A 288,358-nucleotide genomic window follows, 5' to 3' on the forward strand; every position below is an offset into this window, starting at 1 on the left:
CATTGCCGGAAAATGTGGTAAAGGCAGTTAGCTTAGCGGAGTTTTAAAAAGGTTGAGAACCAGTATAAAATGTTTTGTACATTTTTGGGATCTTGCCGGGTATTTGTGACCTGGATTGGCCACTGTTGGAAACAGGATGCTGGGCTCGATGGACCTTTGGTCTGTCCCAGTGTGCCAATACAAGTCAATCGAGCGGCAGGGCTGTGACCATGGATTTATTGTGGAAATGCCTATGGAACAGGCATTGATTATTAAAACTGATTGAGTTTTAGAAGGTTCTTTTACATAACAGTCCCAAGATAACACTCAGGGGACATCACTGAAGATTCATGCTGAGAGACTGGGGGACAGATGGAGCACCAGACCAGACAACAGATAGGCTGGCTTGTAATACTGCTCTAATTAAAGATAGAGTTGGTACATCATTAAATGGAGATTTTAAAAGAATCAAAGTCCGCGTCTCAACTGATGTCTCATAAACTTTCCCATATCTCTTCTAGTCTCTTCAGTGCACATAGTGAAGGTATTGAAGTTCCCTCTGCCACTTATGGCCTGGACATTTTATGTTGCACTTAATTGGAAATCATCTGATGGTAGAACTAGAGATGTCTCCATTGAAAGCCTCGATTTGTCCAGCTGTCTGTAAAGCTTGTAAGTGGCTAAAATGTCTAAAGATACACTTTTGCTCTCCTTTGCCTTGAGTCAAATTGCAATTACCTTTTGAATCTGCACTTCATGTTTGAAATTTTCTGTTTTGAGATCATAAATTTCCATGCTTCCTAATTTCTTTAATTTTTCCTCCCACATGCAGAGAAGCTCGATATTTCACCGAGTGAAGCTCTAACAACTGAGGTGTCTTAGGAGTTAAATTAAGAAAAGAACCAGTGCAGTGGAGCGGCTGAGGGATTTTTCATAGTCTCTTGAAAGTGTAGGACTCTGATCTATGGCGCATCCCAAGAGCTACCTGTTAAGTGCATGGTGTTAATGCAATCATCAGTTTTCTAAAATTCATTTTAATAGAATGAAGTGCACTATTTGGTCCAGATAAAGCTAGGCAGAATAAATTACCCATAGCATCTCTGAAACTGAAACATTAAGAAGCAATTGGTGACTAAAAAAAAAAAAGATCCTCGTTTTTAAATCTTCATACTACTACTTATCCTAGACATACACAGCGCTGTACACTTGAACATGAAGAGACAGTCCCTGCTCGACAGAGCTTACAATCTAATTAGGACAGACAAACAGGACAAATAAGGGATAAGGACAAGAGTAGCAAGATTCCAGAATCCCAAAGCGTAGCAAGATTCCGGAATCCCAAAGAGTAGCAAGATTCCGGAATCTCAAAGAGTAACAAGATTCCATGCAGAATCTCAAAGAATAGCAAGATTCCAGAATCCCAAAGAGTAACAAGATTCCGGAATCCCAAAGGCTACTACTACTTATCATTTCTATAGCACTACTAGACGTACACAGCGCTGTACACTTGAACATGAAGAGACAGTCCCTTCTCGACAGAGCTTACAATCTAATTAGGACAAACAAGAGATAAGGGAATATTAAGTGAGGATGATAAAATAAGGGTTCTGAACAAGTGAATAGCAAACAGTGCCTGTTTTTTTGAGCTTTGATCATTACATAGCTGAGTTAAGAGGGTACCACCCAAAGAAGCTAAACTGAAGCCCCAGAGTCCGCGACTCACAGCAGGTCTGCAAGTCTTTGCCCAGTGTGACTGGGCAGATCTATCAGGCAACTGTTTACTAGCTCCGGTAGATGGCGCTCTAAAACTGGCTTTTAAAACGTCACCGGGCTTCAAGCCGGACCCTATTTAAAAGTTTAGCATCTGGATTTTCCATAGTTAGTCTTACTTACGAGACGCAGAGCAAAAGAAATAATAACAAAAGGAACAAGCAAAACATTTAGCCAGGCAACAGTGCAAAGTAGACGTGCACGTAAAAAATGAACGTATACGCGCAGGTGAATATTTAAAGCACCAAAAATGTTTCTTTGTTCATTATAAAACTGTTTAATTTTGGAAAATGGGCAAGTGTAACCTAAGGTGTTACTGTGAATAGAGTGAATTGTAAACAATAGTTTACATAAATTCGACTCTGATATATTTCAAATATAATGTTTAAGAATTTTCTAGTCGTTTTCTCCCGTTCTGTTCCTACTTCTCTTGTTTTTGGAGTTGGAAAGACAGACAGACAGACGGATAATCAGCAGAACGCAGCAATAAAATGGGAAGTAAATCTATGACCCCTAGAGATCACCTGCCCCGTAGGTCCGATGCGATCTCCCCCACTGCAGATCTCAGGTGCTGAAAGCCTGCACTTGCTTCTAAAGTAGGTGAAAGAGGAAGGACCCAGATGTGTGTCATGAGTTTTGTGGTTCTCTGGAAAAAGAAAATCTCTTCTTTCCGATGAAAGGCGAGTCACCGCCTGGGAACGTATGGAATGAGGCAGGAACAGCTTTCCAACGTGATGAAAAAAAAAATTCAACCGTGGGAAATGGAATGGATGGGGGGGGGGGGGGGGGGGACGGCAGATTATGACAAATTACCGCTTCATTTACTTTATATACATCCGCAGCCCCTTTTGCTGACCATTATATGACTTAATGCACTTTCCCTATGGTTTATTTTTCTTGAATATTTTTGCCAAGCCTCGTTGCCTAAAACTAATGTGACATAAAACAGCACGTTAGGTCACTAAAATAATTAAGACACCATTCATTCATGATAAAAGCACCTTCTCCAGTCCTTCTTCATAAGTGCGAAAATATTTAAAAGTTGTTGGACAGAAAACTGTGTTATTATTGTTGTTCCTGCAGTGGTCAAAACTCTCTACTGGCCTGTTAAATTGTACAGAAAATCACCTTCTCATCGCAGTGAACTGGTAGGTTTTAAAGCCCAGGGACCACCTGCCACCACTGCTCCCAGTTTAGCAGAGAGAAATGTCAGGCAGAAGGCTGATGGCACCCGGGGGGATTTTTTATTTTTTTTTTTTAATGCTCGGAGCATCTTTGGATGGGCAACTGAGGGAAAAGCCATAATTTGATGCAGTAATTATCAAGGGGATTTCATTTCCTTTTGGTAACTTAGGTACACTGAGGCTATGGCAGGGTAAAAAAAAAAAAAAAGACCCCTCACATACGTTTTATGCCTGACACTGGGTATTTCAGTGACATTCCAGCTTTTGGTTTCCTTTTTGCAGCCAAACTGACTTTCCTTTTCGTTAGATGGAGTCAGCCACAGCAGCAAAAGTCCCGATATCCTGTCAGGACATACATCACCCTATTTATTCCACCCCAGAACTGCGAATAGACTTCTAAAAAAAAGTCCTGCAAACAGGTTGAGTGGGGGGGAAGGATGATGATCAAATAAATATACTGCAAACCATAAAGTCTGTTCTCTCTATAAAAAAAAAAAAAAAAGCAAGCCATGCACCAGGGAACTGGATCGCAGCCCCTCTGTCTTTCCTCTTGGTCAGTGACATACTTCCAGCTCGTATGACTAAATCAACTTTAATTGGCTTTTAGAAAAAAATTTTGCAACCGCTGTAAAGGTCAATGAAAGGAGTTGGCTGGCAAAAAAAAAAAAAAAAGCTCAAAGCAGGCGGCGCATGCGCAGCGCGAGGATGCCATATTGGAAGGCGTCCGTACTAGTAGGCGAGAGACTGGTCGCCTTTCTGAACTGAGCGAGAGGTTTGCACGTTTTGACACTACTGTGGGGGGAAAAAAAAACTTCACCAAGGTAAGACTCCGAGCCCCGGAGCATTTCTTTGGGTGACTCAAAGCCGCGTTGTGAGCCCTGTCGTCCTTTTCTCCTTGATTTTTTTTTTTTGCCAACCTATGAGTTTTTTTTTCTCTTGCTTACACTGTGCACTAGATCGTGAGCTGGGTTTTTTTTTTCTCTCTCTCTCTCTCTCTCCTGTAAAAGCAGCAACGCGAGCTCAAGTTGAACAAAGTGGTTGGGTGTTTTTCATTTGCTGTTCACATTTCCAGATCCTCTACCTTTTACTTGGATGGTTGTGCGCGCTGTTGGAAGGAAGCAGTCTTATGCCCCCCCCCCCCCCTTCCCCTAAACAACCGAGACGTTGTCAGGTTTGGTTGGTGCGATCGTCGCTTCTATTCGGATAAATTCGAACGCACTTTCAAATGTGTCAGAGAAAAGAGGTTTTCTTTTTTTTTTTTTCTTCTAAGTAACATCCTGCCATTCCTGGTTTGATAACATTTGCTCATGTGACCTCGTTTCGAATTTACTAGGCTCAGCTGGCTCAGAAGTGAGTTATTTATCAGGGTTACCCCGAAGCCGAAAGTGTAAAACAGCTGACAGGAAAGGTGTGGATGGGATATAGTTGAAGATCGATTGAGACGTATTTTGCCAGCCAGCGCCAGAACCTGCGGTAAATGAATATTTTATCAGCCGTGTCAGTTTCAACATGGCGGGTTTGAGGTGGCTTTAAAACTGAAAAGAAACATTTTGCGGTGGGAAAAACTACGTTCGGAGAAGCTACGGAGTCGGTTCAAGTCTCTTTTGTTGCTGGTGGAGGAGCTTTAGCGAATTAAATGCGAAACGAAAGAGGTGGGACCTTACCCCGATTTTTTCCACTCTAAGATTGCTCGGTGTGTAAAAGTACTTTGGCAAAACCCCAATGAACGTTTATTTTTTTGTTTTCGCTCTGGGGAAAATGGCATGAAAAATCAACGGGGCTGGAATTGGGAACGAAAGGATTTCGTTAAATGTCAGATTGCGGACGTAGTAGGAAAAATAGACGGCAGTAGACATAACAACAACTTTTTTTTACATAAACAATAGACAACAGGCTGCGGTGATCGGCTGGAGCTTATGATTTTCTGCCGTTCAGCCAGTTATTGTGGTTAGTAGAGTGAACTGGGGATGTTCGGGGTGGCAAAGTCTGTAATCTGTGGATAGAATTTTGGATGGGGCTGCTTGTGTTTTCCAGGTTTGGAGCTGAGCAAGGCAGCTCACGACCTTAATCCGATCGAGCGCATTGTGTAACCTAACAAAATGCAAAGTGAAGAAAAAGGACGTGTTGCATCTGAGTTTTGACACTTGGAAACAGGAATGTAAATGAAACAGGCTGGGAGGAGGGATGCTGGGCGTGTGTTGTGTAAATATATGCGTATGCGAGACAGTACGTCTTTCTATATGCGTTTTTAAGGTTTCGGGTCTGGATATGTGCTTTTGCAGCAGATGGGACAAAGTTTGCATGTTAATCGTTGGGAGTGTGGACGATTGACATAAGTGAGCGGTGCAGGAGGCAGGCTCTGTTTGCAAACACATCGGCAACTTCCTTGTTCCGTTGGAGGAGAAATGGTTTGATTGTTTTACACGCAGGAGAGAACTTAATAGAAGCACTGAGAGGCCTCTTCACAAATCTGAGGGGTGGAACCTGTCACTTCTGGGCGTACAGAGCTGACCCGCCTCTAGTATAAAGTCTGGGACACTTGTGTTTCTCGGGTGATATGGAGTTTTGGGATTTTCGCTGCTTCCCCTCCCCCGTCAAATAGACTTTGGCAGGCACTTTGAGGAGGTGCACTTTACTGATAATAGACAAGTGTCTGCTGGGGAATGGCATTTCTAGTGCAGCACCGACAGAGGTCGCTACTTATAATACAGTTATTCAAAATGTTATGATCTAAATTAAAAAAATGATAAAGACACACTTGAAAGAAGATAAAGGTAGGATAAGTTTATCTGCCCCATGTCATTCACGTGCTATGGTTATTTACGGCCCCCCAGGTTCCCCATATTATTACCCAGGGCTCCGGTTACTAAGGGATTTGTATCCTAGGTATGGAATAACCTGGACAAGTATGGAGCAGCAAATATCGCGAGAAAGACGCGCACTATTATAGTGATACATTCACATGGGAGGAGTACTTGATTGACGGTTCACGTAGGTAAACTTTAAATCGCACTTTCCGTAAAGTGTGAATCTATATCTAATGGTTTTTTTATGTATCTATTTTACATAATGGCTGCCAAGATTGAGTTGTTGATTAATTTGGAGGGAAAAAAAAAAAAGAAGTCCGAAAGTTAATTTCCCATAGTTTGAAAAAAAGGGCTAGAGGTAAAAGCTTGAATCAAGGTGTTCTACTAGTACTTAGCATTTCTGTAGCGCTACAGGACATAAAGAGACAGTCCCTGCTCGACAGAGTTTACAATCTACTTAGGTCAGACAAACAGGACGAATAAGAGATAAGGAAATTACTAAGGTGGGAATGGTAAAACACGGGTACTGAACAAATGAGTAAGGGTTAGGAGTTGAAAGCAGCATCAAAAAAAGTGGACTTTTAACCTAGATTTAAAGAAAAGTGCGCCCTTTTCTTAAAAAAAAAAAAAAAACAATTGGGCGCTATACCGAGGAAAGCGATCAAACCCCAGACTCTCTCGGATTAATACAGTAATGTCAGTTATAGATCGCTTCCTTTTTAAAAGGATCATGCTCCCAAAGAGCAGAACTGGGCTGTAAAGGGTAAATGGAACGTAGAGGCGGGGAAACCCCCTCCCTCTTCTCCCGCGATGACGTCACGCGTGACAGGTCTCCAATTAACTCTAAGCCCTGGAGACTGCTTTTTATTTGGTTGTGGAGGTAAGAGAGTGCGCTTCAGGCAGCACCGGGGGAGCCTGCCATCGGCTCTGATTTTACAGACCTCATAGGAAAGGGTTCATTTATTATTATTATAGCCCTCTGGGGAAAATAGTTTTTTGTGGTCCTTAATTGTCGATGCTGGCCTCTGTGAGATTTTTATACACGCACTGCGCGCTGTAGTGTTGCACTGGAATTCCATTGCCCTCCCCGCCCTCATTTAAAGGTGTAGCAGTTTTGCTGCAGAATGAGGGGGTTTCCTGTTTGGAGTCGGACCTGGTTCAGAGGGTTCTCCCAACCGAAGCAGGGTAAATCCAGAGCGTAGAAGTATTAGGACGGGCGAAAACGTGCCTGACAGCTGTCACTTAAGACGGATTTCTGGAAACCTGCTCCGCCTGTGCCTTGGGTCCGCTGAATGCGCATGGATTGTACTTTGTGACAGTTTAGATTAAAAACACGTTTTTAAGATTCAGGATCATTTGAGTGGGAATAATTGAGAAACTTGTTCTGACATAAACTGAACGGGATCGGCATTTCATTCATGTAGGTTGAAGGCGTGTCCAGCTTACTGAATCGCGATGGGGCGGAAGAAAACAATATCTGGGTCTGTAATGGAAAAATAATATTACTTAAAAAAAAAAAAGCCACAGTGAGTGCTGTCGTTTTGAACTGGAAGGATGTAGACAAGGAGGTTGCACCAGTAAAGGAAGATCTTGAAATAAGTATCCCAATGGTGGGAAAGATCTGACCAACAGTGAACTGTGTGGTTTCACTTTTCGAGCCCCTCTTCCACTGATTTCCAGCTGATGGGGCTCAGGAAGATGGACATGGAGTGGCTGGTTTGAGCTTTCTCTATATACCTTGGGAAAATCCACTGCTTATTTTTGGGAAAAGCATCATAAAATGTATTGCGCTTTTCTGGTATCTTGCCAGGTATTTGTGACCTGGATTGGTCAGTGTTGGAAACAGGATGCTGGGCTTGATGGACCTTCGGTCTGTCCCAGTATGGCATTACTTTTGTACTTGGGATTCTAAATGGAATGTTGCTACTCTTTGGGGTTCTACATGGAATCTTGTTACTCTTTAGGATTCCGGAATCTTGCTATTCTTTGCAGTTCTACATGGAATGTTGCTACTCTTTGGGGTTCTGCCAGGTACTTGTAACTTGGATTGGCCACTGTTGGAAACAGGATACTGGACCTTTTGTCTGTCCCAGTGTGGCAATACGTATGCACCTAATATATTCCAAAGCAGCAACAGCAAGAAAAATGCTTAAAGATGTATCGTCTTCATCTGCTAAAAGTCAACGGGTATCTCTGATCTGCTTGGTGGCACCCTGCACTTGGCCAGTGCAGTCAGGCAGTGTCACTGTCTACCTGTGTTATCTTCACCTGTCTGGATTGGCAATAGCAGGTTACCAACTCTGTTCACCCAGGTCATAACTGTACTGTAGAGACTAGAAACAAAGGGGGTGGGGGATGGCTTGTGTTTCCAGTGAGGCAGTTCATGCTTTTGTGAACTTGAAAGAGCCCGACTGGTTTGTTTTGTCCTAAAAGATGCCTGTAAAATTTGCCCTGTAGTAAATACGTTACCTGTTTGTCCTTAGAGGCTTAGGGGGGTCCTTTGATTAAGCGGTGGCAAAAAGTGCTCTGAGCATGCCCTTACCCAGGTCTTTCCCACATGCTAAGGCCACTCTTTCCGCAGTCAGAAAATGGCCGATTTTCCTAATTAACGGCCATGCATGCGCTACGGTTACTTGGCATTTTTAGAATGATTGCATTTATAAGTGTGAAAAACTAAAAAATTAAAAATGTAAAAAAATTTGAAAAAATGCTAAATTAATGGGAGGTTTTTCTGAACTCGTGAAGAAGTGTGGCAGGTCGTTGGTCCAAGCTTGACTCCAGACGTGACCTTAGCCGCTGAAGTCCTTTTCCTCCTTATATATTTTTATATTTTCCAGCAACTTTATTGTTACATGCTATCTATATATAGTGATATTGTTGGAACAGCAAGTAAATCCAGTAAGGAGAGTCATGCACTACTGTTGCCATTAATACGCAGCCATTAACAGAAATTAGTACGTGTCCACTTACTATCACCTGTGTTGTAGGCGCTAATCCTGCGCTAATCAGTTAGCATGGGGTAATATTTAACCATCTCTCTGACCTCATGTGCAACTTTCTTTAAATCAATCACCTTACTTTCTAACTCTTCCTACTTTCTTACCTATCTATATGTTCCATCTTTGCTTTACCCTTCACTATCAATTAAAATGTTCTATTATGTATTGTGTTGACGTTGTAAGTAGTCTACTTTGCCATACTTTGTATTGTTACTTGAATATTTTTACTGCTCTAATTGCCTATTGCTCACGTTTGATCTATTCTTAATGTACACCACCTTGAGTGAAATTCCTTCAAAAAGGCGGTAAATAAATCCTAATAATAAAATAAATAGTAATGTAGATGTACTGATTAAAACATCTACGTTGCCTCTCAGACACACCCTTTCAGCCAAAAATTAAAAATATATATATATTTTGTCGTGCATGAGTAGCACACACATTCGAAACTTACCGTGGGACACCTGAGCGGGCCATGAGGTTAGCACACGCTATCGCTTAACACAGCTTAGTAAGAGAACAGATCCTAGGGGCTTTTTAAAATGAATGCTGACTTGTACCTGAGGCAGCAAAAATGTTAGAGTTTTTTGCATTAGTTTTGCCAATTGCGCATTCTAATTGCGCATTAATGAATGTTTTATATTCACTTTGTGGGGATGTGTCAGGGGAGGAGAATGGGTTTAGATATGCTAATGAGGTAGCGTGTTCACATTACGGCCGTGCTAGCTGGTTGGTGAAGTCCCTAACTTGGGAACCCTTAATGCCGTTTAATAGGAGCTGGTAAGCACGGCTTTTACTAAGCGGTGGTAAGCCCAGCGCGGGCTTACCGCTCGCTACACAGGAAGTACCGCTGGGCTACCGCAGTAGCCCAGCGGTATTTCCCACCCCCAGCGCGCCGTCATTTCTGGTGTACCTGGTGGTTACTGCCAGGTTAACGCGGGAGCTCTTACCGCCACCTCAATGGGTGGCAGTAAGGGCTCCACCCCCCCCCCCCCAAAATGGCTGCGCGGCAAGTGCTTTACTCGCCACAGTGCTGTTTCCTGCAGGAAAGAGAGACTTCCCTTTTACCAGCTGCGGTAAAAGGGGGCCTCGGCGCATGTGTAAAACACGTGCAGCCCCCTTTTGCCACAGCTTGTTAAAAGGGGCCCCTCAAATAATAAAAAAATGCCCTTTTTGCCTAACCCCGTTTAAAAAAAAAATTTCTTAGTGCAACAATTAATAAAAGCACCCTTTAGAATTTGATTCAAGATAGAGGTCCTGTAGAATAGAATTATCGGGTTAATGTATTGTAAGTAAATTAAGACTTCAGCCCAGGAAATATTTGCGACAAAAGACAAAGAGAAGCTGCATCCAATGATTGCAGACTCTTTTACAGAAAAGAAACATTACCTCATTGGCCATGAAATAGCCATACAGAGGCAAACTGATTGGCGGACCGAGCTCAGTATCCTGCTTCCAAGAGTGGCCAATCCAGGCCATCAGTACCTGACAGAACCCCAAATAGTAACAACATCCCATGCTTCCAATCCCGGGGATAAGCAGTGGTTTCCCCCACGTCTGTCTTAATAGCAGACTACGGACTTTTTTTTTCCCCTCCAGGAACTTGTCCAAACCTTTTTGAAACCCAGATGCGCTAACCGTTGTTACCACATCCTCTGGTAATGAGTTCCAGAGCGCAAACTATTTGTGGAGTGAAAAAAATATTTCCTTCTATTCGTGTTAAAAGTATTTTAATCAGCAGGTCTTCCCATAATTAAAAAAATATGTTTCATAAAAATGCACAAAGACAGCACGTGCTTCTAATTCACACACACACACACACACACACGGAGACCCATGTGCTGGTCACTTGTAAAAGAAACTCTGATGAACATACTTTTCTTTGCACACACAACTTTAGGGGTGATTTATAGACGCCCCTGGTTGCCTGATGTCAGCTCTCGCACCCTGCGTATATACTTTATGCGTGAATCGCTTCTGTGTTTATAAAGTTCAGTGCCAGGATTTACACTCGGATATATACATTTCTGAAAATGATGTGAGATATGTAGGGAGTCGCAGAAAAACGCTGTAATTCACTTGCAGTTCTGTGAGCTATTTATGTGATATTTGTTTTTCCTTACTGTTTAAAGTCATTTGTTTGGCTACACTGCATCTTTGTGGTACGAAATGAAAGATGTGTTTAAAGACATTTTAATGAGCGCTTAAGTATCGCTGTGGTGGCTGTCTGTGCTTATTAACTAATCAGGAATATGGGAGTCACATTGCAGTTTGCAGTACAGGAGAGAAATTTGGTCATGTGCAGTAAAAGCACAATGAGAATCTCTTTATCGCCAGGGTCCTGTTTTCTGGCCATTTCTCCGTTGCCCCACTGTCTTATGTAATATTTATTCTCCTTGTCATCAAATGGGGCACTCTGTTTTACATGTGCTAGTTGAGGGGTCCTTTTACTAAGGTGCGCTGAAAAACGGCGTACAGTAGTGTAAGCGCAGGTTTTGGGCGTGCGCCAATCCATTTTTCAGCGCGCCTGTTAAAAAAAATAGGTCTTTTTAAAAAAAACTTTTGACGAAAATGGATGTGCGGCAAAAATCAAAATTGCTCCGCGTCCATTTTGGGTCTGAGACCTTACTGTCAGCCATTGAGCTAGTGGTAAAGTCTACCGGGCGGCAATGACCTATGCGCGCCAAATGCCACTTGGCGTGCGTAGCTGACGTTTGGCAGAAAAGAAAAATATTTTTGGGGTACGCGTAGCGGACGCGTGCCAAAAATGAAATTACTGCAAAGGCTACGTGGTAGCCGTGTGATAACTCCATTTTGGCGCACGTTAGGCGTGCGTAGACGCTTACGCAGCTTAGTAAAAGGGCCCCTAAGTATGTTACACCTGTTTTCTGATCAGGACTACTTTTTTTAAAAATCTATTCTGTATGCTGCAGTTCTTATGTGTCGACTTAATTATAATCGTATATATATTTAGCAAAGGAATTGATCCAAAATGTGATAGTACTTCTGCTGACTAGATGGAAATTAGGAACAACATCTCACCAGTTCTAGTGATGGTGTTAGCCTTCAAAAGTACGCATAATCTAAGCCAGGGGTTCTCAACCCAGTCCTTGGGACACAGCTTACCTAGTGTGAGGTGGTGGGAAGTGGTCCGCCCCAGGTGCCAGCAGCAAGGGGGCACACGGAGCAGGCGCATGGCTGTCGGCTCTGCCCGTCCCCTGTCTCAGAACAGGAAGTTGTCGTCGGAGGGGGCAGGGGATGGGTAGAGCTGACAGCTGCGCACCTGTTCCTCGCATCCCCTTATTTGGGGGAGGGGGTGTGCATGCTGCCCTGAGGTGTGCATTCTCTGCCGGGATGGGGGGAGGGGGGCCTGTGGCTCCACCCTGGGTCCCATTATGCATGAGATAAATTTCTGTGCACTACTTCCACTGTATGAAATCCACAATGAATATGCATGAAGTAGGTTATCTTGAAAATCTGGCTGGCTGGGTGTATCCGGAGGAATGAGTTATTAGAGCAGTGTTTCCCAAGTTGGTCCTGGCTACCCTGTTTGACAGTCAAGTTTTCAGGATATCCACAATGAATATGCGTGAGAAAGAACCCCTGGCTTAGACTATGCATACTTTTGAAGGCTAACACCATCACTAGAATTGGTGAGATGCAGGCAGTATTTTGTAACTCATGCGTGTAACTGCCAGACACGCCCCTGACCTACCCATGTCCTTCCTAGATCCACGCCCCCTTGCAGATGTGCACTCTGACTTTTGCATGCCCAATTTATAGAACACTGACTAATTAATGCCAATTAGCAGCACTTAAGACCGATTGAAGGGCTTAGTTCCAAACCCCGCTAAATCCATATTAGTTGCATTGGAATTATAGCGTTTTGGAACTAAGCCCTTCAATTACAGCCAATAATTGATCGTTAATCAATTAGCAGCTAGTTAATCTATTAAGTTGCATGCACAAGCGCCCTTAATCTATAACTTGCCCATAGAATTAGGGTGTGTGTACATTTATGTCATTATTCTAATTTTTTATGTGGACATAAATCCAGTCATTTTCGGTTTATTAAAAAGCCTTGTGTGCTCTGTAGTCTCAATGCCTTTATAGTATGAAGGAAGAGCTGACCTGGGTGTACGTAGGACCCATACATCTCAAATTATTAGAAGCCTTTGTACTTTTCTTATCAGAAACGTGGTAAGATAAAAGTTGAGTCACTCTATTAAGGATCTCTATGGAGATAGATTAATGAGCACTGTACAGCCATTGTCTAAATTATATTACATTGATATCCACGGTATACCACACTGGGTAATTTGATGCAGATTCATTAACAGAACAACCCTTACTATAATGCCAAGCACTCACTATTATCTTTATTAATAAAAAATCAGACCTGTTGACATACTTGCCCACAGCAACAAGAGTATGACTTAGGAGTCCTTAGCTCTCGCTTGTTACATGACCCTCTTTGTGTCTTTCTCTGTGGCGCTGTTAAGTCACGGAACGTCCTGGTCAAATCTCCTGTTACACAGGAATAAGAGAAGATGATCAGAAGAAAGTGTACCCATGACCAAAACAGCAAAACATACTGCTTGTAGAAATGGATTTATACTGGTGATTTGTGTCAAGTTAAAATGTAGATATTTAATTTCTGGGGGGGGGGGGGGGTCATACTGACATTAGAAGAAGGTTTTGCATCTTTTACAGTTGGAAGTTCTTCTGTTTGTATGGGTTCACTGTTTTTTTGTGTATGTTTCTGTTCAAAATGAATAAACATATTTTATAAATAAATAAAGTTGAGCTCTACATAAATTAAATGTGGAGGCGATAGATCTGTAACCGCTTTCTACGTGGAAATCTAACTTAGGTTCTACGTATAGAAAAAGCATCTTATATACAACAGTGTATGCAGCGAATGTTCCTAGCCATACTGTTATATGCATTTAAAGTAAGCGTTCCCAGGGACAGAACTTTGGTTTTACATGCAAACTTTAAAACATACACATCTATATTTACATTTGCTCTGGGAAGGCTCAGATATATGTATTATGCATGTGTAAGCACTGGTTTTAGATTTTCAATCCTTATCTCACGGCACACCTATATAGCATTAAGAGGTCCTTTTACAAAGGTGCGCTGAAAAATGGCTCGTGGTATTGTTGGCGTGGGTTTTGGGCGTGCGCCGATCCATTTTTTAGCGCGCCTGTAGAAAAGGCCTCTTTTTTTTTTTTTTTGCCAATAATGGACGTGCGACAAAATCAAAATTGCCAGGCGTCTATTTTGGGTCTAAGACCTTACCGCTAGCCATAGACCTAGCGATAAAGAATCTGGGTAGTAATGACCTACGCGCATCAGATGCCTCTTGGCACTCGTCCGTTATGTGCGCTAGAAAATTAAAAAAATATTTTTCAGACGTGCGTAGTGGATGCGCGCCAAAATTGAAATTGCCCCAAGGGTCACGCGGTAACCGGAAGGTAACTCCAATTTGGCGCACATTTGGCCCTAAAATTGTCAAGGCACACCCCCTCACAAAGAGTCCAGGATTTTACCTTCCCCCACCTCCACAAAAATAGTACTGCATTTACTGTGTGTTCCCCCCACTCCCACCAAAATTCTATTACTACTATAAATCATTTTTATAGCGCTACCAGTCGTACGCAGCGCTTCACAACTGAAGAGCATTGTCCAGCATCTCTCCCTCCTATCCCCTTCTCCAGCCAGCAACCAGGCATCTCCCCTTATCCCTCTTCACCCCCCCCCCCCCCATATATACCTTTTAAAAGTTTTCTTCTCTAGCGGTCTGTGGCAGGGAGCAGCGATTCATACAGCCTGCTCGCACCAGTGCCAGAGCCTTCTCTCTGATGTAACTTCCTGCTTCCATGTGCGTAGTGGATGCGCGCCAAAATTGAAATTACCCCAAGGGTTACGCGGTAACCGGAAGGTAACTCCAATTTGGCGCGCATAGGTGCCTACACGGCTTAGTAAAAGGGGCCCTAAAATTGTCAAGGCACACCCCCTCATAAAGAGTCCAGGATTTTACCTTCCCCCGCCTCCACAAAAATAGTACAGCATTTAGTGTCTCTTCCCCCCACTCCCACCAAAATTGTCCAGCATATCTCCCTCCTTTCTCCTTCTCCAGCCAGCAACCAGGCATCTCCCCTTATCCCTCTTCACCCCCCCCCCCCCCCCCCATATATACCTTTTAAAAGTTTTCTTCTCTAGCGGTCTGTGGCAGGGAGCAGCGATTCATACAGCCTGCTCGCACCAGTGCCAGAGCCTTTTCTCTGATGTAACTTCCTGCTTCCCCATGGGTGTGAAGCGTCAGAGAGAAGGCTCCAGGGTTGGTGCCAGCAAGGCTGTATGAATCATTGCTCCCTGCCAACGACTGCTAGAGACAACAAAACGTAGTCCATTCTGGCACAAATTAAGCCGGCCCAACTCCTGTGGCACACCTGGTGATCAGCTGTGGCACACCGGTTGAAAAACGCTGAGTACATACAGTATCTCCCAAATTCTGTAGCATGCATGCCCAACTTTACACTTGTGGGGGAATTCTATATATGGGGGGGCCTAACATTAGACGCTACTTCTATACCAGGTTTTTGGCGCGGAAACGCATTCTAATGGATGCAGGGTGCCGAAATGGGGCAGAGCAGGCAGATCTGTTTTAATTTCTTTATTTATAAGTTTTTTGTTTACATCCAATAACATAAACATGAAATATCAGTAATCAACAAATTAAGGCAATTCAATATACTTATAACCAAATCGGTTTAAAGTATAAAATAAAAGATTTACATTTGTCCCCAATAAGTACATCAAGATACTAGGAAATATTAAAGCTATGTAATAGAGCAAAACTTATTTACAACGGCAGGGGCTATCTAGATGCCTACAGCCGACGTTACAGCACTGTAATTAGGGAGGCAAAACAGTGGGTGACTTAACATTTTCTTTGGATGAGATGAATTCAAACAATTTCAAAGGGAAAAAAATATATAGTTATTCATTTCAAAAGTTACAAAACATTTACAGGGAAACTTTAGCAAGAAAGTAGCGCCCAATTTAACCACTCTAGATGTATAAGAGAAATTCTTTCCTTCTTTTCTGCGTACTTTTTTGTTGTTGTTACATTTGTACCCCGCGCTTTCCCACTCATGGCAGGCTCAATGCGGCTTACATGGGGCAAAGGAGGGTTAAGTGACTTGCCCAGAGTCACAAGGAGCTGCCTGTGCCTGAAGTGGGAATTGAACTCAGTTCCCCAGGACCAAAGTCCACCACCCTAACCACTAGGCCACTCCTCCACTGTTGCTACTATTTGAGATTCTACATGGAATGTTGCTATTCCACTAGCAACATTCCATGTAGAAGTTGGCCCTTGCAGATCACCAATGTGGCCGCGCAGGCTTCTACATGGAATGTTGCTAGTGGAATAGCAACATTCCATGTAGAATCTCCAATAGTAGCAACATTCCATGTAGAATCTCCAATAGTATCTATTTTCTTTTTGTTACATTTGTACCCTGCGCTTTCCCACTCATGGCAGGCTCAATGCGGCTTACATGGGGAAAAGGAGGGTTAAGTGACTTGCCCAGAGTCACAAGGAGCTGCCTGTGCCTGAAGTGGGAATCGAACTCAGTTCCTCGACCAAAGTCCACCACCCTAACCACTAGGCCACTCCTCCACTCCACTTCTTGCCATATCTGGAAAAATTTGAATTTTTTGCCCCCAAAACATTTCATTTAAATGACTATCAATAGAAATCAAACAAAATAAAACATGGAAGAGAAAATAAGATGATACTTTTTTTATTGGACATAACTTAATACATTTCTTGATTAGCTTTCGAAGGTTGCCCTTCTTCCTCAGATCGGAAATCTGGGGCAACCTTCGAAAGGTAATCAAGAAATGTATTAAGTTATGTCCAATAAAAAAGGTATCATCTTATTTTCTTTTCCATGTTTTATTTTGTTTGATTTCTATTGATAACCTTTAAGAGTGGACTAACACGGCTACCACACCTCTCCATTTAAATGGCGAAAGTACAGTCTTTAAATGTTATTTCTATCAAGTTCAAGAGCAAAAGAAACAATCATTGTAGTCCTCTCCGTTATAAGCTCCAGAGAGTTTTCAAGGAACTCAGTCAAATTTAAATTTGGAGTTGCCTGTGGTTGTTCGTTAGATTGTTTCACTATCCCTGAAATATATTGGGTCCTCGTTATAGGGGGATATCCCTCCATTGGAATCCCCAATATTTCACTAAAGTACTTTTTAAGCATATCCGTAGCTGAAATCAGAGGTGACTTGGGAAAATCAAGAACCGTAGGTTATTTCTTCTCCCATTATTCTCCAAATACTCTATTTTTCTCTCTTGAGTTTTTGTCTTTAATCAAGTTTATCGTTAAATTCTTTAATTGTTTGACTTCGTTCTCAACCACCTCTATTTTCCCCTTATGTTCTTGAACATCTGTAGTCAAGGTTTGACAAGTCTGTTTTACGTCCTTAATTTCGCCAGTAATAGAGACATTCATCTGCAGTAAAGTCTTGTTCACCCCCTGGATTGCTTCCCACAATGTCTCCATTGTCACCCTCGTTGGTCTTTCCATACCTCCAATTTCCCCAGAAGGTAGATCCTGGATTCTAGGGGCAGCGACCAGCGTCTGTCCCTGACTCGCTGTTTCCCTCGTCAGGATCTGTGCGCTGATAGATCCTCCTTCCATAAGCAGCAAGGCTGCATTCTCCAGCTGCTGCGGTCCTACCAGCGTCGACACACTTCCGGGTTGTGGAGGGCGGGGGGGGGGGGGGGGGGGGGGTGAAATCGGGAGGACTCAACGTCACTCCCTCAGCACTGCGCTCAGCTCCCGAAGGGGTCGAGCTCGTCGAGGTAGGCATCTTTTCGCCCGGGGTCCTGACTCCGTAGCTCTCCAGCGTCATCTGCCGCGAGATTGGAGTCGACGTCGGCACCATGGAGGTAGGGGCCAGCGTTTTCCCCTTTCTCTTTCCCCATCTTTAAAATTGGAAAGAGAACTTCTGTTGGCCCTACGGTCGTTGGAACTGCGGAACTCAGGACTCACACAGCCGTTAGCGCCGCCATCTTGATCCGATCATCGTTTTTGTATGACAGCAGGCAGATCTGCACAAAAATACATGCACTCGTTTATAGAATAGCACCTAATCCTTTAATCCTAGATACAGGACCAGATTCTATATATGGCGCCTAAAAAAAAAAATCAGTGCAGAAAACATTTCTCCTTCAGCGTATTCTATAAGCGATGCCTAGATTTAGGTGCGGTATAAAGAATACGCTTAGTCCTAGCACCTAAAACTACATGCATCCATATACAACAACGAAAATGTGGCGTAAATCTCGGCATATAGATTTAGGCGCAGAGGGCCGTATATCTATCACAATGCGCGTAAATTTAGGAATGCCCACAAAACACCCATTTCCCCGCCTGTAACCACGCCCCTTTTTTGCCTGCACAGGTTAGAGACGAGCGCAGGCAGTGGCTGCTGCCGCTCGCGAACATGGTGAGTACACCGGGTCACAGGTGGGGGCAAATCTACTACTTATCATTTCTAAAGTGCTAGTAGACGTACGCAGCGCAGTACACTTGAACATGAAGAGACAGTCCCTGCTCGACAGAGCTTACAATCTAATTAGGACAGACAAACAGGACAAACAAGAGATAAGGGAATATTAAAGTGAGGATGATAAATACCGAATCCGGTGGAGGAGAGGGAGAGAGATGCAGGATGAAGAAGGGGGGTGGTGGTTTGCAAGGCCCAACCAAAATAACTGTGGGTCCACCCAGGGGTGTGCTGGTAAATTGTTAACAGGGGGCTCTCTCTCGCCAGCAAAGTAAAAGAGAATTCAGGAGGGGCCCAAGCCCACATTTTGGGATCCGTTTGTTAAAGTAGCCATGGAGAACCGGCTCCCAAAATTCTTAAAAACTTAACAAACGGCTCTCGAGAGCCTGTGAGAGCCTGCTCCAGCACACCACTGGGTCCACCCAAAATAACCAGTCTGGCTATGTCATTGCCCTGCAGCAGGGCTCTAAGTCACTCTGCCATTTGTACTGCTAGCCGGGGAAGACATATTCTGCTTCTTACTCAATGCATGAGCAACATATTCTGCTTTGAGTCCAAATTTAAATATAGTAACTAAATGGGCAAATTGAAGTACTGATCATCGAGAACATGGAAAGTGAAGGCTCTCTAAATGATGTGACCCGATTATTAAAAACGGAAATTAGAAACAGAGCATATGACAGCAGATGAGAGCCGTAAGGCCAGCTTTCTCCAGTTTGCTTCTGTTGTAATACCACAGAGTCTCCTTGACCTCCAGCGTTACTGTCGCTGCTCCGCAGTCATCTGTATATAATGTACTTACTCTTTTACTGTTCTTTTGTCTCTGTCTCCTCACTGAGAGGCTGCTTCAAGTGTCCACCACCTTTACTGTGAACAAATATATCCTTATGTTACTGAGGCACGTGAAACGAAATTCAGGCCAGTTCTTTTTTTCTGGCAGGAAGCAATAACGTTAACAATGAAGAATGAATATCCGTTTCCTCTTTATTTCTGCTTATTGCATGGAATTTTCCCTGGTGTCACTGATATTTCCCACAGATTGCCAAACCTGAAGGCAGGCATACAACATTTCTTTCATATCGTATCTCCTATTGCTTGATTTAGATCACACTCTCGTCATTATTATGCTCATAATTGGGGCAGTACTCATGTCTACATGGTAAACTTTGGGAGGTGGGGGGGGGGGGGTTGAGAGAGATGCAGGGGCCATGGACAGAGACTCATTACGAGGACTTATTTGCATCAGTAGGGGCTGAAAAGCAGAGCCATGTGTGCAAAACAGTTGCTCAATTTCTAGGGCATGTCTTACATAAGAACATTGAGTCGGGAAGTATTTTTTCACGGAGAGAGTGGTGGATGCTTGGAATGCCCTCTCGCGGGAGGTGGTGGAGATGAAAACGGTAACGGAATTAAAAAATGCGTGGGATAAACATAAAGGAATCCTGTTCAGAAGGAATGGATCCTCAGATGCTTAGCGGAGATTGGGTGGCAGAGCCGATGGTGGGGGGGGGGGGGGGCTAGTGCTGGGCAGACTTCTACGGTCTGTGCCGTGAAAATGGCAGATACTAATCAAGGTCAGGTATACACAAAAAGTAGCACATATGAGTTATCTTGTTGGGCAGACTGGATGGGACCTTGCAGGTTTTTCTCTGCCATCATCTACTATGTTACTATGTTGCACCTAAATCTCCACTACCCAAGCTGCAAAGGACTCAAATACAAATCAACTTATGTATCCAGCTTTTCCTACTTAAGCACACAACTATGGAACGCATTACCAACAGCCGTAAAAACAACGTATGACCACCTAAACTTCCGGAAATCACTAAAAACTAACCTGTTCAAAAAGGCATACCCTACCGACCCAACTTAAATGCCTGTACCCTACAACACAACGAAACCAGTGCTCGTAATCATGTTGATCCTGTTGTGTTTCTGGTTGGTAGGTTTATGAGGTCTGTCGTGTATCCCGGAGTTTCACCGTAGATAATTTTAAGAGTTAGGGTGCAGATTTTGAAAGCAATATGTTCTTTGATTGGGAGCCAGTGTAGTTTTTCTCGGAGGGGTTTGGTGCTGTCAAATCGCGGTTTTCCAAATATAAGTCTGGCTGCCGTGTTTTGGGCGGCCTGAAGTTTCTTTATGATTTGTTGTTTGCATCCCGCATAAATTCCGTTGCAGTAATCTACGTGGCTTAGTACCATTGATTGTATCAGGTTGCGGAATATTTCCCTTGGGAAGAATGGTTTCAGGCATTTGAGTTTCCACATTGAGTGGAACATTTTCTTTGTTGTAGATTTCGCTTGGTTCTCCAGTGAGAGGCTACGGTTGATTGTAACGCCGAGAATGTTCAGGCTGTCTGAGATTGAGAGGGTGCAACCTGGGGTGTTTATGTTTGTGGGTTTCTATGTATTGTATTGGGATGAGATGATGAGACAGTGTTTTTTCTGTGTTGAGTTTTAGTTGGAATGCATTTGCCCATGAGTTGGATTTCGTTGGTGATTTCTGCCAGATCATGTTTGTAAGGGATGTATATTGTGACTTCGTCTGCATAGATGAAAGGGTTAAGGCCTTGGCTAGTGGGGTCATCATTAGGTTGAAAAGGGTCGGTGATAGTGGTGGTCCTTGAGGTACTCCGCAGTCTGCTTTCCACGGTGATGATATAGTTGAACTTGATTTCACTTGATATGTTCTCGTGGTTAGGAAGCCCTTGATCCATTTAAGTATGTTTCCGCCAATCCTGAAGTAATCTAGGAGTCTTAGAGGCATATTTTCAAAGCACTTTGGGAGGCTAAGTTCCATAGGTTTCTATGGAACTTTGGGAGGCTAAGTGCTTTGAAAATATGCCTCTTAGTAGTATTTTATGGTTTACCATGTCAAACGCACTAGACATATCGAATTGAAGAAGTATGCTTTTGCCTATTGCTATTTCCTGCTTGAATTTGGCTAGGAGGGTAATTTAGTACTGTTTTAGTGCTATGTAGGGGGCGAAATCCTGATTGTGATTCATGTAGTATTATGAATTTGTTTAAGTAATCATTAAGTTGTTTGGTTACTATGCTTTCCATCAATTTGACTACCAGTGGGATAGATGCTACTGGGTGGTAATTAGTGATTTTGTTTGTTTTTTTTCTTGGTGTCTTTTGGTATTGGGGTGAGTAGGATGTTGCCATTTTCCTTGGGGAAGAGACCTTGTTGAAGCAGGTAGTTTAAGTGGGATGTGAGGTCTGCTATGAAGCGGTGGGGGGCGGATTTTATTAGGTAGCTGGGGCAGATGTCCAATTGACAATGAGTGTTTGAAAACCTATTAATCACCTGGGTTACTGTTTCGGTGGTGAGGAGAGCGAAATTTGACCAGGTTCGGTCCGTAGGATATTCGCCAGGGGTTGGGTCCAGACTGTTGATGAAGTTTTCGATATCGGTGTTATCCTGAGTTAGAGTTTTACACAGGTTAGCAATTTTTTCGTTGAAGTATTTAGCAAGATTGTCTGCAGATGGGATGTCTGTATTGGTTGTGGTGACCGAGGTGATGTCTAGTAGTTTGTTTACGAGTTGGTATAATTTCTTTGTGTCTTTGTTTTCCGGCCCTATTTTAGTTTTATAGTATGATCTTTTAGTCTGTCTTATTGCGTATTTGTATTTTCTTTGTTTGTTTCCATGCGTTGAGTGTGTGTTCATCTTTTATTTTTTTCCTGGATTGTGTTTTTATTTTTTTCAGTTCTTCGTTGAACCATGGCGAGTTGTGTCTGCGTGAGGTTCTTGTTCGTACTGGCCAAGAATATCTGGGAGTCTCTTTTGATAATTCACTTACTTTTTGGCCCTCACATATACAGCAATGCTTCCGTGATCTTAAAAGATCTAGATCTTTGAAAACATATTTGGATAAATGAGTGTTGAACACACTACTTCATCCATTCATATTAAATCATTGAGACTACTGTAATTGTCTTCTCGGTTATTGGCAATATTCTATCCATCGGCTACAGCTGTTAAATTGATCTATGGGGCAAGATGATTCAGTCACATTATACACCTTCTTTCTATGCAGCATTCAATATAAAATTCTATTATTGGGTGTTTTTTTAAAAATATTTGCTGTATTTCACAATTAAATACATAAAAAACAGTGGCAGGCACTGCCTACGTGTGGTGCTGGTTCTCCGCGAAGCACAAAGAACTTTGATTTCTTCACAGCTCTGGAGTGCTGGCTTGGTCCAGCTGGCAGAGGCTGCTCCACAAAATATTTGTTCAATTATAGCAACATGGGAGCCAACTTTTCAACAGGATTGGGGGTGCTAAACTCAATACAATTTGCCCCTTATTGGACACAGTGAAGGAATTTGCAGAGCTGTACCAAATACGAATAATAAAAAATGTTCAGCTGAATATAAATCACTATTCAGTCGATTACGAATAACGTGTTTGGGGCACTAGTCAGAGCCGAACTGAATATGCATGTTCGGTACAGCCCTACTAGAAAGATTTTAAGAGTTGTATTGTTTGCAAAATAATAAGAGAAAAAAAGAAAGTAATGTAACATTTTATTAGGAATGGGCATTTAGTGCACTAGTGAGAGTGTAACAGCCTTCACATGAGTGTGACACTCCTAATGAATGAGAAGGGGCTCAAAGAAAGTGAGAGAGCATTCAAAGGACTGAGGTGGAGAGGACATATGCAGGTCTTCATGGTAGCATTTAAGCGTCTTTTTGGTACTGGAACATTTAATTGAAGAACTCCAGCACGCTTCATCATGTAACCTCCTACCCTGTTTCCCCGAAAATAAGACATCCCCTGAAAATAAGACCTAGTAGAGGTTTTGCTGAATTGCTAAATATAAGGCCTCCCCCGAAAGTAAGACCTAGCAAAGTTTTTGTTTGGCCCCGATGGGTGCCCACTGTCTCCCCCCAGAAGCTCACTATTTGGCAACTAGCCACCCAGCCCAGTTCCCATTAATGTGGAGGTAGTGATGGCGATATGGTACTGTGTTGTGGTTTATTAGGGGAGGTTGTTTTTTTGTGTCCTTGTGAGAGCTGGACATCTATAACACAAAGCAACACATTCTTTTCCTCGTTCTTCCTCTATCAGGGGCCATCGTTGGGATTTTTTTTTTGTATGTGTAATCGTTTGGTTCTCTAGTGTGGTGCATTTGGGTATGGCTTGTACCGTGTTTCGCCGAAAATAAGACATCCCCTGAAAATAAGACCTAGTGCATCTTTGGGAGCAAAAATTAATATAAGACACTGTCTTATTTTCGGGGAAACACGGTATGTAAAGGTTTGTTTACTTGTATATACCACTTGACAAATTATCCAGATGTTTTAAAATACAAATGAATCACAGCAGAAGCTTGTCCTGTTTGTGTGCTATCTTCTGCTAGTGGAGCACGGTTATCTAGAACAAAAGAATCCCTGAAATGCAGGTGAAAGATAAATGGGTTCGTAATTTGCGTTTCAGGGCCTAGTGGCGTAGCTACGTGGGACCACAGGGGCCTGGGCCCGCACAAATTTGCTCTGGGCCCCTGGGTTGGCTGGTGGGGGTTCCCAACCCCCCGCCAGCAGAAGCCTTCATCCAGCACCGGTCTCTGGTGCCACCGTACTGCCCGGCTGCCTTGATTTCTTCCCCTCACAGCCGGGCGCACTCTTTTTAGTGAAACTGAGCATTTGCGCATGCTCAATTTTATTAAAACCAGAACTGGACGAAGGCTTCAGCTAGTGGGGGTTGGGGACCCCCTCGGCCTGCCAACTCTGTGGGTGCTGGAGCACCCCCAACATTGAGAAACGTCCTTGTACGTGTCCAGGGAGGAGTTATTTCCACTGGGCTTAGCACCCCCAATAATTTTGAAAAGTTGGCGCATATGAGTGGCGGCAGTTGGTGGGGAGCGTAAGGGTGTTTGTGTGTGTGCGTGTGTGGGGTGGTGGGTGCAGCGGTGGACCAAAATGTGCTCCCCCACTGGGCTCTGGCCCCCTCCCACCAGAGGTCTGGCCACGCCCCTTATGAACCCCTGTCTTTTATTGTCAATCATTTTTACTTTAAAGATGGTACAGCGAGGCCAGACCGGGAAGTGGCTCATTTTGGAGTATTGGAAAGACCAAGGTCAAGGGGAAATTCTGCCACTCGTGTTAATATCGCTTTCTAGACATTTGGTGAAATTAGACTAAAGAACGACATTGCTGAATAAGTTTGGAACCCCGAAATTCGTTTTGCGTTTCTTCAATCCTTGCAGCGCCCGCCCCCCTCCCCCCCTGCACCTGGCCCGCCAGCCTAGCGCGTGAGCGATGCGTTGCAATGCCCAGGCGGCGCCGCAATATGTGATTGGTTTGAAGCCAGCCCACCTTATCACCTTCTGGGCCAATCAGCGAGCGCCGGGTACTGGGGGCGCTCGCGCCATTCTTTTCATCCAATCGGCGTCGAGCTTTCTCTGAGCACCGCCTCCGAGGCAGAGCGCGCCACGGAGATAGGCCGGGAGGAGGCCGGGCGGTAAATAACCGGTAACCGTTGAGTCCGTGGGGGAAGGGCCGGGCCGCGGGCGTTGTGGACTGGACTGGAGAGAACAGAGCAGGGGAGGGAGACGCGGTGATAGTGACGCTGGTTATCACTGGGGGTTCTCGAGGTTTCCCGTTTCTGAACGTTCCTAATGAATATGTGTGGGAGCGATTGGCCTACTACTACTTTGATCCTTTCTAGAGCGCTACTAGTCATACGCAGCGCTGTACACACTGAACCGACACAGTCCCTGCTCTGCAGAGCTTACTTACAATCTAATTAGGACAGATAAACATGCATTATTAGGGGCATCCTGACCACCAGCACTCACTGGGACCAATGGGTCTGCGCAACTCCGTTAAAATAGTATTGTAAAAAATTTATGCGATTATTTTTAAAATGTATTCATTTGTGCTAGATCTGCGTTGTGTATTTTTAACCGTTAAAAAAATATATATATATCCTATATTGCCACAGTCTGGTTAACAGTAGAAGGTGGAATATCCATTTCCCAAATAAATGCAGGGAAATGGCGGTTAGCTTAGCGGAGTTTAAAAAAAGTTTGGACGGCTTCCTAAAGGAAAAGTCCATAGACCGTTATTAAATGGACTTGGGGAAAATCCACTATTTCTGGGATAAGCAGTATAAAATGGTTTGTACTTTTTTGGGATCTTGCCAGGTATTTGTGACCTGGATTGGCCACTGTTGGAAACAGGATGCTGGGCTCGATGGACCTTTGGTCTTTCCCAGTAGGGCAATACTTACTACTACTACTACTACTACTTAGCATTTCTATAGCGCTGCCAGGGTTACGCAGCGCTGTACAAGTTTAACATGGGGAAGGACAGTCCCTGCTCAAGAGAGCTTACAATCTAAAGGTTACAAACTATGTAGTCAGTGTAGGTAGCATGAATGGGAAGGTGGTTAGGCGCCAAAAGCAAGGGAGAAGAGATGGGCCTTAAGTAAGGAATTGAAGATGGGCAGGGAGGGCGCTTGGCGTATGGGCTCGGGAAGTCTGTTCCAGGCATAAGGTGATGCGAGGCAGAAGGAGCGGAGTCTGGAGTTAGCGGTGTTGGAGAAGGGTACAGATAGGAGTGATTTGTCCTGACAGCGGAGGTTACAGGCGGGAACATACTGGGAGAGGAGGGTAGAGAGGTAATGGGGGGCTGCAGATTGAGTGCATTTGAAGGTCAATAGGAGAAGCTTGAACTGAATACGGTAGCGGATAGGGAGCCAGTGAAGTGACTTGAGGAGAGGTGATATGAGAGTATCGGTTCACGCGGTAGATAAGACGTGCGGCGGAATTTTGGACAGCTTGAAGGGGGGATAGATGGCTAAGCGGGAGGCCAGCGAGAAGAAGGTTGCAATAGTCAAGACGAGAGGTAACGAGCGAGTGGACGAGGGTTCGGGTAGTCTGTTCAGAGAGGAATGGGCGAATTTTGCTAATATTATAGAGGAAGAAGCGACAGGTCTTAGCAGTCTGCTGGATATGGGCAGAGAAGGAGAGGGGGGAGTCGAAGATGACTCCGAGATTGCGGGCTGAAGAGACGGGGAGGATGAGGGCGTTGTCAACAGAGACGGCAAGTAGGGGAAGAGGAGAAGAGGGTTTGGGTGGAAAGACAAGGAGCTCAGTCTTTGCCATGTTCAGTTTCAGATGCCGGTTGGACATCCAGGCAGCGATGTCTGAGAGGCAGGCCGAAACTCTGGCCTGGGTTTCGACAGTGATGTCGGGAGTGGAGAGATAAAGCTGGGTGTCATCAGCATAGAGATGGTACTGGAAACCATGTGATGAGATCAGCGAGCCCAGGGAAGAGGTGTAGATCGAGAAAAGAAGCGGTCCAAGGACAGATCCTTGGGGAACCCCAACAGAGAGCGGAATGGGGGTGGAAGAAGAGCCATTAGAAAATACTCGGAAGGTGCGTTGGGAAAGATAAAAAGAGAACCAGGAGAGGACGGAGCCCTGGAACCCGAATGAGGACAGTGTGTCAAGAAGTAAATTATGTATTACTTATGTAGGTGCCCAGGGGGTGGCAAGGGAGAGGGCACCAAAAGCCCATCTGTAGGCTGATGAAAGCTCCTTTTGAGCCAATTGAGTCCTGTCATCTGAAGTATTTGACCTGTAAAGTTGTGTTTTTGGTGGTGATCACTTTAGCTCACAGTCAGTGAGATTCAGGCCCTAGTAGCTGATCCACCTTATAATAGGTTTAATCACAACAGAGTAGTTCTCTACATACATCCTAAGTTTGTTCCTAAGGTAGTGTCAGAGTTCCATCTTAATCAGCCATTCGTCCTATCAACATTTTTTCCAAAATTGCATGCCCATCTTGGCAAGAGTGTACTGCATACCTTAGATTGCAAGTGAGCCGTAGCCTTCTATCTGGAGTGGACTAAAGCCCATAGAAAGTCTACCCAGCTTTTGGGGTTTTTTTTCACCCAAACTGGATGGGGGTGGCTGTTGCCAAACGCACAATTTTTCAATTGACTAGCAGAGCGTATCTTCTTTATTTATGCACAGGCTGGGCTGACTCTAGACTGTCATGTCAAGGCTCATAATGCCAGAGCCATAGCTATGTCGGTAGCCCACTTGAGATCAGCCTCCATAGAAGAGATTTGCAAAGTGACCCACACATTCACATCTCATTCCATATCATCAAGCTGATCAATCCATAGACTGGTGGGTTGTGTCCATCTACCAGCAGGTGGAGATAGAGAGCAAACTTTTGCCTCCCTATATGTGGTCATGTGCTGCCGGAAACTCCTCAGTATGTTCTCTATCTCAGCAGGTGGTGGTCACACACAGCAGCAGCTCTGGCTAGGCCTCCAAGCCTAATCCTTAGGTTTTGTTGAGGCCTGGGGTTGAGGGCTCTTTTGAGCAAGTGCAAACCTGGTGGTGCCAGGTCCCTCCTTTTCTCCCCCCTCCCGCTGGCTCCGTTTAAAAAAAAAAAAAAAAAAAAAAAAAAAATGTTTAAACGTCTTTAAAGGCGTTTAATTCGACGTTTCTTTAAACGTTCATTGCAGCTACTCACTGGGACACCAGTTCGTTACAGCTCGGAGCGGCAAGCAGGTAATTTTACCTTTTTATAGCGGGCAGGGGGTTCCCCGATTCTTCTCCTCGTGGCAATGGCGTCGGAGGGCGAGGGCGCAAAGGGTCGCTCCCCGGATCGCTGGAGCGCTTCTAGAGGGGATGCGGGGGTTTTACAACCTGATTCGCCCTTGATGGGTGATAGTTTAGTGACCGATGAATGTCCCGGTCGTTCCTCCGGCGTGGCGGTTTTTTCCCGCCATAAACGCCCATCCCCCGCTCCTCGCCTCCGCCATCTTGGCCGGCCACGCGGCTCGGACGGCTTCTTCGGGGCCGCCCTTGAGGTTGGAGACATTAATGCCATGAACGCCCTTAATTTGGGCGACGGCACAAAGCGGCTAAAGTTAAGCGCCGTTCTTCCCGCGCGGCTCCTTCACGGAGTTTCGCGCCGGACGCCATTTTGGATGCGCAGCATGTCTCTCCCCCGCTATTGCGAGCGCCGGTTGAGAGTGCGTCTAGGGCTGTTGCCCAGGCTGCGGAAGTGCACAGTCTGGGGGGTTTCTCCCCCGAGTTTGTTTTGCTGCTGCATCGGGCCTTCCTCATGCAAAACGCTGCCCCTGCTCCCTCTTCGGATAAAGAGGTTGAGGTTCCCAGAGGTAAACGCCCTCGGGTTGATTTCCAGGCCTTGGAGGACTTTTGTCTCCTCCGATGTAGATGAGGGCAGCGTGTCTGAGGTCTCCCAACGATCCTTTGCGGATTCCTTGGAGGAGATAGATCCCCGCTCGGATGGAGCGGATGACCCCTCTGCAGCGCGGCTTTTTAGCCCAGAGGATTTGCCCAACCTGTTGTTACAGGCCATGGACACTTTGAAGATTTCCTCTCCGGAGGACGTCTCTCCCTCAGCCCCTGTTGGCTCTGCCATTATGCTGGGGACGAAGCGCCCGCCTAGAACCTTCCACGTGCATGATGCCATGCACACCTTAATTGCGGCTCAATGGGTTGTCCCGGAAACGAGCCTTTAAGTGGCTAGGGCTATGTCCCGCCTCTATCCTTTGGCTGTGAGTGAACGTGAGGCCTATCTGTGGCCTACCGTGGATTCTTTAATCACTGCGGTGACTAAGAAAACGGCGTTGCCGGTGGAAGGTGGCACGGCCCTAAAGGACGCCCAAGACAGAAGATTGGAGGCGGCCTTAAGGTCGTCCTTTGAGGCAGCTGCTTTAAGTTTGCAGGCCTCAGTTTGCGGCTCCTATGTGGCCAGGGCGTGCCGGACTATGGTGCAGCGGGCTTCCCCCTCGGATCATTCCTTGAGGGCTGATTGGCCGGCCCTGGAATCGGGCTTAGCCTATTTGGCAGACTTGCTGTATGATGTCTGGAGAGCCTCAGCTAAAGGCATGGCTCAGACAGTCTCTGCGCGGCGGTGGCTTTGGCTGAAACATTGGTCTGCTGACCACGCCTCTAAATCCCGCCTGGCTAGATTGCCTTTTAAAGGCAAGCTGCTCTTTGGGGTCGAGCTGGACAAAATCGTGACCGATCTCGGCACGTCTAAGGGCAAGAAATTACCAGAGGTCAGGGCTCGGGTTAGTACTCGTCCCGATACCTCCAGAGGACGGTTGCAGGAAGCCCATCGGTACCGCCCGGGCAAGTCTGGTTCCTCTGCCCCCTCTTCCTTCAAGAGGAATTTCTCCCCCAAGCAGCATTCCTTTCGCAGAGACCGCCGTCCCGGAGGTGCTCCCTCCGGTCCTCCCCCAGGGTCTCGTACCCAATGACGGGGCCTTGGTCCACGCCCCAGTGCAGATTGGAGGACGGCTGTCCTCGTTTCTGGGCGAGTGGACCACTATAACTTCAGACGCGTGGGTGCTGGAAGTCATCAGAGACGGCTACAAGCTAGAGTTCTGCCAACCCTTAAGAGACGGGTTTGTACTCTCTCCCTGCAAGTCTCCGGTCAAGCTGTGGTAGTGCAGCAGACCTTGGACAACCTGATCCGCCTGGGTGCGGTCGTTCCGGTGCCAAAAAATCAGATTGGCAAGGGACGTTACTCCATTTACTTGGTGGTTCCAAAGAAAGGAGGTTCTGTCCGGCCTATCCTCGACCTCAAAGGGGTCAATCGGGCCTGGAAAGTGAGGCACTTTCGCATGGAGACTCTCCGCTCTCTTATAGCGGCAGTGAAGGCAGGAGAGGTCTTGGCTTCCTTGGACATCAAGGAAGCGTACCTGCATATTCCCATCTGGCCTCCTCTCCAACGCTTTCTGCGTTTTACAGTCCTGAGACGACACTTCCAGTTCAGAGCCCTCCCTTTCGGGTTGGCTACTGCTCCGCGGACCTTTTCCAAAGTAATGGGGGTCATAGCGGCCTTCCTGCTAAAGGAAGGAGTACAAGTCCATCCTTATCTGGACGACTGTTTGATCCGAGCCCCCTCTTATGCAGAGTGCGGCAAAGCTATGGACCGGGTAGTTGCTCTTTTGAACTCCCTGGGATGGATCATCAACTGGAAGAAGAGCCAGCTGCGCCCGACTCAGTCCCTGGTGTATCTGGGAGTTCGATTCGACACCCAAGTGGGCAGAGTGTTCCTGCCAGACAATCGGATTGTCAAGCTTCAGGCTCAGGTGGACTAGTTCCTAGTAGCCTCTCCTATTCGGGCTTGGGACTACGGGCAGCTGTTGGGCTCTATGACGGCCACGATGGAAGTAGTGCCCTGGGCCAGGGCTCATATGAGACCACTACAGCTATCTCTGCTGCTGTGCTGGACTCCGATGTCGGAGGATTATGCTGTGCGCCTTCCCGTGGACCCAGCAGTGCGCAAGGCGCTGAGCTGGTGGACGCAGACAGACCAGTTGTCTGCAGGATTGCCTCTGGTGACCCCGGAGTGGATTGTCGTCACGACAGACGCCTCTTTGATGGGCTGGGGAGCCCACTGCTTGGGAAGGACAGCGCAGGGGCTCTAGTCTCCTGCAGAGGCAAGTGGTCTATCAACCTCCTGGAACTCAGAGCCATTCGGTTGGTGTTATTGGAGTTCATCCCGGTACTGGTGTTGAAGCCTGTACGGGTCCTGTCGGACAATGCCACGGCTGTGGCCTATATCAACCGCCAGGGAGGTACCAAGAGCGCCCCTCTAGCCAGGAGGCTATGAGTCTTTGCCAGTGGGCGGAAGCGAACCTGGAGCAGCTTTCAGCGGCCCACATTGCCGGAGTCATGAATGTCAAGGCGGACTTTCTCAGTCGCCATACCTTGGAGCCCGGAGAGTGGCAACTATCTGCTCAGGCGTTCTTGGACATCACGAAGCGCTGGGGCCAGCCGAGCCTAGATCTGATGGCGTCATCGGCCAATTGCCAAGTGCCGCGCTTTTTCAGCAGAGGACGGGACCCTCGATCCCTGGGAGTAGATGCTCTTCTCCAACAGTGGCCGACACAAGAGCTCCTCTATGTGTTCCCGCCCTGGCCCATGTTGGGCAGGGTGCTAGACCGGGTGGCAAAGCATCCCGGCAGGGTAATCCTGGTGGGTCCGGATTGGCCCAGACGTCCCTGGTATGCGGACTTGATCAGGCTCTCAGTCGACGATCCTCTGCGGCTGTCAGTGGAGCAGGGCCTGTTACATCAGGGTCCCGTGGGGATGGAGGATCCCTCTCCCTTTGGTCTTACGGCCTGGCTATTGAGCGGCAGCGTCTGAGGAAGAAGGGCTTCTCAGACAAGGTCATCGCCACTATGCTGAGAGCGAGGAAGCGCTCTACTTCTACTGCTTACGCCAGGGTTTGGCGTATCTTTGCAGCATGGTGTGAAGCAGGCTCACTTTCTCCCTTCACTGCTCCAATTTCTTCAGTGTTGGCGTTCCTGCAAGAAGGTCTGGAGAAAGGCCTGTCGCTCAGTTCCCTTAAAGTCCAGGTAGCGGCTCTGGCTTGCTTCAGGGGCCGCCTGAAGGGTGCTTCCCTGGCTTCGCAGCCAGATGTGGTGCGCTTTCTCAAGGGAGTTAATCACCTGCGCCCTCCTCTGCACTCAGTGGTGCCTGCGTGGAATCTCAACCTGGTGCTAAGAGCATTGCAGAAGCCGCCTTTTGAACCCTTGTCGAGGGCATCTCTGAAAGACCTGACGTTGAAAGCAGTCTTTTTGGTGGCTATCACTTCAGCCAGAAGAGTTTCCGAGCTCCAGGCGCTCTCATGTCGAGAGCCTTTTCTGCAGTTCACTGAGGCAGGAGTGACTATTCGCACAGTGCCTTCCTTCCTGCCCAAGATTGTTTCTCGCTTCCATGTGAATCAGCAGCTCTGTCTCCCTTCCTTTCGTAGGGAGGACTACCCAGAGTAGTACTCTGCTCTTAAATATCTGGATATGAGACGAGTCATCTTCAGATACTTGGAAGTGACCAATGATTTCCGGAAATCGGATCATCTGTTTGTCCTGTTTGCAGGTCCTCGTAAGGGTCTGCAGGCTGCTAAGCCTACAGTGGCAAGATGGGTCAAGGAAGCCATTGCAGCGGCTTATGTGGCCGCGGGGAAGGTGCCGCCTATCCAGCTGAAGGCTCACTCCACGAGAGCTCAGGCGGCCTCGATGGCAGAGGCCGGATCCGTCTCCTTGGAAGAGATATGCAAGGCGGCAACTTGGGCTTCGGCTCATACATTCTCCAGGCATTACCGTTTGACTGTGGCTGCACGGGCGGAGGCCCGGTTTGGAGCTTCAGTGTTGAGGTCAGGGATTTCAATGTCCCGCCCTGGGTGAGTACTGCTTCGGTACATCCCACCAGTCTATGGATTGATCAGCTTGATGATATGGAAGGTAAAATTATGTATAATCATACCTGATAATTTTCTTTCCATTAATCATAGCTGATCAATCCATAGCCCCTCCCAGATATCTGTTCTGTTTTTATTCTGGTTGCATTTCAGGTTCAAGTTTAGTCTTCAGTTATTTCAGAAAGACTTCGTGTTCAAGTTCTTTCACTTGGATTCTTCAAGAGTTGAGACGAGTTTGTGTTACAGTGAGCTGCTGCATTCCTCTCCCCTCCGTTTACGGGGCTGGATTGAGACATAAATTCTGCCGGCACTCCCTCCCGCTTCGTGCGGCTGTAGGGCAGCTTTGTACCCCTCCCGCTTCGGCGGTGTTAGGGTCAGTCAGCTCCTCCCGCGGTTGCGGTTGCAGGATAAGCCAGATCCCCCCGCATCGGCGGGTGTGGTGTCCCTCCCCCGCTCCGCGGGGATGAGCTGGACGGATTCCCCTCCCCCACTTGTGTGGGGATGAGCTGGGTTAATTCCCCTCCCCCGTTTCGGCGGTGGTGAGCTGGGCAGAGTGTCCCTTCGTGGGTGTAATTCTCTAAGTGCTGAGTCCTGCGGATGGAGCTTTGATATCGACATACTGAGGAGTTTCCGGCAGCACATGACCACATATAGGGAGGCAAAAGTTTGCTCTCTATCTCCACCTGCTGGTAGATGGACACAACCCACCAGTCTATGGATTGATCAGCTATGATTAATGGAAAGAAAATTATCAGGTATGATTATACATAATTTTACCTTACTGCCTCAGGAGCAGGATGCCCAGCATGACAGCCGGTTCAGGCAAGCAGTCCTGCAGAATTTGCTCTTGTGTCTAGAATTCAACTCTATCCCTCTAGGCCCAGGTTTGCTCTGTTCCAGGCTGCACCACCTCACCTAGTATGTTTATGGTTTCAGGTTGATTGAATTAGAGGCCTCAATGTTTTGAGTCCCTATTGTCCTAGCATTGTTTTTGGTGAGCCTGGTAGCTAGGGATTCCCATCTATGAGACTACAATGTCCTGCTTGTCCTCAGAGAAAGCATAGTTACTTACATGTTGCAGCAGACAAAGTATTCTCACATTCCCTCCCACCTCCTTTTGGAGTTGTATTCTTTAGCTTTATCAAATGACTGAGGGACCCACACTCATGGGTCTGGCAGGAAGGTGCCAGTGCATGCGCACTGGGATGCTGCTAGAACGTTCTAAGTATTATTGCTAGTTAGCGTCTGCACCGAGCTCCATTGGATGATATCACCCATCTGTGAGAATACTTGGCCTGCTGTTCTCGGAGAACACCTGCTACAGGTGAGTAACTTTGCTTTTCTGTCTCTGGCGAAAGTGTTACGATGGAGAAGTGGAGAAGAGAACCAACTGAAAGTAACAGGATAGATCATAAGGAATGCCAAGCCAAATGCAAAGCGGAGATAAGGAGGGCAAAAAAGGACTTTGAGAAGAAATTAGCGTTGGAAGCAAAAATACATAGTAAAAACTTTTTTAGATACATTAAAAGCAGGAAACCGGCCAAAGAGTCGGTTGGGCCGCTGGACGAAAATGGTGTTAAAGGGGCGATCAAGGAGGACAAAGCCGTAGCGGAGAAATTAAATGAATTCTTTGCTTCGGTCTTCACCGAGGAGGATTTGGGGGGGACACCGGTGCCGGAAAGAATATTTGAAGCGGGGGAGTCGGAGAAACTAAACAAATTCTCTGTAACCTTGGAGGATGTAATGGGTCAGTTCAGCAAGCTGAAGAGTAGTAAATCACCGGGACCTGATGGTATTCATCCCAGAGTATTAATAGAACTAAAAAATGAACTTGCGGAGCTACTGTTAGAAATATGCAATCTGTCCCTAAAATCGAGTGTAATACCGGAAGACTGGAGGGTAGCCAATGTTACTCCGATTTTTAAGAAAGGTTCCAGAGGAGATCCGGGAAATTATAGACCGGTGAGTCTGACGTCGGTGCCGGGCAAGATGGTGGAGGCTATTATTAAGAATAAAATTGCAGAGCATATACAAAAACATGGACTGATGAGACAAAGTCAGCACGGATTTAGTGAAGGGAAGTCTTGCCTCACCAATCTAATGCATTTTTTTGAGGGGGTAAGCAAACATGTGGACAATGGGGAGCCGGTTGATATTGTATATCTGGATTTTCAGAAGGCGTTTGACAAAGTGCCGCACGAAAGACTCCTGAAGAAATTGCAGAGTCATGGAATCGGAGGTAGGGTATTATTATGGATTAAAAACTGGTTGAAAGATAGGAAGCAGAGAGTAGGATTGCGTGGCCAGTATTCTCAGTGGAGGAGGGTAGTTAGTGGGGTCCCGCAGGGGTCTGTGCTGGGTCCGTTGCTTTTTAATGTATTTATAAATGACCTAGAGATGGGAATAACTAGTGAGGTAATTAAATTCGCCGATGACACAAAATTATTCAGGGTCGTCAAGTCGCAGGAGGAATGTGAACGATTACAGGAGGACCTTGCGAGACTGGGAGAATGGGCGTGCAAGTGGCAGATGAAGTTCAATGTTGACAAGTGCAAAGTGATGCATGTGGGTAAGAGGAACCCGAATTATAGCTACGTCTTGAAAGGTTCCGCGTTAGGAGTTACGGATCAAGAAAGGGATCTGGGTGTCGTCGTCGATGATACGCTGAAACCTTCTGCTCAGTGTGCTGCTGCGGCTAGGAAAGCGAATAGAATGTTGGGTGTTATTAAGAAGGGTATGGAGTCCAGGTGTGCGGATGTTATAATGCCGTTGTATCGCTCCATGGTGCGACCGCACCTGGAGTATTGTGTTCAGTACTGGTCTCCGTATCTCAAAAAAGATATAGTAGAATTGGAAAAGGTACAGCGAAGGGCGACGAAAATGATAGTGGGGATGGGACGACTTTCCTATGAAGAGAGGCTGAGAAGGCTAGGGCTTTTCAGCTTGGAGAAGAGACGGCTGAGGGGAGATATGATAGAAGTGTATAAAATAATGAGTGGAATGGATCGGGTGGATGTGAAGCGACTGTTCACGCTATCCAAAAATACTAGGACTAGAGGGCATGAGTTGAAGCTACAGTGTGGTAAATTTAAAACGAATCGGAGAAAATTTTTCTTCACCCAACGTGTAATTAGACTCTGGAATTCATTGCCGGAGAACGTGGTACGGGCGGTTAGCTTGACGGAGTTTAAAAAGGGGTTAGATAGATTCCTAAAGGACAAGTCCATAGACCGCTATTAAATGGACTGGAAAAATTCCTCATTTTTAGGTATAACTTGTCTGGAATGTTTTTACGTTTGGGGAGCGTGCCAGGTGCCCTTGACCTGGATTGGCCACTGTCGGTGACAGGATGCTGGGCTAGATGGACCTTTGGTCTTTCCCAGTATGGCACTACTTATGTACTTATGTACTTATGTACTAATTTTTCAGCCATTTATGATCATGTGAAGACATACAAGATTGTTATTGACGTCAGGAAAGGAATTTATTCTTTCTAGACATTGACAGAATAACTGGTTAACATTAAGCATTTCAACAGTTGAATATCTTAAAGCCCTGTAATTGACATAGCTCACAACTATACTGTAATATCATTTACCATAATTACTACACATAACGGCATTAATTTATCCTTAATGATCTTTGAAGCATTTTGTTGAAAAATGCAACACAACATTGGGGATTTGTTTTTGCTCATCAGACCTTTGTTGAACTCTTCTAGCCCTGTGGTTTTTTTTTTTTTTTTTTTTTAAATAAAGCCGGGGTTAGTGTATTTATTAAATCAAACAAATATTTTCTAGTGTACATTAAGCTCAAATTACTGATAATAACTTTATTTTTCTTGGAATGAGACTACAATGCAATATTATAAAATGGATTGGCCTTTCCTGGATATAAATTACTTTGGATTGATCTTTGCATATTTTTCTCCTAGGGTCTGTTCAAGAGTGTAACTCGGAGGTCATCAAACCTGAAATGCTAGGTCATAAAAAAATTATGTGGTTAAAATATGGGCATTTTGCCCAAAGTGTTATACTGTATTTGAAATTCAGGCGAAGGTTCAGAGTGCTTTGAACACAAAATTCATTCTGCAGGAAATTCAATGCTTGTACAAAAATAATAAAAACTCTCTGCTTCTAACCTTTTAAAGTAACTGACGCAGATGTTTTGTCCCTGTTTTTGGCGAAAATTTAAATCTGGCCCCATTAAGTCGTCGTTTTTAGAGTGTTAAAGTTTCAACAGCCAAACATATGTCTTAGAAGTGGTGAATGATTATATTTATCAGGTGAACGCACCAAACTTACAAACCTGTTTCCACTGCCTGAACAAATGACTTTAAATATTTTCTTGTAGTTTGATTTTATAAAGCTGTTTGAAGGTTTGACAAATCTCTTCTTGTTTGATTTATTAAAGAGAAATCCATTCTCTGCTATTTACAGTTTGCCCATATGGAAACTATTTTCAACAGGCATGTAATATATGTGTGCTATAATTTTGCTTCATTGTAATACGCTGTTCACAATTTAATTATGCTGTTTAACAACTTGATTTCATTGATGTTTATATTGTTACCCTTGAGTTCAATTTAAAATGACTGATATGATAAGTTTAAATTGATACAGTATCTTGTTTTCTAATCCCTAACTTCGTTTTCATGCTTACTGATGGGGAAAACTGAATCTATAAATGTTAGAACCTGTCAAGAAACAGTAAATGCTTCAGCAAAAATTTGTAACAAGCATTCTGGAAACCCTTGACAATTATCCAGTGCATTATTAATTATAAATATAGCAACATGCTAATTGACGGCAGATAAAGATTGAAGTGGCCCATCTAGTCTGCCCAGTTGGGTGATTAAGGTTGTAACTGCTCCTTCATGCAGGTTACCCCCATTGCCTTCATTTAGGGTTGTAATTGCTCTCTGCAGGTTACCTCCCTTCTGTGATTTTGTTATGGGTTCTAACACTTCATGCAGATTTCCCCCATTTTTTTTTTAAGAAACGCTTAAAAGTAAATTCATTGCTGTTTTGATCCAATGTGCTGCTCCATGCTTGGTTTGTCCTCTTGACCTTAAGGGATCTTTTGTATTTATTTGTGCCTTTTTTTAATTCCAGCACTGTTTTGTCTCCACTGTCTTTACTTGGAGGACATTTCAGGCACCCACCAGCCTTTCTGTGAAAAATATTTCCTGATGTTGCTCCTAAACAATAGAGGGTCTAAAAGCCCCAACCAGCTTTGCAAACAAAGCTTGGGACAGGATTTTGACTTTCTAAACTGAGTTTTTATGCCTAAAGGAGTAGTAACCTGCTAGTAGGAGGGAGGTTCAGCTTTTTTGCAAATTACTAACCCCTCATAATCTTCAATTGGTGGGTTCTAAAGATTATCTGACTCGGATGCCTTCTCATCTATTGAGGGCATCATAGTCATACTCTTAGCATCAGGACATACTTACAAAGGAATTCTCTCCCCTCTTAGAAGCCAATGCAGCAGAACCCATTCTACCAAGGGAAAGAAGGCAAAGATTGTATTCCAAATATTTCCTAATCACAAACAAGATAAGAGTATTCTGTCCCATCCTAGATCTAATGCTTAGTCGGAGAGAAGTTTAGGATGTTTTCTCTAGGGATCCCACTATGTTCTTTGGACTTAAGTGGTGCTTACATTCACATAGAAATATATCCTAGCCACAGGAAGGATCTCAGATTTGTCAAAGGAAAATAGTAATTCTTTCATTCATTTATTATACTTTCTATACCACCTTTGCTCACTTTCAGACCAAGGCGGTGCACAATCTAAAAACAATTTACAGAGGTTCAAGAGTAATGAAAAGAACTACAGTGGTTGAAAGGAAAGAAATGTTCAAGCACACAAAAAATATTTTTACAAGGGAGGGAGAAAATAAAGGGGGAAGGACTTAAGCAAGGAGAAGATGGTCAGAGGGTGTGGGAAAGGGTACAAAAAGGTCAGTCTAGCAGCCCTAACATACTTCAGTTTTCATTGAAAAACCTGAGTGAAAAGCCATGACTTTAGAGACATCTTAAATTGGTACAAGGATTGTTTGGCAGAAAGTGGCAGAGACATCGAGTTCCATAGGGAAGGTGCAGCAAAAAAGAATGCTTGGTGTCTAGTGAGTTCTAGACTGGCCTACAACAACCAAAAGGTGATCATTAAGGAACCGAAATGCGCAAGATGGCAAATAAGGAATGGTGAATGAAGATAGGTAGTCAGGAAGGCCTAACCGGACGGCCTTGAAAGCAACTAACAATGAGGCACATTTTCAAAGCACTTTGGGAGGCTAAGTTCCATAGGTTTCTATGGAACTTTGGGAGGCTAAGTGCTTTGAAAATGAGCCCGAATGTCTTATAAATGAGTCGTTGCTCAACTGGAAGCATACTGCCTTTTGGCGTTGTGTCATCTCCTCCTGTATTCACAAAATGCTTTGCAGTCATAGCAATGTATCAATGCAGATTGGGAGTGCATGTGTTTTCCTATTTGAACAATTGGCTGTTCAAGAATTCATCTCTGGAAGGGCAGAAGGATCAGTACACACAATCAACCATTGAGGTGCTGGAGTTAGTAGTGTTCATCGTAAATTACCCCAAATCTCACCTAAGCTCATCATAGCATTTGGAATTCATAGGAGCTTTGCTAGGTGTGACTTGGGCAACAATCTTTTTTTTCCAAGCAGAGGGTCACCAATTTAGTGTTATAGTGGAAGAAATGCAAACAAGTCAACATGGCAGATATTGAGGATAGTAGGCTACATGGCGTCAACAGTATATGTAACACCTCTGGAACATCTCAATTTGAGACAGACTTAGTGTACCTTGAGCACTCAGTTGACACAGGCCACCAGAAAGCTTCGGGATGTAATTTCTGTAGCCAGTCTTGGAACGCACTGTTCTGGTAGACAAATCAATTTTGCAAAGAAAAAGGTATGGCAGTATCACATTAGTGAGATAATGTAGAAAAAAAAACTGAATTAAAATGGATAAAATCAGTGGCGAAGAAATACAGAAAACCTCTATAGAAAGGAGGGACATTTTGAAAGCATTGTTGGTTTTATCTGTTCAGCTGCTGTTGCTTTATTAGTACCTGTGGCCATTTTTTCTGACTTTTATCAGACTACATGTTTTTTTAAAGATTGAAACACTAGACAACAGAGAAGATTAATGGTTATCTGCCTCGGGGCCCTGTGCCGATCACGCATGTTAATAACAACACTCTTTCACATATCTGTGTGGAGAGACCAGCGAGAGGTACTAGCCTAAAACAGAAAGGATACATAAAAATGGATGAGTAGATAAACCATTAAATAAATTATAATAAATACCAGTCGAAAAGGGACAACAAATACCAGTTGATTTGATATAAATAATAAAAGCCTGCATTAATAATTCCTTAAGCAATGTCTGTAAGTGCTGGTTTTGTTTTAAAAAGAGAAGCAAGTTGGAATGGGGCAAGCTCTTATGAGAAGACATATCAGAAGAGACTTGAGGACCCAAATATGCTTATCTTAGAGGAGAGAAGGGATGTGGGAAATGATGCAGACGTTTAAATCATGAAAGGTATTAATGAACGAAGAAAGCTTTTCTAAAGGAGGGAAAGCTAAGGGACAAAAATGAGGATGTTATAATGCCTTTGTATTGGTCCATGGTACGACCGCACCTCGAATATTGTGTTCAATTCTGGTCGCCGCATCTAAAAAAATATATAGTGGAATTAGAAAAAGTGCAGAGAAGGGTGACTAAAATGATAAAGGGGATGGGACGACTTCCCTATGAGGAAAGGCTGAACCGTCTAGGGCTCTTCAGCTTGGAGAAAAAGACGGCTGAGGGGGAGATATGATAGAGGTCTATAAAATAATGAGTGGAGTGAAACGGGTAGACGTGAATTGTTTGTTTACTCTTTCCAAAAATACTAGGACTAGGAGGCATGCGATGAAGCTACAAAGTAGCAAATTTAACACGAATTGGAGAAAAGTTTTCTTCACTCAATGTGTAATTAAACTCTGGAATTTGTTGCCACAGAATGTGATAAAGGCGGTTAGCTTAGCAGAGTTTTAAAAAGGTTTGGACGGCTTCCTAAAGGAAAGGTCCATAGACCATTATTAAATGGACTTGGGGAAAATCCACTATTTCTGGGATAAGCAGAATAAAATGTTGTGTACTTTTTTGGGATCTTGCCAGGTATTTGTGACCTGGATTGGCCACTGTTGGAAACAGGATGCTGGGCTTGATGGACCTTTGGTCTGTCCTAGTGTGGCAATACTTACGTACTTATGATATGAAGCTGCAAGGAGGTAGACTTACGAGCAGTGTCAAATGTTTTTTTCATGGAAGGAAATCAAGCATTGAGTGCTTCAATTCAAAACAAGTGAAATTACTTTTTGATTTTCTAAGATTCAAGGCAGGACTATGCAGCTATTGAAAATCACAGCTTTCATGCTCTTCCACTTGAGTTTTAGATAAAAATTCTTTAGCATTTTGAACTGCAGGTGATGGTCTATATGTATTTAGTGCTCTGTTTTTCAAAATTGCTCAAGCAATTGACTGAGCTACACACTTATCTTAGCCAATTTTTGCTAAGTAAGCATTTTTTTTAAGTCTAGGTACTTTAACAAAGAAATAAGTGTGTGGATTCGGAGTTTAATTTGTCACAAGATTATGATTTGGACAAAAATATCTCAAATATCCTCAGATAAATGCACATCTGGATCACTTGCTGATTTCAGAAAACAGGACCTGTGGAAAACATTTTAGAAAGGACAGTCAAATCAGAATTGAGACACCAGGCTGGGACCTCTCATGTTCTGCTGGTATTTTAGAAGAGGATCTGCTGAAGTAGAGCCTGTTCTAAAACCTTTGGAGAAATGGATGTCTACACGCTGGTTATATGTGACAGGAGAATCCATTTTAGACTAAAAGTCTAAAATATCACATGGGTTAAAATGGGCAGATAAATGTTCATATTATGGAATAAAAGTGCCTTTTCCACGCGCTAAGGCCATTTTACTGCTGAGGTCAATTTGCTATTTTTTGTATTAATTGCCTTGTGCTAATTTTGCCATTAGTGCGTGGCTATTAAAACTGATTAGCACGTGAGCTCTTACCACCCTCTATTATATAGGTGGTAAGGATTTACGCGCTAAGCATTCACTAATCGGTTAGCGTGCAGCAATATAGCCATACTAACTGATTAGCACAGAGCACATTACTACTACTACTACTACTTACTACTAATCATTTCTAAAGTGCTACTAGACGTACGCAGCGCTGTACACCTAAACATGAAGAGACAGTCCCTGCTCGACAGAGCTTACAATCTAATTAGGAGAGACAAACAGGACAAACAAGAGATAAGGGAATATTAAGGTAAGGGTTAGGAGTTAAAAGCAGCATCAAAAAGGTGGGCTTTTAGCTTAGATTTGAAGACGGCCAGAGATGGAGCTTGACGTACTGGCTCAGGAAGTCTATTCCATGTATTTTTTGGCACATCCTCTGAGCCAAAAAATACATAGTGCACACACATCCCAAAATTACCACATGATGCCCACATTGATGTAAGGACATAGACATTTCTCTTCTGAAATGGCAAATAAATGTTCAATTTTAGGTCTGCCATAGCACAATACCCTTGTCATTTACAAATTCTTTTGTTGTAGACGTGCATATTTTGAATTACATAAGAACATAGGAATAGCCATATTGGGTCAGACCAATGGTCCATCTAGCCCAGTATCCTGCTTCCAGCAGTGGCCAATTCATGTCACAATTACTTGACAAAATCCCAAATAGTAGTAACATCCCATGCTACCAATCTCAGGGCAAGGAGTGGCTTCCCTATGTCTATCTCAATTTCAGATTATGGACTTTTCCTCCAAGAACTTGTCCAAGCATTTTTTAAACCCAGATACGCTAACCACTGTTACCACATCCTGCGGCAATGAGTTCCAGAGCTTAACTATTCTTTGAGTGAAAAAATATTTCCTTCTATTTGTTTTAAAGGTAGTTCCATGTAATTTCATTGGTAAAATCAGGTCTCGGACGTTATGCAATATGAATAGAGCATCTAAACTAAGATTACCGAGCATTTGACATTTTCTCACCTGCTGTAGTGCAGCAGAATGAAATTTGACCTTACTTGAACATTTTCTAAAAATAAACCTGGGTTAATAGAAAGCAACAATTAAAAAAAAAAAAAAACGCCGTTTAACATTTGGGCAGTAGGCTTAATTGACTCAGAATGAATGTATCTTGTTTTCTCTCTGTCTAGGAACTTCTTTGCGCACGATGAATTAATAGAAAGAAAAAGGCCACATTTGCGGAGCTAAGAACACGATGTCCTTGATTTCCAACATGCAGGATACAGCTCATTTATCACTGGAGAAATCGCAAAGCCCAGCAAATGGGAATGGGGAGCCATTTGATTCAGGTGAATGTTTTTGTTATATAAGTAAATGCATATTTTTTTTATATTTTATTTTTTTCTTCTTTTGCCGTTTCCTCAAGTGGTATACTTAGATAATTCTGGAAGCCCTGGCTGAGGGTTTGGGCACATTCTCAGTGCTGCTTGTTGGCCAGAAAAGGCTATCCCACTCTAAGCAGCATCTCTCTGCTCTCCCTCTGTGGGTCTTGGGGCTAGCACAACATAATAAGCCTAGTAAGCACCAGAGGCATAGCCAGACCCCAGTTTGGGAGTGGGCATGAGCCTGGGGTGGGGCACATTTTACCCCGCCTCTCCGCCGCTCTCGACCCCTGTCTTAATCCCACATACCTGGGCTGGCGGGGGTCCCCAAGCCCTGCCAGCAGAAGCTTTCCTGCGGGGATATTCGCCGCCACTGGACTGCCTGTCCTGCTTTGGCGCACATGCTTGTTTTTAATGAAATTGAGCATGTGCAAAGCTTGCGCATAGTCAGTTTTCACTTAAAACGAGCATAACATAGTAACATACTAGATGACGGCAGAAAAAGACCTGCACGGTCCATCCAGTCTGCCCAACAAGATAAACTCATATGTGCTACTTTTTGTGTATACCTTACCTTGATTTTGTACCTGTCCTTTTCAGGGCACAGACCGTATAAGTCTGCCCAGCACTAGCCCCACCTCCCAACCACCAGTCCCGCCTCCCACCACCGGCTCTGGCACAGACCGTATAAGTTTGCCCAGCACCATCCCCGCCTCCCGCCACCGGCTAAGCTCCTTAGGATCCATTCCTTCTGAACAGGATTCCTTAATGTTTATCCCAGGCATTTTTGAATTCCGTTACCGTTTTCATTTCCACCACTTCCCGCGGGAGGGCATTCCAAGCATCCACTACTCTCTCTGTGAAAAAATGCTTCCTGACATTTTTCCTGAGTCTGCCCCCCTTCAATCTCATTTCATGTCCTCTTGTTCTACCGCATATGCATGTGCATGGAGGAGGGGGAAAGCAGGGCAGGCAGTATGACGGCAAATATCGCCGCAGGAAAGGTTCTGCTGGTGGGGCTCGGGGACCCCTGCCAGCTAAACCAGAAGACCTTGGGGACCCCAAACCCAAATTGGGGGGCCCAGGCCCCTAAGGCCCCCCATGGCTATGCCACTGGTAAGTACAGCTGTAGGGTACCAAAACCTTTCATGACCAGCGCTTGCACTGGTCCTGTTTGCATGCATAGTTTTGGCTCTTTAGCATTAAGCTGTGCTGTGCAGGAAGAAACTCCAGTGCAAGTCTCTTGAGACTTGTACCAGAGTTCTTCCTGTACTACATTGTAGTGGAGGTAGGATGGAGGAGGAGTTATGGTAGGGGCAGCTCTGGGGAGGGGTGGGGCAATGACAGCTGTGGCAACTCCAGGGGATAGGGGGGTTGCCATAAATCCTGGTTCCGCCCCTGCTTACTGCTTTGCAGAAATTTTTATTTTTAAATGATTTTTTTTGCCATCTAGGTGTATTTTATTGGATCCAAGCTATACTGAGGTTATTACCTTAATCTAGCTCTCTCTGTCAGTAACCAAATTAGTTTAAAAAATGCAGCTTAATCTCTGAAGCAAGAAAGAAACTTAACAGTGACAATATGAGATGCAGAAATTTTATCACAGTTTTGGAATAGAAGAAATACATTTTGTGCTGGTGCTGACATCAGGCTCACTGGCCTATAGGTTACCAGAGCCATCTTTAGAAACTGGCCCTCCAATTCTATGGAATCATGACTTTTTTGAATGGAAAATTTCAGATTACTAGTAGTTTGTTTCATGTTGGAGTACTTTCAAGACTGTGGAGTGAATTCCATCTGGTCCCAGTGATTTGTTTCTCTTGAATCTGTTACCTCCTTTAGACTTAGTGTTGTCATCACCATCAAAGAAGGTTTCTGGTGTAGGTATGACCCCAATATCCTCATCAATAAAGGTCTTATGTTGAAGAACACTGGCTTTGGAGGTAAGTCTTTTTTAGTTGAAAGGAAGCTTTGAATGAGGGGGCATAGGATTGAAGGTGAAAGGGGATAAACTCAGGAGTAGTCTAAGGAAATACTTCATTATGGAAACGGTGGTGGATGCATGGAACAGCCTCCTAGTGGAGGTGGAGGAGAAGAGGATGCATCTGAATTCAAGAAAACTTGGGGCAAGTACAGAGGGTCTCTAAGGAAAAGGAAGGGTTAGTAGATTTTAGTAGTTGATATGGATGGACAAGCTAATTGGCCATATGGCCTTTATCTGCCTTAATTGAATTCTCTAGGTGTAATTTTTTTTTCTATTTTCTCTGCATTTAATTTTCCCTCGGAAAAAGCATGTGTAGTTTTGTTTTGTACAACAGTATGCATATGGTTCACCGGCCCATTCTTTCCTAGTCCCAGGTTAAAAGTATGTGCAGGTGCCCTAGGCATTTCCCTGTTTGGAGGCAATGGAGTGTTTTTTGCTTGCCCAAGATCACAAGGAGCAACAGTGGGATTTGAATTGGGCTTCTCTGGTGCTGTAACCAGTAGAGTGCTCTTCCACTGCTCCAGAGCAGGTGTCTAGAGATCCAAATTAGGAAGTTTAGAACATCACTTTCAAAGAAACATTTTCTCCCATATTGTAATCCATCAAAGTAAGTTTTGAAATGTTTTTGGAGAAATAACTGTAGTTTTGATAAAAATGACCTCGGGGGTTATTTTAGTGCTTCACCAGATCACAGAATGGTTTTAAATTCCAATGAGTCCCTTTTAGGGTAGCAGTGCATCAAAATGTTTTTCTTATTCCCAGAAAGAATAATATATTTTGAGTTTGTGATCTCTTTTGTGCCAGGAAAAATATTTTGTACAAAGATGTTTATTCACTGTTTTGGGCCTTAGAACTTTCTTCTTCTGATGTTTCAAATGGAAGCAATGATGGGATGCTGCAGAACATTGTAAGCTATAAAATCTAAATTACAGAATCATAATTTAGCTTGAAGGGTCAGTATTGTAAAAATTATGGAACACTTTAACATTTATTGCTTTTTAAAGGGCACTTTTGTTTCCTAGGAATTTCTATTTCTGGCTCTTTCTTTCAGTCTGTCACTGGATATCTGCCTCAGTGATCTTTACGCTTGCCGAAGTGCAATGACATTTTGTGTAAATAAGTAGCAGTACGAAATGAAACTAGTTAAGGCAATACTTTTTATTTTAGTTTTATTTATTATGACATTTCTACACCGCATTTTCCCAAGAAAGCTGTGGCTTGCATAACAAATTAAAAGGAAGCATTACAAGACAATACAAGAATCCAACTATTTAAAAAGAATTCTTTTCATATTAGCTGAACACAGATCTAACTAAGTGGGCTTTGAGTAAACTTCTAAATGACATATAATCAACTGATTGTTTGATATACTTGGGTAATGAGTTCTACAGTTTGGTAAGAAAAATTAGCATTATGGATAGTTTTGTAGGTTAAGTTTTTACAACTTAATGTAATATGAGACATTCTCTAGATGAAGAGGTGGCACTCCGTGGTGATAACTTAATGAGATCTATCATATGATAAGGTACCATAAAGAATCTGATGAACACAGAGCTTAAATGAAATTCTTTCATTGATAGGTAACCAATGTAGATCCTTAAGAAGAGAAGATGCTTTAACGGAACACGGCGATCTATATATAAGGCGGGCAGCCGTGTTTTGTAGTTTTCTTAGGAGACTCCGCTTAATACCTGCATAAATTGAATTGCAAAAGTCAAATTTAGTTAACACTAAATGATTGAACTAAAGTGCAAAAGACTGATGTTGAAAAGAATGGTCTTAATCTTTTTAAGTTTCCACAATGAATTAAAGACATTCGAGACTACTTTGGAAATTTGGCAATCAAAAGAAAGAAACTGATCAATTAAGATCCCCAATATTTTCATTGTTGAATCCAATGAATAAGTAACATTATCAATCTTAAAATTTGAGATGCATATTGGGTGATAAGGGTTAGTTACTTTCTCTTATATACTCATTCTTCCTGTTTTCTGCTCTGAGATCTCAGCTGACATTACTATTTATGTGGAGTTTGCTCTAAATATTGCTTTGTCTTTAACAGATGAAGGATCAGGTATTGAAGACACCGACTTCAACTGGGAGGAATACTTAGAGGAGACTGGTGCAAGCGCTGCTCCACACACCTCATTTAAACATGTAGGTGTTTATGTTGGACTTGCTTCTCATTTTCAGTGTGTTATCGTTAAGAAGAGCTTGAGCCAGTGTTCAAATCATATGCATGTTGTTTTTGGTTATATAGAGCAGTACTGGGGATGGGCCTAATGAACTTTGGTGACTGACGACAAAAAAAATAACAAATTAGCATAAAACCAGACTGATCCGATCTGCTACACAGTGAAGACAAAATATTACTATTGTCTGTCTCTGTTATATCGGCAGAATTAGATCCCTTTTTAACTCCTGGTGAGATTCATTTCAGTATTTATATACCGCTGAGACCTGATCAGTTTACAGTTTCATTTTACAGGTACTGGATCTGTTCCTCGTGGGCTCACAATCTAAGTAGTACATTGTACTACTGTTGTACCTTAAGCACCATCCCCTGGATTCTATATAGCACGACTGAAATTGCACGCACAAATCTGGTCGTATTCTGGATTTGTGCACGCAGTTTAATTATTAAACAAGCCAATTGATGCCGATAATTGCCACTTAACAAGCAATTAACACTAATTGGCATTAATTAGAATTTATGCGCACAACTTGCTAGGCGTATTCTTAAAGCGGTGCGCATAAATTCTAATGCACATCGCCGAAAAGGGGGTTTGGCCATGGGCGTGGAATGGGCAGTCTGTGGGCGTTCCGAAAAACTAATCGCAAGGTTATAGAATACACCTGCTCTGCATCTAACTTAGGCCCTGGTATTCACACCAAGTTTTATCGCACCTAGAGTTCGGTGCAGGCATGGCCGCTAGGTGTATTCTATATTCTCCGAGGACAAGCAGGCTGCTTGTTCTCACGACTGGGTTGACGTCCGCGGCAGCCCCCACCAACCGGAAAAAGCTTCGCGGGACGGTCGGCACGCAGGGCACGCCCACCGCGCATGCGCGGCCGTCTTCCCGCCCGTGCGCGACCGCTCCCGCCAGTTACTTTTTTTTCCGCGACTGAGAGAGTCGTGTTTTTGCAACTCTCTCGTTTCAGCCGCCGGAATTTTCGACCGCGTTTACGCGGGTCGTCGCTCTTGGCCTTTTCGGCCTCTTCTTCTTTCGTTTCGTTTTGTTATCCAAAAAAAAAAAAAAAAAAAAAAAAAGAATTTTGCGCGTGTGGAGCACGCGCTCCTCCCTTTTCCCTCGCTTTCTAGCGGGGACGCCTCGTTGCGGCCTAGTGGCCGCTCGGTCGGTTTCAATTTTCGTGGTGTGATTTTAGCCACCATTGCCGACTTTGACTTCGCCGACGCGATTTTTCCGTCGATGTCCTCGAAGGTCCCGAGTGGATTTAAAAAGTGTGGTCGCTGCGGCCGGCCGATCTCGCAGACCGACACCCACGCTTGGTGCCTCCAGTGCCTCGGGCCGGAGCACAATCTCAAGTCGTGTGCTTTGTGTCTCGGTCTCCGGAAACGGACTCAGGTTGCGAGGCAAGTTCTGCGGGACCGTCTTTTTGGAACTTGCGCCGGCCCCTCGACGTCGACCTCGACGGCATCGGTATCGAAGGCCGGTTCTTCGGTACCGGTATCGATGCCCGAGACATCGGCACCGATGGCAGCGACCCCAGGAGAACAGGTCCCGTCGGCCCGCCGGTCCGCCGGCGAGAGTGGGGTAGAGAGACCGCGTGGGCAGTCGGCCCCGGCCACTCCCTCAACTCGTGAGCCACGGGACCCGAACCCTGTCGGACCCGGTACCTCGAGACCGAGGGGGATCGACCTCCTCCTCCTCCATGCCCTCCGGCACCGGTGACGTGCACCGGAAGAAGGACAAGAAGCGCCGTCACCGGGAGCCCTCGGTGCCTGAAGAGGAGTCGACGCCGAAGCGTCATCACAGAGAGGAGAGATCTCCGTCGGTGGTGGAGGTACCGACGCGTCGGGGTTCCGGCACCTCGGTGCCGTCTCCTGGCCCCCAGCAGCTTCTGGCACCGACACCCTTACCGGCCCCACCGCCTTTCTCGGCAGCGGGCCTGGACGAGTGCCTCAGAGCCATCCTTCCGGGGCTCCTGGAAGGGCTGATGCGCCAGGCTGTGCCGGCGCCGGGGGTGCTTGCGCCCTCGGCGCCGATGACTGTGGCGCCGGCGAGCTCTAGCCCGGCGCCGGGGCAGTCGACACCGCCGCCGCTTGCGGTGCCGGTCTCGACAGCCACGCAGGTGGAGTCCCCGTCGACGTCGATGGAGGGAGCTCCGTCCCCGCCGGCGCGGGAGTCCACCGCTCGACGACACCGAGGCCTCGGTGCCTCGACGTCGAGCCGGGCCCGGTACCGGACTCAGCTACATGAGCTAATGTCCGATACCGAGGATGAGGACTCGTGGGGGGAAGAGGAGGACCCGAGATATTTCTCCTCAGAGGAGTCTACGGGCCTTCCCTCGGACCCCACGCCGTCACCGGAGAGGAAGCTCTCACCTCCTGAGAGTCTCTCCTTTGCCTCCTTTGTGCGGGATATGTCTATAAGCATTCCCTTTCCCGTGGTCTCTGTGGAAGAGCCGAGGGCCGAGATGCTCGAGGTCCTCGACTATCCATCACCACCTAGAGAGTCCTCCACGGTACCGCTGCACAATGTCCTGAAGGAGACGCTGCTCCGGAACTGGGTGCGACCATTAACTAATCCCACCATTCCCAAGAAAGCAGAGTCCCAGTACAGGATCCACTCTGACCCAGAGCTCATGCGGCCCCAGTTGCCCCATGACTCAGCGGTCGTGGATTCTGCTCTCAAGAGGGCACGGAGTCCGAGGGATACCGCCTCGGCGCCCCCGGGGCGGGAGTCTCGCACTCTGGACTCATTTGGGAGGAAGGCCTACCAGTCCTCCATGCTCGTGACCCGCATCCAATCTTACCTGCTCTATATGAGCATCCACATGCGGACCAATGTGCAACAGCTGGCGGACCTGGTCGATAAGCTCCCGCCGGAGCAGTCCAGGCCTTATCAGGAGGTGGTCAGGCAGCTGAAGGCGTGCAGAAAGTTCCTGTCCAGGGGGATTTTTGACACCTGTGACGTGGCATCTCGTGCTGCGGCCCAAGGTATAGTGATGCGCAGGCTCTCATGGCTGCGTGCCTCTGACCTGGACAACCGCACCCAGCAGAGACTGGCTGACGTCCCTTGCCGGGGGGATAACATTTTCGGTGAGAAGGTCGAGCAGATGGTGGACCAACTGCATCAGCGGGAAACCGCTCTCGACAAGCTCTCCCACCGGGCGCCTTCAGCACCCGCCCCCACGGGTGGGCGTTTTTCCCGGGCACGGCAGGCTGCACCCTATTCTTTTGCAAAGCGTAGGTACAACCAGCCGGCCCGAAGGCCTCGTCAGGCACAGGGACAGCCCCAGCGCGCTCGTTCTCGTCAACAGCGTGCGCCTAAGCAGCCCCCTGCGCCTCCACAGCAAAAGCCGGGGACGGGCTTTTGACTGGATCCACGGGAACATAGCCGCCCTACAAGTGTCCGTACCGGACGATCTGCCGGTCGGAGGGAGGTTAAAATTTTTTCACCAAAGGTGGCCTCTCATAACCTCCGACCAGTGGGTTCTCCAAATAGTGCGGTGCGGATACGCCCTGAATTTGGCCTCCCTGCCTCCAAATTGTCCTCCAGGAGCTCAGTCTTTCAGCTCCCATCACAAGCAGGTACTTGCAGAGGAACTCTCCGCCCTTCTCAGCGCCAATGCGGTCGAGCCCGTACCACCCGGGCAGGAAGGGCAGGGATTCTATTCCAGGTACTTCCTTGTGGAAAAGAAAACAGGGGGGATGCGTCCCATCCTAGACCTGAGAGGCCTGAACAAATTCCTGGTCAAAGAAAAGTTCAGGATGCTTTCCTTGGGCACCCTTCTGCCAATGATTCAGAAAAACGATTGGCTATGTTCCCTGGATTTAAAGGACGCATACACTCACATCCCGATACTGCCAGCTCACAGACAGTATCTCAGATTCCGCCTGGGCGCACGGCACTTTCAGTATTGTGTGCTGCCCTTTGGGCTCGCCTCTGCCCCACGAGTGTTTACAAAGTGCCTCGTGGTGGTAGCGGCCTACCTACGCAAGCTGGGAGTGCACGTGTTCCCATATCTCGACGATTGGCTGGTCAAGAACACCTCGGAGGCAGGAGCCCTCCGGTCCATGCAGTGCACTATTCAACTTCTGGAGCTGCTGGGGTTTGTGATAAATTACCCAAAGTCCCATCTCCAGCCAACTCAATCTCTGGAATTCATAGGAGCGCTGCTGAATTCCCAGACAGCTCAGGCCTACCTTCCCGAAGCGAGGGCCACCAATCTCTTGGCCCTGGCTTCGCAGACCAGAGCGTCTCAGCAGATCACAGCTCGGCAGATGTTGAGACTTCTGGGTCATATGGCCTCCACAGTTCATGTGACTCCCATGGCTCGTCTTCACATGAGATCTGCTCAATGGACCCTAGCTTCCCAGTGGTTCCAAGCCACCGGGAATCTAGAAGATGTCATCCGCCTCTCCACCAGTTGTCGCACTTCACTGCTCTGGTGGACCATCCGGACCAATTTGACCCTGGGACGTCCATTCCAAATTCCGCAGCCCACGAAAGTGCTGACGACGGATGCATCTCGCCTGGGGTGGGGAGCCCATGTCGATGGGCTCCACACTCAGGGTCTGTGGTCCCTCCAGGAAAAGGATCTGCAGATCAACCTCCTGGAGCTCCGAGCGATCTGGAACGCACTGAAGGCTTTCAGAGATCGGCTGTCCTGTCAAATTATCCAAATTCGGACAGACAATCAGGTTGCAATGTATTACGTCAACAAGCAGGGGGGCACCGGATCTCGCCCCCTGTGCCAGGAGGCCGTCGGGATGTGGCGTTGGGCGTGTCGGTTCGGCATGCTCCTCCAAGCCACATACCTGGCAGGCGTAAACAACAGTCTGGCCGACAGACTGAGCAGAGTCATGCAACCGCACGAGTGGTCGCTCCATGCCAGAGTGGTACGCAAGATCTTCCGAGCGTGGGGCACCCCCTCGGTGGACCTTTTCGCCTCTCAGACCAACCACAAGCTGCCTCTGTTCTGTTCCAGACTTCAGGCACACGGCAGGCTAGCGTCGGATGCCTTTCTCCTCCATTGGGGGACCGGCCTCCTGTATGCTTATCCTCCCATACCTTTGGTGGGGAAGACCTTACTGAAGCTCAAGCAAGACCGCGGCACCATGATTCTGATAGCGCCCTTTTGGCCCCGTCAGATCTGGTTCCCTCTTCTTCTGGAGTTGTCCTCCGAAGAACCGTGGAGATTGGAGTGTTTTCCGACTCTCATTTCGCAGAACGACGGAGCGTTGCTGCACCCCAACCTTCAGTCTCTGGCTCTCACGGCCTGGATGTTGAGGGCGTAGACTTCACTGCGTTGGGTCTGTCTGAGGGTGTCTCCCGGGTCTTGCTTGCCTCTAGGAAGGATTCCACTAAAAAGAGTTACTTTTTCAAGTGGAGGAGGTTTGTCGTGTGGTGTGAGAGCATGGCCCTAGAACCTCGTTCTTGCCCTGCACAGAACCTGCTTGAATACCTTCTGCACTTATCAGAGTCTGGCCTCAAGACCAACTCAGTAAGGAATCACCTTAGTGCGATTAGTGCTTACCATTATCGTGTGGAAGGTAAAGCCATCTCTGGAGAGCCTTTAGTCGTTCGATTCATGAGAGGCTTGCTTTTGTCAAAGCCCCCTATCAAGCCTCCTACTGTGTCATGGGATCTCAACGTCGTCCTCACCCAGCTGATGAAACCTCCTTTTGAGCCACTGAATACCTGCCATCTGAAGTACTTGACCTGGAAGGTCATTTTCTTGGTGGCAGTTACTTCAGCTCGTAGGGTCAGTGAGCTTCAAGCCCTAGTAGCTCATGCTCCATATACTAAATTTCATCACAACAGAGTAGTGCTCCGCACTCACCCAAAGTTCCTGCCGAAGGTGGTGTCGGAGTTCCATCTTAACCAGTCAATTGTCTTGCCAACATTCTTCCCCAGGCCGCATACCCGCCCTGCTGAACGTCAGTTGCACACATTGGACTGCAAGAGAGCATTGGCCTTCTACTTGGAGCGGACACAGCCCAACAGACAGTCCGCCCAATTGTTTATTTCTTTCGACCCTAACAGGCTAGGGGTCGCTGTCGGGAAACGCACCATCTCTAATTGGCTAGCAGATTGCATTTCCTTCACTTACGCCCAGGCTGGGCTGACTCTTGAGGGTCATGTCACGGCTCATAGTGTCAGAGCCATGGCAGCGTCGGTGGCCCACTTGAAGTCAGCCACTATTGAAGAGATCTGCAAGGCTGCGACGTGGTCATCTGTCCACACATTCACATCTCATTACTGCCTCCAGCAGGATACCCGACGCGATAGTCGGTTCGGGCAGTCGGTGCTGCAGAATCTGTTTGGGGTGTAATCCAACTCCACCCTCCAGGACCCGAATTTATTCTGGTCAGGCTGCACTCTCAGTTAGTTGTTCTTCGTAGGTCAATTTCTGTTGTTTCCTCGCCGTTGCGAGGTTCCATTGACCTGGGTTCTTGTTTTGAGTGAGCCTGAGAGCTAGGGATACCCCAGTCGTGAGAACAAGCAGCCTGCTTGTCCTCGGAGAAAGGGTATGATACATACCTGTAGCAGTTGTTCTCCGAGGACAGCAGGCTGATTGTTCTCACCTACCCTCCCTCCTCCCCTTTGGAGTTGTGTTTTATACTTTATTGCTTGTCATTCAACTGGCGGGAGCGGTCGCGCACGGGCGGGAAGACGGCCGCGCATGCGCGGTGGGCGTGCCCTGCGTGCCGACCGTCCCGCGAAGCTTTTTCCGGTTGGTGGGGGCTGCCGCGGACGTCAACCCAGTCGTGAGAACAATCAGCCTGCTGTCCTCGGAGAACAACTGCTACAGGTATGTATCATACCCTAACTCTCTAGACATATTCTATATACCGCACTTAAATCTAGGCGTGGTTTACAGAATACGCCTAGGTGGATATATTTTTGGCACCGATTTTTCAGGTGCCATATATAGAATCTAATCCCATTTGTCTCTTCCCACATTAGCTGTTATTGAGGCAGTTAAAGCATGCTAACAGTTAACATAACACCTTAACAGTTAACATGTGGTTATTTTCTGCATTCACAGAATGGGGTGGAGAACGGGTGGGGTCTAAAACTTGCAATTAACATGCAACAAGTTACGGCATGATTACTGTTAATATGGGGCCCAATGTTCAGCAGTTTTTAAGCTGTTGATAACCGTGGACTGAATTGAATGCCGGGCCATGTTCAGACTCCAGCATTGAACATCTGGTTACATACAGTCACCCGAAGTTAACCAGGGATCGGCTGGTATTCAGACAGGTGCCTGGTTAGCTTGGCGGATAAAGTTAGGACAGCCTTGAATATGACCACTATCTGGTTAAGTGCTGGCTTCTCTCTCAGACTGACCCGGCACTAACCAGACAGTGCCGCGGTGGTCAGGCAATATTCAGTTTAAGTGGCGGATGGCCACCTGAATAGGTATAGCTAACTGCATTGTGTTGTCTTGCATTCAGTTCATGCACAGTAAATAACTCTAATAGCAAGGTGTTGGAAATACTCAACGGTTAATGTAAAGGCTTTGCTGGCTGTTGTGCCATGGTAACTGCAAATCCTTACTGCAGTTTAACAAACAAGGTCTAATGTCTTTTCATTATGAATTAAGGAGCAACTCAATCCTACAGGTGTACATACAGATTGAAATGTTCTTCATTTAGTGTTTTTCCATAATCTGACTTGCAGCTTGTTTTAATTTTTCCTAATTCTAATTAATCACTATCAGCATATCTACTCACAGTTTCAGACTTTCAGTTGTAGGTGGGGTTTCAAGACCGCTTACTAATTTCGTAGCCGCCCTCTGGACCGACTCCATCCTGTTTATATCTCTCCGTAGGTGCGGTCTCCAGAACTACACGCAGTACTCCAAATGAGGCCTCACCAGAGACTTATACAACGGCACTATCACCTCCTTTTTCCTGCTGGTCATGCCTCTCTTTCTGCACCCAAGCATCCTTCTGACTTTGACCGTCGCTTTTTCTATCTGTTTGGAAGCTTTAATGTCATCAGACACAATCACCCCCCACTCTTCCTTCGTATACTGAAGCACTTCACCCCCTATACTGTACCGTTCCCTCGGATTCTTGCGACCCAAGTGCATGACCCTGCATTTTTGGGGATTAAACCTTAGTTGCCAAATATCGGTCCATTCCTCCAGCTTCACTAGGTCCTTCCTCATGTCATTCACACCCTCCAGGGTGTCCACCCTGTTGCAGAGTTTAGTATCATCCGCAAAGAGACAACCCTTACCAGACAGCCCTTCTGCAATATTGCTCACAAAGACGTTAAAAAGAGCCATTATAGAATAGGGATCCGCTACACAACATTGGGTTGCCTAAAAGGAACACCCAATTGTAGAATTGCCCTATAGTGTCTGCTTCCATTGGTTGGTTGTTTATTTGGATTTACTTCCCACCCTTTTCCATAGTAGCTCAACGTGAGTTACATTCAGGTACAACAGGTATTGTTTGAAGGGTAGTGAGTTTTATTGTTTGAGACCTTGAGTCTGTCTTTACGGATTTGTTCTTGTATCTTAAAGTCTGTCATCAAATCATTATCATGATGCAGTTCATCAATTGCCTTGTTTCTCTTTCTGGCATTGTACAATTACATTCTGGCATACCTGCGGAGCCATTTTTCCAATCGTCCAGTAGCATATATTACTAAATTTAAGGTTGGCAGAATCCTATTGACTAAACCAATGCCAAAAAAGATCTGTTTTTATATGATTTCCCAGTAAGAACCTCCAGTCCGTGCAAGCTATGGCTTAATGTAATTCTGTGGAATCTTTTGATTTGCTACAGAATTGTAGGGGTCCTTTTACTAAAGGACATTAAGAGGGGCATTTTCGAAAGAAACGTCCAAGTTGCGATTTGGACGTCTTTGCAAAATGTACAAATCCAGGGGTTGGGATAATCCGTCTTTTTGAAAAAAGATGGACATCCATCTTTCGTTTCGAAAATACCGTCAGAGATGTCCAAATCCTAAAATTTGGACGTCCCTAGACATGGACGCTTCTAACTTTTGGGCGATTTTCGAAACCAAAGATGTCCATGTCAAAAACGTCCTAATGCAAGCCATGTGGATGTGGGAGGAGCCAGCATTTGCAGTGCACTGGTCCCCCTGACATACCAGGACACCAAGCGGGCACCCTAGGGGGCACTGCAGTGGACTTCATAAAATGCTCTCAAGAACATAGTTCCCTTACGTTGTGTGCTGAGCCCCCCAAAACCCACTACCCACAACTGTAGACCACTACCATAGCCCTTATGGGTGAAGGGGGGCACCTATATATGGGTACAGTGGGTTTGTGGTGGGTTTTGGAGAGCTTACTGATTCCTTTATGTAACAGATAGGGGGGGGGGGGGTTGGGCCTAGATCCGCCTGTCTGAAATACACTGTAGTACCCAGTAAAACTGCTCTTGGGACCTTCATGCGCTGTCATGGACCTGATTACGACATCTGAGGCTGGTACGACATGTTTTTAAAGATGTTTTTTGAGGGTGGGAGGGGGTTAGCGACCACTGGGGGAGTAACAGGAGGTCATCCCCGATTCTCTCCAGTGGTCATCTGGTCATTTTGGGCAACTTTTTGTGCCTTATTCGTTAAAAAAAAAAAAAAAAACACATCTGGGTGAAAACGTCCAAGTGTTCGTCAGGGACGTCCTTGCTTTTTTCGATTATGGATCAAAGACGTCCAAGTGTTAGGCATGCCCATGTCCCGCCTTCGCTACGCCTCTGACACGCCACCTTGAAATTTGGACGTCCTTGCGACGGACTGCAGTTGGAGACGTCCAAAATCGGGTTTCGATTGTACCGATTTGGATGTCTATGGGAGAAGGACGTCCATCTTCCGATTTGTGTCGAAAGATGGACGTCCTTCTCGTTCGAAAATGAGCCCATAAGTCTTCAATTCAGTGTTAGCACGGAAATAGAGGCTTCCGCAAAATGCATTAAGGCATTTAGCAGTATTTTGCCTCTTTTCACGCAGTAAGGGCCTCTTTTACTAAACTGCGCTAGCTATTCCCAGTGCAGCAAATGCACCGCAGCCCAGGCTGGCATACATTTACCGCACGGGAATCGCTAGTTTGGTTTGGTAAAAGAGGCCCGAAGTGCACTTTTAATTATTTTCTTTTAATATTTTTTTTAGTGGGGGTGTTGTGGGCATTCCTGCACTATCCATCTAACATGTTATTTATTTATTTATGACATTGATATTCCTCATTATCCCAAATAGGATTCAAGTTCAGTGTGTCTCACAATATAACAAAGGTAGAACTGACGAGGCTTTCTAATTACATAGAACAAAGTAGATAACGTCTTAATCTTTTTAGTTTCCATAATGATATGAATACATTAGACACTGATTTGGATACTTGGGGTTCAAATGAGAGATGTTGATCAATTATTATTCCCATACACTATATGGATTATGCAGAGTTAATCGGGAGCACTGAATGCCTCCTAAATAAGAGGTGGTAAGTCCTCCTACATTAACTTTTTTTTTTTTTTTTTTATCATTTATAATTTTTATTAGTTTTATAAACTTAATACAGACATAAACTGTTCAAGTGAAATACAGCCAGGCAATAAAGTTATTACAGAAGAATTATCTTTTCATAACGAAATTTAAACATTGGCTTCATTAGACCTCAATTATTAAGAAGAACAAAGGGGGGCAGGAATTAAGTGAAGATTTTTTAATGCAAACAATAATAAAGAAACTATGGCGTCGTTTTCTCATATTTTGTCTCTAATGTTGTCTAGCTTCTAGGAAGGTCTTAAGCTGATCCGGTGTATAGTAAACATATTTTATCTGATTTAACCTTATGACACATTTACACGGATATGCAAGGAGAAAAGAGCCTCCTAAATCCAAAATTTTAGACCTCATAGAAAGAAACTTTTTCCTCTTTTCTTGGGTAGTCTTAGTCACATCAGGGTATAGCCAAATTTTTTGGCCCCCAAACATATGGTTAGCTGATTTAAAATAAAGTCTCATTATTGAATTCAAGTCTTGTTGGAAAACAAAAGAAACTATCAGCGTCCCCCTTTCTGATCCATCTTCAAGTGATTGTTCCAATATGGCTGTAACATTTTGCAAGTCAATGGATTTTTCTCCCTCTGATTTTTTCATAGTAGTCGGAACATAATAAATTTTGTTCAATGGGGGAATAACTTCTTGAGGAAAATTAAGATTTTCTTTCAAAAATCTGGTAAACATGTCCTGTGGAGAAACTCCTAATAGTCTGGGAAAATTAAGCACCCGAAGGTTCAATCTCCTATTAAAATTTTCCTACATTTTCCTACATTCTCCTACATTAACTTTTTGTAGCTGTGTGCTAATGACAATATTAGCACATAATCAACAAAAAAAAAAGCTAAAAAGCCCTAAAACACAGGAAATTCCCACATTAGAAGGTGTTAAGTCCAGAATTCAGTGCACTTTAGTAAAAGAACCTCATAGTTTCATGTATAGAATGGTTTTCCCAAACTGAAAGCCACTTTTAGCATAATTTGTGCCAGTCGCAAGTTGTTTTCTATAATGATAAATCAAGATAAACTTAAGTGTCAGCTTGTCTGATCAACCGAATTTACATATAAGATGGCTTTGAGAACCTTTCTAGGATCCTTCTTATAAAATTAGCCCCACACGTCACCAGTCATTAGAGGGTTCAGTGCTGTGTACATTGAGTAGCGCTACAGAAGTGATAAGTGTAAAGGTTTCTGCATGTGTGTACCTAGAGCACTCAACCATTATGTGGTCTGAATGTGGGCTGATCCAGAAAAGTGGAGTTCCATGTGGCCATTCCCTGTAACATAGACTTGGTTCACAATCCATCACTGGGTTTTATCAAACCAGAAAAACCCAGTTGTCCATCCCTAGAAAACACCTGGATAATACTGTGTATTTGGATCACATTTGAAAAACTTGGCCTAACCCTGGAAGAGTAACCTAATGCAGCTCCTTGTGACTCTGGGCAAGTCACTTAACCCTCCGTTGCCCTAGGTACAAAACTTAGATTGTGAGCCCACTGGGAACAGAGAAAGTACCTGCATATGATGTATACAGTGCTGTATATGCCTAGTAGCACTGTAGAAATAATTAGTAGTAGTAATCCAGAGACATCAATAACTTTTTTTTTTGTTTGTTTTGCTTTTGCAAGGTGGAAATCAGTCTTCAAAGCAGTTTCCAACCGGGAATGAAGCTGGAGGTTGCTAACAAAAGCAACCCGGACACCTATTGGGTGGCTACTATCATTACAACCTGTGGGCAGCTTTTACTCTTGCGCTATTGTGGCTATGGTGAGGATCGCAGGGCAGATTTCTGGTGTGATGTTATGACAGCAGACCTTCATCCTGTAGGATGGTGCACACAAAATAACAAAGTGCTGACGCCACCAGATGGTAAGTACCATATGTGAAAATCTCTTGTTCGTTCTATTTATCTATCTTTCAGGTTTCAGTTTTTTTGTATCTTTCTAATTCTGATGGTTTAGAGGATGGGAGCTGAGCTTAGAGCAAGAGTGCCAGTTAATTCATTTTTAAAGAGGTTTGAGTCAATAGAAAAATAAAGAAACATGACGGCAGGTAAGGGCCAAATGATCCACCCAGTCTGCTCATCCTCAATATCCACTATCTCCTCTTTTCCCTCTGGGATCCCATGTGCCTGTCCCATGCTTTCTTAAATTCAGACACAGTATTTGACTCCACCACTTCCACCGGGAGGTTATTCCATGCGTCCATCACCCTTTCTGTGAAAAAGTATTTCATTCTATTACGTAGCTTCCCACTGTTCCAGAGCCTGTGGGATACTTGTGTCCATCAACTAGCAGGTGGAGATAGATATGTCTCAGCTCAGTTTTCATCTCTCTTTCTTGGCATCCAGTCCAGCTTCTCAGTATTTTCTATCTCCAGCAGTTGGATGGACACACTTTTCAGCCTGGCAGAAACCCAATTAGTATCAACTTTCCATGTTACCAATCTCAGGGCAAGCAGTGGCTTCCCCATGTCCATCTGATTAACAGACTATGAACCTTTCCTCTAGGAACTCGTCCAAACTTTTCTTAAACCTAGATACGTTGACCACTGTTACCACATCTTCCGGTAGCGAGTTTCAGAGCTTCTGTTCTTTGAGTGAAAAAATATTTCCTCCTATTTGTTTTAAAAGTATTTCCATTTTTATCATGATCACTGCCTGGGTACTCGTTCTTGTCTGACTATCCGCTTGTGCTGTAAATGAAATCTAACTACAAATTGTAATGAGTTTAATTGAAATAGTCACCCTCTGGTCATAAAAAACACTTCAAGAAATTGCTAATTTCCAGGTTGAGCATCTGTTCCTGGGTGCTGCTGACTACCTTTGGGAAAATATGACTAAAGTCACCAAAAACAAAAAAGAGAATTCTATTAGAGCAAACAAATCATAATACAACCGTCCAAACCCCATTCTTTTGTGTGAAAAAATAAAAAGGTTACAGAAGTTCAAGCATATAACTTTCTCAGACTGCTTATGGACCTGTGACATGAAAATCGCCCATTGTCAACATTTTGGATCTGAATCTTTAGTCATTTCCCCCCAGAGATGGTCATATATCACCACCCCCTCTTTATTTCTTTGTTGCTCTATACTTACGTTTCTTTCAAGTTGATTACTATATTGTGTATTTGTATTTTATTGAACCGGAGCCTGCCTGTCCGGTATTGTGTAAGCCACATTGAGCCTGCATCTAAGTGGGAAAATGTGGAATATAAATGTGTTAAATAAATACATATATTGAAATGTTATGATCTATGTTCCTGGTTGCTTATCATTCTACTTTTGCTAAGACTAACTGTAAGGTTTGATCTGCAAACACTGGAAATAGTCCTTTTGTGGCTCTTTGGCTGAGAGGGCTGAGAATCTGTACAGTATAGATTGTTCACACACACATTAGGAACACAAATTCATTTGGATCTTATACCAACCTGGATTTAAAATAAAATTACACCTATTCTCATGAGGTCATGTAAAATTTCCTGTGATTTTGTGAGTGAATGGTGTCTGAAGTGCTGGCAATTGTCATATTAGATGACAAACCTTAATTACGAAAGACAGTTTATTATGTATTTAGAATTTTTATATTCCACATGATCTATCTCTCTGGACGGTGTGCAAAAATCAGCATCCATAATATAAAATATATACAGTTGTCAGGTTGTGCATGTATTTGGCACAAGCCTTAGGCAGGGATAGACGCAAGAGGAGTGTGAAAGGTGCATCGCGGGCCATTCGCCTACACAATGTATTCAATCAGAACCACATAAGATCCCAGTAACCTAGGTAAGGATTATTTATATTCTTTTTTTTTTTTTTTACCATTTACATGCTTGCCAAAGAGCACCTTGCAACAAATAAAATTCGGTACAATGGATCCCTGCCCCAAAGGTCTTAGTTTTAAATGAGTTGCTCTTTTAGGCTGTCAATGGATATGGTTTTCAGGAAAACCAAAATGTACAGCAGAGTGGGCAACTTGTGGCCCATCATTGAATTTTATATGGCCCACGATACCACGGGCAGTATACACAAAGAATGTCATAAATGAGAGTGTTGGCAATTTTAAATACTCCGTTTCACAAATATTTTCAGAATAGTTAAACTTTTATTTATCACAGAAGGTCTATGGAGCTCTGTGTGTTTCTGGTTCCAATATTATATAATGTCGTGGCCTGCCAGGAATAGTACTGACATTTATTCGGCTCTCTATGTATAAACTTTGCCCACCCTTTATACACAGAGATTAACTTGGTCTGTAGCCCACATACTGAAAACATGTCTCCGTAATTACTCATTATGCTTCCTGAAAACTGTACGTGGGTGAGTGGAATAGGGATCTGAATGTGTTTGAAACATAGCAAATAAGGAGATGTATTATAGGTAGTGGTGGAGTCGCCTAATGGTTAGTGAGGTGGCTTAAGAACCAAGGGATTCTGAGCAAGTCATTTAAATCTCCATTGCCCCAGGTTTCAAAATAAGTACTTCCATATAATATGTAAATTGCTTTGATTGTAGCCACAGAAAGGTGGTATATAAAATCCTGTCCCCTTTCCCTTTCCCTAATGTTGTTCTAGTAATGGCAAATTTTATCGCACATTAACAATGAAACATTAGTGCTAGATTTTATGAAACATTGTAGAGACTGCATATTAATGGCCTACAGTTAATGAAGAAATCAGCTCATTTATATCAACCTGGAGTATTAAAAAATAATACATTAATTGTTGTATATCTTTAATGCATGTTGAAATAACGTGTTCCACAGCCACTCCACATATGCTTCTGCCCACTTTCCCCTGGATTCAGTATAGCGCGCCTAGAGATCCGCGCCGAAATCCAAGCGTATTCTATAACACGCATAACTAAATTGGCTTAACAAGCTAATCAGCATTGGTAACAGCTCTTAACAAGCAGTAATGAGCACTAATTGGCAATAATTAAAATTTACATGTAGAACTTGCAAAGCTCATTCTGTAATGCAATGCGCCTAAATTCTAACGTACACAGGCAAAAATTAAGTGTGGATATGGGCAGAGAAATGGGCATTTTGTGGGCATTCCAAAATGTATGCATGTAGTTATAGAATATGGCCCATTGCGCCTAAATCTATGTGCCGAGATTTATGCCATGTTTTCGAGGAGGTGCAAAGTTTTAGGCACTCAAATATCAACTGTGTTTTCTATATACTGCACCTAGGTGCTTACAGAATACGCTTAGTGGGCACTGATTTCAGCACCAATTTTTTTTTTTTTTTTTTTTTTAGGTGCCATTTATAGAATCTCCCCCTTTAAGCATTATCATAAAAACCCATATTAAGGGTTTAGGGTGGTTTTTAATGTGCATTAAAGTATCTACTTGTGCATTAATAAAAACTTAACACGTGTAATCCTGGTGTCACTAAAGCCCATAAAATTCCTCATGCTGGGTCTTTCAGGGATCGAATTGCCCTGGAAGCAACGTAGGGACAATAACCTTAAGAATTGTTCTAACTGGGTTTCCAACTGGGATATGCTCGGGGGAGGAGCTATCGAGATTCCCTGTGCTATGTAAGGTCCAGGGTTTAGAGGGAAAGGGTCTTTTTCTGCCTCTTGTCAACAAGAGCAGACCAGCAGCCCAAGGCCCAGAAGAACCACCCAGATCTCAGGGCAGAGTTAAAGCAGAGCCCTCACTGAAAAGGAATAAACAGGATTACACTGAGCAGTTGCAAGGGCAGAGGAGGCTGTCCCAGTAGAGGGGAGTCTATGGGTCCAGCCTGAACCAAATAATCTAGGGTAGTCAAGAGAGAATGGAGATTTTTACCCAGGAACTAATCCTGCTGCCTGATGTCCAGTGAGGAGCCCAGTGGAGTAGGACTGGGGCCAAGCTGATAGGTGGGACCTCGGTGGAGATGATACAGGTGAGGCCTGGGAAAAGAAGTGTCCTCTAGTGTTGAAGAAAGAGATGAGTGCTTATTACAGACCCGCCTGGCATCTTTAGCTTCTGAACTGCTGCAGTCGTAATGACATATTGAACTCTATTACTCTTTCTCCTTTTCCTCTCCTTTGCTGTTACTTGCTAATCTCTTTACTTCAATGACTTTGATTGTTTGCTGAGTTAATGTATGTTTTGCAGACTGATGTAAGCCACATTGAGCCTGCCCATGGGTGGGAAAATGTGGGATATAGATGCTATAAATAAATAAATTATAAGAAAGAGTGCAAGTGTGCTGGGACGGAAAATACTGTTGGAATTTCTTCTGAGTAGGTCTCTACACTGATTTAAGCTTGCCGGTAAAGCTGAATCAGTTATACATAGGTAAATTCAAGGGGGGGGGGGGAGTGGAGGAGTAGCCCAGTGCCTAGTGCAGCGGACCTTGATCCTGGGGAACTGGGCTCGATTCCCACTGTAGCGCCTTGTGACTGTGGGCAAGTCACCTAACCCTCCATTGCCCCAGGTACATAATAAGTACCTAAATATGTGTAAACCGCTTTGAATGTAGTTGCAAAAACCTCAGAAAGGCGGTATGTCAAGTCCCAGTTCCCTTTCCCTATTTGAGATTCTACATGGAATGTTGAATGTTGAAACTATTTGTAGATTCTACATGGAATATTGCAACTATTTGAGATTCTGTTGCTACTATTTGAGATTCTACATGGAATGTTGCTATTCCATTAGCCCAAACAAAAAAAACAGCACCACGGGCCTTTAAAAATGGAACACAGTTCTTTAATGAATGAGCCTTGACAAAAAGACCCGACACGGGCCGTGTTTCGGTGACTAGCACCTGCGTCAGGGGTCACAGTGATGACGTGGAAAACTTGGGGAATAACTCGAATATATTCCTCTACAATATATTATTCCTTACCCCACGTCTCATGTAGTAAAAGCTACAAAGCACCAAGGCACTTTCTCTTTCTGTATCAAAATGGAAAGTGAAAGTGCCTTGGTGCTTTGTAGCTTTTACTACATGAGATGTGGGGTAAGGATATATTGTAGAGGAATATATTCGAGTTATTCCCCAAGTTTTCCACGTCATCACTGTGACCCCTGACGCAGGTGCTAGTCACCGAAACACGGCCCGTGTCGGGTCTTTTTGTCAAGGCTCATTCATTAAAGAACTGTGTTCCATTTTTAAAGGCCCGTGGTGCTGTTTTTTTTGTTTGGACTTTAGTTTGTACTTTGTTCCCTCTCTTTTGTTATATCCAAGCTATTCCATTAGCAACATTCCATGTAGAAGCCTGCCCTTGCAGATCAGCAACATGGCCGCGTAGGCTTCTGTTTCTATGAGTCTGACGACCTGCACGTATGTGCAGGACGTCAGACTCATAGAAACAGAAGCCTGCACGGCCGCATTGCTGATCTGCAAGGGCAGGCTTCTACATGGAATGTTGCTAGTGGAGGAGTAGCCTAGTGCAGCGGACCTTGATCCTGGGGAGCTGGGCTCGATTCCCACTGCAGCTCCTTGTGACTGTGGGCAAGTCACCTAACCCTCCATTGCCCCGGGTACATAATAAGTACCTGAATATATGTAAACCATTTTGAATGTAGTTGCAAAAACCTCAGAAAGGCAGTATATCAAGTCCCATTTCCCTTTCCCTTCCCTTTAAAGGCCTTTTTAGTATAGAATACTAGTATAGCAGGGCAAATATGTGCATATAGAGCTGTTGTAAATACTTGTGCCTGTATTGCTAAAAAAAATGCATGTTAATTATAGTATTTTATAATTTACATGTGCAACTGTGCACTCCACCCACATTCTGCCCAGACTCCATTCATATGAGCAAGTAGACCAGGTTGACGGACTTTCAGTGCTGAGATTATAGCTCCTAGATACTTCAAGTTGCTGTACTGCTGATACTGCAGCCAGAATTGGTAGCGCTCAAGTGCTTTCACCAGTCTGAAATGGTGCCTGTGGAAGAAGCACAGTGTTACACTGAAGACCAAAATGAGTGCTTTTAATGTTGCAGTCATGCCAGCCCTTCTATATGCAGGGCCGCTGGGGAGGGGGGGCAGCATAATTCTCCGGGACCAGCGCTGGCAAGCTTCTTCCTGCCTGCCTGCTTCCGGTCTGTCCTCTCCTGCTCCTGCGTGCGGCCCAGGACCCGAGTGATTGCATTAGCACGATATCGCGTTAATGCAGTCATCTGGGTCCTGGCATGGACAGGAGCAGGAGAGGACAGACCGTGGGAGCAGGCAAGCAGGAAGAGACTTGCCGGGCCCGCTCCCTTTGGAGGCAGAGACAGAAAAGTAAGGGGGCGGGAGGGAATGGCAGCATGAGTGTGGGGAGGAGGCGGCGGCACACAGAGATCCAGTTCTTCCCCGGGCCTGCCCGTGTCTTTCGGCAGCCCTGTCTGTACGCCAAAGAAACATAGACACTGCTAGCTGAGGACTTGTGCAAGCTGGAATTGTTCCAGGTGAAATGCTTGCACACGATTCTCAGCATCTCGCTGCTCAACCACAGGTAGAATTAAAACCATCTGAGAAACTTGCAACAAACAATTTACAGTGGAAGAAAAGATAAGACAATCACACTGTCACTGGCTTGGCCGTATCTACAGAATAGAGGCATTGCAACTTCCAAGTTCAACTCCAATAACATTGATCACCTGGCGGAATGTTGTGAAAAAGTGCTCCAAGAAAGACCTGGCAAAGGCAGCTCAAGGCTGAAACAAAACAGCTCCACCTTTGCCTGGATGATTTTACTGCAGCTGCTCAGGACCAGCTACACTGGAAGAGGCTCACTATGGATGTCCTTGCTATGACCACCACAGATCAGTGAAATGCATGTTTAGTGAGCGTGCGTTTTATTTCTAAGTCCCCATTTTTACTTGGATTCTGTGGATTTTTATTTTTCAGTTAATAAAACACTTCTACAATAGAGGCTTTTTGACAATCAGTTTTTATGCAAATCGGTCAACGGGATGCTGAAAGAATTTCAAACTGAGTTGTACAACACATATAATTAATGCATTTAATAAGAATGTTGTCTCTATAGTGGTCTAGGTATTCCTAATTATAATTAGACTCCCTGGGGGCCCTTTATTAAAGTGTGGTAATGTTTTGCACTTTTTCCTTTTAATGCACAGTATCGAACGTGCAAAGCTTGTGCCACCTCACAAGCAGTGTTATTCTTATGGCTCAGAAGCAAAACAGCGACCTGATTCTCCCAGGCTACTAGATCAGGGTCCCTCCAGACTTCAGGGCCTCCCCCTCCTCCACTTGAAAGGGTGGGGGTCCTCCGGGTGTCTTCCGGGTTCCTCCCAGGGAGTCTTCTGGAGTCCGGAGGGCTCTTCAGGCAGGAACGATGCCCAGTCACTTCTGCCTTGTCCTGCGCAGCCTTCAAAATGGCTTCTCTAGCAGTATTCTCGCACCGCTACCGCTAGGGGTCATGTTCCATGTAAGGAAATTATTTTGCATCTCATTACTAACTAACTCACGGTGACTTAAATATCACCATGTTATTTAAAGTCAAGCAGCATTTTAGCCAAATAACATGCACTACAGGTCAAATAAAGGTTGTTAATAGCCCTAATGCGGCTTGATGAATCCCCCCTCCACCCACCCACCCAAGTGTGTCCATGCTAATTGTGAGTAGTCTTAACGCCTCCTCTTAGGGGGCAGAGATTGCACCTGGACAAACTGCACAAGTGACAGCACACAGTAAGTACAGTGTGCTGTCTGCACCTATAACACACCCTGTTCCCACCCTCTAACACAACATGAAGTTAATGCGTAAGTTAGCATGAGCTTGTCACACCAGCGTAGTAACAATTGCTATGTGTTAATTCGCACTGTTAGAAAACCAGAGTGAAAGAGAGAGAAATAAGATCCAGATTGCAGGTAACTTGATGTTCTGAGGAATGTTAACACTGCTGCTTGCCTAATGATAACAAATGAGGCTCATTTTGTGAATGTTTATTTTCCTGCAACTCTTTATAGCTTTCTTATTTCCCAGTTGATAAGCAGCGTTGCCTGGAGTACACAGTGTAGTTAGATCAAGCAAGAAATGAGAGGGTCAGAGAACAAAATGATTGCATTGATTACTTTAGCAGTACATGATGGTTATTGCATTTATAGCTGGAGGCAGCCGTAGTTCATAAAAATATTGGAAATGTTTTGTGCTATGTTTCTTCAATAGTGCTTTTATGTACAACATATTTAATTTTAGAGGTAAGGGTGGGGACTCAACTATTGTGAATATAGACTGGCTGAAGATAGGAAACAAACTAGTGTGTAGTTTTGAACCTGCTTGCGACATTGCATTGGAATGCTGTTGTGTAGCGAAGGGTGCTGCAGTTCATTTCATGATGTCAATCATATGCTGAAATTTACCTGAGCAGGTTATTATAGTCGGAGCGTCTCCGATGACATTGAAAAGTGTAGGTGGTTTTATATTTAAATCATTTTTGTCGAAAAGAAGCAAAGCATGTCACAAAAGCGGAGTGGAGGGGTAGCCTAGTGGTTAGTGCAGCGGACTCTGATTCTGGGGAACTGAGTTCGATTCCCACTGCAGCTCCTTGTGACTCTGGGCAAGTCACTTAACCCTCCATTGCCCCTGGTACAAAAAAAGTACCTGAATATATGTAAACCGCTTTGAATGTAGTTGCAAAAACCTCAGAAAGGCAGTATATCAAGTCCCATTTCCCTTTCTCTTATGACATCACAATATCTGAGCCAAGTATCGGGCAATCAAGCCATTGTGACATCACTGATGAGGTTGGCTCTTATTGGTGGAATGAGTGGAGGAGTAGCCTAGTGGTTAGTGCAGTGGACTTTGATCCTGGGGAACTGGGTTCAATTCCCACTGCAGCTCCTTTTGACTCTGGGCAAGTCACTTAACCCTCCATTGCCCCTGGTACAAAAAAAGTACCGGAATATACGTAAACTGCTTTGAATGTAGTTGCAAAACCCTCAGAAAGGCATCTCTCAGCTGCTGAAAGATGCGACCAGATTTACCCTGTGTATTGAGCTGATGTCCTCACCTTGATTGAGGAAAGCACCCTGCTGGTTTATTTACGTTTCAATCTCATGTCCTGCTTGGACTGTTAGCCCCTGATGCAGCCCTTATGGACGAAACACAGTCTGTGTCAGGCGAATCTCTGAAAATAAAGTTTTGAACCATATCACTGATTGATCTGCTTTGTTTGTCTCCACGTTGGATTTTGCGGATCGCTTGCCATCTTGTTTCTTAGGACCTGGCTTGTGCAGTATACAGATGTACACAGAGGAAGTATAATAAGGGAATAACTTTTCATAGGTAGAGTAGTAATTTGTTAGAAAGTGTAATCAGTGTATCATTTGGTGGGACTGGTTATAGGGACACCCTAGAACTGTTACGTTTGTGCAGAGATTTTTTTTTTCCTCAAGGTAAACGGTCTCTAAAACAGACATCATGCTATGAGAATCAGGTGTTCAACATTCAGAGTTTCTTTTTATTTATTTACATATTTATATAATTTATATCCCATGTTAAACATGAATTGGGTTGAAACCTGGGAGCATTTAAAATCGTTTTTTTGTTTCCTATGTCTACATCAAAAGAAATTCAAGATGACATAAGCCAGAGTGGGCGGAGCCAAGCCAGAATGGGTGGAGCCAAGGCAGAATGGGCATGGTTAAGGGCATGTACTAAAATCTCCCTCTCAAAAATCGGGACCCCTTGGCACCTCTTCAATAGGCACTGGACTGCCAACACACATTCTTGAACTTGAGATTTAGTTACAGGCACCATAAGCTCCAGTGGCCACGGAGAAGCCAATTTAATGAAGTCTAAATCCTCAGTGGTGTCCCTCAAATATCTATGGTGATAAGTCAGTTACCTTGTTATGCGAGCCCAGTGTGAGTGCTGTGTTAAGAGTATTCTCCAAGGACAAGCAGGCTGCTTGTTCTCACATGTCCCCATCGGCCCAGGAAACGGCAAATTTTTCACCAGCAAAATAAAAAGTTTTGCCAGAGCCTACTGGCGCGCACACTGCGCATGTGCGAACAACTTCCCACCCGTCTCGTGAGCGTGCCTCCTCAGTTTTTTCTTGTCTGCGAACAAGGTGACAGGTTTTTTCCTGTGCTCCTTGTAAGGCCCAGGAAAAGAGTCTGACGACTTGTATCTATCATTCTTTATCTTTCGTCATTTAAAAAAACAAACAAACTTTGCGTAGCTAAATTCTTAGTTTAGCCCCCCTTTTAAAGTTTCCTTTGTTTTTTGACGCAGCTGGCTTTAGACCATGTGGTCGGGTTCTCCCTTCCTTTTTTGTACCCTTTCGTCTTTTAATAGGCACAATCGCGTCTTTTGATTTCGCCGAAGCCGTTTTTCCTTCCATTTCATCGAAGACTCCCAGCGGCTTCAAACATTGTACTCGGTGCAACCGGACCATCTCAGGTACCGATACCATGCCTGGTGTATCCAGTGCCTTGGGCCCAACCATAGCCCAGCCGCTTGTAGTGTGTGTCTTTGTATGAAGAAACGGACCCAAGCGTCTCGAGAAGCCCAACGAGAAAAGCTTTTTGGGATTCGGTCTGGCCCTTCGACGTCGTCATCGACAGGAGCATCGATGTTGGGAGCAGAGAGACCAACTCGCGCTGGGAGCAGTGAGGCGTTGAGTGGGTCTCCACCTGCCTGGAGGCCTCCTGTTATGCAGGGCCCCCGGGACCGACCGTCGGCCCCTGCCCCGAGGAGACGTGAGGATTCCACGTCCTCCTCATCGGTACCGAGGAGTCTCAATGACAGGCGTCGAGCGAAGGTGAAGAAGCACCATCATCATTCTTCTTCGACGCACGGTACCAGGAGCTCCGGGGCGTCGAGAGAGTTGGCACCTGAGAAGCATCGGCGCCGAGAGGATCGCTCCCCCTCGATACAGGAGGTGCCAATGTGTCTGTCTCCTAGCAGCCCGATGCCTGCTCCCAAGCCTCCACAGATTCTGACACCGCCTGTTCCACCGACCCCACAGCCTTCTCCGATGGCAGCTCTCGATGAGCGCATCCAGGCCTTGTTTCCAGAACTTCTGGAGGAATTGCTACGTCAGTCAGCTTCTGTGTCGGGGTTGCTTGCGCCTTCTGTACCATCTGCTGCAGCGGTGTCTGGCCCTTCTCCTGCTCCTGCGGTGAGGTCTCCGACTGCGGTGCCGCCTGTGGCATCGGTGTCGGCTGCCACCCAGGTCGACTCCCCTTCGACGTCGGTGGAGGGAGCTTCGCCGCAGTCGGACCGGGCATCAGCCTCTCGACATTGCCATAGAGGACATCGTTCCTCGGCGTCGAGGCAGGTTCAGTGTCGAAGTACCTTTACACAGGCTTTATCTGACACTGAGCAGGAGCGTTCGTGGGAGTCAGAGGAAGATCCCAGGTACTTTTCTTCTGATGAGTCCTTTGGGATTCCCTCTGATCCTTCCCCTCTGCCAGAGAGGAGACTATCTCCACAGGAGAGTCTGTCTTTTTCCTCTTTTGTCCAGGAAATGGCTTCGGCTGTTCCCGTCTCTGTGGAGGTTGAAGATGAGCCCAGGCTATAACAGTTCCTCTGCATAAGGTACTGAAGGAAGTCCTTATGTGAAACTGGTCGACCCCTCTGCCTGGCCCTGTGGTCCCGAAGAAAGCTGAATCCCAGTATCGGATCCACGGTGAACCTGGATTGATGACGTCCCAGTTACCCCACAATTCCATGGGAGCCAGGAGTACTAGAGACTATGCTTTGGCGCCCCCAGGCAGAGAAGCTAGAAGTCTTGATTCTGTTGGGAGGAAGACGTATCAGGCTGCTATGCTTGCCGCCAAGATTCAGTCATGCCAGCTGTTCACGAGCGTGCACTTGCGGGACTCGATACGGCAACTGTCGAGTTTGGTTGATGCACTCCCTACGGAGCTGGCCGAGCCTTTTCGCCAGGTGGTCAGGCAAACAGAATGTGTGTCGCAAGTTCCTGGCCAGGGGTATTGTGCATGTACTGATTTGTAAGAGACTCTACATGGAGCCAAAAATATGTGTATTATAAATCCCTCCCCCTCCACATACCCTTAAGCTTTTCCAAGGAAAGCAATTATCAGACTGCCAATTTACATTAATAAATTGTACTTTACTTGGATCTATCTATCTATCTATCTATCTATCTATCTATCTATCTATCTATCTATCTATCTATCTATCTATCTATCTATCTATCTATCTATTTCCAAAAGCAAGTTACCTGTACAAATGGGCTTTTTAAAAAATTGCCACTCTCCTTATAGGTTAAAGCGTATGCTGATGGTTCTTTAAGTATGTGCAACTGTCATAATTTAGTCTTTTGCTTTAATTTAATTTAATACCAGCATTTGCATACTGCTTGACCACCGTGTTCTAAGTGGGTAACATCAAAAACATTTCATCAAAATCATACAACATATACAATTCAAAACCAGAAAGTATAAATGTGATCATGAAAAAGTACAGATGCTACAACCATTAAAAGAGGTAATGCTGGAATAACAAAGCTTTTACAGCTCGTCAAACTCGTATAGGACTAGATTCTGTATATTGCGAAATGAAATTCGCCTAAGCGTATTTTAGGTATACTTTATAGAATAAGCCTAAATATTGACGCGGTATATAGAATACGCCGAGTGACAGTGCGTTTGACTAAATGTAGTTGCAGGCAGTTATGCCAAGTAAATCTGTGTGTAAATTCCAACACCTAAGTTAGGCGCAGACTGGGTGTATTCTATAACAACGCGCATAGATTTTAGAAACGCCCATGACCTGCCCATTATAGAATACACTTAGGGGCTCTTTTACTAATGCATGTAGGCACCTACGTGCAAACCAGTATGCGTCAGTTTGGAACTACCGCCTGGCTACTGCGTGCCCCGGGCAGTAATTCCAATTTTTACGTACGTCTAATACGCGTGGCAGAAAATATTTTTTATTTTCTACCGTGTGGCGCTAACCAGGTGGTAATCGGCAGTGTATGCGCGCTGACAATTACTCTCGGTTAACGCGTGAGACCTTACCGCTAAGTCAGTGGGTGGCGGTAAGGTCTCAGGTCCAAAATGGATGTGCACCAATTTTTATTTTACCGCGTGTCCATTTTCGGCCCCCCAAAAAGGCCTTTTTTTGAAGGCACACTGAAAAATGGATCTGCGCATGTCCAAAACACGCACCTACACCAGCGCAGGCTATTTTTCGGCACACCTTAGTAAAAGGGCCCCTTAGCTAATGCCAATTAATGTCAATTGCTTGTTAATTGGTAATTATCAGTGCTGATTGGCTTGTTAACTAATACAGAGTACGCCTGGATTTGCATGCACAACGTAAGTCGCACTACATAGAATCCGGGGGATAATGTGTAATATTTCTCACTTCAGATGGTAAAGTGTTCGAAAGTTCATAGCCTTTGCCGAATAGTGTACTCCACTTCCAAATGCTGCCACTCTAAGCCACTTCCTGGTTGGCTCTGGAATGAACCTGCTTTTAATTTTTTTTTAGTGCACCACAGTGTGCCAGGGCTGCGGGTTTCTCGCCCAATTGGGCTCCTTTCCGCAAGTCACTGTGGCTTTTTCACGCCACGTGCGGGTTGCGGGATTTTGGGCGGCTGTTTCAAGCCCCGCCGGCAGTTTTTTCACCCACCGCGGTTTTTTTCCCCGTGGCAGTTGGCCGCGGGTTGGCTTTTTTCTTCCACGGCCGCGGCCAGTAGAAGCCCCACGGAAGCAGGCTTAATGACGTCATTTGTATGCAAATGGACTCGTTAATATTCATTAATGATGTCATTCACATGCAAATTGACTTTGTGCGGTTTTGGGCTGCCTTTGGGCATGACAAATTTTTTCCATCTGGCAACACTGGTGCACCATTATTTTGCCTGTAGTGCTGTGTAAAAGTAGCAATGAAACTACACCACCAAATTTATGCCTTTATTCTAAGGGGTGAACTGTCAGACTGTAAGCAACGATGTCATGGTTTGAGTGTGGGAAACCAAACTACTATATCATCACTGACAGCTTGTTCTGTCTTTTGAGATTAGAATTAGGTATTGCAGTTGTTTTTCAAGATTGTTTCATATTAGTAATGGTAACATAGTAACATAGTAGATGATGGCAGAAAAAGACCCGCACGGTCCATCCAGTCTGCCCAACAAGATAAACTCATATGTGCTACTTTTTGTGTATACCTTACCTTGATTTGTACTTGTCCTCTTCAGGGCACAGACCGTATAAGTCTGCCCAGCACTATCCCCGCCTCCCAACCACCAGCCCCGGCACAGACCGTATATGTCTGCCCAGCACTATCCCCGCCTCCCAACCACCAGCCCCGCCTCCCACCACCGGCAAAGTATTAATAAAGAAGGTTAAACTCATAATATAATTTGGAAATTATTCTGATGTAGCAAAATGTAGCTTCTTTGGGAGCAGGATGCAGAGATGATGTGATAAGTGAGAAATTCTTATGTAGGAATGAATGTCTTTGGGGAATGGCAGAAGTGCTAAGCAACACACTGAACAAAACGTTAGTTTAGGAATTAATGCTGTCAGAGTCTTTGTAAAGGATGAGAGATACTTATACCAAAGCTGTTATCTCAGTGAAGAGAAGTTTTCTGAATAGCACTGGGGGATATTGTGATGGTATTTTTATTTAATGGTTTTTAATGCCATCAAAGATAAGGTCTTATTTAAGGGTTAAGACCATTCTGAGAACTTGCTTATGGTTTCCAGTAAGCATACTGATTCCGAGGAAAGTACCGATCACTGTGGAAGTATGTGCATATTTTTGTGATAGCATGCCATGTGACCAGATGGGAGGCCTCATCTGTTCTCTTCCTTTGTAAAACTGGGATTGTAAAAAATATTTAGAAAATAAGGGCACCAGACAAAAGTTACAGGAACTAGGTTAAAAGAATGCTCTTTTGTTTTGTCAAAATGTTTTTTTTATAGCTGACTTTGTTTTCTCTTGCAGTAACTGCCTTCTATCCATTTTTCTCCTCTTCCTCCCCTGCCCCACCTCTTTTCTTCTGTATGACGGAAGGTGACCCTGCAGTGCAGAGGCTACGCTGGGCTCAAGCCATATCAGCGGTGACCCAGATACAGTTGTTCAGCCTATAGCTTGGTGGAAGCACAGAAATTTGGTCCAGCATATAAATTATGAAGCAGATAACCTTAATTCACAGGATAATTTACCTTAATTCGCCTTAATTCACAGGATAATTTACGGGGAAGTTTCAGAATATATGCTTGAATTGGTTGACTTGCCACCTAGAAATAGATCCAGTCTCTCGCGATCCTACTTGAATCTACACTACCCAGACTGTAATGGCCTTAAGTACAAATCTATTTATGCTCCAACTTCACATTTATAGGTACACAACTGTGGAATGCTTTACCCAAATCAGTCAAATGTACCCAGATCTACTTAAAATTCAGAAAATTATTGAAGACTGTACTGTTCAAAAAGGCTTATTCTCCAGGCTCAACATAATTCAGATTAACTTCTAGTCTAACAAAGATTCAAGGACACTAATTATCTTTTTATCTTTTACATATTGTTGTTTCAAATGTTGTTTACTATCTTACTTTTAAAATGTATAATTGTACGTCATGCACTGTAGCCTTTTCTACACATCTCTCTACTACAGATATGTGTAAGCCACATTGAGCCTGCAATTGGTGGGAAAATGTGGGATATAAATGTATTAAATTTTGGAGTTAGCTTATGCCTTTTCATTGGGAACTCAAGTCGACTTACATTCAAGGGGACAGGTTTTGATAATGCAGCTTTTAGGGCAGGAGCAACTGGCATTCTTTTGCCTCCCACTAGATACCAGTGATGACCTGTAGGAAAAATGAAGGCAGGCCCAGAAGGGTAAGAGATTTTTGATTAAAAAGGATAGGAGGGCAAGGAGACAATTTTTGTTTTAACATTCAGGCACTGGGTAGGGGTGTGAACACAGAGCACATGGCTGTGACACTGGATTATCAGGGGCTGGTGTTGGGGAAGAAAGGAGTCTGGGTGTTTTTTCTTAATACTTTTTTAGGCCTGCAGTTTAAAAGATAGTGACCTGAGCTGGGTCTTGCTATTGTTTGCTGCTGCAGCCGGGAATGCACTGTGTTCCCGCTTGCAGCAAGGCAAACAAATGACTGCAGGGTTCACTAACCTTGTCACCTCTCATTTAGACTACTGCAATCTGCTTCTTGCTGGCCTCCCACTTAGTCATCTCTCCCCTCTCCAATCGGTTCAAAACTCTGCTGCCCGTCTCGTCTTCCGCCAGGTTCGCTTTACTCATTCTACCCCTCTCCTCAAGTCGCTTCACTGGCTCCCTATCCGTTTTCGCATCCTGTACAAACTTCTTCTACTAACCTATAAATGTACTCACTCTGCTGCTCCCCAGTATCTCTCCACACTCGTCCTTCCCTACACCCTTCCCGTGCACTCCGCTCCATGGATAAATCCTTCTTATCTGTTCCCTTCTCCACTACTGCCAACTCCAGACTTTCTGTCTCGCTGCACCCTACGCCTGGAATAAACTTCCTGAGCCCCTACGTCTTGCCCCATCCTTGGCCACCTTTAAATCTAGACTGAAAGCCCACCTCTTTAACATTGCTTTTGACTCGTAACCACTTGCCTCCACCTACCCTCCTCTCCTCCTTCCTGTGTACATTAATTGATTTGATTTGCTTACTTTATTTTTTGTCTATTAGATTGTAAGCTCTTTGAGCAGGGACTGTCTTCTATGTTTGTGCAGCGCTGCGTACGCCTTGTAGCGCTATAGAAATGCTAAATAGTAGTAGTAATTGAGGCAGTCAGATAACTGAATCCTGTATTGCCTTTTCTATGATAAAATAGCATTGAAACTCTCTTAACTTACTGCAGTTTAGGAAATTTACCTTGTATGTGAGTTAATGGAGGGTAAAGTGACTTTCCTACGGTCACTAAGGAGTACCAGGAGAAAGTGAACCCCGGTGCTCCTGGTTCTTAGCCTGATATTCTAACCCAGGGGTCCCCAAGCTTTTCATATGAAGGGCCACACATGCATTTTAGAAAAGATGTGGAAGTTGGAATGCAGAGAGTTTAGGCAAAACATCAAAGCATATGATATATTTTACAAACGCAGGACTAAACATAGAAACCTATTTAAAATTGACATAGCTCCACCCCATGACCTTCAAAAACGGATAGCATATCAATGGCATATCAACTGCGATGTCTCAAAAAGTAGCAATATAAAACACCCAAAGGTACCCATGAAGCTGAAAACAGCCTACATGAGCTCACACCATAAAGTTCCCCCCCCCCCCATAGAACAAACAGGCACTGGGTAGGGAGGGGGGTGAGGGCACCGGGGGAGTGGACTGCCGATGGCACTGGCGCGTATTTTAAACGTGACAGATCACGTGAAAAATAGGCGCCTGCACAGTCGTAAGTCTATTTGAGGGAGCGGCTGCTCCCCTGGCTACCCACCTAGCTATGCCTCTCAGAACAAGTACTTAATGTCTATGAGGTTCCCACGGCATCTCTGGTGTCCATTCAGTGCCTGCAGGAGAAAATGTTGTCTAGTGCAAAATGTCTAGCACTGCAAAATGTTTATTTATTTGGATGTTGCTCACAAGCGCAAGATGAGTTCCATTCAGGGACACTGGGTATTTCCCTGGTAGGCTCATAATCTAATTTTGTACCTGAGGCAATGGAGGGTTAAGTGACTTGCCCAAGAGCAGAAGGAACGGCAGTGGGATTTAAACCAGGCACCCTTTCATGCTAAACTCAGTGCCCTAACCAATAAGCTACTCTTACACTCTGCTCTGAGGTGCAAATTGTTTAGTACTGCTCTTGTTCCATTTCTATGCAGTCCTGATTAAATAAAGGTAAAAGAAAAAAAATAACAAGCTGCTAAATGCTTTTTGCTGCTCAGAGGGGGATTTGAATCAGTACCCCTGGATTTCAAATTCTGTGCTTTAACAACTAAGTAACTCCTTTACTCCACTCTGAGATGCAAAATGTTTAGCGCCTTGAGCAGTGCTATATGTTCTTCACCCTAAAATATATAGCACTGCTCTAAGGTGCAAAACACCTTGCACCTCAGAGCAGTGCTAAATGTTTTGCACTAAGTAGCAGAGTGGAGGAGCAGCTTAGTGATTAAAGCACTGGTCTTGACATCCAGGGTACCTTGTTCAAATTCCCTTCAGAGCAGCTGGCTCACAGATCCCCCTCTCTCTGCTCTCTCACAGTCAGCACCAAGCAAACAGTCACAGGGACATGCTCCTGTGGCACTTTTTTGTGATTTAAAGGTGGCCTAAGTCCCAGTGCTCATCTGGCATTGGATGTTCATCTGCATGCTATACAGATTTGGGGGTAGACATTGCTGACAGTTATGCTCTTGACACTCCCCTGAACTGTCTGCAACAACTCTATATATTTTTGTGTCTTAAATGTTTTGTCCTGTCCTTTTGTAAAATACTAGCTTTTATGTTTTGGCTGCTTATAAAGTGTCACGATTGGGACATTTAAAACGTGAATAACACTTGTAAAATGGCCGCCTTAATCTGTTGCATAGCTGAGATGAGGCTGTTGGATTTCCATTTTTATGCTGAACAAGTCTATTGATGGGAACATAGTGATATTGCATGTTATGCTGAAAAGTTTTGACTACTGGGATTCTTTTCTTAAAAAGTGAGAAAAATAAAAACAAATGGCAATTCTTATTCAATGAGTGGAATGAAAATTTGAAGGTCGGCAGAGCTCGGTCATAAAGCTGAATTTTATGCACTTTTCTTCCTTCACAGTTTTAAATATAGTAATTTGGAAGCCAATTTAAATAATGGGATTGATATTTAAAAGGATTTTTTCAGTTAGGTTTGGGTGGTAACTATATAAATCCTTTGGCTTGAAAATTTTGCAACAGCGTTTGGCTGTGTATCTCAATGTTTGGTCAAAACTAAGTTATATGTTTAGGAGTAGACAGGATTGTAGACATTCTGGGGATGCAGGTAGCTCTGATATTCAGATAACTTTGTCCAGTTAGTAGGACAGGACAAATAGCAGCCCTACCTTAAATGGATAATTTATTTATTTCCTTCTAGGCATTCAGTGGTCCTGCTTAAATGGACAGGGCTGCTGAATATCAGGTAAAAAGATAAGCGGATGAAGTGTTTTCTTATTTTTATGCGATGGATGAGGGACTGAATATGGTCTCCATTGTTTATAATGCCGTAGTATTATGGAAACATTTTCATTCAGTCAGTTATATTTTTGTTTTTGAGAGTGAACAAAGAACTACATGACCTAGTTTACAGTAAAACTTATTGGTCTATAGAAACAGGGATTTTGTCATCTAGAAGCTAAAGGATAATATTGTGAGTAGTTCTTATCATTGCATTAATTATACTTTTCACTCTACAAATCTGTGTAATTTGAATTGCAAACACAGCTATCCTGGCAAAAGAGATCTATTTACCATTCAAAGTGAGATGAAAATTATTTAAATGAGTTAATATGTGTACTTGAAATGAATGAATGTTTATTCATGAATGTAGAGAAGTGTGTGAAAATTTCTGCATGTGTCTTGATGCTGACTCTGTTAATGTTTAAAATTATTCACTAAAGCATTGCTGTCCACAGTTTACCATAACCAAATATAAAGCATATATAAGGTTTGATTCACTAAGGCAGATTTTCCTAAACTTTCATCCACTGTGATTCTAGATGATGAAAACAAAAAGCAAAGCATGAAGGCAGCAGCAGCAGCAGTGCCCTGTGTATTAGCGTGTACTTGGAGATCTCAGTACTCTGTGTGGGTTTCCAGGCTAACAGGAAGCCCACATAGGAGGAGGGGGCTGGGCCTGTGAACATCTAGGTCTCACAGACCCTATGTTAACTGCCACTACTGGGTGGAGGTCGAGAAGGAGGTCATCGGTATTCCTACCCAATGCTCACCAGGCAGCGCACTAAACAAGGGCACTGCTTCCGCGGCAAACCCTACACCAGCTTGGAGCTGGCGTTAAGGTTTGCCAGGGCACTGGGGATGAATGGGGAGACCCTGTTTAGCATGCATTTGCATGCTTTGCAGGACCTCCAGGCCCTGCAACCTCCCAAACACAAGGGCCTGGAGGTCCGATGGACCTTCATACCCCTCACCCCACCAAAAAATGGGCCCACCCCGTCTCCAAAGCCCCTCATACCTTAAAGCAGGAGGGATTAGCACGCTTTCCCTCCTCCTGTGGGTGCCTTCTCAAAATGACACCACCCTGCTCTGCCCAGTGCATCTTGGGATGCGCTGGTGGGGTACCAGGCAGGATGCTGCCATTTTGAGGACACGCCCACAGGAGGAGAGAGGGAGTGCTAGTCCCTTCTCCTGCTTTAAGGTATGAGAGGTTTTGGGGAGACGGGACCACTGCTAGACCACAGGCTAGCCCACCGCTAGCCCGAGGGAGGGCCTGGTAAGGGTCCTACTGGGGTTGTGAGGGATCTGGGGTCCACCGGACCTCCAGGCCCTTGTGTTTGGGGCAGTGGGGTGTCTGGAGGTCCACTGGCCCACCAGTGCTTTAGGTTTGACAGGTCCGGGCTAAACCTGTTCTGTGGGATAAACCTATTCTATGGGAGGATTGTGCTTTGAGCAAATGCCCAGGCACAGTCCTTCCGCACTTTCCCCTTATGATCAACACTAATAACGTGGCTATATTTGCACTACATTGTTTTTAGAAATTTATCAACAGATGCTAATTGAGTTAGCACCGAGATTAGCAAAGGATTTTCTCTGTATGGATGGCAAACTTTAAAAAAAACCTGAGGCAGAACAATTACTAAATATTGCACAATACTATTTTGTAAATCAGTATTGCTACAGAGGAGCCCCTTTGGGACCCAAGATTAACGAATGCTACTGCTTACCAGCAAGTATCATAAATATACTTAGCATGGCGGTAGTTAAACTGGTATATTATTTTCTTGTATTGCATTTAAAAATAAAAAAAGATTTATGATTGCTGCAAAGCACAAGCATATTTGCTCAAAATAGCTTTAAAAGGTTTCTTCAGGTTTGAAAAAAAAAAGTCACTTTCAAACTTTGATGCTCACATTACAAAACCATTTTCACATCAAATAAGTTTTACAGTTATCCTACCTCTACGCCCTCCTTTGGGGGGGAGGGGTCTTCTCACCTCCTTCTTTCCCTGAGTGCTAACTTTGCTGGCACAACTTGTAGAACCAGCTTTAGACCTGCTCTTTTTAAACATTTGATTGGACAGACTTCATTTATTTAACCTCTGTTCATCAAAGTACTCACACAAATTATATATTTATATATATATATATATTAAACAAAAAACATTTATTTATCATATTGTGCCCAATAGGAATGAGTGGACCTCTGGTGTGTGCACACATTTGAGTGACAGATCAAGTGAGTTCCGAAGTATATTATTATCTTTGGGCACAATAAATGTTTTTTTGTTTAAAATATATATAATTTGTGTGAGTACTTTGATGGACAGATTTTAGGATTTTGTACTCTATGATTAGAGGTTTTCCCTTGAGTGAATAGCTTTCATTTATTTAACACCGAATGATAAAGTCACCTGGCACCAAAGTACTCATAGCACAGCAATGAACAGCACCTACTTGATAAATGAGCCCCATTATTTTTTATTACATTTACTACACAGATGAAAGAAGGAAAAATTATGATAAAAGTAATCTCTTTAACTGATTTTCTGATCCAGTGTTCATTGAACCTGTGGTTATTCTATGGAACAAAGATAGATATTTGTGTAATTGATGAGAACTGAAGAAATGGCAAATTAAAGAAAGAGTTCAGATGCTGCTGTGCTACTGAAGAGAAGACAGGTGTACTGCAAGTCATGGAGAACACAAAACTTTTAATTAAAAGTTCATAGCACTTAGTTTAGCATTTATATATCCATGTAGGCATTTTCGAAGTCAGTTAATTTGAATTGCTTCATTAAAAATAAGGTAATTGAATTGTTGACCAGTAAAGATAAATTATGACATGTATGTTGCAGGGGCATAGCTACGGGGGGGGGGGGGGGGGCACGGGGGCCTGGGCCCTCTGCAAATTTCATCCGGTCCCATGGTTTGGCTGGCAGGGGTCCCCAGCTCCCGCCAGCCGAAGCCTTCAGTGCAGTATCCGGTGCAGCTGTGTTCGCTGCTTCTTTCTTCTTGCTCCTCTTGTTCTCACTGACGCTGTTTTTGACGCATGCTGAGGCCCCCTTTTACCGCAGCGGGTAAATGGCTGTTTTTTGTTTTTTAAAGAAATGGCCATGCAGCAAGTGAAGCACTTTCTGCATGGCCATTTTTTTTGGTGGGGGGGGGGGACACACCACCACCCATAGAGGTAGTGGTTAGGGCTCCCATGCTAACCCAGCGTTAACCGGGTAGTGCACGGGGGTGGGAAATACTGCCAGGCTGCTGCGGTAGCCAACGGTACGTCTGGTGTAGCGAGTGGTAAGCCTGCGTTGGGCTTACCGCTGCTTAGTAAAAGACCCCTTTATATCCACTCCTACCATAGCTGAGATAATATTTAACCATCTCTCTGACCTCACGAGCAACTTTTTAAAAATTAGTTGCCTTACTTTCTAACTCTTCTTACTCTCTCTTACCTATCTATATGTTCCGTGTTTGCTTATAACCTTTACTGTCAATTAAAATGTTCTATTACGTACTGTGTTGACACTGTAAGTAGTATATTATGCCATACTTTGAATATTTTTACTGTTGTAATTGCCTATTGCTCATGTTTGATCTATTCTTACTGTGCACTGCCTTGAGTGAATTCCTTCTAAAAGGCGGTAAATAAATCCTAATAAATAAATAATAAAATTGGAGAGAAGTGAGTTTACTATACTTTTACCACAAAGTTCAAATGTGTGCTCTTATTTTTGACCATGTTTTAGCCTAAAACTATCTAAACGTACTATTGGAATTGGTTCTCACACCCTCACTGTTAGGCTTAGCTTACCCATGGACAAGACTTTCCTCTGAAGCATATTGGTGGACTGTGTGGCGAAACTTGGTACTGACACCCCCCCCCCCCCCCCCCCCCCCCCCCCGCACATCTGCTATGTGATTAAATAGAAGATTTCAATTTCCAGATCCATAAAAACTCGAGTACCTAGCAGATGAAAGCGAGCAATCACTGAAATAATATTTCTGACTGCTACAAGTGCCCTGGCAGGAACACAGAAGAGCAATTTCAAACATTCCAATATTGTTAAATTCACATCTCAGCATTTCAATTCACGTTATTCTTCAAGTCTGTTTCAGAGCTTGGTGTTTGTCTTTGAGCATGTTTAAGCTGGCAGAAATCAAGGATGTAAAACCAGTTGGATCTATGCTTTTTTTTTCTAATTTTTTCTAAAGCCTTTGAACATATTTGGGAGTAATACAACCTTTACTGTCTCTCTACACTTCTGGCACTTTTCAAATTGGGTATTCTTTTTTTTTTAGCCGTGGTAAGTGCCCTTGTGTTCCAACGCCAACAGCAGTACAATGGTACAAAGACAGCAACGACTGGTGAGTATGAAGAGACTTAGGATGAACCTCATTCATCAGACATGGAGATCAGAAAAGATTGGAATATATTAGCTGGTTATGCAGACTCTGACCGCATTATACAGTTTTTATGTGAGCACTGAGAAACTAGCTTTTTCTTTTAAACTTTTTCCATTGTTGGTGTTAAATGCTGGTTAATTATTCTTTCTAATTAACATAGTTATTTGTATACAAATACACAGAAAATATAGGTGTTCGATTTAATGTTGCTGCATTTAAGTAGGATCGTTCAATGATATAATAAGTAGGTGGCATAATGTTTATTTCAGCTGTTGGAAAATGCACATTTCACCATGCAGTGAATCATTGTTATAAGGCCATATAGTGTTTTACTTGCCACCACACCTTTCTGAAAACTGCTTGACAAAAGCAAAATTCAGATTGAAACAAAAAAAATTGTCCTGTACTTTCCTCCCGCTCCTCTGAGCTTCCAGGTCTGTCTGATTTGGCTTCTTTTGATGCCATGATCTTTTATCCTCAGCATCTGGTGTCAAAAAGCCAGTAAAAATTCATATTTGTTATAGGCTGATGAGGTTTTATTTGCATATCTAGAAATAACCAACAGAATCAGATAGAAAACAGGCTATCATTGAACTGCTTCTGATTTTGCTGGCTGGCAGCTGAGAGATATTTTTAGCAGAGCAGACTGGATTAACTGTGCAGACTGGACAGACTTTATCTGCTGCTGTGTTATGTTTATGCTCTTCTTGTGGATCTCTAGAATACTCTTGGGTACCTTACAAGAAGGTTGGATTCTTTGCAAATATATTTGTCAGCTGAAACCTAGTGTAAATGCCGACGCCCAACTCATGGCATTTTGGCACGTAAATGGCGCTATTCTATAATGCGTGCAATTTTTCAGCATGCCCCTGACCCACCCATGCCCCTCTCATGGCTATATCCCTTTTGAGTTGTATACTATGGGATTTAATTACTTGGTGTTGTAGAATAGTACACAAACAGATATGCACGCAAAACCATATTAGTGCCAATTAACCTCAGTAATTGTTAAGGTCAATTAGTTGACAGTTAATGGCTTAGTAACCAATTTGTTTGTGCACGCATCTTGGATCCATGCCGAAATTTCGATGCCATATGTAGAATCCGAGGGTGAATGCTCTGAACAGTCCTTTCAAACCTATCCTTACTGGGGATGGTTAACTTCTGCCAATCTAAGAGGACACTTAAGTACATACACTTTGAGTTTATCCCTTAAATAGCATGGTTTCTGAACGTTCAGCACCTTAAATAAAGGTGAAAAACAAAAGTTTAGACAAGCATCTTTCATTCATTGAGAGCTAATATAATTGACACAATAACAGTCTGGTACGTTCCCATTGCTTCCCGCTCAATATCAACCTTGCAGCTTTGTTTTGAACAATCTGAAATTTATTTTCATATCTTGTCGGTAGACCTATGTATAAAGAATGACAATAATCCAAAGAACTTAATAGTGAAAATTGTACAACTATTTATAATGCTTTCATATCCAGGAATAGTTTCAGCTGATGGATGATCTTTAACTTGGAAATACATTTTTAATAACAGAATTCACCTGTTCTTTCCTTATCCTGATGCCCTAAGACAGCATGTAAAGATCTTACTGACTGAACCCAGGGAACACCCTGATAAAACATGGGTAAAATTTGCAAATCAGCCTTTCCAATATCACCCAGTTCTAGACAGATAGGTTTGGAGGCATTAACCACTAGACCACTACTATCCTCACCTCCATTCAGCCTTTCCACAGTTTGATTCCTGTCACCAACAAGTGGTAGCGTTAGCTGGATGTCATCTGCATAAACATAAATCTTAAATCTCAGTATAAATAATTTAGCAGTTGTATCTGTCCATGCTTACAAGATAGGCACCTACTTACCCTCTTAAACTGGGTGCCTTGTTATACAATATTGTTCCACTTGTCACATCATTCCCAGTTGATCTAGGGAGCAGACACCCAGGTACTTTGCATGGCAGTGTCCTTCATTGCCACTGAGTCACCAGGTTGGCCGTCAGGTACTGTTTTTCTTTCCATTGTAAAACATTGTAGGATTATAGATGCTTTTTTCAGTGTTAGTATTCGTGAGGCTGAAAATTAGAATTTATGATATTATTTGGCCTTTATGCAGAGCAACTTAAACGTGTGAAGCATGATCTCTGCAGAAAGGGAGGTTTCAGAACAGATTAGCTGAAACACATATTGGATTTACAATTCTTTTTCAAAAATGATTATAAAAATGATTCTACTGAATTGCAGAATATGGCATTTGTTGTTGTTGGGAGAGCAAATCAAATTGGTATCTTTATCCAGCAGCATTTAAAGAAGGTCATTAAGGGTCAGATTTAGTGTTTCCATGTCATCATGAGATGTTAGGTATTTATTTTCTAACTATTATGCTAATGCAGTCAAGTGTTTTGTTTCTCTTAGGACAAGCAGGCCATCAGTATTCTCACATCTGGGTGACGTCATCCGGGTGCGGATGCTGTCCACCGTATACAGCTATTAGAAAATTCTAGCAACATCCCACCGCACATGCCCGGATGCCCAAATGCCTTCTTGCTTGATACACGAGTCAGGTTCCGCAGTCTGTTTTTTTTCCATGGAGCAGATAAGTCGCATCTTCAGTAGCTTCCCTTGTGTGTTTTCCTTCATTTTATTTTTCATTTTCTTCATAGTTTTTATTTTTAGTACCTTCCTCCTTTTTTTTTTTTTGTTTTTGCTCTTGAAGCTATCTTTCTTTTTCATGCTGCTGTTTAGACCCTTTCATGCCTGAGCACAAACTAGAGAGTTGCACGTGGACAGAAATCTTACCCATCCCTGCCCGTCCCAGCTGGAATCTCACCCATCCCTACCCATCCCCACTGGAATCTTACCCATCCCAGCCCGTTTCCACCCGTCCCCACAAGAATTTAACCCATCCCCATAAGAATTTAATGGTACATAAAAGAAAATTCCAGTCATCTCCCTCAGTCTCTCTCTGGATTTGAGCCACAGCACTGTAGGCAAGGAAGGAATGGAAGCTGAAACTTGGAACACTCAGTGTGCACATGTAAGATTTGTCTCTGATTTCTGGCACTGTGTACTGAGAGGTCGCCACATGCACGTGCCAGTAGGTCAAGTGACATCTGATGTTCTTGACTGTGTCAGAGCTGAGGTCTGCGCATCAGCCCGGGAGCAAAGAGGGTTAATTGTAACATAGTAAGTGACAGCAAATAAAGACCTGAACCAGTCTGCCCAATAGTCACACTCATTATCAATTCGTGATTAAATCAACAAGTGTGATATTATATACTTGATTATGGTCTTTCATGTTTCTGGAACATAGACCATAGAAGTCTATCTGGCCCTATACTTATGTTTCAACTGCTAGAGTTCTCGTTGAAGCCCACTCCAGTCTATTCGTCTTCTCATTTGTGGGATACAGACTGTAAAAATCTGTCCAGCACTGTCCTTATGTTCCAGCCACTGAAGTTGCTATCTAAGCCCTTTCTAGCCCATCCTAAACCAGACTGCCATATATTAGACACAGACCATACAAGTCTGCCCGGTGTCGGCCCTAGTTGATCACAGCCAGAGTCGCCATCTAAGCGTAACTTGACACATCCACACGCATGCAGCCATTTTAAGGTTAGGTTTTTTATAACTTCCATTTTCTAATTAGAGATCCTCTGTGTTCATCCCAAGCCTTTTTGAATTCCATCATCATTTGTGTCTCTACCACCTCCGTAACGGAAGACTTGCCACATTTGTGCTGTTAAAGCAAGGAGGAGGAGGAGGAGACACTCAAAGAACTTGGTACTCGGTAGATGAGAGGCTGGTGCAGTGCAGCTTATACTTCCACAGGAACCCCGCAGAACTGCTTCCATCCCTGTGGGTTGTGCGGGATTCCCGCGAATCCCATTCCTGTGCAGCTCTCTAGCACCAACCTCAATTTGAGCTTTGCCCCTTTTTGATGCTCAAAATTGAGGAATTTAATTTAGCTGTTCTTTTCTCGATGTCCAAGAAGATTCCCAGTGGTTTCAAACGGTGCGCCCAATACAGTCAGATGATCTTGGGGGTCAGCGCTCAAGAAAAAGATCTGGGTGTCGTAGACAATACGCTGAAATCTTCTGCTCAGTGTGTGGCAGCGGCGGCCAAAAAAGCAAACAGGATGCTAGGAATTGTTAGGAAAGGGATGGTGAATCAGACCAAAAATACTATAATGCCTTTGTATTGCTCCATGGTGCATCGGTACCTTGAGTATTGCGTTCAGTTCTGGTCACCGTATCTCAAAAAAAGTTATAGCGGAATTAGAACAGGTTCAAAGAAGAGCGACCATAATGATAAAAGGGGATGGAACTCCTCTCGTATGAGGAAAGGCTAAAGAGGTTATGACTCTTCAGCTTGGAAAAGAGACGGATGAGGAGAGATATGATTGAGGTCTACAAAATCCTGAGTGGTGTAGAACGAGTAGAAATAAAACGATTTTTTTACTTGTTCCAAAAGTACAAGGACTAGAGGACACTCGAAGTTACATGGAAATACTTTTAAAACAAATATGAAGAAATATTTTTTCACTCAACGAATAGTTAAGCTTTGGAACTCTTTGCCAGAGGATGTGGTAACAGCGGTTAGAGTATCTGGGTTTAAAAAAAGGTTTGGACAAATTCCTGGAGGAAAAGTCCATAGTCTGCTATTGAGACAGACATGGGAAGCAACTGCTTACCCTGGGATTTGTAGCATGGAATGGTGCCACGATTTCGGTTTCTGTCAGGTACTTGTGACCTTCTTGGTGTTGGGAATTGAGGGGTCCCGAGCCCCCCCCCCCCCCCCAAGAAGGCTAGAGTGACCTTAATCTGACTCCATCTCCAAATAGCATTAGTACTGGGGTAATCAGGGAGTTGTGAAGTTCTAAGAGGAATTGCCACTGAGAGAGACGTTAGGTCTAAGGGACCCGCATTAGTCCGCCTCTCAGCACTGGCAAGGAATAGATACCAGCCTTATGACAAACTGGATTTAGGCTACAGGTTATACAATGCAGCGAATGATAGCCTGATACAGCAAAAGCATTTATACTTACAGCCTTTCATCATTAAGTGAAGCCCACAAATCATCATTTGGAATGAGGAGTTTATTTGCTAAGGTATAAGTCAAATCAGTGATTGACAATAGGCACGTACAATCAATTAATTATAGGAATTTAATAAGCTGCAAACAGGTGTTAATTATTTGCTAATCTTTTATAATTTTTTACCAATTAGAGGTTTTACAAGGGAAAGCAATTAGGTAATTTGTTAATTCTGCTGGACACATTGGTTTCCCTTGGAGAGAGAGTGGCAACCCTTTTCTCTCTAACTTAAACCAGAAAATACCCTGATTTTTATAGGTGCCCTCAGGATATGGATAATATGACAGTAGATATACCTGATTGGATCTATGCTAATGTCATGGTTGTCACTGATTGGCTCATGCTAATGAGTAGCTTCTATCTTGCTAACATGGTTTTGTCTTTAGCTCGCTTGACCACAAATCTTAAGCAAGACCCTGCTCACAGGAAAGTCTCCCTCCTTTCTTGGACAGCTAGTTCCCTATTTTCTCTGCACCTGGCATGACTCACTCATTGCTCAACTTGTTTTTCTAACTTACATTAGAGAAAATTCCACTTTGTAACAGATACGGGCTTCCATTTTGTGCTGAAATCCTCCATTTTGTTTCCATATCTATTAACTTAACTTTTAGGCCTCAATCTGGGCTACAAACTAGGTCATACTTTTCCAGTAAGCTCCCAGTTATGTCAGCCATCAGATTTCTGACTCAGCCAAGGTCTGTAATGGCCTGAGCTCTATGACTGGGCCCACCACCATTCCAGTGGGGGGGTCTCTGGCTGTACCATAATTATACATTGGCCAATACTGGAAACAGGATACTGGGCTAGATGGACTACTGGTCAGAACCAGTATGGCTACTCTTATGTTCTTATGTATCTCTGTAATAGATCCATACAATTTGTGCATTGGGTGCCTCAAATCTAACCATGAGCCTAACTCTTGTCCTCTCTGTTTAAAAATGCAGTTGAGAACACAGAGGGCATGGAAGGTCCCAGCAGGAGAAACTTTTTGGCTCCTCGAAGGCTGATCCATCAACATAAGCACTGAAAGCATTGACATCAAGGAGGACTTCACATCCCTTGATATCGGGTGCTGATAATAGGCCCCGGGACCGGTCAGCATCTAACCCGATACCAAGGACGCTACATGTTCGACATTATCCTCATCGGCACTGAGGGGCCACAATGCTGAGCATCAAGGGAAGCCAAAGAAGCATTAGGATTGGTCCTTTTCAAAGCATGGTGCAGGAAGCGCTGTTATGTTGGCATCACCAGTGGGAGGGAGGCAGAATTTTTTTCCAACAAAGGTGGCCCCTTATAACCACTGACTGGTGGGTTCTTCAGATAGCCCGTCTCAGTTTCATTGGCATCAGAAACCACCAAATAGCCCAAAAGAGCATCTTACATCAGCTCTCAGCACAAGCAGGTACTTGTAGAGGAAATTTCAACTCTTCTACAGACCAACGCGGTTGAACCCGTCCCACCAGGGGATGAATGGAAGGGATTCTATTCCAGGTACTTCCTTGCGCCCAAGAAAATGGTGGATTCCATCCCATCCTAAACCTAAGGGCACTGAACAAATTTCTGGTCAAAGAAAAGTTCAGAATGACTTCCCTAGGCACCCTCCTTCTTCTGATTCAGGAGAAGTTTGGCTATTCTCTATGGACTTAAAGGATGTCTATACCCACATTTCAATACTTCCCAGTCATAGGAAGTATCTTATATTTCAAGTCGGGAAACATTACTACCAGTATCTTGTTCTGCTTTTTGGTCTTACGTCAGCTTCCAGGGTCTTCACCAAGTGTTACCAGTAGTCGCAGCATTGTGCACAGACTGGGAGTTTGCATTTCCCTACCTGGACAATTGTCTGTTCAAGAGCACATCGCAGGAGGAAGCACAAGAGTCAATGCATAGAACTATTTAGGTGCTGGAGCTCCTAGGGTCCTACCCCAAGTTCCACCTTCTCCCGACTCAGCGATTGAAATACATAAGAGTCCCACTTGATACAGTGCAAGCTCGAGCTTTTCTGCCCCTGGCAAGAGCAGATACCTTGATAATGTTTGCCTCACAAGTCTGAAGCAGCAAGCAGGTCACAACTCGGCATATATTGAGATTACTAGGTCATTATGGCCTCTATGGTGCATGTCACTCTATGGTCCGCTTCAGGTTGAGAGGTGGGAAAGTGGTATTTTTGGTGGTGCTCACTTCAGCTCGCAGAATCGGTGAGCTTCTTGTCATAGAGGCTGATCCACCTTACACAAAGTTTCATCACAACAGAGTAGTTCCTCGCACACACCCTAAATTCCTTCTTAAGATTGTGTCAAAGTTCCATCTTAGTCAATTGTTTTGCCAACATTTTTCTCAAAACGGCATGCCCACCCTGGCGAAAGTCTATTGCATACCTTAGACTGCAAGCGAGCATTAGACAGTCCACTCATCTGTTTTGTTTCTTTTGACCCAAACAGGATGGAGGTAGCCATCGGCAAACACACTCTTTACAGTTGGCTAGCAGATTGTATCTCCTTTGTTTATGCCCAGAGGCTGGCACTAGAGGACCATGTCAAGGCTCATAATGTCAGAGCCATGGCTACATCAGTAGCCCACGAGATCAGCTTCCATCGAAGAGATTTGCAAGGCTGTAATTTGGTGTTCAGTCCACACATTCACATCTCATTATTGCCTTGAGCAAGGTATCCGGTCAGATAGCTGGCTCAGTCAGACAGTTCTGCAGAATCTCTTTAGTGTCGAGAATCCAACTCCACACTCCTAGGCCCAGTTTTGTTCTGTTCCAGGCTATGCTTATATATGGTTTAAGGTTGATTGACTTCAAGGCCTCGTTGTTTTGAGTCCCTATTGTCTTAGCCATGTTTTCAGTGAGCCTGGTAGCAATGGATTCCCAGATGTGAGAATACTGATGGCCTCCTTGTCTTCAGAGAAAATGAAGTTACTCACCTCTAGCAGGTGTTCTCCAAGAACAGCAGGCCAAGTATTCTGAAAACCCTTCCACCTCCCCTAGGAGTTGTATTCCTTCAGCTATGTTATCCTACTGAGGAACCTGTGCGTCAGGCAGGAAGGTACCTACGCATGCACGGTGGGGCACTGCTAGAATTTTCTTATATGCTGGGCATCGTCTTCACCAGGCTCCATCAGATGATGTCACCCATCTGTGAGAATACTTGGTCTGCTATCCTCAGAGAACATCTGGTACAGGTCATTAATTTTGCTTTTTCTGAAGAATGCATTATGATAGGATTTTGCAATTACATTGAAACCTTAATGCCCCTCTTTCCGCCTATCTCAGCACTTATAGCCAACAACTAAAGCCAACTGACTATACACCCATTCTGCACCTGGATTGGCTTGCTACACCCACTGTAACTTAGTCCAGTTCCTTATATTTTGATTAACTGTACAAAGAACTTGTCTTTAGTTTAGCCACCCATTTATTTAACCCAACTGACTCTTACCATCCATCTTGTCCCCATCTATATATCTGCACTTGGCCCCTCAGCTATATGGTAAACTGTATTGTAGAAAAGCTTTAGTATCATAGCAATGTTATTAGAATGTTCTAATTGTGTGCTTATTAGAAATTCCATCGCTATTATGCTTACATCGTATTATATCGCTGTTATTTTAATTTCAGTGCTGTTAAATGTGTGCATTTTTGATCCTGTTTCATGGTAGTCCTATTATTAGGTCTCAATTTGCTACTTTCAAGTTTTCCTCTTTAATTCTCTCTGTGTCTACACTTGTTCGTTTTACTATTGTTATGCTGCTAACAAAATTGTAAGTTTGATGTTAAACTGTTTCTATTGTACATCACCTTGGGTGAATCTCTTCATAAAGGTGGTTAATAAATCCCAATAAATAAATAAGCATTCCACTCCTACCATCCACAAGGAACTGTCACAAATACATTGTGAACCAATGTGGAGAAACTTGGTTCATTCGTACATGGATCAGTAATTTCAAAGAAAGCTCAAACTGTGGACATAAACCAACTTGGCTTCAACTGCTAGCAGTCTGTGTGGCCTGCTATTCGGGACCATGTTAAGTGAACCCCTTTCATAAAACTTTACAGTGCTATTATCACTGTGCCTAGCAATTTTCCTGCTAGCTATGCTCAGGAATCAACTACAACCATCTGTACTCACAACTGGTGACTGCTGTTCACCTTGCCATTATCCATCCTGTATTGGAACCCCACCCAGCATACTGCAGTCCAGTTGGTGCCTTTGCTGTTAACCCTCATCACTCTTAATGACTACTCCACGCCTTCCTTCCAAATGCAACATGTGGTTTTCCCAACCTGAAACCCTAATCCAAATAGAAAGGGTAGGTGGGTCGCCTTCGAAAGCTAATCAAGAAATGTATTAAGTTATGTCCAATAAAAAAGGTATCATCTTATTTTCTTTTCCATGTTTTATTTTGTTTGATTTCTGTTGATAGAGGGAATTGTGAAACAGTAATGAAGAAAGGGAACATTGGTGTCATGGTAATGGTGCTTCTGCTTCCAGGAGTTTCAGGATCATTCAGAACTCTTATCAACATGTCATTATATGGAATGAGAATATTGTGCTGGATATGTACTATGATGTGGATTAATCACATCTCTTAATGACATTGTCTTGTTAGTTCTTATGGGGCTTCCTTCTTTAGGATGCTGCAGACTTGTGAGCTGGCATTGCAGTTCACAGTAGTAAATACTGGAAGCATTATAGTTTAGATTTGAAGGAGCATCCGAACATTATTACGGCTCTGTTCTGGGCAGAGCACACACCCATATAGATGATAAGATTCCATAAGAACATAAGTGTTGCCATACTGGGACAGACCGAAGGTCCATCAAGCCCAGTATCCTCTTTCCAACAGTGGCCATAAGCACCCGGCAAGATCCCAGAACAGTAAAACAGATTTTATGCTGCTTATCCCAGAATTAAGAAGTGGATTTTCCCCAAGTCCATATTAATAATGGCTTATAGACTTTCCTTTTAGGAAATATCCAAACCTTTTTTTAACCTGGCTAAGCTAACTGCTTTTACCACGTTCTCTGGCAATGAATTTCAGAGTTGAATTACACATTAAGGGGGTCTTTTGCTTAGGTGCGCTGGCATTTTTAGCGTGTGTTAAAAATAGGCGTGTGCTAAACGCTAAAGACGCCCATAGTAATACATTGGCGTCTTTAGCATTTAGCGCGCGCCAAAAATGCCAGTGCGCCTTAGTAAAAGACTCCATAAGTGAAGGAATATTTTCTCCAGTTTGTTCTAAATGTACTACTTAATAGCTTCATTTCGTGCCCCTAGTCCTTGTATTTTTCGAAAGAGTAATCAAAGGATTCACCTCTACCCGTTCCACTCCGCTTATTATTTTATAGACCTCTATATCATCTCCTCTCAGCTGCCTTTTCTCCAATCTTGTAGGGAAGTCCCATCCCCTTTATCATTTTCCTTGCTCTTCTCTGTACCTTTTCTAATTCCTCAATATCATTTTTGAGATGCGGTGACCAGAATTTCACACAGTATTCGAGGTGCAGTTGCACCATGGAGTGATACAAAGGCATTATAACGTCCTCATTTTTGTATTCCATTTTTTCCTAATAATTCCTAACATTCTATAATTTACGCGTGTACTTGCGGAAAGTACATGCTAACGTTTATACAAAACCTCAAGCTGGTTAAGTGCTGGCGTCTATGTTAGTATTTTATAACCTCATGTAGGGGGTGTAGGCATAACTTTATAAAGGCTGCCAGCATTTAGGTGCTAAGAATGTGGGTATATGACCAGAATGCCAGCATATACATAAGTATGCATGCATAGATGTGTGTAAATGCCCATTTCCACTACGTGCTATGTTATAAAATGATGCCTGAATGCAATGGTGTGTAGTTTGAAGGTCAGCAGCGTACACTTGGGTAGAGTCTGGGCAGAGTGTGGGTGGTGGTGGGGGGCATACAGTTACATAGGGAAATTTTCGGTTACTATAATTTATATGCATTTTTTAGCAATCTAAGTGCAAGCATTTACAGCAGCTGTATGACTGGTGTCAGTGGTTTTGCCTGAATTATGTGCATGTATTAGCTCTGCTGTTCTAGTATTCTGTAAAGGAAAGTAGATATTCTGCACAATTTTGCATGCTAAGCATACAACTGAACATGTAAGAGGATTAATGGGGGAATTTATCAGTGCGGGCTACTGATGTGCTATTTTGCCACTAACTTGTGCCAATTTTGCACGGGTCCCCTTTTGTGCAACGAGATGTAATTAGTAATATTTCTTCTCCCAAAGAGAGAGGTATTGATACTGCAGTTTCCAGTGGACAGGAGGCTATAAATAATGTTTCAGCATTACTTGAACAGTCGATCACCGAGTCAGCAAGATGTACATTGATCGTTTCCTTTCTTTTTGAACAGGACTGTAACAATTTTATGAAAATTTATTTTCATAATTCACAAACTCTTTTTAATGGCCAAAAAATCGGGGTCTACTCTGATGTAGCTAAGGCTACACAAGATCGAAGGAAAGCTTTTCTTGCATTTAGGCAAGAAATTTTAAATATGGGAGCAACTGTCTTATTGGCCTATCCCTGCAAATGTGTGGTTCGCTTTGGGGAGTCTAAGTATGTTTTCTCCTTACCTGATTAGTTAAAGTCCTTTATAGAGTTTAAGAAGATTGTGTAATGTTTGATTGGTATAGATATGCTGTGGAAATAGTGTGCTATGTCCTTTCATTTTGAATTTGATGGTTCTCCTAGCTTTAATTACGTTGAAAACTTCTGCTGAGTGTGCGATTATTGTGTCCAATTCTGGTCGCCGCATCTCAAAAAAGATATAAAGGAATTGGAGAAGGTGCAGAGAAGGACGATGAAAATGATAAAAGGGATGGAGCGACTTCCCTATGAGGAAAGGCTAAGACGGTTAGGGCTCTTCAGCTTGGAGAAAAGGCGGCTGAGGGGTGATAATCCATTGTGAATGGATTTTGAGACTGTAGCATGAGGTTTTGTTAATTGAGTACTTTCAGGCAGTCCTTTTTAGAAGCCCAATTCTCATTCTGAACATCCAAAAAACCGGCAGTTACAGATTTTAGAAAGTCAGGATATAAACATCCAAAATGCAAATATGTGCGTTTGGCAAGGGGACATGATCTGGACATATTTTGGGCAGCGCAAAATCAGGACTAAAATATACATCTACATTCCCTATTTTATAAAAGGCATGCATGCATGCTTACGTCCACTGATATGACACCTACCCTTCCGAAAGCTGCTGAAGACTTACCTCTTCAAACAAGCCTACCCGAACGACCCAATTTAATCCTCGAACCTAGACCACACCACCAATACTACCCACACTCCAATCCTTTCCCCACATCTTTTACTATTGTCCCACTCTATGTTATCTCTGTGATACATTGCACCATACTTTGTATTATCTCTGTGATACATTGTAATATACTTTGTACTGTCTTTGTGATACTTTGTAACATACTTTGTATTGTATCTGTGATACTTTGTACCATACTCTGTAAGCCACACTGAACCTGCTATCGAGCGGGAAAGAGCGGGGTATAAATGCTACAAATAAATAAACAATTTGCGCCCGCTCCTCGGGAAGTCTAGATTAAAGAAAGTTGCTTGTTTTGTGCAATGCTGCACTGGAGGAATTAGGGGTTGGTCACCCCCTTAATCCCCTAATTTTTTTCCTCCTTCCTCCCCACCCCCAAGTGATAATGGCAAATAGTAAGTGCATTGACAGCTTGGCGAAACATACACATGTGGGTTTCTAATGTCTGAAATACATAGGTAGACATAGGTTTATACTGTTGTCTTGACCCTGTTGATATTTTAGACATTGATTGACATAAAATGGAAACTCCCATCACATGTTACTGGTACACACCTGTCCATTCCTGGATGTATTTTCAAACAGCCTCTGTGTCAGTAGATCCTGTTCTAAAAATACTAGCATAGCTCAACTTTGATATATACATCCTATCAGAAATGTGCCTCTTAAGCAGCAGGACTGCTTATAAACTCCAGCATCTCAAACGTTCCTGATTAGAGACTGTTGTCTGCCCTCTGCTGATCTTAGTTTTGTTATTATAAACTGTCTAGAGTGTCTTTGTTTCGTGGAGATACTATAAACATATAATAAGTAAATAATAGTGCTCCCTTTTGGATCGTTCAAAGCAAAGAAACAAACAAACTATAATGTCAACAGCTTGACATGACTGTTTTTATGATGAGGCAAGTAAAGAGGGAACACGCAGCACAACAAAGACACAATCATTATGTTGTTCAGCGATCTTTTATGCCCAATCTTCAGGTCGGCTTCACTTGGTTGCTGATTGTTTTATGTTGGGAACATAAAAGCTCCTCTTTAAATTAGGAAAGCTTCTAATTTCACATTACCATTTATAATACAAGGCAAGAAATATCTACTGTAAAAAAGTATTTAACTGTTTGTGAAACATGTGGAAAATATGAGCTCTCCAATTCAACTGTTGCACTAATGTATTTTCATACGAGCATAAGCATGAATCGATTAGACTCTGTGTTGTATGAGTATGTCTGTAGCTGAGCTTGTTCCCTCTTCCACATCTCTATACTAGATTAGGCTCTCTTGATAACGTATCATTTCATTATATAATAAAACAATGCTGTAAACTCAGACAAGTCTTTCAAAATATCGTTAACAAAGGCAATCAAATCACTGTTCTATAAAATGTAAACCCTTGACACTCCAAATGTTGAGTGCAATGTATCCAAGTTGTTTACCAAGATAAACACTAAATTTCCTTTTTTTCACAAAAACCAAGCTGTGGTAAAGGGGGGCCGCACAGCAAATCCACAGCCTAATAAAAGGGCCCCATAGAGACAGAGATCAAGAGAGAGAAATGCAAACCTATATATAAATTGAAATGTGTAGCTCTGTACTTTAAAAATTCAAAATACTATTTTTGAAACATAGAGGGGCATTTTACGAAAGGGACGTCCACGTTTCGATTTGGACTTCCTTGCAAAACGTCCCGATCCAAGGGCAGGGAAAATCGTATATTCGAAACAAGATGTACGTCCATCTTTTGTTTCGAAAATACCGTCAAGGATTTCCAAATCCTTAAATTTGATCATCCTTAGAGATGGACATCCCTAGACATGGTCGTTTCTGATTTTCAGCGGTTTTCGAAACCAAGGACATCCATCTCACAAATGACCAAATGCAAGCCATTTGGTCGTGGGAGGAGCCAGCATTTGTAGTGCAATGGTCCCCCTGACATGCCAGGACACCAACCGGGCACCCTAGGGGGCACTGCAGTGGACTTCATAAAATGCTCCCAGGAACATAGCTCCCTTACCTTATGTGCTGAGCCCCCCAAACCCCATTACCCACAACTGTTCACCACTACCATAGCCTTTACAGGTGAAGGGGTCACCTAGATGTGGGTACAGTGGGTTTCTGGTGGGTTTTGGAGAGCTCGCTGTTTTCTCCACAAACATAACAGGTAGGGGGGATGGGCCTGGGTCCACCTGTCTGAAGTGCACTCACCCACTAAAACTGCTCCAGAGACCTGCATACTGCTGTGATGGACCTGAGTATGACATCTGAGGCTGGCATAGATGCTGGCACAAAATATTTTGAAAGATGTTTTTTGAGGGTGGGAGGGAGATAGTGACCACTGGGGGAGTAATGGGAGGTCATCCCCGATTCTCTCTGGTGGTCATCTGGGCAGTTCGGGCACCTTTTTATGCCTTAGTCGTAAGAAAAACAGGTCCAGGTGAAAATGTCCTAGTGTTTGTCAGGGACATCCTTGTTTAATTCGATTATGGGTCAAGGATATCCAAGTGTTAGGCACGCCCAAGTCCCGCCTTTGCTACACCTCCGATACGCCCCCTTGAACTTTGGCCGTCCCTGCGACGGAGTGCAGTTGGGGACGTCCAAAATCGGCTTTCAGTTATTCTGATTTGGACTACCCTGGGAGAAGGACATCCATCTTTCGATTTATGTCGAAAAATGGGTGTCCTTCTCCTTCGAAAATGAGCCCAACAGTGAAGTCTAGGGTTCTATGTACAGTGGTGGAAATAAGTATTTGATCCCTTGCTGATTTTGTAAGTTTGCCCACTGACAAAGACATGAGCAGCCCATAATTGAAGGGTAGGTTATTGGTAACAGTGAGAGATAGCACATCACAAATTAAATCCGGAAAATCACATTGTGGAAAGTATATGAATTTATTTGCATTCTGCAGAGGGAAATAAGTATTTGATCCCCCACCAACCAGTAAGAGATCTGGCCCCTACAGACCAGGTAGATGCTCCAAATCAACTCGTTACCTGCATGACAGACAGCTGTCGGCAATGGTCACCTGTATGAAAGACACCTGTCCACAGACTCAGTGAATCAGTCAGACTCTAACCTCTACAAAATGGCCAAGAGCAAGGAGCTGTCTAAGGATGTCAGGGACAAGATCATACACCTGCACAAGGCTGGAATGGGCTACAAAACCATCAGTAAGACGCTGGGCGAGAAGGAGACAACTGTTGGTGCCATAGTAAGAAAATGGAAGAAGTACAAAATGACTGTCAATCGACAAAGATCTGGGGCTCCACGCAAAATCTCACCTCGTGGGGTATCCTTGATCATGAGGAAGGTTAGAAATCAGCCTACAACTACAAGGAGGGAACTTGTCAATGATCTCAAGGCAGCTGGGACCACTGTCACCACGAAAACCATTGGTAACACATTACGACATAACGGATTGCAATCCTGCAGTGCCCGCAAGGTCCCCCTGCTCCGGAAGGCACATGTGACGGCCCGTCTGAAGTTTGCCAGTGAACACCTGGATGATGCCGAGAGTGATTGGGAGAAGGTGCTGTGGTCAGATGAGACAAAAATTGAGCTCTTTGGCATGAACTCAACTCGCCGTGTTTGGAGGAAGAAAAATGCTGCCTATGACCCAAAGAACACCGTCCCCACTGTCAAGCATGGAGGTGGAAATGTTATGTTTTGGGGGTGTTTCTCTGCTAAGGGCACAGGACTACTTCACCGCATCAATGGGAGAATGGATGGGGCCATGTACCGTACAATTCTGAGTGACAACCTCCTTCCCTCCGCCAGGGCCTTAAAAATGGGTCGTGGCTGGGTCTTCCAGCACGACAATGACCCAAAACATACAGCCAAGGCAACAAAGGAGTGGTTCAGGAAGAAGCACATTAGGGTCATGGAGTGGCCTAGCCAGTCACCAGACCTTAATCCCATTGAAAACTTATGGAGGGAGCTGAAGCTGCGAGTTGCCAAGCGACAGCCCAGAACCCTTAATGATTTAGAGATGATCTGCAAAGAGGAGTGGACCAAAATTCCTCCTGACATGTGTGCAAACCTCATCATCAACTACAGAAGACGTCTGACCGCTGTGCTTGCCAACAAGGGTTTTGCCACCAAGTATTAGGTCTTGTTTGCCAGAGGGATTAAATACTTATTTCCCTCTGCAGAATGCAAATAAATTCATATACTTTCCACAATGTGATTTTCCGGATTTAATTTGTGATGTGCTATCTCTCACTGTTACCAATAACCTACCCTTCAATTATGGGCTGCTCATGTCTTTGTCAGTGGGCAAACTTACAAAATCAGCAAGGGATCAAATACTTATTTCCACCACTGTATATGAATACAAAATAATGAGTTGACAGATTATTATAGAAAGTGTTTCTCATTGGTTCATAGTTGATGTGTTTGTGATGAAACAGGAGACTTATGTCTGTGACTTCGTATGTGAACGTATGACATATTTGTTCCTCAGTGCATTTCCCTTATTTGGCCAGCCGATGGGCTTTCTTTGCATTGAATTTTAATTGCCAAACATTAGAATTCAATGCAAAGAAATGCAAAGTGATGTGTTAGGCGGTGAGACTCTGATGTGTACAGGCAGGGAAGAGGTATCTTGGGGTGATAGTATCTGAGGATCTGAAGGCGACAAAACAGTGTGACAAGGCGGTGGCCATAGCCAGAAGGATGCTAGGCTGTATAGAGAGAGGTGTGACCAGCAGAAGAAAGGAAGTGTTGATGCCCCCTGTACAAGTCGTTGGTGGGGCCCCACTTGGAGTACTGTGTTCAGTTTTGGAGGCCGTATCTTCCTAAGGATATAAAAAGAATTGAGGTGGTGCAAAGAAAATCTACAAAAATGGTATGGGATTTGTGTTACAAGACATATAAGGAGAGACTTGCTGACCTGAACATGGATGTATACCCTGGAAGAAAGGAGAAACAGGGGAGATATGATACAGACGTTCAAATATTTGAAAGGTATTAATCCGCAAACAGATCTTTTCTGGAGATGGGAAGGCAGGAACAGACATGTAAAGGATTTCTGGATAATCATGGCAAGAGTAAAATGCAGCTAGGTTAGTGGCACAGATAGTGTGATTACTTGCTGGATAAAGTTCTTCAGTTTCATGCGGTTGTGAGATCGAATTTATAAATCATGGAAAATATTACAAGTGAATCTTCAGTAAGAAATTGTCTGTTTACTTTTCTTTTTCTTACTGTTAAACCAGTAACTGATGAAAGTGAAAAGCAAACATGACTGTGAGAGCTGATGGTAACCTCTCTACAGGATGCTGCTTCTGTGAATTCTAAAACAAACACTGCCAACATTATGTAATATAGTCATACATTGTGTTAGCATTTTATGATTTTTATAGATATGAGCTTGCTTTTTAGAGGTACTTGTTTTAAAGGTACAGCTGGCTCTTCAGTTCATGTGCTGAAAGTCTGCAGAACCATATGAACATTGTTAGAGCAATATCCAGGATTTTTATTATATTGGGAGTTTTCTCCAGGAGTTTTCTTAAGAGCTTGAGATAAAATAGTTACTTATTAAGGGCCCCTTTTACTAAACTACGCTAGCGATTCCAGGCTCAGCAGTGCCAACCCATTCACTTTGAACAGGCTTCGCCGGCTTGATCACACAGGAGTTGCTAGCACGGTTTGGTAAAAGATGTCCTAAATGTAATGAAATATGTATGATAATATATACTATTATTGTCTCGAAGTTGATTTAGTTATAGAATGTACTCTTTTTCTTTGTATTTCTAACTTTATATACTGCCTTACATATAAACCACACGGTGGTTTTTCATTTTATAACAATAATTTCTCAGCAGCTCACTTGGGCTTCATTTATTCATACTATCTAAGGTTATTGTAGGTCCTGATCACTGGTAGAGACAGTGATTGAAGGCACAGACTAGAGCTTGGTTTGGAATATTCTTGACTGTATCTGGTGAATAATGATTTTGTATGGCATACTGATATCTGTATGTAAATAATAGTATACATTGTAATTGTGATATAAGATTGGAGTTTTTTTGAGATTCAGAATTGCACTAAAGTTGCTCAGTTTCCATCTTAATCTATTTGAATATTTAGAAATAAAAAGTCAGAAAAGCACTATAATAAGCTAATAAACTGTCTATTTTCTAATCTATTTCCACCAATCATGTTATATTGTAAGCCACATTGAGCCTGCAAAGAGGTGGGAAAATGTGGGATACAAATGCAATAAATAAATAAATAAACAGCTAGTGTGAAATGACTTCATAGAAGTGCACTTTGCATGGAAAATAGCACAAAATGCCTGTAACTGCAGAAAAATGCGAAACTGATTACTTTTGTTTTGCTAATTTTTTGAATGAAATGCATGTGAATTTTGCATTAATGAGCTGCTGTGAAGCAAAATTTGGCAAATCAGCTGGTCAATGTAAAAAGAAGTGAAAATGAGAACATGAAAAATGATTGTTTTCACAAGAACTGTAGTGTATATTTTCAAGTACTACCAGGAATAAAAGCTCCAGCTGAGGCCTCAGATGACCTGCCAAAATTAAAAAGAGCCCACACATCCCTTTTGTAGTCCCCTTTGGATCCCAACTTACCTCAAAGAATCAGGGGGATGATTGGAGCAGGAGTCGTCCCCACTTGCTAGCTGCTTTCTTCAAAATGGAGTACCATGAGGCCTCTGCGGTAGAGGGGGGATAGTATAGGAGGGGCAGGGAAAACCGGGTCTGGCCAACTTGACCCTCATTGATGGAGGGGTAGTGATTTGGGAGGGAAATAGGGAAGAGGGCAGCTTATGATATTTTTGCCCCGGGGGGGGGGGGGGGGGGGGGGGGCTGGGGAGAAGGGTCTTGGATTTATTGGTCCACCAGGGATTGAAGATCCCCTACAGGATAGCATAGATGCTAACCTTTGAAAATGATTATGGGTGCCAAACACAATACTGCCCCTCCCTGAAGAAACTTGCTCAAGGAAGCACATAGGATTTTTAAGAGACAGGGGGTTGTAGAACTGAGCAGTTGATATGGATTGGCAGGTTGGAGGGTTCATATAGTCTTTTTCTGCTATCATGTTGTATGTTTTTGTATTTTCATTTCATCAGATCAGTGTGAACATGTTAAGGATGAAACCTGTCTGTATATATAAGTGAATTACTACTGATGTCTATTTTTGAATTGCTTCATTTTTGTAACTGTGCATGTGTGGCTTCATTTAGCACACACTAAATAATATATACAAAATGAAACAGAACAAAAGGCTGTGCTGTCTACTTTTTACCAGTGATTGTAACTTCGAGCCCTTTAAATGTATCGGCTATAATACTGTTTCGTGCACTTTAAGTGATGAGGTCTTTTTCTCCTCAGTAAACTGTAGCAACTGGGTTGATGCCACAGGACTATGATGCAAGCAAAGCCAGGTTTAAGCCATGCCCAACCTGCAAGTGAAAGACAGAGCATTTTCTTTTCTTTTTAACTTTTTATTTTGAAAGAAATTAAACATGCTACAACTTGTGAAGCGCTTTGTTCCTTCAGTGCCTATGGAACATCGTATATCCACATTCCTAGACTAACAATTTCTAGGTCACCTGGATTAAATAAAAAGATTTTTTCATTTGATTGGGCTCAGTGGATCACCAGGAAGACTGCTATGAATAGGGACATGTTCCTCGTGAGCTTACAAGAACTGCTTTATCCAGCGCTGTAATCATTATGAGGCAGAGGACAAGAGCTTCAAAATGAAGGAAAAGGTCTGCACAGAGGTTGGTTGACTGGGCAGTCCAGCAGATCATCCTTCCTAGATGTTGCCTCCATTCCCTCACACAGTTCCATCAAATGTCATGTCATGAGAGGGTACTATTCTTTCCTGAGACTTTTTCCCACCAGATGGGGAAGCCAGGATTCAAATCCTGCTTCTGCCACTGATCCCCTTGTGACTTTGGGCAAGTCACTTTCCCCCAAATTCTATAGAAAGTGCTAAAAATTGTGCACACAAATTTAGACGTGTGCGGTTTAATTGAATAATGAGCTAATTAGCATTGATAGGATTTTTAACAAGCAATTGGTACTAATTAGAACTAACATGTACGCGCATAAATTTAGGTGCAGGATCTGCATGAGTCAAAAAAGGGGACATGGAAATGGGAGAGTCATGATGGATCAGGAGTGTACCTTTTGGTTACACACGTAATTATAGATTAAGCAGGGATTGCACCTAATTTATGCGCAATCATTTGAGCCATGTTTCCGTTGGTGTAAATGGCCATGTCTGAATGTAGTCTTGTTTCCCGTGTGTTAACGCTATTCTATAAACCAGGCCTAACTTTAAGCGTGGTTTATAGAATAGTGGCATAACTACGTGGGGCCACAGGGGCCTGGGCCCCCTGGTTTTGCTGGCAGGGGTCCCCAACCTCTGCAGCTGAAGCGTCCAGTGCCTGTCTCTGGCGGCGCCGCCGCGTTGCCTGCCTGGCTCTGTCTTCCTCTTACATCTGGCACGCTACTTCTAGTGAAACTGATGTGCTCAATTTCACTAAAAGGAACGTGCAGGACGTGAGGGGAAGGCAGGGCAGGCAACGCAGCAGCACCAGAGACCGGCGCTGGACAACACTTCAGCTGGCGGGCCCCTGCCAGCCAAGGTATTTCCTGTGGCGGGGGGGGGGGGGGGGGGGAGCAGGGAGGGCGGCAGACCAAAATGTGCCCCCCACCTCGGGCTCTGGCCCCCTCCCACATCGAGATCTGGCTACGCCCCTGTTATAGAATAGTGCTGAGTGATGGGGGAAGGTTCAGTTCCAATTTTTTTGCCACCATATATAGAATTCTGTCCTTTATCTGCAGTTGCTTCCTTTTACAAAGTGATGGTAAGAACTAACGCATGCTTGCTGCATACTAAAAAGGCACTAATGTTGGACACCCTCAAGCATCTTATGGTAGTTCTGGGATCGGCGCACCAATCCTATGCTAAAAATATAAAATATTTTTTAGCACGGAGGCGTGTTTGGAGGTGGAGATTAGGTGTGCCCTGCACTAATTGGGTAGTGTGGGTGAATCGCCGTGTGCAGCCCAATTAGTATGGGGTTAGCAGGGGAGCCTTTACCGCTTAGTAAATAGGTGGTGGTAAGGGGTCACACAGTAATAGCGAAGCGCTAATTGGGAAATTAGCGCATGGCCATTAACAGGAAAATAGAAATTGTGTCCATTTTACTGCGGTGCTAAAATTGGTCTCCGTGCATGGGAAACCCATGTGCTAAAAATAGCGCAGGCCACTGCTTAGTAAAAGGGCCCCTTAGACTGTAAGCTCTTTGGGGAAGGGACCTATTGTACCTGAATAATTATCAGTAAGGCGCTTTGTGTATCCAGTAACACTATAAAAAGGATTGTATCTTTATTATTGTCTTTTAGTTGTGGTACCTGTTTGTTCAGGGAAGGCCTCCTGGTTTTCCCATACCCCAACAATTATCTTCTAGGAGCCCTATCATTGGATCTGACTATCAGATTTATGCTTTTTGTAATCCTTGAATAAAGGATTTCCATAAGTTTTCAAAGCATCTATCCGCCTCATAATCGATAGTTCAAGACGTCCATATTTCGACCCAAATCGGGAGATGGGCGTCCGTTTCCCTTGGGCGCCCAAATCGGTATAATCGAAACCCGATTTTTGGCGTCCTCAACTGCAGTCCGTCACGGAGACGAACAAAGATCACGGGGGCGTGTCGGAGGCGTGGCGAAGGCAGGACTGGGGCGTGGTTATCGGCCGAGGAGAGATGGGCGTCTTTAGCTGATAATCGAAACAAGAAGGGCGTTTATGACGAGAATTTGGTCCGCTTTATTTGGACCCTTTTTTTTCAGGTCCAAGTCCCAAAAAGTGCCCCAACTGACCAGATGATCACCGGAGGGAATCGGGGATCATCTCCCCTGACTCCCCCAGTGGTCACTAACCCCCTCCTACCAAAAAAAACCCCACTTTACAAACTTTTTTTCCCAGCCTGTATGCCAGCCTCAAATGCCTTATCCACCTCCATGACAGCAGAATGTGTTCTATCCTCTGATAGCATTTCCCTGGTTCTGATGTGGGTCTCAGGTGAGTGTGACACCTTTTCTGTTAAGGGCACTGCAGAGTCACATCAGCAATGCATTGTGGTGGGTGTAGGGTAGTGGGCTCCGTGATTCCAAAAGCTTGTGTTAAATGCTCACGATGTTGGTAGTTGGTTCTCCTCCTATCTCTCCCACCGCACCTTCAGAGTACACACTCATGGATCTTCCTCCACCCCCATCCCGCTCTCTGTTGGAGTTCCCCAGGGATCTGTCCTTGGACCCCTTCTTTTTTCAATCTACAACTCTTTCCTGGGCTCACTGATCTCATCTCATGGTTTCCAGTATCACCTTTATGCTGATGACACCCAGCTATATCTCTCCACACCAGACATCACCGCGGAGACCCAGGCCAAGGTATCGGCCTGCTTATCCGACATTGCTGCATGGATGTCCAACCGCCACCTGAAACTGAACATGTCCAAGACCGAGCTTATCGTCTTTCCACCAAAACCCACTTCTCCTCTTCCTCCACTCTCTATCTCAGTTGATGGCACCCTCATCCTCCCCGTTTCATCTGCCCGCAACCTCGGAGTCATCTTCGACTCCTCCCTCTCCTTCTCTGCGCATATCCAGCAGATAGCCAAGACCTGTCGCTTCTTTCTCTTTAACATCAGCAAAATTCGCCCTTTCCTCTCTGAGCACACCACCCGTACTCTCGTCCACGCTCTCATAACCTCTCGCCTTGACTACTGCAACCTACTCCTTACTGGCCTCTCACTTAGCCATCTATCCCCCCTTCAATCTGTTCAGAACTCTGCTGCATGTCTTATATTCCGCCTGAACCGATATACTCATATCACCCCTCTTCTCAGGTCACTTCACTGGCTTCCAATCAGATACCGCATACAGTTCAAGCTTCTCCTTCTTACCTACAAATGCACTCAGTCTGCAGCCCCTCATTACCTCTCTACCCTCATTTCCCCTTACGTTCCCGCCCGTAACCTCCGCTCACAGGACAAATCCCTCCTCTCAGTACCCTTCTCCACCACCGCCAACTCCAGGCTCCGCTCATTCTGCCTCGCCTCACCCTATGCTTGGAATCAACTTCCTGAGCCCTTACGCCAAGCCCCCTCCCTGCCCGTCTTCAAGTCTTTGCTTAAAGCCCACCAATGTTGCTTTCGGCACCTAACCTTTATACCTTTCAGGAAATCTAGACTGCCCCTATTTGACTGACTGTACATTTGTCCTTTAGATTGTAAGCTCCTTTGAGCAGGGACTGTCCTTCTATGTTAAATTGTACAGCGCTGCGTAACCCTAGTAGCGCTTTAGAAATGTCAAGTAGTAGTAGTGGTAGGCTCTATTCCCATGGTGCTTTTCCCTCTGCTTATGGGTCAGAGTGTGCCCTGTTTTGTTTCCGGTAGTCCATGAGGTAGTGGCCATTTGTGTGACACTTTTAGATCCCTTTAATGTGTTAGCCACATTATAGCGCTTAGTTCTTATCTTGAATGTTGCTGAAAGAGGGCATTGTACACCATTCTGCCACCTCAGACCTACTGCTAGTCTCAGTACCAGGGAGACTCGTTGCCAGTGGGGCACAACCTCTGATCTGCAGTTAACTGTGAGTAAACGTGCTTATTCAAATAAAGGATGTTTTCAGTGAGATTAGTCTTCAGGTGTGAACTGCTGTGCCAAGGTTATACAGCAGCAACAAGTCCTGTCCCTGGAGCACTTTTAGTGGGTACTGCAGTGCACTTCAGGCAGGCAGACCCAGGCCCATCCCCCCCCCCCCCCCCCCACCCGTAACACTTGTGGTGGTAAATGGGAGGCCTCTGAAACCCACTGTACCCACATGTAGTTGCCCCCTTCACCCCTAAGAGCTATGGTAGTGTTGAACATTTGTCCCTCCCACGACCAAATGGCTTGGATTGGGAGGTTTCTGAGCTGGGCGTTTTTAGTTTCCATTATCGCTAAAAAAAACCCCGCCCATCTCAGGACCAAATCCATGGCATTTGGTCCGTCCCAACCGTATTATCGAAATGAAAGATGGACGCCCATCTTTTTTGAAAATACGGTCTGTCCCGCCTCTTCACATACCCGTTTTCGGACATAGACGCCCATGGAGATGGGCATTCGCGTTCGATTATGCCCCTCCACATGTATAATCTAAAGAGTTAGATGGATAATATGGCCACATCTTCATAAGTGGATTTTTCAGTCCCTTAAATATCTGGATGAGCTTTCCCAAAGGCAAATGCTATTAGCTTCATAAAATCAGGGCTTTTTTTGAGGGGGTTCTTGGGAGTACTGAGTACCGGCACTTTTTCCATTGTCTGCTAAAATTGACCCATGGTCCCCAAGTTTTAATGAAAGCACTCAGGCTCTACACACCAATTCTGCCTTGTCATACATTCTGTGACTGGTTGCAGGGGGCCTGGCAATTGTGGGGTGGGTCCCTCAGTGATCACCCCACCCCTGAAGGGTGGCCTGGCATTTGAGTACCGGCACCTTTTTCACTAGAAAAAACACACTGCATGAAATAAAGAGTTGTTTCATGAGTGTACTCAAAGTCTGCACACATATTTAATTTGCACAGATGTGTGCGTATAATAGGGGCACACTTTACATCATCACCCAGCACAGCTTACGTGTAGGTGTGTACTTTCAGATGCATAACAGGTTAATCTTCAGAAATGGTGCATGTGGGTAGCTTGTGTTTGAAATCTGGCTGGACTTGTGGGGGCTAGAAAGCATGTATGTAAATTTTAAGTTAGGTGTCTTGTTGAAAATGTAATCTTCTATCTGTGCAAGGGCTGTCCTTTCAGGTGTAACCCTGGCCGTATTATCACTGTCAATCTAACCTAAATCAGAGTTCTGGTAGCCATATTAATCATCATGGAAGATGCTGGATTCTGTACCCACTGTGATACCATTTATGGGGCGACACATGACAATATTTCGCACTATTTAACCAGTCAGATCAGATGCTATCTGGTTAAATAGTGCTTAACCGGCTATCTGCTGATATTCAACGGAGGATAACCGGCTATCCCCTGCTGAATATCCATGGTTAGCGGCTGTCAGATAACCGGTCATATCACGCGATATAACTGGCTATCCGCTGATTTTTAAAATGGGTTTGGTGGTCATATTTGGCCGCGTCAAACCCTGGTATATCTTTGGCCAGTTTAAAGATAACCAGCTGTGTCTGAATATTGACATAGCTGAAAAAAACCTGGATAATCAATGCCGGTCACCAGAAATGGCTGGGTTCAGCACAGACCGCGGGAGACAGCCCGGCTGTCTCTCGTGGTCTGAATATCGGGGCCTATGTGTTCAAGCCAGAATACTGACACTACCAAGTCATCTGTATAATGTTATTTCTGCTGTTTTTGCTTTCAGATTTAAATGCATTAGATGTGGGAATAGAGGCTGAATATTGCTGCTGTCTGCATATATTCTGGCCCGATTCCCATTCTGCCACAAATCCTGTTCCAGTTTGGATGGATAAATTTTGGCCATACAGCAAATATAGCACAAAATTTATCTGTATAGGTACCAGAGAAATTTGGGGGAATAAAACCATCTATGTGATCTGCATTACTCTGAAGCTATAACAACTGCTTCTCTGTTTTATCTGTTAAAGACCCACAAAATGTATGAAGTTACTTTTCAGTACTGTGATGGTTTTAGATTTTTTATGTCCGAGCACATTTTAATAGGCATTTTCTTCTTTTCTTCATTTTTCAGCAATTAAGGACAAGTGTACAGACTGGACTGAATTTCTTATACACGATTTAACTGGCTCCCGGACAGCGCCTGCAAACTTACTGGAAGGGGTACGTATTCCATTCTACTTAAACACTTGTTAGCATAACAGTATTTTATTGTTGACAAACATAAGCACTTTTGTAGGTGAGGCGCAAATGCAGCTCTGGGTTTAGAGGAGAAAATCACAGAAAAAAAAGTAGCTGCCAGCATAGGTGAATGACGTAATTGTTCTGTAGTTTCTCACTCCTTTCCTCTTTTAACTTCAAATTTCTTGAAAGATTCTATAAAGTTGCTATTTTAAAAAAACGGACTGGTACCAGTTAAAGACTTCTGCCAGATCTGCACTTTGTAAGCAAGTGGCTGCCCCGATGCCAAGCATTCAGAGCCTCTTCTATAATGACATCTGGGCACCCAGATTCTGTTATAGCAATGGCACGCCTACGGGCACAGGCCCACAGTTACATCAGCAGTTGCGTAATTACGGCTAAGGGGAGTGTAATTGACAGTATTCTGTAAGTTCTGCATGTAAGTGGGAGCCCCAACCATGTGAACTCCCCCGTGCATTTACATACTATATCGCGTTGTTACAGAATAGCGCTTAGTCGCGGGCGTAGCCAGACCTTGTGGCGGGAGGGGACCAGAGCCCGAGGTGGGGGGCATATTTTGGTCTGCCCCCCCTCACCACCTCGCTGCCCTGCCACTCCCTACCCACTGCCACAGCAAATACCTTGCTTCATCACAGCAGTATGCAGGTCCTTGGAGCAGTTTTTAGTGGGTACTGCAGTGCACTTCAGGCAGGCGGACCTAAGCCCATCCCCCCCTACCTGTTACACTTGTGGTGGTAAATTGGAGCCCTGCAAAACCCACCCGAAACCCACTGTACCCACATCTAGGTGCCCCCCGTTACCCTTTAAGGGCTATGGTAGTGTTGTACAGTTGTGGGTAGTGGGTTTTGGGGGGCTCAGCACCCAAGGTAAGGAAGCTATGCACCTGGGAGCAATTTGTGAAGTCCACTGCAGTGCCCCCTAGGGTGCCCAGTTGGTGTCCTGGCATGTGAGAGGGACTAGTGCACTACGAATGCTGGCTCCTTCCACGACCAAAGGGCTTGGATTTGGCTGTTTTTGAGATGGCCGTCCTCGGTTTCCATTATAGGCGAAAACCGAGGCTGGCCATCTCTAAGGTTGGCACTCTCAACATTTCGGTCGACCTAAATGTTGAGATTTGGCTGGCCCCGACCGTATTATCGAAACGAAAGATGGCCGCCCATCTTGTTTCGATAATACGGGATGCCCCACCCCTTTGCCGGGCCGTCCTTAGAGATGGGCACCCCATTCGATTATGCCCCTCCACGTTACTATATAGGTGCCCCCTTCACCCATAAGGGGCTATAGTAGTGGTGTACAGTTGTTGACAGTGGGTTTTGGGGGGGGGGGGGGCTCAGCAGGCAAGATAGGGGAGCAGTGGTGAGATGTGTACCTGGGAGCATGTTTTTGAAATCCACTGCAGTGCCCCCTAGGGTGCCCAATTTATCTCCTGAGATGTCTGGGAGACCAGTCTACTAAAAATGCTGGCCCCTCCTAAATCCCAATGGCTTGATTTTCTACGTTTTTCACGTGGACTTTTTTTTTTTTAATTGACCAAAAAAACCAAAATGTCCAAGACACAAAACCATGTTAGAAACAGTATTTTAAAAAACAAAGATTGACATTTTTCTTTTTTGAAAATGAACTTCTTTCCTATTCAGATTTTGGACGTTTTTTGCAAAATATCTAAAGTCAGACTTAGACGTCATATCGAAAATGCCCCGCCACATCATATTTACCCTGAAATGAAAATTCCCAAAAGTTCAGCTTATTCCCTGCATCGTAAATAGTATACATTCTATCCAAAGAAGCGTGCACACTCTTTCCCAATAGTGCATGCGTGTGTGAATAATGCATACATGTACACTGCTGAGAGAGTGCACACTGTCTGGAAAGACTGCGCATGGCGGAAAATAGTGCACTCCACATATCCATGCACCGATCCCAAGAATGTGCACTATACACAACACTGCCCAAGAAGAAAAAGGAAAACTTAACAAACAAAAAGGAAAAATTTAACCAAGATGAACATATTTGGACTGCACGCCACACGTCAATTATGTTATCCCATGTGCCACTGTACATCTCTTTCTGTCCCTCTGCCCCATTGTTATGCTTCTATAGCTCCAATGACAAAGAAACCAATGTACTAAGCTGCACTAAATTGCGTGAGTGTGTGGGTATTATTTTGCCTTTAACACAGTGGCGTAGCTACATGGGGCCAGGGTGCCTGTGCCCCCGTAGATTTGGCCCTGGACCCCCCTGCCGACGACCCTCTCGACCCCCCCCCTCCCGCCGCCAACCCACCGTCGCCGTGGGCTACCTTTGCTGGTGGGGGACCCCAATCCCCACCAGCCGAGGAGGTCCTCTTCCTGCCAAGGCTTCGTTCTGTTTGTGCAGGACGTCAGACTCGCAGAAACAGAACGAAGCCGATCTGCAAGGCTTCATTCTGTTTCTGACATCCTGCACGTTGTGCTGGCTGATCTGCAAGGCTTCGTTCTGTTTCTGACGTCCTGCACGTTGTGCTGGCTGATCTGCAAGGCTTCGTTCTGTTTTCGTGAGTCTGACATCCGCTGCTGGCTGACCTGCAAGGCTTCGTTCTGTTTCTGTGAGTCTGGTGTCCGTTGCTGGCTGATCTGCAAGGCTTCGTTCAGTTTCTGTGAGTCTGACGTCCGTTGCTGGCTGATCTGCAAGGCTTCGTTCAGTTTCTGTGAGTCTGACGTCCGTTGCTGGCTGATCTGCAAGGCTTCATTCTGTTTCTGTGAGTCTGGTGTCCGTTGCTGGCTGATCTATTTCTGACGTCCTGCACGTTGTGCTGGCTGATCTGCAAGGCTTCGTCTGTTTCTGTGAGTCTGACATCCATTGCTGGCTGACCTGCAAGGCTTCGTTCTGTTTCTGTGAGTCTGGTGTCCGTTGCTGGCTGATCTGCAAGGCTTCGTTCAGTTTCTGTGAGTCTGACGTCCGTTGCTGGCTTATCTGCAAGGCTTCATTCTGTTTCTGTGAGTCTGGTGTCCGTTGCTGGCTGATCTGCAAGGCTTCGTTCTGTTTCTGTGAGTCTGACATCCTGCACGTACAACGTGCAGGACGTCAGAAACAGAATGAAGCTTTTACGGGAAGAAGAGGACCTCGGCTGGTGGGGATTGGGGTCCCCCGCCAGCAAAGGTAGACAACAGCAGGGGAGGGTTGGCAGCGGGAGGGGGGGTTGAGAGGGCCGTTGGCTGGGGTCGTCAAGGGGGGCTCTGGACCCCCCTCCTGCTGAAGTCTGGCTACGCCCCTGCTTTAACATGCACTGTTTTGTGATAGAACCACATATGTAAATGCACAAATTACTTTCCTATGGATTTATTGGAAGCATTTTGTAATAACCTATTCTTGCGTGACGTGTAGTTAACTATTTTTCAGTATTGCTTTTGCAAGGCATTCTACACATGTACTTCAACTATGTGATTGGAGCTAATGAACTGCTTTGCATAGGGGTCCTTTTACAAAGGTGCACTGAAGAATGGCGTGGATTTGGGCACGCTGCAATCCATTTTTTTAACTCACCTGTAAAAAAGGCCTTTTTTTTGCCGAAAATGGACGTGCGGCAGAATGAAAATTGGCGCGCATCCATTTTGGGTCTGAGACCTTACCGCCATCCATTGACCTAGTGGTAAAGACTCACGCGGTAACCGGGCGGTAATGACCTATGTGCGCCAAATGCCAGTTGGTATGCATCCGTTACACATGCCCGAAAATAAAAAATATTTTTCAGACGTGCATATCGGACTCACGCCAAAAATGAAATTACTGGTAACCGGGCGGTATCTCCATTTTGGCGCACTTAGGCACCTACGCGGCTTAGTAAAAGGACCCCATAATTTGGTATTGCAGTAACTGAGCACATATGTTTGAAAAGAAACAAGTAAGGACGCTAAAATCACGGATAAAAAAGATAAAACGACATGTCAGCTCATGAGCTCAGTTTGAGGTTCTTTTCCAAAGCTATGGTAAGCACTAACGCATGTTTACTGCAGCAAAAAATACCCTTTGGGATCAGTGGGCACTACCCATGCACTAAAAATAACATTTAGTAATTGAGGAAATATTTCCTCAATTATTACTTTAAAAGAAGTGAAGCCTATGAAAACTGGGATTACTTTAGTCAGTGGGATCTGAATTAGAGACTTAAGTATATGTATTGTTAAATAACTTCTGGTTTTTAAAAGAGAGAGAATGTAATCAGATGTATTATTTCTAACTAATATTGGACAATAAGTATGTTTTCAATGAAATGATTTGACTTTACACCATATTGGCCTTGAAGAAGCCAACCAGATGATCAATGTGGAATAATGTATTAGATGAGTAATATCTGGGGATAATCAGGTTAATACCACGTTTTTTTTTCTGTTTACTGTTTAATTGATCTCCTTGTCTTGTTTCACTCTCCCTATTTAGTGGTCTAAGGAAGAGAATAGAATTACCTGACTGAAATAATTCCTATATATTACTTTTTCTGTATTTCTGGCAAGTTGTTTTATCGCTTGTAAAAATTTAAATGGTTATAAATAAAAAAAATAAAAACATTTAGTTTTTAGCGCTGGGGACAGGTCTAGGAGTGGAAAGTGAGTGTGTTCTGCAGTAATCAGTTAGCACAGCTACATTGTCGCGTGCAAACTGATTAGTGAATGCATAGTGTAAGAGCCCTTACCACCTACATAGTGGAAAAATTAGCGCATGGCCATTAATAAGAAAAATTGGTCATTTTACCCCAGCAGTAAAAATGACAGCGCGTGGGAATGACCTGCGTAAGAATACACTAAGGCCACTTTTTACTACTGTTTGGTGAAAGGGCCCCTTTATATGATTCAGCACAGTTTAGTACATTGCCCTCAAGGTGAGATGGCCGGTGAGCAAGAGATTACACCAGAAAATCTGGTATATTATGCTTATTAAAGAGTTTCACAGTTCCTCTTTTTATGTGAAATCTTTTTTGATTATTGAGCAATCCAAATACACCAAGATGCAATACATTTTCAGACAGCATAACATTTGGAAAACCAAACCTAACTTTTATTCCCTCCCCCTCCCTACTGTCCCACTCCCTACCTTCAATGCAAGTACAAAGTACATCCAATACTAATTCCACCCCCCACCCCCGTCCCTCTCCCCAATCCGGCACATAATCTTAGAAGGCACATCTTTTCCCTCCCACTTCCCCAAGGGGTCTAACAGTTCCTCTTTGAATAAGAAAAATGGAGGCAACTGTTTTTCTATTTGAAAACAGGCTGATTTACTAAGACTTTATTCAGGCTCCAGACCTTGGAACACACCAAGCCAGTCAGGTTTTCAGGCTACCCAGAATGAATATGCATGAGATAGATTTGCATACAGTAGAGGTAGTACATACATATTCATTGTGGATATCCTGAAAACCTGACTGGCTGAGTGGATCCCAAGGACTGGGTTGAGAACCCCTGGTCTAAGAAGAAATAAAGCTAGCTGAATCAGAAGTTCAGTGTGCCTATCAGCATAGCAAAATTACTGCTCTGATGAATGTCCTGAATGTATAGTTTGCAATCATAAACAGGCATTATACAAGTTAGGAAACACTAAGAGCTCCAGTTTTAATTGTGCAGATCCTTCACAGTAGGAACACACCAGGTTAAATGTGTGTCAGGTGTGCTCCTTGAGAAAGATATTTTGTTCTGTTCTCTATGCATAATTGTTATTTGGAAAATAGCTTATGACAGGAGAAGGGCCAAAATAAACATTATTTTGGCATTAGGCACTCAAACGTTCATTTGCATATACTGAAATGCAACAGTGATGTGCTGTGTTGGAAATGTGTTTGTCCGTGGAAAAAAGAAACACTGGTGTTTATTTTAGGTGCGCTATTCGTGTCTTACATGTGTCTTAACCAGCATTTGGATGTTTATGTTGCATAAATGTCTAAAGGGGGAAGTGTGGGCTGCTGTTAAGTCAGGTTATTTTACCACAGGGTCCGTTTTATGCAATGAGATTCTGTGTTAAAATAACCCAACTTAACAGTAGCCCATGTTGATAACTTCCCCCCTCAGCCTTGAGTTCACAAAGCCGGAATATACAAACTCTAAAACGTATGTATAGCAAGGGGGCATAGTAAGGGCATATTTTGGGCTGGACTAGGGAGAATCTAAGCATATTCTTCATTTCAGAAGGGGAATGAACGTGTTTGCTGAAAAAGCTTGATATTTATTTATTTATTTGCTGCATTTGTATCCCACATTTTCCCCACCTATTTGCAGACTCAATGTGGCTTACAATATGTTACAATGACAATCACATTAATGGAATAAGAATTTCAGAATATAGATACAGATAAGGTGCATAAGAATATCGTGTAGGATTAGAAGTAGATAAATACATAAAACATAACATGATATCAGGGCAAGATATAATGTTCAGTAATGAGGACGTAATTAAAATAAACAAATTTTAAGAGTTCCATAATAGTTGTATCTAGTGTAGTTTAGTCAGGGCATTGTTGAGATTTACACCTGCTATCTGGGATGTCTAGGTTCAGAATAGTGTTTCTAGTGAGCAGCATTTCACTGGAGGGATTAGGTGAGGTCACCCCCTTAATCTCCAGATGTTGATGCCCCCCCCCCCCCTCCAACCAAGCAAAACTGGCAAGGAATACTGAGCTCTGTGACAATTTTGGTAAAAATAAATGTTTGTTTCTAAAGTGGGTAATATATTCATTTATGGTGTTTTATGTTGCTATTTCGTAACCTAAATATGTATGTGCTGGCACAGAGATGTTTTTGTACTCACGTTTACATTTTATGATTCTAAAGTGGATGCTCCTGCCATATACAAACGCCCATTTCGCCCTGTATTTTAGCCCAGGCTCTATGTCGGCAGAACCTGATTCAGTTTACAGTAGTTCGTTAACAGCTACAATTTTATCAGCGCATGTATATTTGTATTTTTATAATTGTTTTTGAGATAAGGTGTAAAGTACACATATGGCTTTCCTTTGTTCTGAATTTTTTAATCTTGCCAACTTAACGAACGTTGGAAAGAATTATACAAAAGCAGTAGAGAACATCTGTATCCATACGGGGCAAAATAACTCTCCAGAAATTTAATGGATGGGATTAAACTTGGTATGAGGAAAACAAACATTGAAAAGACACATCAAGTTTGAAAATAGACCAGATTGGACTGGGGGTTCTAGGGACATAAGGCCCCTCCCCCTCTCCCCCGCAAAAAAAGAAAAAAAATGGACCGATGTATTTCTATCCCCTGCAACTACTCCCAGCCCCCACAGCTACTCTCCCCAGCACAGCACATACATAACACAGAGAATAGACATACATACATATCACACGTCCACAGAACAGATATATATACATACAAGGATTGTAAATAGTTCCCTGTCCCTTATGGAAGACATTTTTATTCATTCTGCTCAATATTTAATTTTCTTTGTTATTGATCATTGTACTATGAAAACTACTTACTAAATCATACAGCTTTTAATGATTGCTATGTACGTTGCCAACTGATATGTGTTTCATTGGTTGGATCAGATTAGGGCATTGGTAAACTACAGTACATACTTTGGGCCCAAATGTTTAGGGAACCATGCGCAATGTTCTCAGGAGTTGGGAGATTAGGATTGCCAACTATCTGGCTTTTTGCTGTAATGTCCAGAAGGTAGATGGATGGCTAATATGTTTAGACATTTTCTAAGTGCATCTGTAGTCCCCATTGTGTGAGTGAGCCTGCCCAGCTTGCTTTTATTGTCACTACCAGCAGAGGCTAGGTTAGGATCTAGCCATTTGGCAAGGCACTGGAAGGCAACTCTAGTCACAGGAAGGGAGAAGGTAAATTGAGATAAATTCTTGTGCCATACAAGTAAAGTTTCTGCATGTGATAGGAGGGTGGAAATAAAATGAAACCCTCCCAGAATACCCTGATTCTGCCAACACGTCGGTTTTGCAATGGCTAGGCCAGCTGCCAAAAGGCCCTTAAAACCAGCAACAAAAAAGCTGTTTTTTTTTTGTGGCTTCAGGCTTTTTGCCCCCACAGTCCAGCAGCTCTTCCTCCCATCTCTCTCTCTCCCCTCCCTCCCTCCCTCATGGTCCTCCAAAAGTAGTGAGTCACCAGCAATGACGAAAACACTTTGCTTCCGATCTGCTCCAAGCCTTCTCTCTGCTATGTCCCACGCCCTCTGATGTAACTGCCTGTAAGCAGGATGGAGCAGAGAGAAGGCTCCAAGATGGCCAGAAGCAATATGTTTTCATTCCTTATGGTGGCTCACTGAGGTTCGCAAAGGGTAGGGGGAATGGGAGAGATGCCAGACTTGCAGTGGAGGGGAGGAAGAGTTGCTGGACCTGAGGTGGGGAATGGGGAGGAGAGATGAAAGACCACAGTGGGGGGAGAGGGTGAGGGACAGATGCTAGATCCATAGGGGGAAGGATGCCAGACCTATAGGATAATGGGAGGGGGAGAGAGGGATAGATGTGGGATGACGGAGATGGAGGGATGCCAGACTCATGGGAGGGAAGGGGAGGGAGAGATGCCAGACCTATCGGATTGAGAGATGGACAAATGCCCAACCTGCAGGGAAGGGAGAGAAGGAGAGATGCCAGACCCATGAGAGGGGATGAGCAGAGGGAGAGAAATACCAGACTGGGAAGGGAGGAAGATGAAAGGGGGAGAGATGTGGGACCTGGGGGGAGTGGAGGAAAGAGAGAAAGAGACTGGAGGGGGAGAGATGCTGTACCGGGGGGGGGGGGGGGGGGGAACTGCTGGGTCCATGGGGGGAGGGAACAGAGGGAAAAAAGAGAGAGAGATTGGACTAGAGGGTGGAGGAAGAGAGAGGGAAAGACATGGAACCAACAGAGAGAGGGAGAAGAGATGCTGGCCTTAGAGTGGGAAGTGCAGGAGGTGAAGAGAGGGATACACTGGACAAGTGATGGTACAGGGACACAGAAAAGAAGCTGGGCATGGAGGGAACATTGGGACATGGACACAGAGGATTAATGCTGGACACTGAGAGGGATAAGGACATTGAGAGACCAGATGCTGAACCTGGGGGAAGTATAGGAACAGAGCTGCAGGGGAGATACTGGACAGAAGGGCCACAAAAAATCCAAAATAAATAAAATGGAAGATGGATGGTGGACATGGAGAGAGAAGACATGTCAGATCATGTCAAATGGACAGAAGATCTTGGCAAAAGAATTGGGAACTAAAACCGAGAAGAGTAGAAAAGAGACACTGGAACCAGAGTAAATGGAAAAATAAAATTCTTAGACAACAAAGGTAGAAAACATTATTTTATTTTGAATTTATTAGTTGGACTATGTCAGCTTTGGAAAATGTGCATCTCTGTTATCTTGCATTTCATTTTCTATTTCTCTAGTATTACTTTATATGCAGAGTGAGTTCTTGCGATTTCTAGTTCAGTTTTTTGCCCTCATATTTCTGTTACTGATGTGCGGTCTTTTGTTTCATATTTGTTGAGAGTCTATGTCATAGAAGCCAACTTTTCAAAATGATTGGGGGTGCTGAAATTTTATTTTTTTTATAGGTGGTGCATTACCCCCTCCCTTTCCTCCCCCTCCCTTGTCCCCCTCTCCTCCATCTTCTCCTCCCTCCGAGTTCCAGTCCCTCCCTCCCTCCCTCCCAATTCCAGGCACCCCTCCCCTCCCTCCCTCCAAGTTCCAGGCCCCACCTCCCTCCCTCCCTTCAAGTTCCAGGGCCCCCTCCCTCCCTCCCTCCCTTCGATTTCCAGGCCCCCTCTCTCCAAATTTTTAAAGTCATCTTACCTCATCGGGGTTATGGTGGCAGCAGCAGTGAAAATGAGGGCAGGACCAGAGCTGAGAGAAGGGAAGGCTGAAGTGCCAAGCCTGCAGGCTTTTCTCTGCTGCTGCCGCCATAACCCCGACGAGGTAAGATGACTTTTAAAATTCGGAGGGAGGGGGCCTGGAACTCGAAGGGAGGGATGGACTTTTAAAATTCTGTGCTGGTGAAGGGAACTTCCGATGGGTGAAATATTGGGGGTACTTGAGCACCCACAGAGTCGGCGCTTATGGTCTATTTGTATTTTGCTTATGTGATGAAGGTGCAATATTGTGCTAGCATATAGATTCTGTGAGGTATTCTGCTAGTATTTAGTTTCTGTTTAGGGATCTGTAGCAGTCTGACTTGGTCTGGAAGTATGTTGGTATTCTAGGGTGCTGCCTTTCTATAGGTTATTGTTGTTTGAGTCATGGGCAACTGCTGTCTTACTATGACAGGTTTTTCTGTATAGGTCTGGAATGTGTTTATTTTTTTCAGGGTTTGGTTTCTATTATGTAAAGTATGTGAAATAATCATAGAGCAAACATACATGTGGTAGTTTTTTTCTTTTGACATGGCCACCCTAATGTGGATAGTTGGTTGTAGAGGGGCAGGGCAGAGGAAGGGTGCAGCAGTAAGTGTGGCAAAGGACTGGGGGTGGGGCATGGAGCGGGGGCAGGTGTTGGGGTTTTTTTTGTCAAAAGGTTGGCAGCCCTGACTCCAGTACTTTTCTAAGGAAGAACCTGTTCCAACTGCTGATTCAATAGTGGTTAACGAATTGCACTTTTTTAAACTGCCCTCCTCTCTCATCTCCTGTCCAAATCACAAACAGACAGATACACACATATAGATGCACATACACACACATACATACACACAGATAAAACATACCCACTAAAATAGAGAGATACATACATACACACATAGGTTGGAAAGATTTCCATGAGCCATGTTCTGCATGCTTTCCCCAGTTGTTAGAAACCTCAAAATGGGCAGCTCCAGCTCACTTATAAACACATTAGAATCTGCCCCTTATCACGTGACTGATATAGCAGTGGAGCACTAGTTTTGACTTTAACTGAACCTAGCACATGTCACACTTGGCTCTTGCAGTTGACTGCAGCCCTTCCTCTCCCCCCTCCACCCCACTCCGCAACTTGTACAAATTACCATTTGAAAATGCTCTTGCAGGTATCACTGGAATGATGCAATGTGGTGCTATTTGTTTAATGCTGTCAGCAATCTGTAACAGTCCTGCAGATTCCACACAGGGCTCACAGCAGAACAATGAGGCTCTGTTGCCTTTGAGAGAGTGCAGGTTGAATGTGAACTAGCGGACGCTCTGGTTTTGCTACCTGCATTAAGCGATAACAGTGTACATTTGGTTAAATTATTCTCCGAGGACAAGCAGGCTGCTTGTTCTCACATGTGGGTCGACGTCTGCGTCGGCCCAGGAATCGTCATTTTGCAAGCAAAATATAAACAGCCTTTAGTTGTTCGCTTCATGAGAGGTTTGCTTTTCTCAAAGCCCCCTGTCAAACCTCCACCAGTGTCATGGGATCTCAACATCGTTCTCACCCAGCTGATGAAAGCTCCTTTTGAGCCACTGAATTCCTGCCATCTGAAGTACTTGACCTGGAAGGTGGTTTTCTTGGTGGCTGTTACTTCACCTCATAGGGTCAGTGAGCTTCAGGCCTTAGTATTGCATGCACCTTATATCAAGTTTCATCACAACAGAGTAGTCCTCCGCACACACCCTAAGCTCCTGCCGAAGGTGGTGTCCATCTGGAGTTCCATCTGAACCAGTCAATTGTCTTGCCAACATTCTTTCCACGTCCTCATACCCGCCCTTGCGAAAGCAGTTTGCATACCTTCGACTGCAAGAGAGCATTGGCCTTTTACGTGGAGCGGACAAAGCCCTTCAAACAGTCCTCCCAGTAGTTTGTTTCTTTCGATCCCAGCAGGAAGGGAGTCACAATCGGAAAACGCACAATCTCCAATAGCAGATTGCATTTCCTTCACTTATGCCCAAGCTGGGCTGACTCTAGAGGGCGTGTCACAGCTCATAATGTTAGAGCCATGGCTGCGTCAGTAGCCCACTTAAAGTCAGCCTCTTTTGAAGAGATTTGCAAGGCTGCAACGTGGTCATCAGTCCACACATTCACATCTCATTACTGCCTCCAGCAGGATACCCAACGCGTCAGTCGGTTTGGGCAGTCAGTGCTGCAGAATCTGTTTGAGGTTTAGAATCCAATTCCACCCCCCCTAGACCCATTTTTGTTCTGTTCTAGGCTGCACTCTCAGTTGTTTATGGTTTCAGGTCAATCTGTGTTATGTCCTCGCTGTTGTGAGGCCCAGTTGACCAATGTTCATTGTTTTGAGTGAGCCTGGTTGCTAGGGATACCCCACATGTGAGAACAAGCAGCCTGCTTGTCCTTGGAGAAAGTGAAGATACTTACCTGTAGCAGGTATTCTCACAAACCCGTCTACCTCCCCTTTGGAGTTGTTATTTATTTCTTTATATGCTTTTTGATTTAACTGACGAGACTTGCTCACGCGATGGGCGGGAAATCAGTCTGTGCATGCGCGGTGCACGCTGCAGATGCGCCAGAAGACTCTGGCAAAACTTTGTTTATATTTTGCTTGCAAAATGCCGACGCGGACATCGACCCACATGTGAGAACAATCAGCCTGCAGTCCTCAGAGAATACCTGCTACAGGTAAGTATCTTCGCTTTACTCATCAGTGCTTGAAAAGACTGAATTAAGCCTGACCTCATTTTTGGCTGACCTAATTATGAGAAGCTTTGTTCTTTCAAGTTCAGTATAGGTCATACACACAGAGAGATATTCTCTCTCTCTCTCTCTCTCTCTTTATATATATATATATGTACTTGTTTACCAAATTCTACAGTGAATCAGTTCAGTAACAGATTTGGATTTAGATCCTGGCACAGGTCCACATGGAAAGACTGTTTTCTCCATTATACAGCTTCAGAGTTTAGTACCCTGTATCAGAGAAATGTAATATTAAACTGCCTAGGTGTGCAAGTCAGGATTGAGGTCCCTTGAACATACGTTTGAGAGAATCTTGCATATGTTCTGGCCAATTTGTCCCCAACCCTGTCCATTAGTGACATGCCCTTCACATTAGTAAACTTAAAGAATTTGAACTGTTCAAGACCTTCCGTCTGCTATTCAAAGCGAGTTAACTGGCCAGAAATGGTTAACTCACTTATCAGTGGCTATCCGGTCATTTTCAGTGTCACTTAACTGGTGCAAGCCGGCTATGTTAGGGGTGTTTCGGTGGCTGAGTTTGGTTAGCTCCTGATATTCAGAGCTAACCAGCCAGTGTTAGCGCATAAATAAGACCCGCATAAATAGCTGTCCCAACTTTGTGTTAATGCATGGATGGCTAGCTTTGAATATTCAGTTAACTCGAGTACGCACTAGTCAGCTTTAAAAAAAACAACCCAAAACAGATATTCAGTGCTGGCGACCGAATATGGCCTGGCATTGAATATCTGGGTTCAGTGCCAGCGATGGACATTAACAGTGTTGCCCGGTGCCTTTCTTTAGGATTTCATAGTCATATGTGGCCTAATGGCTAGACTGCAGACTGATAATTAGTGGGATTTGAATTTTGGCATCACTGGAACTCCTAATCTTGAACAGTTATTTAACCCTCCATTACCTCAAGTACAATCTTTTTTATTGGTTGGTTGGTTGATTAATTTATTTCTTATATGTACTGCCTATAAACCTGAAAGCTATCGAAGTGATATACATTAGGTATTTTCCTATCCCTGGAAGACTCACCTGCCAAGCGTCAGGCAAAGGCCAAGAAGCATCAGCATCAGGTCCCCTTCTATACACAGTACCAGGAGCTCCAGGGCATTGGTATCACTGGCACCTAAAAAGCATCGGTACAGAGAGGACTACTCCCCCTCTGTAATTCTGGTGCTGTCGCTGTAGTACCTGTGCAACCGGGGACCCCGCTTCTAATATGGCACCGACAACTCTGCAGGCTGTCTCCACACTGGCACTGGTCCCAATCTTCTGATACCTATCTCAATGACCAATTCCAGGTCATGCTGAGAGAGGAGTTGGCGGGATTGCTACAACTTCCATGTGCTCAGGCATCGAAGACGCTTGCACCAGCTGCAGCACTCAGCCACTTTGATCTCGAGGTCCATGAGACCCCTGTGGATCGATCGCGGACCCCATATGCCTCGAGAGGCATCAGTATTGGTGCCTCCCTGTGCATGGCATGGCTCATCATCAGGAGAGAAAGCTCCCTCAAGGTTCAGACATGAGCAGGCACCTCAGCACCTGGCCCTGGACGTACCTCCAGCCAGCTAAGACAGGGGCAGTCTCATGAAGACCTTTTTGCTGAGTCTGTTGTGGACTGGTCATAGGAGTCTGAGAACTAGACTACCTCTCGGAGGAGGGGTCTTATAGCATACCCTTGAATCCCTCTACATCTGAGCCCATCAGAGACCATTCCCTTTAAGTTGGAAATGGAGGATGAACCTAGGACTAAGTTATATCAGGTCCTAGAGTTAGATTCTTCACCCAGAGATTCTTTGACAGTTCTGCTGCACAAGATTCTCCAGGATGCACAGTTGAAGAACTGGAAGACCCTGTCTCTGTGCAGATTGCACCAAAGAAGATAGATTCCATGTATTGAGTCCAGAAGGCTCCCAGATTCGAGAAGACCCAGTTGCCACACTACTTCTTAGTGGTTGAATCCACTCTCAAAAGAGATCTAGAAGTTCCAGGTCTCATGCCTCTGCACCCCCAAACAGAGAGGCTCACACCCTAGATTCCTTTGGGAGGAAGGTTTATCAGGCCTCGATGCTAGTCTTCTGCATCCAGGACTACCAGCTGTACATGAGCATTTACTTAGTCTTTGGTCCGCAGTGTACTAGACTTTGCAGACACTGTCCCACAGGAGCAGGCTGCTGAGCTTCACAAGTTAGCCAAGAAGCAGAAGGAGTGTGTAAAATTTTTGGCCAGAGGTGCATACGATACTTTTGACATTGCGTCCAGACTCTCCACTTTAGGTATGGAGATGCTCAGACTCTCATGGTTGCGTATCTTTGACCTTGAACTTGCAGTTTAGGAGAAACTTACGGACGTACCTTTCCAGGGAGACAGCCTTTTCAGGAACAAGGTGGAAGAGGTTGCTGATCTTATCAAAAAACACACTGATATTATCCAGTCCTTTTCCCTCCTCCTTCAGCATGCTTCTCTATTAGGAGGTCTTCTGGCAGGCCTCAAAGAATCACCTATTACTCTTAAAGAGGTAGGTTTACTTCTTCTGCCTGTCCCCAGCAGCAACCAATGTAAATGGACACTTATGCTACTATTCTATAATGGCAATTATGTGCATACTGTAATTACCATTATAGAAGTCACATGTAGCGCATTCTATCGGGGCACCTTACTTTAGGAGCCCTTTCTTGAATTTTATTCCTTAATTACAGGGCTCTGTGATCTTTTCACTTAATATGAATCTTGCATTTATAGCAGTAAGAATTGCTTTTAGCACCTCTAGGACTTTAGTTTTACACATAAAAGCTGGTGAAACACTTACTTTGGACCATTTGGGGACTGTCACTTTGATTGGAGAAGGCAATTTTCAAAAGCCATTTTTTGGGCTGTCTGAAAATTAGCCATCCTTGACTTGGATGAAAGTACCTTCGTGGTTCCACAATGTGAATGCTTTTTGGCTGCAGTGAGGCATTCCCAGTGGCATGCTTTGAATAGGAGAGGAAAATACTGTATTTTGAAATGTATACACAGAAAAAGCAGGTGTAAAATCCACTGGCTAGGGGTAACCACAGTCAGTTTTAAAAGGGAAAGTAGCCACAAGCTTTCCCTTTGAAATGTTTTTTTGCAAAAATCATAGTGAACTTTGCAGCCGGGTGGGCTGTTTTAAAGATTGTAGCATGTGTCAAAACAAAATTGTTCTATTAGCAAAAATTAATTGTACAAATTGTCAAAATAAGTGCACAATTTTGTCTGTTACTTTAACATTAACCCTACTGTTTACTAAGCCAATCTAGCAGCTGGCGGTGCAGTAATGCCGACACAGCCCATTCACTTGGCTGTGTCGACATTGCCACATGACAGCTGCTAGAGCAGCTTAGTAAACGGGGAAAGTATATTTGAATTTTGAAATTAGAGCCCTTTCTGTTTTGTACTTGCACTGTTCTTGACTTTACAAATGGAGAAATCAGATCAGTAAGTTTTGGTGAAAAAAAACCCTTCGATAATGCTTTTAAAAAGAAAATAAACTTCTGTTTTAAATCTGTTTTAATGAATGTTCCTTGGGATGAAATTTTAAAGTGTAGAGTTCTGCTTTTATTCACACAGCCCCTGCGAGGAAAGAACCCAGTGGACCTCATTACAGTTGATTCCTTAATAGAGCTGCAGGATTCTCAGAACCCCTTTTGGTACTGGGTAGTTAGTGTAATTGAGAATGTTGGTGGAAGATTACGTCTTCGCTACGCGGGACTGGAGGAAGCTGATTCTTATGACCAGTGGTTGTTTTACTTGGATTGTAGACTTCGACCGGTCGGCTGGTGCCAAGAGAATAATTATAGAATGGAACCACCTTCAGGTAAAGCTTCAAGAAGATAATCCTAAACAGCATCTCTTAACCCTGAACAAATGAATATATTTTTTTCAGCGAGAAGCAGCTTGTATGAATCACAATGTCTTTACGTGAGAATCATGTAGTAGATGAAGTTAGAGTTCAGTTTTCTGCGTGATGATATCACCATTTGCTTCTTTCCTGGGTCTGATTTTGGCAATGTAGCTCTACCATTATTTTCAAAACTGGATTACAGTTCTTTAAATCATATGAGTGGGGGGGGGGGGGGGGGGTTAGAAAAGAATTATGTCTGTTCTCATTGAATTGTATATCATTTCAAGGAACAGGGGATGGGGGGTTGGGGTGGAAATAAGACACGGTTCTTTTCTGTTGCTCCTTTGAACTTCTGTAGCAGAATAGGAACAAGAACTGGGATCTGACACCATAAGCCTTTGTTTGCAAGTAGTTATTTCTTACATTTATAGATCACTTGTCCAATCAAAAGGCTCAAGGTGGAATACATTTACACCTTCCTGAACATTTCCCCCCTATTTGGTATTCCCTCCTAACACACTTAGCCCAGTCATTTCACCGTCTTCGGTAAGGGGCCTTCACCAGGACATCGTCCAGACTTCAGTTCTGTAAGAAGGGCACCGACGTTTATGCCAGCACATGTACAAGTGCAAAGCCAATATTCTGGCTATAACTTGGCACCTAAATTACTACTACTACTACTACTACTATTTAGCATTTCTATAGCGCTACAAGGCATACGCAGCGCTGCACAAACATAGAAGAAAGACAGTCCCTGCTCAAAGAGCTTACAATCTAATAGACAAAAAATAAATAAAGTAATCAAATCAATTAATGTGAACAGGAACGTAGGTAGCGGATATTAGAAGTCAGCCAAGGTTGGGGTTTTGTACGCCTTACAGGGCGGGTCATCAAAGGTGCAAGAGTGTCTAAGGCAGAGGATAGAGTATTGTGATGGCGCATGCTTTGATGGTGGGGTGCATGTCAGCACGTGGCAAAAATAGCTCCCACCGCTAGCGCTGTGCCCCTTTTAACGCTGCTTGTAAAAGGAGCCCTAAATTCTTAAATTGCCCCTCTCAGAGAAAGAGAGAGGGCAGTGGGGAGAGAAAAATCTTCCTTTGTTGTGCCTGACAGCACTTAGAAACTTGAATTATAACCTTGTTCTGTTTGATACTTCTTTAAAAATTGAATTCTGAAAAATAGCCCTACTAAAGACTTCAAGGAATAATATTGCTGTAGAACTGGTTCAAAGCTGCATGTTTTATCAGATTTGAGCCTTTTCAGTCAGTTAACATAGCATAACATAATTAAATGACGGCAAATAAAGACCTGTATGGTCCATCCAGTCTGCCCATCAAGACAAACTCATTTTGAGGTGTGATCTTTATTTATTTATTTGCTTCACTTGTATCCCACATTTTCCCACCTATTTGCAGGCTCAATGTGGCTTACAAAAAATGTTACAACGACATATACACATTATAGAATAAGAATCTCTGTCCCCTAGGTGCTGTGTGCGCTTTTTCAGCCATTATTTTTAACCCAAGAAGACTTAAGGTCTTCCCATTAACAGCAGGTCTCTGAACTCTCAAATATTTACATGTAATTTAACCCTGTGGGAATTAAATCTGTGGTAGGGAGATGAGTCTAGGGTTATCAGTGGTCTAATTAGAAATATCTGCTTAAAGTTGTAGTGAATTTGAACAGATGCGCCTTGTATGTTTGAATCCTTTACAACTTGATTTTAATCACATGCTGTAGGTAAGTGCTTTAAAAAGTAACATCTTTAAAGATACTTTGATCTTTTAATTTACACATGAATTACCCTGTCTTTGTTGCTTGCATTGCATGGGTTGTTTCTGTTGTAGACATCTGCTATTTAAAGAGCATATATGATTGGAAAAGTGCCCTAGAGAAATCCCTGAGTGATGCAGCAAAATGTCCTCTTCCAGTGGAAGTATTTAAGGTAGGAATTCAATTTTTACTCTATAAAATCACCAAATATTAGGTACGAGACTCAGAATTGTTTAGTATTTTTTAAAGTAATTTTTAGCAAGAGGAAGAGGAGGCACATAGGCCCAGTATGCAGTAGTAAGGTTCTTGCAATTCCTAATTAATGTTCCTAACAGTCCTGTGACATTGTAGATCAGTAGTGTTCACTCCCAGTCCTCGAGGGCCACCAGTAGTTAAAGTTTTCAGGATACCTCTAAGAATATGCAGAAGAGAGATTTGCATATATTGGAGGTAGTAGGCTTGCAAATCTCTCACATGCATAACAAACATATACAGCATTTTGGCTTTTCTAGAAAATGTTGAGTGTATCTTTGGACAAAATATTACATATTTAAGCATTATTTGCAGGGACTGATAACTATTCAGAAAATTTGTTAACAGCAAAACTTTTATGAAGCCAAGGAAACATAGTAATCTCATTGGTCAGGTCTGGGGAGTTTTTGAAATCCATGGACAAGTCCGAGCTTACTTCTACATTGCTATCAGGGAGAGGGACAGAGACAGACACAGACACAAGCACTTCCTGCCATTCTGTGTGCTGGCTGTCACTTTCAGTTCAAGTGCTTCCTTATGGGCTCTCAGCAGCTTCCAGGACCATCTCCAGGGTCATTTTGGTAGTAGCAGTATCCCTTCATAGAGAGCATATACAAGTGTACTCTTACTTGGATGATTCGGTCACTTGGAGCCACGGCCAGGGAGATTGGCCTGCTGAAACTTCTCGGACGGGTGGTAAATTATACCAAGAGGCATCTTATTCTCTTGCAGGTCCTCGAGTATCTTTTTCAGTATGAGGGTGGGGGCAGCCCTCCTCACTGAGGAGAGAGTGGACAAGTATTTTATGTACATTGGGCTCTGAAAGCTTGGATTTATTTCAATTTTCTGGGCTCCATGGCAGCTACATTGGAGGTGGTCCTATGAGCAAGAGTTCACATAAGGCCCTTCCAACATGCTGTCATCTCGCTTGTCTCCCAAGTCCCAGCAGTTATATATTCAACTTCCATTGATGGCGGTGCTTAGAGGTCAGCTGGCATAGTGGAGCTTCTTGCATTACTTTCTCAGTGGGGTTCCCTTGGACCCTCGGAACTGGGTAGTAGGTGACAAACAATGCCAGCCTAGTGTACTGGGGAACCTGATGTCTCAGCCAAGTCATGTAGGAGCAGTGGTCGAGTCTAGAAGTATTGTGGCCTACTAGTCACTCAGAAGCAAGGACCATTCATTAGCCCTGTGTCCCGTATATGGCAAGACAGTTGACCGGAGAGGGCTTTGACGCAACTCAAATATTGGAATGTAAAGACTGTGCCGTTCTGTGTCCCAGAAATGGCAAAGAAAGACCTGATCAAGTGCTTTATACCATATTCATAGTTGGATATGAGTGGATAATGAGTGTGACTATTGGTTAGACTGGATTGGCCATTCAGGTCTTTATCTGTCGTCATCTACTATGTGCCATTGTGGAAAAGCAGGAAGGCACCAAGGAGTGTGGCAATTGCACAGGATCATTTGGCTTTACAACTGGACAGAAGTCAATTTACTAGTGATCTTGGCTACACATATTGAGGGTGTGGAGAACATAAAGGCAGATTTTCTCAGCCAGAAGCTTCTGTATCCAGGAGATGGGAGCTGAGTTCTTAGCCTTCCAGTTGGTGATGGAGCACTTGGGTGCTCCAGCCTTTGATCTGATGATGTCTCATCGGAACACCAGGATTGATGTGCTGGCCAAGATTGATTTGCTATTGCAGCTTTAGCTGGGGAAGGAGTCCCTCTGTGGCCTCAGATTGAACAGGTGCTTAGCAGGATTGTGAAGCATCCATTTCTGACTATCCTAGTGGCTCTGGTCTGGCCCCACTGGCCATGGTAGGTAGATCTAGTTTGGTTGTTGGTGGGGTCCCTGTTGCATTTGCTGAAGGACCTGGGGCTTTTGAGACAGGGACCAGTTCTTATGGCACACCTTGTCCTCATCTTGCCTTATGGCTTGGCCCTTGAAAGGGTCCATTTGAGATGTAAGGGTTGCTCAGCATTCTTAGTAGCTACTCTTTTGAAGACCTGCAGGAGCTCTCTATCATTGGTTTATGTTTGGTGTGGATACAGCAGAATTAGAAAAGGTTCAAAGAAGAGCAACCAAAATGATAAAGGGGATAGAACTCCTCTCATATGAGAAAAGGCTAAAGAGGTTAGGGCTCTTCAGCTTGAAAAAGAAGACAGCTGAGGGGAGATATGATTGAGGCATACAAAATCCTGAGTGGTGTAGAACAATACGTGAATCGATTTTTTACTCTTTCAAAAAGTACAAAGACTAGGGGACACTCAATGAAATTACATGGAAATACTTTTAAAACAAATAGGAGGAAATGTTTTTTCACTTAGTGAATAGCTAAGCTCTGGAACTCGTTGCTGGAGGATGTGGTAACAGTGGTTAGTGTATCTGGATTTTAAAAAGATTTGCACAAGTTCCTGGAGGAAAAGTCCACAGTCTGCTATTGAGACAGACATGGGAAGCCACTGCTTGCCCTGAGATTGGTAGCATGAAATCTTGCTACTATTTGGGTTTCTATTCAAGCAGAAAGAGGAAAATACCACCTCTACAGGTGTAGCATCAAACCACAAAAAATGGGAAGGAATGCTGGTCCAGAAACGTGTCTTATGCAAATCTGCATTCTTTAATATAGCATAATAGCTATAGAAGAAATGACATCATAGTAAGAGGTACACGGTCTTAGGACTTCTTATAGCACACACCTATTTCAAGTCTGAGACCTTTAATGTAAGTTTCAATCATTTGTCATTCTTTGACTGCTTTTAAATACATGAATTTTCAAATTACAATAACAGATATTGTTAACATAGTACAAGACAATTATGGAAAAGAAAAAATACTGAAAAACCAAATCAACCCAAAAAAATTTGATTTTTTTTTTTTTTTTACCACAGTAGCCAAACAAAGGAGAAAAAAACATTAAAAAACGAGAAAAAAGAAGGAAAAAAGTAAATCTTAATCACTTAGGACGTCTTTTACTAAGGCGCGCTCACTGAAATTGTGAGCGTGCTAAATGTTAGAGGCATTTAGCGCGCCCCCAATTTTAGCATGCGCTAAAAACACAAGCGCGCCTTAGTAAAAGACGCCCTTAACTTATGAATATGTTCACTTAGCTCAATTAAAACACCAGCGCTGGCTTCTGTCAAAATACCTGACGCCAACAGCACTCCACAAGTGTTTCGGTACTTAGCCTGCTTCTGTGGTTAGTGCAAAACCAAGCATTCTCTCTAGAAAAGCAGCTTCATGCTGAGGATTCTCAAATCCACACTGCAACATCCAGAGTTAGTGCAAAGCATGCGTGTTTCGTAAGGCACCAGCTTCAAGCCAAAGATTCTCACATGTAATGTAAGTATATTAAAGGGTATTACACCAAAATTCTTATTGACCTGGAACCGTCCTGCTGGTAGGCGGACTTAACTCACTAGTTCCTGGATTCATCTGCTGCGTTAAAGGAAAGAAAATTATCAGGTAAGATATAATTTTACCTCATACCATTTAATATACCTAGGGCCCTGTTTACTAATATATGCTATAGGTGCGCTAGCGTTTTTAGTGCTCACTAAAAATCCGCTAACGCTAAAGACACCCATAGGCATGGAATGTTGCTTCTAATTGGGTTTCTGCTAGGTAGTTGTGACCTGGCTTGGCCACTGTTTGGAAAACAGGATACTGAGCTAGATGGACCATTGGTCTGACCCAGTATGGCTACTCTTATGTTCTTATGTAATTTTAGCACGAGCTAAAAACACTAGCGCACTTTAGTAAACAGTGCTTCTAAATGGTTATGCTATAATGCTTTTAGAACTACTGGGGAATATAGTTCATGAATTAATTTTATGGGATCAAAATTTTATTTATTTATTTATTGCATTTGTATCCCACATTTTCCCACCTATTTGCAGGCTCAATGTGGCTTACATAGTATTGTGATGGCGATCGCCAATTCCGGTAAGAGAAATACAGAGTGGTCAAGTGTTAATGTTCATAGATGACAGAGTATATTAAGTATTCAAGGAGAGAGAGAGTTAAGTTTTGTCCAGTTCTGGTAGGAGTCTCGATTGTGTTGCAGGGTTCAGGTGTTTAGGTTGGATCATTCCGGTATGCCTTTGTGAACAGGTTGGTTCAGTGAATTTTTTATTCTTATTTTTGTTACATTTGTACTCCGCGCTTTCCCACTCATGGCAGGCTCAATGCAGGCAATGGAGGGTTAAGTGACTTGCTCAGAGTCACAAGGAGCTGCCTGTGCTGGGAATCACACTCAGTTCCTCAGTTCCCCAGGACCAAAGTCCACCACCCTAACCACTAGGCCACTCCTCCACTCCATATTGGCTTCAGTGAATAGAATATCATCTTTAATACATTTTTAGAAATGTTCTGACACTTGGGGGCTGATTATCTAAGGCTGTTTTTCCTATTCTTTGCTTATCTGGACTAAAGCTTGGTGCATAAGTAAAGAAATAGCTGCAAAACTGCAACATATTGAAAGAATCTCATACTAGGTATAGCTAATGCAATGTTAATCCAATGCGCAGGAGTAAATTAAGGAACTGTTTTTTTTACAGAAAGGGTGATAAAAGCATAGAACAGCTTCACAGTAGACTGTGTCTGAATTCAAGAAAGCTTGGAACAGACAGAGGAGCTCGAGGCAGGGATTATAGAGCTGAACAATTGGTGTGGGTAGGCTGTATGGTCTTCAGCTGCCGTCGTTTTCTCTGTTTCTGTGTTTAATATTTTTGGCCTTCAAAGGGTTAAAATACATAGTCTGTATGTTTCATGTGTGTTGCCAGTGAATTGATATTCATTTAAATTGCCATAAATCTATAACATAATAATGGTTAAAGTAAATTTTTAACACTCTGTGTGCAATTACCCTGAGAAAGAATACGAAAGTACTTACAGTTCAGTTGCAAGTGCTGGATGTTAAATCAAATAAGCTGTTCTGTAGTGATTCTTGTCATTATGTATCCACAGGGACCTTAGGTAACAAAATAGCGTTCAGAATAACCAGTTCCCTTGATGATATAACAGTCGGTCTTTCTGTTTACTGAAAATGTAAATTGTTTTCTATGTTCCTTCCTAGTGGCTTGTTCAGCCAAATAAATTCTGTGGAATATGATGTTAGTGACAGACAGTGGCAGAGAAGTGTTACTGTCTTTTTCCCAGCAAGAGCAACTGTGGGTTTGATTTACACAATTTCAGGACTTCAGTTTTGCAGCAGAAGTGAAAAGGCATGAGGGCTTGTCCAAACTCCCCCTTTTATGTCCAGCTTAGCTGAATTATGAGGCAAGGGCAGCTGACGGTGGTGTTACCTTTTGGAATGTAGAGTCACTGGATGGGAGGGCGGGAGTTAGAGCTCAAAGAGATGGCAGCAGCTTGGAGTACAGTGGAGTTGCAGGGCCACAGTTTATGCGGGATTATAATAGTATATCTTGAATAAATTTATAAGCTTAGGTGAGGTGTTTTAACAATTTCATTTGCTACAGTAAACAAAACTGCAGCCAATTTGATGTTCTGTGTCTTTCTTGGCTTGTTTGTGCGGGGGAGGGGGAAGTTGGGGCAAAGAATTGGAAGACTGGGTAGGTTGGGAGGTATGTGAGGAGATTTACCCAGTGAACGGAGTTCCCAGGGAGGAGTGTAGGGAGAGGTAAGAGTGGAGCGGTACTGAGGAGCTGCAGAGTGAATGCAAAAAGGTGCGGGTGTCACCTTTTTGAGGCTTGTTCATAAGAAAAAATGGACCAAGTAAAGTCGCCCAAGTGCTAGTCAGGGACACCCTTCTTTTTTCCATTATCGGTCGAGGACACCCATGTGTTAGGCACACCCCAGTCCCACCTTCGCTATGCTTCTGACACGCCCCTGTGAACTTTGGTCATCCCCGTGACGGAAAGCAATTGAGGACGCCCAAAATCGGCTTTCGATTATGCCGATTTGGGCGACCCTGGGAGAAGGACGCCCATCTCCTGATTTGTGTTGAAAGATGGGCACCCTTCTCTTTCGAAAATAAGCCTGAAGGTAGAATAACAGGATAGAAAATAAGGGTGACTAATTTAAGGAAAAATTGCACATGGAGTCAGAAAATTTGCAGAAAGTGATGTTGGCTAAATTAGGAATGGAAGAGTAGTCTAATGGTTAGAACAGTGGGATGAGACCGAGGGGAACCCAATTCAAATCCCACTGCAGCTCCTTGTGATCTTGGGCAAGTCACAGCCCTCATGTTGCCTCAGGTACAAACTCAGATTGTGAGCCTTAAGAGACAGAAAAATATGTGTTGTACCTGAATGTGCACTAGTGTAGTAACTTTTGGAACTGCAAGCAGTATATAAGAAAAAAAAAAAGAAAAACAGATCCTGCTACACTATGTGCAGCTGGTGTTGGTCCTTGTGTATGTAACTAGCTAGTTAGCTGCTTCTTCCATTAACGGTTTGGGAAAAGAGCCAAGCTTTCACCTGCTTCCTGAGAAGAGATGATTTTGCATTAAGCAAAGCTTTTCTAGGAGTACATTCCAGAGTGTGGGGCTTATTCCAGAAAAGGCTCGTTGGCGGGTGTCACATTGCATGATTTTCTTTGGAGAAGGTGTGGTTAAGGATATTCCTTGGAAGTCATTAGCAGTCTTGGAGGTTTGTAGAGGGAGATCATGTTCTTCTAGTTCTAAGGACCTTGTGTTTATGCCATTTGTAGCCTTCTGTAAGTCACGCTGCAGCATTCTGAATTAGTTGGAGTTGGATATTACAGTAGTATAGCTGCAAAATTATCACAACATGGACCACTGTATTCTGACTTGTCTTTGCAATATATGGAGAGAGATTTTGTAGTTGTCACAAACTACAAGTGGAGGTGCTAAACATATAGGTATAATTTATATCTAGTGTAGACATTTTCACAGCATGGCTGACCTTGTCTTTGAGGTTATTATGTTGAGATAGTACTATGGGGCTCATTTTTGAAAGAGAAAAACGTCTAAAAAGTAGCATTTTGATGTTCCCAGGTACACGACGAACCGAAAAAACTAAAAACACAATCCAGGAAACTTGAAAGAGCTTGGAAAAAATAAAAGACGCTCAACGCTTGGAAACAAACACAAAGAATATACAAATACGCAATAAGACAGGCCAAAAGGTCATATTACAGAACTAAAATAGGGCCAGACTATAAAGACACAAAGAAACTATACCAACTCGTAATAAACTACTAGACACTACCTTGGTCACCTCAACCAACACAGACATCCCATCTGTAGACAAACTTGCTAATTATTTCAACGAAAAAAATTGCAAATCTACGTAAAACACTTCCTCCTGACAACACTGATATCGAAAACTTCATCAACGGCCTGGACCCAACCCCTGAAGAATACCCAGCGGACCGAATCTGGTCAAACTTCGCCTTCCTCACCACCGATACAGTGTCCCATGCGATATACAAGTTCTCCAACACCCACTGCAAACTGGATACGTGCCCCAGCTACCTAATAAAATCCGACCGCTTCAGAGCAGACCTCACATCCCACCTAAACTACTTGCTCCAACAAGGTCTCTTCCCTAATGAAAATGACAACATCCTACTCACCCCAATTCCAAAAACACCAAGAAAAAGACAAATGAACTCACCAACTACCGCCCAGTAGCATCTATCCTACTAGCAGTTAAACTGATGGAAAGCATGGTAACCAAACAACTCGATGATTACCTAAACAAATTCTCAATCTTACATGAATCACAATCAGGATTTCGCCCCCTCCATAGCACTGAAACAGTACTCATAACTCTCCTGGCCAAATTCAAGCAGGAAATAGCAACAGGTAAAAGCATTCTTCTCCTCCAATTCGACATGTCTAGTGCATTCGACATGGTAAACTATAATATATTACTAAAACTCCTAGATTACTTTGGTATTGGCGGAAACATACTTAGTTGGATCAAGGGTTTCCTAACCACCAGAACATACCAAGTGAAATCAAATTCAAACATATCATCACCATGGAAAGCTGAATGTGGAGTACCTCAAGGATGACCACTATCACCGATCCTTATCAATTTAATGATCACACCACTAGCCAAGTCCTTATCCAGCCAAGACCTCAACCCATTCATCTATGCAGACAACGTCACAATATACATACCTTACAAACATGACCTGACAGAAATCTCCAATGAAATCAAGGTCAGCCTAAACATCATGGACTCATGGGCAAATGCATTTCAACTAAAACTCAACACAGATAAAACACACTGTCTCATCCTCTCATCCCAACACAATACGTACAAACCCACAAACATAAACACCCCAGACTTCACCCTCCCTATCTTAGACAGCCTTAAAATCCTAGGTGTTACTATCGACCATAACCTTACACTTGAGGGCCAAGTTAACTCCACAACAAAGAAAATGTTTCACTCAATGTGGAAACTCAAATGTATGAAACCATTCTTCCAGAGGGAAACATTTCATAATTTGATACAATTCAAAGCCATGCAGACTACTGCAACGGAATCTACGTGGGATGCAAAGAACAACTTTATAAAGAAACTTCAAACCGCTCAAAATACAGCAGCCAGCTTATATTTGGAAAAACACGATTCGAAAGCTACACTGGCTACCAATCAAAGAACGTATTGCTTTCAAATCTGCACCATGGTCCACAAAATTATCTACGGAGAAGCCCCGGGGTACATGGCAGACCTCAGAGACCTACCAACAAGAAACACAATCAGATCAGCACGAACATACCTAAATCTCCACTACCCAAGCTGCAAAGGAATCAAATACAAGTTTACCTATGCTTCCAGCCTCTCCTACATCAGCATACAACTGTGGAATGCACTACCAAAAGCCTTGAAAACAACGTACGACCACCTAAACTTCCGGAAATCACTAAAAACCAACCTGTTTGAAAAGGCATACCCCACCGACCCAACCTAAATACCCAAACCTTGCAACACAACGAAACCAAAGCCTGAAACAGACATTGTATAACTCCTCTTTGCTACGAATTTCCAATTGTCTATAACACATGAATCTTCTATAACTCTTTGTATTTGTTTCCCTGCCGGAGATGGCGAATGCCTCTACGGTACTATGTAAGCCACATTGAGCCTGCAAATTGGTGGGAAAATGTGGGATACAAATGTAACAAATAATGTTTTTCTCACAAAAACATCCACATCGGTATTTTCTGAACCTATTTTTCAGAGGTTTTTCTGTGCTGTTGGTCTGCAGTGCATCCAAATCTCAAGGGGGCGTGTCAGGGGCATGTTAAGGGTGGGATTTGGGTGTTCCTAAGACCTGGACATTTTTCAGCCATAAAGGAACAAAACAAAACTGTCCAGGACTAAATCTAAGATGTTCTGAGCAAGACCTATTTTTATAACGAATAAGGCCCAAAAAGGTGCCCTAAATGACAAGATGACTACTGGAGGGAATCGGGGATGATCTCCTCTTACTCCAGTGGTCACTGACCCCCTTCCACTCACCAAACAAGTAATTAAAAACATTAGTTACCAGCCTCTGTGCCAGCAGGTCCCTGGAGTAGTTTAGTAGTGGGTGCAATGCACTGCAGACAGGTGGACCCAGGCCCATACCTACCCCTACCTTTTACACTTGTGGTGGAAACTGTGAGCACTGGAAACCCACTGTACTCACATATAGGTGCCCCCTTCACCCTTAAGGGTTATTGCAGTGGTATTCAGTTGGAGGTAGTGAGTTTTGGAGGGCTCAGCAGACAAGATAAGGGAGCAATGGTGAGATGTGTACCTGGGATCATTTATTTGATGTCCACTGCAGTGCCCCCTAGGGTGTCTCATTGCTCTCCTGGAATGTCTGAGGGACTATCAGCTTGGGAATTCTTCAGGAACTCGTTGCCACAGAATGTGGTAAAGGTGATTAGCTTAGTGGGGTTTTAAAAAGGTTTGGACGGCTTCCTAAAGGAAAAATCCATAGACCATTATTAAAATGGACTTGGGGAAAATCCACTGCATATTTCTGGGATAAGCAGCCTAAAATGTTTTGTACTTTTTAGGGATCTTGCCAGGTATTTGTGACCTGGATTGGCCTCTGTTGGAAACAAGATGCTGGGCTTGATGGACCTTTGGTCTGTTCCAGTATGGCAATACTTATGTACCAGTCTAGTAAAAATGCTGGTACTACTACATCCCAGTGGCTTGACTTTTCTCTGTTTTTCATTGGACGTTTTTTTTTTTTTTGTCAAAAATGGTCCAAAAAACATAGAAAGCAGAAAACCTTATTCAAAATGGTATTTTCGGAAAACAAGATAGACTTTTTTTTCTTTTTTTTTTTGAAAATGACCTTTTTTTCCTATTCGGATTTTGGACATTTTGTTCAAAACATCCAAAGTCAAGCTTAGACGTCATATCAAAAATGCCCCTCCACATTAATCAACAAAAAGAAATGTAAAAAAGCTAAGATATGCTTGTGATGTTTCCAGATTGATTTATTTATTAGTATTTATTTTCCGCTCTATCTTCAAATTCTAGGCGGATTAGAAAGTGCATATATAGTCAATATAACACATCATTAAAACAACTAAAATCAAACACACAAAGTAAGTTCAAAAATAACATCACCAAATAGTGCAGTCTTCTGCAATTAAATTATCATGCAATGCAGTTCAAATCTGTGCATCCTAAATTTTCATTTCATAAATAACCATCAGTTGATCAAAATAAACGGTATCTTCAACTAGCTCAATTCGTCGTTCCATAGGCCTCCTGAAATAAGTGCTTTCAATGCAACCTTAAAATCTTGTAAATTTTGCAAGCATCAAATATTATTAGGCTCATGAAGAGAGGCTTTTAGGAATACATTTGATTTCAGTTAGGTCTCGATGGCTGGATCACGTAGTGTCACTAAAGTATAATCACAGCATAACAGTATCATGTATTTATGATGCAGTACTCATATGGGTATACAGTAAAAACTCCTGAAATGCCACTTCTCTGAAAAAGTGCCAGTGCAGTACCAGCACAAAATTGTGACTTCCTGGCAGTGGCATAGCTAGGTGGGGCCACAGGGGCTTGCCCCCCCCCCCCCCCTCCAATTTCATCCGGGCCCCTGGTTTTACTGGCAGAGGTTCCCAACCCCCGCCAGCCAAAGCCATCTTCAGCGCTGGTCTCCGGCGCGCCACATTCCCTGCCCTGTGCTCTTTCTTCCTCCTGACGTCCTGCACGTGCCTTTAAGTGAAACTGAGCATGCTCAGTTGGGGACCCCTGCCAGCAAAGATATTTGCTACTGTGGGGTGCGGCGGGGCAAGCAATGAGGCAGTGAAGGGAAGTGGCGAGGTGAGGGGGAGTGGCGAGACAGCAGGGTGGCAGACTAAAACGTCCCCCCCCCCCTACCTTGGGCTCTGGCCCCCTTCCACCACGAGGTCTGGCTACACCCCTGCTTCCTGGTCTCTGTCCCAATGTGAACATTTCACATGAGAATGCTGTATTGGGGGGGGGGGGGGCATAGAAAATATCGACTCTGTAATTCTTTATATTGTTACTATGTAAGCCGTATTGAGCCTGTCATGTGTGGGAAAGCGCGGGGTACAAATGTAATAAATAAATAAATATCTTTGTTAGAGGATAGAATCTGTACTCATGCACTGTGTGTTCCACCTCTAAATGTTCTGTAATAAGGCATCATTGGAAACTGAATTGAGTTTTGATCCAAAAACAACAAGAAGTTTGTTTTCATATGCTGCTGTATGACATCTTGGACCACAAAGGGGCAATTCTATAAGTGGACACCTCCTTTTAGGTGCCCCAGTGCCGCTCAATGAGAGCCGAATTCTATAACAGCATCTGAATGTGTTGATTCCATTATAGATTATTAGGGCAATGCAGCACCAGCGTACTTTACATTGAGGTGCACGTAGCTACACCAGCATAAAGTGGATTTATTTATTTATTTATTTGTTGCATTTGTATCCCACATTTTCCCACCTATTTGCAGGCTCAATACAAAGTGTTATAGCATTAATGTTCATGGATGATAGAATAAATCATAGGGTAATTAAACAGTCAGATATAGAAAGTTCATTTCCGGTATGGGAAATGAGGTGATGGTGGATAACGCGTTGCGCGTGTTCGAATAAGTGAGGTTGTCCAGTGTAGGGAGTTCGGCTTTGCTTAGTTTTGTTAATATTTCGTAGTCTGGTATTTAGGATGAATCATTGTGGTGTGCCTTTTTGAACAGGTTGGTTTTCATTTATAGTCCACAAAAAGGAAAAGGCCAATTTAGCCAAATCTAATGCACACATGACTATTGTGTGAGATGTATTCAGGGTTAAGCACTGATTTTAGCTATAAGCTACAGTGCAAGTTTTATAGATACAGATAGAACTGAAGTTTCAGATGACGCTCCAGTGTTTTTTATTTTGAAAATAAATAAATGTATGTACATAAACAGCACCAAAAGCCAGCATGATCTCCTAAAAGTTATAAAATGGGAAAGCAAAGAGGAGCGACCAAAATGATAAAGGGGATGGAATTCCTCTCATATGAGGAAAGGCTTAAAAGGTTAGGGCTCTTCAGCTCGGAACAGACACAGATGACGGGGGGTTTTAAGTGCAAGGGCCTAAATGCTTCAAGGGTTCATGTCCCACCCATGCTGCACCCCATGTACGCCCACTTGTAGTTATATGTGCCCTTATAGAATAGCACTTAGGGTGCATTTATACCCACAAGGGGCCTAGTTATAGAATCCCCCTTAATGCGTGTTTCTGCATCTTGGTTGTAGGTCCTAAACCCTACTTTTAAGATGGGGCAGGTTTCAAACTCAATGGGAAACATGCAGATTCATGGGTTTTATGCAGTCTGCAAGCTAATTTCCATATGAGATCACAGTTAGAAATCACATAAAGGTAATACCGGGCAAAGTAGTGCTTTAGGTTGGCCAGTGCAGTTTTACATGGTGGAACCAGTGGGCCAGAAGGCAGAAGTCCTGAGTCCTCTCTTCGGCTCTTCTCAACTTATATTCAGCAACAGATGTGGTAGGCAAAGGGGGGGGGGGGGGGGGCTGGCAAGGGATGAGGGAGATCAGCCCCGAGAGCCTTGGTTCAGCCTTGAAAGTGAAAGGGGTCTTCCTCAGATGGAAAACTTGGCCTCCAGGAGTTATGACCGACATGTAATTAAGCTTGCACATTAGACAGTGGATTGACACAAATGATGTTGCTTAATGTAATTTTGATTAACCTATGTTTAATATTAATGAGCTGTGTTGTTATTATGGACTAAAACACAAGGCTAACACAGTATTAACTTGTGTTAAAATGCTGTGTTAGCCTTAATGTGCATTAGTACTGAATTGACCCCGATATATGGGCGATGAAAAGTTTTTAAATTATTATTTGTTGAATTCCATATATAACTTTCTATATCAACAAAAGCACTTCATGCAGGTAACGGTACAATACAGATCATAGTCTCAACAGCTCTACTGAAGTAATCCATGGGCCTTGGTAAAGTGGGAGTTCTAAATAATCGGTCCTGAACATGCAAAAGATCTACCCTGCACCCAAACTGAACATGCTCTATTTTCAGGAGCTTCAAAATAGTTGTTGCTTTGATTCTGAGACAAATGTGTCTATTTAGAGCTGATTTCTTCACCTGTAACTAGCAAGTTTCAAATTTTGAGGGCGTTGAGACTAAAGTGTGTTTGTCTGCACAAGTGTTCAGGCATGGTAAAAACACTGTAATCTACTTAGCACACATGAACAATGGTTTTAATGCACCTTAATTAACTTTTATGAATATTGGTGCAAACTCTATGCAAAATAGATAATCAGCTTCAAAATTATGCACATCAGCTCAGTATGTATGAGCGCATACTTAAATAATGTGTGTTAAAATGCAAACCCATTAATGTTAGAAACTTAATTATACCTTGTTGATTTATAATTAAGGTTTTTCTTGCATTATCAGTTTTAATGAGCTGCCTTTATGTTTAAACTGTTTTATTAACAATTCTCACAATACAAAGTGATGTAGAATATGCATATAGCATTGTTTGATATATAAAACAGCATTTTTACAACATATTCAACTTCGCCAAACACTTTTCATCCCCAATTTTTTCCCCCCCTTCCCCCTCCCCTCTTGATAATTCCTTGTCCCATGCTAACATTAGGTTTTGAGTGGCTCTTGTTCCTAATATCATACTCTTGAATACTTCATTATAATGAGCTGCCTTTAATGCAAGAAAATTAATGTTAAAGTGATTTGCTTGTCATTAACATGGCCTCTTAATTTGAACTAATTAATGCACATTAATGGCCCGTGTTAATGCACTTTAGTACATTGATCTCAAGGTGATTAAACAGTGTAAAATATTGATTGAATGATTTCAACATTACAAGTATTTTGATTTAGAGGACAAGGCAGAATTAGTTTTCCTAATTCCTACTGTGCCTGATCATCATTTTCTGGTCAGTCCATTGCTTGGAAAATAAAAAATCAATATTAGATACAGTTACCATAAAAATGGAAACATTTCTTAATCAGTCAACTAAACATCCTTCACTGTACTTCAAAATGAAATATTTAATTAGTGTAGTCCAGCATGGTGAATAAAGGAGTGAATATCGGACCGCTCTGTTATACAAGCTATTTAATCTTTTAACACTTTGACCTTTTTGGAGAGGCGGTATTGAAAGTTCCTAATAAACTATAAATCACTTGCTGTCTTCTTCTTTACTTTTATTAAAGCCATGGAAAATAAAATACTAGGTTATCATCAGGGCCAGTAGAAAAGTTTAGGAGCCCAAAGCAAACTTTCAGCTTTCATCCCCATCATTTAAATTTCAGACTCCCACAAGGGCCAAATAATTAACCTGAACAATTCTGATAATCCCAATACCACCCCTCTAGGAATGATTCTATGAAAATGTATAATTAGACATCAACTTTTAAATATTAAACTTTGCTTCATATAGGTGTATACATAATGGGGGGTAATTCTATAACAGAACACCTATATTTAGGTGCCTGGAGGGAGGAGTGGCCTAATGGTTAGTGCAGTGGCTTGAGAACCTGGGAAACTGGGTTCAATTCCCACTGCAGCTCCTTGTGGCTCTGGTCAAGTCATTTAACCCTCCATTGCCCCAGGTACAAATAAGTACCTGTATATACTATGTAAACTGCTTTGAATGTAGTTGCAAAAACCACACAAAGGCAGAATGTTGCTAGTGGAGGAGTAGCCTAGTGGTTAGTGCAGCAGACTTTGATCCTGGGGAACTGGATTCAATTCCCGTTGCAGTTCCTTGTGACTGGGCAAGTCACTTAACCACCCCATTGCCCCAGGTGCAAATAAGTACCTGTATATACCATGTAAACCACTTTGAATGTAGTTGCAAAAACCTCAGAAAGGTGGTATATCAAGTCCCATTTCCCTTTCCCCCTTTCCCTTATGACATCACAATATCAGAAGTGAGCCAAGTATCGGGCAATCAAGCCATTGTGACATCACTGATGAGGTTTGCTCTTATTGGTGGAATGAGTGGAGGAGTAGCCTAGTGGTTAGTGCAGTGGACTTTGATCCTGGGGAACTGGGTTCCATTCCCACTGCAGCACCTTCTGACTCTGGGCAAATCACTTAACCCTCCATTGCATCAGGTACAAAATAGGTACCTGTATATAATATTTAAACTGCCTTGATTGTAACCACAGAAAGGCAATATATGAAGTCCCACCTCCTTTTCTGCCACCTATTTTATAAAGTGAAATACCCGCCTATAATTTAAGCACAAGCATTTATACCAATTGTGGAGCTGGTGTAAGCGTTGATGCCTCAATGTCAGAGATACGCACTTAACTTATAGCATTGTATAAGTAACACGCTTGTGTGAGTCCTGCCCACTCTAGGCCGGACTCTGTCAGACATGCGCTATTTAAGTGATACATGAATTCACAGACTGGCACATAGGCAGAATTTTGGCATTTAAGTTCTTGCTTATTTATTTATGCACTAGTAAAAAAGGCCCGTTTCTGACACAAATGAAACGGGCGCTAGCAAGGTTTTCCTCGGAGTGTGTATGTTTGGGAGAGTGTATGTGAGAGTGTCTGTTTGAGAGTCAGAGTGAAAGTGTGATTGTGTGAGAGAGAGCGTGAGTCTGGGTGTGAGTGTGTTTGTGAGAGAGTGTGTGTGTGAGAATGAGAGTGTGTGCAAGTGTATATGTGAGACACAGTGTGAGTGAGAGTGTGTGTGTGTGGGCGAGAGAGAGAGTGTGTGTGAGACACAGATTCTCTGTTTGAGTGAGTGTATGAGACCAAGCGAGTGTGTGAGTGACTGTGTGGCACATAGAGAGTGAATGTGATACAGTGTGAGACAGAGTGTGTGAGAGTGAGAGTCAGAAAGACATTGTATATGAGAGAGAGAGTGTGAGCCGTGCCCTCCCAATCCATGGCCATCTGTCCCCTGCCCCCTCCATTCATCCTTTTCCAGCAATTCCCCTCTGTCCCTGAGCCCTGCCCTCCCAATCCATGGCCATCCATGTTTGTCTGTCACCTGCCCCCTCCATTCATCCCTATCCTGCATTTCCCCTCTCTGCCTGAGGCCTGCTCTGCAATCCATATCCATCCATGCCCATCTGTCCCCTCCATTCATCCCTATCCAGCAATTCCCCTCTCCCTGAGTCCTGCCCTTCCAATCCATGCCCATCTGTCACCTGGCCCCTCCATTTTTCCCTATCCAGCATTTCCCCTCTCTGCCTGAGGCCTGCTCTGCAATCCATATCCATCCATGCCCATCTGTCCCCTCCATTCATCCCTATCCAGCAATTCCCCTCTCCCTGAGTCCTGCCCTTCCAATCCATGCCCATCCATGCTCCTCTGTCACCTGGCCCCTCCATTTTTCCCTATCCAGCATTTTCCCTCTCTGCCTGAGGCCTGCTCTGCAATCCATATCCATCCATGCCCATCTGTCCCCTCCATTCATCCCTATCCAGCAATTCCCCTCTCCCTGAGTCCTGCCCTTCCAATCCATGCCCATCCATGCTCATCTGTCACCTGGCCCCTCCATTTTTCCCTATCCAGCATTTCCCCTCTCTGCCTGAGGCCTGCTCTGCAATCCATATCCATCCATGCCCATCTGTCCCCTCCATTCATCCCTATCCAGCAATTCCCCTCTCCCTGAGTCCTTCCCTTGCAATCCATGCCCATCCATGCTCATCTGTCACCTGGCCCCTCCATTTTTCCCTATCCAGCAATTTCCCTCTCTCCCTGAGTCCTGCCCTCCCAATCCATGCCCATCCATGCTCCTCTGTCCCCTGCTGCCTCCATTCATCCTTTTCCAGCAAGTCCCCTCTCGCCCTTCCATGTTCCCCCCCCCCCTCGCATCCATGCTACGCTCTCTCCCATGTCCCAGCCTGGCCCGCCCTCTTCTCCCCCCCCCCTTCGCATCCATGCCCCCCCCTTCGCATCCTTGCGTCGCATCCATGCCCCCCCCCCTTCGCATCCATGCATCCTTTTTTTTTTTTTTTTTATTCTTTTTAACTTTACCTCCGTGGCGGTTCGTGCAGCGAAGCGTCAGGGAAGGAGGCGGCGCTCCCGACGTCTAGCTTTCCCTTCGCTGTGTTCCGCCTTGTTGACGGAACACAGCGAAGGGAAGGCTAGACGTCGGGAGCGCCGCCTCCTTCCCTGACGTTTCGCTTCCGGATTTGTTTGTTTTGTCGCGAGGGCGGGGCAGAGACGGCAGGCTGAACCCTTCAGCCTCAGCCTGGGAGTGACGTCAGATGGCTTCAAGGCTTCCGGCTTCAAGTTTCCGGCTTCACAGAACTCAGGCTTCCGGCTTCAAGTTTCCGGCTTCACAGAACGTGGCTTCAGAACGTTGAGGGTGCGTTTTATTATATTAGATTCTTGTATTCCAGTGTTATCCAAAAATAAGTTTTGGCTCAAAGTGGCTTACAATTTACAGTTTGGTGAAACTGCAGTAGCGTTTTACAGTTAGGACATGGAAGAGACATCTGTAGCTTATGCAGTTAACTGTAGAATTTTTTTAAAGAGGTAGGTTTTCAGTTCTTTTTCAGTTCTTTTTTGAACTGAAGATAGTTAATGATGCTTTTTGTAGCTGTTGGCATTGAATTCCACCATTTGGAAGCCAGGTAGCTAAATCCTGCTGTGTAGATGGTTTTGTAGGTTATGTTTCTGTAGTTGGATAGATGAAGAAGCAAGTAGCCCCTAGTTTCCAGGCTTGCATTTCTAGGGAATAGTTCTATCAAATCTAGCATATATTCGGGTGCCATTGTAAATAGTATCTTGAAAATGAGTGAACACACATGCATATATTTTTTTTTTGTTACATTTGTACCCCGTGCTTTCCCACTCATGGCAGGCTCAATGCGGCTTACATGGGGCATTGGAGGGTTAAGTGACTTGCCCAGAGTCACAAGGAGCTGCCTGTGCCTGAAGTGGGAATCGAACTCAGTTCCCCAGGACCAAAGTCCACCACCCTAACCACTAGGCCACTCCTCCACTGTTGCTACTATTGGAGATTCTACATGGAATGTTGCTATTCCACTAGCAACATTCCATGTAGAAGTCGGCCCTTGCAGATCACCAATGTGGCCGCGCAGTCTTCTGCTTCTATGAGTCTGACGTCCTGCACATACGTGCAGGACGTCAGACTCACAGAAACAGAAGCCTGAGCAGCCTTCTACATGGAATGTTGCTAATGGAATAGCAACATTCCATGTAGAATCTCCAATAGTATCTATTTTTTTTTTTGTTACATTTGTACCCTGCGCTTTCACACTCATGGCAGGCTGAATGCGGCTTACATGGGGCAATGGAGGATTAAGTGACTTGCCCAGAGTCACAAGGAGCTTCTGCCTGTGCCTGAAGTGGGAATCGAACTCAGTTCCTCAGGACCAAAGTCCACCACCCTAAACACTAGGCCACTCCTCCACTGTTGCTACTATTTGAGATTCTACATGGAATGTTGCTATTCCACTAGCAACATTCCATGTAGACGTCGGCCCTTGCAGATCACCAATGTGGCCGCGCAGGCTTCTGCTTCTGTGAGTCTGACGTCCTGCACAGGACATCAGACTCACAGAAACAGAAGCCTGCGCAGCCTTCTACATGGAATGTTGCTAGTGGAATAGCAACATTCCATGTAGAATCTCCAATAGTATCTATTTTTTTTTTTTGTTACATTTGTACCCTGCGCTTTCACACTCATGGCAGGCTGAATGCGGCTTACATGGGGCAATGGAGGGTTAAGTAACTTGCCCTGAGTCACAAGGAGCTGCCTGTGCCTGAAGTGGGAATTGAACTCAGTTCCCCAGGACCAAAGTCCACCACCCTAACCGCTAGGCCACTCCTCCACTGTTGCTACTATTTGAGATTCTACATGGAATGTTGCTATTCCACTAGCAACATTCCATGTAGAAGTTGGCCCTTGCAGATCACCAATGTGGCCGCGCAGGCTTCTGCTTCTGTGAGTCTGACGTCCTGCACGTGCAGGACGTCAGACTCACAGAAACAGAAGCCTGCGCAGCCTTCTACATGGAATGTTGCTAGTGGAATAGTAACTTTCCATGTAGAATGTCCAATAGTAGCAACATTCCATGTAGAATCTCCAATAATAGCAACATTCCATGTAGAATCTCCAATAGTATCTATTTTATTTTTGTTCCATTTGTACCCTGCGCTTTCCCACTCATGGCAGGCTCAATGCGGCTTACATGGGGCAATGGAGGGTTAAGTGACTTGCCCAGAGTCACAAGGAGCTGCCTGTGCCTGAAGTGGGAATCGAACTCAGTTCCCCAGGACCAAAGTCCACCACCCTAACCACTAGGCCACTCCTCCACTGTTGCTACTATTGGAGATTCTACATGGAATGTTGCTATTCCACTAGCAACATTCCATGTAGAAGTCGGCCCTTGCAGATCACCAATGTGGCCGCGCAGTCTTCTGCTTCTATGAGTCTGACGTCCTGCACATACGTGCAGGACGTCAGACTCACAGAAACAGAAGCCTGAGCAGCCTTCTACATGGAATGTTGCTAATGGAATAGCAACATTCCATGTAGAATCTCCAATAGTATCTATTTTTTTTTTTGTTACATTTGTACCCTGCGCTTTCACACTCATGGCAGGCTGAATGCGGCTTACATGGGGCAATGGAGGATTAAGTGACTTGCCCAGAGTCACAAGGAGCTTCTGCCTGTGCCTGAAGTGGGAATCGAACTCAGTTCCTCAGGACCAAAGTCCACCACCCTAAACACTAGGCCACTCCTCCACTGTTGCTACTATTTGAGATTCTACATGGAATGTTGCTATTCCACTAGCAACATTCCATGTAGACGTCGGCCCTTGCAGATCACCAATGTGGCCGCGCAGGCTTCTGCTTCTATGAGTCTGACGTCCTGCACATACGTGCAGGACGTCAGACTCACAGAAACAGAAGCCTGAGCAGCCTTCTACATGGAATGTTGCTAATGGAATAGCAACATTCCATGTAGAATCTCCAATAGTATCTATTTTTTTTTTGTTACATTTGTACCCTGCGCTTTCACACTCATGGCAGGCTGAATGCGGCTTACATGGGGCAATGGAGGATTAAGTGACTTGCCCAGAGTCACAAGGAGCTTCTGCCTGTGCCTGAAGTGGGAATCGAACTCAGTTCCTCAGGACCAAAGTCCACCACCCTAAACACTAGGCCACTCCTCCACTGTTGCTACTATTTGAGATTCTACATGGAATGTTGCTATTCCACTAGCAACATTCCATGTAGACGTCGGCCCTTGCAGATCACCAATGTGGCCGCGCAGGCTTCTGCTTCTGTGAGTCTGACGTCCTGCACAGGACATCAGACTCACAGAAACAGAAGCCTGCGCAGCCTTCTACATGGAATGTTGCTAGTGGAATAGCAACATTCCATGTAGAATCTCCAATAGTATCTATTTTTTTTTTTTGTTACATTTGTACCCTGCGCTTTCACACTCATGGCAGGCTGAATGCGGCTTACATGGGGCAATGGAGGGTTAAGTAACTTGCCCTGAGTCACAAGGAGCTGCCTGTGCCTGAAGTGGGAATTGAACTCAGTTCCCCAGGACCAAAGTCCACCACCCTAACCGCTAGGCCACTCCTCCACTGTTGCTACTATTTGAGATTCTACATGGAATGTTGCTATTCCACTAGCAACATTCCATGTAGAAGTTGGCCCTTGCAGATCACCAATGTGGCCGCGCAGGCTTCTGCTTCTGTGAGTCTGACGTCCTGCACAGGACATCAGACTCACAGAAACAGAAGCCTGCGCAGCCTTCTACATGGAATGTTGCTAGTGGAATAGCAACATTCCATGTAGAATCTCCAATAGTATCTATTTTTTTTTTTTGTTACATTTGTACCCTGCGCTTTCACACTCATGGCAGGCTGAATGCGGCTTACATGGGGCAATGGAGGGTTAAGTAACTTGCCCTGAGTCACAAGGAGCTGCCTGTGCCTGAAGTGGGAATTGAACTCAGTTCCCCAGGACCAAAGTCCACCACCCTAACCGCTAGGCCACTCCTCCACTGTTGCTACTATTTGAGATTCTACATGGAATGTTGCTATTCCACTAGCAACATTCCATGTAGAAGTTGGCCCTTGCAGATCACCAATGTGGCCGCGCAGGCTTCTGCTTCTGTGAGTCTGACGTCCTGCACAGGACATCAGACTCACAGAAACAGAAGCCTGCGCAGCCTTCTACATGGAATGTTGCTAGTGGAATAGTAACTTTCCATGTAGAATGTCCAATAGTAGCAACATTCCATGTAGAATCTCCAATAATAGCAACATTCCATGTAGAAATCTCCAATAGTAGCAACATTCCATGTAGAATGTCCAATAGTAGCAACATTCCATGTAGAATCTCCAATAGTATCTATTTTATTTTTGTTCCATTTGTACCCTGCGCTTTCCCACTCATGGCAGGCTCAATGCGGCTTACATGGGGCAATGGAGGGTTAAGTGACTTGCCCAGAGTCACAAGGAGCTGCTATTCTATTCTTTATTTGCATAATTGCAGCATACATGATAGTGCCCAGTGAGGGAAATTTTATTGTGTTACTTTGAATGCAGCAGCTCTTTGCTACCCCTTCGGAATGTGCCAACCTAGGTGACTGCCTAGTCTGCCTAATGATTAAGTCAGCTCTGGTCGCATTAGCAGGCAGCTGTACTGAATTTTGTTAAGTAAAGGCTTTTTTTTTAAATGTAGTACATGACAATAAAATGAAGAAAGTTAATTAGAATATAGATCTCTGTATTTCATTTGGAGTGTAATGGTTAATTAAGAGAGTTCTTTACACTTCAGCAAAACCTGTTCTTGTAAATTATGTAAATTAATTGCGGTCTGGAGGAGAAGCTTTGGCTGATTCCAGACTGATTCCCTGTAGACCTGTGCTAGCAGAAGCTTTGCAGTATAGAATTGTAAAGTAATTGTTTGATAGTATTCAAGGTGCAAATATTGTATAGCTAAAGATATATCTTGTAGCATCCAGTTCCATGTTTGTTCTGTGTTGCTGAGAGTGCATCCTTTCTAAATGCAAACAAAAAAACTATCACGTACTATCAATAAAGAAACTAGAACAAAAGAGTGACAGCGGATGCTGCTAGCGTACTGTTGATTCCAGAAGCCTTTGACAGGCCTGACCATGCGGAATTAGAAAAGGTTCAAAGAAGAGCGACCAAAATGATAAAGGGGATGGAACTCCTCCAATATAAGAAAAGGCTAAAAAGGTTAGGGTTATGATTGAAGTCTATAAAATCCAGAGTGGTGTAGAATGGGTAGAAGTGAATCGATTTTTCACTCTTTCCAAAAGTACAAAGACCAGGAGACATGCAATGAAATTACGTGGACATACTTTTAAAACAAATAGGAGGATATATTTTGTCACTCAAAGAATAGTTAAGCTCTGAAACTCATTGCCGGAGGATTTGGTAACAGCAGTTAGCGTATCTGGGTTTAAAAAAGGTTTGGATAAGTTCCTGGAGGAACGGCAGCGCCACTAGGATCCCACACACACTAGGGACTGCTTTTAAATATCCCACAGGTTCTGGAATAGTGGAAAGCTATGTAATGGAAGGATAAATTAGGTCTTACCTGATCATTTTCTTTCCATTAATCCTTCCCACTATTCCAGAGGCCCAACCAATGTTGCTGAGATGTTTAGTCGGTGCGAAGTAATGGGTCAGATAGTAACTTTCACCTTGCGTGGTGCATCCTGCATATCTCTTGTTCTCTACAGGTTGTCCAGAGATGAGAGAGGTCCACACAAGTTTGCTCATTTGGTTAGTGTTAGGTTAGCGAGTTGTTTATGGTTGTTGTGTTTATTCTGAGTTTCTCTTTACTGCTTCTTGTTTCGTAAATACTGAGGAGCTGGACTGGATGCCTCGAGAGGTATGTCTCAGCTCAATTTTCATGTCTGTGTTTCCATCTGCTGGTTGATGGACACAACTATCCCACAGGTTCTGGAATAATGGGAAGGACTAATGGACTGAAAATTATCAGGTAAGACCTAATTTCTCCATACCAAAGCACCTATTTGAGTAGAGAACCTTTTATATGTGCGTTACAATGAAATTCTAAGGTGACTATCGGGCCCATCTTTCAACACAAATCGGAAGATGGACATCCTTCAACACAAATCGGAAGATGGACATCCTTCTCACAGAAACATCCAAATCGGTATAATCAAAAGCAGATTTTGGACGTCCACAAGTGCACTCCGTCGCAGGGACGACCAAAGTTCAAGGGGGCGTGTTGGAGGTGTAGTGAAGGCGGGACTTGGGCGTGCCTAACACTTGGACGTCCTTGACCCATAATGGAAAAAAAGAAGGACGTCCTTGACGAGCACTTGGACGTTTTCACCCGGACCTGTTTTTCTTACGACTAAGGCACAAAAAGGTGCCCAAACTGACCAGATGACCACCGGAGAGAATCGTGGATGACCTCCCATTACTCCCCCAATGGTCACTAACCCCCTCCCACCCTCAAAATAACATCATCATCATCATCATTTATTTATTTACTATACCGTTACTTATTGCTATAGCAAAACAGAACGGTTTACATAAAAAATAAAACATATAAAAACACATGTAATAACATCTAGGAAATTCAGTACTTGATAGGAAAGCACAGCAAACCAACCATACAAAAGTTAATAGCTAATAAATATTAACAATTACAAACAAACTTAAAATATAAAATAAAAAATGTAATTTAGCATCCAATTTATGTTGTTGATTTTTTTTTTTTTACTTTTCTTTATCCTGCAACGTTGTCATATGCATTTTGAAAAAGATATGGCTTTAAACTTTTTCGAAAACCAATATATGGATCCTCTAATCTTAATAATTTCGGGACACCGTTCCAAAGTGATGGCGATAAAAAGAAAGCCGACTTTCGTGTAGATTACCATCTAGCCCCTTATTAATGATGGAATTACTAACCTATTAACATCATTAAAAATATTTTGTGCCAGCCTCAGATGTCATACTCAGGTTCATGACAGCAGTATGCAGGTCCCTGGAGCAGTTTTAGTGGGTGCAGTGCACTTCAGGCAGGCGGACCCAGCCCCATCCCCCCCCCCCTTCCTGTTACGTTTGTGGAGGAAACAACGAGCCCTCCAAAACCTACCACAAACCCACTGTACCCACATCTAAGTGCCCCCTTCACCCGTAAAGGCTATGGTACTGGTGTACAGTTGTGGGTAGTGGGTTTTGGGGGGGGAGGGTTGGGGGGCTCAGCACGCAAGGTAAGGGAGCTATGTTCCTGGGAGCAATTTCTGAAGTCCACTGCAGTGCCCCCTAGGGTGCCTGGTTGGTGTCCTGGCATGTCAGGGGGGACCAGTGCACTATAAATGCTGGCTCCTCCCATGACCAAATGGCTTGCATTTGGTCGTTTCTGAGATGGACGTCCTTGGTTTCGAAGATCGTTGAAAATCAGAAACGTCCATGTGTAGGGACGACCAAATTTAAAGATTTGGACGTCCCTGACGGTATTTTCGAAACGAAAGATGGACGTCCATCTTGTTTCGAAAATATGGGTTTCCTTGCCCCTGGATTGGGACGTTTTGGGAGGACGGACATCCCTTTCGAAAATGCCCCTTCATGTTTTAAATAATCTGATTATAAGTCATTGATTCAGTGATCTGGCCCCCAAAATTGTTCCCTCTCTCCTCTGGAAATGTTGCTTTTTTTCTTCTTTGTGATGTATAATTTTGAGTCTGTGTAGGTTAATTCTTTTCATAGATTTCTGGCCTGTTTCACCAATGTATCATCCTTATTTGGGAGTGTTGTGCTCTAAAGCTAGTCAAGAAATGTATTAGTCTTGCATTGCATAACTATAACATAAGGTCACTAAAGGTTTATCAGAAGACAAAATGCCAGATAACAAGAGAAAATTATATGAAGGTGTTTGGTTGGAATTTGGCTAGCATATTTCTGAAATCCATTTATCTCAGGTCTTTAACTTTGCCACCTGCAAAGCAATTAAAAGTATATTTTACGTTTGTACAGGACCATGCTGATTTAAGGAACCACTCCTTCACAGTTGGCATGAAGCTGGAGGCAGTGGATCCCAGGGAACCCTGGAATATTTGTCCTGCATCAGTGACCAAGGTGAATTAAAGACCAGAAACTAAGACACCTAATTTACTTGGTACCTGTTTATAACTATATCATGAATGCTCTAATAGTAGCGATCTTTTCTAATAATCAGACATCAGTAGGATCTTGATAGTACGTAGTAAGAATCACCTCAATGCTTATGGTACAAATTGGTGAGTATAGTAATATAATATCATTGTACGCTAGAGAAAACTGGTAATTCACGTTGAAAACCTATTTTAGATTGCTGTGCTGCGTTGCGCTAGTAAGTACAGAACTATTTTGAGCTATAAAGGCTTCCATACTTGTGAATGCATTTGTATCATGCTTCCTGTTCCTGTGTTTGTGTTAGGTTTCTTCTAGCTATATTCATGTTGTTAATAAAAAGCAGTGTCCTTTTTTCTGCTCCTGGCTTTTTTTTTTTGTTTGTTTTAATGGCCATTTGCTAACTGCCGTTAGCACATGGTCATTAAAACAGATTAGTGCATAAGCCCTTACCACCACCCATTTCTTACGGTAAGGACTCAGGCACTAATTGCATACTGATCAGTTAGTGTGCGGCAATATAGCTGCGTGAACTGATTAGCGCAGAACACACTGTCCGCCCCAGGACATGCCCCGTGCGCCCAAAAATAAATTGAATTTTATAGCGTATGGGTAGCGCGCACACCCCAACATTACTGCAGGATGCCTCAGCGTGCCCCATGGTACACCACTTTTTGGTGAGGCAAGCACGTGTTAGTGCTTACCGCAACTTTGTGAAAGGGCCCTTAGTCTCTGCCGTCGCCACCGTGAGGCTGTTCCACAGATCCGCTACCCTTTCAGTAAAGAAATATTTCCTTAGATTACTTCTGAGTCTGTCCCCATTCACCTGAAAGGATCCTAAAAAGTGGGTGGCTGCTTGGGAAGATTTAGGAATTTAACTTAAATGTTGATTAGCATGTGTCCATTAGTGCGTGAGCACTTACTGACACCAATTTTGTAGGCGATAAGGGCTCATTCACTAACCACATGCTAACTGGTTAGTATGTGTGGTTAGCATGTGGTGATGTAGCCACGCTACCTGGTTAATGCAGTACACGCCTACTGTCCACCCTGACCCTCCCCAGTGCTAAAAATAAAGTTTAGTTTTTAGCTCAAGGGTAGCGCATGCACATGCAAAAATTAGAAATTTGCTGCAGATACAATTGTGTTTCATGCTAAGCTTGGCCAGAAATAGAATGCTCCTTGTAAAAACCTCTCCACAAGTTTTGATTTGTTTTTTTTTCTGAACTCTGAGTAAATGAAGTGCTTTGCATGGTACTACATTGAAGACATTCATTTAAATTTGAGTTAATTTGTGCCTAGAGGATTGCATACAAAACTTTACTATTTAAGAAGGCCAAAACGTGCATTTTTCCCACACAATGGGCTTTGCACAAAAAATGTTCAAATCTTAACCTTTCCTTTTAGGACATTCCCTGCGCATTGTGCTTTTTTTGTTTTGTTCTGTTTTTTTTAACAAAGTCCATTATTGTGAAAGGAAAAAAAAATCAAAGGTTAGTATGTCGACATCTTAGGCTCCTACATCTGGTGAAATGAATTGCATACCTAAATTTAGGCTTCTAAATGTCAGGTGAATTTTCAGCTTAAAAGTTAGGATGTTCAGTTGATAATAGCTACCTAACTTACAGATAGAGTTGCGAATGTGTGTTAATGGGTATTATTAATAATTAGATTCCTTTGCATAAAATGTGACCTGCATTAATAACACAAGGACTAGGGGACTCTCAGTGAAGTTACATGGAAATACTTTTAAAACAAATAGGAGGAAATATTTTTCCATTCAACAAACAGTTAAGCTCTGGAACTCATTACCGGAGCATATCTGGGTTTTTAAAAAAGTTTGGACAAGTTCCTGGAGGAAAAGCCCATAGTCTGCTAGTGAGACAGACATGGGGAAGCTACTGCTTGCCCTGGGATTGGTAGCATGAAATGGTGCTACTATTTGGGTTTCTGCTAGGTACCTGTGACCTGGCTTGGCCACTGTTTTAAACAGGATACTGGGCTAGATGGACCATTGGTCTGACCTAGTATGGCTATTCGTATGGTGTTATGTAGTAGCATTAGCAAGCAGTAACATAGTGGCACAGATTGGCAACTCAGGCTTTTAGGTTCCTAAATTTAGAAACCCTACTTTTTTGGATTGTTGGCATCAGTGGATATTAGCGTAGTTTATAATAAACTCTGAAATGACTCTTGTACACTATGAGGGTAGTTCTATTAAGAGGCACCTTTTCTTAGGTGGCCTATTTGAGGTCTCCCATAGAAAACACCTTTCAGCCTTGGTTGGTTATGAAGAGAAGTTTATCACATTATACTGTGTATGTGTGTGATATTGCTATTTCTAGTGGCTTATGTGTCTCTAAAATAGTTGAACCTGCACTGTGTCACTTTGATTGCCATGTATTCTACCAGTCCCACAACTGAGAGTCTTGAAATTGTTGCCATATCCGGGGTACCTGTACTGCTGTACCACAGATGTTCAAGTCCACATACTTTTTAATATTTTGCTGTTTTTTCCTTTCAGGTTTTTAGCAATTATTATTTACAAGTGACAACTGATGATCTTAGGCCGGAGCCTAGTGAGATCTCAGTGCTCTGCCATGCAGATTCTTTGGGGATTTTACCAGTACAGTGGTGCCTTAAAAATGGAGTCAATCTGACACCACCCAAAGGTTAGTAGATTTTTATTTTACTGTTCCTGCCGTTCCCTTCTTCATCTGAGCCATCATGCACAGCTTGCAGTATTTTCCTAATTTTCTTCCAGATCTCTTCTGACATTCAGAAGTGATTTTCTCTTGATTAAATTTCGATGCAGCTGTCACAGGAGATAATTGTAGTTCTGTTACTGGCAGATCGATAAATATTACGCTAACAATTTTTCTTAGTTCTGAAGAGCAGGAATCTGAACCGAGGACTGAATTGTTTGAGTTTTTTTCTCCCCAGCACTATCATCAGAATTCCCTTTCTCATTTAGAAATCATTTACTCAGGCGCAAAAAACCCTAACGTGGGACATGCTAAAGCTTCCCACATTAGTTTTGACATGTGCATGAGCTAACTGCGTTATTTTGGGGGAATTCTTTTTTTTTTTTTGAGAGGGCATGTCAGAGGCCGAAAGTGGGTGTTCCTGCAGTAACCGGATAGTGCATCAGATAGCAAACATGGTAGCCCACATTTTCAAAAGGCTCACAGGTAGCTCCCAATCCACATTAATCCCATTATTATTTTTTATATTTCATCTGTTTTTGTTCTCAAATCTTTCTGCAAAACTTTTTTATATAAATAAAAAGCACTTAACCTTCAGCAAACTCCCTCAACACGTTCGTGTTTTGTATACACTGCATCAGAACGGAGGCTCCCCAGTTCCTTCCTCAAGCATTCCCAACTGCTGCATATTCCATTCAAAGCCTTTTAATTATTGTGTACGTGTTATAGTCACTGTGGGATATTTTTGTTGGTATTCTCTGTGCTTTACCCCTTAGAGTGATAAACTAAATATGGTACCACATTATTGCATTCTATGAGTGATATTTTGTATAAAATATGCATGTAAACTATGGTTCTGACAAAGCTGCTCTAAAGATGTGTGTTCGCACATGCGCACTTTAGTAATTTATTTGGATTTAGCTCACACGTTTTCAGCAGCAGCTGTAGCTCAAGTGAGTTGCATTCAGGTACGCTAAGTATTTCCCTGTCCCCAGATGATTCACAATCCAAGCAAGTTTGTACCTGAGGTAATGGAAAGTTAACCAGATCCCTGGTTGTCAGCCATGTGTACTTTTGCTTGGCAGACCTTTTAGGCTGAAGAAATCCTTTATAAAATTATTTCCGAGTTCTGTCTTTACTGTTCAGCATCTTTTTTTTGTATTGTTTATTTTGTAAATAATTACTGCTTCTCTGCTATTTTCACATGCAGGATACTCTGGCCAGGACTTCGACTGGGCAGATTACCAGAAGCAGTGTGGGGCCGAGGCAGCACCTCACTTTTGCTTTAGAAATGTAAGGATTTTTCTTTGTTGTAATTGCGGTAAGCCAAACACAGCTTTTGATCCCTGTTTGTTTTATACTTGACTTTTTGAACTTGTGCTCTGCTTACTGTATATGTCACCTTCGCTGAGCAATTAAGGCGCATACTGTGAACAGGGTACAAAAAATAATTGAATTTAGCAGTGCAGTACAGTATGAAATAATTCTCATATCTGAAAATAATATTGAATAAACTATGATTTAAGATGTGACTGGTCTGCGTGCTGAGTTGCTTCAGCCAGCATGGAAATTCAGCCACTCACCTGCTGGAGAGAGGAGAAAGCAGGACTAATGACGGAAAAGGTCAGCTAGCTTGGCCTGTTCCCCTGTTCTGTAAATAATGTGATGCTTATAGCTAGTTATAAATGTGGGGTAACACTGTTAATGTACATTACCCTATATAATAAAATGCACCTCCAACATTCTGAAGCTGACTGCATGGCTGAGGCATTCCTGCTCTCTGTATCCATCTCCTGAATTGACGACATGTACTTCCGGGTTCGTCACAAGCAGAAGTGACCAACCACACGAGGTTTCTCGCCTTCAGAATGTTGGAGGTGCATTCTATTAAATAGGATTGGTCAGTTCCTTGAAGCACAGCCAGAGCTCAGCGTCCTGCACAGTAACACTCAGACACCAGAGAGAGAGAGAGAGAGGGGGGGGCCTGACACCAGAGAGAGGGAGGGAGGGGGGCCTGACACCAGAGAGGGGGGAGAGGTATCTCTGTCACACACACACTCACTCTCACACACTGTCTCTCACACACTCTATGTCTCACACTGTATCACATTAACTCTATGTGTCACACAGTCACTCACACACTCTCTTGGTCTCATACACTCAGTCTCACAAGAGTCTGTGTCTAACACACACTCTCTCTCTCGCACACACTGTATCTGTGTGAAACACACTCTCTCACACTGTTTCTCACATACGCACTTGCACACACTCTCATTCTCACACACACACTCTCTCTCTCACAGACACACTCGCACCCAGACTCTCTCTCTCTCTCTCTCTCTCTCTCTCTCTCTCTCACACACTCGCACATTCACTTTCTCTCTCACACACAGCCACTCTCGCATACACACTCCGAGGAAAACCTTGCTAGTGCCCGTTTCATTTGTGTCAGAAGCGGGCCTTTTTTACTAGTTAGTAAATAGACTCTGCCCATTACATAAAATGGGACCTGTGGTAAAATGTTATGTTTTAATGGCATTAGTGCACCTTAGTAAAGTACAGTATCCGACCTAAACGGGACCGACACATTGTCAGATAAATGAAAAGTCAGATACTACGGGAAAACAGTGGTACTCCTCAATCAGTACATAAACAAAGGCATAGAGTTTCCAGTATTTTCATAAATTGTTCTAAAACAAAGATTTTGGCTAGAAATAAATGCAGTGATGTCACCGGGGGGGGGGGGGGTGTCTATTGGATATGCCAGATAGTCAGATTACCAAAGATGAAATAATCGAGACTGTATTGTACTTCTAGATGTGAATTTGTTATTGATGTAGAGTCTTATGTAAGATAAACAAGCACTCAATCAGTAATACAAAGCTATTTCCCATTTAGTTGCTTGCACAAAGGGCAGTGGGAAGGGTCAAGTTTCAAGTTTATTATAGTCTTTCTATCCCACCCTATTCTGGTACCTTCAGGGCAACTTACAATCTAAAAATTGTGGAGAATAAGCAAAAAGATCAAAAAACACAGGCATGACTATTAGGGAAGGGGAAGAACTACGATAATTGATAGGACAGAGGGGGAGAGGAAGAACAAGAGGGAATGCTCCAAGTATCATCCAAGGCCTGCTAGGTAGAGTAGAAGCTCATTATATCAAACTTCTTTTTCCTACAGTTTTTACAACATTTGGTGGCACAACACAAATGTAGACTGACACATTTAGGAGCCCTTTTACCAAACAGCAGTAAAAAGTGGCCTAAGCACAAGCTTACATGGCTCATTCCGAATGCTAAGGCCATTTTTACCCCTGGGATAAAGTAGCCGAACTTGAATTCTCCAAGGACAAGCAGGCTGCTTGTTCTCACATGTGGGTCGGCGTCCACGGCGGCCCAGGAATGGAGATTTTTCCAGCAAAAATGCATAGAGCTTTGCAAAAGCTTCCAGAGACCGCGCTTGCGTGGCCATCTTCCCGCGCGAGTGTGCGTTCCCGCCTCTAGAAGATGTAATCCAACTGTCCACCGATTTTCACAATTCCCTTCAGTGGTGGACAATTCGATCCAATTTGACCTTGGGACGTCCCTTTCAAATTCCTCGGCCACAAAAAGTGCTGACAATGGATGCATCCCTCCTGGGGTGGGGAGCTCATGTAGACGGGTTTCACACTCAAGGAGTTTGGTCCCTCCAGGAAACAGGTCTTCAGTACATTAGTAACATAGTAGATGACGGCAGAAAAAGACCTGCACGGTCCATCCAGTCTGCCCAACAAGACAAACTCGTATGTGCTACTTTTTGTGTATATCTTACCTTGATTTGTAACTGTCATTTTCAGGGCATACATCACTATTACTGCATGAGAGCCCTTACCACCACCTGTTTTGCAGGTGGTATGGATTCACGTGTTCAATCTGTGCTAATCAGCATGTGGCAATGATTCTGCACTAACTGATCAGTGCAGAATATGCCCACTCTCTGCCCCCCCGCCCCCCAGAGACTGCACCTGTGCCAAAAAATAAAAATTATTTTTTAGCGTGTGGGTAGTTTGCGCACGTGGCAAAATTACCATGGGACGTCTCGGCGCACCCTCAGGACACCATTTTTTGCTGGAAAAATAGTATCCATCTCTGGGAGAAGATTTTGAGGCAGTCATAACCTTGGCCTTTAGTTTAAGACAAGTTAATCCTCTTTCGATTACATCTCTCAATATTTCCCTCCACAGACCCTGTTGGTAGTTCATGTTTGCAATGTATAATACCTATCAAAGTGCCTGTTCTTTTGGGACTTTGTTACCAACTGTGAATTTTTATAATTTGCTGCAAAAAGTTATCAGTATTTATAGATTACTGGTATGTTTGAAGGGCTCACACTTTAATATATATTTATACGGATAGACGCCAGTAGGCCGATAGGTAAGCGCGAGTTTTTAAAGCAGCCTTTGGTTGCCATAAATGCTCATGCTTGAAGTTAGGCTAGAGAATGCAGACTTAAACTCGTGTTTTATAACGGCAGTTCTGCTTGGAGCAGCCATTATAGAATTCAGGCTTAGCGCTTAGGCATCCTTTACTGAATCTACTCCTATGTTCTTTGTCAACGGTCTGTATGACTTACATTTTGGACATTGATGAAAGAACATTAATCATCATAGATGTTCACATCTTCAGGTCTTTATTAGTCTAATCAAGGTATCGTCTGTATATCAGCTGATGGTTCGTTTTCTTTTTAAGTGAATCTTATAATTGATGGGCTAACCCTGCGTACTTTTTCTGCTCTCATTTTGGGAGTGTCCTGACACTTGCTCATCTCAGCCATTCCTACCATAATTTAAAAACCAAGGTGGTGTCATCAAGCCACAGTATACAGTAATGATTAGGAAAGTACTCGGATAACCTTTGGGTTGAAATGAGAATTCAATTGATACTAACAAAGAAAGGGGTCACAAAACTAGAAAGACTGATTAAGCTTTTTCCTTTGGCAGAGTTATTTCTCCTCTAAGATAGTCTTTATCTAGATCAGTGAAAATGTACAATGTGAATGACCTATATAGACCTGTTCATCTGCATTGAGTTGCACTATTACTTGAGACATCCTTGGTACCCTGCTTCTTTTGTGTAAAGTGCATAAAATACTGTAATCTGGTCCAGGAGGATGTACTCGAAGACAGTGGGACGTTGAAACTTTGTTTAGTGATCAAGTATGAAGGTAAAGGTCCAGAATCTGTCTCCATCCTAAAACTTGTATAAGAGGACTGAGTGAGTGAGAATCCACTAGTACAGATAGAAGAGAGAGCAACAGAGTTTGCAAAGCAAGAGAAAAAAAATCTCTTTATTGAATTAGCAAACAAAGAAAAACAAGGGCAAATGCATAAAAACAAAGGGGTTTATATTCATAGCGATTTAACTAGACAGAAATTGCTCCTGTCATGTTAAATCGATTGTTCAGGGCTATCCACTGACATTCAGAGGCACTTAACTGGTTAGTACTGTTGAATATCAGCACAGATCGCTAAACTCGAAGCTGGCTATTTTGTGGGTGGTCCGAGGGGCGGAGTCGACATGTATGCGGATAATCAGCACTTAACCACCTAAGTTTGCAGTTTATTCTTATAGTCCTCAATAACCACCACGTTCTCATGGACTACCGAATCAAGAAGTCCAGACGATTTCCATAGAATTACAGCTTACAATAAGTTCCGTACAACAATTAACAAAAGAGAAATTTCATAAATAAAAATATTTTTAAAAACTTCCTAAATTGACCATAGTGAGTTAACATTTCTTAGCTGGACTAGCAAAGTATTCCATACTCGAGCTGCTAAAAATGAAAAGGTAGCAGAGAATACTGACTTTAAACGGACATTCTTCGGGCTTGGATATTGTAACATATTGTAGCATAATAATTTGCACCATGAACGTTCCATGAAGCTGCCTGGGCCCGTGCCTCCATTCTGATTGGCTGTGCCTGGGACTGAAGTCTCGGATGACGTCATCCAGAGAGCCAAAGCAACAGCAGTGCGGGCCCAGGCAGCTTCATCGAACGTTCATGGAAATTACCGTGCTGCTGCAGGATGCTGGCGGTGCAGCAAACACTGAGCAGGAGGGAGCAGTGGAAGACTCCCTGGCTCATGAGCCGCTGTCTCCTGTGCCGCCTCCAGCCCTTAACATGCTAATGACCGTCGCCGCTGCTACTGCCCTGAGCTTCCATATCACAGGGTGCAGCCCAGGGTCCCCAGCTCGGCGCTCACGCGTCTCCCTCTAGGCAGCGCGATACCGGCTGCAGCATGGGCCCCTTAATACTATTAATTCATTGTTTTGTATTTTATTAAACTAATTGCTTAAGAAGTACATGTTCTCACGTAAGATACAAGAAGCATTGAAGATCTGTGAGCCAAATCAAAACTGAACCCATTAAGATCTTCTTTTAAGACTATATTTGAAATTAGCACACTATAAAACATGCAGACTGGTTAAAATATTGCAATTTTAACCCTTTTCAGACTTCAAATACTCGTGGCTTTACTAAAAACATGAAACTTGAGGCTGTGAACCCCAAAAGTCCAGCTGAACTGTGTGTTGCCTCTGTCACCAAAGTTAAAGGAAGGTTAATGTGGCTTCATTTGGAAGGTAAGTGCAAACAACCAAGGCCTTGGGGACAATATTGTCTTGCTTCTTTTTCATTCATTTCTCCTGTGTTATAAACAGGCAAAATTATGTACTTGTGTTGACCACCTGTCAGTAGAAAGCACCTGTTGAATGCACCGAGGGGCCCTTTTACTAAGTCGCGCCTGAAAGAGGCCTGTGCTGGTGTAGGCGCATGTTTTGGACGTGCGCTGGTCCATTTCCTCAGCGCACCTGGAAAAAAAGGCATTTTTGTTTGTGCCGGAAAATGGACATGCAGCAAAATTAAAAACAGTGTGCGTCCATTTTTGCCCTGTGACCTTACTAACACCCATTGATCTAGCGATAAGGTCTCACGTGCTAACCGAGCAGTAAGCGTTCAACTGCCGATTATCACTGGGTAAGCGCCACGTGTTAGAAAATAGAAAATATTTTCTACCACTACTACTACTACTAATAGTATTTATATAGCGCTACCAGATGCACGCAGCGCTGAACATTTGACATAGAGAGACAGTCCCTGCTCAAAGAGCTTACAATCTAGGTAAAACAGACAGACAAGACATTACGGGCAAGGGAATTACAGGCTAAAGAGGAACAGGGGAGGAGGAGAGCAAATGAGTAGCAGTTAGGAGCCAAAGGCAGTAGTGAAAAGGTGAGCTTTCAGCATAGATTTTTAAAAACAGGTAGAGATGGAGCTAGACGTATGGGTTTGGGAAGATGGTTCCAGGCATAAGGTGCCACAAGATAAAAGGAACAAAGTCTGGAGTTGGCAGTGGAGGAGAAGGGGGACGACAAGAGAGATTTGTTCAGAGAGCGGAGTTCACGGGGAGGGATGTAGGGAGAGATGAGAGAGGAGAGGTAGTGAGGAGTCATAGAGTGAATGCATTTAAAGGTCAGTAAGAGAAGTTTGAACTGCATACGGAAGCGGACAGGGAGCCAGTGAAGTGACTTGAGGAGTGGGCTAGTGTGGGCATAACGATTCTGGCGGAAAATAAGTCGAGCTGCAGAATTCTGGACAGATTGGAGAGGAGAAAGATGATTGAGCAGAAAACCAGTGAGAAGTAAATTGCAATAGTCCAAGCGAGAAGTAAGGGTGTGAATAAGGGTTTTGCTGGCGTGTTCAGAAAGGAAGGGGCGAATTTTGTTACGTGTTTTGGGTGCATCAGAAATGGAATTACCACCCGAATCACGCAGTATCCGGGCACTAGTGCCAATTTGACATGCGTTGGACATGTGTAAGTGCCTACGCGCCTTTGTAAAAGGTCCCCTAAAACATTTATCTGCAAGCATTTAAGCATCTTCTAATGGATTAAATGATTTGAGATATGTTTACTGGAAAGCTTCTCCATGCTAGAAATTATATGAAATTCTTCTATTACTAAATGTTTGATTTTATCAAGGTTTTTTCACCCAAAGACATGAAATGGGGAAACAAGCCACAGTGAATCAACTCCTGAGTGGTGTTACAGATGTTTGGGATTCCTCCTTGAGACAGGAGGAACATCTTTCTGAATATCCATTAGAATGGCTTGTCTTTTTCTATATAAGAGTTGTTAATCTTGCACCAGTTTACCAGTTCTTTACTTTTGCTTATTTTGTCATCAGGTTCTAGCAGAAAAGATGTGTTACAAGTTGTTGGTGGGAGGGCTTCAATCTATGTCCTGGTTATTGAGCTCTTAGCTATAGTCTAGCAAATGGATTAGCTAAGATAAGAAACTAGTTGAGTAGGACTGACCAAACTATTATGGGATGGGATAGGTCCTTTATAGGCACAGATCTGACTTAGAGGTTTAGTTCCAGGCAGGCAGTACAGACCAAAAGAACAGGATTGGTGGTTCCAAAACACTTCTATTCACCGTACCCACAGGTCATTCATAGTGAAGTTAGCATATCTACTTGTAGTATGACGTAACAGCAAAATACTCTTCCCCAATGAATTCTATAGAGGAGAATATACCATTGAGGATACCAGATCTCAGTACTGTCATGGCTCTTCACAACCCAAGGGTTTAAATTGTTACAACACTGAGCATTTCAAGCTGTCTCACCTCTTCTCAGTGTTCGTTCCACTCAGTCATCCATATCTTATATTTTGAGTTTGTTTAAACCTCCCAGAAGGCCAGGAGGATCTATCAGATGGTGGTCTACGTTCTCTGTCAACAAGCAAGATAAATCAGTTACACAAATGGATAACATCATCCGGTGGCACCAACACAGAACAGCTCTCTCAGAACTCAAAAGATCCAGAATTCTTTCTCAGCTTCTGCAAGAATTTCTACACAGCCACATCAGTACACCTCTCTTCAATATTTTTTCATCCCCTCTGCTGCTTGACCATGCAGACGCTGTCTTATATTTTTATAATGTGTGCTGCAAAAGGTTTATTCTTTTTTTCTTTTTATCTTTCTTAGCCTGCAGCTAAAGGCTCCTCAGTTGGGGGAAAGTTTTGTACGTCTCATATGGAAGTAGGCACAATTAGTGGACATGCCCCCAAATCCAGGAATTCTGGACTTGGGTGATAGAGGTAATGAGTACAGTAGAGGAAAGAGGGAGAGAGACTGCTCAAAAGATTCCTAAAGTCTGCTTGTTAGGTCAGATTTCAGGGAAAATTAGGAAATGAGAGAAAAGATTGCAGAGGATGGATATTGGCAGCTCATTGTGAGATTGCTACAAAATGGAAATGCAGAGATGTTCCACGCAGGATTGGAGGAGCCAGTTAGAGTGATGATAGGGGAGGTGTAAAAATTAGCAGATAAATGGAGGGAAGTTTGAAATGCAGGGAAAAGAATGGAGTTACCTGCAGAGAGTGAGAGGGGCCAAGAAGAATAAGAGCATTGAGGAGGGGGGGATGCAAAAGGGAGCCTCCTAGTAATGAGAAGGGGATAAAGGGATATGGGAGACACCACAGTTTACTCATTTGAGTATTTATTTTCACTCATTACAAGAACTTACCTCTTTAATTTTTATTTTAGCTAGGTTATGCATGCATTTCTTCAGGCATTCATTTAATTTATTTTCAGTTTGATAAAGATCACACCTCTCTATTCCTTTAACATGGTTTATTTCTATACCAGAAACATCAAACTTTGTCAATCCATGTAATTATTGCGCCATCCATAACATTTTTAAGGTCAGATTTTCTACATTACCAGACATCTTCTATATATATAAGTGCGTTATAAAGTGTGATTTCTTACCTTTAAAAAGACCTTTTAGGAATAGCTGGTCAATCGACACGTTCTGGTAATAGCAACCCAAAAAATGGCAGAACACCATGAGTTATTTAGGAAGTGCTAGTGATGTAGATATGTATAAAAGAATGTGCCAAAATTAAAAAAAAGATTTGCATAGTGATGAGGAAGGTACAATGCTGACATCATGCTTAGATCCTTTGATTATGCTAAAGAGATCAGTCTATTGTTTATAAAACATGACTTAAAATGCTACATGACAAAAATTTATGATAGAAAAGAGTACCTTTTGCAAGTTACATGAAGTCAACTCCTGATGCAATCAAACTGAAATAAGTGCCGGAGTTAATGGAGAACATATTGTTATAAATAGTGACTGAACGTATCGCAGAAAATCTGACCTTAAAAATGTTATGGACGCCACAAGTATGAACTGCTGTCTATGAATTACAAATGCTGATTCTAGGTTTCTGAGGCATAATAGGGACACATAATTGGGCATTATGTATCATGGGCTATGCATGTAGCATCTGAAGCTGTCATAGAGGCTGGTATTGTACTGTTTCATTCACATCTCTGGAGGGTGGGAGAGGGTAAGTGACGACTAAAATGATAGCGGGGATGGGACGACTTCCCTATGAAGAAAGACTAAGGAGGCTAGGGCTTTTCAGCTTGGAGAAGAGACGGCTTGAGGGGAGACATGATAGAGGTATATAAAATAATGAGTGGAGTGGAACAGGTGGATGTGAAGTGTCTGTTCACGCTTTCCAAAAATACTAGGACTAGGGGGCATGCGATGAAACTACAGTGTAGTAAATTTAAAACAAATCGGAGAAAAGTTTTCTTCACCCAACGCGTAATTAAACTCTGGAATTCGTTGCCGGAGAATGTGGTGAAGGCGGTTAGCTTGGCAGAGTTTAAAAGGGGGTTAGACAGTTTCCTAAAGGACAAGTCCATAAACCGCTACTAAATGGACTTGGGAAAAATCCACAATTCCAGGAATAACATGTACAGAATGTTTGTACACTTGGGAAGCTTGCCAGGTGCCCTTGGCCTGGATTGGCTTCTGTCGTGGACAGGATGCTGGGTTCAATGGACCTTTGGTCTTTTCTCAGTGTGGCATTACTTATGTACTTATGTACTGTGGAGTGAGTGGGTATCATTTCTTTATTTCTCCAGTGGTCATTTTAAGGCACTTTTTTTGACTTAGCCTCTTCCTTAGGCTCCCTGATCTCTTCTCATGGTTTCCACTATCATCTTTATGCTGACGACACCCAGCTTTATCTCTCCACACCAGAAATCACTGCGGAAACCAAGGCCAAGGTATCGGCCTGCTTATCCGACACTGCTGCCTGGATGTCCAACCGCCACCTGAAACTGAACATGGCCAAGACTGAACTTATTGTTTTCCCACCCAAACCCACTTCTCCTCTCCCTTCACTCTCTATCTCAGTTGATAACACCCTCATCGTCCCTGTCTCATCTGCCCGCAACCTCGGTGTCATCTTCTACTCTTCCCTCTCCTTCTCTGCGCATATCCAGCAGATAGCCAAGACCTGTCGCTTCTTCCTCTATAACATTAGCAAAATTCGCCCCTTCCTCTCCGAGCACAGCACCCGAACTCTCATCCACTCTCTCATTACCTCTCGCCTTGACTACTGCAACCTACTCCTCACCGGCCTCCCATTTAGCCATCAATCCCCCCTTCAGTCCATTCAGAACTCTGCCGCACATCTTATCTTCCGCCTTAACCGATATACTCATATCACCCCTCTCCTCAAGTCACTTCACTGGCTTCTGATCAGATACCGAATACAGTTCAAGCTTCTCCTACTCACCTACAAATGCACTCGATCTGCAGCCCCTCCTTACCTCTCTACCCTCATCTCCCCTTACGTCCCTACCCGTAACCTCCGCTCTCAAGACAAATCCCTCCTTTCAGTACCCTTCTCCACCACCGCCAACTCTAGGCTTCGCCCTTTCTGCCTCGCCTCACCCCATGCTTGGAACAAACTCCCTGAGCCCATACGCCGGGCCCCCCTCCCTACCCATCTTCAAATCATTGCTCAAAGCCCACCTCTTCAATGTCGCCTTCAGCACCTAATCACTTCATCTCTTCTCAGGAAATCTCATCTACCCCAACTTGACATTTCGTCTTTTAGATTGTAAGCTCTTCTGAGCAGGGACCGTCCTTATGCGTTAATTTGTACAGCGCTGCGTAACCCTAGTAGCGCTCTAGAAATGTTAAGTAGTAGTAGTAGTACTTAGTCATTATTAAAATAAGTCTAGATCAAAATGTTCAACCTTTAGCCCTGGACGTTTTTGTTCCATTATGGCAGAAAAATATCCAAGCATTAGGAACTTTCAAATCCCGCCCTTAATATGCTCCTAGCATGCTCTCTTGCGATTTGGATGCAGTGCAGATGAACCACATAGAAAAACATCTAAAAAATGGGTTTCAAAAATAGCGATTTGGACATTTTTGTGAGAAAAATGTCCATATGCTGGTTTATGCCACAATTTGGACGTTTTTAGCCCCAAAGTGTCCTATTTGATTTTTAAAAGAAAATGAACAAAAGTAACATTTTCCCTTGTTTCAGTAAATAGAAGCTCTTCCTACTGCAGAAAAAGAAAAAAAAAATCTTTTCTCCAGTCAAGAGTTTAATTAGCAACATTTACCCACAGCACAAGTAACTAGCCCCTTCGGACTGGTGATTGCCCTTTGATAGATTTGAAAACGTTAAAGGAAATCAAGTAAATGGTGCAGCAGTTGTTCAAATGCAGAAAAGCAGGAGAATGGAAGGAAATGTGTTCAGACTGAAAAGAGAGCAGGATCCAGGTGCTTTCCAAGCCATTTAGAAGTCTTACTTGAAAAAATAAAATGAATAGTTTATAAATATGCCTACTGCTCTTGTCACACATGGTAATACAATATTTGTGCTGATTCATATTATTTGTACAGTCGAAATGCAGCCAGCGACATTTACTTGGCAAATTCTATTGGCCATATGTAGCAAATATCACCCTGATTAACAGCCAGTATATGGCTGCTCTGACAATGTGAAGTGGCTCAAATGTGTCTCGCATATAAGTGGTTTGGTTGTTCACTTTCACATCACATGCAAAGTGCACAATCAGATTCACAAGTGCAGCTGGGAATGAGATACTGTGATTACTACTCAATAAAGTAGAATTTACATTAAGAGCTACGCAGGTGTTCAAGTCAGTCTTATGTTTCCTGAATGTTTCATTGTACTTATAAATAGCACCTACAGAATAGAATTTCTAAAAATAAAAAAAAATCTATAACATTTTCAGCTGTCTACAGTACTGCAAAATGCGTGTGCGCTTTTATTCCCTTGTGCCTAGTAGCTATTTTAAAAGTGGAAAAAACCCAGGTACCTGCTATTTCTACAAGAGACAGAATGAGGAAGAGGCAAAGAACCCTAGGTGGATTTTAAAATCAAATCTATGTGCATACTTTCCCCCAAATTAAATGCTTACCAGGGAGTGCCTCTTTTTGATCTGGCTGAAAATGTGCAATCAGTCAATATACACACATACTTTAGCTGCTTTGAATGGTGCCTTTCTTACCCAGCTGAACCTGATTTTGAGTACATGGATACTTTTATCTTACATACTTTATAGTTTTTAATTTTTTTAACACAGAGAAAGTAAGTTCTCTTTGCAAGTTAGCTAACTGAAAGTCCTTGCACTGTGTGAGTGCTGGGCTACTCTGTACCTGCTTTTGAAAATTCCATATAGGCACCCTCTTTTACTCCCCAGGTACATCTCCACACAGTCTGGCAAACAATAAATGCGTTGTGAAAGTCAATTCATAGCTCTTGCCTAATAGAGGAGGGAGAGTTTAGATTCTTCCATTTACTTGGGTAAATGGTTTTGAAAATTGCCCTCTGAGATCAGCTACTGTCTCTGTATGATTGCTGTTTGTCATGATGTCTTAATAAGGAAATTATAAAATATATTTCTGTATTGTGATTTCTGAACTACCCTTCCCTTTCTGAGTTACAGAAGAATAACACTGTGTGGGAGGCAAAATGAGAAGGTTTGAATCACACTGTAATTTCCCAGTGGATAGAAAATAACCCAGTGCTTTGCCCTCTCTCAAAGCATGGCACATCATGCCTATTTTAGTCTTCCTAAAAGTATCAGATACTCATTAAAAGTAAAACTTATTCAGGGCATAAAATTACAAGAAGTGCCTAGTTTTAAACACTATGAATGTGCATAAATGCCAGTATTTTAGTAATCTATGTGTGTAAATAGCACATCTACTAGGTGTGTTATGTATCATGGCACTTGCTTTTACTGTCGGTGTGCACTGGGGTGCAGTGTGAGCACAGCCCGCACTTATGTACGTAGATTATAAAATTCCTTAATTTACAAACATACTTGCAGAACGTACATGGTGACATTTACACTAGAGAGCTGCACAGGAATAATGATCATGGGAATCCCATGGGGATGGAAAAAGTGACTGCAGCATTCTCGCGTGAGTGTAGTCCAAATCTCTGGCAAACGTCAGAATGAGGCTTGGAATGCACTGAGCTAGGCACAGAAATGTCAAATAGTAGTAGTAGTAGTATTTAAATTGATGTAAATTTAAATATCCCTGAATTTAAGCATTTTTATTCATCACAGGCATTCTTTCACAACACATTTGAAAAGAAAAGGATAATGACTATGTGATAAGTAAATTAGTAGTATCTAATTGTACTATATAATGCATGTTTTCATTCTCAAAGTCAAGGCTAATTAAAATAAGGATTAACCGCCGGATTCTATATAGCACGCCTAACGTTCCACGCCAAAATCCAGGCGTATTCTGTAACAACGCAAATAACTTAATTGGCTTAGCAAGCCAATCAGCATTGTTAGCAGCACTTAATCCTATATAATAATTCTCACCTCCAACATTCTGACTTGCTGCCTGGGACCGTGGCTCATTCCGAGTTGGTCTGCTAGGCTCTGTAGATCAGGCTGACATCACCGTAGCCATTATGATGTCAACTTCAGAACCTGGGGGGGAAAAATATGCCTCACAGCTGATCCATGTCCAGAGGAGGGTCGCTGGACATGGGTGGCTGCAGGGGGGGTAGGGGAGAGAGGATGGTCGCTGGACATGGGTGCTGCAGGGGGGCAGAGGAGAGAGGAGGGTCGCTGGACATGGGTGGCAGGAGGGAGGGCAGGGGAGAGAGGAGGTTCGCTGGACATGGATGGCTGCAGTGGGCGCAGGGGGAGAGGAGGGTTGCTGGACATGGGTGGCTGCAGGGGAGCCGAGGAAAACCTTGCTAGCGCCCGTTTCATTTGTGTCAGAAACGGGCCTTTTTTTTTACTAGTAAGCAATAATGAGCAATAATTGTCAAAAATTAGAATTTATGCGCACAACTCCCAAAGCATATTCTGTAATGCACTGCACCTAAATTTTAATGCACGCAGGCATTAAATGCACGATCTGACGAAGGGCAACCTTCGAAAGCTAATCAAGAAATGTATTAAGTTATGTCCAATAAAAAAGGTATCATCTTATTTTCTTTTCCATGTTTTATTTTGTTTGATTTTTATTGATAATGCACGCAGGCAAAAGGGGCATAATTATGGGCAGGGAAATGGGCATTTCGTCGGCATTCCAAAATTTACCCATGTTGTTATAGAATATAGCCCTCTGCGCCTAAATGTATATACTGGGATTTACGCCACATTTTTGTTGGTGTAAATGGAGGTGTGTAATTTTAGGCGCTAGAATATCAAGTAGCATATTCTATTTACTGTGCCTAAATATAGACGCTGCTTATAGAATATGCTTAGATGGAAATGTTTTCTGCGTAGATTTTCTAGACGCCATATGCAGAATCTGGCCCTAAATGTGCACACACATGGAGCAGGTGCAAATACAGTATTTCATCTGGAGTAGTTGCAAAAACCACAGAAAGGCACTATATCAAGTCTCTTTCCCTTTCCCCCTATATGTAACAAAAGTGAGTCAAGTAGAGGACAATCAAGCCATTGTGACCTCACTGATGAGGTTGGTGCTTATTGGTGGAATGAGGCATTATGACATCACAATTTAAGCTCAGGTTACAGAGACTGAAACTCTTCACACTAGGCATGATTATTAACATGGTCTAGTTAAGATGGGTTATATTAGCACAGATCCTATACGATGAGACCTAGTTATTAATAACTGGGGTTAACAGTAAAATAGTCTTCCCTTAATTAAACAAACAAGAAATGTCTCTAGAAATCAAAATCACTGCTGTAAGTGGAGGAGTAGCCTAGTGGTTAATGCAGTGGACTTTGATCTTGGGAAACTGGGTTCAATTCCCACTGCAGCTGCTTGTGACTCTGGGCAAGTCACTTTAACCCTCCATTACCCCAGGCACAAATAAGTACCTGTATATACTATGTAAACCGTTTTGAATGTAGCTGCAAAAACCACAGAAAGGTGGTATATCAAGTCCCATTTTCCTTTTCCCCCTGAAAGAAACATTCTTTACAAAAGTTTTAAAAAAACTAACAAGCAATGGAATGGGGTACCACCTGGGCTTATGCCCTGAATGTTATATAAGATTAGTTTGGAATGCTAGCCAAGCCACCCAGAAGCTGTTTCTGATTATTAGCAAGAAAGAGGGGAGATGACCGGAAGGTACAGTTCAGTACTTTTAATGCTTTTAAATACAGAATGGAATAGTCCGTTATAATATTCAGCTTCTCTGTTGATTAGTAGAATAAATTATCACTGTCATGCAGCTCCCGATTGCTGACACTGACCACCTGTGACAAAGCTACATTTGCATTATAAGAGAGCATTTAGAGATGAAACACTGATAGGTACACGTCACTTTATTGTGCAATAAATTTGTACTTGCTGTCTCATCACCTTGGGTTTTTCTGGCCGCTATCTAATCAAATAAATAATTTAAGGGTGTTAGGCCAATAAATCACACACATTTTACCGTACTTCCTTTATACCAAGCCAGAATAAGCAGTATAAATTTTTATTGCACAGCCACTTCTAGCTAGTTATGTACATTAAGCTATATTTCAGCTTGGATTCATCTTTTGTTTTTCTTTGCTTATGGGTTTCTAAACACCGCCAAGGACACTAAGGTCCTCCCAAGGACTTTCACTAACTACACCCTTCTCCAAAAGACATTACACGATGTGATACCCGCAAGCGAGCCTTCTCCAGAGTAGCCCCCACACTCTGGATTGCATCGCCTGAAAGGCTCTGCTTAACACAAGACTATCTCTAGTTCAGGAAGCAGGTGAAAGCTTGGCTCTTCAACCAAGCCTTTAATGGAAGAAGTAACTAACTTGTTAGTCTCACTCACACACACAAGGATTGACTCGGGCTGCACATACTGCAGCGGGACATGTTTATCCACTCCTACCCTATCTGAGATCATATTTAATTGCCTCAGGTACAAACTTAGATTGTGAGCCCCCCTGGGACAGAGAAATATCCAGTGTACCTGAATGTAACTCACCTTGAGCTACTACTGAAAAAGGTGTGAGCAAAATCTAAAGAAATAATAATAGTAACCATCTCTCTGACCTCACGTGCAACTTTCTTCAAATCAGTCACCTTACTTTCAAATTCTTCCTACTTTCTTACTCATCTATATGTTACAACCTTGCCTTACCCTACACTACCAATTATAATGTTCTATTACGTATTGTGTTGTCATTGCAAGTAGTATACCATGCCATACTTTGTATTGTTACTTGAATATTTTTACTGCTGTAATTGCCTATTGCTCATGTTTGATCTATTCTTACTGTACACCGCCTTGAGTGAATTCCTTCAAAAAAGCGGTAAATAAATAAAATAAACTATTTTCCGCTCCTTTGAGGTATCAGTTCAAGCAGAACCAGGAGTCCATGTACAGCTACCCAGGATCCCATCATCCCCCATCTTTTAATTCCCTCAAGATTTCACTAGGTTCAGGGGCATAGCCAAGGTTTCTGACACTCCTCTGGGAACTGAAATTGGCTCCCTCTTCCCCCTACCCCCATTGCTGCTGCCACTACTGTCCTCCCTCTACTATCGTGTGGTGCAAGCAAAAGCTATCTCCATAGTTCTTTCCTGCACCGTGTTTCCTAGAGCTGAAGATCCAAGCCACATGTGTGGTCAGAGCCAGTGCAAGCGGTGGTAAATGGCAGTTTTTGATGACTCTGACCATCGGTGCCCCCTTACCATGCTTACCAGGTTTACCATGTTGTTCTGGCCCTAACTAGTTGGGTGTTATTGGAGTCCTACTGGAGCCGAGGACCATTGCACTTTTTAGCCAGTTAAGTGCCACATTTTATCATGTCTGGGACTCCTTCCTTCCAGGAGCTGTGATCCACTGCCTTCAAAGAAGGCTTGAAGACTGAAACTGAATCTTCCATATGGCAGTGAATCAATTATTTGGCTCAACTTTAAATTACTTCTTCAAATATTATTTTTAATTAAGTCACCCTGTGGCATAGTAGCAAAGTGGGGAAAGCTGAATGTAAAAGGGGCAGTTCTGGAGGGAGAAGTGGCAGCAGCAGTGGGGGTAGGTGGAAGAGGGAGCCAATTTCAGTTCCCAGGGGAGTGTCAGAAACCTTGGCTATGCCCCTGAAACTAGTGAAATCTTGAGGGAATTAAAAGATGGGGGATGATGGGATCCTGGGTAGCTGTACATGGACTCCTGGTTCTGCTTGAACTGATACCTCAAAGGAGCGGAAAATAGTTTATTTTATTTATTTACTGCCTTTTTGAAGGAATTCACTCAAGGCGTGTACAGTAAGAATAGATAAGCTTTAACAGTTTAATCATGAACCTACTACTGGAACCTTGTTTGAAAGATAGTGTATCTCAACCCAGTTCTCAGGACATACCTAGCAAGTCAGGTTTTCAGGATACCCACAATGAATATGCATGTGATAGATTTATATGCACTACGCCCATTATATGCAAATTTATCTCATGCATGTGTCCTGAGGACTGGTGTATCAGGACATGTGTGAATCTGTTTAAAATAGTAGAGATAATAATATTACTATTCTTAAATGCTCACTGACCATATACTACTGAAATGCTAAGGATTTACCTGCTTCATTCCTTCTAATTAGACTTGTTAATATGAATATGCAGCTTCTCTGAAGGTGGCAACATTTGTTGAGACCTTGCATGCATAGCTTATTATCAAACCTGTTAGTAATATTGAAGAGATCGCCTATATAATCTATATCTACAGATAGATGTGTGTATTCGTTTGTTTTCATCGAGTGACCATATATTTGCTCTTTGTGTTTATTAAAGTGTCCTTAAATGTGTGATTAATATGCGTTAACAAAGAGGTATTATTTGCTTAACTTCAGGCAAAACAAAGGATTTTGTGGTTTGCTTGTCAAACGTTCAAACTATACAGGTTAGGGTGGGGGACAGATAAACCCAAACCACACAAATATTGTTTCTGCTGTCGCTGCACATGTGATATCTCTGTAAAGGAAATGAAAACCAGGTTAAGAAAGAACAGCTTCTGTAAATGATGATATCTGCTTTTTTTTTTTTTTTTTTTTAATGTCCTCTGTCCTCCTCTTATGTTCATTCTAGTGGTTATGTTACACTTTAAGGAAGCGGAACTCTTTGTAAGCTGTGTTAGCTTTAATTTTACTAATGTAGGTTGTGCATCTTAAGATTCAGGAAGTGGTTTATTAAAGGTTTGTTTCAAGTGTGCAAAATGCATACATTGTACCAGTGTTTTCCTCACTGAAAATGTGTTCTGTTTTTTGTTTTGTTGGTAAATTTTGTGCTAGTTTTGCGCTGAGCATACAGTGCTGAGAAAAAGGTTGAACTGTTAGGATGGTCTATATTTTAGAACAATTTATAAAACAGGCATCTGAATTCTGATTTTAGGTGGAGAGGTGTGGTAGCCATGTTAGTCCACTCTTAAAGGTTATCAATAGAAATCAAACAAAATAAAACATGGAAAAGAAAATAAGATGATCCCTTTTTTATTGGACATAACGTAATACATTTCTTGATTAGCTTTCGAAGGTTGCCCCAGATTTCCGATCTGAGGAAGAAGGGCAACCTTCGAAAGCTAATCAAGAAATGTATTAAGTTATGTCCAATAAAAAAGGGATCATCTTATTTTCTTTTCCATGTTTTATTTTGTTTGATTTCTATAGATTCTACATGGAATGTTGCTATTCCACTAGCAACATTCCATGTAGAAGTTGGCCCTTGTAGATCACCAATGTGGCCGCGCAGGCTTCTGCTTCTGTGAGTCTGACGTCCTGCACGTACGTGCAGGACGTCAGACTCACAGAAACAGAAGCCTGCGCAGCCTTCTACATGGAATGTTGCTAGTGGAATAGCAACATTCCATGTAGAATGTCCAATAGTAGCAACATTCCATGTAGAATCTCCAATAGTAGCAACATTCCACATAGAATCTCCAATAGTAGCAACATTCCATGTAGAATCTCCAATGGTATCTATTTTACTGTCATAGTAATGCTTGAATGTTTTCACTTATATACACTGTCAGCTAGCACATTTGCTTATTTCCGATCTGACGAAGAAGGGCAACCTTCGAAAGCTAATCAAGAAATGTATTAAGTTATGTCCAATAAAAAAGGTATCATCTTATTTTCTTTTCCATGTTTTATTTTGTTTGATTTCTATTGATTTTAGGTGTTAACCAATAAGCATCGATAAAACAACTTCAGGCCAAAAAAAGTAAAATAGATGTCTACTGGATAAACCATTGAAGAACCTGCATTTCTGCGATTTTTTTTTTCTCTCTTCTCCTTGCCTGCCTTGAATTTTCCATTCTGTTTTTGTGTCTTTTTCACATTGATGATTCCTAGCTTCACAGCTGTATGTATTTCATTGCACAGAAATAGCACCCTCCATGAAAATACTGACAAACATAGATTGTTTTGTACTCAAAAAAAAAAAAAAAAAACCAAATCCTAATTAGGTAGAAAATAAACATTTAAATTTACGAATATCTGAGGTCTATTTATACTCCAGATTATGATGAATGAATAACTAACAAATAAGATTTATTTTATTTATTCAAAATAAGTATCCTTGTGTGTAAAAGTACACAAACCCTCCATTTGGTAACTGGTGGCATCTTCTCAAGTGTTTTCTTTAATTTATGATCAGTTTCTCATATCACCCTTGAGGAATTTTGAACCATTCTTCTGTGTCAAACTGTTTCAGATCTTTCACATTTTAGGACTTCATTGCATGAACAGCTCACAGGTTTTGCCATAGCATTTCAGTAGGTTTTAGCCAGCCCAAAACAGAAAATCTCCTCCTCTTCAGTCATTCTATAGTAGATTTGCTTGAATGCATAGGGTCTTTTAATTCATTTGAATAACTGCCCTTCATAACAAAACATCACCGCCAAGACAGGAGCAACCAGGGATTGCTTCTGACCCTGCCATTGCCCACCAACCACCAAGGAAATCCCTGCTACATATAGGGAGGTAGGGGGCCTTTTAAAGAAGGGGTATCAAGGGATGGGGCTATAGTTATGAAGGCCCTGCTCTATAAAATATAATGGGGCCTGATTTTAGAGTTCAGTATATTAATGTAGCTGCGGCCAGAAACAAGTGATGTATCTGACATAGGAGCCAATTTTTCAAAATTATTGGGGGTGCTAAGCCCAGTGAAAATAACCCTTCCTTGGACACAAACAAGGAATTTTCTCAATATTGGGGGTGCTCAAGCACCCACAGAGTCGACTCCTATGACTACAGTAATACAGAACTCAAGTAACTAGCATGCAGTATTGAAGTACCAAAGTTTAGTGACTCACACATTAAATTTCACTGTGGTAAAATATATTTATCTGTAACTTAGTAACTACTCCTGAAACTGTGCTAAGAAAGCTAAGGGTTCACTTCTGTTTCACACATACTGATGCTCAAATAGTCTTATTATTCCTTTTTTGCACATCATTCTAGCTCATGAAAGACAGAAATGTTTCATTTATATGGGTCCCAATATTCAGTAGGACTTTTTCAGCTAGGAGTGGCTCCTACCCTCATAAGTCCCATTTACCAAGTCATATTTGCATTTTTAGCTTCACTTACCCAGATAATGCTGCTGAAAATCTGGTTAGAACAACTCGGTGCATACTTTCATGCAGTCCACATGTAAGTGGGCTTGGGGAACGGCATATGCGCAGAGCTGTGTCAGTGTTGCAAGGTATGCACATACGTTATAAGCGTACATGTTCACAGAGAGTATATGCACATAGTTGAAGTTGCTTCAGAGCAGAAGGAACTTTGCAGTAAATTTAAAACGAATCGGAGAAAATTTTTTTCACTAAGCGTGTAATTAAAGTCTGGAATTCATTGCCAGAGAATGTGGTAAAGACGGGTAGCTTAGCGGAGTTTTAAAAAGGTTTGGACGGCTTCCTAAAGGAAAAGTCCATAGACCGTTATTAAATGGACTTGGGGAAAATCCACTATTTCTGGGATAAGCAGCATAAAATGTTTTGTACATTTTTGGGATCTTGCCGGGTATTTGTGATCTGGATTGGCCACTGTTGGAAGCAGGATGCTGGGCTCGATGGACCTTTGGTCTTTCCCAGTATGGCAATACTTATGTACTTATGTACAAGAGAATTTTTGCACCATTGGAGGTTATTCTAGGAGCCTATTTTAAAAAGGCACATACATTCGTATTCTTCCTTTATAAAATACGGTCTCATAGAACCCAAATAAGAACAGAGACACTGATTAAAATGAAATACTCAACACAAGAGTGTCAACCAAGCTTCTGCTTCAGTGCTCAAGAAAAGGGGCGTGGAATAAAAAGCCATGGACACTTTGTAAACCAGTAGCAGAAGAATGGTATACTAAAATAGTATTTTGTCCCTGAATCAATGGTTCATCTCAAAACATTGTACTGTGTTGAATCATGAATTAATGGGGAGCTACAATGGATGTCTTGCAAAATGGATATTAAGTAAATTTTATCAATAGCATAAGATTTGAGGCACTTGAGGTTCAATGAACATGGACTTTGTTTAAAGTAAAAAATTTCAGGACCCATGCTTATGGGTGTAAATCAATTGATGAAAACCCCCCATTATCTCTATATTTTTTTATTTTGTTGTAATTGGAGAAATGTTTGAATATATTCAGGCTGACACTGAATTGTTGACTATTGCCTTTATACAATAATCAAGATGTTCAATGTTTTTTTAAAGGTGCCATGTTATAAAATTAACCGCATATGTTTTGATGTTTGATGCTTGAGTCAATCGGTTTTTAAGCTGCATTATAAATGTGCATTTCAGGTTTACAGATGCCTGTTCCAGAGTATATTGTTGATGTAGAATCCATGGATATTTTTCCTGTTGGTTGGTGTGAAGCAAATGCCTACCCCCTCACACCACCACTTAAAGCAGTCTGTAAGTACATGCAATTCATACCTGTATAAGAATAAAGTCATACCATTAACATGAAAATATTGACATAATTCACCTATTCATCACTGATCTTGCGACAACGTCAATGACTCAGACTACACCCCCTTCAATTTTTCCCTATGCTTACCCTGACCCCATCCCCTGACTATCTTAATCTAGTTTAAAACTAGCACCTCCTCCTATCTCCTCTGTCCCCACTCTCTTATAACATTACCTATCTACACATCCCCACTACTCTGTTAAGCTTAATCTGCTTTCTCTGCATTATACTTTGTAATCCTATTACTAGGTAAGCCGCATTGAGCCTGCTATGAGTGGGAAAGTGCGGGGTACAAATACGTGAGTACGCGACTGTGGAATGCATTGCCTCTTGACCTGAAATCTATTCACGACCTACTCAACTTTCAAAAATCACTAAAAACTTTTCTTTTCAACAAGGCATACCATAATGTTCAATATTAAGAATTTTAGCATATCACTTCTTCCTGATAATATGATTATCTTATATACCGATTTGCTTATATCTACTATATTACTCTTGTTCTTTATGTAATACCAACTGTTTATTTGCTCTTGTATTGTGATTGCCATGATAGAATATTGTAAGCCACATTGAGCCTGCAAATAGGTGGGAAAATGTGGGATACAAATGTAACAAATAAATAAATAATTGCATCTGGTGTAAAGAAACAAAATTTGAATTTCAGTAAGATTGGGATTCTACATGGAGAGGATTAAGAATTTATAATAACGATGGCCACATCTGTCCAAAAGAGGAACCGTGGACCCAGACAAAGAGCTCAGTTCATATAGTAACAAGGGTTTAATTAGATGAGGGGGTGGGAGGGAGGGCAAAGGTTGAAAATGGTTGAATCGGACTGTCGCTCCCTCCAGGAAAGTTGGGAATCCCACAAAGCTGTTTGTAAAGACCAGGAAGGACAAGAGGATATTAATAGACAATAGAGATAAAGGTATGAGCAATATATGGATGGCTGTGTATATGAATGCTTGTAGTCTGGATAATAAATACCACGCCTATAGGCCAGACCTGGATATTGCTGCTGTCACAAAGACATGGTGTAATGTGTCCCACATGGGATACAGCCATACGAGGCTGTAGATTGCATAGGAAGGCTAGGAGCTTTATGAGAGGGAGACATTTACCACACGTTAAAAGGGCAGTTCTAAAAAAGGGCACCTACAGTTAGTTGCCCATTTTGTAAAGGAATAGGCTCCTACATTCTTTTATAGAATACTAGCCTAACCGTGTGTGAAGACTATATATGTTAGATGTGAGCACATGAGCCAGCCATAGAACTGGTGTAAGAGATCGTGTATAATTTACAGTATTCTATCAGTTATGCCTATAAATGGGCGCCCCATCCATGTGTATATCCTGGTCGATATGTACTATGTAAGTTAAACACACATTTACACAACAGTGTATAGGTAGAAATGTGGCATTTACACACACGTGCACACCGAACAGAGAGGGTAAACAGCATACATAGAAAGTATACAGACAAAAAAAGCAACACTGGGCCTTCAAGACTGAAACAACAGGAGTAATTTATTGATAAGTGACCCGACACGGGCCGTGTTTCGGCATGAAACAACGCCTGCCTCAGGGGTCAGGGTTAGGTTGTAAGTGGTTTGTAATGTGTACCTGTCCAATATCTCCAAAGAAAAATGGGTAAAATCTTTAAGACTAAGCTCGCCTGTCTCAAAGGACAGCCACGATGTAGAGTTTAAAAACTCCTGTAGTAATCTTGTCTTTTTGTAAAAGCAAAATATAAAATCCTTTTTGAAAAAGAATTACACATTTACTGACAGCTAGAAGGTGCACAGATGTTCAAAGGCACTATCCCCTAAATTCTACAAAAGTCACTAAAAATTGTGTGTGCAAATTTGGGCCCTGTGCCCAATTTGCTCATGCAATTTAATTGCATAATGAGCTAATTTAATTGGCATGGTAACAAGCAATTATAGGCACGAAATAGAATATACATGTGTAAATTTAGGCACGGGATCCACGCCTAAATTTTACACGCAAGTTCAAAACGTGAGTTTGGAAATGGGAGGGTCATGGTCAGAATCGGGGCGTTCTATAATTAACACGCATAGTTATAGAATAAGGGCGAAGTGCACCTAATTTAGGTGCAAAGATTTGCACCACGTTTCAGTTGATGCAAAAGGCCACACCTATACGTAGGTGTGATTCCCAGGTGTAAACATTATTCTGTAAACTACTCTTAACTTTAAGCACTGCTTATAGAATAGCGCTTTTTCCCGTGCCATATACAGAATACACCCCTATATGTATAGTGTCTGCGAAAATCACTAACTGCTCCGGCATTTTCTATGTAGTGCCTGGGAAGAGTTAGGCAGAGTGAGAGTGGAGATAGAAAGCTTTATATATAGCGGCGATATTCAGCCACTATCCCCTGGATTCTATATAGTGTGACTTGAGTTGCATGCACAAATCTGGTCATATTCTGGATATGTGCGTGCAACTCCAGTAGCTGAACAAGCCAGTCCGGTGCCAATCATTGAACTTAATTTACAATTGTTGACATTAATTGGCATTAATTAGAATTTACGGGCACAAATGTCTAAGGATATTCTGTAAAGTAATGCAGTGGAGATGAGAACGGTAACGGAATTCAGACATGCGTGGGATATACATAAACGAATCCTGTGCAGAAGGAATGGATCCTCAGAAGCTTAGACGAAATTGGGTGGCGGAGCAGGTGGGGGGAAGAGGGGTTGGTGGTTGGGAGGCGGGGATAGTGCTGGGCAGACTTATACGGTCTGTGCCAGAGCCGGTGGTGGGAGGCGGGGCTGGTGGTTGGGAGGCGGGGATGGTGCTGGGCAGACTTATACGGTCTGTGCCAGAGCCGGTGGTGGGAGGCGGGGCTGGTGGTTGGGAGGCGGGGATAGTGCTGGGCAGACTTATACGGTCTGTGCCAGAGCCGGTGGTGGGAGGCGGGGCTGGTGGTTGGGAGGCGGGGATAGTGCTGGGCAGACTTATACGGTCTGTGCCCTGAAAAAGACAGGTACAAATCAAGGTAAGGTATACACATATGAGTTTATCTTGTTGGGCAGACTGGATGGACCGTGCAGGTCTTTTTCTGCCGTCATCTACTATGTTACTATGTATGTTACGTGAATTTTAAGACATGGATCTGAAAAGGGGGCTGTGGGCAGGTCTTGAGTGTTCCTAGAATTTACGTGCACTGTTATAGAATATGCCTGTTCCACGTGTAATTTAGGCGTCAGCATTTATACCAGGTTTTCATTGGTGTAAATGGCCTTGACTAAATATAGTTGCAGGAAACAGCTGTTCAGCATATTCTATAAACTATGCCTAGACTTAGGTGTATTCTATACATTGAGGCGCGGTTCACAGAATACGCCTAGACGTATTTTTTATCAGTGCCAATTTTATAGGCTTGATATATAGAATCTAGCCCTATTTATTAATTATGGAGGCAGTTGCTTTAGGCCTTCTGTAAAGCAAAGCTAAAGTAAACCACCCAGGCTACATATCTAGGGGTAAATTCCACATAGGTTGCTAAAAGACACCAAAAAACTGGGTGCTAGCCTAATATTCTATAACGACAGAGTTGCACGCCAAATCTGTTATAGAATACTACTGTAAATCCTCAGTTACTCACCAAACATTAGCGCAGCCACTTACGCCTTGTCTAGTGGAGCCTAAATGCGGCAGTTAGGCACGTAAATGCAGCTATTCTATAAGGTGTGTGCTAGTCGAAACGCCCCTGACACACCCTTGCCCCTCCCATACTAACACCCCCTTTGACCTGAAAATTGGCCTGAAATGTTTTGACTTGTCTAAGGTAAGGTAGACTAACACTGATATTTTGTCTCCTAGTACAAAAGAAGAGAAAGATTGCAGTTGTGCAGCCTGAGAAACAGTAAGTGCGATTAACCTCGTATATATAATATTGTATAATACCAGGGCCGCCGAGAGACTGGGCCAGGCCTGGGACAAGGCCACCACTGGGCCCCCCTCCACCCACCACCAGGCCCTCTCTCCACCCCCAGGCACTCTGCACTGACCTTAAGCACCTCACCTTCAAAAGCACAGCAACCAACGGCAGACCACTCCTTCCTTCTGTGTCCCGCCCTCGCGGATGTTACGTCAGGCGAGGGCGGGACACGAAAGGAAGGAGTGGTCTGCCGCTGCTTGCTGCGCTTTCGAAGGTGAGGCGCTTAAATTCAATGCCAGGGAGCGACAGAGGGCGGGCGGGCCGGACTGTGGCGGCAGCGGGACCCCCCCACCCCCCGGAGGCCCGGGCCCGGGGAATTTTGTCCCCCCCTGTTCCCCCCTCTCAGCGGCCCTGTATAATACAACTGAAAAGACAAAGGTGATTTTTAGTTTGAAACAACGATATTACAGGTTGTGATGTCACCAATCAAGTTAACCTTGAGGAACAGCAAGGACTTTGCAAGTTGGGTTGATAGTCCCGCTGATGTATATAGGATGCTTTCAAAATGGTCCCCAGCACAGTTATAGCAGTGTGAAGTTTGAAATGACACATTTCTTTAAAACTTATGGAAGTCACAATTGACAGCATTGTGAATGGAACAGATGCAACAGATTGAAAAGCCCACCAAATTACCCACCCAAAAGAGCACTAAAGGTCATTCAACACCAGAACCTATTCAAGCTGAATTCACTTTCCTCTTGTACATCATAGTAACATAGTAAGTGATGGCAGGTAAAGACTTGAACAGTCTATCCAGTCAAACTCATTATCAATTCATGATTAAATCAACAATAAATGTGCTATTATATACTTCATAATGAGTCTTTCTTTGGCTTTTCTGGGACATAAACCGTGGAAGTTCGCCCCGCTCTATCCTTATGTTCCACCTACTGGAATTGCCATCGAAGCCCACTCCAGCCTATCCAAATCTGTCTTGTCATTTGCGGGACCCAGACCATAAAAGTCTGGCCAGCACTGTCCTCGGTTCCAGCTACTAAAGTTGCTATTGAAGCCCTTTCCAGCTTATCCTAAACCAGATTGCCATATACAGACACAGACCTACGAAGTCTGCCTGGTACTGATCTTAGTTCTTTACTGTTGAAATAGCCATCCAAGCGTCACTCACACATCCTCACCCTGCAGCCATTTAAGTTTTTTTTAATTTATTTTTGTTTTCTATCATCTATTTTCTAAATAGTGTTCCTCTGTGTTCATCCCACGCCTTTTTGAATTCTGTCACTGATTTTATCTCTACCACCTCCCTCGGGAGGGCATTCCAGGCATTGATCACCCTCTCCGTGAAAAAGAATTTCCCGACATTACTCCTAAGTCTACCACCCCACAACCTGAGCTCATGTCCTCTAGTTTTATCATTTCCCCTTATCTGGAAGAGATTTGTTTCTATATTAATACCTTTCAAGTATTTAAACATCTGTATCATATCTCCCCTGTCCCTTCTTTCGTCTAGGCTATGCATATTTAGGTCTTCCAGTCTCTTCTCATACGTCTTATAGTGCAAGCCCCATATCATTTTTGTTGCCTTCCCCTGGATCGCTTCTAGTCTTTTTATATCCTTAGCATCCAAAACTGAACACAATACTCCATTGACTTGTACAGGAGCATCAACATCTCCTTTCTTCTGCTGGTTACTCCTTTCTCGATGCTACCTAACATCCTTCTGGCTACTCCCACTGCTTTGTCACACTGTTTTTTCGCTTTAAGGTCCTCGGATACCATCACCCCAAGGTCCCCTCTCCCCATCTGTGCATATCAGCCTCTCACCTCCTAGGACATACAGCTCCCTTGAGTTTCTACTCCCCAAATGCATCACTTTGCACTTCTTTGCATTGAATTTTAATTGCCAAACATTAGACCATTCTTCTAACTTTTTCAGATCCCTTTTCATGTTTTCCACTCCCTCTGGAGTGTCCATTCTGTTACAAATCTTGGTATCATCCTCTAAAAGGCATACCTTACCTTTTAATCCTTCAGCAATGTCACTCACAAATATACTGAACAGAATTGGACCCAGCACCAATCCCTTAAGCACTCCACTATTCACCTTTCCTTCGAGTGAATTCCATTGACCACCACCCTCTGGCGTCTGTCTGTCAACCAGTTTCTAATCCAGTTCACCACTTTTGGTCCTAATTCCAGCCTTTCAAGTTTATTCAAGAGCCTTCTATGAGGGACCGTGTCAAAGGCTTTGCTGAAGTCCAAGTAAGTTACATCTAGCGCTATTTGGCTTCCTGTTTCTGACAGGAATTGAATGGGCTTCCTCTCATTTGCCATGCAGGAATCGCTACCGTGGCTTTGTGAAAGAAGCCCTCGGTTAACATTTATATTTAAGAATAATAACTCTTTATTAACCTTCAGCTCAATGTTTAGTTTCAAACAGAAATTATGAACAATCATATTCTTTTCAGGCTGTTTTTTATTGGAATTCCTTGCCAATTGAATTAAGAACTGAAAATTCATATTCATTAAAATCTTAAGACTTTATTGATTTATTTATTTACCGCCTTTTTAAAGTAATCACTCAAGGCGGTGTACAGTTAAGAATAAATCAAATGTAAACAGACAATTACAGCAGTAAAAATATTCAAATAACAATACAAAGTATGGCATAGTTTCCTACTTACAATGTCAACACAATATGTAATACAACTTTTGAATAGACAATTTAGAGTAAAAGCAATGATGGAACATACAGTGGGGGAAATAAGTATTTGATCCCTTGCTGATTTTGTAAGTTTGCCCACTGACAAAGACATGAGCAGCCCATAATTGAAGGGTAGGTTATTGGTAACAGTGAGAGATAGCACATCACAAATTAAATCCGGAAAATCACATTGTGGAAAGTATATGAATTTATTTGCATTCTGCAGAGGGAAATAAGTATTTGATCCCCCACCAACCAGTAAGAGATCTGGCCCCTACAGACCAGGTAGATGCTCCAAATCAACTCGTTACCTGCATGACAGACAGCTGTCGGCAATGGTCACCTGTATGAAAGACACCTGTCCACAGACTCAGTGAATCAGTCAGACTCTAACCTCTACAAAATGGCCAAGAGCAAGGAGCTGTCTAAGGATGTCAGGGACAAGATCATACACCTGCACAAGGCTGGAATGGGCTACAAAACCATCAGTAAGACGCTGGGCGAGAAGGAGACAACTGTTGGTGCCATAGTAAGAAAATGGAAGAAGTACAAAATGACTGTCAATCGACAAAGATCTGGGGCTCCACGCAAAATCTCACCTCGTGGGGTATCCTTGATCATGAGGAAGGTTAGAAATCAGCCTACAACTACAAGGGGGGAACTTGTCAATGATCTCAAGGCAGCTGGGACCACTGTCACCACGAAAACCATTGGTAACACATTACGACATAACGGATTGCAATCCTGCAGTGCCCGCAAGGTCCCCCTGCTCCGGAAGGCACATGTGACGGCCCGTCTGAAGTTTGCCAGTGAACACCTGGATGATGCCGAGAGTGATTGGGAGAAGGTGCTGTGGTCAGATGAGACAAAAATTGAGCTCTTTGGCATGAACTCAACTCGCCGTGTTTGGAGGAAGAGAAATGCTGCCTATGACCCAAAGAACACCGTCCCCACTGTCAAGCATGGAGGTGGAAATGTTATGTTTTGGGGGTGTTTCTCTGCTAAGGGCACAGGACTACTTCACCGCATCAATGGGAGAATGGATGGGGCCATGTACCGTACAATTCTGAGTGACAACCTCCTTCCCTCCGCCAGGGCCTTAAAAATGGGTCGTGGCTGGGTCTTCCAGCACGACAATGACCCAAAACATACAGCCAAGGCAACAAAGGAGTGGCTCAGGAAGAAGCACATTAGGGTCATGGAGTGGCCTAGCCAGTCACCAGACCTTAATCCCATTGAAAACTTATGGAGGGAGCTGAAGCTGCGAGTTGCCAAGCGACAGCCCAGAACTCTTAATGATTTAGAGATGATCTGCAAAGAGGAGTGGACCAAAATTCCTCCTGACATGTGTGCAAACCTCATCATCAACTACAGAAGACGTCTGACCGCTGTGCTTGCCAACAAGGGTTTTGCCACCAAGTATTAGGTCTTGTTTGCCAGAGGGATTAAATACTTATTTCCCTCTGCAGAATGCAAATAAATTCATATACTTTCCACAATGTGATTTTCCGGATTTAATTTGTGATGTGCTATCTCTCACTGTTACCAATAACCTACCCTTCAATTATGGGCTGCTCATGTCTTTGTCAGTGGGCAAACTTACAAAATCAGCAAGGGATCAAATACTTATTTCCCCCACTGTATAGGTAAGAGAGTAGGAGGACTTAGAAAATAAGGGGACTAATTTAATTAAAGTTGCACATGAGGTCCGAGAGGTGATTAAATATTATCTCTGCTAGGGTAGGAGTGGATAAATATGTCCTGTTGCAGGACATATTTATCCAGCCTGTGTCACTCCTTGTTTGTGTTTGAGATTAACAGTTAGTTACTGAATATTTACTTGTAAATTCTGTTTAATGGATATTATTTTGTTAGCTGTATTTATATAATTTTGTATTTTTCAATCTTGTACACCACCTTAGACCTTTCAGGAATTGGCGGTTAATAAGCACTAGATTAGATCAGATTACAGGTAGCAATCCTCTGTAGGAGGTGGGAAAGAGTGTTTGCAGGGGGAGAGAGTGAAGGAGCTGCTCTTAGGATTGATGGGAGCCTTATAATGAAGAACTCTGCTCCAGGATCTTTCTCTCGCTGGCTCTTACACTCCAAATTGTCTTGTTTTAAATTAGGTTGCCAGCCTCAGTACCTGTGGAAAAAATGCCTCATGATCTATGCCCTGTGCTGCAACCTGATGCAACAAGTGAGTTTTTCTCAGCCTCTTGGATATTTTTCACAATACATTTGCCTTCATGTAGAAACGGAATTTTATGAGATAGGAAGAGGGGTTAAGTCAAAAGAGGTAGTAATGTTTTGTATTTTGAAAACTACATACATTTTTCTGCAGGTATTTTTTTCAAAATAGCAGGTGGGAGGATTTTGGATTTGGTGCAAGTGGTGAGCTAAATTTAAGTACAGTAGGTATTTTCATGTCCCTGGAGAGCTACAGTGTAAGGGCCTCTTTTACTAATCCACACTAACGATTCCCATGCGGGAAATGCAATGCAGCCCGTTCAAAATGAATGGGCAGCGGCGTATTTGCAGCGCCAGACATTGCTATCGCGTTTTAGTAAAAGAGGCCCTAAGTTTGGTACCTGAAACAATGGAGAGTTAAGTGATTGGCTCAAGGTTACAAGGAGCCACAGTGAGATTTGGACCAGATTTCCCTGGTTCTCAGCCCACTGCTTTAACCGTTAGAGCACTTCACTACTCTGTGGATGGTTTATTACCAAGGCAGTTTTTAAAGGGAAAGTAGGTACATGTGCAAGTAAAAATACCTGAGGGTTTGCAACTATACAGACCATGTTGAAAACTGTCATCTAGATGCCCAAGTACTAATAAGAAGAACTTTGGAATAATAAGGCCTTAAAATGTTATAATATTGAGGGCTACATTTATTAAACTGTATCAGGATTCACTAAGACTCATTAACTGATGTTATTTGCCACAGATTCCGTTTTATATAACGCGACCTATTTACTAGTAACGTACATTGATGATGTTAGCATATACTCACGTGGTAGCACACTTTAGTAAATCTAGCCTTAAATAATTAAATTTTGGTTGTATTTATGTTATAACGAGGTTACTGAGAGTTTCTCTTACTAAATGCCACACTAGTGAAAGTGCCCCGGAGTGTTTAGAAACAGGTTTTCAAGTTTGGCCCTTTCTCATATTTTTGATAAATTAAATTGATTAAGCAGCTCCGCAGTCTCACCATTACCCAGAAAGTAGGAAGAGTAAACCAGACTACAGATGGAACCACAAGGATGTTGTTCTATAAAATTCTTCTCCGCGTAGCTACAAAAAGCAATGGCATTTTCGTGTGTCGTAATGTCTTTGGCTTGCGACACAGGCAACTGCCATTGCTTTTTGTAGCTATGCGAAGAACCTTTCGCATGTTCTTATTTATTGCTCTTGTTGAGAAGAATTTTATAGAACGATGACCTGTGCTGCCCTTCTGACTGACCCCTCAGGCAGGCACTTGCCGAAACACGGGCTGTCTTGGTTGGGTCTTTGAATAAATATGTTTTCCTCTGACTTCTGACTCCGCCTTGTGGTTCCATCGGTGGTCTGTTACACTTTTCCAGCTTTATGGTACTATGCCTACTTCACCACTGCTCAGTCCTTAATTCCCACTAGGCAGTGCTGCAGTGAAAGGGTTGTCTATATCTGAACGTCTGTATCACGTATACCCTGGAGGAAATGAGAAACAAGGGGGTGATGTGATACAGACGTTCAACTATTTGAAAGGTATTAATCCACAAACAAACCTTTTCCAGAGACGGGAAGGCGGTAGAACTAGAGGACATGAATTGAGGTTGAAGGGGAGCAGACTCAGGAAAAATGTCATTTTTTTCATGGAGAGGGTAGTAGATACTTGGAATGCCCTCCCACGGGACGTGGTGGAGATGAAAACAGTAACAGAATTCAAAAATGCGTGGGATAAACACAAAGGAATCCTGCTAAGAAGAAATGGATCCACGGAAGCTTAGCGGAGATTGGGTGGCAACATCAGTAATTGGGAAGCAAAACTAGTGCTGGGCGGACTTCTACGGTCTATGCCCTGAAAATGGCAAGGACAAATCAAGGTCATGTATACGTAAAAAGTACCATATATAACGAGTTTATCTTGTTGGGCAGACTGAATGGACCGTACAGGTCTTTCTCCGAGGACAAGCAGGCTGCTTGTTCTCACTGATGGGTGACGTCCACGGCAGCCCCTCCAATCGGAAACTTCACTAGCAAAGTCCTTTGCTAGCCCTCGCGCGCCCGCGCGCACCGCGCATGCGCGGCCGTCTTCCCGCCCGAAACCGGCTCGAGCCGGCCAGTCTTCTTTTGTCCGCACTCGGTACGGTCGTGTTTTCGCCGTGTCGAGCCCCGGAAAGTCGACCTCGCGCGTCCAATTCGTTTGAACGTGTTTTTTTCCTTCGGGAAAGCTTTGTCATAGTCGGGAAGTGCTCCGGAAACCCCCCGCCGGGTTTCGTGTAAATCCTCCCCGTACTTCCAGCTTTTTTGCCCCGGTAAGTTTTCTTTCGTCGTCGGGGTAGGCCTTTTTTCGGCCTCGGTCGAGATTTTTTCTCCCTCTAAATTTGGTGCTTCGAATTTCGCCATTTCGGCTTTTGATTTCGCCGGCGTGATTTTTCCGCCCATGACATCGAAGCCTTCCAGCGGCTTCAAGAAGTGCACCCAGTGCGCCCGGGTTATCTCGCTCACTGATCGACACTCGTCGTGTCTTCAGTGTCTGGGGGCCGAGCACCGCCCTCAGAACTGCAGTCTGTGTTCCCTGCTTCAAAGGCGGACTCAGGTAGCGAGACTAGCCCAGTGGAACGTGTTGTTCTCGGGCTCTTCGTCGGCATCGGCACCGGGATCTTCGAGTGCATCGACGTCGTCAGCGTCCAGACCATCTTCCTCGGCCGCCCCTGCATCGAGTGCATCGAGGCATCGGGCCTCTGCATCGGCGCCGAGACATCGGATAGCTGCATCGACGTCGGTGGTACCAGGACCTCGTCTGCTGATGTCGTCGGACGGTGGTGCATCGGGTGGAGTGCAGGTGAGGGCTGTCCATTCCCCTGCTGGTGGCGGTGAGCCCTCGGGTGGGTCTCCGCCTACCCTGAGGGCTCCTGCGGTACAGCCCCCCCGAGATCGACCTTCTTCAGTCTCGGCCCCGAGGAAGCGACGGGTGGATTCGACGTCCTCCTCGTCGGTGCCGGGGAGCTCCGGTGACATGCTTCGGAAGAAATCGAAGAAGCATCGACACCGGTCTCCTCCCCGTGTCGGCACCGAGAGCTCTGGGTCGCCGAGGGATTCGGCACCCAGCAGGCATCGGCACCGAGAGGACCGCTCACCCTCTGTTCAGGAGGTGTCGATGCGCTCCGCTCTGGACAGCCCGGAACAGCCTCCACGCCCGGAACAGGTACTGACGTCGACGCCTGCATCGACCCCTCAGCCTTTCTCTGCAGCCGCTCTAAACGAGAGCCTCCGGGCCGTTCTCCCAGAGATTCTGGGAGAGCTGTTGCGCCCTACCCCTCCGGTACCGGCGGTGCTTGCGCCACCGGTACCGTCGAGCGTGGCGCCGGCTGGCCCATCGCCCAGGTTGAGGTCCCCGACGTCGGTACCGCGTGCGGTACCGACCGCGGCCACCTCCCAGGAAGGCTCCCCGACTACGTCGGCGGAGGGAGCTTCGCCGATGCGGGCGAGGGAGTCTACCTCTCGACGCCCCCATCGTGGACAGGGTTCCACGGAGTCGAGCAGGGCGAGGTTGCAGACACAGGTCCGTGAACTTGTGTCTGACACCGAGGGTGAGGCCTCGTGGGAGGAAGAGGAAGATCCCAGATATTTCTCTGACGAGGAGTCTGGGGGTCTTCCGTCTGATCCCACTCCCTCTCCTGAGAGACAGCTTTCTCCTCCCGAGAGTCTGTCTTTTGCCTCCTTTGTCCGGGAGATGTCTACGGCCATCCCCTTCCCGGTGGTTGTGGAGGACGAGCCCAGGGCTGAAATGTTTGAGCTCCTGGACTATCCTTCTCCACCTAAGGAAGCGTCCACTGTTCCCTTGCACCATGTCCTGAAGAAGACATTGCTTGCGAACTGGACCAAACCATTAACTAATCCCCACATTCCCAAGAAGATCGAGTCCCAGTACCGGATCCATGGGGACCCAGAGCTGATGCGCACTCAGTTGCCTCATGACTCTGGAGTTGTGGATTTGGCCCTAAAGAAGGCTAAGAGTTCTAGGGAACATGCTTCGGCGCCCCCGGGCAAGGACGCTAGAACCTTAGACTCCTTTGGGAGGAAGGCCTACCATTCCTCTATGCTCGTGTCCAAGATCCAGTCTTACCAGCTCTACACGAGCATACACATGCGGAATAATGTGCGGCAGTTGGCGGGCTTGGTTGATGCTCTTCCCCCTGAGCAAGCCAAGCCTTTTCAGGAGGTGGTCAGGCAGCTGAAGGCGTGCAGAAAATTCCTGGCCAGAGGAGTTTATGACACTTTTGATGTTGCGTCCAGGGCCGCTGCTCAAGGTGTGGTGATGCGCAGGCTCTCATGGCTGCGTGCCGCCGACCTGGAGAATAGAGTCCAGCAGCGGATTACGGACTTGCCTTGCCGTGCGGATAACATTTTTGGCGAAAAAGTCGAGCAGGTGGTAGAGTCTCTCCACCAGCGGGACACCGCATTCGACAAGTTCGCCCGCCGGCAGCCTTCAGCTTCTACCTCTACAGGTAGACGATTTTTCGGGGGAAGGAAGACTGTTCCCTATACTTCTGGCAAGCGTAGGTACAATCCTCCTTCCCGACAGCCTGCGGCCCAGGCTAAGCCCCAGCGCGCTCGCTCTCGTCAGCAGCGTGCGAATCAGCAAGGCCCCGCGGCTCCCCAGCAAAAGCAAGGGGCGAGCTTTTGACTGGCTCCAGCAGAGCATAGCCGACACCCAAGTGTCAGTGCCGGGCGACCTGCCTGTCGGAGGGAGGTTGAAAGCTTTTCACCAAAGGTGGCCTCTCATAACCTCCGATCAGTGGGTTCTCCAAATAGTCCGGCAAGGATACTCCCTCAATTTGGCCTCTCAACCTCCAAATTGTCCACCGGGAGCTCAGTCCTACAGCTTCCAGCACAAGCAGGTACTTGCAGAGGTACTCTCCGCCCTTCTCAGCGCCAATGCGGTCGAGCCCGTGCCATCCGGGCAAGAAGGGCTGGGGTTCTATTCCAGGTACTTCCTTGTGGAAAAGAAAACAGGGGGGATGCGTCCCATCCTAGACCTAAGGGCCCTGAACAAATATCTCGTAAAAGAAAAGTTCAGGATGCTTTCCCTGGGCACCCTTCTCCCCATGATTCAGCAAAACGATTGGCTATGCTCTCTGGACTTGAAGGATGCCTACACACACATCCCGATACTGCCAGCTCACAGACAGTATCTGCGATTTCAGCTGGGCGCACGCCACTTCCAGTACTGTGTGCTACCCTTTGGGCTCGCCTCTGCGCCCAGGGTGTTCACAAAGTGCCTAGCTGTGGTAGCAGCGGCGCTTCGCAGGCTGGGGGTGCACGTGTTCCCATATCTCGACGATTGGCTGGTGAAGAACACATCCGAGGCAGGAGCCCTGCAGTCCATGCAGATGACTATTCGCCTCCTGGAGCTACTGGGGTTTGTGATAAATTACCCAAAGTCCCATCTTCTCCCAGTGCAGAAACTCGAATTCATCGGAGCCCTGCTGGATTCTCGGACGGCTCGCGCCTATCTCCCAGAGGCGAGGGCCAACAACTTGTTGTCCCTCGTCTCGCGGGTACGAGCGTCCCAGCAGATCACAGCTCGGCAGATGTTGAGATTGCTGGGCCACATGGCCTCCACAGTTCATGTGACTCCCATGGCCCGCCTTCACATGAGATCTGCTCAATGGACCCTAGCCTCCCAGTGGTATCAGGCCGCCGGGGGTCTAGAGGACGTGATCCACCTGTCCACGAGTTTTCTCGAATCCCTGTATTGGTGGACGATTTGCTCCAATTTGACTCTGGGACGTCCCTTCCAAATTCCTCAGCCTCAAAAAGTGCTGACCACGGATGCGTCTCTCCTGGGATGGGGAGCTCATGTCGATGGGCTTCACACCCAAGGAAGGTGGTCCCTCCAAGAAAGCGATCTACAGATCAATCTTCTGGAGTTGCGAGCGATCTGGAACGCTCTGAAGGCTTTCAGAGATCGGCTGTCCCACCAAATTATCCAAATTCAGACAGACAATCAGGTTGCCATGTACTATGTCAACAAGCAGGGGGGCACCGGATCTCGCCCCCTGTGTCAGGAAGCCGTCAGCATGTGGCTCTGGGCTCGCCGTCAAGGCATGGTGCTCCAAGCCACATATCTGGCAGGCGTAAACAACAGTCTGGCCGACAGGTTGAGCAGGATTATGCAACCTCACGAGTGGTCGCTCAATTCCCGTGTGGTGCGGCAGATCTTCCGGGCGTGGGGCCCCCCCCTGGTAGATCTCTTCGCATCTCAAGTGAACCACAAGGTCCCTCAGTTCTGTTCCAGGCTTCAGGCCCACGGCAGACTGGCGTCGGATGCCTTCCTCCTGGATTGGGGGGAAGGTCTGCTGTATGCTTATCCTCCCATTCCTCTGGTGGGGAAGACTTTGTTGAAACTCAAGCAAGACCGAGGCACCATGATTCTGATTGCTCCCTTTTGGCCGCGTCAGATCTGGTTCCCTCTTCTTCTGGAGTTATCCTCCGAAGAACCCTGGAGATTGGAGTGTTTTCCGACCCTCATCACGCAGGACGAAGGGGCTCTTCTGCATCCCAACCTCCAGTCCCTGGCTCTCACGGCCTGGATGTTGAGGGCGTAGACTTTGCCTCTTTGGGTCTGCCAGAGGGTGTCTCCCGCATCTTGCTTGCTTCCAGGAAAGACTCCACTAAGAGAAGTTACTTCTTTCATTGGAGGAGGTTTGCCGTCTGGTGTGACAGCAAGGCCCTAGATCCTCGCTCTTGTCCTACACAGACCCTGCTTGAATACCTTCTGCACTTGTCTGAGTCTGGTCTGAAGACCAACTCCGTAAGGGTTCACCTTAGTGCAATCAGTGCATACCATTACCAAGTGGAAGGTAAGCCGATCTCAGGACAGCCTTTAGTTGTTCGCTTCATGAGAGGTTTGCTTTTGTCAAAGCCCCCTGTCAAGCCTCCTACAGTGTCATGGGATCTCAATGTCGTTCTCACCCAGCTGATGAAACCTCCTTTCGAGCCACTGAATTCCTGCCATCCGAAGTACTTGACCTGGAAGGTCATTTTCTTGGTGGCAGTTACCTCGGCTCGTAGAGTCAGTGAGCTTCAGGCCCTGGTAGCCCAGGCCCCTTACACCAAATTTCATCACAACAGAGTAGTCCTCCGCACTCACCCTAAGTTTCTGCCAAAGGTTGTGTCGGAGTTCCATCTGAACCAGTCAATTGTCTTGCCAACATTCTTTCCCCGTCCTCATTCCTGCCCTGCTGAACGTCAGCTGCACACATTGGACTGCAAGAGAGCATTGGCCTTCTATCTGGAGCGGACACAGCCCCACAGACAGTCCGCCCAATTGTTTGTTTCTTTTGATCCCAACAAGAGGGGAGTGGCTGTAGGGAAACGCACCATATCCAATTGGCTAGCAGATTGCATTTCCTTCACTTACGCCCAGGCTGGGCTGGCTCTTGAGGGTCATGTCACGGCTCATAATGTTAGAGCCATGGCAGCGTCGGTAGCCCACTTGAAGTCAGCCACCATGGAGGAAATTTGCAAAGCTGCGACGTGGTCATCTGTCCACACATTCACATCTCATTACTGCCTGCAGCAGGATACCCGACGTGACAGTCGGTTCGGGCAGTCAGTTCTTCAGAACCTGTTTGGGCTTTAGGATCCAACTCCACCCCCCGAGGGCCCTGTTTGTTCTGTTCCAGGCTACACTCTCAGTTAGTTGGTAAATTTTTTTAGGTCAATCTCAGTTATGTCCTCGTCGTTGCGAGGCCCAATTGACCAATGTTGTTGTTTTGAGTGAGCCTGGGGGCTAGGGATACCCCATCAGTGAGAACAAGCAGCCTGCTTGTCCTCGGAGAAAGCGAATGCTACATACCTGTAGAAGGTATTCTCCGAGGACAGCAGGCTGATTGTTCTCACAAACCCGCCCGCCTCCCCTTTGGAGTTGTGTCTTCCCTTGAAGTGTATTGTCTTGCTACATACTGGACTGGCCGGCTCGAGCCGGTTTCGGGCGGGAAGACGGCCGCGCATGCGCGGTGCGCGCGGGCGCGCGAGGGCTAGCAAAGGACTTTGCTAGTGAAGTTTCCGATTGGAGGGGCTGCCGTGGACGTCACCCATCAGTGAGAACAATCAGCCTGCTGTCCTCGGAGAATACCTTCTACAGGTATGTAGCATTCGTTATCTGCCATCGTGTACTATGTTACTACGTAAGAAGCTGGGAGTCTTGGCCTTACTAGGTGGGAGCTTTTATTGCCTTTACTGTTTGTGTTGCTAGCAGGAATCTGAAAATAGTTGTCCCAGTTACATGGAGATGTTGATGCTCCCTTACTAACACCCAGTGGCGTAGGATGGGGGGCTGCCACCCGGGGCGGGGCAGTTTGCTGTTGCACCCCCCCCCCCCCCCCCCCCGGGTGCAGCACGATGACACCCCCCGACCAGCTCCCGCACCCTACCTTTAAAAAGAATATCGGGAGGCGAGGCGCCCTGCCCTGCACGTAAAAGAAATGTGGACCGTCGGGCCTTCTCTCGCTGTCTATCCCGCCCTTGCAGAAATAGGAAGTTGCGTCAGCGGAGGGTGGGACAGACAGAGCGAGGGAAGACCCGACGGTCCACATTTCTTTTACGTGCAGGGCAGGACGCCTCGCCTCCCAATATTCTTTTTAAAGGTAGGGTGCGGGAGCTGGTCGGGGGAGGGGGTGTCAATTCGCCGAGGGGGAGGCGCTGGCAGGAAGCACCCCCCCCTGAGCTGACACCCGGGGCGGACCGCCCCTTTCACCCCCCCTTGCTACGCCACTGCTAACACCTCCCTTTTATTCCAGGTACCACCAATGGCAAATACTGCTGCCCCCAGCTCTTCATCAACCATCGCTGTTTCTCAGGTCCATATTTAAACAAAGGAAGAATTGCAGAACTACCTCAGTCAGTGGGGCCTGGCAAATGTGTCCTTGTTCTCAAAGAGGTAAGGTATCTGCACAATTTAGGGCTCATTTTATAAAGTTGTTTCCACATGTCGAGCGGTATGCATACATATAACTGCACATGGTAACAGGACAGTGTGAACTTATATTCACGTTCTGTGTAGGCGTTTTTTTGCAGGTAGCTCAGAATGCTACAGCTCGATTACAGGTTGCTCATGCTATGTTCATATTTCTCCTATCTCAAATCATTTACATTGGCTGCCTATTGCCCGGCGGATCAACTTTAAGATTATCATGTTGGTTTTTAAAGCTCTATATAATAAATCACCTGTTTGCCTTGCAAGTGCTTTAAAAATGTATACACTTGCACATGTGTTGAGGTCACAGAGTCAGAATTTGCTTGAAGTTACATTATTTTGGCATGTGTGATTGGAAGAATACAGGGAGAAGATATTTATGGTTCAGCTCCTAAATCATGGAACTCACAATGCATTTGCGTCATTTTCAGCCAGTGCTCTGCTTCAGGAAACAAAAAAAAACTTTTTTTTTTTTTTACCAACAGACTTTTGATGGTCTTTGATTTTGCTTTGTAATGATTTTATTTATTATGTACTCTTGATGTGTCTGTTTAAGTTGCTATGTTGATATTATTGTGAATGTTACTTTGTGAACCGATGGTGCAGGATATAATTTTTTTAATGAATAAATATAAGGTGTCTATGTTGGATTTGAGATATCAGATGAGGTCATGTACAGTTTCCTGAGTATTTTACAAAAGGCTGGATAAACATAGACCGGTCAATATTCAGCCAGTAGTAAACAGTTTTTTTAAATGCTTACTGTCATGCTACTAGGCTCACTTTCATACTGGTTTCTGAGTGGTTTATTGATAGGTGGGAATAGAGGAGGAGGAGGAGGTGGGGAGGGGAAAGGGAAGATTTCAATTGTAAAATGTGTTGATGAAGGGGCCCCTTGTTTATGTATTTGTCTACTTTGTTCCTTCCAGTTTATATATGTTTTACTACTCACAGTGTTTCTACTTTCTGGTTGGATCTGTTTTCCTAAGTTCAGTCATCAATAAATCACGTTAAACATTAAATTCTTACTGTCACTGGCTAAATTAGCCACAGGAAGGCTGAATTTTTTCCAGGCAAGCTGACCCCTTTAAACCTGAGGCCAGTGGGTTCTGAAAATAGGCTGGACAGGTTACAGCCTTCTGTTGGAAAGCACTCCTCCAAATTGCCCATTGAGTGTATCGAAATTAAGCTCTTGGCATCAGGAATTAGTTTAAATTTTATTAAAATTTTGATATACCACCCATCAAATCCATTTTGCTTACAAAGGAGCTCTTCCCTCTTGAAGAGCAATGCATTGTCTCGACGTCTTCTGAAGCTCAACATGGCCAAAACCGAGCTTCTCATCTTTCTCCCTAAACCTACCTCCCCTATCCCCCCTTTCTCTATTTCGGTGGACGGCACTCTCATTCTCCCTGTGTCCTCTGCTCGTAACCTTGGGGTCATCTTTGACTCCTCTCTCTCCTTCTCTGATCACATTCAGCAGATTGCCAAAACCTGGCGTTTCTTTCTCTACAACATTAGCAAAATCCGTCCCTTCATCTCTGAGCACTCTACCAGAACCCATATCCACACTCATCACCTCTCGTCTTGATTATTGTAACCTACTTTTTGCCGGCCTCCCTCTTAGCCATCTCTCTCCTCTTCAATCAATCCAAAACTGCTGCGCGACTCATCTTCCGCCAAAGTCGCTATGCCCACATTAGCCCTCTCCTTAAGTCACTTCACTGGCTCCCTATCCATTTCCATATTCAATTCAAACTTCTCCTATTAACCTATAAGTGCAGTCACTCTGCCGCTCCCCAGTACCTCTCCATTCTTGTCTCTCCCTACGTTCCCCCTCGAGTACTCCATTCTGTAGACAAATCTCTCCTATCTGTCCCTTTCTCCTCTACTGCTAATTCTAGACTTTGTTCATTTTGTCTCGCTGCACCTCACGCCTGGAATAGACTTCCAGAGCCTGTACGTCTTGCTGCTTTTGACTAACTCACCTGCCCTGGCCTTTATCCTCACCTCTTTATTCCCTTACCCTAACTGTTCTGTCTATATTCCCTTACCCTTAATTGTTTGTCTGTTTACCTGTCTTATCTAGATTGTAAGCTCTTTGAGCAGGGACTGTCTTTTGTGTATGGTGTACAGCGCTGCGTATGCCTTGTAGCGCTATAGAAATGATAAATAGATAGATAGATAGAGCCCGTTCCACCAGGGGAAAGAGGTTACAAAGGACGTGCACACAAGCATTAGAGCAAATTGGTTTATTATTTCACATAAAATGTGCCACGGTACTTAAAAGGGCAATGTAAATGTACAGAATACTAGCACTGGCATGCGTAAGTGTACAAGAGTGCCAGCAGGGCACCGAAGTGTTGTTCTATAGTACTACTACTTAACATTTCTAAAGTGCTACCAGGGTTACGCAGCGCTGTACAGTTTAACACAGAGGACAGTCCCTGCTCAAAGGAGCTTACAATCTAAAGGACAAAAAGTGCAGTCAATCAAATTGGGGCAGTCTAGATTTCCTGGATAGAGGTACAATGGTTAGGTGCTGAAAGCGACATTGAAGAGGTGGGCTTTGAGCAAGGATTTGAAGATGGGCAGGGAGGGGACCTGGCGTATGGGCTCAGGGAGTTTGTTCCAAGCATAGGATGAGGCGAGGCAGAAAGGGCAGAGCCTGGAGTTGGCGGTGGTGGAGAAGGGTACTGGGAGGAGGGATTTGTCCTGTGAGCGGAGGTTACAGGTAGGAGCGTAAGAGGAGATGAGATAAAGTTGCATCTAGTATAGATAGTTTAATAAATGCAAGGGGGACATGTCTCCCACTTACACATGTAACTTACAGCATGCTGTAAGTTGTGCCTCCCTGCCACTCTTAGGCGCTCACAGTTATGCCAGGTCTATGGCTGGTGTAACTACAGGTTTGTAAATGTAATACACACTGACTCTGTGTTATACTAATATTCTGCAACGGAATCCAGACATCCAGATGCTATTGTCATCGGGGTTCCCTCTTATAGAATCACTTCCTAAATGTACAAGAAAGAGAACCTTTAGTAAAACATAATCAGTGAGCCTTAAATAGAGATCACTTCACTTGTAATTACAAATTATTATAAGCAGCTGAAACTTAATTGTTCCTTTGTCATTCTCTTCCATTTAATGCCAAAGCTTATATCTATATCCTTCAGTATCCTGGCAGAATAAGAACCTTCTTTAAAAAGAAAAAAACATTATCTTGATCCTAGGATAGGAAATTAGTCCCTATTTAACTGATCATACATGCGTTCTAACAAATGGAATTTGCATTGGTTCCTAAGTAATTGTGTAGCCATTGTCATTCAAGTCCTATAGTCAGAACATTACTCCGACGTTAAGAGAGTAGTAGAAACTGCTGGCCTACAAAAGCAAACAAAAAAGCTCACAATAAAAAAATACAGTTACATTTATTAACAAATTTGTCATTCAAGAAATGTTATGATATTGGATAATGCACCAACATTTGCTAATAATTCCTATTCATTATTGCATTTTGCCATATGGTTTCTGTTTATTCTATTACTTTTCTAAACAGAAATTCTAACCTATGTTTCACATCATTGAGGGGTGTCAGAGACTAATCACATCATTGTGGGATGACAGCAATATTCGGCACCATTACCTGGATAACCAGCTAGATAAATGCTGTCAACTCTATCCAGGCTCTGCCCCTGAACTGCCCGAGCACTATCAGGATGGTCTGCAGAGACTTTTTTATATTGCGCTAAAAACTTGGCTCTTTCAACAAGCTTTTGGTAAAAGTAGCACATATGAGTTTATCTTGTTGGGCAGACTGGATGGACCATGCAGGTCTTTTTCTGCCGTCATCTACTGTGTTACTATGTAAGTTAGGTTAATCATCCTCATTGCTGATCGCCTGCCAGTATGTCCTCCCTTTCCCAGACCTCCCCCCTCTCTCTCCATCTATTATCCTCCCCTTTTTGTTACATCTGTATTAGTTTCTCTTAGTGTGAATGCTGTTTCTTTCCTATCATAGCTTTGTAGTTCCTTGAATAATTTTTTAATTGATTTTACTCTGTAAACCACTTGGATCTACCAGTTAGGCTAGGTGGTATAGTAAGTCTATAAATAAACAGTAAACAATAAACATTATCTGGATAATTCCACTGAAAATCTAGGAATGGACCCGGTCAGCAGCACGTATTCAAGTAGCAGGTGCTGAAAGGTGTCTAGATCCTTTCAGAGGTACCAAAGAAAGTCAAATATAATTTTATGCTTGGTTGTTTTTTTTATTAGTAAAGCAATAAAGCTTAAATCGTTTTAGATTTATAGTCCAGGCAGAGCAACTGAAAAACAATCTCACTCTTTGGCCTTCAGTCTCACTCTTTGGGGCAACTGCTGCTACCTGGATAAGTGCTGCTGAATACCAAGTGTTTTGTATTTGTCTTTTCAGAGTATGATCCAAGTGGTAAGGAGTTCTACTGATTTTTCTTTGACGGTTCTAGGTCCTTAGCATGGTTATTAATGCGGCCTACAAACCAGGAAGGGTATTGCGAGAACTGCAGCTTGTGGAAGACCCTCAGTGGAATTTTCAAGAAGAAACCCTTAAAGCCAAGTATGTCACTTAGAAATTTGTATTTTACATATCTGCTAATTATGATTATTCCGAGGTTTGTGTGAATTTGTTGGCAATGCTGGAATAATATTTCTTTTGTGCTCTGTTTAGTAGAGGATTGTTTGTGGCTACATAGGAAATTAACAAGGAAAAGTTTGTTCCTCCCTTCATTCCCACTGCTCACTCACCCACCCCATCTCTGTAGAGATACCAAGGATTGTCAGTCCAAAAGAGTGAAATTTACTGCCCCAAAAAGTGAGCTTGAAAGCCGAAGAGTGAGAATTTTTAAGACATGGAATCCGGGGCATAAATCTAGAAAGATTTAGAGGCCTTTTTACTAAACTGCGGTAATCACTACCCACATACCGCCAGGAAAACTAATGAGAAAATTAGCGCATAGCCATTATTGGTAAAACAGAAAAATCGGCCATTTCCCGACAGCACTAAAAGTGGCCTCAGCACATGGTACAGATCTACATTGCGATTAACTCAGGCCACTTTTTAGCACTATTTAGTAAAAGGACCCCCTGTGGTCTTATTGCTTTGCAAATGAAAAAGGTAGTATAAAATGACACGACTTTTTGTGGTATCTCTAAAGTCAGAGAGGAGGCAACATGAGGCTAAATTTGCCGAGGTAATTAAGCATTTATCTGGGTAAATTTTCTAGGCTGAAAATTGATCTCTACTCGGTGCATAGGTTTCACTCCATATGTACTTGTAGTTGCAGGAATAAGAAACGAGGCAAGGGGAGGCAATAGGAAGGTATGCTTTCTACTGCCGTGAGCCAGCATAATTTTTCTTCTCTTAGACTTGACTCATAAAAGCAGTAATAATGATCAGTTCACTAGCATTGTTGCTTCTAATAAATGAGGGAAGGGGCTCAAGGAGTGTGAGAGTAAGATAGCCTTCAAGTGAGCATGATGTATTACTAATGAATGAGACTTGGCATCTCTCTCTCTCTCTCTCTACTTTTTATTTTAAATTGCCACTTCCATTACGTAGCTTCCCACTATTCTAGAACCTGTGGGATAGTTGTGTCCATTACCCAGCAGGTGGAGATAGAGAACTGAAAACTGGGCTGAGACATATCTCTCTTGGCATCCAGTTCAGTTCCTCAGTATTTTGTATCTCCAGCAGGTGGATGGACCACTTTTAGCCTTGAAGGGGGGCAGACTCAAGAAAAATGTCAGGAAGTATTTTTTCACAGAGAGAGTGGTGCATGCTTGGAACGCCCTCCCGCGGGAGGTGGTGGAGAGGAAAACGGTAACGGAATTCAAACATGCGTGGGATTAACATAAAGGAATCCTGCTTAGAAGGAAGGGATCCCCAGAAGCTTAGCCAGTGGTGGGAGGCAGGGCTGGTGGTTGGGAGGTGGGGATGGTGCTGGGCAGACTTATACGGTCTGTGCCAGAGCCGGTGGTGGGAGGCGGGGCGGGGATAGTGCTGGGCAGACTTATACGGTCTGGGCCCTGAAAAAGAAAGGTACAAATCAAGGTAAGGTATACACAAAAAATGGCACATGTGAGTTTATCTTGTTGGGCAGACTGGATGGACCATGCAGGTCTTTTTCTGCCATCATCTACTATGTTACTATGGTTCTGACTGATTTGCTCCTGGTCCAGTTGATCAACTGGGCCCCAGTTGAGCTTTGCAGGTGGCTTGAGTCTGCAGAGTCATATCTGGAGGTCTTCAGATCCCTGTCTCTGGTGCCCCACGAATTTACTTCTTTTCTCCCTTCACCTCTCCCCTGTGGAACTCTCCTTTTCCAACCTAAAAAAAAAAAGGAGAAGGAAAGAGGTTTGCTGGAGAGCATAGGACAAAGTATCAGTCCTGAGCCTTTCTCATCTGTGGTAAGAGTTGTGGAGACTGAGCTTGGGAGGAGTATCCGGCAGTGGTAAGTCCAATTAAAGTTTGACTCAGAACTGCTTGAAGGGCTGCAAGTTCTACTTGGAGCAGGGGAGGGAACCCTACTCACCACTCGGGACCCATTGTGCTGTGCTGGTGACAGGGGTAAATGGCGACTCCCGTGGAGGAAGTTGTGTTCCCGCTGTGGGACCCGCGGACCGGCATTGAGGCTTTGCAGGGCATGCAAGCCAGGAATCCTGTGGGACATAGAGGAAACAGTCAGCAGTAGCTCATCTTCAAATTTGGTGCAGCATCCGAATATGCCAGGGTCTTCGAGCTCTCTGGAAGGGCCGGTGTGCAGTTTGATGCAGGAGAGTGCAGGAACGGGTGCTATTTTTGGGGAGCCGACTGGCGGTGAGGAGCAGCCTCTACCAGATCATTCACGAAGTACAGCCACCATTTTACAGCCTCAGGGCCTGGCAGAGTTTATGTTGCTTTTACCCAGGCCTATTTACTGAAGCAGGGACCATCAGAGTTGCTTCAAGGTGCTTCAGTTTCTCGCCCTGCTGCCCCTCCAGCTCCGAAGTGATCTCGTTTAGACCATCAGGAGTGGGCAGATGAGGCTATCTCTGCTTCTCCCTCCTTATCTGATGTGGCCTCGGTCTATTCAGAAGAGTATCATTGAAGGAGCCATTAGAGGAGGGAGAGCTCAGTACTCTTAAAGTGGTGCTTTCCATTGAGGAGCCTTTTGCTTTGGTGTCAGGAGTTCCATCTTTGTCGATCATGAGGGGGCTTAGAGGTCTTTCTAAGGCCTTCCCGGTGTATCTTGACATTCAAAACACGATTATCACCGGATGTGGTGTTGAAAGTGGGAAGAGCCATAGCTCACCTCTACCCGTTATTTCTGGAGTAGAAAGGTAAATTGCAGCTTCCCGAGGTGGGCTTCCTGATTATGGCGGTGACTAAGAAGACCACCTTTCTGGTGGAAGGGGGCATTGCCCTAAAATAGAAGGTTCACTGAAACAAGCCTTTGAAGTGGCCTCTTTGGGCCTTCAAGCGACAGTGTGCAGCTTGTTCATGGCAAGAGCATGCCTGAAGTGGCATCAGCTTCTGTAACTAAATCGCACTGTTATATGCTCAGATTCTTCTCCAGAGCAACCTCCACCTCCCTCTTCTTCATCTTCTAGTAGGTATTTGAGTGGAGCTTTAAGGACTTCATACTATCCTTGGATGAGAAAGTATCATCTACTTCCTCGTTCCTGTCAGACACAACAGGAACCTTGCTATCATCCCAGACAGCAGAGGGCTCAAAAACCATAGACAGATCCCCAGCCAAAATTTGGAGCAGGCTTTTGACTAGCAGTACATAATCAGCGTTCAATGTTAAGGTTTTTATGTAAACCGTTTGCCTGGTAAAAGCTCTGACACCTGGGTTCTCAGAGTTATCCTTTGAACAGTTACAGCCTACATTGATTCAAAAAACACCATTAAGCTGCCATTTGAGGGTGTTTGGTCAAGCTGTCAGCATCAGGAAGTATTTATCTAGGATCTCTCCTTCATTAACCTTTTACTTGGAGTGGACTAAAAACCCTTAGAAGGTCTGCTAAAACACCAATAAGCCCGGGATTGCTGTAACCATGCAAAAACCAACTGATTAGCTAGCAAACTGCATCTCCTTCACTTATGTCTGAGCAGGCTTGAACTTAGAGGGTCAAGTTGAGGCTCAGAATTTCAGAACCATGGCTGTGTCAGTAACCCACTTAAGGTCGGCATCTGAGAGTTGCAACATGGACTTTGGTCTATACAGTGACATCTCATTTTTGTTTGGAAAGAAATTCCTGATGAGACAGTAGGTTTGGTCATTCTGTTCTGCAGAATCTTTTTGAGTTGTAGAATCTAATTTCATCCACTCAAGAATCCATTTTTATAACTTCCAGGTTGCCTTTGTTAAAAAAAAAGAAGAAAAAAGGCCTTTTACCCACAGAAACAATTTTGTTGTGTGTCCATTGACAGTTTGTTTTTACTTTTCCTTTTTTTCTGTTTATTTATTTATTTAGTTTATTTATTAGGATTTATTTACCGCATTTTTGAAGGAATTTACTAAAGACGGTGTACAGTAAGAAAAGGTCAAACTTGAGTAATAGGCAATTACAGCAGGAAAATATTCAAATAATACTACAAAGTATGGCATAGTTTACTACTTACAATGTCAACACAATACGTAATAGAACATTATAATTGATAGTGAAGAGTAAGGCAAAGTTGTAACATATAGATAGGTAAGAAAGTAAGGTGACTGATTTAAAGGAAGTTTCACATGAGGTCAGAGAGATAGTTAAATATTATCTCAGCTAGGGTCACCTGTACCTAGGGAATCTCACCAGTGAGGGCATTGCATCCTGCTTGTCTTTGAAGAAAACTAAGGGCCCTGTTTACTAAGGTGCACTAGCGTTTGTAGTTTAGCGAGCGCTAAACGCTAGAGTAGCCTATATGTTCCTATGGACAACTTAGCGTTTAGCACGTGCTAATCTTTAGTGCGTGCTAAAAACTAGTAAACAGGGCCCTAAATTACTTAGAATAGCTGTTCTCCATGGATAGCAGGATAGAAGTCCTCCCTAACACTTCCACCTTCCCTCATAGTTGTTTTGTTGTAAGCTTTAAAGGGAACTGAGGTAGCCCCTGTGATGACGCAGTGCAAAAACTATCGCATGCGTGCAGTCAGACTGATTTTGCAGTTAAAGCAAAGGAATGGTTGAATATCCATCCTACTGTTCATGGAGAATATCTGCCCACATGTAGGTGCCCCCCTTCACCCCTTAGGGCTATGGTAGTGGTGTACAGTTGTAGGGAGTGGGTTTTGGGGTTGCTCAGCACCTAAGGTAAGGGAGCTATGCACCTGGGAGCAATTTGTGAAATCCACTGCAGTGCCCCCTAGGGTGCCCGGTTGGTGTCCTGGCATGTCAAGGGGACCAGTGCACTATGAATTCTGGCTCCTCCCACGACCAAAGGGCTTGGATTTGGTCATTTTTGAGATGGGGGTCCTCGATTTCCATTATGGCTGAAAACCGGGGACAACGATCTCTAAGGTCGACCATCTCAACATTTAGGTTGACCATCTCTAAGGTCGACCTAAATGTTGAAATTTGGGCGTCCCTGACCGTATTATCGAAACAAAAGATGGAAGCACATCTTGTTTCGATAATACGGGTTTTCCCGCCCCTTCGCTGGGCCATCCTGCGAGGACGCCCTCACGAAAACTTGGGCGCCCCGTTCGATTATGCCCCTCCACGTGTGACTGAATCTTGGATTAGTCATTTTGTGAAAATATAAGAAGAGATGTGTATTGGAACACAGAGTTACTGCTAGGCACTTCATGTGGCTGAAATCTCATGGGAACACCATTGAATGCTGATTCAAGAGCTTTATTGCAAAGTCTCTTAGAAAGTATTTATACAAATTTTAGAACAAGTTGTTTCATGCCTAGCAATGGCTGTACCTGATTGCTTTGTTAAAAGATTAACTGCTATAGAATTCATACATTGTTCTTCAGTGGAAATAGCTTTTTAGAAAATTTTCTTCAGTGACTTTTTTTTATTTATTAGATTCTGCTTCTAGCCTCATTTCCTTCCTAATACTACTTTTTGAAACAAGTCATCCTTCGCATAGGTTAAAAAGAAACCACCACATTGCTTGCAGGCTACTAGCTGTTTGCAATCACTGCATACAAAGCATGCAACAGTTGTAGGCTCTGATGTTATCAACAGAGTCGCAGTATAGGAAATAACCTATTCAGGCTCTCTTTCTTATTTATTGATTGGGATTTATTAACCACCTGCTGTACACCCAAGGCGGTGTACAGCAGGTAGAGTTTAGCATAAAACTTACAGTTTTGTTAACAGCATAACAATAGTAAAATAACCAAGAATAAACATAAATACAATAAATGAGGTAAACTTGAAAACAGTAAATTGAAACCTAATAATACAACTACCATGAAACAGTATCAAAAATATATACATTTTACAGCATTAGAATTGAAATACCAGAGATAATGTTAGCATAATACTAATGATTCACCTAATAAGCACACACTAGAATAGTCAACTAACATAGATGTGATGCTAAAGATTTTCTACAATAAGAGGGACCAAGAGCAGATAGATGATGGGAACATGATGCGTGGTACAGAGTCAGTTGGCATAATTTGATGGTTAGCTAAAATCAAGGCAAGTTCTTTGTATAGTTAAGCGAAAGATAAGGAACTGATCTAGGTTACAGTATGTTTAGCAAGCTAGTCCAGGTGCAAAATGGGTGTATAGTCAGTCGCCCTATATATTAAAGGCTTGGGAGAAGGCTCTTAGTCTAGCATTGTTGCATATGGATTTCAGTTCAGCTGCTCTGACAAAGCAGTAGTGTGGCCACAAGTGGGCGGAGGCACACCAACTCTGGGCTCAGACCCACCCCAAATTTTTGTCTCAATAGGCTAAGCCTCCCTAGCTCTTACCATTACCTTCCCCATCTCCCTCTTAATGCGTATTCTCCCATACCGCTAATGGGGAAGACTTTGTTGAAACTCATAAGTACATAAGTAATGCCATACTGGGAAAAGACCAAGGGTCCATCGAGCCCAGCATCCTGTCCACGACAGCGGCCAATCCAGGCCAAGGGCACCTGGCAAGCTTCCCAAACGTACAAACATTCTATACATGTTATTCCTGGAATTTTGGATTTTTCCAAGTCCGTTTAGTAGTGGTTTATGGACTTGTCCTTTAGGAATCCGTCCAACCCCTTTTTAAACTCTGCTAAGCTAACCGCCTTCACCACTTTCTCCGGCAACAAATTCCAGAGTTTAATTACACGTTGGGTGAAGAAAAACTCAAGCAAGACTGCAGAACCATGATTCTGATTGTGCCCTATTGACCACATCAGATATGGTTCTCTCTTCTTCTGGAATTGTCCTCCGAAGAACCATGGAGATTGGAGTGTTTTCCAAACCTCATCACACAGAACTAGGGGTCACTTCTACATCCCAACCTCTGGCTCTCACGGCCTGAATGTTGAGAGCCTAGAATTTGTCTCTCCATGGGTCTTTCAGAGGGTATCTCCTGGGTCTTGCTTGCTTCTAGGAAAGATTCCACTAAGAAGTGTTCTTTTTTTAAATGGAGGAGGTTTGCCGTCTGATGTGACAGCAAGGCCATAGATCCCCTTTCTTGTCCTACACAGACCCTGCTTGAATACCTTCAACTGAAGCGAGACACTGACCGGAGCTACAATCCACTGATACAGCTTCAGTTACTTTTTCAACGGGATACATTCTTGCGAGAAATCCGAAGAATAGACGGAGCAGAATCTCCAGCTCAAGTTTTTCAATATAAACATTTGTGAATGAAAACAAGATTTTCTGTATGGTGAAAGGATTCCTGATGCAGGCCTGATAGGCTGAAACACAGCTGTGTCGAGTCCCAATCACCTTTCCTTTTTAACATTTTTAATAAACAATAAAAAAAAAATTTTAATTGATTTTTGTAAGGTTATCTTTTTTCAATTTTAGTCATCTTCGCTGTTTTGTTTTTTATTTGTTTTCTGCGAAGACTGGTTTCTTCTGTTTTTTTGTACTTCAGTCCACACATTCACATGTAGAGCAGGATACCCGACGCGACAGTCGGTTTGGGCAGTCAGTGTTGCAGAATCTGTTTGGAGTCCAGAATCCAGCTCCAGCCTCCTAGGCCCGTTTTATTTTGCTCCAGGCTGCACTTTCATCTAGTTGTATATAGTTTCAGGTTAATCTACGTTATGTTCTTGCAGTTGCAAGGCCCAGTTGACCAGTGTTTATTGTTTTGGATGAGCCTGGATGCTAGGGATACCCCACTTGTGAGAATATTATAGCCTGCTTATCCTTAGAGAAAGCGAAGATACTTACCTGTAGCAGGTATTCTCCGAGGACAGCAAGCTGATTATTCTCACAAACCCACCCACCTCCCCTTGGAGGAGTCTTCTCTCTCTTATGCTTTTGACTGAACTGATCGCGTGGTGGGCGGGAAGGCACTCCACGCATGCGCAGTTGGATGTGTGACGCTTTTCAGAAGGCTCTAGCAAACTTTTTGCTATACAGAATTCCGGTTCCAGGGCCGACGCAGATCGCCAACCCACTTGTGAGAATAAGCCTGCAGTTCTTGGAGAATACTTGCTACAGGTAAGTATCTTTGCTTTACTGCCACTGCATTGTGTGCTGTTTTTTTTTTTTTCTGGCAGAGCATACTTTTTAACATGGCAGTAGTCTGCATGTCATTAATTTACCACATGAGAGAGTAAAACGAATGAGCTTGGCTCATATTAGAAGCCGTGAACTCAACCTTTGGCACACAGCTTCTTGCATTGGCCCCTCAAGCCTCCAAGAGAAGGAGAGAAGGAGGGAAGTGGGAATGTGAGAAAGGATAAAGGAGGAGACAGTGAGATGGGTGAGAAGAAGAGCACAAGAGGGAGGGACAAAGAGAGAGGAGAGGAAGAAGGGATCATGAAAGAGCTGTGGGGAGTAGGATAGGCCTTGTCTCTGGATAGGATGGAAGGAGGCTGGGAGATGTGGCATGGAGAGGGAGAAGACTGCAGTAGGATGGGGTATGCACTCACCTAGGAAGAATTCTTGAACGTGTATTCCTGCCACCCACTCACCACTAAAACAAATTATCTTGAGGAGGGCTGGTGGCAAAAGTATATGTGAGTAAGACTGGAGGAATTTCAGAATCTCGGCAAATTATTATTGTGCTGAAGTGCAGTGGTAGTTCAGAGAAGCAGTGACTAATCGACAGACCTTTCAATCATGTCTTTATGTAGATACTAATGGTTATTATTGGATTATTATTTGACAAGTATCCAGGTTTCATAGTTGAATTACTAGTTCACCATGCTTTTAAATTGCATATTGTGTCATTCAGAATGGTAGCTGATATAATAAATTGAAAACTACAGTAGAGCATATTACTTTCTGCCATATCTAGAAGAAATACTACAGATGTACAGCATTAAAAGAGAGAAATGCATCATTCCAAGCACACCCCAGCCTAATCTGTATCTTTCCTGCAGTACATTCTTTACAAACACATCCTTTTGCAATGTCTTAAATTATTGTAATGGCTATTCCAGATCAGTATTGTGAAGTCAAAAAGTATTTTACAAAAATACATTTTTCAAATTTCCACTAATGGAATTTTTCTAAAAACTTATTGGAGAAATTATTTTTTTAATTGAAAATGGAAAGTATAAAATGTCTGTAGCAGATAATGCTTTATTTAGTCTATGCCCTTCTCTGTTATTGAACTGCAGTGACACAGTTTGTCTGGTGGCGTAAAGGTAGTTCTGTCATATTTATTGAGCTTTATTTCTTCTAGATACAAAGGAAAGACATACAGAGCAACAGTGCGGATTGTCAGGACATCAGACCAAGTGGAAGATTTCTGCCGAAGAGTGTGCACCAAGCTAGAATGCTGTCCAAATTTATTCAGCCCTATTTTGGTCACTGAAATATGTCCAGAGAACTGCTCAGTTCATACCAAAACTAAATACAGTAAGTGCTGAAAGGATGACTTTAACCACATTAAGGACTAGGTTCTATATATTGTGATAGAGTCACATCCAGGATAGTTGGGTTAAGGCAATTTCAGTCTGAAATACAAGTCTCAGAAGGCATTGCAGGCAAGGAGCCAGGGGGTGAGATGAAGAACTCAGACTGGACTCCTAGCTGCAATAGGGGAAGACATGGGTGTAAGCTGGCAGGATGTGTAGATTGGCTGCCACTAGGGGGAAAGAGAGATAGGAAACCCTGTGTGCAGGAGCTCATCATTAGTCTAATGCTTAACTCAGCTGGTATGGGTGTGGGGGAAGCTAAGGGAAGGAGAATGATTGGTTGTGGTAGCAGAAGCCAGGGATTGATTAGGCAGGTGGGAAGGAGTCCCAGGAGAGGGAGAGAAGAGGGTAGAGTGAAGCAGATGCAGGCTGAAAATCCTTGGGTAAGAGAAGTCCCTAAAGTTGTGCAGGCTGAAAACCCTTGGGTAAGAGAGGTCCCTAAAGTATTGAATCTACCAGTAAAGCCGATGTAAAGGGGAATCCTTTGGGGTATGATAAATCCCTAAAGTATGGAACCCCTCCTGAAGGTAAAGAGAGTAGAAGCTAGAAACTGCTGCTTTGTGATTTAACTGTGATGATGAACTGAATGAACTGCTTCTATTTGGAATTGAATTACTGTTTATTGTGCACTGGCTAAAGAGCCCAGACTGGAGCTGACTGTGAGCCTGTATTGAATCCTGGTATGTGCTGATAGCCTACTGCTTAAAGGGGACTATTTGCCACACACTTTCAGGTGGCTTATATGTGCTTAAGATTGAAGGTGAATGCTGCTATTGGAACTGTGTATCAGGTCTACTAGAAACCTGCATGGAATAAAGTCCTTAAGATTGAAGTTGTTGGTGGACATTTATTTCTTGACTGTACCGGGAGCCTGTGGCTGGAGGAGATTGTTCTATCCTTGGCTGCACCTAGAGGTACCTGGTTACAATATCACGCCTAAAAAAATCGGCATTGAAACAAAATACACCTAGGCGCATTCTATAAAGTATGCCTAAATTTCTCCGAGGACAAGCAGGCTGCTTGTTCTCACGACTGGGTTGACGTCCGCGGCAGCCCCCACCAACCGGAAAAAGCTTCGCGGGACGGTCGGCACGCAGGGCACGCCCACCGCGCATGCGCGGCCGTCTTCCCGCCCGTGCGCGACCGCTCCCGCCAGTTACTTTTTTTCCGCGACTGAGAGAGTCGTGTTTTTGCAACTCTCTCGTTTCAGCCGCCGGAATTTTCGACCGCGTTTACGCGGGTCGTCGCTCTTGGCCTTTTCGGCCTCTTCTTCTTTCGTTTCGTTTTGTTATCCAAAAAAAAAAAAAAAAAAAGAATTTTGCGCGTGTGGAGCACGCGCTCCTCCCTTTTCCCTCGCTTTCTAGCGGGGACGCCTCGTTGCGGCCTAGTGGCCGCTCGGTCGGTTTCAATTTTCGTGGTGTGATTTTAGCCACCATTGCCGACTTTGACTTCGCCGACGCGATTTTTCCGTCGATGTCCTCGAAGGTCCCGAGTGGATTTAAAAAGTGTGGTCGCTGCGGCCGGCCGATCTCGCAGACCGACACCCACGCTTGGTGCCTCCAGTGCCTCGGGCCGGAGCACAATCTCAAGTCGTGTGCTTTGTGTCTCGGTCTCCGGAAACGGACTCAGGTTGCGAGGCAAGTTCTGCGGGACCGTCTTTTTGGAACTTGCGCCGGCCCCTCGACGTCGACCTCGACGGCATCGGTATCGAAGGCCGGTTCTTCGGTACCGGTATCGATGCCCGAGACATCGGCACCGATGGCAGCGACCCCAGGAGAACAGGTCCCGTCGGCCCGCCGGCGAGAGTGGGGTAGAGAGACCGCGTGGGCAGTCGGCCCCGGTCACTCCCTCAACTCGTGAGCCACGGGACCGAACCCTGTCGGACCCGGTACCTCGAGACCGAGGGGGGATCGACCTCCTCCTCCTCCATGCCCTCCGGCACCGGTGACGTGCACCGGAAGAAGGACAAGAAGCGCCGTCACCGGGAGCCCTCGGTGCCTGAAGAGGAGTCGACGCCGAAGCGTCATCACAGAGAGGAGAGATCTCCGTCGGTGGTGGAGGTACCGACGCGTCGGGGTTCCGGCACCTCGGTGCCGTCTCCTGGCCCCCAGCAGCTTCTGGCACCGACACCCTTACCGGCCCCACCGCCTTTCTCGGCAGCGGGCCTGGACGAGTGCCTCAGAGCCATCCTTCCGGGGCTCCTGGAAGGGCTGATGCGCCAGGCTGTGCCGGCGCCGGGGGTGCTTGCGCCCTCGGCGCCGATGACTGTGGCGCCGGCGAGCTCTAGCCCGGCGCCGGGGCAGTCGACACCGCCGCCGCTTGCGGTGCCGGTCTCGACAGCCACGCAGGTGGAGTCCCCGTCGACGTCGATGGAGGGAGCTCCGTCCCCGCCGGCGCGGGAGTCCACCGCTCGACGACACCGAGGCCTCGGTGCCTCGACGTCGAGCCGGGCCCGGTACCGGACTCAGCTACATGAGCTAATGTCCGATACCGAGGATGAGGACTCGTGGGGGGAAGAGGAGGACCCGAGATATTCTCCTCAGAGGAGTCTACGGGCCTTCCCTCGGACCCCACGCCGTCACCGGAGAGGAAGCTCTCACCTCCTGAGAGTCTCTCCTTTGCCTCCTTTGTGCGGGATATGTCTATAAGCATTCCCTTTCCCGTGGTCTCTGTGGAAGAGCCGAGGGCCGAGATGCTCGAGGTCCTCGACTATCCATCACCACCTAGAGAGTCCTCCACGGTACCGCTGCACAATGTCCTGAAGGAGACGCTGCTCCGGAACTGGGTGCGACCATTAACTAATCCCACCATTCCCAAGAAAGCAGAGTCCCAGTACAGGATCCACTCTGACCCAGAGCTCATGCGGCCCCAGTTGCCCCATGACTCAGCGGTCGTGGATTCTGCTCTCAAGAGGGCACGGAGTTCGAGGGATACCGCCTCGGCGCCCCCGGGGCGGGAGTCTCGCACTCTGGACTCATTTGGGAGGAAGGCCTACCAGTCCTCCATGCTCGTGACCCGCATCCAATCTTACCTGCTCTATATGAGCATCCACATGCGGACCAATGTGCAACAGCTGGCGGACCTGGTCGATAAGCTCCCGCCGGAGCAGTCCAGGCCTTATCAGGAGGTGGTCAGGCAGCTGAAGGCGTGCAGAAAGTTCCTGTCCAGGGGGATTTTTGACACCTGTGACGTGGCATCTCGTGCTGCGGCCCAAGGTATAGTGATGCGCAGGCTCTCATGGCTGCGTGCCTCTGACCTGGACAACCGCACCCAGCAGAGACTGGCTGACGTCCCTTGCCGGGGGGATAACATTTTCGGTGAGAAGGTCGAGCAGATGGTGGCAAATAGTGCGGTGCGGATACGCCCTGAATTTGGCCTCCCTGCCTCCAAATTGTCCTCCAGGAGCTCAGTCTTTCAGCTCCCATCACAAGCAGGTACTTGCAGAGGAACTCTCCGCCCTTCTCAGCGCCAATGCGGTCGAGCCCGTACCACCCGGGCAGGAAGGGCAGGGATTCTATTCCAGGTACTTCCTTGTGGAAAAGAAAACAGGGGGGATGCGTCCCATCCTAGACCTGAGAGGCCTGAACAAATTCCTGGTCAAAGAAAAGTTCAGGATGCTTTCCTTGGGCACCCTTCTGCCAATGATTCAGAAAAACGATTGGCTATGTTCCCTGGATTTAAAGGACGCATACACTCACATCCCGATACTGCCAGCTCACAGACAGTATCTCAGATTCCGCCTGGGCGCACGGCACTTTCAGTATTGTGTGCTGCCCTTTGGGCTCGCCTCTGCCCCACGAGTGTTTACAAAGTGCCTCGTGGTGGTAGCGGCCTACCTACGCAAGCTGGGAGTGCACGTGTTCCCATATCTCGACGATTGGCTGGTCAAGAACACCTCGGAGGCAGGAGCCCTCCGGTCCATGCAGTGCACTATTCAACTTCTGGAGCTGCTGGGGTTTGTGATAAATTACCCAAAGTCCCATCTCCAGCCAACTCAATCTCTGGAATTCATAGGAGCGCTGCTGAATTCCCAGACAGCTCAGGCCTACCTTCCCGAAGCGAGGGCCACCAATCTCTTGGCCCTGGCTTCGCAGACCAGAGCGTCTCAGCAGATCACAGCTCGGCAGATGTTGAGACTTCTGGGTCATATGGCCTCCACAGTTCATGTGACTCCCATGGCTCGTCTTCACATGAGATCTGCTCAATGGACCCTAGCTTCCCAGTGGTTCCAAGCCACCGGGAATCTAGAAGATGTCATCCGCCTCTCCACCAGTTGTCGCACTTCACTGCTCTGGTGGACCATCCGGACCAATTTGACCCTGGGACGTCCATTCCAAATTCCGCAGCCCACGAAAGTGCTGACGACGGATGCATCTCGCCTGGGGTGGGGAGCCCATGTCGATGGGCTCCACACTCAGGGTCTGTGGTCCCTCCAGGAAAAGGATCTGCAGATCAACTTCCTGGAGCTCCGAGCGATCTGGAACGCACTGAAGGCTTTCAGAGATCGGCTGTCCTGTCAAATTATCCAAATTCGGACAGACAATCAGGTTGCAATGTATTACGTCAACAAGCAGGGGGGCACCGGATCTCGCCCCCTGTGCCAGGAGGCCGTCGGGATGTGGCGTTGGGCGTGTCGGTTCGGCATGCTCCTCCAAGCCACATACCTGGCAGGCGTAAACAACAGTCTGGCCGACAGACTGAGCAGAGTCATGCAACCGCACGAGTGGTCGCTCCATGCCAGAGTGGTACGCAAGATCTTCCGAGCGTGGGGCACCCCCTCGGTGGACCTTTTCGCCTCTCAGACCAACCACAAGCTGCCTCTGTTCTGTTCCAGACTTCAGGCACACGGCAGGCTAGCGTCGGATGCCTTTCTCCTCCATTGGGGGACCGGCCTCCTGTATGCTTATCCTCCCATACCTTTGGTGGGGAAGACCTTACTGAAGCTCAAGCAAGACCGCGGCACCATGATTCTGATAGCGCCCTTTTGGCCCCGTCAGATCTGGTTCCCTCTTCTTCTGGAGTTGTCCTCCGAAGAACCGTGGAGATTGGAGTGTTTTCCGACTCTCATTTCGCAGAACGACGGAGCGTTGCTGCACCCCAACCTTCAGTCTCTGGCTCTCACGGCCTGGATGTTGAGGGCGTAGACTTCACTGCGTTGGGTCTGTCTGAGGGTGTCTCCCGGGTCTTGCTTGCCTCTAGGAAGGATTCCACTAAAAAGAGTTACTTTTTCAAGTGGAGGAGGTTTGTCGTGTGGTGTGAGAGCATGGCCCTAGAACCTCGTTCTTGCCCTGCACAGAACCTGCTTGAATACCTTCTGCACTTATCAGAGTCTGGCCTCAAGACCAACTCAGTAAGGAATCACCTTAGTGCGATTAGTGCTTACCATTATCGTGTGGAAGGTAAAGCCATCTCTGGAGAGCCTTTAGTCGTTCGATTCATGAGAGGCTTGCTTTTGTCAAAGCCCCCTATCAAGCCTCCTACTGTGTCATGGGATCTCAACGTCGTCCTCACCCAGCTGATGAAACCTCCTTTTGAGCCACTGAATACCTGCCATCTGAAGTACTTGACCTGGAAGGTCATTTTCTTGGTGGCAGTTACTTCAGCTCGTAGGGTCAGTGAGCTTCAAGCCCTAGTAGCTCATGCTCCATATACTAAATTTCATCACAACAGAGTAGTGCTCCGCACTCACCCAAAGTTCCTGCCGAAGGTGGTGTCGGAGTTCCATCTTAACCAGTCAATTGTCTTGCCAACATTCTTCCCCAGGCCGCATACCCGCCCTGCTGAACGTCAGTTGCACACATTGGACTGCAAGAGAGCATTGGCCTTCTACTTGGAGCGGACACAGCCCAACAGACAGTCCGCCCAATTGTTTACTTCTTTCGACCCTAACAGGCTAGGGGTCGCTGTCGGGAAACGCACCATCTCTAATTGGCTAGCAGATTGCATTTCCTTCACTTACGCCCAGGCTGGGCTGACTCTTGAGGGTCATGTCACGGCTCATAGTGTCAGAGCCATGGCAGCGTCGGTGGCCCACTTGAAGTCAGCCACTATTGAAGAGATCTGCAAGGCTGCGACGTGGTCATCTGTCCACACATTCACATCTCATTACTGCCTCCAGCAGGATACCCGACGCGATAGTCGGTTCGGGCAGTCGGTGCTGCAGAATCTGTTTGGGGTGTAATCCAACTCCACCCTCCAGGACCCGAATTTATTCTGGTCAGGCTGCACTCTCAGTTAGTTGTTCTTCGTAGGTCAATTTCTGTTGTTTCCTCGCCGTTGCGAGGTTCCATTGACCTGGGTTCTTGTTTTGAGTGAGCCTGAGAGCTAGGGATACCCCAGTCGTGAGAACAAGCAGCCTGCTTGTCCTCGGAGAAAGGGTATGATACATACCTGTAGCAGTTGTTCTCCGAGGACAGCAGGCTGATTGTTCTCACCTACCCTCCCTCCTCCCCTTTGGAGTTGTGTTTTATACTTTATTGCTTGTCATTCAACTGGCGGGAGCGGTCGCGCACGGGCGGGAAGACGGCCGCGCATGCGCGGTGGGCGTGCCCTGCGTGCCGACCGTCCCGCGAAGCTTTTTCCGGTTGGTGGGGGCTGCCGCGGACGTCAACCCAGTCGTGAGAACAATCAGCCTGCTGTCCTCGGAGAACAACTGCTACAGGTATGTATCATACCCTTTCCGTGCAGTTTATAGAATTAAGTCGAGAGCCCATCTGCACACCTAAATTTAGTCGTGGGCAGTTACACCAAGTAAAACTTGGTGTAAATACCAATGCCTAAATTACGCGTGGACCCGGTGTATTCTATAACCACGTGCACAGATTTTAGAAACATGCAGGACCCACCCATTCCATGTTCATGGCCATTCCCCCTTTTCAAATATGCAACTTAGAATGTACATGTATCACATTATAGAATACGCTTAGACTGTTCTGCACGTTAATTCCAATTAGTGTCAATAATTGTTAAGTAGCAATTACTGGTTCTGATTGGCTTGTTAACTAATTAAGGGCCCTGTTTACTAAGCAGCGTTATAGACATGTTAACATTTTAACGCATGTTAACCATGTACGCACATTATCCTGCCTACAATATCCTTATAGGCGCCTACATGGTTAGCACGCGTGCTAAGTGTAAGTGCGCTAAAAACACTAACACACCTTAGTAAACAGGGCCTAAGTTACGTGTGCAAATCCAGAATACGAGTGGATTTTTGTACGCAGTTTAGGTCGTGCTTTATAGAATCCAGGGGTAACTGCTTAACACACTTCAGTCAAAGGACCCATAGTTTCTCAAATCACCTATCGTTAGTTGGCTTGTCAAAGATGATTTCATATAACTGAATTAGACTTTTCCCAGCATCTTTATAGTAATAAGCTGTAAAAATATCTAGGTGCTTTTAAAATGCTAAATTGTCATCAGTTCACAGTTATTAAGATTTTGTTCTTAAATTCAACTGTCAGTAGGGTCTTAATAAAGAAGGACATAGTTGAAACACATGGGTTCCAGCCCAGGGCTTTTCAGTTGCTGTTTATATCGGACGAATCCTCATTAAATAGGGGCTTAGGGGGCTGTAAAGTTCTGGCACTCTATTGTCCTTCCAACATATCATTAAAATGCTGAACCTTACCATGTAGCAATAACATTCAGAACATCAAATCAATATAGTCTTTTTAAAATAATGGACTCTCTTGACACTTTTGTTCGGGTGGTACAAACTCAAAGTGAAGAGCTTGAGAAATGTCAATTTATTATTCTGAAGATGCGTGTTAATAGCTGTGTTTTCATATCTGACAGATTTAAAGCCCCACTTTGCATAGACTCTGCCGAATATGGAGCCTTTTTGGAGAACACGTATAGGGACTCGTATGTTTGCGGGAACATACAACAGGAGCAGCCATTTTAGAAAAAGAGCAGTAACACTCTACAGTTTCTATATATAAGGGCCAGGACTTATACGTATAGGAGACAATTCAGCAAATGAGCACCCTAATGCCAGACAGTGGGAACCAATTCTATCATGGTATCTAGGCTCCTAGATTTCATTATAAAATACTAATGTAAACCAGTACCTGCAGTTAACATCAGCCACAGACACACATATCATCGTCCAATCCTGTCAAAAACAGCCCCACACCTTCGAAACACCTCCTGTAACTGTAGCTGAAAGCACCAGTGTTGTGGCCATATTAAAGACAGATAATTTATGCATTCAAATGAGCGTTTGCCTGCTTAAATTGCTTTGAAAATTGTCCTGTAAGAAAATGCACATAGGATGCCTATGTGGGAATTACAAATGGCACATATTTTCAACCTACTTGATAAAGATATGATAGGTGCCTATGCACTTTACAAAATAGGTAGCCAGAACCAGCCCCAAAAGCATACAAATTCACTAGGACTAGGGGGCATGCGATGAAACTACAGTGTAGTAAATTTAAAACCCAACGCATAATTAAACTCTGAAATTCGTTGCCTGAGAACGTGGTGAAGGCGGTTATCTTGGCAGAGTTTAAAAGGGGGTTAGACAGTTTCCTAAAGGACAAGTCCATAAACCACTACTAAATGGACTTGGGAAAAATCCACAATTCCAGGAATAACATGTATAGAATGTTTGTACGTTTGGGAAGCTCACCAGGTGCCCTTGGCCTGGATTGGCTGCTGTCGTGGACAGGATGCTGGGTTCGATGGACCTTTGGTCTTTTCCCAGTGTGGCATTACTTATATATACTTATATATACACTTGCACAAATTTGTACATGGTTCAAAGAAGGTGTAAAACTGTACATATTCTATTTTATAACTACATATATTACAGATTAGCCACCACGCACCCAAACTGCACTCCTAGGAACTCCTCCCCTCAATGGGCACAGAGTTATCATATTTGCAGAGACAAAAAAAGGCACACAAAAAATAAAATGCTGCCCTGCCCCAGCCTGCCCCTGGCCCCTCCCCAGTTGCACCTTGATCCCCTAAGAAAGCCAGATTCTATAAGCAGTGAAAATACTGGTAAAAGTAACAGAAATGCATTTTCTTCCATCGTCTAAATACAAAATTAGAAAAGATGTACATTTCCAAAAAAGCAAACATCCATGAGAAGCATGTCCTCCTATCCATGAGCAGCATGTCCCCCTCTCCTCTCTATCCCCTTCTATCCATGTGCTGCGTTTCCCCCCTTTCCCTTGCCTTCCTTCCCCTCCATATAGCATGTCCCCCTTCTCCTCTCCCTTCTCTCCCATCCATGAGCAGCTTGCCCCTTCTCTCCTCTCCCGTCCCCTCCCGGGCCTACCTTGCAGCCCTGGTGGTCTAATGGCCTCTTTGGGGCAGGAAAGAACCCCAGTCTTTCCTGCCTGCTGCTGCTGGCCTCCCTGCTGCCACCGCTTCTTGAAACTGGCTGCTGAGACTTCAAGTGGTAGCCTCACAAGACTTCCGTGAAGTCTCGCAAGGCCTACACTTGAAGTCTTGGCAGCCATTTTCAAGAAGCAGCGGTAGTGGGGAGGTCAGTGTCAGCAGGCAGGAAAGAGTGGAGTTCTTTCCTGCCCCGAAGAGGTCACTAGACCACCAGAATGTGCTACGGTAAGCTGGGTGGGGGGAGGAAGAAGGCAAGCCTGCCCAGAAACCCAAACAAACGGGCTTGCTGGAAAAAATACTATCCAGACCCCCGACAGTCTCCTGAAAAGGAGGACATGTCCGGGGAAATCCGGACGTATGGTAACCCTATGTATGACCTCGGTGCACTCCTGAGAACTCCTCCCCTAAGTGTGCACAGAAATATGTATGACCTCTGTGCACATACTGGCAAGTATGTGTTTGGCTGTGAAATTTTATTGGAGCCCTGTTCCAGGTGTAAAACCAGATTTCCATGAGAAAATACCGTATATAATTTTTGCTGCATCCACTAATGACAAATGTGAACAAATGCACCCGGTCTGCGGCTCCTCACTACCTCTCTACCCTCATCTCCCCCTATGTTCCTGCCCGTAACCTCCACTCACAGGACAAATCCCTCCTTTCAGTACCCTTCTCCACCACTGCCAACTCCAGGCTCCGCTCATTCTGCCTTGCCTCACCCTATGCCTGGAACAATCTTCCTCAACCCCTACGCCAAGCCCCCTCCCTACCCATCTTCAAATCTCTGCTTAAAACTCACCTCTTCAATGCTGCTTTCGGCACCTAACCTTTCAAGAAATATAGTATGCCCTATCAGATCGACTCTACACTTGTCTTTTAGATTGTACACTTGTCTCTAGATTTACACCTGTCTTTTAGATTGTACACTTGTCTTTAGATTATACACCTGTCTTTTAGATTGTAAGCTCCTTGAGCAGGGACTGTCCTTCCATGTTAAAATTGTACAGCGCTGCGTAACCCTAGTAGCGCTTTAGAAATGTTAAGTAGTAGTAGTGTTAGAAGAGATGGACTGAAATGTGCCATGTGAATTTGAATTGACAAATGAGAGATTAGTGAGGTGGATGGTAATAGAGGACAGCCGAAACCAGGTCACTAGCAATTCTGCAGTAGTAAATCTGTGCAGGCAAAAATATGCAAATGGACCTTTTCCTGCAAAACAGCTGTACCACAGAGAGGTGGAAAAAAACTAGGGATTTGTTGTACCTTTTTGCAGGCAAATTGTTGTGCAGGTGACATGAATTTTTAAAGGAGCTGGCATTATGAGAAAAAGTTTGCAGCTTAGTACATCAGCATAATAGAAAGAATGATAAATCCTGCAGCATTTATTAAAATGTAGATGCCCCTACATATGAACTGCAACCATGCCAACAAAAATGGGGCATGAGAGAGCAGCAGCGGTGGAGTTCCTGTGTTCCTTTTTTCTGACACTAGTGAGGGATTGTTACATATGTGCTGCCAATTCTTTTGTAACTATTGCACATGAGGTCTTTTTAGTTTGCTGCTCCTGAATTCCTAGTGCATATTAAGCCATACTTTTGAAAAGAAACCATGCGGCATGAGAACTGCCAGGTCCTATAAGTCTGGCTTAGTGACATTGGCTGAATCTTTCCCACCAGCATATCATCTGTGTTATTAAATCACTTAGAGTTCCTTTTACTAAGTTGTGCTGAAAATGGCCTGCGGTAGTGTAGACGCATGTTTTGGGTACGCACAGAATTATTTTTTTAGCACACCTACAAAAAAAATGCCTTTTTAACATTTTTGCCGAAAATGGACTTGCGGCAAAATGAAAATTGCTGCACATCCATTTTAGGTCTGAGACCTTACCACAAGCCATTGACGTAGTGGTAAGGTCTCCTGCGGTAACCGGGCGGTAACAGTCTACGCGCGTCAAATTCCACTTGACATGCGTCAAAAAATAAAAAATATTTTTCAGACGCGCATAGTGGACGCGCACCAAAATTGAAATTACTGCAAGGGCCACGCAGTAACCGGGTGGTAACTCCAATTTAGTATGCGCTGGGCGCTCGTAGGCGCCTATTTGCGTAGTAAAAGGACCCCTTACAGAGTGAGATAAAGAGGAAGAAATGCCCTAGGACAGCACATAATAGGAAGCATAGAGCAGTGAGTAAACAGTGGTCATCCTTACTCTATAAGCACTGTCACCGCAGCTCTTTGTGGGTACAGGAAGCCTCAGGGCAGTGTAGCTTGTTCCCCAAAGTTCAACCAGATTCCCTCCCTGTCGCAATAATTCCAGCTAGTCCCAGCGTGCATTTTATCAAAACCATTCCTATAATAGCCGCAAGAAAGTTTAGCAGTGTGTAAATAAGGAAATACATGTTTCTGCTGCCAGAATCAATTAGCTGTTTTGGGGTCCCTTTTACTAAAGGGTTGGCGCGTGGCAATAGACTTGCTGTGCGTACCGCAGGAGCCTGGTGGTAATTCCACCCCTAACACACACCATTTCTGATTCTATGGAAATGTATTTCCATATTGTTACTGCCAGGAGAGCCTTTACCAACACCTCAGTGGGTGGCGGTAAGTGCCCCCCCCCCCCCCCCCCCCCCCGAAATGACCACACGGCAACTGCAGACTTACAGCTTGGCCATTCTTTTTTTGGCCTTCTGTAGTAAAAGGGGCCTTGGCATGCAGCAAAAACACACACACTGCTGCTAGCGCAGGCCCCCTTTATTAGCAGCTTGGTAAAAGGGCCCCTTAGAGAATGTTCCTTTCTTAGAGCAAAGCTGTCAGCACCAAATCATTAAACTGGGCTTATCTGCAAATGAATTAATAAGAAACAGCCCCCAAATAATGTACAACTTCATCGTCTGAGTCATTAGTTCTCACTTATATTCATGCAACATATTGAATTCTGTCACAGAATAAATGGAGCTCTTTTTAATTGTATTCTTTTTAATACATTTTACTCTAGCCTACTATTATGGAAAAAGAAAGAAAATCATTAAGCTGCCAATCGGAGAAAACAGCATTGAAAGTGGACAGCCAAAGCCAGCAAGACGGAGGAAAAGGCGAAAATCTATTTTTGTGCAGAAGAAAAGGCGATCTTCTGCGGTGGAGCTGACTCCTGCAGAGTCAGCAGAGGTAAAGGATAAACTCCCTCATTCTATAAAAGTTGCCAAAAATCGTGCATACAAATTTGGGCATGCGCCCAATTAGCGCATGCAATTTAATAGAATAAAGAGCTAATTAGTGTCAGTAATTGGCTTTTTAACAAGCAAGTATAGGCACTAATTAGAGTTAATTGGAACTTACATACATTAGTTTAGGCGTGGGATCAGCTCCTAAATAACATAGTAACATAGTAGATGACGGCAGAAAAAGACCTGCATGGTCCATCCAGTCTGCCCAAGATAAACTCATATGTGTATACCTTACCTTGAATTTGTACCTGTCCTTTTCAGGACACAGACCATATAAGTCTGCCCAGCAGTATTTCCCGCCTCCCAACCACCAGTCCCGCCTCCCATCACCGGCTCTGGTACAGACCGTATAAGTCTGCCCTCCCCTATCCTCGCCTCCCAACCACCACCCCCTCTTCCCCCCAACTGCTCCGCCACCCAATTTCAGCTAAGCTTCTGAGGATCCATTCCTTCTGCACAGGATTCCTCTATGCATATCCCACGCATGTTTGAACTCCGTTATTTTATATGTGAGTAAAAAAAGGGGGGGCACGGAAATGGGAGGATCATGGGCATTTACACGCGTTGTTATGAAATTCAGGGGATAAGTGTCCAATTTAGGTGTGTACATTTGCACCACGTTTCAGTTGGTGCAAATGGCCGCACCTAAAGTTAAGTGCAACTCCTGGGCATAAGCGCTATTCTATAAACCACACTTAACTTGAAACGCAGACTACAGAATAGCGCTTTATTTGGCGCCATATATAGAATTCACCCCAAAGCGTGTTTACACAACATTTGACAAAAATTCCAGAGTCAGGACTTATGAAGAAATGAGGTAGAGTGGCACAGCTCTCATGAACATGGCCCATGGCTTGGCCATAGGATTGTGAGTTATAATAAAGAGCCAGACAGCTGCTATACCTCAGAGGCCCAGTCACTTCTGTTCAGTAGCCCAGGTTAACGAGGGGAACATGCATGAGATCAGGGGTGGACAACCTATAGCCTGCCATTGAATTTTATGCAGCCCGGGAGACCAGGGGAAGTGTGTGCAGAAAATGACATTGACCAGAGTTTTATCAATTTTAAATACTGAATTTTGCAACAATTTTCAGAATAGCCACTCTTGTAGTTTGTTTCCAATGTTTTTATTTATTTATCTATCACAGAAGGTCTATGGGGTTTTGTACATTTCTGGTTCCGATATTATATAGTGTCATGGCCTGTGTATAAAGGTCACCTACCTCTGCATTAGATGGAGTTCTTTCGGTGATTAAAATGCCATTTTACCTGCAGAAATGGTCTTTTTTGTTTATGTACCTATCTGTTTGTCAACAGTGTTCGTATTTTTTTTTATGTCAGGGTTTAGGAGGCATTTCTACAGTGGGGATAGGTCCAAATACAAATCTACATGCTGAGTTTTTAATAATTAAATCTATCCATGTAGTTTTTAGCTTGAAAAATATTCTGCACAGGGTGGACTGACCATTAGGGCAAACGGGCAGTGCCCGAGGACCCAGAGGCTCTTCCTGGATGCCCGCTGCACACTACAGCCATCCCCAGTCCTACCGGGGGGGGGGGGGAGGACATGTTCGTTCCTGCCCATTGTTCTGCTGCTATTTCCCCTACCTGGCACTTTAAAAATGGCGGCTGAGACTCCCTGTAGAAATCCCATGAGACGGTCAAGACCCGCGACACTACCACGGGACGTCTCGGCCACAATTTTGAGAAATGAGAAAAGATATAGTTAAATTTCTCTGACTGGGTAAACCATCTGGTATCTTTCTATGGATATTGAAGCTTCCTTCTTTTCAGGGTGGTGTGAATTTTCTGGATCTATACAAGTATCATACTTTTAAGACACACTAGTGACAAGGATCGAACAGCAGACCTGAATACACAACCGTGCTGGTTATCTTTGGAGAGTCAGTTAATTCATCCAAACTTCCTACATAGATTATTGGGTATGTCTGTGACTGGGATGGCCTTAGACCAATCTTATTTTGTCAGCTACATTACAGTCTTTTGGGGACTTGAATGACAATTTAGAGACAGAAGATCATTACTCGTTACAACTGCCTCTCTGGAATAACGATCTCGTACAAATCAATTAAAAAAAACAATAAATTGGTGACTTTGACAAAGGCTTTACAACAAATGTCATATTTTCTCATGCATCGAGCATATTGGACACCATAGAAACTTTGGAAATTGAAGTCTGTATCTGATCATTTTTGTTGGCATTGTAAAAAGGATGTTGGACCTCCTTATTTCACCAGTACTGGACCAATGTCTGGCAAGTCATATCTTCCATTTTTCACCTTCAAGACCGTATAAGTCTGCCCAGCACTATCCCTGCCTCCCACCACCGGCTCTGGCACAGACCATATAAGTCTGCCCAGCACTATCCCCGCCTCCCAACCACCAGTCCCGCCTCCCACCACCGGCTCTGGCACAGCCTGTATAAGTCTGCCCAGCACCATCCCCGCCTCCCGCCACCGGCTCTGCCACCCAATCTCGGCTAAGCTCCTTAGGATCCATTCCTTCTGAACATGTGTTTATTTGTTCTTTTGTTTAATATATTAATACAAATTATTTGAACTTAGGAATCTTGCCTTGCAAAATGATTATGATTGGAAATTATGATTTTAAAAAAAAACATTAAAAGTAATTTTGATGATTTTGTCTTAAATAACACTGATGAATTGGAAGTGAAGGAAGTTTCACCTTACGGGCAGTGCATCTTTTTTCTAGCCTATCTGATCGCGGTTCTGACCTATCCTATTCAACTGCAGGAAAGTGAAGACGAAGACCCTGATGCAGTGGAAGATGAAACGGGCAGTGAAGAAACGAGCTCCGAGATCCGTGATGAGCACACCGACACTTCTTCGGCTGAGGTGCCCTTGGCGAGACCTGGAAGAACAATGAAACTGCGGAGCAGCACAGAATACGACAGACCTGTCCCGGCTGTGAGAACAAGAAGAGGTCGGAAAGCACAAAACTTCACACACAATGAAGGGGAGAAGCATTCTGTCAAGCATGTGAGTGTACAGCTCCAGCATTAGCTTCTAATGTAAACTCAACTTAACTTTTTAAGCCCACCCACATGATTCCTGCCCCGACGATTATTATACCTTTGACCATGTCTCACAATCTCCTTATGCTCATTCCTCAATCTCTTCCTCTCCGTCCTTCCTACTCCTTACCCCTCCCAATCTCTTCTCCTTTTGCTCATCCTATCTTTGTTTACCTCTCCGTGCTCAATTTACATATCCTTAAAACCCCAGTACTACTATGTTTACTACAACTTGTAACATTCTCCTTCAAGACTTTGTAATTCTATTTACTATGTAAGCCGCATTGAACCTGCTATATGTGGGAAAGCGCGGGATACAAATGTAATTAATAATAATAATAAAAATAAAAAACATGGAAAAGAAAATAAGATGATACCTTTTTTTTATTGGACGTAACTTAATACATTTCTTGATTATATTAATGTATTAAGTTATGTCCAATAAAAAAGGTATCATCTTCTTTTCTTTTCCATGTTTTATTTTTTTTTATTTCTATTGATAACCTTTAAGAGTGGACTAACACGGCTACCACACCTCTCTAATAATAATAATAACTTCTTGTGTACTACACAAGCAAGAAGCGCTAAAGCATCATGGAAAGTCTCCTTTTTAAACTGGAGACTTTTTCTTCTTCAGAGTATACAAATTGCCAGTATTCCTGGATAAAAATGCAGGGTCGTGATCAAGTTTTTCTGCTATCATGTGTTATTTGCTTATGACTTTTTCACTGTAAAACACACAGGATGTTCTCCAGATGTTTCAAGTTTATTTCATATTCTGCTCAATTAGGAGCCGTTCTGAGCACTGTTCCCTCTAAACTGAGTGAGAGCCCACAGCCCTGCCCGTGGGACATGCTGTTTCACTATCACATTTTTAATAGTGAGAGACAGGCAGCAGCCACTGAAAGCACAACATTGAAGCACTGCTCTCCTCTCCCCCCCACCCCCCTCTCTGTTGGCAGTGCAGTCAGTGGACTCCCACTCAAATTAGAGGGAACAGTGGTTCTGAGCGTTTTACATACAGTGAATTAAATAAATATAAAGAAAGAAAAAGGAATTTAAATTTAAGAAAAAGGATAGAAAATTAGAAAGAAGATAGTAATAGTCATGCTTATCCATTCCAGTGGGTGCATCCCCCAAACTATGCCTCAGCAAACAGTGAAGGCAGGAGAAACTATAGACTAAATGCATCCTGGAAGAGAGATGGTTTTAGTCCAGTCTTGGAAAGCGCTCTAAGGTGACTAAAGTTGCCATTTTCACAATCACCTTTACAGTTCTCATGTAGGAAAATGAAGCCTGTTGGTTTGAAATCAGAATATACATGGATAAAGATGCACATATGAATTGGATTTAATAACTTGCTGTACTGTTAAACATATGGGTCTAGTAGAAGATATTTGTGTTAATTTATATTTTTGCTGCTGCTCTTGTAGGAAATGAAACAAGAAAAAGAAGAAACCCTTATTTTGGAGAGTAACCCACTGGAGTGGACAGTAGTCGATGTTGTCCGGTTTATTAAATCAACAGATTGTGCTCCTCTAGCAAAAATATTTCAAGAACAGGTAAACTTATTTTACTTCACGTCAGCAGTGCCGTAAACTGACAAGTCCTTATTTCAAACTCTTGCAGGGTCGCTTTACTCATACTACCCCTCTCCTCAAGACCCTTCACTGGCTCCCTATCCGTTTTCGCATCCTATTCAAACTTCTTCTACTAACCTATAAATGTACTCACTCTGCTGCTCCCCAGTATCTCTCCACACTCGTCCTTCCCTACACCCCTTCCCATGCACTCCGCTCCATGGATAAATCCTTCTTATCTGTTCCCTTCTCCACTACTGCCAACTCCAGACTTCGCGCCTTCTGTCTCGCTGCACCCTACACATGGAATAAACTTCCTGAGCCCCTACGTCTTGCCCCATCCTTGGCCACCTTTAAATCTAGACTGAAAGCCCACCTCTTTAACATTGCTTTTGACTCGTAACCACTTGTAACCACTCGCCTCCACCTACCCTCCTCTCTTCCTTCCCATTCACATTAATTGATTTGATTTGCTTACTTTATTTTTTTGTCTATTAGATTGTAAGCTCTTTGAGCAGGGACTGTCTTTCTTCTATGTTTGTGCAGCGCTGCGTATGCCTTGTAGCGCTATAGAAATGCTAAATAGTAGTAGTAGTAGTAGGATGCAAAGGAGGCAGATAGCTTGTGAATAAGCATGTGCTATTCCCGCAAGGCCATATTTACACGCTAATTTATGCACTGAGGGGGTCTTTTCCTAAAGCTTAGCTTGAATTATCTGCAGCAGTGCCCATTTTATTCCTATGAGCCCTGCTGCAGATAACTCAAGCTAAGCTTTATGAAAATATATCTGAGACCCATTGCCATGGTAAACGTGGAACATCAAAGTTTATTGCTAAAACCTGTACCTCTACTGAGTCCAGGTTTTGGCGGTGAACTTTTGATGTGGATTCTTTGAGTCCATTGGAGTTGTTTTGTCATCATCCTGTTTGTCTCCTCTGCTGTGCCTTTTTGATTTGGGTGGAGAAAAATCATCTCTGCTTGTCAGCAGCTCACATCGCAGGATCCTTGAATGTGGAGGCGGACTTTCTGAATAGGCAGTCCTTGGACCCGGGAGAATGGGAACTAAGGGCATTTATGTACAGGAAGAGAGCCTTTTCCAAATGAAGGAGAGCTCTGGAATGAGGGGGCAAATGACAAAGTTAAGAGGGAATAGGCTTAGGAGTAACCCAAGGAAGTATTATTTCACAGAAAGGGTGGTGGAGGCGTGGAATGGCCTCCCGGTGGAGGTGGTGGAGTCGAAGACTGTTCCAGAATTTAAAAAGGCATGGGATAAGCATGTGGGATCACTTAGGAACAGGTAGAATTGGGGGTTACAGAGGATGTGCAGACTGGATGGGTCACATGGCCTTTATCTGCCGTCATGTTTCTATGTTTCTAGATAGCAAGGCCCCTTCAGATCTCAGTTTGCTGTGTTGTCTTATAGGTGCCCTTTTACGAAGCGGTGGTAAGCCCAATGCGGGCTTACCGCTCGCTAAAAGGGAAGTACCACCGGGCTACCATAACAGCCCGGCGGTAGTTCCTTCCCCCTGTGTGCCATTTCCAGCGCTGCCAAAATATTTCAATTTTTGTAGCGCCGGTGTGTACCCGGCGGTAATCGGGAAGTACCGGAGCAGAGCCCTTACCGCCACCTCAGTGGGTGGAGGTAAGAGATTCCCCCCCCCCCCCCCCCCCCCCCGAAATGGCTGTGTGGCAAGTGCTTCACTTGCCGTACGGCCATTTCCTTAAAAAAAAAGAAAGAAGTACCAAGGGGGCCTCGGAGCACATCAAAAACACATGCCGACGCCCCTAAATAGCTACTTGACACACATAAATCTCTCTATATAAAACGCACCTCCAACGTTCTAATGAAGCCTCTGTTAGCCAACATTCTAAGTGAAGGGGGTGAGATCCCATTGTGTCTGCCCCGCCCACGCGTCAAACGTGATGACGTCGAGGGCGGAGCAATGACACTCAACCAATCGCATCGCTCGGCAGCGAAGCGTCAGGGAAGGAGGCGGCGCTCTCGACGTCTAGCCTTCCCTTCGCTGTGTTCCGCCTTCTTCTGACGTCAAGGATGACGTCAAAAGAAGGCGGAACACAGCGAAGGGACGGCTACACGTCGGGAGCGCCGCCTACTTCCTTGACGCTTCGCTGCCGGAACCGCCACGGAGGTACATTTTAAAAGAAGAAAAACAAAAAAAACGGATGCGAAGGGGGGGGGGGCCATGGATGCGAAGGGGGGGGGAACATGGATGCGAAGGGGGGGGCCATGGATGCGAAGGGGGGGGCATGGATGCGAGGGGGGGGGCATGGAAGGGAGAGAGGGGACTTGCTGGAAAAGGATGAATGGAGGCGGCAGGGGACACAGGAGCATGGATGGCCATGGATTGGGAGGGCAGGGCTCAGGGAGAGAGGGAAATTGCTGGAAAAGGATGAATGGAGGGGGCAGGGGACAGAGGAGCATGGATGGCCATGGATTGGAAGGGCAGGGCTCAGGGAGAGAGGGGAATTGCTGCAAAGGGATGAATGGAGGGGGCAGGGGACAGAGGAGCATGGATGGCCATGGATTGGGAGGGCAGGACTCAGGGACACAGGGAAATTGCTGGATAGGGATGAATACAGGGCACAGATGGGCATGGATGGATATGGATTGCAGGACAGGCCTCAGGCAGAGAGGGGAAATGCTGGATAGGGAAAAAAGGAGGAGCCAGGTGACAGAGGACCATGGATGGGCATGGATTGGAAGGGCAGGACTCAGGGAGAGGGGAATTGCTGGATAGGGATGAATGGAGGGGACAGATGGGCATGGATGGATATGGATTGCAGGGCAGGCCTCAGGCAGAGAGGGGAAATGCTGGATAGGGAAAAATGGAGGGGCCAGGTGACAGAGGAGCATGGATGGGCATGGATTGGAAGGGCAGGACTCAGGGACAGGGGAATTGCTGGATAGGGATGAATGGAGGGGACAGATGGGCATGGATGGATATGGATTGCAGGGCAGGCCTCAGGCACAGAGGGGAAATGCTGGATAGGGATGAATGGAGGGGGCAGGTTACAGAGTAACATGGATGGCCATGGATTGGGAGGGCACAGGTCACACTCTCTCTCTCATATACAATGTCTTTCTGACTCTCTCTCGCCCACACACACACACTCTCACTCACACTGTCTCTCACATACACACTTGCACACACTCTCATTCTCACACACACACTCTCTCACAAACACACTGACACCCAGACTCACTCTCTCACACAATCACACTTTCACTCTGACTCTCAAACAGTCACTCTCACATACACTCTCCCAAACATACACACTCCGAGGAAAACCTTGCTAGCGCCCGTTTCATTTGTGTCAGAAACGGGCCTTTTTTACTAGTGACCTCATAAAATACAGACCCACATAAAACGGTATCCGCATGATGCATACTTTGATGCTGGGCATCAAATTACCCGGCAGTAATTGGGCAGTGTTGCGTGCTGCCCGGTTAGCTTGGGAGCCCTTACCGCCACTTCGGTGGGTGGCATTGCGAGCCCCCCCCCCCCCCCCAAAATGGCTGTGCAACAAGTGGTTCACTTGCGCCCGTCAAAAACACATGCTGACGCCAGTTCACACCCCCTTCGTAAAAAGATCCCCATAGTTACTTGCTGCACAATCATTTTTTTTTCTTTTCTTTCTCCAGGACATTGATGGCCAAGCGCTTCTGCTGTTGACACTCCCAACCGTTCAGGAATGCATGGAGCTGAAGCTGGGCCCAGCCATCAAGCTATGCCATCAGATCGAGAGGGTGAAAGTGGCATTCTACGCACAGTATGCCAACTGAAATGATTCTCAAGCCAGTCATTTTCACCCACACAAGAAAAGCTCATTTGCTTTAAGAAATATTGACTAGAAGCACTGATCAATGATGTATATAAAAACACTTTGCTTAATATTTCTGTATTTTTAAAGCACATAGCAAAAAAGAAATCTTTCAAATTAATGTGTATTATGCTCTATCGGGTAGGACGGCCATAAAAGGGCAACAGGTTTGGTTCTCTTTATTCTGAAAGTGAGGTTTCTCACAGATGATAAAACACATTCCATTCAGTAAACAAGAGACATCTCCTTTCTCTTAAAATGCTGTGTGACAGTAGATTTCTGACATGTCCTATCCTTTACCAAACTTTACACACTTCTTTCATATTGAAATGTGTGTGATCAATTTTAGAGTGTTCCATGGCTTAAGTGAAGCTTTGACCTTTGGGATCAGCACATTATTATATATTTTTTTTATTTTCTTTTGAGATATCTATAATATAATTGTTGCTGTTAGGTGGATAATATATTAATGAGATCATTAAGGATTTCTTTGAACTGTATAAAGCTTTGAACAGATGATTCTCACTCATTTATGTGCTGCACAGAAATGTATAAATGAGTAATGATTCTTATCGAAGTCGGTAAATGTTACTGTCGACAATCGAACAGTTAGAAGTGTGCTCGAATGAAATGTTAATTCTATCAGCTGATCCGAAAATAAATATATATTGTTAAGATGTGTTTGTAAATGAATAAGATTCTATATATTAAATTCAAGGATGACTTTTTCTAGGTGCATATCCTTTTAATAAAATTCTGTTCATAATAATGGTTGAAGATGAAGTCTCTCAAGCCCTGTTTCCTAATTTCTTAGCACCTCACTTGCACTTTGGACAAATAAAAGAGTATGAAAAATATACCTATTGCAAACATTGCAGAGTAATTGGAAAGGTACAGAAACTCAAAAGTCTCAGCCAACAGTGTGAACTGCCTCACCATAAAAGGAGATGTTTCTTTGCAAGCGTGCTGCAATATTGAAGAATGGACAAAAAGGGCAACCTTATTTTACAAAGCCTGTATAGGCGAGGTAGTGTGGAAGGCTCAAATACCTTTGATAAAGAACGAAGCTATTCTCAAGAGAATGACCTGGAGGAAGTGGTCAGAAAGCAAGTAGTGAGGTTATCTTAGCTGTTCAGGATAGAGTTACTGCTGGATCTACCCTGTGTTTTAAAGAAACTGTGTAACACATGTTTTCTGCATAACTCTATCAAAAACTTGACCAATTTCAATCAAATTTGGGATGTATTTCCCATGCCGGAAGTGAACTTTCTATAGTTGATTATCGAATCTATTTTATAATTCACTCTATCATTAAGAACTTCATTGCAATATCACTTTGTATTCTACTTTAACATTTATGCGCCTTAATGCATACCACTTGTAATTCTCTATCCGGAAATGGCGATCACCATTACGGCATAACGTAAGCCACATTGAGCCTACAAATTGGTGGGGAAATGTGGGATACAAATAAATAAAATAAGAGCCTCTTTTATCAAGCTGCAGTGCGGTGATGCAGACAAAAGCCCGTTCGCTTTGGATGGGCTCTGTTGGTATTGCCGCGTGGGAACAGCTAACGGCTTGATCAAAAGAGGCTCTAAATTCGCAGTAAGCCCACGTTCATGTCGGCCACCTCACCTAAACGACATAATTTTACTACCTGGTTCTTCAACTGTCGTGATGTTTTGTTTAGTGCGAATGGATTGGGTCTTGCTGCTTCCTGGCTAGTGATCACTTCAACCTGTTTCTCGCAGTTTCTTCAAAACATATTACCCACTTCCACCTCTTTTTTGAAACTCTTCCTCCAGTCTATGATAACCTTTCTCCAGATACAAATTTTTGATAAGGATCAGATCCTCCTGACTGGAAACTATGGTAACTGTTTATGTTTACAGCAAAATGGTGTTCGCGCATATCATGACGATAGTCACTAGGTGGTGGTGATGTCGTTAAGGTGAGATGGCTGGTGTGAGTGTAGGTGTATTGCAAATTGATTTAGGATGATATATCCCAAATTTTATTGAAATGTCGACTTTTGACAGTTATGCAGAAAACAAGCTTTGTACAGTTTTTTTTATAATCACTCATCAAATTGCAAACATTGGGCTGTTTGTTCGGCTGGTCTGCAGTGCTGCAGGATTCCATATGTATTGCACACTTTTTGTACCATCTTTCACAGCAAAAACTGCAGTAAAGTGGATTTACAAATAAAATACATGAAGGCACATTTTAGATAGAACGTAGGATAAGTTGACGTGGTAGCCATGTTAGACCACTTTTAAAGATAATAGAGACAAAATAAGACAAGGATATCTGTTTTATTGGACTAACTTAGGGGCCCTTCTACTAAAGGGTTGCCACCTGGCAACCCGGAACTACAGCTGGCCCACCGCAGCCGTCAGTGGTAATTCTGCCTACAGCGCACAACAGGAAGTTTTCAAAAATTATCACTGCAGGGGGTTATCCGGTAGTTAATCTGCTGCCCAGTTACCACTCGGTTGGTACCTGAATGGGTGGTTGTAAGGGCTCCCCCCCAAAATGGCTGTACAACAGGTGCAAACTGACCTCACGGCCATTTCTTTTTTTACCCACTGTGGTAAAAGGTGACTCTGCGTGTAGGAAAATCTCACGCTGCCACTAGCGCAAGGCTCCTTTTACCACAGGTTAGTAAAAAGGCCCCTTAATACATTTTTGACTAGCTTTCGAAAGCAATAACTTCTTAGGTCAGAAATGAGCCAAAGACAAGTACATAAGCACCACCATATTGGGAAAAGACCAAGGGTCCATCAAGCCCAGCATCCTGTCTCTGACAGCGGCCAATCCAGGCTTCAAGAACCTGGCAACCCTCCCCCCCCCAAAAAAAAAAAAATAATGTTCAATGGACTTTTCCCTCAGGAATCTGTCCAAACCCCCTTTAAATTCCGTAAGGCCAGCTGCTGTCACTACATTCTCCGGCAACCAGTTCCAGATTCTAACTACACGCTGAGTAAAGAAAAACTTTCTCCTATTTGTTTTAAATCTACCATATTCTAGCTTCATCTTGTGTCCCCTGGTTTTGTTGTTGTTTGAAAGTGTAAACAAACGCTTCACATCTGTCCGCTCTACTCTGCTCATTATCTTGTAGACTTCTATGATATCACCCCTCAGCCGCCTTTTCTCCAAGCTGAAGAGCCCTAACCGTCTTAGCCTTTCCTCATAGGGAAGTCGTTCCATTCCCTTTATCATTTTCGTCGCCCTTCTTTGCACCTTCGCTAATTCCTTTATATCTTTTTTGAGATGCGGCAACCAGAATTGGACACAATACTTGAGGTGCGGTCGCACCATGGAGTGATACAGCGGCTACAAATATCAGATTATATAAGTGAAACCTTTCCCTCTGAGACTGTCATTGGAATGCTTTTATGTTTCATTTATATATTCTGATATTTGTCGTCTTCTCGTGTCTGACCCAAAGAAGAAGGTATTGTGGTATCCAGTTAAGTGGAACTTCAGTTGGCAGAACATATAGAAACATGATGGCAGATAAAGACCAAATGGTCCATCCAGTCTTCCCATCTTCCGTAACCACTAACTCTTCCTTTTCCTGAGGGGATCCCACGTACTTGTCCCACACTTTCTTAAATTCTGACACAGCCCTCGTCTCCATGACCTCCACCAGGAGGCCATTCCACGCTTCCACCACCTTTTCCGTGAGCGAATATTTTCTTAAGATTCCTCCTAAGCCTATTTCCTCTTAACTTCATCGTATGCCCCCTCATTCCAGAGTTTTCCTTTGTTTGAAAAAAGGCTCACTTCTTGTACATTAAAGCCCCTGAGATATTTAAACGTTTCTATCATGTCTCCCTTCTCTTTTCTAGCATATACATGTTGAAGTTCATAAGCTTGTCCCTATATGTTTTATGTCCAAGACCGCTTACCAGATTTGTAGCCACCCTCTGGACCGACTCCATTGTGTTTATATCTTTCTGTAGATGCGGCCTCCAAAATTGCACACAGTACTCTAAATGGGGCCTCAGCAGAGTGTACTTTCAGATCATTTATTCTTTTGACCATGTAGAAAACTGATATTGCAGGGCAGGGATAAAGGAACATTTCTTTCCTAAAAGTACACACACAGTAGGCAAGACCATGTACACAGTATCTGCCATCGTTTAACACTGCGTGAGCGTATGCATGCACTTTTTATTTATTTATTTTTATTTGTTACATTTGTATCCCACATTTTCCCACATATTTGCAGGCTCAATGTGCCTTACATAATACCGTGAAGGCATTCGCCAAGCCCGGTACGGGATAAGTACAAAATGTTGTACTGGGATAGGGAAGATAAGATTCAATCAAGTTGGGTTTGAGGTAAAAGGGTTTGTTAATGTCCAATACGATCTTTGATAGTGAAGTGTTGCAGGGTTGAGTCATTTAACTTTTAATCACACAACCACCATGGGCATGGATAACTTCTGTTTCAAATCAGCTGAGTCATGCGGGCTGAAAGAAGCAGGACTACATTGGCCGTTAGGCATCCTATTGAAAAAGCATCATAATGTCTGACATTCAAACGGGATAAGTATCATGGGGCCTCTTTGCTAAACTTCAGCAATATGGTAATGCACATTAAAAGCCAAATCAGCCATTACCATTCAAAAATTCTGGCACAATACAGGTAAAATATTCATGCGCTCTGCTGTGTGCAAAGCAGCTTATAGATATTAAAATGAGTTAACACTGATGGCAATAAATTTTGCAATCGGCGTTAAGCCAGGGAAATTTAAATATGCCTTTTGTGTCTCTCTGCGCCCTGATTGCTGTTTTGTTTGCAGTTACTTTTTTTTCCTACTTCTTTGGTGAATTATAGTGGCATCTTTGTTCTCTTCTTGCTAATAGGACAGACAATAACTTGTTTCCATTTCAATGTTGTTGTTTGTTTTTTTTTTATGCTGATTCATAGTAGGGATGTGCAGCCAGAAAAATGTTTTGTTTTGTGTCATTTCCCAGAATGTTTGTTTTATTCATTTTCAATTGCCCATTTTGTCATCACAGGAGTAAAGTCACTGAGTGTGAGCTATTTACAGAAAAAGTGCACAGTTTTTCCAATAGTACGTGCATGTGTGTATAGATTTGCACATGCACAGTGGTCTGAACGGGCACAGTATAGCAAACGAGTGTGTACTTGTAGCCAAGAAAAATACATGAAATGTGTTTTTTTCCTGCTCATTTCTGTTCATTAATGACATAGGATATATCATTAATCAAATCAAAACAGGGTTCTAAATGAATAGCGCACACTTATGTGTAAGGAGGAAAAAGCCTCGCGCAGACTCCTATTTTACTAAAGCAAATAGTCTAGTTGGAGTTGGACTTCCTCATCATCAGCTAAAAAACCTCCAGGTACTTTATAGAAGTAGGTTTTTTTTTTTTTTTTAGTTTTTAGTTACATTTGTACCCTGCGCTTTCCCACTCACGGCAGGCTCAATGCGGCTTACATATACAGGTACTTATTTGTACCTGGGGCAATGGATCAAAAGTATCAAAAGCTTTCAAACTTAGCTTTGGTAATCTTGGTCTCAATGCCTTTCTGCGAACGTTCACGGTGATCTACGGCGGGCAGCGTTTCGAATTACTTCTGCTTCAGGATCACAGACCAAGTATTCTCCACTCAATCTTGTCGGCGGTCGCAATTGATTTATGTATTTAACTGGTACAGAGGTTCATTCCCCATACGATTTGTGAGTTGGATAGGATATATCATTGACATGTCCCATGTTATCGCAAATGACAGCTCATTCCTAATTGATGGTTCCTCTTTATTTTCTAGAACTACTCATAAGACTTCCTTAACATTTATTTATTTATTTATTTATTTGTAGCATTTGTATCCCACATTTCCCCACCAATTTGCAGGCTCACTGTGGCTTACATAATCACTCACTCACTTCACGTCAGCTTGTTAGTAATCTGGGGTCCTTTTTCTAGTATAGTTTGGGTCTGATCTAGAGTTTAAATTCAACCAAACAATACTGTGATCATTGGACCCAGGCTGTCCCCTGCCATAAATTTAGTCTTACTCTGCAACTATCAGTACCAGCTTCAGTGTCACTTTGCCACAAGTAAGTCCTCAATTAATTGTTTGAGAAAGAGTTTTTGCAAGGATTCAAGTATTTCTCTACTTCTGTATTTCGGTTTAGGTCCTCCTTCATAACACCTCACTTTTGCATACTATCCTTTAAATGATTCCTATCATATCTATATCTACCTCTTTCCCTTGTGGTAGCAGCCTATACGTGACATCTATATTCATATTAGACCTCTTAGGTTTCCTCAGTATCACTCAGCAACTCAACTGCGCCTTGTTCACTTGAGCAGTTGGCTGGGCAGACTAGACGGTCTTTTTCTGCCTTTATATTTCCATCTTTCCGTTCCTTAATTTAACCCCCATTCCTTTCTCTTTCTTTACCTATCATATCCTTTTTGAAAAGAGGATGTCCTGCTATAATCACCTCCCAATCCAGATAATCGCTGAACTATGACCCAGTTACTGTAACCACATTAATACCCTCTTACATAGTGGCATCCTTCAGTTTACCCTAACCAACCAACTTAATTCTACCAGCCCACCTACACTACCCCTGATCTGAAGACACTAAATCTGGCACCAATCACACCTCTGACCTAATTTCCAAATCCCCTTATACTCAATCTCCACCCTTCTGTTCTCTACCTTTTATACCATTCCCCCCCCCCCCCCCCCCCCCAATCTCCTTCCCTTTACCTATCCTATTCTTTCCTTGTCTACCTCCCCTACTCCAATTCATTATTCTTGGGCACTGTTGCCATTATATTTACCACAGTTTATAATATTCTTCTTACATGTACTTTGTAATGCTTTTCTTTACTATGTAAGCCACATTGAACCTGCTGTATGTGGGAAAGTGTGGGGTACAAATGTAATAAATAAATCAGTGAATTGATTAAACAGAGGTGTGAAAGTACAATCCTGGAGGGCCAAAACGAATCAAGTTTTCAGGATATCCTTGATGAATATTCATGTCCATATTTAGTGACTAACATACTAATCTTTACTTTTGTTGTGTTACCAATAATAAAAATCTCAAATATTTTGTTCAATTATTCAATTCATATATTTTTCTCTATCATTTTGACATGCTTATACAAAAAGTACAAAAAAATACACAAAATATACAAGTAACAAAAAAACAGAATCAAAAGCAAATGATGTCCAACATTTTCCTCTGTCCCGTTGTGGATACTGTGTGAAAGTCTTGATCACAAATATGTTTTTACTAGTTATATTCCAAACTAGTCTGTATCCAACATGAAATGTGCAACGGTAACTGAAATGTAATGATTGTTCATTCCAGACTCTGCATATGCAGAAACCGTAAAATATATACGTAAGATTTTACTTGTTGCTAATCCATTTCCAAACACTCTGCATCCGGCAATGAAATGTTCAACAGCTGAATCGGAAGCCCAATTTCAAATAGTTATCTCAGTGTCGCACATCATCTGAGTAAATATTTTAAACATTCCAACAGACGAATCTCCAAATATCTCTGGAATATGCATGAGATCTCTTTGTATACAATGAAGGCAGTGCATTCAAATATCACACATGGATATTCATTAGAGGTAACCTGAAAACCTGACTTTGCTACTCTCCAGGATTGCAGGTTGTCAAGGCCATACTCTTTAGTATGTATATACATGATTTTCCAAGTTTTATTACCTAAATAAAAATCTGTCAAAGTGCAAACATATTTGTAGCATTGTTATCATATTAGAAATTTCTGAAATAAGATGTATCACATATAACCGTATTCATCCCCCTTGGATTTTCATATATGTGATCGACCTAGTTTCCTATTTTCAGCAACATATTCCCCCCCAATATTCAGCTGGAGGTAGTGAGGGTTTTGCTGCCCACTGCTAGTGTTATTTTCTGGATCCAGAGTCTGCATCTCATGTGCCACAAGAAGGTTATATGGCTATTTATGTTATTCTCCTAGAGGTCAGGGGTTAAGATAGATCTTCATTGATTCCAGAAGTATCAGTCAGACAATTTGATACTTCAGTTTTATTACCAGGTAGTGAAGATTTATTTGTAACAAATCCGTTAAGAGAACATTGATAGTTATGGCTTTGTTGCCTTCATTTGCCATGCTTCAATAAATCATTATATTTCCAGAATATATTTTTCCTCAGCCTTGTTATTCCTAGCCAATAGTGAGAATTTGAAACATGCAAGGTGTAAAAATTTTCCCTACATTCAGCACATAATATCCCATAATTAAATTTACACCAGACAACTTGTTCCCTGGTTAAAATGTAACTGGTTAATTTTAGGAGAAGCAAGGATAACCAGATAGTGTCGATATTCATTCTATTATGTTTAGGATAGCATTTTCCAGTGGTCCAATTTAAAGGCGAAGTCAGTTGAATACCTTTTAAAAGATAACCAGATAATGCCCCACTCAGCATTACCCTCAAACTTTTTATACTTATTAATCATGGAGGGAGAAAGTTTAGTACCACAATTTGGATCAAATGACTGGAAATGTAATGCTAAGAAATGCAGGGTCATGCACTTAGGTTACAAGAATCCAAGGGAGAGGTACAATATGGAGGTGAAGTGCTTCTGTGTACAAAAGAAGAGCGGGACTTGGGGGTGATTGTATCTGCTGACCTTAAGGTTTCCAAACAGGTAGAAAAAGTGATGGTCAAAGCCAGAAGGATGTTTAACCTAATTGTGCAAAAGACGGAAGGATTTATACTACAACTGATTTAATCAATCTGATAAAGAGGACAACGTCGGACATTATCTGTTTGGTATTTTTTGGAGTTTGTATTTTCTGTATATTTTTGTGTTGGTATTTATTGTATTTATTGTTTGAAAAAGTTGAATGATAAAATATGCAAATTGAATAGTTGAACAAAGTATATATGAAGTTTATTATTGAAGAAGAGGTTAAAAAATGGTATATTAGTCAATTTAGTAGGATACGTAAAATTGATTTGGCTAATTATTGCAGATATACACCCCTGTAACTTTGTAGTAACAATAATTATGCATGAGAGAGATTTGCATCTCTCTTGAATATTCATGGTGGTGACTGGCTGTGGAGCCCCCAGGACAGGCTTGGGAATCTACAAGTTCCGTGTGTAAGTGGGAGTAATGCCCTTGCTTCACCCAGAGTCTGCCAATGTGTACGTCCAACTGCCAAATGTACGCTAACAGAGACGTGCGTAATTACAGAATAATGTGTAGGTGGATTTTCAGCATTTATGCGTTGTGTGCTAGGATTCTAAACTTTTATATGTGTAACTAATATGTAAGATTAGCATTTATGTTATAGAATTATTGTATATTACAAGGAAGCAACTCTACCTTTCATAGACAAATCTCTGCTTTCTGATGAAGTTCTTTCTTGTTGTATCTCATAAGAACACACCTCAGACTGCCAGTGTGTACATGTATTAGGGATGTGCTTGGCTACGCAAAGCTTTACTGATTTCAAGACTAGAGGAGTTTGTTCATGAGAGTGTTTGTATGATTTTGTGCGAAGGGACAGCACGGCGGCGCAGTATATTGCTTCCATCAAACGTACTGAATTTTATAATACAGCCGTACGTACTTTGCTACACTTCGCGACCCCTGACGCAGGCACTCAGCGCCGAAACACGGACCGTGTCGGGTCCATTCAAAGATTTGTTCCTCAAAACACACGATTAAAGGTTTCAGTCCCCTTTTGTTTGAAGGCTCCTGGTACTTTTTTGATTTGCTCGTTAACTATTTAATGACATGTATTGGCCACATGAATTTGGTAAGGTCCGGTGATATTTTCTGGTAGTTGAGGCTTTTTTTGCTGGCAGATTCGAGCGTGTTATCCAATAATAAATATTCGACTCGTTATACCTCGTTGCTCCACCCGGCATTTGCATGTTGAAGCTGTGTTGCCATTCCAGTCCTTCTGTTCTGTGTGTCATAGGATGGCTGCTGACACAGCTCATTTATTTGAAGGGCTGTCAGTCGGATGAAAGAGAAAACATTGCTCAGAAATCAGTAGCTTTGATTCAGCATACGGCAGACTGCAATTACAATTCCTCGTCCTCTTTGTATTTTCCAGAAACCACTGACAACGGCGTTTCTTCTTCTTCTTTCTCTTGTTAACATGTTTATTACAGCGTTTCCAGAGATGCCAGAAATACATTAAGTGGGTTTTATTTCCACTTTCATGCCGTTATTCATATTAGCATTTTGAATCTGTCATCACGCTGTCGATCTTCTCAGTGGGTGAACGAGTTTACGAGAATATATTTTTTAATGACATTTATCTTCACAGTTGTTTTGTTCAAAGACCTGATGACTTCACTGCTTAAGGCTCTTGGGAATGTTGCCCATTTCCTTTTTTTCTTTCTTTCTTTTTTTTTTTAATCAATGATCTCCAGCATCACAAGTTCAGAGTGTCTGGTTCTGTCTTGCCTTCGCAGAATCAGGCAGACCAGCCTGTAAGAGGTTCAACAGCTCAGAAGAACCTTTTTAAAAGTCTCAGCATGATACGTCACACAGATACACAGCTGTAGATAGTTCCATAAGGCAGTTTCTTAACTCCCAATGGTGTTTAGAGATGAATGTACGCGTTCCCCCTCATTCTGTACCAGGCGCCTAAAGTTAGGAGCTAAGGGATAAATTCAGTGAATAGATCACTGAAAAAAAATGAGCATTAAGCAGTTAGCTTAGCGGGGTTTAAAAAAGGTTTGGATGACTTCCTAAAGGAAAAGTCCATAGACCATTATTAAAATGGACTTGGGGAAAATCCACTGCTTATTTCTGGGATAAGCAGTATAAAATGTATTGAGCTTTTTTGGGATCTTGCCAGGTATTTGTGACCTGGATTGGCCACTGTTGGAAACAGGATGCTGGGTTTGGTGGACCTTCTGTCTGTCCCAGTATGGCAACACGTACTTATGTTTTTCTTTGTGCCCTCAGAGCGCCCAAGTTTCCATATGCACACAGGTCTGTCCCAGTGTGGCACTCATGGCAGGCTCAATGCGGCTTACATGGGGCAATGGAGGGTTAAGTGACTTGCCCAGAGTCACAAGGAGCTGCCTGTGCCTGAAGTGGGAATTGAACTCAGTTCCTCAGTTCCCCAGGACCAAAGTCCACCACCCTAACCACTAGGCCACTCCTCCACTGTTTATTACAATGTACAATTTAACATAGAAGGACAGTCCCTGCTCAAAGAGCTCACAATCTAAAGGACAAATGTATAGTCAGTCAAGTAGGGGCCACACCCCCTTTTTAGATCCACATTTAAAAGCTGCCAAAAAGTTTCAGAATAGGTTGTCACAGGGAAGCCTCATAAACAGCATAAAATGTATTGTACTGTTTTGGGATCTTGCCAGGTACTTGTGACCTGGATTGGCCACTGTTGGAAACAGGATTCTGGGCTTGATGGACCTTCGGCATTACTTTTGTACTTGGGATTCTGAATGGAATGTTGCTACTCTTTGGGGTTCTACATGGAATCTTGTTACTCTTTAGGATTCCAGAATCTTGGTATTCTTTGCAGTTCTACATGGAATGTTGCTACTCTTTGGGTTTCTGCCAGGTACTTGTGACCTGGATTGGCCACTGTTGGAAACAGGATGCTGGACTTGATGGACCTTCGGTCTGTCCCAGTATGGCATTACTTATGTACTTGGGATTCTAAATGGAATGTTGCTACTCTTTGGGGTTCCACATGGAATCTTGTTACTCGTTAGGATTCTGGAATCTTGCTATTCTTTGGGGTTCTACATGGAATGTTGCTACTCTTTGGGGTTCCACATGGAATCTTGTTACTCTTTAGGATTCTGGAATCTTGCTATTCTTTGGGGTTCTACATGGAATGTTGCTACTCTTTGGGGTTCTGCCAGGTATTTGTGTCCTGGATTGGCCACTGTTGGAAACAGGATGCTGGGCTTGATGGTCCTTTGGTCTGTCCCAGTATGGCAACACTTATGTACTTAGGGTTCTAAATGGAATGTTGCTACTCTTTGGGGTTCCACATGGAATCTTGTTACTCTTTAGGATTCTGGAATCTTGCTATTCTTTGGGGTTCTACATGGAATGTTGCTACTCTTTGGGGTTCTGCCAGGTATTTGTGACCTGGATTGGCCACTGTTGGAAACCGGATTCTGGACTTGATGGTCCTTCGGTCTGTCCCAGTATGGCATTACTTATGTACTTTGGATTCTAAATGGAATGTTGCTACTCTTTGGGGTTCCACATGGAATCTTGTTACTCTTTAGGATTCTGGAATCTTGCTATTCTTTGGGGTTCTACATGGAATGTTGCTACTCTTTGGGGTTCTGCCAGGTATTTGTGTCCTGGATTGGCCACAGTTGGAAACAGGATGCTGGGCTTGATGGACCTTCGGTCTGTCCCAGTATGGCAACACTTACATACTTATGTTTTTCTTTGTGCCCTCAGAGCTCCCAAGTTTCCATATGCACACAGGTTTGTTTGTTTTCTTCTTCATTTCAGGGACTTTTGTTTAATGTATTCTTCTTAGCGTACTCACTTTCCAAAAAGCATAAGCTTAAAATGGGAAAACAAAACAAACAACGAATTTCACTGGTTGGCACGCAGAAAAATAGCCTGTCTTGCCTTTTTCATTGTCGTGTCTGCATGAATCCACGACTATCTTTTAAAATGTTCCGACACTTTATAAGCTCTCAACATTGCAAGGTAAATAATAGGGTATTCTGAAAAGGTGTTTCAGTTTAGTAGATTTCTTTTGCAGGGCTTCTATCCTTGGGCGCAAAGCAAGTTACCACATATCCCCATTTATTGATGCATGTGCATTTGCTATATGACTTTTATTTTTTTTTATTTTTGTCTTAGTCCTTGAGGTCATTTCACAGGATAAACATTTGTATCCTACGGATTAGAGGGTCCAAGTTTATTGTGATATTTACTGAACAACACTTGTATTTTTGTGGTATTTAATTTATTTCACTTTTGGTGATTTTTCACAATTAAATTTAGAGGCATTTTCATTGAGAGTGCCACGTGATATATAGAGCTTTATAATGAGCCACATTTTTTTTTTGTAACATTTGTACCCTGTGCTTTCCCACTCATGGCAGGCTCAATGCGGCTTACATGGGGCAATGGAGGGTTAAGTGACTTGCCCAGAGTCACAAGGAGCTGCCTGTGCCTGAAGTGGGAATTGAACTCAGTTCCCCAGGACCAAAGTCCACCACCCTAACCACTAGGCCACTCCTCCACTGTTGCTACTATTTGAGATTCTACATGGAATGTTGCTATTCCACTAGCAACATTCCATGTAGAAGTCGGCCCTTGCAGATCACCAATGTGGCCGCGCAGGCTTCTGCTTCTGTGAGTCTGACGTGCAGGACGTCAGACTCATAGAAACAGAAGCCTGTGCAGCCTTCTACATGGAATGTTGCTAGTGGAATAGCAACATTCCATGTAGAATCTCCAATAGTAGCAACAGAATCTCAATAGTAGCAACATTCCATGTAGAATCTCCAATAGTATCTATTTTATTTTTGTTATATTTGTACCCTGCGCTTTCCCACTCATGGCAGGCTCAATGCGGCTTACATGGGGCAATGGAGGGTTAAGTGATTTGCCCAGAGTCCCATTAGCAACATTCCATGTAGAATCTCCAATAGTAGCAACATTCCATGTAGAATCTCCAATAGTATCTATTTAATTTTTGTTACATTTGTACCCTGCGCTTTCCCACTCATGGCAGGCTCAATGCGGCTTACATGGGGCAATGGAGGGTTAAGTGACTTGCCCAGAGTCACAAGGAGCTCCCTGTGCCTGAAGTGGGAATCAAACTCAGTTCCCCAGGACCAAAGTCCACCACCCTAACCACTAGGCCACTCCTCCACTCCGTGGCTAGAATCACTGATCTTATGCTCGGCTGTGGGTACAGCCTATCCTGGATTCTCTTATTGGCTCTTTACTAAAGGTATTTCATTATTATTGATATGTTATTCATATGTGTGTTTTTCAGAAAATATCTATCACATAGAGTTAAGGGATTGACACTTTTGGTTCGACATTATTTATTTGTCTCTCCCTGAGGGATTCTATTCAGTATCATTTGCTATATTTAGCATTTTTTTTTTATTAATACAATATTTCAGCCCCGTACAATATAAAATGTATGCGAGATAGGGAACTACTTTTCTATTCTGGAGAGATTCTGCTGACACTATAAGCCATGGGATCAGTCTGAAATTCGTTGCCAGAGAACATAGTGAAAGCGGTTAGCTTGGCAGAGTTTAAAAAGGGGTTGGACGGTTTGCTAAAGGACAAGTCCATAGACTGCTACTAAATGGACTTGAGAAAAATCCACAATTTCGGGAATAACTTGTATAAAATGTTTGTACGTTTGGGAAGCTCGCCAGGTGCCCTTGACCTGGATTGGCCGCTGTCGGGGACAGGGTGCTGGGCTCGATGGACCTTTGGTCTTTTTCCCAGTATTGCATTACTTATGTACTTAATCACACCCATCATTGAAAGATGTGAAAAATTATTGACGAAAGACAAACATGGCTTGGATTAACCATCTGAGCAGTTCTGCGAGGGAACCCTAGACTTTCAAACCCCCGTCTCAGTTTTTTCAGTATCTTTCAGCACTACAAGCAGTAATTTATGTCGTACTGGTGGCCTGTATTTATAGTACATCTGATTATTCTGTACATATTTATGTTCATTATCCAAATTTAATATACTGCTTGACTTTTACAGATCACTGTGCTTAATGTAATAAAATTACACATTTTAAAAGAAAGGAACAATATCTAATTAATTCAACTACACTTATATACTTGCTAATGAATATGCTTCTAATCACTTAATGAACAAGTATAGTATCCACAATGGAGAAAGCACTGGGAAAGCAAAAAGGACGGAACATTGAAGGGCTAATGATTTTGTCTCCTGAAGAAACTAAATGTGAAACGGAAGCTCTCTGATGAGCAAGCCACGTTATATTTGCCAAGTTCAGGATAAGTGCCCATTTAGTATTACTACTACTACTATAAATCATTTCTATAGTGCTACCAGTCGTACACAACGCTTCACAATTGAACATGAAGAAAAGACAGTCCCTGCTCAAAAGAGCTTACAATCTAAATCAGGACAGACAGGACAAATAAGGGATAAGGGAAGGACACATAGTGAAAAGGGACTATTGAAGAGAGGAAGACAAGATAAAGGTTACGAGCTTGTGACAGGTTAGGAATTAAAAGCAGCATCAAACAGGTAGGCCTTTAGCCCGGATTTGAAGGCGGCCAGGGATGGAGCTTGATGTAATGGCTCAGGAAGTTTATTCCAGGCATAAGGTGCAGCGAGATAAAAGGAACGGAGTCTGGAGTTAGCGATGGAGGAGAAGTGTGCAACTAGGAGAGATTTGCCTAGTGAACGAAGTTCTAGGGAAGGAGTGTAGGGAGAGATGAGGGTGGAGAGGTACTCAGGGGCTGCAGAGTGAATGCACTTATAGGTCAACAAGAGGAGCTTGAATTGTATACGGAAACGGATAGGGAGCATAACAACTTTGGCGAAATATTAAAAATTATTTTAGAAGAAAAAGCTTTACTAATATAGATAAAGAATAAAAGTAAAAATATCATCGATAAAACAGTGACTGAATATCCGGAGGTTTTTCTAATGAGGAAGCTCACCCGGCACTCATATTGAATAAACCTAATAAATGAAAGCCAAGCATCTGAAGTCTTTTCCTCCGGTTAATTACTGAAGTTAGACAAGTGAATGAACGAGAGGATACTTGCTCATTAAGGGGTGCTTTTACTAAAATGCATAAGCGTCTACACATGCCCAACGTGTGCCAAAATGCAGCTAGTGCACATGGCAATTTCATTTTTGTCGTGTATCCGATACGGCTGAAAAATAATTTTTTTCTGCCGCTCATATCGGATACGCATCAAGTGGCATTTGGCACACTTAGGTCATTAGCGCCCGGTTACCGCGTGAGACTTTACCGCTAGGCGAACGGCTGGCAGTAAGGTCTCAGACATAAAATGGACGCGTGGCAATTTTCATATTGCCGCACATCCGTTTTTAGCAAAAATTTTAAAAAGGTTTTTTTTTGTAGGTGTGCTGAAAAATCATTCTACGCGCGCCCAAAACACGCATCTACACTACCGCAGGCCATTTTTCAGCGCACCTTAGAAAAAGGACCCCTAAGGGATTAAAAGAAAGGAACACCAAAGAAAAAGCCTACCTAAAATAATAGCTTTTAAGCATAGTCTTGAACTTCTCGGGGTTCATTTCTACATGTATATCTTTTGGACAGTGTCCCATAAACAAGGCGCCAAACAGGAAAAACGCTCTTTCCCTTGCTCAGACTCCCCTTATTCTAGTTCTCGATGGCTCCACCATCCGGTAATCATGCAGTGATCTAAGAACCCTTCCTGGAATATATGGAATTGCCAGGGAATGTAAAATAGGAAGGGCTTTAACTCATTAACGGCTTCTTTTAGAAAGCCATGCTAGCGATTCCTGAGTGTCAAATGAGAGGAAGCCCATAAGAATTGAATGGACCTCCACTCATTTGCTGCACAGCAGTGGCATAGCTAGGGGGGCCTGGGTCCCCGTACATTTGGCCCTGGACCCCCTGCCGACGACCCTCTCGACCCCCTCTCCCGCCACCAACCCTCCCCCGCCGTCGCCGTGGGCTACCTTTGCTGGCAGGGTCCCCAATCCCTGCCAGCCGAGGAGGTCCTCTTCTTCCACCGAAGGCTTCGTTCTGTTTCTGACATCCTGCACGTTGTACGTGCAGGACGTCAGACTCGCAGAAACAGAACGAAGCCTTGCGCCAGAAGAAGAGGACCTCGCTGGCTGATCTGCAAGACTTCATTCTGTTTCTGTGAGTCTGACGTCGTGCAGGATGTCAGAAACAGAATGAAGCCTTCGGAGGAAGAAGAGGACCTCCTCGGCTGGCGGGGATTGGGGACCCCGCCAGCAAAGGTAGCCCATGGCGACGGCGGGGGAGGGTTGGCGGCGGGAGGGGGGGTCGAGAGGGTCATCGGCAGAGGTCGTCAAAGTTGGCGGTGGCGGGGGGGTCAGCAATAGCAGGGGGGAGTCGGCAGCGCCGGGGTGGGGCTAAAATGTGCCCCCTCACCCCGGGCTCTGGCCCCCCCTCCCGCCGAAGTCTGGCTAAGCCCCTGCTGCACAGGAATCGCTAGTGCGGCTTTGTAAAAGAAGTCCTATGAGCCAGCTAATTCCTGTGGTCGATGTTAAGCCCAGATACTCAATGCTTGTTGACCGGCATTGAATATCCAGTTTAAAGATAACCCGCTAAGAGGCCCTTTTACTAAGCCACGTAAGCGTCTACATGTGCCCAACGTACGCCAAAATGGAGTTACCACCTGGCTACCGTGTGGCTCTTGCGGTAATTTCATTTTTTGGTGCGCATCCAATACACACATCTGAAAAACCATTTTTATTTTCAGGCGCGCGTATTGGACGCACGCTAAGTGGCAATTGACGCTTGTAGGTCATTACCGGCTAGTTACCACGTGAGTCTTTACCGCTGTAGGTCAATGGCTGGCAGTAATGTCTCAGCCCCGAAATGGACGTGCGGCAATTTTGATTTTGCCAAACGTTCATTTTCGGCAAAATTTTAAAATGGCCCTTTTTTTACAGGTGCTTTGAAAAATGGGTCGGCGCATGCCCAAAACCCGCACCTACACTACCGCAAGCCATTTTTCAGCACACCTTAGTAAAAGGACCCCATTATTTGGAACAAATTAACACAGGGGCACTTAGTAAGTGCTCTCACGTTAGGTCTGCATTATCCAGGTAGTGCGAGCTAATCAGAGCACGCTAGCTGGATGACGCTTTCACCCCCCATTCTATGCCCACGCCACAACCCCTCCCAAAAAATATAAATTAAGAATGCACAAATAATGCACTCTAAGAGACAAACTACTGCAAAACACATCAAAAATGTTTTGTGGTAACCCTTTTTTCCCCGTGTTCAGTGTGTGTGATCTGTAGGAGAAAAAGCCTACATGGCACTAATGTAGAGCCCCCAAAAATTGGCTGTAGCAGAGAGGTGGAGGTGGGAGGATTTTCTGGGCATCACTAAGGAGACCAGTGGCATAGCTACGAGGGGCCACGGTTTGACTGCCGGGAGTCCCCAACCCCCGCCAACTGAAGCGTTTGTCCAGTGCTGGTCTCTGCCGCATTGCCTGCCCTGCTCTTCCCCTCATGTTGTATGCACGCTCGTTTTAGTGGGGAACAATACACCCCAGGTAGGAGGAGTGGAAGCGGGTGAGCCTCACTCCTGCCAAGACTTGTGGTAAAGGAGGTTAGCTTAGCAGGGTTTAAAAAAAGGTTTGGATGGCTTCCTAAAGGAAAATGACTTGGGGAAAATCCACTGCTTATTTCTGGGATAAGCAGTATAAAATGTTTTGTACTTTTTTGGGATCTTGCCAGGTAGTTGTGACCTGGATTGGCCACTGTTGGAAACAGGATGCTGGGCTTGATGGACCTTTGGTTTGTCCCAGTGTGGCAATACTTATGTGCTTATAAGACTTCCATTGCACGAGTGAATGGACCCTGTTCCAAGATGGGACAGAGAGCAACTGAAGAGATTACGTGGACTAAAAGGGAGAAGTGCGGAGATTACCACATGCTGACACCCTGATTGCAAATGGAGGAGATTTGAGATGGAACTGAATTGTGAGTTTGAAAGCCCCTGATATCACACACGGAGACTGTGTTTTGCAATGTGCTGACCCTCTAAAGAAAAATACCTTGAATTGTACAGATCAAGTTGACACAGTTATGAACTGTTTTCAAGTTACTGTTAGTAATGCAAGTTAAAGTTTTTTTTGCAATTGAGACTGTTGACTCATTTGTGGAGTGAGAGGAAATGAAATTGTGCCTAGGAAAAGAGTACCCTCTGCCTACCCTGGTAAGCCCTGGCCTGCGCCCAGCTGAAATGATTCTGCCAGTGGAAGCTGTATGTGTGTGGGAGAAGATACAGTTTGAGGGATTCTGGACGCAGGTGAGCTGAGTTGGAGGTGTGCTCCAGATTTACGTGTGTTATCGCTTAACAGGTTTTAGTAAAGAGGCCCCATATTTTAAGTTCTTTTCTAATTTAACTAGCTGGTTTGCCTGGTTAGTTCAGTGAGGGACTAATGAAGTCACAGGGTTTATGACAATATAATAATCAGGGCATAAAACTATAATCATCACTTTTTATCTTAGCAGATGATCTGGTTAAATGTTTCCCCAGCATCCACATCTTTCTTGATACATATTAATTATGGGTGCCATGAAAACCGAACTGACTGTGCAGGGGGGGGGGGGGGGAGGGGGTATTACTCCAGAACTGACTTTAAACACAGGTCCAGACGGTAGTACCTGTATTTTATCATTCCCATTTTTGTTATTCCCTTATCTCTTATTTGTCCTGTTTGTCTGTCCTAATTAGATTGTAAGCTCTGTCGAGCAGGGACTGTCTCTTCATGTTCAAGTGTACAGTGCTGCATACGTCTAGTAGCGCTATAGAAATGATAAGTAGTAGTAGTCTTTGGGATTCCAGAATCTTGCTACTTTTTGGGATTCCAGAATCTTGCTATTCTTTGGGATTCCAGAACCTTGCTACTCTGTCCTTTTCACTTATTTGTCCTGTTTGTCCTGATTAGATTGTAAGCTCTGTCGAGCAGGGACTGTCTCTTCATATTCAAGTGTACAGCACTGCATACGTCTAGTAGCGCTATAGAAATGATAAGTTGTAGTAGTAGTAGTCTTTGGGATTCCAGAATCTTGCTACTTTTTGAGATTCCAGAATCTTGCTATTCTTTGGGATTCCAGAACCTTGCTACTCTGTCCTTTTCACTTATTTGTCCTGTTTGTCCTGATTAGATTGTAAGCTCTGTCGAGCAGGGACTGTCTCTTCATATTCAAGTGTACAGCACTGCATACGTCTAGTAGCGCTATAGAAATGATAAGTTGTAGTAGTAGTAGTCTTTGGGATTCCAGAATCTTGCTACTTTTTGGGATTCCAGAATCTTGCTATTCTTTGGGATTCCAGAACCTTGCTACTCTGTCCTTTTCACTTATTTGTCCTGTTTGTCCTGATTAGATTGTAAGCTCTGTCGAGCAGGGACTGTCTCTTCATGTTCAAGTGTACAGCACTGCGTACGTCTAGTAGCGCTATAGAAATGATAAGTAGTAGTAGTAGTAGTCTTTGGGATTCCGGAATCTTGCTACTTTTTGGGATTCCAGAATCTTGCTATTCTTTGGGATTCCAGAACCTTGCTACTCTGTCCTTTTCACTTATTTGTCTTGTTTGTCCTGATTACATTGTAAGCTCTGTCGAGCAGGTGCTGTCTCTTCATGTTCAAGTGTACAGTGCTGCGTACATCTTGTAGCGCTATAGAAATGATAAGTAGTAGTAGTACTCTGATTTTCAGACTTTAATGTAACCCATTGAGGAAGGACCAGTCAAGATTATTGCTGTGCTGTGGAAGTCTGACTTCCCATCTCTGCCTTTCTAGGGAACCCTGCCCCTCCCCCCCCTCACCCTGTTCTTTGGTGAGAATATTTACAATTACTCGCTGTCATCCACATATAATTCCCTTTCTTCTGATGCCAGAGTCCATCCTGACCCAGCTCCACTTCTTCAGAGCTCTCAAGTGCCCCACACAAGCTGAGGTTGTGTGAGAGGTTTCCGAGTCTGTGAAAGAGGGAAGATCTTTGAATCAATCTGTCACTGGCCAATAAATGTCAACAGCCCTTTTAATTGCTGCTACTGGAAGGAAGAGTAGAGGGTCCTGCCAAAGGCTCATGAAAGAGCTTCATCTTTCTCATGTAGGGCTCAGCGAGAAAGGACAAAGAGCTAAATGCATATTGAAATAGTAATAGATTTAACTGCTTTGTGTGTGCGGCTGGTTGAAAATGAAGAGGCAGCTTATAAAACTGGCTTGTCCGAGCTACTTGTCTGCTCTTCTGGACAAAAAAGACAAGTAGACGTATGTGTTAGGCTGGGAGAGTCTGATAGGTACTGAGGGGTAGAGGGATCTTGGGGTGATAGTATCCGAGGATCTGAAGGCGACGAAACAGTGTGACAGGGCGGTGGCCGTAGCGAGAAGGTTGCTAGGCTGTATAGAGAGAGGTGTGATCAGCAGAAGAAAGGAAGTGTTGATGCCCCTGTACAAGTCGTTGGTAAGGCCCCACCTGGAGTATTGTGTTCAATTTTGGAGGCCGTACCTTGCGAAGGATGTTAAAAAAATGGAAGCGGTGCAAAGAAAAGCTACGAGAATGGTATGGGATTTGCGTTCCAAGACGTATGACCAAAGACTTGCTGACCTGAACATGTATACCCTGGAGGAAAGGAGGAACAGGGGTGATATGATACAGACGTTCAAATACTTGAAAGGTATTAATCAGCAAAAAAATATTTTCCGGAAATGGGAAGGCGGTAGAACGAGAGGACATGAAATGAGATTGAAGGGGGGCAGACTCAAAAAAGATGTCAGGAAGTATTTTTTCACGGAGAGGGTGGTGGATGCTTGGAATGCCCTCCCGTGGGAGGTGGTGGAGATGAAAACGGTAACGGAATTCAAACATGCGTGGGATATGCATAAAGGAATCCTGTGCAGCAGGAATGGATCCTCAGAAGCTTAGCTGAAATTGGGTGGCGGAGCAGGTGGGGGGAAGAGGGGTTGGTGGTTGGGAGGCTAGGATAGGGGAGGGCAGACTTATACGGTCTGTACCAGAGCCGGTGATGGGAGACGGGACTGGTGGTTGGGAGGCGGGAAATACTGCTGGGCAGACTTATACGGTCTGTGCCCTGAAAGACAGGTACAAATTCAAGATATGAGTTTATCTTGGGCAGACTAGATGGACAATGCAGGTCTTTTTCTGCCGTCAACTACTATGTTACTATATTAGACAGCCAAGAATTATTAAGATTAACAAAACCAAAGCCTATGCCTACATTACAACGCGTTTTGATTACTGTAATATTATTTATGCAGGCATTACTAAGTCTAACTTAAAACATTTACAAACAATTCAATACACGTCCACCCGTGTTATCTGTCGAGCCTCAAAATACGATAGGGCCACGCCTCTGGTACGTCATCTTCACTAGATGCCGATAGACTTAAGAGTAAAATTTAAGGTTCTCATTTTGACATTTATTTATTTATTGCATTTGTATCCCACATTTTCCCACCTATTTGCAGGCTCAATGTGGCTTACGTAGTAACCGTGATGGCGATCGCCAGTTCCAGTATAGCAGATACAGAGCGACAATGTAGAAGGTTCGTGTAGGATAAACACATCAGGGAATAAGGAGGAAGGGTTGAGTTGTGATCAATTCGAGTCTTAGTTTCGTTGTGTTGTGGGATCGAGGCATTTAAGTTGGGTCATCAGGGTATGCCTTTTTGAATAAGTAAGTTTTTAGTGATTTCCGAAAGTTTGATAGGTCGTGCGTTGTTTTTAAAGGGCTTCATTCAGCTACCCCATCTTACCTGGCGACCGTTACACACCATCGTGAATGCTCCATTCACGCACAGACAATAGATTAGTGATTCCTCCACCCTCAAAGGCTAGATGGGAAGCCATCCGTGCTTCTGCCTTTTTCTCTTTTTCTCCTGCATTGTGGAATTCCCTTCCAAAATCAATTAGGTTAGAAGAATCGTACCCCTTTTTCTGTAAAGCTCTGAAAACTTACTTTTTACCAAACAACTTTTGAAATATAACATTTTTTGACTGGGAAGGACCACGCAGGTATGAAAAATGCTTTCCGCTATGCAAGGAGACAGAAATCATTAGATAATTGTGTATGACTGATGTAATGATTGTCTATGTTATTATCTTCAGTATGAAAGGTCTGTCCGTGGATTTCCTACCTTAAGAGCTACAATGCTACTGACATTTGTGACAGCTACAGAACTGACTTATGTGCTAGCCGTCACTGGTGGCCACCAGGGCCGCCAAGAGACTAGGCCGAGCCCGGGGCAAGGCTGCCCTGCCTCCACCCCTGCCCCCCCCCCCCCCCCCCCCGCCGCTGCAGTCTGCGGTCTCACCTGCCTGCCTCCATGGCTCCGGGCCCCCTTTATTCAAAGCGGCAGTCGCAGATTGCGTCTCTTCTGGCCTTCCTTCCCTGTGTCCCACCCTCATCTGATGAAATTTCCGGTTTCTGCGAGGGCAGGACACAGGGAGGGAAGGCCAGAAGAGAGGCGATCTGCGACTGCCACTTTGAATGCAGGGGGCCCGGAGCTGAGGAGGCAGGCAGGTGAGACCGGGGACTGGAGCCCTGGTGGCCTGACCCCGGCACCGGGCCCCCCCTGGAAGCCTGGGCCCAGGAAAATTTGCCCCCCCCCTCTCTGCGGCCCTGGTGGCCACACTGCCTTCTCCACCCTTTTCACGCTCATAACATGCCTCTACCTACATTTAGCAGCTAGCACTGTGTTTTTACCATACTCACCAGTTTTAACGTGGTAGCTGTTAGTGCGGGGACATGCAAACTAATACCATGCTGTAAAATCCACGCTAACTACTGAACACAGCTAAGTAAGAGGTCCCCTTAATACATTTGTGACTAAGTCCCGCTTCTCTTTCATGCACAAAACTTCTTTACCACCTGAACTGTACCATTCCATTGGGTTTTTGCAGCCCAAATGCCTGACCTTGAATTTTTTAGCGTTAGATCTTAGCTGCCAAATTCTGGACCATCCTTTAAGCTTTTCTAGGCCCTTCCTCGTGTTACCCACACCAAGCCACATGCATTGTACATGTGACACATGTGATTGGAGGAGATCTCATGCATACATGCAAATTCCCCCTCCTCTCACGTACCTTGAAGGCTGGAGGTGCTGTGCTAAAGCTTATCATGTCCCACCCACCAAGAGGCATGGGAAGCCTGGTAGAGAAAATGAGCTGTTGGGGGTTATGTCTGTGGAAGGAGGGAGTGGTCGAGCCCAAATGGGAGATGTTGGCTGGAGGGGGTTGGATGACTGAGTAAAGAGAGAGAGAGAGGGGCATATTCTGTGTGTGTGTTGGGAGGGGGTGATTGAGTGGAGAGGAGGGAATGTTAGCAGGGGGATGATTTTCTGGGAGGTGGCAAGGCATTAGAGATCATGGGAGGTCAAGGGCAGATATTGGAGGATAGAGATTAATTTGTTGAGGCCAGAGAGAACGGCTTTTGTGTGTGTCTGTGTGGGTCCTTAACTTTATTCAATGGGACAATACATTTCACTCTTTGGGACAGCCCACCCTCAGAAATTATCCAGTAGCCAAAACGTGCTGAAACTAGTCCAAGAAAAAATGGCACCTCCATCATGATTGTTGACTTTTCTACAGACTGTACAAAAAAACCCCAAAATGCAGGAAATTAAACAACAGCAGAATACATTCAAATATAGCAGCTCTGTTGCATCATCTTTTAACACAATGAAACACGCCTGAGGTTTGGCCTTGGAGATGGTCCAGAACTCAAGACCTTCCTCTCTGCACTCATCTTGTGTCACTTTCACGCTACTGAAAAAGAAGGATTTGGGTCCGACTTCTAATTAAAAAGCACCTGGCAGTACCCTCTGTCTTGCCAACACGGTGGAAAACCTTGTCTCTCCTTTTGAACAAATGAACAGTCTTGTCAAAGAGGAAGGGAAAGGTGTCCCCTGCCATGGAATAACAAAGCCGGATCGCAGACGCAGAAGACTTCCCATCTGTCCCCATTAAACAGATTTCATTGCTCATGATTGTGTTTCTTTACTGCAAGCAGCAGGCCCTGAGAATATATTAATGATTCATGCTTGCCTTGGTAGAACAGAATGTTCTGTATGATAATCATAGGGAACCAGTGGATAAGAGTACTTTAAATGCGTCTCTACGGTTAATAGTTTGACTTAATCTGATATTCCACGGGGTCACCAGCCTTTTCAATGTAGGTAATTTTCAAGGGAAAATGTATAGTCAACAGAGTTCTGATCTTGTTGCCAGGCAACCTGCCGCGTGGTTTTAGCTCTGAATAATTCGGCAAATACTTCGGCTGCTCTTCCCCGATAAAGTTGGTGATAGGGAGGCGGTGGGGGCAAAGACAGGCGGAGAGCATTTCTGCCCTGCTGCTTTCATAGGCGTTAAGCGATGAGCTCACATCATGCTTTGAATCTTTGTTTTAGGTTTTGTTTTATTTTTAATTAATTATGAGTATTTAACATTTACAATCAAGCAAAACACTTGTACAGAAAAGGTAGCTTCCAAAAACAAACCATTAAAAAAGGGGGAAAGGTAAAAAGGAACAAATATATATTAGAAGTCACAACTCAAGTCCAGATTTTTAAATCCAAGACTACAAATAATGGAGAAACTATATTTAAAGGAAAAAAAAAAACAATTTTAAGGCAAAAGACCTGACCAGGCCTCAGGAATCCCAAAATTACACTAAATAGAGCCAATCACAAGGGTATAAAGATGATAACTACTACTACTATTTATCATTTGTATAGCGCTACAAGGCATACGCAGTGCTGTACACCATACACAAAAAGACAGTCCCTGCTCAAAGAGCTTACAATTTAGATAAGACAGGTAAACAGACAGAACAATTAAGGGTAAGGGAATAAAGCGATGAGGATAAAGGAGTTAGGAGTCAAAAGCAGTGGTAAAGAGGTGGGTTTTGAGTTTGGACTTGAAAACGGCCAAAGATGGGGCTAGACGTGCAGGCTCGGGAAGTCTCTTCCAGGCGTGAGGTGCAGCGAGATAAAAGGAGTGGAGTCTGGAATTAGCAGTAGAGGAGAAAGGGACAGATAAGAGAGATTTATCTACAGAACGGAGTACTCGAGGGGGAACGTACGTAGGGGGAGACAAGAGAGGAGAGGTACTGGGGAGCGGCAGAGTGAATGCACTTATACGTCAATAAGAGAAGCTTGAACTGAATGCGGAAACGGATAGGGAGCCAGTGAAGTGACTTAAGGAGGGGGCTAATGTGAGCGTAGCGACTTTGGCGGAAAATGAGTCGCGCAGCAGAGTTTTGGACTGATTGAAGAGGAGAGAGATGGCTAATTCCCTGTGACCAACCAATATCTTTGGCAACACTTTTTCTTATACAGTGGTGGAAATAAGTATTTGATCCCTTGCTGATTTTGTAAGTTTGCCCACTGACAAAGACATGAGCAGCCCATAATTGAAGGGTAGGTTATTGGTAACAGTGAGAGATAGCACATCACAAATTAAATCCGGAAAATCACATTGTGGAAAGTATATGAATTTATTTGCATTCTGCAGAGGGAAATAAGTATTTAATCCCTCTGGCAAACAAGACCTAATACTTGGTGGCAAAACCCTTGTTGGCAAGCACAGCGGTCAGACGTCTTCTGTAGTTGATGATGAGGTTTGCACACATGTCAGGAGGAATTTTGGTCCACTCCTCTTTGCAGATCATCTCTAAATCATTAAGAGTTCTGGGCTGTCGCTTGGCAACTCGCAGCTTCAGCTCCCTCCATAAGTTTTCAATGGGATTAAGGTCTGGTGACTGGCTAGGCCACTCCATGACCCTAATGTGCTTCTTCCTGAGCCACTCCTTTGTTGCCTTGGCTGTATGTTTTGGGTCATTGTTGTGCTGGAAGACCCAGCCACGACCCATTTTTAAGGCCCTGGCGGAGGGAAGGAGGTTGTCACTCAGAATTGTACGGTACATGGCCCCATCCATTCTCCCATTGATGCGGTGAAGTAGTCCTGTGCCCTTAGCAGAGAAACACCCCCAAAACATAACATTTCCACCTCCATGCTTGACAGTGGGGACGGTGTTCTTTGGGTCATAGGCAGCATTTCTCTTCCTCCAAACACGGCGAGTTAAGTTCATGCCAAAGAGCTCAATTTTTGTCTCATCTGACCACAGCACCTTCTCCCAATCACTCTCGGCATCATCCAGGTGTTCACTGGCAAACTTCAGACGGGCTGTCACCTGTGCCTTCCGGAGCAGGGGGACCTTGCGGGCACTGCAGGATTGCAATCCGTTATGTCGTAATGTGTTACCAATGGTTTTCGTGGTGACAGTGGTCCCAGCTGCCTTGAGATCATTGACAAGTTCCCCCCTTGTAGTTGTAGGCTGATTTCTAACCTTCCTCATGATCAAGGATACCCCACGAGGTGAGATTTTGCGTGGAGCCCCAGATCTTTGTCGATTGACAGTCATTTTGTACTTCTTCCATTTTCTTACTATGGCACCAACAGTTGTCTCCTTCTCGCCCAGCGTCTTACTGATGGTTTTGTAGCCCATTCCAGCCTTGTGCAGGTGTATGATCTTGTCCCTGACATCCTTAGACAGCTCCTTGCTCTTGGCCATTTTGTAGAGGTTAGAGTCTGACTGATTCACTGAGTCTGTGGACAGGTGTCTTTCATACAGGTGACCATTGCCGACAGCTGTCTGTCATGCAGGTAACGAGTTGATTTGGAGCATCTACCTGGTCTGTAGGGGCCAGATCTCTTACTGGTTGGTGGGGGATCAAATACTTATTTCCCTCTGCAGAATGCAAATAAATTCATATACTTTCCACAATGTGATTTTCCGGATTTAATTTGTGATGTGCTATCTCTCACTGTTACCAATAACCTACCCTTCAATTATGGGCTGCTCATGTCTTTGTCAGTGGGCAAACTTACAAAATCAGCAAGGGATCAAATACTTATTTCCACCACTGTATCTTCTTAGGAACCTTCAACACTAAACATACAATCATATAAGGATCCTAAAACCAATTAAATTCGCCCTACTTTATCCATACAACATCATGATGCTTCTTACACTTCTCACTATTCGCCTCAGCGGTGCTCATATCCAACCTTCATTCAATGTTGGAAATGCATAAATGCACCAAATTTCTTCATAGGCAATTAATGTTGCATTAATTTCATCAACTTTTTTTACTTAATTTAATAATTATATTTAAACTTCCTCCACAGAGTACTTATCTTAGCAAATAATCGGACTGGGGGATCTGAAGTGTCCGACCTGCATGTTTCACCAGCTAGGCTGTGTCAAGGACTGCCCCTGCAAATTAAACATAAAACGTCTCAAATCTTCCAGTATGAGTTATATCTACATTCCCCATACCAGATGACCTCCCTTAATCCCATATATATTCTATAAATATTTCATAATTACCCTTTGCTGTTTTTAGTGCCAGCCTTGCAATGTTTACTCTTGGGATTCCCCCTGCAAAGATGGTGGCGGCGTGTTAAGAATAACTATTTAAACCCCCCCTGTAATGATGTCTCTTCTCCCCAGGGCTCTTATTGGACGGATGTCAACTTCATTTAAATTAAGGTCCCCCCGTTCTAATTCAGCATTTAGCCCCATCGGGGGTTACCGTTTTCAAAGTATATATATGCCACTACTCCCTATAATTCAATAGTTTAGTGATACATTTAGTTGCCAAAAACGTTGCGAGATGAGAAGGTTCAAAAAAAGACATATTTTGATCGACTGATACCTGACTACACATGTACAAGGGCAGCGGAAGAAAAAGGAAGACTCTATCTGAAGGACCCCAGGCTTCAGCAGTAAAAATTGCAGACGCCGTTTCTGAGCGTCTTAGAGACGTCGGGGAAAAATCTGAATTCTGAGTCTCAAAAAAGTCTTTTCTTGATTCTTGAAATAGATTCGCAATAGCTAGTTCGTATCAGGGGTGAAAACCTCAGTATGTTTTTATGTCTTGCTCTTTCTTATATTTAGTGGTTTTCATTTCTGGATCTTTTATTGTAATGCAGCTAGAAAAGTAGGATAGAGTGGACTAAAAAAGTTTTCAATAAATAAATAAACAAACAAACACGGGTTTTATGTAAGGCATCTATTTTAAGCCTAATAGAAGAAGAAAAGAGGACGCCTACTTTTCTGTATGAAATAGTGGTGTAACTGGCCAAAAGTGCGCCTTCTTTTAATATCGCTTAAACCAGCCCCCTACGCCTAAAAGTGAGCAAGAACATGTGTTAATCATAGGGGTCCTTTTACTAAGCCGCATAAGCGTCTACGTGCGCCCAACACGTGCCGAAATGGAGATACAGCCCGACTACTACGTGGCTCTTGCGGTAATTTCATTTTTGGTTCGCGTCCCATACGCGCATCTGAAAAATATTTTTGGACGTGAGTAACGGACGCGCACCAAATGCCACTTGGCATGCATAGGTCATTACTGCCCAGTTACCACGTTAGACCTTACCGCTAGGTCAATGGTTGGCAGTAAAATCTCAGACCCAAAATGGATGCGCGGCAATTTTCATTTTGCCGCACGTCCATTTTCGGCAAAAAATGTTTTTAAAGGCCGTTTTTACAGGCACGCTAAAAAATGGATCGGTATGTGCACAAAACCCGTGCCTTCACTACCGCAAGCCATTTTTCAGCGCACCTTAAGGACCCAATAATATTTTATCATGTAGGTCATGTTCTCAAATGCATCACTTACGTGCATCAGAAAATAAAAAATATTTTTTGGACGCACATAGCAGACGCGCACCAAAAATTGAAATTACTGCAAGGGCCAAGCGGTAACTGGGCGGTAACTTCAATTTGGCGTGCGTTGGGCGCGCATAGGTGCCTAGCGGCTTAGTAAAAGGGCCCCTAAAATACTACTAAAATACCAACATTTATATCTTGTTGGGCAGACTGGATGGACCATTCAGGTCTTTATCTGCCGTCATTTACTAGGTATGTTACCCCTTCAATTAAGGACCTAAGTGACAGAAGCCCACAAACCCACACCATAACTCTCCTTTCACAATCGCTTAATGGGTTCAGGCACTTTATCCTTGGCATGAAAAGTTCTGTATCTTCTCCAGGTTATGTTGTGAGTGATTAGTACAGAAAGAACACAGTGGAGATGGCCACGTAATTAAAGACATTCCAGAGCTCTCCTTCATTTGGAAAAGGCTCTCTTCCTGTACATAAATGCCCTTGAGATATTTAAACGTTTCTATCATGTCTCCTCTCTCCCTCCTCTCTTCCAGCGTATGCATGTTGAGGTTCATAAGCCTGTCCCTAAACTTTTTGCATTCAAGACTGCTTACTAATTTCGTAGCCGCCCTCTGGACCGACTCCATCCTGTTTATATCTTTCCGTAGGTGCGGTCTCCAGAACTGCACGCAGTACTCCAAATGAGGCCTCACCAGAGACTTATACAAGGGCACTATCACCTCCTTTTTCCTGCTGGTCATACTTCTCTTTATGCACCCAAGCATCCTTCTTAGGTGGTTTTATCCTTTGAGGCAGTGGTGTGAATCAAACGAAATTCACACCACTGCCTCAAAGGATAAAACCACCTAAGAATAGATGGCTCACAGTAGGCTCAGGCAGACTTCGTCATGTGACACAGAGGCATACACCCTCACAAGTGTTACCCCTACAGAATTCTTTTGCTCCATTAAAGCACTGTGAGTAACATAGTAACATAGTAGATGACGGCAGAAAAAGACCTGCACGGTCCATCCAGTCTGCCCAACAAGACAACTCATGTGTGCTACTTTTGTGTATACCCTACTTTGATTTGTACCTGTGTTCTCCAGGGCACAGACCGTATAAGTCTGCCCAGCACTAGCCCCGCCTCCCAACCACCGGCTCTGGCATAGACCGTATAAGTCTGCCCCGCACTATCCCCGCCTCCCAACTTCCAGCCCTGCCTCCCACTACCAGCTCTGCTATCCAATCTCGGTTAAGCTCCTGAGGATCCTTTCCTTTTGAACAGGATTCCTTTATGTTTATCCCACGCATGTTTGAATTCCGTTACCGTTTTCCTCTCCACCACCTCCAGCGGGAGGGCATTCCAAGCATCCACCACTCTCTCCGTGAAGAAATACTTCCTGACATTTTTCTTGAGTCTGCCCCCCTTCAATCTCATTTCATGTCCTCTCGTTCTACCGCCTTCGTATCTCCGGAAAAGGTTCGTTTACGGATTAATACCTTTCAAATATTTGAACGTCTGTATCATATCACCCCTGTTTCTCCTTTCCTCCAGGGTATACATGTTCAGGTCAGCAAGTCTCTCCTCATACGTCTTGTTACACAAATCCCATACCATCCTCGTAGCTTTTCTTTGCACCGCTTCAATTCTTTTTACATCCTTAGCAAGATACGGCCTCCAAAACTGAACACAATACTCCAGGTGGGGCCTCACCAACGACTTATACAGGGGCATCAACACCCCCTTTCTTCTGCTGGTCACACCTCTCTCTATACAGCCTAACAACCTTCTAGCTACGGCCACCGCCTTGTCACACTGTTTCATCACCTTCAAATCCTTAGATACTATCACCCCAAGGTCCCTCTCCCCGTCTGAACCTATCAGACTCTTGCCACCTAAAAACCGTCCTAAAAATAGAACTGAGCCAGAAGAAACAGCAAAAGCAAAAGAAATTAAGGTGGAACAAAAAGATATGGAGGGACCCAAAGACAAACAACACACCAAAATATCAAATGTTGAAACACATACCAGGAAATGTAAATGTAAATGGAAAGTGATGACCACAAATGCTCGCAGTCTTGGCAACAAAGTTCATGACCTTCAAGCCCTGATGTTGGAGGCAGACTTAGACGTTGTTGCAATCACAGAGACATGGCTCAATGGTTCCCATGAATGGGATGCAAACATACCCGGCTATAATCTATTTAGGAAGGATAGAGAGGGTCGTAAAGGTGGAGGAGTAGCTCTATATTTGAGTAATGATATCACAGCAGCCGAAATGACAGGGACCTGGGGTAAGGAAGAAGCGATATGGATCACCTTAAAAAGAGATGATAGAACCTCTGTCCACGTGGGTGTTGTCTACAGACCTCCAACACAATTGGAAGAATTAGATAGAGACCTGATCGCAGATATTCAAAAGTTGGGAAAGAAGAGAGAGGTGCTGTTGCTGGGAGATTTCAATCTGCCGGATGTAGATTGGAAGGTTCCGTCTGCGGAATCGGAAAGAAGTAGAGAGATTGTGGATGCTTTCCAAAGTGCTCTGCTCAGACAAATGGTCATGGAACCCACGAGGGAGGGAGCGACGCTGGATCTGGTGCTCACAAATGCGGATAGCGTGTCAAATGTCCGAGTGGGCGCCCACCTGGGCGGCAGTGACCATCAAACGGTTTGGTTTGATATGACGGCTGAAGAGGAGGGTGGCCACTCAAAACTCAAAGTCCTGGATTTCAAGCATGCTGACTTTAGTAAAATGGGGGAATACCTAAGGAAGGAGCTGATGGGCTGGGAGGACGTACGAGAAGTGGAAGGACAGTGGTCCAGGCTGAAAGAAGCTATAAATAGGGCCACAAACCTTTATGTAAGGAAAGTAAATAAAAGCAAGAGAAAGAGGAAACCACTATGGTTCTCCAAGCAAGTGGCTGAGAAAATAAAGGCTAAAGAGTTCGCATTCCAGAAATACAAAAAAACTCAAGACGAGGAACACGGGGAGGAATACCGGAGGAAACTGAAAGAAGCCAAGAGAGAGGTACGTCTGGCGAAAGCGCAAGCGGAAGAACAAATGGCTAGAAAGGTAAGGAGGGGTGACAAAAATTTCTTCAGGTATATTAGTGAAAGGAGAATGACTAAAAAGGGAATTGTGAGACTAAAAGATACTGCAAACCACTATGTACTGTAGATAATGATGAAGAAAAGGCAAATTTGCTAAATAGATACTTTTGTTCTGTTTTTACTGAAGAAAATCCGGGAGAAGGACCACGATGGACTGGCAAAAGTTCATTTGAGAATGGAGTGGATATAGCACCGTTCACAGAAGAGAGTGTGTATCAACAACTAAAAAAACTAAAGGTGGACAAAGCCATGGGACCGGATGGGATCCACCCCAGGATATTGAGGGAGCTCAGAGAGGTTCTGGCAGGTCCTCTTAAAGATTTGTTTAATACATCCTTAGAAATGGGAGAGGTTCCGAGGGATTGGAGAACGGCGGAGGTGGTCCCTCTTCACAAAAGAGGTGATAGGGAAGAAGCTGGAAACTACAGGCCGGTAAGCCTCACTTCGATTATTGGAAAAGTAATGGAAGCGATGCTGAAGGAAAGGATAGTGAATTTCCTGGAAAAAAATACGTGCTATAGACGTAATCTACTTAGATTTTAGCAAGGCTTTTGACACGGTTCCCCACAGGAGGCTCTTAAATAAACTGGATGGACTGAAGATAGGACCCAAAGTGGTGAACTGGATTAGAAACTGGTTGACGGACAGGCGCCAGAGGGTGGTGGTGAATGGAGTTCGCTTGGAGGAGGGAAAGGTGAGTAGTGGTGTGCCTCAGGGATCGGTGCTGGGGCCGATTCTGTTCAATATATTTGTGAGTGACATTGCCGAAGGGTTAAAAGGTAAAGTTTGCCTATTTGCGGATGATACTAAGATTTGTAACACAGTGGACACCCCGGAAGGAGTGGAAAACATGAAAAAGGATCTGAAAAAGCTAGAAGAATGGTCTACGGTTTGGCAATTAAAATTCAATGCGAAGAAATGCAAAGTGATGCACTTAGGGAGTAGAAATCCAAGAGAGGCGTATGTGTTAGGCAGTGAGAGTCTGCTAGGTACGGATGGGGAGAGGGATCTTGGGGTCATAGTATCTGAGGATCTGAAGGCGATGAAACAGTGTGACAAGGCGGTGGCCGTAGCTAGAAGGTTGTTAGGCTGTATAGAGAGAGGTGTGACCAGCAGAAGAAAAGAGGTGTTGATGCCCCTGTACAAGTCGTTGGTGAGGCCCCACCTGGAGTATTGTGTTCAGTTTTGGAGGCCGTATCTTGCTAAGGATGTAAAAAGAATTGAAGCGGTGCAAAGAAAAGCTACGAGGATGGTATGGGATTTGCGTTACAAGACGTATGAGGAGAGACTTGCGGACCTGAACATGTATACCCTGGAGGAAAGAAGAAACAGGGGTGATATGATACAGACGTTCAAATATTTGAAAGGTATTAATCCGCAAACAAACCTTTTCCGGAGATGGGAAGGCGGTAGAACGAGAGGGCATGAAATGAGATTGAAGGGGGGCAGACTCAAGAAGAATGTCAGGAAGTATTTTTTCACGGAGAGGGTGGTGGATGCTTGGAATGCCCTCCCGCGGGAGGTGGTGGAGATGAAAACGGTAGCGGAATTCAAACATGCGTGGGATAAACATAAAGGAATCCTGTGCAGAAGGAAGGGATCCTCAGGAGCTTAGCCTAGAATGGGTGGCAGAACTGGTGGTTGGGAGGCGGGGCTAGTGCTGGGCAGACTTATACGGTCTGTTGCGGGGCTGGTGGTTGGGAGGCGGGGATAGTGCTGGGCAGACTTATAGGGTCTGTGCCAGAGCTGGTGGTTGGGAGGCGGGGCTAGGGCTGGCCAGACTTATACGGTCTGTGCACTGAAAAGGACAGTACAAATAAAAAAGTAGCACATGTGAATTTGTCTTCTTGGGCAGACTGGATGGACCGTGCAGGTCTTTTTCTGCCGTCATCTACTATGTTTACTTCTGACTTTGACCGTCGCTTTTCCTACCTGTTTGGAAGCTTTAAGGTCATCAGACACAATCACCCCCAAGTCCCGCTCTTCCTTCACACACTGAAGCACTTCACCACCTATACTGTACCGTTCCCTCGGATTTTTGCAACCCAAGTGCATGACCCTGCATTTTTGGGGATTAAATGTCGGTCCATTCCTCTAGCGTTACTAGGTCCTTCCTCATGTGATTTACACCCTCCAGGGTGTTCACCCTGTCGCAGAGTTTTTAGGAGATGTTAAGTGCTCCCAAGTTAACTCTGCATTATCTAGTTAGCCCATGTTAATCAGAACGTGCTAGCCGGATAGCGCAGGAATGTCTATTCTCTGCCTATGAAACGTCCTCTCTATAAAATATTTCTAAATAATAGTTAATGCACATTTAACATGCAATGACAGGTGAAATACTTTAAAGCATTTTGCGCTTACTTCTTTTACTGTGCTAGTGCCACATTTAGTGGTCCTTTTACTAAGGCATGCCAGAAAATGGCCTGCACTGGTGTAGGCGCGTGTATTGGACATGCACAGGACCATTTTTCAGTGCGCCTGCAAAAAAAAAAAAAGGCCTTTTTTGGCCGAAAATGGACGTGTGGCAAAATAAAATAAAAATCAGCGCGCGTCCATTTTGGGCCTGAGACTTTACCACCTCCCATTGACTTAGCGGTAAGGTCTCGCACGTTAACCGGGTGCTAATCCATTACCGCCCAGTTAGTTCCACGCAGTAGAAAATAGAAATAAGTTTCTGCTGCGCGTTTTGGACACGTGTCAAAATCAGAATTACCGTCTGGGGCACGCGGTAGCCAGGCTGTAGTCCTAAATGTACGCGCGTAGGCACCTACGAACCTTAGTAAAAAGGCCGCTAAAAATGAGTTTCATCAGCACCATCCTAGGCTTTCATGTCACACTCTCATCAGTTACTCTGCTCTTGCACTTCAATTTCAAGGGCTTTCGCTGGGAAACATGACACCCCCAGTGTAACGCAGTGTCTCTCCATCAACTTACCGAAGATAACTGGTCATACCAAAGACAAATTTAGTGGGAAGGAATCTGTGGAAAGCTGTCAAGCAGGGTTGCCAGGTGGAAAATTTTTTTCCCACCCAAACGAGCCCAAAACCCGCCCAAAGTCAAACCCCGCCCCTGACACCCCCACCCCTGCCGTCATCAACCCCGCCCCGCCGTCATTGGCCCCGCCTCGTCCATCACTGACCCCGCCTCCCCGCCATCGGCCCCGCCCAGAACATCACTAACCCCACCCAAAATGTCACTAACCCCGCCCCCGCGACCCAAAAAACCGCAAAAAAAAACGCTGAAAGACCCCAAAACAAGCCCAAAAAACCGCAACCCGCCGCGGGCAAAAATTTCCCACAGCGGGTCGTGGAAAACCGCCCAATTGGGCGGGAAAACCGCCCACCTGGCAACACTGCTGTCAAGGTACCCAGTTTCAGGAGGTAGATTTAAGGCCAGTCCAGAATTTCTAACAACACTATCCTAGTGCACCATGGGATCTGCAGCACTGATTTCAATGGGTAGAATCAAGGACTACAGATACCACAATGCACCGGGACAGAAGTTCAAAACTTACACTGTCCAGAACTGAGGAACCTGGCAGCTCTGTAAGTGTCCTATATTTCTTTCCTGCTTTAAAGCTACACTGTCATGTTTTCCTTTAAAATAAATTAAATACTTTAAAAAGATATTGCCAAACAGGCCCTGCTCCCAGCACACTGTGGGCTGGTGATGTCAAAGTTTGTTTATCTACACTTGTTCAAACCAGCTCTGCTAAATCAGCATAAAATCAAGGTGCCTCACCTAAATCCAACCAAATAAACCAGCTTTTCTGGGTACTGGCATTTGCTGGGGTTATTGATGTGGCAATGATTTAAGACAATTTAAAGAGGCAAAAATATAACAGAAAGTCTGAAGAAAATTCATTTTAAAAAATGCCTAACTAATATTTTAAACTAGTTTATGAAAGTGGGTTTCCCTAAGGTAAGGATTCCCCTCCCAGTCCTCATGAAATGCCTAGTTAGATTTTGAAAATGTTCACACTGAATATGTATGAGATAGATTTGCATGTGCTGCCTCCGTTGTATGCAAATCTATCTCAAGCCTCTATTCCTTGGATTATCCTGAAAACCTAAGGGATCTAAAGGAATCTACCCCTCAGAAACTCCAGTGCACCATAAATGCACAAAACTTTCCTGAACCACCTTAAATCAAGAGAAAGTGGTAGAAGAAATTCTACTGACGCATCTTTCTTCCTCACCATGATAAAAAAAGGGGGCAGGGGGACCACTAGCAACAACTCACTGCTGAAGAGGAGAATCTTAGAAAAGAGAGGAGTGGCCTAGTGGTTAGGGTGGTGGACTTTGGTCCTGAGGAACTGAGTTTGATTCCCACTTTAGGCACAGGCAGCTCCTTGTGACTCTGGGCAAGTAACTTAACCCTCCATTGCCCTATGTAAGCCTCATTAAGCCTGCCATGAGTGGGAAAGCGCGGGGTACAAATGTAACAAAACTAAAATAGATACTATTGGAGATTCTACATGGAATATTGCTGTTCCACTAGCAACATTCCATGTAGAAGCCTGTGCGGCCACATTGGTGATTTGCAAGGGCCGACTTCTACATGGAATGTTGCTAGTGGAATAGCAACATTCCATGTAGAATCTCAAATAGTAGCAACAGTGGAGGAGTGGCCTAGTGGCTAGGGTGGTGGACTTTGATCCTGGGGAACTGAGTTCGATTCCCACTTCAGGCACAGGCAGCTCCTTGTGACTCTGGGCAAGTCACTTAACCCTCCATTGCCCCATGTAAGCCGCATTGAGCCTGCCATGAGTGGGAAAGCGCGGGGTACAAATGTAACAAACAAAAAAACATTCCCTGTAGGCAGGTGAACTTTGACCTTCATACAAGCAGAGGGAGAGAACAGGCTGCACCTTGAACTTGGGGACAAGGCAGAAAACTTTTACCAGCAAAGAGGTCCAAAGAGGCCATAACAGACAACAAGAAAGCCCCCAAAAAGTCGCAATGTGTTTCCATGGGAGAAACGGTTCAGCCTCTGCAGCATAAAAACGTTGATACACTGAAATGTAGCCATCAGAGAACTGAGACTTTCAAACAGGTGGAGTGGAACGGGTAAACGTGAATCGTTTGTTTACACTTTCCAAAAATACTAGGACTAGGGGGAATGCAATGAATCTACAAAGCAGTAAATTTAAAACGAATCAGACAAAATGTTTCTTCACTCAACATGTAATTAAACTCTGGAATTTGTTGCCAAAGAATGTAGTAATGGCGGTTAGCTTAGCGGGGTTTTTAAAAAGTTTAGACGGCTTCCTAAAGGAAAAGTCCATAGACCGTTAGTAAAATGACTTGGGGGAAAATCCACTGCTTATTTCTGGGATGAGCAGCATAAAATGTATTGAACTTTTTTGGGATCTTGCCAGGTATTTGTGACTTGGATTGGCCACTGTTGGAAACAGGATGCTGGGCTCCATGGACCTTTGGTCTGTCCCAGTGTGGCAATACTTATGTACTTATGGCACTAGGACTAACGTGATTTAGTCAAAGGGCCCCACGGTTAGGGGCATTAATCCCTTGAATATTGACCCCTTATGTTTTGGTTTCAAGTTTTGCTCTGTTTTCCCTTGCTTTTCTCTTTCCCACATGCATCACTTTGTACTTGCTCACATTAAACGTCATCTGCCATTTAGATGCCCAGTCTCCCAGTCTTGTAAGGTCCTCTTGTAATTTTTCACAATCCTCCCGCGATTTAACGACTTTGAATAACTTTCTGTCATCAGCAAATTTAATTACCTCACTAGGACAAATCAAACTCGGGTATACATATAAAGTATCGCATACCATGTAAAAATGAGTTTATCTTGTTGGGCAGACTGGATGGACCGTAAGGCCTTTATCTGCCATCATTTACTATGTTACTATGTTACTCTTTGGGGTTCTACATGGAATGTTGCTACTAATTGGGATTCCAGAATCTTCAGAACTTTTAAAAAAAGAACAGTTCTGGGCAGACTTCTATGGTCTATGCCCTGATCGTGACTGAATAGATAGGGATGGGCTGGAGTGTAAATTTTAAGAGGATTCGACGTTAGCTCCAGAACTTAGTACAAGAACAGTGCTGGGCAGACTTCTACAGTCTGTGCCCTGAGAAAGGCAAGGACAAATCAAACACGGGTATACATATAAAGTATCACATACAATGTAAAATGAGTTTATCTTGTTGGGCAGACTGGATGGACCATTCAGGTCTTTATCTGCCGTAATTTCATTTACTATGTAGTTATTCCCATCTCTAGATCATTTATAAATATGTTAAAAAGCAGCGGTCCCAGCGCAGACCCCTGGGGAACCCCACTAACTACCCTTCTCCATTGAGAATACTGACCATTTAACCCTACTCTCTTAACCAACCAGCCTACTGTGCGCTAAAAACGCACTTCCACGGGACGCAGGAGGCATGCCCATGGGTAGAGAGTAGCATGCCTGTGCTAATTGGGTAGCATGTGCATAATTAGGGCAGGAGCCCTTACCACCTGCTAAATAGGTGGCGGTAATGACCACGCACTAATTGGGAAATTAGTATGTGGCCATTAGGGAAAAAAAAGAAAAACGCGGCCATTTTACTGCTGCACTATGTTGGATTATTTGTAGTAAATAATTAGCAGATTTTATACACACAGCTTCAGCTTTAGAAATGTTAATTTCTTTTCTTCATCTCTCTCACATACACCCCAGAATAATTCACTGCTGAGTCACTTTAAAGTTGAAGTAACAAAACATCTGTTTACTCACAGTTTTAGTCAGATTGATATTCAGGCAGGCTTATATAAACATAATACTATACATTTGGATTATCAGCTCTTTCCATGTGCTTAGATGGTAATGGATGCTCACACCATAGATCCTCAGCTTAGGAGAGACCATGAGCTCCATGTGCTGTGCCTAACCCCCACAGGAAGTTGCATGGGTGTGACCTCTCTAGGAAATTCACATCAGAGGTCACAGAGTAATCACAGAGAAAAAATTGGTGACAGACAATGCATGTAAAATACAATACATTATTCCAACAAACCCCTTCTCATGCATAACTGTCATGCAATTATTAATTCATACAAAGTCCAAGCTTTATTCGCAGATTCACAAAATGTTCTCTGGGTAACGGTTTGGTCATGATGTCAGCTGTCATCTCACTGGTGTGACAATAGTCTAGACTGATGACCCCTTCTTTCGCCAGTGCTCGCACATTGTGATATTTCGTTGCGATGTGCTTGGTGTGTGACTGAACCTTGTCATTCTGTGACAGTCTGATGCAGCTTTGATTATCTTCCATTATCTGGATTGGTCTCTTTTCAGCTATTCCAAAATCCAGCAAAAGTTTTTCAATCCACATCAGTTCTCTGCATGCTTCTGATACGGCCACATATTCAGCTTCTGTAGAAGACAGACTCACAATACTTTGTTTATGACTGGCCCATGAAATTTGTACATTTCCATACATAAACACATATCCACTTGTGGATTTATAATCAGAATGATCCCCTGCCCAATCTGAATCACAGTAACATATTAGTTTTGGATTACTATTGGCTGAAATCTTTAATTTACAATCAATGGTACCTTTTAAATACCTTACCATCCTTTTAACTGCAGTCCAATCTGATTTGGTAGGTGAGCTGACCCTTCTGCTCAAAATTCCTACTGCATTTGCTATATCAGCCCTGTATGTGGTAGTCAGATATAAAAGCTTACCTATGGCTGATCTATATTGGATGTTATCTGGTAAAGGTTCTCTTACTGTTTCATCCTTCAGAAAATCAGTGATCATGGGAGTGCTTACAACTTGGGCATCTTGCATACCTAAACTTTCAATAAGCTCATTTATTTTCTGCTTCTGGCTTAGAAGATAAGAACCATCATTTTGTTTCTCAATTTCTATACCAAGATAGTATGACACATTACCAAGTTCTTTTATCTCAACATTCAGGTTTAAATATTTTACAATGTCCTTGTACTCTTGCTCACTTTCGCTTGCAATGAGCAGATCATCAACAAAAGCTAAAATGTATGCATATTGTCCATTTCTGCACCTAGTGTACAAGCATTTATCTGCTTCACCTTGCTTAAATCCTAAATTTGTCAATATTTCATGCAATTTGTCATTCCAACATTTTGCACTTTGCTTTAATCCATAAAGACCTTTGTTTAATTTACACACTAGCTGTCTTTGTTTTGTATTTATGAAACCTGTTGGCTGTTCCATGTACAAGTCTTCAGTTATATCTCCATGAAGAAATGCTGTTTTCACATCAATGTGGTTGACTTGCATGCCTTTTGAGACTGCAATGCTCAGAAGTGTTCTTATTGTCGTGTGTTTCACTACAGGTGCAAACACTTCATCAAAATCTTCTCCATATTTTTGAAGATATCCCTTTGCGACTAATCTGGCTTTATACCTTTCCACTTTTCCTTGTGCATTCCTTTTTAACTTGAATACCCATTTGCATCCTATAGCTTTCTTGCCAGGAGGTAATTTTGTAAGAATCCAAGTTTTATTTTTATGCAATGCATCAATTTCTTCTTGTGCAGCTTTACGCCATTCAGCAGCTTCCTCTGCTGGCATTTTCTCAATCTCATCCCATGTTAAGGGCTCTTGAGCTTCTGCTGACTTTGTTAGGTAAGACAGTCTTGGGGGTGGAACACCTTTGTTTTCCCTGGATGAGCGTCTAACAACAGGTTGGTCTGACCTTTCCGCATCCTCTAAATCTGAGAGTCCTTCTCCAATTGATTCCCCTTCTCCAACTGTACTGTCTTCTGCAATGATCCTTTCTGTGTCTGCTTCCTCTGCCTGTTCCTCGTTAGATACAGATGAGTTGCTTTCAGACATCTGCCTTGGTATGGCATTTATATACACTGGCATGTCTATTATGGTTCTAGTTTCATATTCTGGATGATAAGGCTCATCTGGGATAATCCAGCCTTTATCAACCCTTTTATTTTCATCAAAATATGTAACATGTCTTATGCCAACAATGCCAGTTTTCAGATTCAAAATTCTATATCCTTTGTGTCCTGGAGCATAGCCAACTAAAATGCCCCTTTCTGTTGTGGAATCCAGCTTATGCCTTCTTTGCTTTGGTACATGAGCATATGCTGTACTTCCAAATGTTCTTATGTGTGACAGGTTTGGCTTCCTACCATGCCATGTCTCATGTGGTGTGCGCTCAGCGCCTTTAGTTGGCATTCTGTTTTGTAGGTACACTGCTGTGAGAATGGCTTCCCCCCATAGTCTTTTAGGGAGATTGCTATCTGACAGCATACATCTGGTCATTTCCACAAGTGACCTAAATTTTCTCTCTGCAACAGAATTTTGCTCTGGTGTATAAGCTACTGTTGTGATATGCTGAATGCCTTCTTGTTCTAGAAATGTGCGCATGCTTTGTGAAGTGAACTCACCACCATTGTCGGTCTGAAGAACCTTTGGTTTTCTTTCAAATTTATTGCTCACCATGGCTACGTATTTCTTCAGCATGTCTGTGACTTGACTTTTTTCTTTCAGCAAATAGGCCACACAATATCTAGAGAAATCATCCAAGAATATTAGCACAAATCTGTTATTTCCCAATGATGGGATATTAAACGGTCCACATAAGTCACTGTGTATTAAGTCCAGTACTTTATTACTCCTATTTCCTGTGTATGCAGGAAATGAGGGTCTCACACCTTTTTGAGTAACACAGTCTATGCATTTCTCCATTTTACCAGCATCTGCACTTATCTGAATGCCTGTGGCAAGTTGCTTACTGTAAAGATCCTGGATCACCTTAAAATCACGATGTCCCAGGCGGCGGTGACAGATTTCCAGACTACATTTACCATCATTCTTCCTTACTTGCGCCAGATGTGAGGCTTCACCTGAAATGCTCAGTTTATAAACATCATTATGCATAAAAGCTTCAGCATACACTTCATCATTTTTAGAGATTGTGCACTTACTGTTTTCAAAATGAATCGCAAATCCCTTCTTATCTAATGTAGATACACTAAGCATATTGCAAACTGCTTGGGGAATATACAAGACATCACTTACAGGAATTTCTTTAACTTCATTAGACACTTTGCATTTTAAGAATCCAATGCCTTTTGCTTGGATCTGAGTAGTCCCTGCGTTTGCAGTTTGAAGAATTCCTTCTTCTGGACTCACTTCCTGAAAAAAATCCTTACAATTGGTTAAATGGCATGTGCTCCCCGAATCCAAAATCCAAGTACTTTCATTTGAATTATTATTTACCATAGTCAAAGATTTTTCTACCATTAGAAAGCTCTTATGTTTATCATTGCTTGGAAAATTCTTTTGTTCCATTGGCTTAGGTGAGCTAGAGGGGGTGTTTTGTGTTTCCTTACACCATTTAGATACATGTCCCTCCTTTCCACATGAATAGCAAATCAGCTTGCCCTTGGGTGGAGTTTTCCCATAGCTCCGCCTTCCTCTATTCTTTGCCAAGAAATTTGTTTCATTTCTCTCTGACTGTCTTTGAGAACACATCTCCTCAGAATCATTAATTATGCATTCCTGCCTCAGTTTTGATGCTGCCTGTTCAAAAGATTGCCCTTCAATGGCTTCATTTACAGACCTAAAAACATCAAACTTCTTTGATAGTGAGGTAAAAAGAAATGCTCTTTTCAATGCATCACACATGGGAATTCCAGAAAGTTCTAACTTTTGAAATGAAGACATAAGATGCATAATGTGATCATTACATTTACTTTTATCCCTTAATTTGGTCTCATTTAACTCTGCCAACCAAATTGGTTGCTGTTTTGCATATGTAGTTGCATACATAGTTCTCAGTTTATATAAAATTTCGTTTGCTGTATCTTTTGCTTCCACCAATATGGCTTGTTTCTCTGAGAGAGCTTCCAAAAACATGCACTTCACATAATAGTTTGCATTGTCCCATTCAGCCATATTTTCAGCTGTTCTGTTTTGGTCTAAACATATACTTAATTTCTTTGCTTGAAGGAGACATCTGAATCTTAGTTCCCACTGCTGATAATTAAACTCAGTTAATTTAGGCACCTTGAGAGAGTAGAAAAATGGTGAATTTCCTCCCTCAGCCATTTCTTAGCCTGTTTGGTGTGTGGGGGGAGAGAGAGACAGACTGAATCTTTCTTTTTAAAACTTAAGAGAAAAATTTGGCTTTTTCACTGCCTGGTAATATTTCTCCCTTTTTCAATTCCTGGGCTGGGCCCATAACCCTTTTGTTGGATTATTTGTAGTAAATAATTAGCAGATTTTATACACACAGCTTCAGCTTTAGAAATGTTAATTTCTTTTCTTCATCTCTCTCACATACACCCCAGAATAATTCACTGCTGAGTCACTTTAAAGTTGAAGTAACAAAACATCTGTTTACTCACAGTTTTAGTCAGATTGATATTCAGGCAGGCTTATATAAACATAATACTATACATTTGGATTATCAGCTCTTTCCATGTGCTTAGATGGTAATGGATGCTCACACCATAGATCCTCAGCTTAGGAGAGACCATGAGCTCCATGTGCTGTGCCTAACCCCCACAGGAAGTTGCATGGGTGTGACCTCTCTAGGAAATTCACATCAGAGGTCACAGAGTAATCACAGAGAAAAAATTGGTGACAGACAATGCATGTAAAATACAATACATTATTCCAACACACTAAAGGGTCCTTTTACCAAGCTGCAGGAAATAGATCCCTGCTGTAGCGGTGGGCTCTGTTTTTCCCACACGCCAGGGCCCTTTTTACCGCAGCGGGTAAAAAAGCCCCCAGCACACATGGCCATGCCATGTGGCAGAGAGCCCTTTGCCACTACCCACTGAGGTGGTGAAAAGGGATCCCACGCTAACCAGCCAGTAACCAGGCAGTTTGTGATGATGCCTGATTACCACTGGGTTATCACTGCACAAACCATTTCTGGCGGTTTTCTTTCCCCCCCCCCCCCCCCCCCCCCCAGAAATGGCAAACGGTTAGGGCAGGACTACTGCCTGTGTCCATGTTGGGCCAGTATGTGAAGGATCCCTCGCTCCTTTAAGGGAAACTCTGGCCTCCGGCCCAAGTTTTATATATGATAATCCACTGGGATACAACACCCTGTAATCCCCAGATGTGCCCTCTGACCTGGGGTTCAGCCCAGCTCCCGAAATATACAGTCAGGAGAATAACTCCAGCAGTTTCAAGAATGTAGTTCCAAGAACAAACAGTTAAAAATTAAAAAAAAAAAACAGTAGTTTTTAATAATGCAGTTCCAAAAGCAAAACAGTTCAGGAATCTCAACAGCTTCAATACTGCAGTTCAACACAAACAGGGCATGAATCTCAGCAGTCACAACGATGCAATTCAAAATAAGCAGTTCAAAACCAAATCTAGACAAACGAATGGCAAATTTGGGAGTCACTGACTCCGAGTCAGTTTCAATTAATTATTTAAGTAATAAAATGTATGCTTAAACCTAAGTGGTTTACAACTTAGAACATACACAATCCGTGTACAATCACAATATCAAACTACTACAATAATGTGGCCACTGGTGACTGGCTTAATTTTATTTATTTTTGTTACATTTGTACCCTGCGCTTTCCCACTCATGGCAGGCTCAATGCGGCTTACATGGGGCAATGGAGGGTTAAGTGACTTGCCCAGTGTCACAAGGAGCTGCCTGTGCCTGAAGTGGGAATCGAACTCAGTTCCCCAGGACCAAAGTCCACCACCAGACCACTACTATTTGAGATTCTACATGGAGAGAGGTGTGGTATGAACATTCCATGTAGAAGTCGGCCCTTGCAGATCACCAATGTGGCCGCCCAGGTTTCTGCTTCTGTGAGTCTGACGTCCTGCACGTACGTGCAGGACGTCAGACTCACAGAAACAGAAGCCCGCGCAGCCTTCTACATGGAATGTTGCTAGTGGAATAGCAACATTCCATGTAGAATCTCCAATAGTAGCAACATTCCATGTAGAATCTCCAATAGTATCTATTTTATTTTTGTTACATTTGTACCCTGCGCTTTCCCACTCATGGCAGGCTCAGTGCCCGGGGCAATGTAGGGTTAAGTGACTTGCCCAGAGTCACAAGGAGCTGCCTGTGCCTCAAGTGGGAATCAAACTCAGTTCCTCAGTTCCCCAGGACCAAAGTCCACCACCCTAACCACTAGGCCACTCCTCCACTGTTGCTACTATTTGAGATTCTATTCCACTAGCAACATTCCATGTAGAAGTCGGCCCTTGCAGATTACCAGTGGAATAGCAACATTCCATGTAGAATGTCCAATAGTAGCAACATTCCATCTAGAATCTCCAATGGTAGCAACATTCCATGTAGAATCTCCAATAGTAGCAACATTCCATGTAGAATCTCCAATAGTATCTATTTTATTTTTGTTACATTTATACCCTGCGCTTTCCCACTCATGGCAGGCTCAATGCGGCTTACATGGGGCAATGGAGGGTTAAGTGACTTGCCCAGAGTCACAAGGAGCTGCCTGTGCCTGAAGTGGGAATCGAATTCAGTTCCTCAGGACCAAAGTCCACCACCCTAACCACTAGGCCACTCCTCCACTAACCCCAAACCTGCTGGATACACATTAATATTGTCAAACTAGTCAATAGGGAAAGCCTGAGCAAAAAAAAAGAAAAAAAGAATGTTTTCAGTGCTCTTTGAAACTGCTGCAAAGATGTAGTCAACCTTAAATAACCAGGTAGATTATCCCATAACACTGGTCCTTTCATTGAAAAAGCAGCAGCCTTAGTTTCTGCTCAGTGAATATGTACCAGTGAGGGCACAACAATCTTTTGTGACACATCTCACCTCCGTGCACATAAAGGTGCAGGCGGCAAAAATCACTTTACAGACCAGCGACGAGATTTTATAAGCAATCCAATATTCCACTGGCAGCCGGTGCAGTCGCCTTAACCCCAGTGTAATATGTTCAACCATTTGCGAACCCGGGATCAGGCGCGCAGTGGAGTTCTGTGTAACCTGGGACCTCTTACGGCGAGCCTGACAATAATTCCCCAACTACTGAAATTCATCTGTAAGTCTGAGCGCTCATGTTATCGATCCTTATTCGCGTTCTCTTTGAAGTCCATTTCATTCTCAAGCCTGGCATTGTTTTGAAACTTAAGCTGTGTCATTAAAAAAAACAATGCTCAGATGGTTGTGACGGTCAGTACATCGAATTTTAATAAACTGTAAAGTAGATCTCACAGCCGATCAACATGAAAAGGTCCAAAGAAAAGCAAACAAATTGATAATGAGGATGGAACTCCTTTCGTATGAGGAAAGGCTGAAGAGGTTAGGGCTCTTCAGCTTGGAAAAGAGACGGCTGAGGGAGGATATGATTGAGGTCTATAAAATCCTAAGTAGCACAGAATGGGTAGAAGTGAATCAATTTTTACTCTTTCAAAAAGTACGTTAGGGGACACTCAATGAAGTTATGTGGAAATGCTTTTTAAACAAATAGGAGGAATTATTATTTTCACTCAAAGATTAGTTAAGCTAATCATTTTTCAAGCTTCTCCTTCTTACCTACAAATGCACTCAGTCTGCTGCCCCTCACTATCTTTCTACCCTCATCTCCCCTTACGTTTCCGCCCGTAACCTCCATTCACAGGACAAATCCCTCCTCTCTGTACCCTTCTCCACCACTGCCAACTCCAGGCTCCGCTCATTCTGCCTTGCCTCACCCTATGCTTGGAACAACCTTCCTGAGCCCTTACGCCAAGCCCCCTCCCTGCCCGTCTTCAAGTCTTTGCTTAAAGCCCACCTCTTCAATGCTGCGTTCGGCACCTAACCCTTACCGTTCAGTGAATCCAGACTGCCCCAATTTGACTGCCCCTATCGGACCGACCGTTCACTTGCCTATTAGATTGTAAGCTCTTTGAGCAGGGACTGTCTCTCTTTGTTAAATTGTACAGCGCTGCGTAACCCTAGTAGCGCTCTAGAAATGTTAAGTAGTAGTAGTAGAATTATTATTTTCACTCAAAGATTAGTTAAACTCTGGAACTCTTTGCCGGAGGACGTGGTAACAGCAGTTAGTGTATCTGGGTTTAAAAATAGGTTTGGACAAGTTCCTGGAGGAAAAGTCCATAGTCTGCTATTGAGACAGATGTGAGGAAGCCACTGCTTGCCCTGGGATTGGTAGCGTGGAATGTTGCTACTCTGGGATTCTGGAATGTTGCTGCCAATTGGGTTTTTGCCAGGTACTTGTGACCTGGATTGGCCACTGTTGGAAGCAGGATACTGGGCTAGATGGACCATTGGTCTGACCCAGTAAAGCTATTCCTATGTTCTTTATGTTCTAATCATGGAGCCAGACTGTTAAAATGAACCACAGAATGAAGGTTTTATGCAACAGTGTTCCTCAAGCAGCAAACGTTTGAATGCAGCCTGCGAGAGCCCTCATTAATTTTTAACACCATCCTTCATGCCAGAGATCCGAACTCTTTTATCACATTTTCCCATTATTGTAGAGAATTTGACATTTCCGCACTAAATAGAATGTTGACGAGAGAACGTAGCGGCTGCTTAGATTTTCCTAGCACTCGGTTTCTCTTTCTGCCCCGCAGTTAAATATTATTCTACCTCTTGGCTTCACTGTTCTTTTGGAAGAAAACAAATTCTTCTCGAGACCTGAATAGTGAATTAGAATCCCACACCACACCAGAAGGCTCTCCACTGTTTGATTTTTAATTGAAGAATCAGAAAACATTCACTTGGCAGCTACAACAGAGATAAAAGTTGGCAGAGATATTAAGTCACAGGGGTCCTTTTACTAAGGTGCACCAAAAAACTTGGCCTGAGCTGTTGACGGTGAGCGTATTGGACGCGCGCAGGTCCATTTTTCAGCGCGCCTGGAAAAAAGGCCCCTTTTTGGGCTGAAAATGGACGTGTGGCAAAATAAATATTGGTGCATGTCCATTTTGGGCCTGAGACCTTACCACCACCCATTGACCCATTGGATAGCAGAGCTGGTAGTGGGAGGCGGGGCTGGAGGTTGGGAGGCGGGGATAGTGCTGGGCAGACTTATACGGTCTGTGCCAGAGCCGGTGGTGGGAGGCGGGGCTGGTGGTTGGGAGGCGGGGATAGTGCTGGGCAGACTTAAACGGTCTGTGCCAGAGCCGGTGGTGGGAGGCAGGGCTGGTGGTTGGGAGACGGGGATAGTGCTGGGCAGACTTATACGGTCTGTGCCGGAGCCGGTGGTGGGAGGCAGGGCTGATGGTAGGGAGGCGGGGATAGTGCTGGGCAGACTTATACGGTCTGTGCCAGAGCCGGTGGTGGGAGGCGGGGCTGGTGGTTGGGAGGCGGGGATAGTGCTGGGCAGACTTATACGGTCTGTGCCAGAGCTGGTGGTTGGGAGGCGGGGATAGTGCTGGGCAGACTTATACGGTCTGTGCCAGAGCCGGTGGTGGGAGGCAGGGCTGGTGGTTGGGAGACGGGGATAGTGCTGGGCAGACTTATACGGTCTGTGCCGGAGCCGGTGGTGGGAGGCAGGGCTGATGGTAGGGAGGCGGGGATAGTGCTGGGCAGACTTATACGGTCTGTGCCAGAGCCGGTGGTGGGAGGCGGGGCTGGTGGTTGGGAGGCGGGGATAGTGCTGGGCAGACTTATACGGTCTGTGCCAGAGCTGGTGGTTGGGAGGCGGGGATAGTGCTGGGCAGACTTATACGGTCTGTGCCCTGAAGAGCATAGGTACAAATCAAAGTAGGGTATACCCAAAAAGTAGCACACATGAGTTGTCTTGTTGGGCAGACTGGATGGACCGTGCAGGTCTTTTTTCTGCCGTCATCTACTATGTTATTATGTTACTATGACTTAGCAGTAAGGTCTCATGCCTTAATCGGGTGGTAATCATCAGCGCGGGTACGCAGTTGATCACCTCCTGGTTAGCGCCATGCGGTAGGAAATAAAAAATATTTTCGGACGCACGTATCGGACGCATGTAAAAAATGGAATTACTGCCCGTGGCGCTGCCCTGCATGCATCCTTCCTGTTGATGAACTCGGCGCCGATTCAAAATGGCCGCCGAGAGTTGACGTGACCTTGCGAGACTTCAACTCTCAGCAGCCATTTTGAATTGGCGCCGAGATCACCAACAGGAAGGATGCATGCAGGGCAGCGCTCCGGGCAAGAGAGAGGGGGCTCTTTCCTGCCCCGAAGAGGTCACTAGACCACCAGGGCAGTAGTAAGGTAAGGGGAGGGGGGTGATGGGGTGTGTGACAGGGGGGAGGGGAAAATGTGACAGGGGGCGGAGTGAGGATGTGAAAGGGGGCGGGGTGTGGTGGGGCGGGGCATGTGTCCTCCATTTTGGGAGACAAAATATGGTAACCCTACATAGGAGGCAAGGTTCTGGTGTGGATTAGGAATTGGTTATTGGACAGAAAACAGAGGGTAGGGTTAAATGGTCATTTCTCTCAATGGAAGAGAGTGAACAGTGGAGTGCCATAGGGATCTGTACTGGGACCGGTACTATTTAACATATTTATAAATGATATGGAAATCAGAACGACGAGTGAGGTGATAAAATTTGCAGATGATACAAAACTATTCTTATTGTTAATATTTGTGAAAATGATTGGAAAATAACCACGTTCTTTAGATCAGTTCGTTGTGCTACTGTTTTTGTACTAAATTGTAGGTGGAAAGCATTTAAAACCCAGATGTGTTATACTGCAGGGCGGAATGTGTATCGCTTCTCTCTTGTTTTGCCTGGAAGACAGCTGGTCTGCACCTGCTGTAGTGGAATATTTCATCTCCACCTTTTCTACTTGCATCTCTTCATTTTCATATTTTTTTTCTCTTATGTGACATTTTAGTCTGCTTTAAATGAGTCATGGAAACTAAGGTTCTCTGAGTCATAGATTGCGGTGGAATAGACAATGAGAAATGCCTTCAATGTACTTTGCCATCTCTGTATTCTGACACTGTAAATTAGTCATATGTTATTAACACATAACTCCATCCTCGGAAAGGGGACGTTGGTAGGAGAACTTCGGGCAGCTCCGCATCGATCAAAAGAGCCGCCTACGACTGCCCTTCACTCTTAAGAGCGGCAGGTTTCATCCTCGCACAAAGCAAAACTGACCCACAGCTCAGGGGCAGCGGGCGAAAAGGAGAGCCGGATTCCAGCAAATTCCACAGAGAAAAGAAACTGTAAAGGAAACCGTGTACAAATGGCAGGGACAGAGTTTTGCTTTAAAATGCTGCATTTAAGAAAAGGCCAATGTCCTGGCAAACATTTTGCACAAACGTTTGTTTCTGTTTGCGTGATTGCTTTTGCTTTTTCACACTGGTACGGAGTCAGCGTGGCACCGTGATAATGTGCCTCTCACAGAAAAGGCAAACCATTAAAAAAAACAACAAAAACAGAAAGATTGTATTGTACAATGTGCTGTAAAAAAGAGGGGCACGCCAGTTAAACAAATGCAACCTATAATACATCAATTCATGCGTTGAATTCAACCCTGCAAATGAGCAGTGACACAGAGAGTGATACCACAAAGGATCAGTGTTTTGGGTTGCATTTTGCTACAGGGCTCAGCTGCATTCACACAGCGGACTCACAAACCATCAAAGGCACATTTTCTCTTTCCTAACAAAAAAGGTTGTGCGATATTTTCATTCATTTTCAGATATTTTTCGGACTTCCCCCCCCCCCCCCTCCCATTTTCAGACATTTTGTCAGTTCTTTTCACATATTTGTTTTAATAAAAAAATCTCTCCAATGTGTGCAAATGTTAAATCATAGAGTAAGACAATTTTGTGCTCATTAAAGGGCCCATTTACAGAACAGTGGTAAGACCAACGCGGGCTTACCACTTGCTCTTTTGTGACTACCGCCAGCCCAACGCAACCGCTGGCGGTAATCCCGCCCCGACCGAGCACCATTTCTGGGGGGAAAAGAAAACTTCTGGAAATGGTTTGCGTGGTGATAACGGCAATACAGGACCTGGAGAGATGGATCTTAAAAATACTTGTTTATTGATGAAAGAAAGGCTCGACACAACCGCTGTGTTTCGGCCGTTAGGCCTGCATCGGGAGTCTCGCTCGACGGTATTACCGTATAGTGGGCTTCAACCGCTGGAAATCAGCTGATGCGTGCGTTAGGGAACGCGTAATGTGCGGGTCTATGGAGTGGGTCTTTAAAAAGACCTTTCACGAAGGAACTTGCTCGTTGGCAAATAAATTGTGTTCTCCCATGGGGCCGTTCGAATTCTCCGCTTGATTGCGGATTTGCGTGGTGATAACCCAGCGGTAATCAGGAATTTGCTGTGTGCTTCCCGGTTACTGCTGGGTTAAAACAGGAGCCCTTATCACCATCTCAGTGGCTCTGCCGCTGCATGGCCATGCGGTAAGCAGGGGCGTAGCCAGACCGCGCCGAGAGGGGGTGCCAGAGCCTGAAGTGGGGGGGGCACTGTATAGCCGCCCCCCCCCCGAGCCGCCACTGCCACATTGGACCCCCCTGCTGGCCTGCCGACGACCCCCTTGAACCCTCTCCTGCCACCAACTCTCCCCCGCCGTCGCCGCCCACCCCGCCGCCGCATCAGATACCTTGTTTGCTGGCGGGGGTCCCCGAACCCCGCCAGCCGAGGAGAGTCTTCTTCAGCGCCGGAGTAGCACCTTCATTCAACGAAGTTCCTGGTGCGATCAGCTGTTTCGACGCCTTACGTCCTGCATGGGGCTATATGCATGGTTGAAACAGCTGATCGCACCAGGAACTTCGTTGAACAAAGGCGCTACTCCGGCGCTGAAGAAGACTCTCTTCCACTGGAGGGTTCGGGGACCCCCGCCAGCAAAAAAGGTATCTGATGCGGCGGCGGGGTGGGCGGCAACGGCGGGGGAGAGTTGGTGGCGGGAGGGGGGTTCAAGGGGATCATTGGCAGGGGGGCCAGGGCCAAACCTACGGGGGCCCAGGCCCCCCGTAGCTATGCCACTGGCGGTAAGAGTTCTCTTACCGCATGGCCATGTGCATCTGGGGGCTTTTTACCCACTGCAGGAAAAAAAGCCCCCATTGCTAGCACCAGGGGCGTAGCTACGGGTGGGTCTGGGTGGGCCCAGGCCCGCCCAATCTTGGCTCAGGTCCGCCCGCCTGCCAAGTCTCCCACATTCAGTGGGAGACTCCCGCTTTGGCAGGTCATCTTCCGCACTCCCGCCAAAGCGGGAAAGTCTCCCGCTGCCGCTGCGATGATCCTCCGCCGCCGCTGCTTCTCTGTGAGCAGCCTCAGCAAAAGAAGAAAATGAAGCGCGGGACCGCAGCAGCCTTCAGGCATGCGCTGTCGGCTCTGCCGTCCTCTGCCCCCGCTGACGTCAATTTCCTGTTCCAACAAAGGCTGAGGACCGGCAGACCTACAGTGCATGCCTGAAGGCTGCTGCGGCCCCGCGCTTCATTTTCTTCTTTTGTTGAGGCTGCTCACAGTGGCAGCGTGTAGAAGGGATGCAGTTGAGCTGATCTCAGCAGCCGTTTGGGTGCCTGGGGAACTAAGGTACGTGGGTGCTGGGGTGGAGGAAAAATATTTTGTTTGGAAGGGGAGGAGGAAGATAGTGTGTCAGGGTGTATGGTGCATGGGGGGGGGGGGAGACAGAGAGATCAAAGATGTTGGATGGGGACAGAAAAAGGGGAGACACTGGATGAAAAGAGGAAGAGAGAGGAGATGGATGAAAGGAGGGAGACACTGGACAGAAGGTGGAGAGCGAGAGAAGATGTTGGTGGAAGGGAGAGAGAGAAAGGGGACATGCTGGATGGAAAGAAAGAGTTGGGATGCTGGATAGAAGAAGGGTACAGAGAGAAAGATGAATGGAAAGAGGGGACATGGAAAAGGGCAGGGGAGAGACAAGCTGTTGGGGAGAAGGAAGGGGAGCAAGGGGGAGACCTTGGTTGGTCAGATGGAGAGAGAAACAGGAGAAATGCTGGATGAAAGGAGGGAGAGAGAGGAAAATGCTAGAAGTAGGGTGCACTAGTCTACTTCAACTACTACTACTATTTAGAATTTCTATAGCGCTACAAGGCGTACGCAGCGCTGCACAAACATAGAAGAAAGACAGTCCCTGCTCAAAGAGCTTACAATCTAATAGTCAAAAAAATAAAGTAAGCAAATCGAATCAATTAATGTGTACAGGAAGGAGGAGAGGAGGGTAGGTGGAGGCGAGTGGTTACAAGTGGTTACCAGTCAAAAGCAATGTTAAAGAGGTGGGTTTTCAGTCTAGATTTAAAGGTGGCCAAGGATGGGGCAAGACGTAGGGGCTCAGAAAGTTTATTCCAGGCGTAGGGTGCAGCGAGACAGAAGGCGCGAAGTCTGGAGTTGGCAGTAGTGGAGAAGGGAACAGATAAGAAGGATTTATCCATGGAGCGGAGTGCACGGGAAGGGGTGTAGGGAAGGACGAGTGTGGAGAGATACTGGGGAGCAGCAGAGTGAGTACATTTATAGGTTAGTAGAAGAAGTTTGAACAGGATGCGAAAACTCATGCCTATATATATATATATATATATATATATATATATATATATATATTAGTGCCCACCCATATTAGCTCTGGGCACAGCCAAAATGTCAGGTCTGGCTACGCCACGGGCTAGCACAGGGCCCCTTTTCCCACAGCTTAGTAAAAGGACCCCTAAGAAGTGGGAAGTTTTTCCATGGAAAATGAACAGGTGGTAAGTGACAAGGCTGTGTGGTCATTGATGGGGGTGTGGCCACCTGCCCTCTGCATTTACTATACTGAAATGTTCTTGACCAATTATCAAGACTATCAGCAATTCATTTCAGTATTTACATACTGCTTAGATTTAAGTGGTTTACAGTTTCATTCTACAGGTGCTGGGTCTGTCCCTAGCGGGCTCACAATCAAAGTAATGCATTGTACTGCTGTTGTACCTGGGACAACGGAGGGCTAAGTGACTAGGGTCACACAGAGCTGCAGAGGGAATTGAACCCAGTTCCGCAACCCTGTTACACTCACCATTAGGCCAAAACAAAGTTTATGAACTCTAATGCAATACCGCTTTGTATTTTTCATTCCGGAAATGGCGATCGCCATTACGGAATAATGTAAGCCACATTGAGGCTGCAAATAGGTGGGAAAATGTGGGATACAAATGTTGTAAATAAATAAATAAATAAAGGCTAACATCCACTTATGCATTTTTACAGGATTACAGTCTCATTATGAATGTTGAATTCAAAGAACGCAACTACCGTGTTTTCCCAAAAATAGGACCTACCCCGAAAATAGGACCTACCAGGGTTTTCCTGCAAATTTAAAATATAAGACATCCCCCCAAAAGTAAGACCTACCAAACTTTTTTTAAGCAGAGCCGCCGAGAGCCACCCGAGGTCGCGCCCCCCCCCCCACCCGAGGTCGCCGGGCCCCCCCCCCTTCCGTCGCTCCCGGAACTAACCTGAAGCTCCTTTCACCTTCGCAAGTTCAGATTGGAGCAGCAGCATGGCAGACCTCTTCTTCCTTCCGTGTCCCGCCCTCGCCTGACGTAACATAACGTCAGGAGAGGGCGGGGCACGGAAGGAAGGAGAGGTCTGCCCTGCTGTTGCTTGCTGCTCCGAATCCGAACTTGCGAAGGTGAAAGGAGCTTCAGGTTAGTTCCGGGAGCGACGGAGGGGGGCCAGGCGACCTCGGGTGGGGGAGGGGCGACCGATGTTTCCCAGAAAATAAGACATCCCCCCGAAAATAAGACCTAGCGCGTTTTGGGGAGGAAAAATAAATATAAGACAGTGTCTTATTTTCGGGGAAACACGGCATGGAATGCATTACCTAAGGCCATAAAAACAACCCAAGACCACCTCAACTTCCGGAAGTCACTAAAGACCGTTTTGTTCGAAAGGGCATACCCTACGGATCCAACGTAAGTGCCGAACTCAGCTACACAACAAAACCTTAACTTGCAACGAACGTTATTTAACTCTTCTTGTCTTGATTTTCTAATGTGTCTGTAACGCATAAATCTCATTTCTCTACAACATCGCTCTGTATTTGTTTCATCACCGGAGGTGGCTAACGCCTCACGGTACTATGTAAGCCACATTGAGCCTGCAAATAGGTGGGAAAATGTGGGGTACAAATGCAACCAATAAAAAATAAATGCCTAGGGACCTGACAGCTGTTTTAGGGGGGGGGGGGGGGGGGAGGGAGAATGTAATGCTAAAGATCCGTCCAGG

The 288,358-nt window shown here is 44.1% G+C and overlaps 1 protein-coding gene across 3 annotated transcripts; it reads left to right on the plus strand.

Annotated features, from left to right (window-relative positions):
* The first annotated feature begins 3,646 nt into the window (after positions 1-3,646).
* SFMBT2 (Scm like with four mbt domains 2) lies at positions 3,647-233,375 on the plus strand. 3 transcript variants are annotated; one of them, XM_030216279.1, is made up of 22 exons: positions 3,647-3,754; positions 42,831-42,989; positions 47,069-47,163; positions 59,365-59,605; positions 83,116-83,181; positions 109,414-109,502; positions 125,717-125,963; positions 127,838-127,935; positions 153,515-153,616; positions 156,174-156,321; positions 157,565-157,647; positions 162,851-162,977; positions 179,488-179,601; positions 183,515-183,557; positions 188,424-188,494; positions 197,310-197,449; positions 201,979-202,088; positions 211,319-211,494; positions 223,900-224,069; positions 226,903-227,148; positions 228,617-228,745; positions 232,428-233,375. In XM_030216279.1, the coding sequence occupies exons 2-22, from the start codon at positions 42,896-42,898 to the stop codon at positions 232,566-232,568; spliced, it is 2,730 nt and encodes a 909-aa protein (XP_030072139.1). In that variant the 5' UTR covers positions 3,647-3,754; positions 42,831-42,895; the 3' UTR covers positions 232,569-233,375. The 3 variants fall into 3 exon arrangements, with proteins under 3 accessions (XP_030072139.1, XP_030072141.1, XP_030072140.1); XM_030216280.1 differs by lacking the exon at positions 3,647-3,754 and adding an exon at positions 4,345-4,406; XM_030216281.1 differs by lacking the exon at positions 83,116-83,181.
* Positions 233,376-288,358: the final 54,983 nt, after the last annotated feature.

Source organism: Microcaecilia unicolor, chromosome 10, assembly GCF_901765095.1.
Source record: "Microcaecilia unicolor chromosome 10, aMicUni1.1, whole genome shotgun sequence".
Lineage (NCBI taxonomy): Eukaryota > Metazoa > Chordata > Amphibia > Gymnophiona > Siphonopidae > Microcaecilia > Microcaecilia unicolor.

Excerpts from the sequence above, each read along its gene's own strand:
- SFMBT2 (XM_030216279.1), top strand. The coding sequence starts at position 42,896 with ATGTCCTTGATTTCCAACATGCAGGATACAGCTCATTTATCACTGGAG. Across the intron at positions 109,503-125,716 it reads CTGCAAACTTACTGGAAGGG|CCCCTGCGAGGAAAGAACCC; the intron begins GTACGTATTCCA and ends TTATTCACACAG. Across the intron at positions 202,089-211,318 it reads GAAGAAACCCTTAAAGCCAA|ATACAAAGGAAAGACATACA; the intron begins GTATGTCACTTA and ends TATTTCTTCTAG.